The following is a 288,358-nucleotide window of genomic DNA, read 5'->3' as shown; positions in this document are numbered from 1 at the left end:
TACATAGTAATATTTGTAATCAGTCCAATGGGTTTTGAATAATGTAAAACAATCAGAATACTTTTCCACCTGTATTCCAAAAAACGGATGCAGTCGTAGAAATGAATCATCAAAACATTGTCAATACAAATGAAATGAATTATGCTTATTCAGTATTTGTGTATTAGCTATTAAACTAAACCATTGGTACCTTTATGTGCCGAGCTCATCAATCAGCTGATGTGCACTGCAGTGAATGCAGATTAAACTAAATCCAAGTAAGAGTAAACAGAAAAGCGAAACTCAAATGAAACCAGTCCCACGTTGTTTCTGCAGCATTAGCTAGCTCACTGAGAGGGAAACTTTCCTCTAAGCGCTGCCTCACATAAGCTCTCTCTCCCCAATGTTTCATGTATGGCTCAACTACTAACTGCCCAACGGAGGCAAAAATGCCAAAAAGATAAATAAATAGAAAGAAGCTTGTGTGCTGAAGCTGTCCTGTGGTTTAATTTGCCAGTCCTGTGACTACAGAGAGCTGTCACCAGGGTACATGGCAGTTAACTGAAGATGAGAGGCTCTTTCCCTGCTGCTGTGGATCTAACATGAGTGGGTTTGTGTGACTTCTTGCAGAAAGGAAAAAGGACTGGCTCTCTCCTTCCTGTGCTGACACAGATCACAGCGTCTCTGCATGCCAGAATCCCAGGACTGATGATGAGCGTGTGTGTGTGTGTGTGTGTGTGTGTGTGTGTGTGTGTGTGTGTGTGTGTGTGTGTGTGTGTGTGTGTGTGTGTGTGTGTGTGTGTGTGTGTGTGTGTGTGTGTGTGTGTGTGTGTGTGTGTGTGTGTCTATGTGCTTACTTAATTATTAATGTTTGTGTGCAGTGTTTGATATGTAAATGCAATGCTAAAGCACCATACCAATCAGCCCTCAACCACCTGGAGGAGGGGGTGGAGATTATCCCTGAGTCATGTCATCTCAGCATGGAGCCTGTCAGTTGTGTCAGTCGAGCTCTGACGCAAAACCTCAGATTCATGTTGAGGAACTTGACGGCATCCATCCAGCTTTCTTCCTCTCTTTTTTTTCTACAGCTGAGGATTCCGTTTCCTGTGAAAATCCTGGTCTCCCTGACAACGGCTACCAGATCCTGTCCAAGAGGCTCTACCTGCCCGGCGAGTCGCTCACCTTTGTCTGTTACCAAGGTTACGAGCTCATTGGAGAAGTTGCAATTAAATGCATCCTGGGAAACCCGTCCTTCTGGAGCGGCCCACTTCCTCTCTGCAGGGGTGAGACTTCTGCAGAATTTGGTGGATCTTTTTTTCAGTGTTTGTGGCATGACAAGCTCCCTTGTTTGCAGATGTATGCACGTACCCAGGGGTTTTTGGTGCACTTTGTTTGTTGATACAGATTGATCATGCTCCTGTTCATGCCACTGACAGTTCGCTAAACTCCTTTCCTTAACAACGACTATCAAATCTTAGATCAGCATTCAAAGAGGTCAGAGAATGGTGTCCTTTTTTTCCCTTTCCAAGACCAAAGACACAAGAGCAGATGACATGTGTAAGAGCTGAATCAAACAGTGTTTGAATCAGCATATGGAGCATTTACTTAAAAGACATACATGCATTTAAAATGTTACTAAGTAAAAGTACATAAGTATTGGTAAACTTTACTTATAGTATCAAAAGTAATGCAGGACAACATCTCCTGTGAGTGTATCTCTGTTCATGGCTGTAGCTACCACTGAGCTTACATTTAAAAACACATGAAGGACATTTTATTGGCTGATTCCACTAGTTACTTTTTTATAAACACAAATAGTAATTGAGCTCTTAGGTAAACAGATAACACAGCAATACAAATGTATAACAGTAATTCAAACTTGGACTCATGACTCAGTTTATTTCTAATTTCTAATTACATTTCAGTATTGGTTTGGCCATATTACAAATCCTGCCAGATACACAACTGTCATTTTCTTTTAGAACTGAGCTGAATATGTAAAAGTTGTTTAAAGTAACTAAGTAACTTGAGTGAGTCTTATTAATTGATCTGCAAATTATTTTCTTTATTCATATTTGAGCAGTTTACCCAAGTACTGTACATAAGCACAAGTATAAGGTCATCTAAAGGTACTCTACTTGGTCATTTTTTGAATATTGTGAAATATTTTACCCCTACGCCACAATAATTATATTCAAATTAAGATATTATCAAACAAAATATATAGAGAGTTGATCAAATTTGAAATATATAAATACAATGTTGCTTTGTTTTATGTTAAACTACTCAACAGTGTTTGCAGGTAGAGCTGAGACAATAAGTCCATTGGTTAATTAATAGGTCAACTGACATAAAATCATTTGGCAATTAATTTGGCAATTTGAGAGGATATGCAGCCCTTCCTTTTTAGTTTGTTTAATTATTGGGATGTGTTTTCAATCATTTTAAGGTTTGGATAATAGGTTGGAAAGAACCGGCATTGTGAGGCCCCGGGTAATTCTGTTTTCTGGATTTTTCAAACCAAGCAATCTATCAATTAATCAAGAAAATAATTAGGAATTTCATGATTATATAATTTGAAACGGATTCCTCATCCCTGAAAGATAAACAGATTTTGTTAGCTCCAGAAGGAGGTCATGATATTATTTTGGATTATTCTACAGCATTAAATACAATTACTACAGTATTAATGCTAAAAATACTTTTTTAAAGTACTGTACTTTGACTTGTCATTAAGTCGTTTACAATGTAGTATCAGTACTTTTACTAAAGATGATATGTACCAAGTGAGATAGAGTATGTGTGACGGCAGAAAGCCTGAGAGGCGGAACAGTGTGATCGGTGAGGATTTTAGCGAACAGTGAATTCAAAGCAGCCTTGTTACAAAACTGCACACTGCACAAGGAAGTATGATGTCAATTTTCATATGCACTGACTGACAGAATGATGTCTTGCAGCCAACCATGACTGCTTTGGCAACCATGCTTTGGAAGGTGAGTCTGGGTGTGTGTGTATTGTTGTGATCTGATACTGTGGGGCTGAAAGGACCACACAGTTTGTTGTGTAGACTCACAAAAAACCCTCAAACAACGCCTCCTCGTCTGCTCTGCCTGCATCAGCAAACATCTGCCTGACAAGTTCATTCCTATTGTCTGTGTTTTTTGTGTGTTTGTCCAACCACCTGTCTATATTCATGCAGTCACCTGTAGAATCAACGTACGTTTGCTGAGCCATCCCTGACCAGACTTTTAGAGCTTTATTTGTTCTCTTGCTTTTAATTAAACTTGTTTCTTTGTGTTGTGTATCAGTTGCAGAGGCGACCGCAGGCTCCACTCTGGATGGAGGGAACATTGCACTGGCCGTCTTCATCCTGGTCCTTCTGTTGTCTGTGCTGCTGGGAGGAGCCTACATCTATGTCACACGGTATGATCTCAGAGCGCTTAACTTTAAGAAGTAGTTTGGCATTTGGGAAATAACACAACTTGCTGGCTTATTCACGTAAGACTGATACAGCGTTCATATTAGCAGGTCGGGCCAACTTACAGCACAGAGACTGGTAGGGCTGAAACTGGTCATTGGAAATTGCTAATTGGTCTATTAGCTTGTCTTTAAAACCTTCCACCACACTGCTCGTACACTGCCCCCTACTGTTCATTTTCATATTGCAGTTAGCATATATGGAGTTAATTTGTTGGACATGCACCAACAACGCTCCAGACAGACACAGGATACGTGAGGCAGCTATCTTGATGATTTTATTTATTTTATACACTCTCCCTCATTCTGTCCAACAGGTGCAGGTATCACTCCAACCTAAGGCTGCCTCTTATCTACCCGCACCCTTACCGACAGATCACTGTAGAGACAGAATTTGACAACCCGCTCTATGAGACAGGAGGGGTGAGTGTCCCGTACATTTAACAACTCATTGTCCGTATACTCCAGATACTCACACTGTCAATTCTGCCTCTGTCTTGTCCATCTTCTTTTTCATTCTTAGCAGGACACTCGTGAATATGAAGTGTCGATATGAGAAGCCTCACAAAAGACATTTCTGACCCAAGACCGACCGCCTCGTCCTAACTCCTCATCCTCTCCTCCCTCCTTCTCCGCCCAGGAGGAGGCGATGTAAATACAAATAGATGATGTCCAGCCCCTTCTGCCATGAGATGCAGTGATCGATCCTGCTCTCTCCTCCTTTGACACAATGGTTTCTGACGACATGGTGGGTTATAGGAGGGGAAACGTGAAGCGGGAGAGGAGATAGACGGGTTATTGACAAACCCTTGTGCATCAGTGTTTCAGGGAGATTATGGCAGATGTAGGATGGAGAGAAAAGACCTAAAGAAAATCAAAGAACATCGAACATGGTGAGGAAAAGGGTGATGATGTTTGTGAGATGGGACAGAAAAGGAGTTAAGGAGGGGAGAAGGGGAAGGATTCTGGGACAGGACACTGTGTGAGGAATGTGGACTGAAGGGATTTAAGCCCTTTTTAGTATTTTTGTCAAACATTTCTCACTTGTAAGCAATTTAGAGAAAGAATCCTGGAATATGTGTCAGACATGAAGAGTTAAAGTTTCTAATCCTTAAGACTTTCATGAAATCCGACCCCATTATTATTGAGGTTTTAATCAAAAGGTAGTGAAGGTTTTAGCTACATTTTATCGACAAAAAAGGATGTTAATGCGTGATTCCATACCCTCAACATCGCTGTTTTCTGTTCACTACTGCAGCTGAGCTGCTAATGTAGGGAACATTTCCTATTGCTTCACATTACAAACAGTCAATGGGCCAAACACAGGGTGAATTTTATTGTGAAGCAGTCACAGGAGATGCATGGTGTGGGACTGTGATCGTTCAACCAATTTTCAATATTTTTGGCTGGATTGCTACAGCGAGGGTCAATGTCTGTGACCGCCTGGTCAATCTTAGGGATTGTCAACTTTAAGTGTCTTGGGGATAAATCGACAGGAAGAATGGATGAGATGGACTTTATTTTTATTTTTTTACAACCACACAGGTGTCACTTTTTCTTACCACAAAATGACAATAACAGGGAAGAAGTAATGGTGAGTGGCTGCCTTGTGTCCCTCCTAATCAGTCCAACACAGGACGTCTGTCTCCTGTCCCAGAACTCCCTCCTGCCTGCAGTCACCTTCAAGGCTTTTTACTCCAGCCGCTCCACTTCTGACTTTAGCTGTAGTAAATTGGTATTTAAATCTATGACTTCAGGGGCCAGTGCAGTACTGTTGTCTTATTTCTCTCAGATGTAGTTAGATTGATGACCTCAGGACTGAACCGGCTGATGACTAAAAAGGAAAATTCAAAAAACAAAACATGCATTGTTGCAGATGAGGAGGTTGCCATGTGAATAGCGTAGCTGTAGTCAACTGACCGACCTTTGAGTGCAAGCTCAATCAACCCACCAGATGATGTATTTATTTTGATGTACTGTATATGTGATGTTTTATGCAGATTGATAAATGTACATTTTCATTATGAGAAGACAAATGTCAACATTTTCCCTAAATAAATGGTAAAACTTGAATAAAAAGTACAAAACATTCTTTGTAAATACTGAGGCCTTCAGATGAATTATTTTGCATCTTGTTTTTATTTCAGGGAACAAATTTGAAACCAAAATGTGACTGACAAACTCCTTTCTTTAAAATCTGTGTACTTTTCAAAGCTCTTTGCTCAGTCTATGCAGAACGTGTCTTTCATCTTAACGCATCTTTCTGTCTGTCTGTGTGTCTGTCTGTTTGTCTGTGGAACATATATCTTGAGAACCGTTCAACATTCGGGCTTCACTCTTGGCAAGTGTATTGTAAATTGCCAGAGAAAGTGCAGTCTTGATTTTGGTGTGATTTGACACGCAATATGTTCATATTAATAAAAATTGAACAAACAGGCGAAGCAGGGCTCTGTAGCAGTCAGTGGGGGCGGGGCAGTAAGCCTTCAGTCTGGGTCTCCTTTTATGTCTTGAGCTAAACTACAGCAGTGGTTGACGATTGGGTCAAACCTCTGATTAAGTCGCTGCCAGATCATTTTGGATAATTTGAATTTTTTTAATTCACCACATCAGATTGAGACACAGACACACAGCAAAGTTGATTAGCAATTGGTCTTCAAAGTAAAAGCACAATGATCGTTTGATTGCTGAAATGCTTTTATTCAAAGTTAATTCTGAAGATTATGTTGATTGCTTAACCGACCTCTGAAATAGCCGACATGCAGTGTATGAAAAAATAACATTAGTTAAGTCAATCATTCAAACTTGTATATAAGCCACACACATGAAAGTAAAGTAAATTCAGTTAAATGTTTTGACAAACTTTGACTTTAAAATCTTCATTGAAGATAAACCTGGTAGGATGAACACAAAGTTTTCTAACTTCACTCTGTGTAGGACTCACTAATGACAAGGAATAATTCTGATGTAGCTCTGGAGCATTAACACAGGCCAAGCAATTTCAGGCGAGCCATTCTAAACAGGAAGGTTCAGAATGGACACTGCAGTAGACATTAAAATTAATGTTAATGATTTGGGTTAAAAATCCTCAAATGTGGATGTACAGTCTTGCAGATTATATTTATTTTTTATTTAAACATTAAGATGGATTATAATCATATTAGTGATTTTTGCATTTAGGTAAATCTAGAAACATAGTAAATGTATATTCAAATCCAACTAACCCTAATCCTAAACTATGTGAGGTTCTGGTGAAATTGACACAAATAAGACAACCTGTCAAATTCTAGTCACTGAGTCATGTATTTAGTCCAAACACCTCTTTAGGTTCAGGTGAGGTCCACTTAGTGGGAACCAGTGGCTGATTATGCATGAAGCCTTTAGTGATTTATGTTTGTGATGAAGCTCTGTGTCCTCTGAGAGCATTTAGTCAAGCACTTTTTACTGTTTGTTAATGATCTGGAGCATACGGGTGTTTAATGGGCCACTTCAGGTGATTTGGAGGAAGACGGTAAACCTATTGTAAAGGCAATTTTCTATCAATTTAAATGGAGTTTGTTAAACCACAATAAGCCTCTGATCATTCATAAACTGTAAAGTAATAACATATTGTACAAAAATACAATTTGTTAAATTTGGCATAGAAACACAGGGAAAGACAGTAACATCTGATCTGAGCATGATTGGCATATGAAGCTTGGCTGTCAAATGTGTTGTAGCAAGGAGCATGACATGTTTTTACTATATGATCCACTTTACAACAAATCATGGATGCCCTTCATCCCTTTTATCTTTCATCACATACATTCAGACCTAAATTAAAATATGTGAGCAATTTGTTTTTGCACATGTAGCAACAGCCTTCCGTTGACAAATATATACTTTTCAAATTTATCTGCACATAAACTTAAAAAAAGCTGATTTATCTAGCCAACCTAATTTTAGCAGGTGAGTCATTTTAGAGATTGAGAAAAGCTGAGAGCTGTCAGCTCATGAAGTGGATCCTTGATGTTCTCAGTATAGAATTTTAAATAGAATTTTAGGTAATTTGTCATGTAAAGTAAATTTACACCCCTGCAGTTGAGTGCGATGGAAGGAAGCCTGAGTGATATCTGAGGAAAGGCCATGACAGAAGTCTAGATGAGATGGATGACCCTGTGTAAATCACCGAAAGATTTAAGATCATTAAAGATTAACTTGATTTAAGGAACTGGACTAAATTACTTTACTTTGGCAGAATTAAATAAAACGATTTAAACCAAAGATCCAAACATAGCTATATATTTAACAATGTGTCAGCAAAAATTTTAAAACTACAGATAATTTGCAGATATGGAGCTAAAACCTCTGAGCTGGGATATGTAGTCCTTCAAGGAATATAAAGGAACTACACTCATACATTAACCATACAACACTGGGCACCATTTTATTGTGACTAAAGTAGATTTTACCTGGTGCTTCTAGTCACCTGCACTTTTAAAGACACAGAAGGACACTGGATATACTTTTCAGAAAGAATTAATTGGGTGTGACAACTTCATTTATCTATCTATCTATCTATATATCTATCTATCTATCTATCTATCTATCTATCTATCTATCTATCTATCTATCTATCTATCTATCTATCTATCTGTCTGTCTGTCTGTCTGTCTGTCTGTCTGTCTGTCTGTCTGTCTATCTAAAGATTTTTAGAGAAAACACAATTCCACCATCACCAACATGGAAAGATGTCTATCTACTTTAATGTCATTGAAGGAGCTCATTACTTTTACCACAGCACAAAGCTCTGTTTCCATTCAGTTGAGAAGCAACTTTTCTGGACCGAGTGCTCTTGTCTTCCTTGATGAGTGGGAGGCAAATCTTGCCCCGCAGCATTTCTCTACCTTCAAACCACTTTAATGTCCTAATGATTCCTTCTGTTGCCATCGTGAATGCTAATAAGAAGATAATGCTTCCTGCCATGATAGCAATTTCCAGAGGCTTTCCTGCTGCTGTTAATTCAACTGGTGAGAAGCTTTTAACCAGATGTTTGATGCTATTAGGCGCACTGAGGAAACCGAGCGCTACCCACACAACTTTAATGAGCCGAAGGCATTCACAGAGCCAGAAATACATTACATTTATGTCTCCATTCAGGGAATTTAGCTGCTGCTATTATCCAAAGAAACTCTAATGAGTGCTGCAACACAAGGAGATTGTTAACATTATGGACAGCTAACAGCATGGGTCAGACCCACAGAAATGAGCAAAAGATCTGCCAAAGGTATTTATTTCTAATGGACTAATGCAGGCAAACTAATAATACTACAAACACGTTTTACGTTCTTGACTGCAAGCTCCACTGCTGTAATGTAATCAAAATATTGAGTCAGCAGGCTGGCTGACAGCAATATACAGATGTAAAATGATTAATTTATTTATTGATTATTCAAAGTCTTACTTTACAGCTTTACATCAATTTCATTAATGTATCAGTGCATTTACATTGTGAGGAAATTAGTGTATTGTTATTTTACGCTGTATCATACTGTTAAAATGGTCCAACCTAATTAAATGAATAAACAAATGAATCAAATGCAAAGAGAAAATAGATTCAATGTTTACTGCACCTTTTAAATATGCTGGCATATTCCAGATATTTTGAATCAGATGGCCCATGAGTATACATTCAATAAAAACCTGTGACCTTATGCAATCATAGTTGAAATCCAACTCTTTCTATGGGTAGGTCACAGTTTCATGTGAAAACAGTGCATTCATGTATGTGTGATGTTTGAATAAAGCTAATGGAGATTAGGCTGTAATATAGTAAGTTAGGTATGAGAACAAGTTAAAGTACAGTGTATTGTATGCCACAGATGTACAGTCTCCACAACAGGCATTATCAGACAGGTGCGAGACTGAACTGCGATGTGACGCACACACACACACACACTAACCAACTTCAAGATTAAAACCAGCCAGTAACGGCTACTAAAAGTCACTATGTGAAGGCCACACATTCTCCCACATATTCAGCCCACACTGCCCCTGCCCCCACCCCTGTCTAACATACTGCATTTGTTTAGAGTTCAGTTTCATTGCCATCTTCACAGACACACACACATTAATTCTTTCTGTTAAGGTACAAACATGGTGCGCGTAAAATCGATCCTTTTCGGGGCTATAGTGTCTAATTATATTATTAAAATCCTAACACTGTCAAAGGAGGGGCGAACCTGGGAGCGGCTCCTCATCATTCGCGGATTCCAGTGCCAATAGGCTGGGGACCACGCCTGCGCACCAGCAAGGGATAGCCAAGGTCTAAACCACGGTGACGCCCCCTCATTATAAATATTGCACCCGCCGTCCGTTCGGCGCGACTCTAGACTACCCCGTGCTATTAGACGGCCGGGGCTGTGCGTTGAGTGCCCATAGCTATGTTATAGCTTTTCATTGCTTCTAAATAAATACTTGTTGAACCAAACCGAGACCGGCTCTTCTCATACCTCGGGACAAAAGAACACGACATTAGCCACAGTGTTTATCGCAGTTTAGCTCGTGATTACCCCATCAGAGATTCAAACCTAAGCAGAGAAACTCAGTCGGTACATAAACGCCGCTGTAAACGACAAACGCCGACTTCATGCTAACATCCGTTGATATTAACATCAGTTTGCTAGCATTAGCTGGTTAGCTTAAACAGCCGTTTGGGCAGCAGGCCATCAACAATGGGAAGCGTCTGGTTAATGTCGCAGAAGAACTGAACACAATTACTCTGTTAGGTTAATGCTGCTTTGTTTGATACTTGAGCTTTTTTCATTTTACACATTGACGTTACAATGTGTAACTGTTAGCTTAGCAACATAGACGATGACTACATGTTTATCTTGTCTGTGTGAGATGAGGCATTGTTTCATAATCTCTTAAAACAGATTTAACTTTAAGAAAAGCAGATGGATATAAATAAATTAAAAATTGGCTCTATTCTAAAGTGACACATGCCTTGAAAGCTGATGAAGGTTTATGACTAATTTTAACTGTGGCTCAATCCCTTATCTAAATAAACTTTAATGACGACTCCTAACCCTTTTAAAAATTCCTTCCACAGTGTCAAGATCTTTGTGAAGACCCTGACTGGTAAGACCATCACTTTGGAGGTCGAGCCAAGTGATACTATTGAGAATGTCAAAGCTAAGATCCAGGATAAGGAAGGCATCCCTCCTGACCAGCAGAGGCTGATCTTTGCCGGTAAGCAGCTGGAAGATGGCCGCACCCTGTCAGATTATAACATCCAGAAAGAGTCCACCCTCCATCTGGTCCTGCGGCTGAGAGGAGGTATGCAGATCTTTGTGAAGACCCTCACAGGCAAGACAATCACCCTGGAGGCTGTCCCAATACCTGTTGACAAGATTTTTCAGACCCTCACTTCAAACGGAGGGGTAACCAGAATGCCTTGCGAATCACCGGCAAGCTGGGATAGAGCCCCAAAAATGTAGTATTTTCCCCATTAATAAGGATTTAAAAATTACGATAATGATTGTAATATCTTACTTTAATATCATTTCAATGTATTATGGTAACACGCAACAGCAGGATTTCCATGCATGCGCCTCTTTCAAGGTAAAAACCAGAACATTTCAGGTCTCAGATCAACATACTGGTTACCCATTAGTGAACTCTTGCCAAACACTGGAGCACTTTAAATTTCAAACATGCATCCAATTTTATCATTTTGTACCAAACTCATAACTGTTACTGCAAACTATTAAGGACCAATCCCATTTCACCCCTTTGCCCTACCTCTAACCCCACCCCTTGTTTTCGAGGGTTATCTTGCCCCTTGAAACAGAGTCACAAGTAGTGGTAGAAAACTTCCCCTACGAATTGCGACAGCCCTTCAAGAAGCCGTTACATTATCAGTAGTCGTCGCGAAAACACAACACGTCATCAGTAGCCGATCGTTACTAATATAAGGCTTCACAATGTCACCTGCTCGGCTTGTTTTTTTTTAGCCGATAACGTTACCTCAGTTATTGTTTTAAAACAAGTGCTGAAACAAATGTTTAATTTGTTTGTTAGAGTTTATTGTAAAGTGTCAAATACAGAAGATTCCCATCAATCTCTACAAACCTGAGGGGAGCGTTTACGATGTCTTGTTCGATCAGAAGTCTAATGCTGAGAGATATTACTCTATTAAAATGACAAATCTTAAAAAATTAGATGTTGGACCCTGGTACTGCTGGTATATCAAAATTAAAAAGTTTAATTCCTCATCATATATTTGCAGCTCTAGTTATTACTGAATTTAGTTTGCCTCTTGTCTTGAGTATCACACATCTTTCACATAAAGAACCTTTCTTGTATTTTAATAATGGTATTTAGCCACCAGGTGTCACCAGATACTAACAAATCCCTAAAATTGCAACATGATATGTTGAGATGTTTCATGTGTTACTGCAACAGTGCAGCATGGTGTTTGTTTTATAATGGTCCTGGAAGATGTATATTCATATCAATTTGTCACGTAAATGTAGTAGCAATACACTAACAGCCCGGCATTCAAAAGTATCAAGAAAACACTACTCATGCAGACTGGCTGCAGTGAATTTTATTTGATCAGATCTGTTCTCTAGAGGATGCGTCAATTACAGTATAGTACAGCAAGCCATTATGGTTTGTTTTATTTGAAAATCTTAATTTGAAAAGTAACGGTAGCTGTTATTTAAAAAAATTGCAATAGCTTAATGAAATCTAGTGGCGCAGAAGTATAAAGTGGCATAAAACGGAAATACTCAAGGGCAGTACTTGAGTTAAATTACTTTGCATTGCTGACTTGTACTGTAATTATTAAGCTGTATTGCAACCACTGCAATATTTATCACAGTTTCAAAGCACTCCATTTAAAATCCATAATAGTCCTGCATCAGCAAAATGAACTACAGGGTTCAAAATAAAAGTAAAAAGTGTCCTTCGACTGTAGTTTAGATTATAACAGATGCATCAATGCTTCAGCAGCATTTTACTGTTGTAGCTGCTTTCAATTACTTTCTATTCATTTATGTTTTAGTCCTACTGACCCCTTTGTATAGATGTAAAATTGTATTTTATGAGCTTTCAGATAAAATGTTGATTTTAAAACAATAATTTGAAAAGTATTGATTTAATTGTAAAACAAATATGTAACATGTACATTATTTATCGTCTGAAATGTGGTTGAATAGTACCAAAATGTAAAGTACAAGTAGAAACTGCACTCAAGTACAGTACTTAAATGAATGTTCTTTGTTGCCTTTGACCACTGGCATTTGAAATATCATGCTCTGTTTTAGACTGAGACAGTGAATGACAATAGTTAAAATTATCGACCAGCTACAGCAATAAAATGCAGCTCACATGTAAATGCATCCGCAATAAACAGTCATTACTAATGACACAAACGATTAATCACTTCTTAAAGTTGTTCCAGATTAATTATGGATTTACAGATTAATTTATTAATAACTTCGGTTCTAAATGTTGTGAATTGCAAGTAAATTTAAACTACAGCAATCAACATTCAACATAAGTAATGAATCCTGATGAATCTATACAAATATAAAAATTACAAAATAACACCATAACTAACAGAATAAAATCTAAATCAAAAATACACCTATAGGTTTTCATAAAAACATAAGGTTTCTTTCCTTGCTCCCACACTGCTGATGAACCTTGTTCATCTTCAGACAAAACAAATCAACAAAAACAGTTTTTAAATGCAGTTTTATTACATGTTCAGGGCGTAACATCCATAATGCACATAAACCAACATCTCTACCATTATTAGAATTCTCAAGAAAAAAAGAGAAAAAAAAGGACAAAAAAGACAAGTAATGTTCAGCAATTCTGAACATAGTCTCAGAACGGGTTCATGTATTTATTCGTCACTCATTTTGGTTGTTTCTTTCTATTCGTGTCACTACAGGAAACTGGTTTCTGAAGAGCTAAGATAGTTTTAGGTTGGGGAGCTGTAAAATACGCTGGCATCACATCTGATAAAAATCTATTTATGAAGTTGGAAAGAGCAGTCCAGCATCTAAAACCCTGAATTCAGTCAGATACACGGAGAGTATGCAACACTTTGCACCTTCCTGCTGTGTGTGTGTGTGTGTGTATTTTTGTGTAGGTTGTGTTTACAGAATGGTCTCAGCACAGGAGTCACCAAAGTGAGCATGCAGGTGTCTGTCAAAGACTCTGTGTGTTTTAGGTGGTGGTGGGTCCACAGCTGGGTAACTTTGTTCGGAGTAGAGGCTGGACTCTGAGTCGCTGTCCGACTCCACCTGGATGGTGACCTGGGGCACAGGCTGGTGGGGCACAGGCTGGTGGAGCACAGGCTGGTGGAGCACAGGCTGGTGGAGCACAGGCTTCTGGGGCGGCGGGTGTGACACGGCGTCTCCAAAGACGAGGCCCGTCTGGGAGTGTACAGGTGAGGGGGGACAGGAGATCTTCAGGTGCAGGGTGATGCTGAGGAACAGTGGTGGGAACCGGCCATGTTACACCTCTATTCACTATCACACACACACACACACACACACTCACACACACCTGACTGAAGCTTACACAGTCCTAATCATAAGTCCTGCAATTAATCCTCCATCATATATTTACATATATATATATATATACAAATCTAGAGGTGCCATCTAAGTACAATTACTCAAGTGCTAGTTTACTTGTACTTCAATGAGGTATTTGTGCCTTATGCAATTTGATTCCTTTACTGTAGCTATTATATTTCAGAGGGTTGTGCTGCAGATGAATTTTGTTCTGATAAACTGGGAGTGTTTCTGTTACAATGTCCAACCCCTGAGTACTGTAAGTGGTGGATGGGTTAATTCAATAGACACAAAATTTGACAATTGATTAATCCTCTTAGTTATTGTTCAAAGAATCATGACAAATGTTCAAAGGTTCAAGCTTCTCTTCTTTTACTTGTTTCACATCAGAGTAGATTGAATATTGTTTTATAGAGCAACAATTTATCAGGAAAATCACTTGCAGATAAATGAATGAAATATTTTCTATTTGCAGTCCTAGTGATCATATATCTCAAATCTATTTTAGGTTTATATTTTCAAAGCTCCTGCACATCCATACTCCTATACATACAGGTGTTTAGACCTGTGTGGATCACATCTCCCTCATGTTTACGTTGCTCATTGGATTTTCATTTTATCTTTTGATTTTATTTGTCAAATAAAAGACAAAATATTTCCCTCTAAAATTTGGTGAGATAAAAATATTCAGCTGCAAAACACAGACATACGTACAATACAGATACCTAAATATTGTATTCCAGTACAGTATGGGGCTAACAGTAGTTTATTTCTTTCCACGGATGTAAATTAAATTAAATAAAAGCACAATAACAGTTCCCTATGTATTGTAGATCTGTTGCATTAGGCTGCTTTCCTTTGAGCTGGTGTGCCTAATAAACTGACAACTGATTGTAGTGAGCACATACACACATACACAGTGGGAGTCCTGAAGCTTTCATAAAGCTTTCGTGTTGAATATCTCCTAGACTGGAAGAATAGTGTTAAAGCATATAAGAAGGCCCTCCACAAAGCAAGAGCTGCCTACTACTCAAAACTAATAGAAGAAAATAAAAACAACCCCAGGTTTCTCTTCAGCTCTGTAGCCAGGCTGACAGAGAGTCACACCTCCACCGAACCCAGTATTCCTTGATCCCTACATAGCAATATCTTTATGAACTTCTTTAATGATAAAATTCTAACTATTAGAAATCAAATCAACCATCTCCTGCCCTCAATTGGCACTAATACCCTGCCAAGAACAGAAATCTCAGAAATGGCTGAGAATCTTATCAATTATTTAGACAGCTTCTCTCTGATCACCCTTGATCAGCTGACCAAAATAATCTCATGTTCTAAACCAACAACTTGTATCTTAGATCCCATTCCTACAAAATTACTTAAAGAAATTCTGCCCCTAATTAATAGTACATTACTAAACACAATCAATCTGTCATTATCATCAGGATATGTACCACAGTCTTTTAAAATAGCTGTAATCAAACCCCTCCTCAAAAAACCCACCCTAGACCCGGAGGTTTTAGCCAACTACAGACCGATATCCAACCTCCCCTTCCTGTCTAAAATCCTTGAAAAAGTTATAGCCAATCAGCTGTGCGAGTTTCTCCAGGAAAGTAATATATATGAAGACTTTCAGTCTGGGTTTAGAGCCAATCACAGCACAGAGACAGCCGTGGCAAAAGTCACTAATGACCTTCTAATAGCTTCAGATCAGGGATTTGTGTCTGTCCTCGTTCTGTTAGATCTTAGTGCAGCATTCGACACAATTGACCATCACATTTTATTACAGAGACTAGAACAATTAGCATTAAAGGAACCGCCCTAAACTGGTTTAAATCATATTTTTCAGATCGATTCCAATTCGTGCAAATTAATGATGTGTCATCTGTGCGCACCAAAGTTAACCACGGTGTTCCACAGGGCTCTGTGCTCGGCCCAATTTTATTCTCATTATATATGCTTCCACTAGGAAACATTATCAGGACACACTCGGTAAATTTCCACTGCTATGTGGATGACACCCAGTTATACTTGTCAATAAAACCTGAACAGTGTAATCAATTAACTAAACTCCAAGCATGTCTCAAGGACATAAAAACCTGGATGACCCACAATTTTCTCTTATTAAACTCAGATAAAACAGAGGTTCTAATACTTGGCCCTAAACACCTTAGAGATACATTATCTAATGATATAGCTGCGCTAGACGACATTGCCCTTGCTTCCAATGAAACAGTCAGGAACTTGGGAGTGATCTTCGATCCTGATTTGTCCTTTAATTCACACTTAAAACAAATTTAAATTTCTAGGGCCGCCTTTTTCCACTTGTGTAATATCTCAAAAATCAGACATGTCCTTTCTCAAAAAGATGCAGAAAAACTAGTCCACGCCTTTGTTACATCCAGACTTGATTATTGTAATTCCTTATTATCAGGCTCCAGCAGTAAGTCGTTAAAGACTCTGCAGCTTGTCCAAAATGCTGCAGCACGAGTCCTGACAAGAACCAAGAAAAGAGACCACATTTCTCCAGTATTAGCTTCGCTACACTGGCTTCCGGTTAAATCTAGAATAGAATTTAAAATTCTCCTCCTCACCTTCAAGGCCCTGGAAATGTAAAATGCAACGTGATGCCGGAGAGCCCTCTGACTGAATCAATGTGCCTTTTCACACTGCATGAAATAAGGTACGCTATATATAGAAAAGAAACAGGAGCCAATTTAAAAAAGGGAAATTGGTATTTTCAAAAGAAACAACCAGAATCCTGTCATGGTGAAAACCCTTGTACACACTCATTGATATAAAGGGGGTGGACATCATATTCGAAACATCTCCCAGCGTTGCAACAATGCATTTCATCAGCAGCACTGACTATATCCTCCAAAATGCTCGAGTAAACAGCTTCAACAGAAACTCAACATTGGAATCATCTTGAAGTAGGATTTGTTACAGCACTGTTGAATTGGACCTAATAACCTGGCAACTGGGATGGACAGATTTTTTTCACCCAAGAAATGTGGTTAAGACGATTCATCTACCATCACTATCATGAAGAATGTGCACAGCATCCTGCTGTTGTGTCAGTTTTAACACCTCTCTAACTTGGAAATGATAACTCATTCTAACCTCTCACAATATTATTTATAGAAATAGTACAGATAATGACACAGCTATTCAAGCCTGAAATCTGAATTGAAAAGAAATGAAATCTTAATACACTGTTAACATCAGTGGCAGGTCACAGTGACCATCCAGATAAAAATGCAAATGCGATTGAGCCAATTTGAATACAATAATCAATGTAGATATGCCAGGATCTACAATGATTCAGATACATGAACAGCAGGGGACTACTAGAGATGAAATGATAGACCTTTAGCAGAGGTTTTCAAACTGCGAGGCGTCCCTCCCCAGGGGGCGTAGATTTACAGAGGTGAGGCAGAAACTGGGTGCAGGTAAAGGGGATGGACACACTTAATGTAATGTGCTGAACACTGTAAGCTAACAGAGGCACTAAGGTACTTTACAACCCTTGTACCTGTCTGAAGTGATGTGTGTCCAAAGTGTTTCTTTTTCCTTACAGTCATAACGCAGTTGCACACATGTTTTTAGATTCACTATGCATTACACAGTTTGGTGATATTATGTCTGATGCTAATTAAAAATAAATGATCATAAATCTGATTCGGATTCAGAGGAAAAAGAAGCTCCTTATAGCTGCAGAACAGGATCCAGTGATTATTGTTAGAACATCCATGGGTAACTGGATTTAATAATATCTAATTTGGCATAATTTAAATGGTGGCAGTTGTAAAAGTTTTAACTTAAAGCTTAACTTTAAACGAATTTTCACTGCATATATTCTCACACTGTATATATTCAGTTTACACTCTATTTATTATCCATTTAGATTTGTCATATTCTTTACATTTCCTTACATGTATAGGTATTGCATGTTTATTACTTGTACTGTCTTCTTTGCTGCTCTAAAATGGCAAATTTCCCCATTGTGGGATAAATATAGGATGATCTTATCTTATCATTGTTAACATTTTACCTCCTGTAGACAAAGATGGGTGGGGAGGGTCTTGGTTTTGTCTAAGGGGGACCCTGCAGTGTTGTGCTTTGAAAACCTCTGACCACCAGTATGTACAACTTACTCAATATTCAGGACAGTGTCAAGTTCTCATGCACGTCACTGTACATGGTACTGTCTATGCATGTGCATTGTTTCTACTGCACATGCTCCCAATGTCAAAAACAATGTACGCAACCAAAATAGTCTATGTTTAAAAATAAAATGTCTAAAATAGTCATCCAACATACACATAAATCGAAGAGATGCAACAGCTGACAAGTGAACAGAAAGTGTTGTTTCTATGTTGTAACTACAGTGTGTGTGTTTGGCTGCCTGGAGTTGACAGGGCTGTGGTCCCAGCCAGTGTTTGTTGAGTCAGGTGTGTGAAACAGATCACTGTAGGGCACGTGCAGTTTCAGCACACAGTACCTGTGGTCTAGTTCATTTTGATTGTATGTGACTGTCGAGTAAGGGTTCTCCTCCTGTAAGGAAACACACACAAACACACACACACACACACACACACAGACAAGAACACATAGAGAACAAGTGCACAAAACAAGCATTCACATACATGTACAGTTCAACACATACAAACACATACACAGAGATAATCAAGATGAACAAAACCATTAGAAAAGAGATTCACATGAATTGTCAAAGAAACAAGTGTCTTTTTTTTTTTTTACAGTGGCTACGTTTGCAGACACATCAAAAATTAGATTGTTTGTAATTTAAGGAATAATCAGAGGAACTCAAATCAGAGCCATGTCAACACTACACTGACTCAAAAATGATTTTACATTAACGGCTGCAACCAGCAACTATCCCCCTCGAAGAACAGTCTTCTCTTTTCTAACTGACCTCCCCCCTTGAAATGTTTGCACCCGCATGAGCTTGGTGATTGATAATCTTTCTGTGTGATACTGGAAGTTTTCCTTCATATAACAAACCATTTCTGTTGCTCCATCATGAGTAGATACACACTGGTGCATTATGGATTATCATAGCTCCCTGTGATGTTATCTCAAGTACATTTGATTGAAGTATTGCATTACCAGATATTTCACCCACAGTCACTAGCAACAGCAAAAGCCCCACTAGACAGGACACAACAAAGTGGAGGAGAGGGGTCGGTGTACTCACAATCAGTTGTCTGGTTTTGGGTTGGGTTGGGGGTTAACATGGGTGGGGTCTGGCTCTGTGTGTAGCTCTATGGGCTCCATGGGAATCTTCACTGGAGGGGGAACAGAGCTGTTGGGCTGAGTGACAGAGAGAGGAAGTCGGCATGCAGGACAAACTGGGCTCTTAAAGGAAAAGGACAGATGAATTCTATATTTTTGCCATATAAAAATAAAAAATATGATATTCCTTTGTGTGATAGAGCCTCACCAATGTCCAAAAACTATCAAAGTTTTAGTGTGTATGATTCGGGAGGATCCTGTAAGATGGATGAGGCCAAAGTGTCTTGACCACTTCCTGGTGGCTGGCTGCACTATAGATCATAAATTCCCCCTCAGTCAAAATACACTCCTTTTTTTTTTAACTTAAGATCATTCTTACCACACTGACTTATGTACAGTAAGTTCTAGTAAGTTTGTTTTTAATTAGATATTCTGTAAAAAACGGTTCTGATTGACAGTTGAGACTGAGTTGCGATTGGCTGAGCTTGTGTATCAGCGAGACCTTAGAGAGCTATACTGCTCAGTCTGGCTTCAAATGATGTCGCCGGTGCAAAATAGGGATACGCTGTCCATCTTAATTTTGAGTCTTTGTTGTAATAAAATATTAAACTGATGTTTTCATTAGTGTAAAATTACCTGAAACTAAGTCATTGTGTTTTCATTACCTTGGAATGAGCCCTTTAATATCTACAATATCAGCGGGTCCTCTTCCACACCATCTATTTATTTCCTATTTATTTAATCAGTGCATTTTTTTCTTACAAATATTACATTTACAAAACTAACAGCAAACTGTTTTGACAACAAAAATCTATAAGGCAGCAGGAAGCCAGAGAGTCTAAAATCTAGGGCGACATTGACGCTGTGAGTCACCATCCAGTTTTATTAATATGACCTCAGAGGATAAACTACAATGCAAGCAGTTATGATGCAGAAGAATACTCAAGTAGAGTATTCTGGCAATTTTCATCCTTAGACATAAAATGTACTCACACTTTCCTCATACATTTTACTCAGACTACATTTGTATCTAATTTAATAAATATTAACCATATTAAACTAACTATTATTTACTCAACATATGTTTAAGTCAAATTTACATAATAGTTTATCTAGACTACTTTTCAGCACGATTCTACTATGGATTTGTTGCATTTTTAACATAGACTACTTTTTGTAAAAGTCTTTATATGAGACTTCTACAAAACATGAACTAACAGATGTTTTTAAAGAATAGCATCGACCCCCAAACTTATTAACATCCGCTCTGCTGACCATATATGTTTCTATTAATCCTTTTCTGTATTTACGCTTAATTCAATTCACAATAACCCCTCTAGTGTCTCACTCACTCCCTGTGATGTCATCAAGCCCCTTGAGCCAAATGTTTCAGGAAGATTCATTTCATCTCTGATGTAACCAAGCCTCAACACATTGTTAGTGTTCTACTTTTCATGCTTTTTATTCGACTGTAACAAAAATATAGAACAGCACCAGCCTTGTCTTTTAATCTAAAACATCAGAGGACATCAGCACTGTCCTCACACAAAACAACCAGGACATGAAGGGACACAAAGGTGCTAAGAGTGTGAAGTCTAAAGTGTAGAAACACAGAGGGATAGGCAGATCAGTAATAAAAGGAAGGTAGACAGACAAAAAGGTTGTAGTAAGTGTTGTACAGTGCCTTTTCAGCAACACTGTGGGACAGAGAGGAGAAACGTACAGTATTAGTCGGAGAAAAAAAAAAATCAGGAAAGATACAAGAGATGGAGTGACACACATTTAAATACACAGTAAATACCAAGAAAACAGACCCGCACTCGCCAGCTCAGGAGATTACAGTAGCTGAATATTTGGCAGGCAGACACCACATCTGTTTGTGTGTGTGTCGTGTTTGATTCCATGTTTGACAACATTTCCCTCACCTCCTCGTCGCTCTCTGGCTCTGCCACCTTCTTCTCTTTCTTATTCTTCTTCTCATCCTCCTTCTTCTTCTTGTCCTTGTCTGGCAGGATGTCGTCCAGCCAGGCCAAGTCGTGCTGCGAGAACATCAGATCCAGCAGCTTCCGTACAACCATCAGACCCAGAATCTAGAAACGGTGGAAAAAGGGAAAACACTCCATCAGTTTCCTCTCTTCAATCTAGTCACTCTCTTTCCTGGAAACGTCTTGTGATGATAAAATGACCTTAAGTCTCTTCTTAAAACATCAAACTAAAGCATTTCTTGATTTGACCTGAGTTGTTTGTTATTTAAATTATTTAATTTGTTCTGTTCATTTTATTATTATTTTTTTTAAATTTGTAATCATGTTTTGAAAAGTGCTTTATGACTAAGGTTTGTTATTATCATCAACCACAGTCTATAATTAAAGATGGACAACATGACAGCCCACCTTCTACAATAACATGTTTTCATAACATTTCAACTTCAGCACACTATGACAACTCTATATTTGAGTTACACACTGACCATCACTGGGAAGATGATGGCCAGGAACGTGGACTTGAGGGTCCAGAGGACAGCCAGACAGATAATCTGGACCAGGGTGAAAAGATGGACGCGTCTCAGAGGGACGTGACGCAGGAAGGAGAAGTCTGGCTGGTGTTTGGCCGGCATGAGATACAGCTTGATACGCTCCCAGAACTGAAACAGACAGATACAGAACATGCTCTCATGCACTCACAGGTTTATAACTGCAGGGATTAGTCAGAATGTTCATTTGTTAGTGAATTAATGATCAACTATTTCAATAATCAGTTTATCATTCATTTGCTTTTAATTGCTTTTAGTTTCTCCAGCAGATTGATAGAGAACGTTTTTCTTATTTGCAGTATTGTTGTGTATTAGAGTAAAATGGTACATGGGTCATGTATGTGATAATGTTCAGTCTACCTGGATACCACTCAGGGAGGCAACTCCCATGTAGAGGAACACTCCATACAGGACTGGCATGGGGATGTACTGAATTAAAGCAGAAAAACACATTGTTAAAATATGTGTGAAATGAGACAAACAGATTTTGGGGAAAAAAGCAACATCATGAGTTTCATGTGCGAACTGACCTGGAGGACTGGAGCGAGGAAGATGGAGAGTCCGGTCATTACAAACACCAGGATGCCTGTCAACCTCTGCTCCCTAGAAATAAAGCAACACAGTTTTTTTTGTGTAACACTCAATATGAAAGATTCACACATGCATTTACAGTTTTAACTCAAGCTCCGCTGACTAACTTTACTTACTAACTTAGAAAGAAGTGGACGCCATTAAATGTGACACCAGTGTCAGAATCGTCCTACCTGACTCCCAGGAACTGTGGCTGCTCTCCGGGGGCGCTCGACTCGCTCTCCATCTTCAGAGAGTCGATGTGGGCGATGGAGATGACTGTAGCTGCTACGTACCAGGGCAGACCCATGAAGGAGCACACAGCCATCAGTACACCCACCCAGAACAGGTCCAAGTGGTAGCCACAACCTTTCTGCAGTCGGACACAAGAACAGGAAGTGAAAAATCATTCAGATCAAGCCATGAGTGTAGGGCTGGATGATTTCAGGAAAAAAAAAGATTTTTCTTTTATTTCTTTTATTTTTCTGACGAACATAGCTATTTAAATAGTAATTCTTTTTTTATGCAATGAACTTCTAGGGCACTCAAAGTATTAAGGATCCCCTCTACCCCCCTCGACCCCCTCAAACTCTGCTTTAAAGGTTAATTATCTTGTTTAAAATATTGTTATTTTGTTGATGGGCTCTGTTACACACAAAATATCTATTGCATTTTTGTCCATCCTGGTTTTTTGGTAGTTTTTTCTCATCATAGTCGATGGTTAAGGATAGAGCAACTCCCACGTTCAATAGATTGTTAAACCCTGAGGCATGATTTGTAAAAACGGGCTACGTAAATAAAATGTGATTGATTGATTGAATAATTATTAATGTCTGTTCTATTATTTTCCTCCAGAATATACATACATGTGCTTTATTTGTAAACATATACAGTGTAACTGCTGGACACACGATGTCTCCTACGTATCTGCAAGGTTCACGCTCTAGGAAAATAGCCTCAGCCAAATTCAGGTACAATTATAACACTGACAAGAGACGTTACATGTACTGATAACTGCTAGTTGCCTAGTTAATAATGACAAACTGCTATTAATCTACATCTGATGTGTTGATATATAGCCTAAGACAACACCTAGCAGTGGTCCTGATCTACAGATTGCCTTAAAGGTTTGACTCAGATTCTTAAAAGATGTTCTCAGTCTGTCACTTCCATTCAACAGCTACAGAGCTAACTGTTTGCAGCTGACTGAAAAGGACCTGAGGGGATCGCCTACATCCTTTAAATGCAAATAGACACTGTTGGAAAAAGACCACTCTTTATTTGAGTGTATGTTTTAAAACAGATTTTAAAGTATTTCTACTTTAATCACAGATTCTCTAATGTTTAATCTTCCTTCATCCACTGGTATTTTAGTCACCAAAAACCCCACCAGAAAGAACATTGACACCTTTAAATCTAAACGTAAAAACATATCTCTTAAAAAGAAAAAACCTTCCTCTAACACTTAATTACATACATAATACCATGTGGTAGCTTCACATGATGTTCTACATGTTGTCCTTGAATGTATTTATATCTCTTCAAATGTCTTTGGGTGATCTCTCAAACGGCTGTCTCTCTCTGGAACACTAAACACTACTTGCTTTTCAATTATCTTGTGCTGCATGGAAAGGTGCTACACAGATAAAGTTTATAATTAGTAGTATTCTAAATTGCACAAAGGGGTCTTCCTTCTTTAACCAAACCATCTTCGACCAAAATGTGCAGACAGGAGTTGAAAGGGAGCCCAAGATCCCAGCAACACCCTGGATTTCTTTGTTTTATGTTTCACAACATCGCTGAATAATCAACGTTAACTTACATTAACTTTGACTTGCTGCAGTAAAGCTTATTAAGACACAATTACGCAAGTAAGTAAGCATCATTTTTTGGCAATGACACATCAGGTCTGGATTGTTGAGTTTAAAGAAGATACAAGAGGCGAAAGTTTCCTTTCCCTTGATCGCATGCAGACCTTCAGTTTGTTTTCCTTGCGGTTTACGATGACGGCGCTAATCTGTTGGTCCATGAAGATGAGGATGGTGACAAGTAGGGCGGGAACGAAGCTGGCCACATACCACCACCAGGGGTTCTTTCCAAACGGCATCACCAACCAGCCACGCTCAGGACGTGTCGGCTGCACGATAAAGAAAATGTTTTATATAATTTAACTTTAGATGAAAAAAAATCTAATTGCAATTATATTAGTTATTAATCTAAAATATACTAACATGCAATGGTGGAGGAAGTATTCAGATCATTTACTTAAAATACCAATTTAGCTATGTAAAATTACTGCACTGCATGTACAAGTCATTCAGAATTCCACTTCAGTAGAAAGGACAAAGGTCTTATCAATAAAATATAGTTTAAGTATCAAAGGTAAAAGTAATTCATTCTGCAGTTAATGCCTCCTGACTGACTCTTTGTCACATCATTAATCCTGAGTTATTAATGTGTCAGCAGCATTTTACTGTTGTAGCTGCTCCAGATGGAGCTGCTTAATCGACTTTATATACAGTTTAGACCTGTGGTTTCCAACCTGGAGTCTGGCCCCTCCAAAGGGTCCCAGTATAAATCTGAGGGGTCCTCAGATGATTGATGGGAGAGCGAAAAAAAACGTCTCCTTAAAATGTAAATGTTATTTTGATTATTCTTTGTTGTTTTCATGCTTTTTGTGAAATGTTGGATAACTCCTCATGTTTGGGTCTTGCCAAGTTGTAGACATCTGAAGCATGAAACTCTTATTTTGGAAAAGGTAAAACATATTGGAAACCACTGGTTTGATGAAAACTATTTTCTGAATTCATTATGTTTCTTCAATTCAAAATCTTACTCTGAAACCTTACCACTAACTGTTTTCATCAGTAAAATGTAATGAAGTCAAAAATACATTATTGAAGTCAAAAGTAGCAGAAAATACAAATACTCATTAAAGTTGTACCTTTACTTTACTTTTTACTTTCCATAACTGCTAACATGCACACAAAAGAAAACAGCTACACAAAAGCAATATGACAAATACATATTTCTGCACATAATTAGGTGAGAAATCAAATACCTTGAACTCAGTTGGAACGATTAGTTTGGGAGTGTCTAACCCCATCAACATGTCCAGACCCACAAAGGACATGATTGACATGAAGATGGCAAAATCACTGATTAACTTCCTCAGCTACACAGACACACAGACACACACACCAAGACAAAGAAAATGGACGAACAAATATGTGTAGAATGACAGTGAGGTGGGACAACACATGGAAAGTGTGTGTACATGGGGGAAATGAAGACAAGAGAGAAGAGAAGACAAATTCTGTAAATGAATCATCACAGTGATAAATCCACATAAAAACAAATGAACTATGTTAAATGTACAAAAACCACATCCCTGAGGAAAGAAATGCATCCGAGTGGTGAGATAGAAAAGATGGCAAAGGGGAAAGAGGTATTTAGGGAAGAGCCGACCTTGATGTCAGTGGGCACGTGCAGCTTGGGGGTGTCCAGCTCCAGCAGGCTGTCCAACCCACAGAAGACCAGGATAGAAAGGATGATGGCAAAGTCACTGATCAGGGTACGGAGCTGGAGCACATTCAGGAGGGGCAGAGGAGGGAGAGAGCATGGGAGAGGATACTCTAGTACAGCTATGGAGGTTTCAAAGGTCACCAGGTGGAATGAAGGGATGACAGCTCCTAATATTTCATGAACATTCTCAGAAGCTTTAAGGAATAATGTTGGTAGTTTTCTCTATTTTTCCTGCTGTGACCAAAGCCCATGTTAAGACCAAACCAACAATGTGTGAGTCCCTAGCTCAACACTTTCTGGCTTGCTCTTGCCTTGTGAATGGGTGAATGGCACTTTACTGTAAACTTGTACTTTGAGTGGTCCTCAAGACTAGGAAAGCCCAAATATTTGAAGTGTAACTAGAAGAGTAAACAACATACCTGATGTGTTCTTAGATAACAGCTGTTAAACATTTGGGAGTGTAGAGTTGGTTTGGTCTCTTGTGACGAAGTCAATAAAGAATATCACCATTTTCATGCTTTGATAAATATCCCCCCCAAATACAAGAATCCATGCTTCACATGCAGATTAACTTCAAAGGAGGGGAGAGCCTCTAACAGCAGGAAGCCTTCGAACATGTTCTGCCTAAAACTGTGAAGTGCGAGGCTGTCTCACCTTTGTCGGGAAGTAGCGGCTGAACTTGAACTTCTTAAGAGAAACGGTCATGGAATAGGTTCCGAAGAAGAGGATGAAGGACATGAGGGCCAGGTCAGGAACATACTTACAGGAGTTCCCCACCAGAGTGCCGCCATACTTGGCGCACTCTTTCTTACTCAGCTGACTCCAGTCCTGGCCAGTCAAGTTAAACTACAGAGAAAAGACAAGACAAGGGAGGTGGAGGAGGAGGAGAGGCAGGGTGGGATGGGGAGTTGAAGACATGGTGAGGGGAGGGTGGAGGAGGAGAGAAGAGGCAGACACAAGAGAGACAAAAGAGCAGCGATAACAGAAGAAGATAAAATACAGAGCAGAAGAAGTGAGAGCCACGAGGCTCTATAACAAAGACTGAAAAATAAAAAGGACCATTTGTATCAAGCATTTCATATATTCAATCTGAGGATAACACTCATGAATCATGAAGCTCCTTCACTGACACTGTCCGAGGACGAGAGAGTGCAACATCATAAAGGCGACAAATAGGTGCCTAACAGTGGCCCTGTGATCACAGTGAATCACAGTCATGTGGTCACAGGTCAAAGCTTTGTACGCAGCTATAGCCAACCTGATCCAACATTTGTTATCACAGCAGCACCATTTTTCATATGTAATAGGGTTTATGCATAGGGGTTGTTAACTTAGGTAAAATGTTAAAAGCTTATGCATAAACTATGATGCGAAAAATGAATGACCTGATCATGGTTTCTGATTTTTTGTGCTAATTTTACTCATCACAACACAAATCACAATCTGCCTCATAGGTCTCAAGTGCAATGTGTAATTGAAAGGTTTCATAACAAGACATTTATTTTTCTAATGTTGCCCAGTCTTGGGACACTTTAACATGTCTCAGATATTGTAGCCTATCAATAATCCATAAAACACTATAAGACCATAATTTAAATAAATAAAAATGTTTGCAATGATCGTTTCTCTCCTATCCTACATAAGGTTGCTAACAGGTTCTTTAGCTCATTTTACTAAACTGGTCTTTCTGTTACATTAAGAATTTAAAATTCTCCTCCATCAAGCTCCTCTCCTATGGAATCATCTCCCCCTTTCAGTTCAGGAGGCAGACACCATCTGTACATTTAAGAGTAGGCTTAAAACCTTCATTTTTGACAAAGCTTATAGTTAGAGCCGGTCCAGGCTTGTCTTAGACCTGCTCTTAGTTATGCTGCTATAGGTCTAGTCCTTATGTTTTATCGTTTGCAGATCCAGGATCACTGCGTGGCCACATTGTGAATCATGATAGTGGATCGCGAATCAGAGATTGTGATGGCGGATTGTGATCGTGTTGGCAACTGATCATGGACTGTGATTACAACAAGACTGCTTGGCATACAATATGCCTACTCACATATTCTACCATTGCTGACAATCACTCCTCAATTCATTTGTCATTGCTGCTCCCTTCATCTCTATCAGACATTTTCTTATGTATAAATACTTTAAACATTGACACACTTTCCCATTATGTTACAAACTGTTTCCTCTAATCAATGTTGTAAATACTGTTTTATTTATGATGTTCTCCTTTACATGTGGCATCTATTGCACTTCGGTCCGTCCTGGGAGAGGGATCCTCACATGTGGCTCTCTCTGAGGTTTGTGAATATGGGCTATACAAATAAATTTCATTGGTTGATTGATTGATTCAATATCAGCAGAGAGTAGTTATTTACCAAATTAGAAAGCTGATAAATGCCTTTTAATCATAGGAAACAAAAATAGGACCAAATGCTTCTTCGTTACTGAGAGTGTCGGGCCGGTCAGGAGCGATTTCCTCTCCTGAGATGCTTTATAAGTATGGGCCACATTTCGATGGGTCAAATTTGAGCTGCTTGGTGACAACATTTATTCAACAAATCATTTTCATCTCGACATACAGCTCCCAGAGACGAATAGGAAAGATTCTTCAATGTTGTTAAAGTTAACATGACTTACCAGCAGAGTCATGTTATCATCTCCGAGTGGAGCTGAAACATTTAATCCCAGCACATATGCTTGAAAAAAAGAAGAAAAAACGAATGAATCATGAGCAAGATGATGGGTAAAACTTTCCTTTTCGGTAATACTGGTCATGGTGTTTTTTACATTCTGAATATCAGACTACAGTGATATATCCCAGCCCCATCACTACTTTTCTCAGCATGCACAGTAGCAGGGTCGACACATGCACACTCACTTTTTCAGGCAGCATCCCAAAGTGAGGCAAGAGACACAAAAGACAAGACCCGCAAATCATCACAGAGTAGGGACCGCACATTTGTTTCAAATCTATTTCCATGATGAATCATTATGTGGACATGCCAACCTAATGTTTCCCTGTCAATATCTCACGAGGGTCACATCAATTATGTTGATAAATTAACAAATGTTGTAGCTCTCAATATTATGATTATTATTGTTATATTGAATATCTAACTTTGCACAAAGGAAGCAGAGTGAAACAGCTGCCCTTGGCTCTGTGCCAAAAACAGTCATAAACAAACCTACCAACACCTCTTAGGCCAATTCCATATGACGTATTTTGTTTGTTTGGTCTGTCCAGTAACAAAAATGTGACACCAACTATTTGTGACCTAAGTTGTACCAGTAGATGATGTAGTTATTTCCTGATGAACAACAGTCTATCTGTCTGGTAAATACTCTTATTGTTTCCTAAGAAATAGTATGGATGTATATAGAAACACAACTTCCCATAAATCCACATACTTTGTGGACAGATTAAACAGACAACATAAAAATCCTTCATCGGAGAGCATTTAGGTGTTTGTACATGTATGTTTTTAACCTCGGGACAGAGCTTGGCCAGTTGTCTCTACTCCATCCTGATTCCAATCTTTCAAAACACACACCAAACTGTTATTCATCTTCTCAGATCAAACATCCCAAATACTGAGAGGTTGAACTATTCCCTGAAGTGAACAAGACAACATTTGTTATCGCTTAATATTTTACTGGTGAAATCACTCATTCAGGCAGCCTTTTGGCCATTGTGAACATTTTAGGTGAGGAAGCTCACTAAAACGATATTGTTGAATATAAATCACATTCAGAAAACAAAAGAAAACAAAAAGCAGTTTGCGGACTCACCCTGGTCTGGAGCGATGCATTCACATTTGTAGGCTGTTACATAGTCCGGCTTGAAGCCACGGTTTATTGGATAATACTTGAAGGCTCCTACCTGTGGAAAAGAAAGGTTTGTGTTTTTAACCTTACTTAATGTAAAAATGGATTTTGATTGTTGTGCTGTGCATGTGTCCCTCCTGTGTGTTGCAGTTGTGACAGTATGTTGGTCCACGTTACCCACCATCTTCTTAATGGCATCAGAGATGAATATGAAGGAGATGAGGCTGGAGAAACCCTCCTCTGTGAAGCGGGTCATGTACTTGATGATGTAGCTGGCGTCTGAGATGACCAGCAAAAAACACTGCAGACACGAGTGAAGGCCGATCCAGAGACGCAACTCCATGTAGTCTATACCGTTATTCCTGCAAAGTGTGACATGTTAAAGAGATATCCTTTCTCAATGTATTTGTATTCATCTGTTCACGTTATGTGTGCATCTTACTTGCTGAATTCATAAAGCAGCTTTTCAAAGATGAGAATGGGTCCTGTCGAACTGAGGATGATAAGAGGTTGTCCACCAAACACACAAAAGACAGTTCCAGCCAGAGCAGTGCCAAGGAAACTCTCCATCACACCCTGAGAGAAAGAGAGGCGACAGGCAGAGAGTTCACCTGTCAGATAAATGTAAGACGTAACACGGGCTGGAGGATTTCAGAGTTACGTTGGAGTGTTTAAGTCATGCTTGCAACACTCAACCGAAATTCAATTCAGTCTTTGTGAATTCAAATTTTTGGTCAAATTGCCATAACGTCTCTGCAAATGTGGGTTCTTTTTCATTTTAAGATGAATTATATTTTAGAGAAAGCCTGTGAAATCCTGGATGGACTGGATTATGAGAACCTGGTAATTGTCTGTAGCCTCCCCCAGCAGGCCTCCAAAGGTGATGGCATTTGTGATGCAGCCAAGGTATATGAAGAGCACAGCAGAGATGGACTGAATATGGAAGCCATCATAGATATCACTGCAAAACCATGGGATCTTCCTTTTAATGTCCAGCCACAATCCACCGCAAAACCTATCAAAAACAAGGTGGAGGGTGTAGTTAAGAACCTGGACATGACTAGATCTAATGACATGCCACATGAAATAGTCATCTTCAGTCCTTTCACACCTCCCAGTGAATTTCAGTTCCTCTCCGAGCTCATGCGGAGCAGGAATCTCTTCATCTTCTCCTCCAGCTGCTCCACCTGCTGAGCCGTTCACCTGACCCAGCTCGTTCAGGTTCAGCACTGACTTCCTGGGATAAGAGAATTGAGAGAAATGTTTTATACTCAACCCAACCACTTATTGATTATAAAAGGCCATTTTTTCCATCCAGCTTCAGACCAAAGCACAGAGACTATGCTGATTAAGGTGTTTAATTACATTAGCCCGAAAACTGCTACAGGTTGATCAATGGTTCTGGTTCTGCCTAACCTGTGATATTATCTATTATTATATGAACTATTAAATGCTTTCTCAGCAAGTTGGGAAAATGTGTTGTATTATTTGGTAAAGTTATTCTGTTGATTAAAAGTATGTGGTGGAACCATTATTGGGACTCTATTATTCAACCTGTACATGTTGTAGATCAAGTAAAACATGACAATAATTAATGTTATTTAACTAAGTTTATCTTATCAAATGACTATAGCCTCACTATCAATGTAATTATGACAAGACAGAAATAACTGGGTTAGACAACAAAAAAGAACTGACTCCTTTTTATTTGCTCAGCTTGGCTCCAAAACTATAGAGAACAAAATAACTTTAAATAAAACAAAGAGGCTGGAGCAGCCTGGAGACACGTGAACATGTGTTTAGTAAATGTACGTGCCTCATTTCAGCCGATGGAACCTTCTTGGGAGGTTCAATGCGAATTTTTGGGTCCCATTCCCCTGGAGGGAGGACAATCACCTCATCCAGAAACTCATCAACACCTGCAATAAGGTCATCACGGTCCCTTGCTTTGTAGGCAACATCACTGAACAGCTGGTATGAAATAAAGAAATAAACTCAAAGTAATATATTTGAAATTGTGCATCTTGGACAGCATCTATTGGCGCTTTTCTAGTCCCAATCACCACTGACAGCACTTTTGATTCAATCACATTCACCAATTCACACACATATTAATACAGTGCTTCGATATCTATAGAGCTTGTTGGCCAATCATTCATCCAATTTGCGCAAACAGGAGACAGCACAGCTATCATATTTGGTGCCTTGGCCAAGGCGGACTGGAAGAGCCGGGGATCAAACCCCTGACCTTCCTCTCTACCTCCAGAGCCACAACTACTGAGTGTGTCTGACAGGGTGTGTTGGTCACTTACGTCGTCCACCATGAGTGTAGCAATAGCTCTGCCAATCTCATTATAGGATTTGGCTTTGCCGTGAGGACCCAGCAAGATGAAGAGAAACCTGTCAAAACATAAGGGTAAAAGACTAATTACACACACACACACATACACACACTCACTATCACACTATTTGCACATCTTTCCTAGTTAGGACATTCATTAGCATAATGCTTTCCCCAGCCCCTTACCCAAACCTTAACCATCAAAACTAAATGCCTAACCCTAACCCTGTGCTGCGTTATAGATTTTCTTATTGCGGGACATGTAGATCCTACCAATAGGAAATTGTGAGCAGGTTGGGGTTTCTGATACCCCACCTTCCACTACCTTCTGTCAAATTACTCCAATTACCTCAAATAACCCATTCAGCGGCATATCTTCATAGGCCATAATATAACCATATATAACAACGACATAGTCTTAACCCTAAAGCAGCCCATTTAAAATGGGCCAGAAACGGTAGGTCGTAGGTTTTAGGCTCAAAATGTTCCTCACAAAGATCTTTGTAAAAGTACACGCACACTTTTTGAGAGTGTATCTCCCTGTCTTGAGAGACAAGACAAGACATTAAAGACACCCACCTGGTGGGCACAGGGACCTCAGTGAGGCCTCCTAGTGTTGTGGCTTGAGCCAAACGAACAAAGGAGACAAAGGGCTTGTCCAAAAAATCCACCTCGCCAATCAGGACGTTGGATGCCTCGGCATCGCGTGGAATCTTCTTCATGAACTTGTTTTTCAGCTGGAGGAACAAACGAAAAAAAGGCAGCAGGAGAAGTTGAAATCACACATTGAGGGACGGTGCACTGCTGACATTTCCTAGCTGCCTGCATTATGTGTTCCAAGATCAGGTATTTGATCTGGTTTTAGTTAAGTGTCAGTGGTGACATCAAATGGTTGGATAGTTACGATAGTTATACATTTTTTGAGAGAAAATGAAAACTACAACAAAGCAATAGAACCACAGCTGGATTCTTGCTCCTCTTATAATTTCTATAATTGTTCTTTTAGTCATCTGTTATTGCTTCCTCACTAACTTATAGCAGGAACGAATTGCAACATTGTTTGTCTCAACATTCATGGTCCCCAGAGAATGTAGCCAACTGACATTTCCTCTAGGGTTTGATGATGGAAATGTGGGATAAATGTTTATGTTCCCATCAGGACGAACTGTAATAGCTTTGGTGAAGGAAAATAAAATCTAAAAAATTAGATTTAATTGAAAGTTAAAAACAGGCTAAATCGATTTTAATGAAAGTTAACTTAAAGACCTTTATTCCTACATCAATTACAAGTTAAAATAAAATTTTGTATTCACTTCACAATGAATATAAAGAATCTAAAACACATTTTTTATCCTAAAGCATCACAGAGCTGCTGTTGTGGCCATGGCACAGATTCTTCAGTCTTGTTTTCCACAAATGAATTGCATACAGTATTTAAAAAATCACACAACAATCCTACGGCCAGCCCGCCCCCTTCCTCTCCTAACCAAGGAAGCACGTGGCAGTGGAGTGGTGGGTGCTTAAACGAAAATCTCTTGATAATCTGTGTTTAATGCTCCTTTCAGAGTCAACTCACCGACTGTTCCTCTTTCACTCTCTAACTTCTTGGTCCTAACTATAAACAAACATTTCAGTGCCACAAACAGTACAACCAGCTCATTTAACAACAATCCACCCACTCACTGTAGCTGCCGTCTGCAGCTGGGAGTTTACTCTCAGAGTTGCACACCCCTTTAATAGCATGATATGATGTGATGTACCTCACTGTAGTGTGGTAGTAGTGTAGTCTGGTCATATTGGTCAGAACAAGGAAGCCAGCTTTAGACTCATGAGTTCATTTCTTACTCGCTTTAAAGTTCTTTTCATGATATTTATCCAAATAAAGCACACACACACACACACACACACACACACACACACACACACACACACACACACACACACACACACACACACACACACACACACACACACACACACACACACACAAATTACTACTGCTGGATAACAATGGATACAGTGATACAGAACCTAGAGTTATTGCATACTTTGGCACAAATCAAAAGGAAAAGCTAATGGCTGACGCAGAGATTATATTCACCACTGCTCTTTTGTTCAGAGAAACAGAAGCCCAAACACAAACATACAATAATGAGTACAAACACGCACACAGGGAGAATATAATTGAACAAATTACCACCTCAGATGCCTGAGTGTGAGGATTAGAGGGATTAAATAGTCCTCTGTATACCTCCTCATGAAATAAGACTCAATTCATCAAAAAACACACAAGCAGCATGCAACAAAACACACACACACTCTCACACACACACACACAGAAATTGTGGATTTCACTATATGCCATCCGTGTGCAAAACTGACACAATCCATTGCTAATCTCCCACAGGCAACAGGAGATTAGCTGCTTACAAATCAATAATGAGTGCAGTGACTGCATATATGTCCAGGCTAAAGTGAATGTGTAGGATATACAGATAAAGGGGCACTCCATTAGTGTTACACATTAAGTTACGTGTTTAGTTTACTCATTATTCAATAATTCTTATTTTTCAGCCTAGGGAAAAAATCTAATCTGTTACACACTGCAAAAGTGAAATTTGACACCACAAACGAGTGTTCAATAATGAGATTCCACTAGGTTTCATTATGGGAAATGCAGGACCAAGTATTTTGGAGCTTGACCTAAACTGAGGGCCAGAAGTGCTGCTTTGATTTTGAAATTTCTTCATGATGAAATGCAACAGTAAATCACAGCTGCACCGGCTTAATTGTGTTGAATTTATTTCAAATGTTGGCACTGAAGTGTTAATCAGGGTTTACAAATGTCAAACACTAGGTCTTTCCAGGTCCATTCCCTGAAATTCAAAGACCCAGGATTTAAATGAATCATTGCTACAACACCAGAATATTTCTAATGAGATCTAGCAGGTTGTACAGAAAAACAGAGACAAAATAGAACATTAGAAACATCAAATTTTCATGACTGAATAAGCAACAAAGTTCAAATTTGGTATTAGTCTCGAGTTTTTGTGATTTGGGGACCAGTTGAGAACACAAAATATACAAATCACAACATATAGGCAACTTGGACATTTTGATAACTACTTGGATGAATCTAGGTCCTCTCTTTTATCTCTGTTTTTGGTCTCAACACCTCCTCAGGGAAATATATGGCTCTTTAGCTCTGTGTGATGTTTGCTGCTGAGCTGGAGGGGACAGTGAAATAGAATCCATAAATGTTGAGTTGGAACTCATTATAAAGCTCAGTAGAGCTGCTTACCCTCACCCTTTTCACATTGTAAAATATTGCTGAATCCTGATTGATGGACAAAGTATAAGCCGAGGTCCATCTTCTTCAAAATGGTGAAAAAAGAACATACATATACACACAATGCACAAATACTAAAAGATAATGTAAAAATATCCAGAACTGTTAGAGGACCACATCACTGAAATGAAAAGTGGACTTAAACAGTTTTCATGGATTTTAAAGGGCAGTTCACAACTCTCTGGCTGCATAACACGCTGTAAAGGGAGCTGGGGAAATATTCAGATCAGGTCTATTTCAGGATCTAGGTGTGGAGATCATTGATAGGGCCCATTGTATTTTGAAGGAGGAAGTTGTGAGAGTTTCTACTAGAAAAAGGACTACATTTCCCATGAACCCAACAGGGTTTTTTGCCCAGTGGCTTCAGCTCCATCAGTTTAACACACTGTACATAGTAAAAGGAACCTTTTAGGAATGCTTTTAGGGAGAAACCCAATGAAAAACCAAACCAACAATCAATGTGTCTGACTAATATGAGCTATGTGTGTATGCAAATCCAGATATATGTGATTCCTCTGGGCCATAAAGCTCCACTGTTATCCAAAAGCTGTTAAAAACACATGACATGAAATGGTTGAATGTAACATTTACCTGGTCTGTGCTCGGTGTGTCTGAAATGTCGTTCATGCTTCGGCTCTGGGCAGGATCTGTAAATGAAGCACGCATTTATATTTGATACTAAAACACACAACACATCATAGAAAGGATGAGGGGATATAAGGGAATATTTGGTCAGTAACTATTCAGAAATATGTTTAAAAAATAAATCACATTTACAGGTTATAAATTCAACATAGCGGCCAGTGTCCCCAGAGTGTTCCACCACCTTCCCATGTTGAATTGTTTCAGTGGTGGATTATATTTTAATGAGCCATTTGCCCCCTTTCCTCCTCAAAGCAGATTTGGGAACAAATAAAATTGAACAGAGAGAAAGAGAGAACAAGAACATACTGCAGAGCCCAGAAAATCCTCTCATAATCCCCTTCATCCAGACAGATTCACAAAAGAAACCATCAAAGGATCACACAATAGGACCAAATTCTCTTAAGTAAACACACAATTAATACAGTATGTCCAGCACATTGTGTTCATGGTGAGTATAAACACACAAAGCCATCTCAAGTGTTGAAATCATGCAGTAGCTGGGAGCTGCCAGGGACCAGTGTGGGTTAGAAAGTAAGAGTCATGAGGTGTGTGTCAGTGGGTGACTAAAAGTAAAAAGTAAAGTACAGGAAGAACAACTATTGAAAGGAATGTGCCATAATAAGTAAATGTCCTGTCCTCAAATTTCTCTGTTAAGTTGCCCTGTGGTGTTTATTGTAAACAAACTGGTGTTTACATTAACGATTTCTCATCAAAACACAATGTATGTGCTGTGAGTGCATTTCTTTCTTTATAAATACAAAGCCGTCTTTTCAGCCTTTGCTAATGCAGATATGAAAACATTTATTTTACAAAATAAACAATGGAGAATACATGTGCATTTATGTTTACATTTTACATTTATTTTCTGAATTCAAGTACTTAATATTTGGTTTTATTTGTGTTTCCTTTTAATTTCTAGTTTTTTTATAATTAAGTTCATGGTGACACTGTAAAATATCACTCCTTCATTATATTTCTTTGACTTACGGGATTGATAACGAACTCTTATGAGTCATTGTCATATATCTTTTATACCTACATATCAGCCAATATATTGGTATTAGTAATTTCTTTCTCTTTTATAACGTTGTAAAGTTATAAAGTAACAGTAATTTTTCTTTAAAAAAACACATGTGCAAGTACCTGACATGATGCATGCATGTGTGCATGTTTGTGTGGTGTGTGTTTTGACTCACGCAGGCGGCCAAGGCTGCTTGACTGCCGAGAACGTAGGTCTTCTGTGGAGCGGTGGTTCCCAGAGACTGAAATATTGCTACGACTCAGATTAACCTGAGGACTACGGCCTGACAGAGCAGCAGCAGCAGCAGCAGCAGCAGCAGCAGCAGCAGAGGATGTGAAACGATGACCACAGCAGGTGTGATTTTTACAAGGAAAAGGTGAAATAGATAGAGGTCAACATGGCAGAAAATCAAGGAAGCGTTAGGATGTAGTTATAGTTCGAAAGTTTTGATTGGTAGTAGAGAAAGTGTACAAACAGAACACGCGCATACAGAAACACACAGTGGTGTAATGAAATCGCCTCTGGTGCAGTAGTGTCCTGGAAGCCTTTTTTTCCTAGGACAGTGAAAGCATCACCCTCTGACTCTGATTGGTTAGCACTTGTTGCTGGTTGTTGGTTGGGTTTGCTGGTTTAGGTATGAGGAGTGGTGATTGGTTAGTTAGAAGCCAATCATAGGCAGGGTAGGATCATGTCTATGTTTGTTTTCCTGGGAACAAATCTGCCCATTATGTAAAATGCAGTAGATTTATGTACATAGTAATATTTGTGATATTTTCAAACTGTAATATTTATACATTATTATTTGGAAACTGCCCCATGAGAAATAATGTAAATTGTATCATGGTGGCACACTCTGGCCTACACTGTCTGTTGCAGATCAATTGATTACAAAAGAAACCACTGGCCCACAAACTAGTTCACTCAACATGCATCATCGTGTGGTTGAGTCCCCCCGAAGTCTGCATTAGAAATTATTATTGGATGCAATAAATATGCATGAGTAATCTTACATCTCACTGTTTATAACACACATTTTATCTCTTGCGGGATAGGTTGCTTAAAAAATTTAAATTAAGAGTATACCACTACACCACTGCACACACACACACACACACACACACACACACACACACACACACACACACACACACACACACACACACACACACACACACACACACACACACACACACACACACACACACACACTTACTCGAAGAAGTGTTGGAGGACTTCCCTATGTCTGCCAGAGAGCGGTGCATTGGTTTCTTGGTCTGGTGACGGTGTTTCCTCAGCAACACAAAACTGATCTTCTCCTTCAGATCAGGAAGGATGAGACCGTCGGCGATTTGTCGATCCACGATCTCATCTGGAGAGAATCAAAGTTTAAGGCACGGCTGAATTTGCATGAACAACATCTGTGATTTCATATGATTTAAACCTTTCCCTACAAATCTAGTATTGTTATTTTCTTGGAATCCCCTCGTAAATTCAACAATATTCTGAAAATGGCTGAAGTCTTGACACTTCTGGATGTGCTGCTATTGAACACTCAGTTGCAGTTGCATTAATCAATCAATTAACTGAAAGAAAATGAAGTTGAACATACACCAGTGTGATAAGAACTTCCTAAAAATGGGTACATTTATTTGACATGTACTTAGATTTTTTTGTTTGGCCCATGTCCCATTTACTTAAATGGAGGAGATGGGGTTTATGACCTGTACATAAGCTAGCCCCCAGGGGGACATTAACATATTTTGGCTATACTTTTGGGGAGCTGTCGTTCATCCTTACACTGGTTAAGCCAATGTTGCTCTGAGTCTGAGTCTGCTAGATATGTCAATATGTAGCTGTTTGCAAACACAATCACGGAGTCAACTTTACATGTGAGGTGGCAATATTACAATGCTCTTATATGTTGAGTGTCTGATATGGAACTTGGATCTCTCAAATGTAAAAGGCTCCTTAAATGCAACACCAAGGTGTTTCTTACTGCACCTGCAAGACCAAATGACTTAAGCTGCTTTCAGACATGTACTGAACTCTGGAGATTCTCCTGAGTTTCTCCATAGGTGTTTCTGCATGTGTGAATGCAAATGTCCTAGTGAGAGCAACCAGAATGTCTGCGGACATTCTCCACCTGGTCCCCCAGTATAAAGTTCGCAGAAACTATGAAGGAGCCGATGTGAGAAACATCAGGAGAACCTCCGCAGGATTCAAAGCAACATGTGACACGAAAAAAAAAAGAAAACAAATATCTCGTGAAGAAAAAGGGAAGCAATTCACTTAGAAGACACAGACAAAGATGTCAAGAGAGTTTGTGGTGATAAGAGCCGATGTCGATGCGCTTGTTACTGTTGTGAACGTATCTGAGCAGAGAATCTCCTGCTGCGATGTACATGTTTGAAAGGAAACCTCTGGAGAAGGTGTGGACCCGATTCTTCAGAGTTTCTCGGAAGGTCATGTCTGAAAACAGCTTTTATGTGTTTACCTTGTGCATTAGCATTTCAAGTTTCTGTTGTATGAAAGACAGGAGTGCAGTCTCAAATTTCACTGACATGCTCTGGATAAGGGTGAGCCGTGTAGTTCTTTACTACAGGTACAGAACCACCAGGGGAGAAAGGCTGTGGGACTCACCCACTATCTGTGGCAGAGAGTAGCCTTCCAGGTCGAGCAGAATGCTTCCTGTCTGCAGACAGGTCCTGAGCTCAAACAGGCTGTGGAGGGTCAGTGTGGAGACATGAGGCTTGCTCCATCTTTCTCCTCCCTCCTCCACCTTCTCCTCAAACTTCACCCACCTACACAGGGGGAGAAAAAGGGGGTTTGGCCTCAGAATTCAATAGCTGCAGGGGGTTATTTGGCTGTTTTGAGAGGGACAGAGTGATTGATTTGTCCAGGTCCAGGAGTGCCAGCCAGCGGGATGCTGCTTTGCAATTTAAACTGTGGATTCAATCATGTGTAATGGTATAGTCCAGTAATGCAGAGTCCACAATATCTCACATGTAACCCTCAACCCCTAAATCCCATCAAAAGTGTTCCCAAATCCTTAACTAATGAAAGCTCTGACACTCAGGCTGCATGTTTGTGTGTGTGTCCTTGTACCTTGCAGACTCTTTCCACTCTAATTCCCCCCCCTCGTGCTGTAGTGTGTCCATCTCAGTGAATATGGTGGGTGTTGGGGTGTTGTCATCTTCGCCCAGTATGTGGCGCAGCCGCTCCGCTGCAGGGGACACTGAAGAATAAAGGCCACACGAGAGACAGGGTCAGTTTCAGATTTCTATTAAATATAAATTTGCAGGTCACAAGCCACAAGCAACAGATATAACTCATATTTACACATGCAAAGATAAACGCTACAACAAGTAAGCTACTGTGGGAGTCTGAAATCGTAGTGATAGTGATCCAACTATTGGGTGGATTCTCCTGTATTCCTATGTATTTTTTTAATACGCCCATAATTTTTTATTTGATACCATTGTTTTGATCAAATACTTGCAAAATGAATGAATTTCTCTCAGCCCGTGTTTATTGCTAGTTAGCAAATGCCATCATGTCAACATCTGAAGGGGAAGAATTTTCTTTTTGTCCATTTATAAATATATTATATAAACTGAAGCATACATTATATTTATGCAAGATCAATATACTTCAAGTTGCACTCAATTTTGAACCCATTTAAACTATGCCTATTATACTTTGTGTTAAAAGCTGCTCCTAATGAGAAGCTTAAGTATTTTTACTGCATATTCCTTCAGTATTTCTGGTTGATTTACAGAAAACAGTAGTGTACTTAAAATATACTTTTAGTATCTTGTTGTACCTATGTAGATTACTAGAGGATTATTTGATGTACTAAAAGTAAGTGCACCATGTTTTTGGTCTATTCTATAGTACATTAAAATTACAACTCTGAAGGTTCTACAATTCTGATATTGTACTTCTTTGTATTTACTCCTGGTTCAATTTTCCAGAACAAAAAGTGCACATACACCTACACAAAGTAGTAAATATGGAAATTAATCAACATATCACTTTTTATGATAACAATTAAATACAAATAGTAATATATTTGCTTTACAATTACAGGTCTTACCAAAGTAACAAATACCTAAAACGTCCACTTAAGTGGCTGTAAAAATCATTTATAGAATAAAGGCTGCAGATAATGTTTATCTGCATTAATTCTTTTTCACAGCTACCATTTAATTAGAAGTAAGATTCATCAATATGTATGTTGGGTTTTGTGGAATAAACACTGCTGCTACAAGTAGACTTTAGGTTTTTATTCTTATTCTTATCAGTTTGGGATGTTGCCTTTATTGCACAGTGGGGACAACAACAAACTCTAGAGAGCAAGGTCGTCACATGTGACAATGGTCCCAGGACATGACCAATTTCACAGAATGGACCTTTGACCAACAAGACAGCCAGAAAATAGTTAACAATCCCCATTTACCCTTTTTTAATGAGGATCAAAGTCAGCTCCTCTAATTACTATCTGAAAGAGATGTGTAATCTATCAGCTGGCACCTTTTCTAAATTTACTCTGAACTGATCAATCTACATTAACGTCTGAGCCTGGAGGCGCTGTGCAATTACATCCCAATGCTGTGTGTGTGTGTGTGTGTGTGTGTGTGTGTGTGTGTGTGTGTGTGTGTGTGTGTGTGTGTGTGTGTGTGTGTGTGTGTGTGTGTGTGTGTGTGTCTCACAGATCTCCCAGTTTTCCTGTTGCACAGTTTCTTCCCCCAAAAGCTTAAAAAAGTCAATAACACACAACCTCATAGATCTGAATGGGTCCAGCTTTACCTACAATTGTCTGAAGCCTCATGTGAAAGTGCACGTTCACAATCTCAATCGATACTTCCACTTGGAGGGGACAATTATGTAATCCATGGCTACCACAGCACAGTGCATGATTATAACACAATAGAATGTTCCACAATGAGACCAATCAGTTGCTGTTTTCATTACTTTGTCCGCTCTGCCAGACTAGGAGGTCTGCTGTTCCCTCTTTGATCTCTGACCAATGTAATCCCACAGAGGCAGATCATTCTCTGTTGTGTTTGCTGTGTTTTAGATCAGTTGTGGATCATTGGATAAAACACAAATGCACAATTCCCTTTAGTACTTTAACTTCTTGTAGGCAGCACTCTTTTCGTACAAAGAGAGGATCTGAAGGACAAATGCAGGCACCCAACTGCATTCAGCACACTTCAGCTTATTTAGTTTTTTTGGTCTGACACCTCTACTCATCCCCATGTCATCCCCATCTCAAGAAGCAGCAGGCAGGCGTGGAATATAAAGGTTCTGTTACATCCACTGTACCTTGTTGGCCCAGCACCAGATGGCGTCCACACACACACACACACACACACACACACACACACACACACACACACACACACACACACACACACACACACACACACACACACACACACACACACACACACACGCACACACACACAAATAGTGAAGACATGTTTTCCAGCAATGTCACTTCAGCCATTCCCCTTGGGAAGAAAACTCATCAGAAGAATGACTAGGAGCATATGGGGAGGTAAACATGAGGAGTTGTTCTTGCTTGATTTTTTTTTTTTCAGCCCAGTGTTCTGTATTAGTAACTATGGGCATGTTGTGATCTGGTCAGAGAAATGCTATTTAATACAGTTGTGAATAGTTCTACTATAGTTTAACTGCAGAGGGAGAAAACACCGGTGACACAGCTTAGTGACTGAGACCGTGCTCGTGGCCGTTCAGATAACAGTGTGAAGGTTTATCAGGCTTGACGAGCAGCGCTTATGTGCTCAGTTTAACGAGCGTTTAGTTTCAGTGTGGGACTTGATGATAGACTTGTGACTCTTGGTGGAAATTATTTCATGCTGTAACTCCTGTGATGAATTATTCACATATTTAAAAATGATCACAGGTGTGTAGAGTCCCTGCACATGGCTGATAAATAACACACAAACACCGTGAAGGAGGAAAACCAGAACCAATTTACCATATGCAAGGCGTGCTAAATGAAGTAGTGAAATACTGTGGAAATACCTTGAATGTCCATTGAAACCATTTAATGACTCAGATTTACAAAGAACCATCAGATCCAAATCAAACCCAAGGGGAGGAGGCTTTTGGAATAAAGTTACCATCCAATTCTTTCCAAAAAATAATTCATATGCAAGGCCCTTACCACGCAAATGAACGACTTCCAAAGCCTCATTAATAGACAAATGTACGTTTAGGTGACACGCAAACATTTCATGGAAGTGGTGAATTAAGTTTTTGCACATGCAGAAACATGGCGTCATGCACAATTCTAATCGTTTCTCTTCTGATACACATTCTGGATATCTGTGGTGGCCCCCAGCTCTAATACAGACTGACAATCTCTTTTTCTCAGGCGTTTTCCCTCCTCAATTCCTCCTTCATGTCATCTTTACCTATTTGAGAGCCTGGCAGGGTCCAGCAGGAGGCCATGAGGGAGGGGAAAGAGGCCCCGGGTTCCTGCATGCTCACTGGATCCACTGACACGCACAGTTGCTGAAGAGGGGTCCTCAGTTTCGCTTTGGTCAAGAAGAAAAGACGTCTGGGTTTCTGAGGGTTCTTAGCTCACCACTGCTGGCTCTCCACCATGAGTGGCACACTTTCACTCCTACTCGCATACGTCCTTTCCACTTCTTCCTGTGCTCTGCTGCGTTTACAGGTATTTTTCCACAGCCAGTTCTGTTGTTCCAGTCATATGATTTGGTGTGTGGTGGGTCTATGTGAAACCTGCGCCATTCAATCAGTCGGTCTCCTCTAAGCTGTGGCAGAAATCCGCCGAAATCTCCAAAGCAGCAAAGAGCTAGAGGCTTTAAGAGGGTTGACACACACCACGGGGCCCTTGAGCACTCTCCTCCCAGAGGTCCATGCACAAACACTCAAGCACACACACTCAAACTCAAACATGCATGAGAACAGCGAGGACTTCCTCGCCCACAGAACTTCTATTGCTCAGAAGACCCAGGTAGTCCAGTGCCTCTAACCGTCACCTCAGGCCTTATGTTTGTGGCACACATTTGGGACGAATCCTTTCTGGAGCAGGCAAAAAAATGAAGCATACCAAAGGAAAAACACTCACAGTCCCCCCAAATAACATGCACATACACACACACATGCACACACAGCTTGGAGTTCCTCAGCTCTAATCAGCTTACAGGCTTCAGACTTCATGGCTCCTTGCTGCAAAAATATTCATCACATACGTACATACAAGCACCCGCAGCTGCAACCTCATCACACACACTTAGTGCAGGCAGACCTCTGCTTTGTGTGCGCAACAGCATACATCCAACCTGGTCATATGCCTCTCACTAATGTGTGTGTGTGTGTGTGTGTGTGTGTGTGTGTGTGTGTGTGTGTGTGTGTGTGTGTGTGTGTGTGTGTGTGTGTGTGTGTGTGTGTGTGTGTCTGTGTGTGTGTAAAAGCACCAAGTAAAGTTCTGTGTGTTTAATATTTTTAAGGTCTCTTCAAAAAATTGAAGAGAAGAGATACCTTCACATTGACAAATAAAGTGATTTAAGGGAAGCATAATACTATGCTTCCCTTCCCAAGGAAGACTCTTGGCTCTTCTGTACATTGTATGTTTCATCCGTAATATTATATTTTCTACTTGTTTTAAGTTTGTATGTTTGTTCTCTTTTTTAAGCTTGTATGCCCCTTGTATATGATAATTTTCTTTACATAATATTAGAGTAGCTAAGCCCTAATGGGTAACTTTAGAAAAGTAATAGAGACAATGGGATCATGGGACACACGTCCCGTACAGACTCAGTTTACCTAACCTGTGAGGTTGGTGTGCCCATGACGATCCACACTCCCCTCCTCATCGTCATAGTGCTCCTCTCTGTCGTGGTGATAGCTTCGGTGCGAGTGGTCACGATGCGTGTGGTGATCGTAGTGCTCGTGTCGTGCGCTATGTTCGGCATCACTGGCATGGGAGTGGTGTCGGCGCCTTTTCCGCCTGTGGGAGACTGGGACACCAATGTACTCCGGCTGGGCCTCTGTGAGAGAGAACATGTGAGAGAAAGGATACAAAACACTGACTGCTTGTGGAGTGATGTGAAAGTCCTCGGCAATAAACAAGTGTTACAGCAGTGTATGTGCCCACGCACACACTCACATGCACAAGTCTGCAAATATATTGTGTTATCACAAATATCAACGGTGGCAACAGTGTTTTTTCTTATTTTAGTCTGTAATGGATGTCACGAATTTATCATGTTTTAAAGCAACATTATAGAACTGTATTACTTTAAGACAAAGCTTCAAAATCCTTCTGATGGTGACCCTGACTTGGAGAAGAAAGTATGGTGCCTCAATTGGGTTTGAGTGGGTACGATCTCCCTGGAGTGAGTCTTCAACTTCTAGTAAGAAGAAATTAGCTCTGTACTCTGAGTTAGATTTCACGGCAGAAGTTTTCAGATGCTTTTGGTTCATCAGCATAATTTAATACTGACATGAGGCCAATAGGTGTTCTTTTCTGTACATGACCTGAACAACCCATGAGCTTCAAGTGGTGCGCTGCTTCCATTTCCTGAATAATTATCAGACTAACAGAAAAATGTATGTGCCAGCATGCTGCAATAACCACTTGTCATCAGCTTCAAATATATGCCTTTGTGTGTATTCGATGAAATGATCAGGAACTGTTGGCAAACACATTTGCCAGGGTCAATTCAGGTTATCTGGGAATCTTTTGCAATTTTTGACACATTAGATCAACATATTATACCTTTTTGTAATCCTTAAGATGTTTTTCAACCACACCAGAAGAGAGAATGGATATATCATACTCAGAGGAGACACGACACAGCTATTAGTGTTCTTTATGCCCAAAAAATGTATTCTGCCTGAATTTGAGTTACAGCTAATCACATGTTACAAACTAATTGCCATGTATTTAACTTTCTTTGAGGTGATCCAGGGCTGTGCCCACTTTACTCAGCTGATAATCCTGCATTTCTTCCAGGGTTACTGTTGTCTCACCATCATCGTCGTCATGGTGTCGATGACCTCTGCTCCTTCCCCTCTGCCAGTCATGATGATCCATCCTGAAACAGATTAGAAACAAGGAGGAAGAGGTTTACTGAGGAAATATAGAAGCTTGAGGAAAGAAAGAGAGGCGGTCGTTATCAATGAATTTTTATTTGTATAGCTCATATTCACAAATCACAGTTTGTTTAAAAGGGCTTAACAGGTGCGACATCCTCTGCCCTTAACCCTAAAAAAAGAACCCTATTAAAGATTCAGTGTGTAGAATTCAGTGACATCTAGTGGTGAAGTTGCATGTTGCAGCTTAATACCCCTTTCCTCACCCTCCCCTTCCAAACCCTTCAGTTCTCATAAAAACTCAAAAGGTGTTTAGTTTGTCCAGTCTGGGCTACTGTAAAAAACATGGCGGCCTCCATAGAGAGGACCCATTCCCGATGTAAATATAAAGTATTTAAATATATATATATAACATCACTAGGATTAATTTATATTCAATATCTGCCAATAGATCCCGTCCACCTGAATCTTACACACTTAACCTTTAACAGGGCAAAATAAAGATAAAAACCCCAGATAGAGCCACCTGTGAGGGATCCCTCACATCCGCCAGCAGCAGAACACATCAACAAAATAAAAATATTTACAACGTTTAATATTATCAACATTATCCCTGCCCTCTCTTTGATTCTCCATCAGCAATTACCAAATATACACCCCACTTTCATGTACAGTTGAAGTGTACAATATCATGTATCAGGGAATCCTCCTCACATTGCTGTACCACATGGGCTGCCAGCCCACATGGCAACACACATGCCACTGCAACATTCACAGATCGAAGGATGACAAGAGGAAAACTCAATCGAAAACCCCAGCAGCCCCTCAGGTCCCGGCTGGAGCTCAACACATGGAAACTAAAGCAAACGGTGATACATTTCCACCAAAATTGGCCAACAACAGCACAACAATAACGGAAAAACTTTACCTTAGCTACATCTAAACATTTGAGGCTGTGAAACTCCAGCTACATCTGTGGGATGTCTGAATATGTGTGTTGTCTAAAAAGATGATATATAAAATCATACCACAGATGAAGCTGGAGTTTTACAACGTCGATTGAGGCAAGAGGCCATTTTTACAGGATGATGAGATAGACATGATTAACATTAATATGAACAAGTCTGGGATTGCCAAGTTGTGTTCATCCTCACACTACAACTCCTCTAATAAGGAAACATTTATGAAGTATCAACCAATGGTTAATAAATCATTAATTTATAAGAAACCTTAATGGATTACCCACAATTCTCTCCAAATAGAAGTTGAAAAGATTGTTCTTCAATCGTATTCTTAATTCCAAGTTTTTTCAACTTTAAATGTTGAGTTATTAATTATAGACTATTTAAAAAATCTAATTGTAATTTATTTGCACACAGTTGCTGTAGCTAAGTGTTAGTTCATCAAATGAAGATTGAAAAGAAACAGGATTTTTGCCGACATCCCATCAGGCACCAACTGTCTAGAGGCTTAGAGGAAACATACAGCCCATGAATGACATGCTGCCATCATGTTTCCTCTGATAGTAATGTGTATTCTGTTAATCATGATAAAGATTGCATCCCTACAAAGTAGCTGGGAGCAATGTCACACACTGTTGTTGTACAGTGTTCACGCTGGGACAGACTCTCTGCTCCTGGAGGGACAGACAAAGCAACTAAAGAGTGACTTATCAAACTGACTAACATAGAAGCAAACCTTGGTGTACTACACTTGTTGTTAACAGAGCTGAATTCCTTGAATTCCTTATTGAACCTGTTAACCCTTTAGTGAACTTAAATGCTGGTTTAACATTTTCACAACTCATGAGATGAGTTTGGATCTGTCGAGTTTAATTTAGTCAAGGCACACATCTTAAGGCAGCAGGCTTACGTTGGACCAGCTTGCAAGGTTTTCCAGTTAGTTGCCTTTAAAAGACCAACACTGTTAGAATGTGATATCCTCATTGTTATAAGACTGAGTTGAGCACAATAGAAATCTCTTCATCAGGGAGGGGATGTGAATGAATGATGTGAGCAATCTAAGGTCATCAATATGATTTCAGTTTACAGCCACCAAAAAGAAAAGACTAGAATTACCACACTGTGGTTTTATGCCTCCGCCAACAACATGTCTTTTTTTCTCAGATTCACATAAGGTCTCTGTGACCTTTGACCTTTGACCACTGAAACTCATCTTTGAGTCCAGGTGATATCTGATCAAAAGTTGAAGAAATTCCCTCAAGTCGGTGTTGAAATATCACATTCAAAGGGTCAAAAACATGTCACCGTGGCCTTGACCTTTGACCAACAAAATTTAATCAGTTATTCAGTGAGTGTGTTCCAAATTTGAAAGAATTCTCTTGAGATGTTCCTGAGATATTCACTTATTTATTCACAAGGCAAAACATGTATTTGAAAAGTCACAGTGACCTTTGACCTTTGATCACCAAATTCTAATCAGGTCATCCATGAGTCCAAATGAATTGTACCAGAAGTAATACAATTCTCTAGCACTCCTGAAAAAATCCCATTCACAGGAACATGAGGTTACTGTGACCTTAAACGTCGACCACCAAAATATAATCAATTCATCTTTGAGTTCAAGTGAATGTTTGTACCAATTTTGAAGACATGAATTCCTTCAAGGTGTTACAGATATCATGTTAACAAGAACAGGCCGGACAGACGGACGTACTGACGGATGGACGGACAACCTGAAAACATCATGCCTCCGGCCACTGGGTGTTGCCAGCACGGAACACCCACACAGTCACACACTCACACACACGCTCACACACACACACTCACACAGCAATCTACATATTTTTTCTATCCAGACATGTACTTGTTAGCGTTACACATACATTTGTCCATGAATTGATCACTAAGTTTCCTATGCACTGATGACATAGAGGTTTGTCTTTCTAAAGCCGATTTGGGGGAGTTTTCTAGGCTGATCAATAGATGTCATTTCTGATTGCTTACTAGTTCCTGAAGCCTGATCACTGACTGTGAAGGACAGTCACATGAGTCCAGTCATGCACACACACACACACACACACACACACACACACACACACACACACACACACACACACACACACACACACACACACACACACGCACAAACATGAATGCATACTTGTGCATGTACACACGCACATTGTGCTGAAGTTAACTCTAAAAGGTTGTAGCTTGGCATCATACTTCAGACACAGACAGTCAGGGCACCTCCTCTTCTTGACACACAGCTACACTCAGGTGTGTGTTAACTAACTTCAACAAGGGTGCATTGAAAATACATCCTTTTCTGAGGCTGAGCCCAACCATGAATCTAAAGGGCCAAGCACCAGAAACTCACCAACAAATCACCGAGTGAGGGAAACGAGCAATGGATCTTAGTGTAGCACAACACTTACAAACAACATGAGACAACATCCGAACTGTCTAAATTCTTTCATTGTTAATGACGACCACCTCAAATGGTCAAATCGCAACATGCAACTGGAGCTATAGACAGTTTTCTTGTCCAAATTAAACAAATTTTAATAAATGTTAGAATCATGATATTTAATACAATTAAAATCTTTTAAATAACGTATTTTTGACGGTATTGAAACATTTACAGCCAAATCTCTAAATTACATCAAAATGAACAGTTATCCCTTTTCACCAGCCATTGATACTGGCATTGGATCTATTTCATCTGTGATCAGTATCAAAATCGCAAATAATCTAAATCAGATTTTCTCTCTAAATCGAGTCAGAATGACATTGTGACAAAAAATGTAAATGTCTTACCTTGTGTGACAGATGAAGCTAACAGAACCAAAATTAAGAAGTTAACGGAGGGTTAATTATATTAAATGATAAAAATGAATAGAATAACACAGCTTTCAATATGGTTATGTATATAATCTGTAGAGCAAAATTCTGCAGCAAACTGTTCTCAATGACTGCATGGACGATCTGAGTATTGAGTATTAGATGCTACAGCTGTATGTGTGTGTGTGAGTGTGTGAGAGAGAGAGAGAGAGAGAGAGAGAGAGAGAGAGAGAGAGAGAGAGAGAGAGGGAGAGAGAGAGAGAGAGAGTTAGTGTTTGTGTGTGTGTGTGTGTGTGTGAGAGAGAGATACAGAGATAGATAGTGTTTGTGTGTGTGTGTGTGTGTGTGTGTGTGTGTGTGTGTGTGTGTGTGTGTGTGTAGTAACAGTATGTCCCCATCTTCCTCAGTTTTCTATTTAAGATAATCATTGAGGCTGACAAGCGTTTCTCCAAGTACTGTATGTATGTACAGTTTTTAGGTACTGGTGCTGCACTTGTGTATTTCTATTTTAAGTTACATTATAGTACACACTTACTCCACATTTCAGCTGGAAATAATTCACTTTACACTCCACTGTATTTATTTTATGGGTTTAATTGTAAGCTACAGCGGATGTTTAAAATGTTTTGGCTGCAACCAATGAGAATTGTAATAATTTAATCAATTAAATGAATTAATCTGACTTTCGAATGTTGTTAGCTTTGTTTTGGTACTTCTTATTTCACCATACAAATTTAAACATTGAGATAATGAATTGCGTTATTAATGTGTCTGATGAATGAAATAACTTATTTTTAGAATTTTTTAATTTTTTAATTTAAAATTATCAGCACACTGGTGAATGTAGTGAAAGAACATGTCACCAAGTTTAATAGAGTCACTCACAGAGATGTTTTATCTTGAGACTAAAGAGGAATAAGTTATATCATGCTTGAGATACATACATCCTGTGAGTAGGAGACATTCAGTGTTGATTTGGGTCTTTCATGAGATCAGATAACAATTAACAAACCATGGAATACATCCCTTAAAATCTAGAAGATGATTAACGCATGTTGTACTAACCACATGGAGGCAAAGGGAGGCTGTGCTATAAAATGAGCAAACGCCCAGTTATGGTATCTGACTCTTTCAGCAGCATGTGTCACCACTAGATGGCTCTCACAACTAGTTTCCTTTCCCAGCTGAGAACATGCTGATGATTACTGGTGGTGGCTTGCAGTATAGTGAGTAATCCTCTTAACTTCCGAGACAGCATAATACATTTGATCCATGAATCTGTATTAGTAATATATGTGGAGGCAATCCAAGAATCTAAAGACTGGGGCACCTTGGAAAATGTAGCAGGAACTACTTAGCAGGGACTGAGAAGACTGAGACATAACCAAAATGGCACCAAAATATAGGCAAACAGTTTCCAAATTATCTGCAATATGCAAAGTCTTCTAATGGGCGTGAGACATTAGAAGAGATTAGCTAATTTATAGTGAATGTGCAAAGGCTCTGTATTGCATGCTGGATTGGAAGGGGGCCCACAGAGACTGCTTGTGTATAGGGCCCAAACTTGTGTGCTACGCCCCTCTGTTTGGTCAATTACTACTGCTTGATGAAAACAAATGACTTTTGACTTTTATAAAAGGAGGCAGAGCAAGTAAAGACCTTCTACTGGACTCACCACCACTCCTTCACAAACAGCTGTTCACCTGTTTATTCAAAGTTCTGTGAAACTCAACTGAACTCAGTCTGCAAAACCCCGAACTGGAGAATCAGCTGGCGTTGCATTGTCATGAGTGCACTGTTGTTATGATCAACAGCATCACTTATGTTGATTAGACCCAGCCACTGCTGCTGCAGAGTGCTGATTGCCTGTTTATTCAAAGTTGTTTAATAGTGAGTGTATCACATGTCATAATCCCATGCAGGGTAGAAACAGTTACCTGGTTACCTGGGTAGAAACAGTTACCTGGGTAGAAGCTATTACCTGGTAGAAACAGTTACCTGGTTACATGGGTAGAAACAGTTACCTGGGTAGAAGCTATTACCTGGTAGAAGCAGTTACCTGGTAGAAACAGTTTCCTCGACAGAAACTGTTACCTGGGTAGAAATAGTAACCTGGTAGAAACTATTACCTGGTAGAAACAGTAACCTGGTAGAAACTTTTATCTGGTAAAAACAGTAACCTGGTAGAAACTATTACCTGGTAGAAACTATTACCTGGTAGAAGCAGTTACCTGGTAGAAACTATTACCTGGTAGAAACAGTTACCTGGTAGAAACTATTACCTGGTAGAAGCAATTACCTGGTATAAACTATTACCTGGTAAAAACAGTTACCTGATAGAAGCAGTTACCTGGTAGAAACTTGTATTTGGTAGAAACAGTTACCTGGTAGAAACTATTAACTGGTAGAAACTGTTACCTGGTAGAAACTGTTACCTGGTAGAAGCAGTTACCTGGTAGAAACAGTAACCTGGTAGAAACTTTTATCTGGTAGAAACTGTTACCTGGTAGAAACTGTTACCTGGTAGAAGCAGTTACCTGGTAGAAACTATTAACTGGTAGAAACTGTTACCTGGTAGAAACTGTTACCTGGGAGAAACTGTTACCTGGGTAGAAACTGTTACCTGGGTAGAAACTGTTACCTGGGTAGAAACTGTTACGTGGTAGAAACTGTTACCTGGTAGAAGCAGTTACCTGGTAAAAGCTATTACCTGGTAGAAACTGTTGCCTGGTAGAAACTGTTACCTGGTAGAAACTGTTACCTGGTAGAAACTATTAACTGGTAGAAACTGTTACCTGGTAGAAACTGTTACCTGGGTAGAAACTGTTACCTGGGTAGAAACTGTTACCGGGTAGAAACTGTTACCTGGTAGAAGCAGTTACCTGGTAAAACTATTACCTGGTAGAAACTGTTACCTGGTAGAAACTGTTACCTGGTAGAAACTGTTACCTGGTAGAAGCAGTTACCTGGTAGAAACTGTTACCTGGTAGAAACAGTTACCTGGTAGAAACTGTTACCTGGTAGAAACTGTTACCTGGTAGAAACTGTTACCTGGTAGAAACTGTTACCTGGTAGAAACAGTTACCTGGGTAGAAACTGTTACCTGGGTAGAAACAGTAACCTGGTAGAAACTTTTATCTGGTAGAAACAGTAACCTGGTAGAAACTTTTATCTGGTATAAATAGTTACCTGGTAGAAACTTTATCTGGTAAAAGCAGTTACCTGGTAGAAACTATTAACTGGTAGAAACTATTAACTGGTAGAAACTGTTACCTGGTAGAAACTGTTACCTGGGTAGAAACTGTTACCTGGGTAGAAACTGTTACCTGGGTAGAAACTGTTACGTGGTAGAAACTGTTACCTGGTAGAAGCAGTTACCTGGTAAAAGCTATTACCTGGTAGAAACTGTTGCCTGGTAGAAACTGTTACCTGGTAGAAACTGTTACCTGGTAGAAGCAGTTACCTGGTAGAAACTATTAACTGGTAGAAACTGTTACCTGGTAGAAACTGTTACCTGGTAGAAACTGTTACCTGGTAGAAACTGTTACCTGGTAGAAACTGTTACCTGGTAGAAACTGTTACCTGGTAGAAACTGTTACCTGGTAGAAGCAGTTACCTGGTAAAAACTATTACCTGGTAGAAACTGTTACCTGGTAGAAACTGTTACCTGGTAGAAGCAGTTACCTGGTAGAAACTATTACCTGGTAGAAACTGTTATCTGGTAGAAACTGTTACCTGGTAGAAGCAGTTACCTGGTAGAAACTGTTACCTGGTAGAAACTGTTACCTAGTAGAAACTGTTACCTGGTAGAAACAGTTACCTGGTAGAAACTGTTACCTGGGTAGAAACAGTAACCTAGTAGAAACTTGTATCTGGTATAAACAGTAACCTGGTAGAAACTTTATTTGGTAGAAACAGTTACCTGGAAGAAACTGTTACCTGGTAGAAGCAGTTACCTGGTCGAAACTATTAACTGGTAGAAACTGTTACCTGGTAGAAACTGTTACCTGGTAGAAGCAGTTACCTGGTAGAAACTGTTACCTGGTAGAAACTATTAACTGGTAGAAACTGTTACCTGGTAGAAACAGTTACCTGGTAGAAACAGTTACCTGGTAGAAACAGTAACCTGGTAGAACCTTTTATCTGGTAGAAACAGTAACCTGGTAGAAACTTTTATCTGGTAGAAACAGTTACCTGGTAGAAACTATTACCTGGTAGAAACAGTTACCTGGTAGAAACAGTTACCTGGTAGAAACTGTTACCTGGTAGAAACAGTCACCTGGGTAGAAACTGTTACCTGGGTAGAAACTGTTACGTGGTAGAAACTGTTACCTGGTAGAAGCAGTTACCTGGTAAAAACTATTACCTGGTAGAAACTGTTACCTGGTAGAAACTGTTGCCTGGTAGAAACTGTTACCTGGTAGAAACTGTTACCTGGTAGAAGCATTTACCTGGTAGAAACAGTTACCTGGTAGAAACTGTTACCTGGTAGAAACTGTTACCTGGTAGAAGATGTTACCTGGTAGAAACTGTTACCTGGTAGAAGCAGTTACCTGGTAGAAACTGTTACCTGGTAGAAACAGTTACCTGGTAGAAACTGTTACCTGGTAGAAACTATTAACTGGTAGAAACTGTTACCTGGTAGAAACTGTTACCTGGTAGAAACAGTTACCTGGTAGAAACTGTTACCTGGTAGAAACTGTTACCTGGTAGAAGCAGTTACCTGGTAAAAGCTATTACCTGGTAGAAACTGTTGCCTGGTAGAAACTGTTACCTGGTAGAAACTGTTACCTGGTAGAAGCAGTTACCTGGTAGAAACTATTAACTGGTAGAAACTGTTACCTGGTAGAAACTGTTACCTGGTAGAAACTGTTACCTGGTAGAAACTGTTACCTGGTAGAAACTGTTACCTGGTAGAAACTGTTACCTGGTAGAAACTGTTACCTGGTAGAAGCAGTTACCTGGTAAAAACTATTACCTGGTAGAAACTGTTACCTGGTAGAAACTGTTACCTGGTAGAAGCAGTTACCTGGTAGAAACTATTAACTGGTAGAAACTGTTATCTGGTAGAAACTGTTACCTGGTAGAAGCAGTTACCTGGTAGAAACTGTTACCTGGTAGAAACTGTTACCTAGTAGAAACTGTTACCTGGTAGAAACAGTTACCTGGTAGAAACTGTTACCTGGGTAGAAACAGTAACCTAGTAGAAACTTTTATCTGGTATAAACAGTAACCTGGTAGAAACTTTTATTTGGTAGAAACAGTTACCTGGTAGAAACTGTTACCTGGTAGAAGCAGTTACCTGGTAGAAACTATTAACTGGTAGAAACTGTTACCTGGTAGAAACTGTTACCTGGTAGAAGCAGTTACCTGGTAGAAACTGTTACCTGGTAGAAACTATTACCTGGTAGAAACTGTTACCTGGTAGAAACTGTTACCTGGTAGAAACAGTTACCTGGTAGAAACAGTAACCTGGTAGAAACTTTTATCTGGTAGAAACAGTAACCTGGTAGAAACTTTTATCTGGTAGAAACAGTTACCTGGTAGAAACAGTTACCTGGTAGAAACTGTTACCTGGTAGAAACAGTCACCTGGGTAGAAACTGTTACCTGGTAGAAACTGTTAGGTGGTAGAAACTGTTACCTGGTAGAAGCAGTTACCTGGTAGAAACTGTTGCCTGGTAGAAACTGTTACCTGGTAGAAACTGTTACCTGGTAGAAGCATTTACCTGGTAGAAACAGTTACCTGGTAGAAACTGTTACCTGGTAGAAACTGTTACCTGGTAGAAGCAGTTACCTGGTAGAAATTATTAACTGGTAGAAAATGTTACCTGGTAGAAACTGTTACCTGGTAGAAGCAGTTACCTGGTAGAAACTGTTACCTGGTAGAAACTATTACCTGGTAGAAACTGTTACCTGGTAGAAACTGTTACCTGGTAGAAACTGTTACCTGGTAGAAACTATTACCTGGTAGAAACTGTTACCTGGTAGAAACTGTTACCTGGTAGAAACTATTAACTGGTAGAAACTGTTACCTGGTAGAAACTGTTAACTGGTAGAAACTATTAACTGGTAGAAACTGTTACCTGGTAGAAACTGTTACCTGGTAGAAGCAGTTACCTGGTAGAAACTGTTACCTGGTAGAAACAGTTACCTGGTAGAAACTGTTACCTGGTAGAAACAGTCACCTGGGTAGAAACTGTTACCTGGGTAGAAACTGTTACGTGGTAGAAACTATTACGTGGTAGAAACAGTTACCTGGTAGAAACAGTTACCTGGTAGAAACTGTTACCTGGTAGAAACAGTTACCTGGGTAGAAACTGTTACCTGGGTAGAAACTGTTACGTGGTAGAAACTGTTACCTGGTAGAAGCAGTTACCTGGTAAAAACTATTACCTGGTAGAAACTGTTACCTGGTAGAAACTGTTACCTGGTAGAAGCAGTTACCTGGTAGAAACTATTAACTGGTAGAAACTGTTACCTGGTAGAAACTGTTACCTGGTAGAAGCAGTTACTTGGTAGAAACTGTTACCTGGTAGAAACTGTGACCTGGTAGAAACTCTTACCTGGTAGAAACAGTTACCTGGGTTGAAACTGTTACCTGGGTAGAAACAGTAACCTAGTAGAAACTTTTATCTGGTATAAACAGTAACCTGGTAGAAACTTTTATTTGGTAGAAACAGTTACCTGGTAGAAACTATTAACTGGTAGAAACTGTTACCTGGTAGAAACTGTTACCTGGTAGAAGCAGTTACCTGGTAGAAACTATTAACTGGTAGAAACTGTTACCTGGTAGAAACTGTTACCTGGTAGAAGCAGTTACCTGGTAGAAAATGTTACCTGGTAGAGGCAGTTACCTGGTAGAAACTGTTACCTGGTAGAAACAGTTACCTGGGTAGAAACTGTTACCTGGGTAGAAACAGTAACCTAGTAGAAACTTTTATCTGGTATAAACAGTAACCTGGTAGAAACTTTTATTTGGTAGAAACAGTTACCTGGTAGAAACTATTAACTGGTAGAAACTGTTACCTGGTAGAAACTGTTACCTGGTAGAAGCAGTTACCTGGTAGAAACTATGAACTGGTAGAAACTGTTACCTGGTAGAAACTGTTACCTGGTAGAAGCAGTTACCTGGTAGAAAATGTTACCTGGTAGAGGCAGTTACCTGGTAGAAACTGTTACCTGGTAGAAACAGTTACCTGGGTAGAAACTGTTACCTGGGTAGAAACTGTTACGTGGTAGAAACTTGTATCTGGTATAAACAGTAACCTGGTAGAAACTGTTACCTGGGTAGAAACTGTTACGTGGTAGAAACTATTACCTGGTAGAAACAGTTAACTGGTAGAAACAGTTACCTGGTAGAAACTGTTACCTGGTAGAAACAGTCACCTGGGTAGAAACTGTTACCTGGGTAGAAACTGTTACGTGGTAGAAACTGTTACTTGGTAGAAGCAGTTACCTGGTAAAAGCTATTACCTGTTAGAAACTGTTGCCAGGTAGAAACTGTTACCTGGTAGAAACTGTTACCTGGTAGAAGCAGTTACCTGGTAGAAACTATTAACTGGTAGAAACTGTTACCTGGTAGAAACTGTTACCTGGGTAGAAACTGTTACCTGGTAGAAACTGTTACCTGGTAGAAACTGTTACCTGGTAGAAACAGTTACCTGGTAGAAACTGTTACCTGGTAGAAACAGTCACCTGGGAGAAACTGTTACCTGGTAGAAACTGTTACGGGAGAAACTTGGTAGAAGCAGTTACCTGGTAAAGCTATTACCTGGTAGAAACTGTTGCCTGGTAGAAACTGTTACCTGGTAGAAACTGTTACCTGGTAGAAACTGTTACCTGGTAGAAGCAGTTACCTGGTAAAAACTATTACCTGGTAGAAACTGTTACCTGGTAGAAACTGTTACCTGGTAGAAGCAGTTACCTGGTAGAAACTATTAACTGGTAGAAACTGTTACCTGGTAGAAACTGTTACCTGGTAGAAGCAGTTACCTGGTAGAAACTGTTACCTGGTAGAAACAGTTACCTGGGCAGAAACTGTTACCTGGGTAGAAACAGTAACCTGGTAGAAACAGTTACCTGGTAGAAACTGTTACCTGGGTAGAAACTGTTACGTGGTAGAAACTGTTACTTGGTAGAAGCAGTTACCTGGTAAAAGCTATTACCTGTTAGAAACTGTTGCCAGGTAGAAACTGTTACCTGGTAGAAACTGTTACCTGGTAGAAGCAGTTACCTGGTAGAAACTATTAACTGGTAGAAACTGTTACCTGGTAGAAACTGTTACCTGGGTAGAAACTGTTACCTGGGTAGAAACTGTTACCTGGTAGAAACTGTTACCTGGTAGAAACAGTTACCTGGTAGAAACTGTTACCTGGTAGAAACAGTCACCTGGGTAGAAACTGTTACCTGGGTAGAAACTGTTACGTGGTAGAAACTGTTACCTGGTAGAAGCAGTTACCTGGTAAAAACTATTACCTGGTAGAAACTGTTACCTGGTAGAAACTGTTACCTGGTAGAAGCAGTTACCTGGTAGAAACTATTAACTGGTAGAAACTGTTACCTGGTAGAAACTGTTACCTGGTAGAAGCAGTTACCTGGTAAAAACTATTACCTGGTAGAAACTGTTACCTGGTAGAAACTGTTACCTGGTAGAAGCAGTTACCTGGTAGAAACTATTAACTGGTAGAAACTGTTACCTGGTAGAAACTGTTACCTGGTAGAAGCAGTTACCTGGTAGAAACTGTTACCTGGTAGAAACTATTAACTGGTAGAAACTGTTACCTGGTAGAAACTATTAACTGGTAGAAACTGTTACCTGGTAGAAACTGTTACCTGGTAGAAGCAGTTACCTGGTAGAAACTGTTACCTGGTAGAAACAGTTACCTGGGCAGAAACTGTTACCTGGGTAGAAACAGTAACCTGGTAGAAACAGTTACCTGGTAGAAACTGTTACCTGGTAGAAACAGTCACCTGGGTAGAAACTGTTACCTGGGTAGAAACTGTTACGTGGTAGAAACTATTACCTGGTAGAAACAGTTACCTGGTAGAAACAGTTACCTGGTAGAAACTGTTACCTGGTAGAAACAGTTACCTGGGTAGAAACTGTTACCTGGTAGAAACTGTTACCTGGTAGAAGCAGTTACCTGGTAAAAACTATTACCTGGTAGAAACTGTTACCTGGTAGAAGCAGTTACCTGGTAAAAACTATTACCTGGTAGAAACTGTTACCTGGTAGAAACTGTTACCTGGTAGAAGCAGTTACCTAGTAGAAACTTTTATCTGGTAGAAACAGTAACCTGGTAGAAACTATTACCTGGGTAGAAACAGTAACCTGGTAGAAACGTTTATCTGGTAGAAACAGTAACCTGGTAGAAACTATTACCTGGGTAGAAACAGTAACCTGGTAGAAACTTTTATCTGGTAGAAACAGTAACCTGGTAGAAACTATTACCTGGGTAGAAACAGTAACCTGGTAGAAACTTTTATCTGGTAGAAACAGTAACCTGGTAGAAACTATTACCTGGTAGAAACAGTTACCTGGTAGAAACAGTTACCTGGTTGAAACTGTTACCTGGGTAGAAACTGTTACCTGGGTAGAAACTGTTACGTGGTAGAAACTGTTACCTGGTAGAAACTGTTACCTGGGTAGAAACAGTAACCTGGTAGAAACTTTTATCTGGTAGAAACAGTAACCTGGTAGAAACTATTACCTGGTAGAAACAGTTACCTGGTAGAAACAGTTACCTGGTAGAAACTGCTACCTCGGTAGAAACTGTTACCTGGGTAGAAACTGTTACGTGGTAGAAACTGTTACCTGGTAGAAACAGTTACGTGGGTGAAACCGTACCTGGGTAGAAACTGTTACGTGGTAGAAACTGTTACCTGGTAGAAACTGTTACCTGGTAGAAACAGTTTTAAACTCAGCTAGGCATGTTTCTGTTGACTCACACAGGATCAAGACAGTGGACACAAACTCGCTTCCAGTCATGAAAACATGTCCTGGATAACCTTTACCGAACTATTTTTGTTTTCTCGTAAATTTTTCCTCTGCTGCATGCTAATATGTCCTGCATGTATGTGGCGCCCTCCTTTGTACACTTTTAAAATTGCAGCAGGAGCCTTGTCATTTAACAGTGTATCTGCTAACTTAAGAGTTAAAGAGGCCTGTATACAGAGCTGTGAGATGTAGACTATTCAAATCTTGTTTTATTATGTACAACTTAAAATACCATGGTCTAAAAATACTCCAATACAGCTTAAAGTCCCTTCAAAAAGATACCCTGATTTTCAAGATCTTTTTGATGCCATAATACCAACAATTATTTATTAATCACATATATTTATACATTTATTTTTGTCAGAAGCCCTTGGCTATTTAGCAACTGTATAATTCTTGGTAAACTACTTAATCATTAAATGTGACCTGGATAGTGAAAATTATGACAATTATGTATATCCTGTGGCTATCAGCAATAATAAATTATGATATGAAATAACAATGGTCTGAGATGGAAACAAATCAAGTAAATTGTGAACAAACATCAGCTCTGATTGGCTACACAGTCACTTTACTCCCCACACAGGCTGCTATCGCTTCTTAAGGCAGATTTATGCTCCGTCGTCGCTCCATTCGTACCCTTGACTTTCTATATTAATGCATACGTCACTATGCAAAATCCATCTGGATGGATTTTAATGTTTTCTTTTTTTTCTTTTTTTTCAGAAGCTCCAGGCCAGCTGTTATGTGCCTTTTACTGAGGAGTGGCTTCCGTCTGGCCACTCTACAATACAGGCTGATTGGTGGAGTGCTGCAGAGATGGTTGTCCTTCTGGAAGGTTCTCCTCTCTTCACAGTGCAACGCTGGAGCTCTGTCAGAGTGACCATCGGGTTCTTGGTCACCTCCCTGACTAAGGCCCTTCTCCCCCGATCGCTCAGTTTGGCCGAGCGGCCAGCTCTAGGAAGAGTCCTGGTGGTTCCAAACTTCTTCCATTTACGGATGATAGAGGCCACTGTGCTCATTGGGACCTTCAATGCTGCAGACATTTTTCTGTACCCTTCCCCAGATCTGTGCCTCGATAAATCCTGTCTCGGAGGTCTACAGACAATTCCTCGGACTTCATGGCTTGGTTTGTGCTCTGACATGCACTGTCAACTGTGGGACCTTATATAGAAAGGTGTGTGCCTTTCCAAATCCTGTCAAATCAACTGAATTGACCACAGGTGGACTCCAATCAAGTTGTAGAAATATCTCAAGGATGATCAGTGGATACAGGGTGCACCTGAGCTCAATTTTGAGTGTCATGGCAAAGACTGTGAATACTTATGTACATGTGGTTTTTTCGTTTTTTATTATTAATAAACTAAAAAACATTTTTCACGTTATCATTATGGGTTGTTGTGTGTAGAGTTTTGAGGAAAAAAATGAATTTAATCCATTTTGGAATAAGGCTGTAACATAACAAAATGTGGAAAAAGTGAAGCGCTGTGAATACTTTCCGGATGCACTGTAGTGCTTTACAGTACAATTTTTTTGTCATTCACCCATACATTCATACAGTGCATCCATGGGCAGCCCTTTTTCTATCAGTGGCCATTCGGGGGTCAGTATCTTGCCCAAGGGCACTTCGGCATGCAGATGGGGAAGTTGGATCGAACCGCCGACCTTCTGGTTGGTTAGGGTCAATGCATCGGAGTGTAAAAATGCCCTATATAACAATATGTCAGTCATAAGAGACAGTTTACTGCAGTATTCTTTTACTTTGTATGTCATTGGAGCTTTTCATAGACTGTATGTGCTTTTACTACAGTCTAGGATCTTGTTATGGAAGTTTCCTGGAAGCTGGCGAAAGGAGAACTCAGGCAGCAGCTGATGTCTTATGCAAAAGATTTTAATGTAGACTTGATGCATCAAGGAGATGAAAGTCCCTAAGTGTAGACACTACAATGTACTGCTGGTTGGCTCTTTATCTATAATGTGAATTTGGGTACTCCTTAGAGAGAAGGGAGTATCTGTGGAATTAGACCGCCACTATTCTCCTGTACAGATATAATATAGACTATACATAATATATAGTGGCATATACAGTAATGTGTGAGGATGGTCAAAAATTCCTCAACAGATCTGAATACTTGCACCACTTTGTGTGTGCTACAAATAATGTTATTGAGTTATTTCTGTATGGACTCTTGCTCCTGGCATGTGAATAATTATCTTCTGTTTAATTTCAGAATTAAACACAGTGTGTATTCAATCATTTTTTATAGATTCATCCATATGTCAAGAAAATGTAATTTCATATTCCCGATTGGCTCCGATTTGCTTCCGTCCAGTGTATCTGTTCATCACCTCAGTGTCTTCTTCACATTTTCATCTCTCTTCAGTTGTCGCTACTTCCCCACTGGTATTCATTTCTGCTGCACTCAATGAATCAAGCTATTTGCATATTGGAGAGATAAGGAGTTAGCCTTTGTTTCGAGAATAATCGAATTAAACCGTGCAATCAGACACACACACACACACACACACACACACACACACACACACACACACACACACACACGCACGCACACACACACACGCACACGCACGCACACACACACACATGCACACCCAAAGAGAGAGTCTTCCATATCTGATGATTTATGTGTTGCTTTGATGGGGACTAATACCTCAGGGCAAAGAAGAATGACTTTACTTGGTTTTCTCCTCTCTCACACATTCTAATGTTCACACGCATATGCACTAGAACACATTATGTTTCTAAAATGATGATTCTATTAAAAAAAATAAGTTTTGGGGACGATTTTTTAATCAAAACTATGGATAATTATTCCAGTCCAATTTTAAAATGTGTGTTCATCATTTTTCTTTTACCACCCGTGAGACATTTCTAAACCAACACACAGTGTAGTAGTTTCATCAATTAATTATTACGTTTTTATTCCTTTGTCTATATTGCAAAAGTAGAAGTATAACAAAGGACTTCTTTGCCATTTTAACCTCACTATTGTTGCAGGGATAGAGGGTGTTTTATCATATGGGATGTAGGGCAGTATAAATCAACATTAATCAAGTCCAACTCTCGCGCTTGGCATTGTCTTCTCCCCTTTAAACTCTTCACTCCCATTTAGGCTGATGTTATTTTTGTTTTCACCCTCACAGCTAAAAATGATAACAATAAAAAAACGAGTGGTGACCTTGGGACTTTGGTTTCAAAGACTGGCTCTTGGCAAAGGGAGTGTAAACTCTCTGACAGCAAAGGAGTCTGCAAGGAGACAGTTTGGACTCACTGCAGCTGAAGATGCCTCTGAGTATGTCATCTGCTGTGAACTCTTTAAACTGTAGAGCACACACACACACACACACACACACACACACACACACACATTTACACACATTCAGTGAACAAAACAAATTACAAAATTGTCCAGGAAGCTTTCATCTGCTGCACTTTTACAGAAAATTAGACAACATGGAGGTCAGTGATCATGACTCACTATTGGCATGTTTACCATTTGTTGCTATCAAACATGGATTTATACACATTTGTGATAAGCCTTGTGTGTTCTTCCAACTAATTTAATCATCTGACATGTTTTTATATTAAGTAATAAGAGGAGCATTGACATAAACAAGAACATTGTCTGTAAAACACAACAAAAGCACATACAAATAATCAATGCATTTTTAAATCAAAGTATTAAAGATGGAAATAAACAGTGACCAGTAGAGACATTTTAAACCATGAGTGCTAAAGACAAAGAAAGGTGACGTCATATAAAAGTTTACAAAAATATGTTTTGATTAAAATTTTACATAATATGCAATTCTGTGATCCTAAAGATTTTCCATAATTTCAGGGCCCTGACTGAAAAGGTCTCCCTTTGTTATTAAGGAATGTACGAAGGCAAATGTAAATATTGCAGACTCTCTGATATGAGGATTTGATGCTTTTCTTAGTCACAAATGACAGCAAATGAATATCGTTGGATTTGGACGGTTGGTCACCTCTAGTAATTCTCCTCCGACCTAGATTTCCACTGCCTCAACATGTTCCTGTTTACCAAATTTTCACCTTTTAATTTGACTTTTTTATGAATCCAGGTGTTCCATGCTGATGAACAGATAAATGGAGAAAGCTCCCTGCCACCCTCGGGTGAATTCTGCCTCTCTCCATGTTCATGTCACATCCTTTTCCTCTTCACTTGTTCAGGCGTGAGATTTCACTACCTGCGCCGTGGCGTAGGAAGCAGCAGCTGTGAGGGGAGCAGGTGACAAATGAGATTGAATTGCTGTCTTCCCTGCAGTGGAGTTTAATAGCTCCGATGTGATGCAGCAGACAGACACACAGTTGTGGAGATGCTGAGAGACAAACGCACTCCATCTGTTTCTCCATTCCCTTGGTGAGCTGACATGCAATCTGACCATGGCTGGCCACAAACTACGGACTATATGACCTGAACTCATCGAGCCCTTAATGCACAGCAAGACAAACAGGGCTGCAATAAACTGTTCAGCTTGAGATTCATGTTGCCTATTTTAGAATGAACATAATTTAGCTGGAGTGGATACAGTATTGAAGCATGAAATCAATATGGCAATTACCAAACTGGCAGGTCCTGACAAAGTGACTGTGGGAGGAAATTTGTGTCACTCTAATGTTACCTTCTGTAGATTTACCTTATCCCACTGTTGGCATTTATTCACCACATTAGACTGTTTGATAAATAACGCACATATTTATCATACTTACAAACTTTTTCAATACAAACAGAGAAGTTCATGACTAGACACACTGCTGAACATAAGTTTTGTAATATAAAGCTCTTTATTTAAGGAATCTTATGTGGAGTGTGGTGTCTTTTCTTCCTTTTTACACTGTTTAAAAAAAAAAAAGGAACAACACATGAGCAACAGGTAAAACATGAAATCCAGGGTTTTTATCTGCTCTAACACAAAATACTAGTGTTAGCATGTCCAGAAAACAAGTTTACTATCTGCAAACCAAATGCCACTTTGGCATTGTGATTGATACTAGGGGTGATCGATTAGTTCATGGCATAAGGTGGAGGGCCATTTTGACACAGGCGTTACTAAACACATTAATAAGGGTTCTGATGGTGTAAATGACGCTGTTTCCAGTGGAATTTGAATGTCGGGGCTTACGGACACTTGGGTGACACCACAGGAGCAGTATGGAGGCATTTAATGTTGTTTTTGTTACGTTTGAAGAATTGATCCCCAGTCACATTAATTGTATTGGATTTGCCTGCAAATGATCCCCGAAACTCCAAAAGCGTTTTGGGGACTCAAAGACTTCACCCAACTTTCCATTGGCACAGTGGTGAGTATAGATATTGAGTGAAATGTCCTTTTTGGCTGAACTATCCCTTTAACCCTTGACAAGAGTTAGGGAAATCTACCCCCAAATTTTTTTTAACAGGGACAAAAATCGTAGAAACCTCAGAGAGAGACAGAATTGCAATAGATGATCAACAAAATGACAACACTTACAACATAAATGAGAAAAGACACTTAAATAAATGAAGAGGTGTATTAAAGTTTAAAGTATTTTACAAAAGAAAAGGTCTGACAGAGATGGAGGGAGCAGTAATGACCAATGTAATTATAGAGGTATATAGAGTTAAACATGGTAGTATATGTGAGTAGGCATATTATCTAAACAATCTAGTTATACTGTAGTTATCTCTAACAGCAACATTATCTGTATCTGGTGTATAAACTGTTAATGAATGACTCACAGTATATATACCAATTTGATTATATGTACAAATCATACAAAGGCCGAAAACTCAGACATCAACTCAAGGTCCACTTACTGGATTTCTTACAGAGCTTTCAGTCTAGCTCCAGTATTATGGACACTGAAGAAGCCATTACCAGGATAATACATGATAATAATAGAAACATATTGAATTCATATGAGCTAATAGGCTAAATGTTATCAGAGGATTGCTTTGCAACATTATCTCTGCTTGCAATAACATTATGGTGTGTTACAAGCCATATATTAATTACTCAGACAGTTACCTGTTTTGGACATTTTGACTCATCGCATTATATAAGCCAATATCATCAGGGCGACTGAGGGCTAATCCTGCTGAGATCGTATTAGAGGGTCCGGATAAATTGTGGTGCACATCAGGGTCATACGAAGTGATTTCAACCTCAGCCAGATCAGACCGAGATGGATCATTTGGTGTTATAGGCTTGTGTGTGCGTGTGTGTGTGTGTGTGTGTGTGTGTGTGTGTGTGTGTGTGTGTGTGTGTGTGTGTGTGTGTGTGTGTGTGTGTGTGTGTGTGTGTGTGTGTGTGCGTGTGCGTGTGCGTGTGTGTGTATGAGGGGGGAGGGCAAACAGCCTTAAGAGCGTCGATGTTCTTCACGAGCTGCGTCGTGCGTATTGGTCCGGTGAAGTCCTCCGGAGCGCAGCGCGCTCTCCTCACGGTGCGTAAAGAGAGCTGTGCCACACAATGCGCCGAGAGCACTTTTTCACATGTTCACCAGCGAGGCTTCTATTGTTCCTCGTAGAAAGGAATCAGCTCAGGTGACTGGATATGATCTATTTTTAACATCCAACTCACCAAACAGTCAGACAGATGCCCGGAAGATGGACCCGCTGTACAACGCCACCGATTGTAACGGGACGACCGTCTCCGTTAACTGCAGCGACGGCTTCAACCAGTTCGTCCAGCCGGTGTGGCAGATCACGCTGTGGGCTGTCGCTTATTGCAGCATGGTCGCGGTGTCTGTGGTCGGTAACATGGTGGTTATCTGGATTATTCTGGCGCACAAATGCATGAGGACCGTCACCAATTACTTTCTGGTAAGTAACTGCCGTATGTTTACTCTGTGTTATTATTCAGGCGTACTTTAAATGTAAAGTATTGTTTGATAGGATACAACTTAAAAATATATATATTTTTAGCAATTGAATGATGATATGTAATGTTTGTCCCCTCCATCATGGATTGTTATAAATCAAAAGCTGCATTTCTTTTTCATATTTTTGTTAAATGAATTGTTGCAGGCTATATATTGCATAAACTATCGATTATAAAGGCACTGAAGTAAATGAATGCAAGAAATAAAACTTATTTCAGAGATTAACCAATTAACTAATTAATCAACTAACTTGAGTCCCCTATAACATTAGAACAGACTACTAGTAGTAGTAAAATAACATACATAATGATAATCAACAGTCCCCTCAACATCTATGAGAACAGGGGAATATTTTTAAATGTCTTCTTTGAAAAGCTTTTTTTCTCACACATTGCAGCTCTACAGTATGGAAACATGAAAACCCTCGTATTCAACACACATTTGCTCTGTAACAACTAATGAGGGATGTAAATTAATGACTATTTTCAGTATTTCAGTAGTTCATGGAACAATACATATTTTTGATTATTGGTTGTATCAAATATTTAAGCTCTGTTTTCAAGTCACAAAACTATGGAGCGTATTACCTCACAGTGAGCCCAAAATACATTTATCAACTAGTAGCTAGTTTTTTGATATGAAATCTTTTTTAAAGAAAACGTGTGATTGCAATGAATACATGCATTTTAGAATGACATTTTACTTACCTTTTTAGTTTGTAACACATTTGCTGGAAAAGTCTGTTGTATATTTGTGTAAAAATGTCCTCCGCCTAATCAATAAATTGTCGCAGCACTAATGTAGTTTCATAAACTGAGAGAGCTCAGTTCTCTTCTTCATAGAACAAGCTCAAAAATAGTGACCGGTGAGCGTACTGTTGCTCATGACAAGACCATTTACCTTCTCTATTCATTCAGCTCAGAGGGAAAAGACAGATTTATGTCCAGAATTTTGTCTCCCAGTTGTTGCAACATGTCATTGGGGGTTTGATTATGTCTTTATGTGGGTATTGTGGCAAGAGTGGTTCAGTAAATTCTGTCGTTCCTCTGCAGGTCAACCTGGCCTTAGCTGAGGCTGCCATGTCTGCGTTCAACACAGTGATCAACTTTGTGTATGCTGTTCACAACGAGTGGTACTTCGGTTTGGTTTACTGCCGCTTCCACAACTTCTTCCCCATTGCAGCCATATTTGCCAGCATTTACTCCATGACGGCCATCGCTCTGGACAGGTGTGTGTGTGTGTGTGTGTGTGTGTGTGTGTGTGTGTGTGTGTGTGTGTGTGTGTGTGTGTGTGTGTGTGTGTGTGTGTGTGTTTGCAGCAGTATCTGTATTACAGAATATATGTCTTTAGATTGACAGGAATACAAGCCATTCTTAACGGCAGCATTGTAAATAAATAAGAATGGAAACTCTGAAAATCTGATTATATTTAGAATTTTTATTACTATTATTTTTTGGATTATTTTTTGAAATATCACAAAATGTTTACCGGTCGAGAAGGAAGAGAAATCATCAAACATAAATGTGACTTAAGTGCAACGGAAAGACAATCAGCAAATATATCATGAAATACAGTAATCCCATAACATAAATGCAGGAAAGAGGAAAAATGGCTGCTGCTTAAACATTGCAATGTGTGGACGATTAAGGAGACTGAACTGGAGTCTAGTGTCCACCATTTTAGATTAGCTTGTACGAATTCAAACATTTGCTAATAAGCGCTGCAACAAACTACAGATGAGGCTGATGGAGCATGTAAAGTTGAAAAAACTTTATACTGTGGAACACAAAGTTGTCCCATTTAATACCAAATACCACATCATAGCATTATTGTGTCAATTCCAACAGGAAATGGATGTTTTTAAGAACAAATATTGTGTAAAATGTGACATCAGATACCGTCTGTGTTGGTTTACATAGATACATGGCTATCATCCACCCCCTGCAGCAGAGGATGTCTTCCACAGAGACCCGTGTGGTGATTGGTGTGATCTGGACCCTGGCTCTGCTTCTAGCCTTCCCTCAGTACTACTACTCATCTACCGCCCTGCTGCCCGGACGCTCAGTCTGCTACATAGACTGGCCTGAGTACTCCACTGTGGACTTCAGGAAGATGTGAGTATAGAACGTGAGGTCTCTTTTCTTATATAAGAAGAGTAGTTTGTGAATAAAGATGGATTACATGACAGCTCCCGAAGTGAAGCCACAACTTCTTATCGCCCCCTGGTGACTGGCTGCATTATAGGTCAGAAAATGGAATATGGACCAAACAAAAAAAACTACTTAAAATCTTAAATACATTTTTTTATGATGGTTTCTTATCACACTTATGTATGTTCAAGTGTCCATGTTTCTGATCATTTTGGCTATGACTTTGGTCGATTGCATGTATCTGTGAGACCTCAATACCAAAGCTCCACTCAGAAATGGCAATGCTCTGCTATTTTGGCTTCATTTTTGTGCAGTGATAGAAAGTTGAGACAACGTCAAGCTGTATTTATTTACAGTTCATATGGTCAACAAAGAGAGCACAACCGTTTTCTATAAGTATCAAACTAATTTTGAGCTTTCTGACAGTAATTGTAATTTCCCTGCCTCTCGTTTTCAAACCTGTTACAAGTATCTGAGGGTTGTTGCTGCCCCTATACCACAGATTGCTACTTTCACATCTCTATTCAATTAAAAGCAATGCATGTCTTGTGAATTTCAGGCCTTGTTGTCTTATTTATTATGGAGGTGAAGTATTAGACTGATTTGTTGACACCCCGAACATCTGCTTGGGCCCCATCAGTATTCAGAATAAGTTTCACACAAAATGATATCCCACTCTTAATAAATGAACTAGGTTCCAATTTAGAGTATTATCTTACTCCCCTTCAGGCTGCTCGGTGTCATGCTTCTCGGGGTGGTTGTTCATTTCAAGCCATATTGAGAGTCCTTATTTCATGTATTTCATGCCAAGAATGTCAGAACTGGTCCATCCCTATGATTAGTATATATCCAACAGCATTATATTGTACAGGTTAATAAGGTTTGATCCCCATAGTCATCCCATAGCAGACAGAAAAACCTTCTGCTCCATGCTGCAGTCTGTCTGAACCAGAGCGGTAATCATTCCCATGCAGGGTTCATGAATATGAAAAATAGACCCTGAAGCTGAAAATGTGTCCATGAGGAAGTATATCTGCAGCTAAAAGAGGAAAAGGGCGTATGTTAAAATTTCTTCCAAAATTAATAAATTAATATTATCCTTGAACACCCTGCTAACACACCTTCTTAAGCCTCTTTCTTAAAACTTTATTTAGTGAGGTTAGGTTCAAGGGGACTTTTCTAGTTGATAAGCAGGTGGAATGTTTGTTTTATTCAGAGACTATCCTCTTTTAAAAAAACATACCCATGGTTCATCTGTGCAGCTGTAAGACCATAGTTATGTTTCATTTTTGGGTGACATGGAGTGGGTGACCTAAAGAGCGAGAAAATCTAGGAGGAGGCTGGTGTAGATTCATGGGTCAACAAATCACATGACTGTTATTTCCCATGTGAAACCAACCATTTATGTGGTTTCTTTTATCCATTAAAAAAGTCAAGTCCATATTATCAATATTGACATGTCTCATTTTTCTGTAGATACTATGTGTGCGTGACACTGCTCATCTACTTCCTGCCCCTGTGCGTTATGGGCTGCGCTTACACAACCGTAGGTGTCACCCTCTGGGCGAGTGAGATTCCCGGAGACTCGTCCGAACACTACAAACAACAGCTCATTGCCAAACGCAAGGTGATGCGGACGCTCACTATAACTACTACTACTGTTTATTTTGTCTTCCCCCTTCAGCCTCCAAACATCCCACTGTCACTACACACTATCATGTAATTTAATGGCTTTTTAATCCCCACACCATAAAAAACTAATAAAATCAACAGATTATTTTAAACCCACCGTGCACCCCCCCGTCTCCACCGTGTTGTCCCCGTGGCAGGTGGTGAAGATGATGATCGTGGTGGTGTGTACGTTCGCTCTCTGCTGGCTGCCCTATCACATCTACTTCTTACTGCACCAGTTCTTCCCTGAGCTGTTCGAGCAGCGCTACATCCAGCAGGTGTACCTGGCCGTCATGTGGCTGGCCATGAGCTCCACCATGTACAACCCGATCATCTACTACTGCCTCAACAGCAGGTTGGTGGTCTAGTCTGCTTTTCACTTTCAAAATGTTGGATTCTTTTAGTTCCTGACTCTCTGTCACTTGTTTAGGTGATCTCCTCATGTGACAGGTAATCTGTATTAGTGTGTGTAATCCTGCCTGTTGTTTAATCCATCCTGTTATGAAATATTTGTCCTCCACTCGGCAGGTTTAGAGCAGGCTTTCAGCAGGCGTTTTGCTGCTGCAACCCCACCATCGTCAAGGACAAGCTAGAGCTCAAGTCACCCCGTTACCTGCAAACACAGGTTTGTTTGTGTGTGCGTGAGAGAGTAAGAGAGAGAGAGAAAGAGAGAGAGAGGGAGAGAGGGTTGTGTTCTTCTGCAGTGGAGAGATGAAGTCCTGATGTTCTATCCCTTCTCACCTCTGTTCGACCAGTTTCAGTCAGTATTATCTCTTCCATCAGGGTGGCAGAAAGAAACTGGTGGTCTTTTCATATTCCACTGCAGCAACTGCTATTGAAAACATTCAACTCAGTGAGCAGAGAAAAAACTAGAATGACACATGAGTGTAAGAACCAACAGTCCCCTTATGAGACCACATTTAAATCCACTTGATTTTGGTCGGATCTGCATTACAGGCTGTGAGATAGCATTTTGTTCACCTCATGCTAAAAGTTTAAAATATGAACGATAACCCAACCAAACAGGGTAATGAAATAATCAATCAATCAAATTTTATTTGTATAGACCATATTCACAAATCACAATTTGTCTCATAGGGCTTTAACAAGGTGTGACATCCTCTGCCCTTAACCCTCAACAAGAGTAAGGAAAAACTACTAAAAAAAACCTTTTAACAGGGTAAAAAGAAGGTAGAAACCTCAGAGAGAGCCACATGTGAGGGATCCCTCTCCCAGGATGGACAGAAGTGCAGTAGATGTCAAGTGTAAAGGAGAACTTCAGAAAGATAAGGGTATTTGCAGCATTGATTAGAATAAACACTTTGTAGCATAACTGAAGGTCAATGAATTGATGGATTATTGTCAGTAATGAATGAGTATCTGAGTAGACATATTGTATATCAAGCAGTCTTGTTGTAATCATAGTCTATGGTCAGCAGCCACCACGATCATGATCCACCATCAAGATCGGATGTCTATAGTCCACAGTCATTGTCCACTGCCGCCATCAGGATCTACGATCAGCTGCCACCTCAATCGTGGTCCACCACCATTATCAGATGCCAACACGATACTGGATCCACCATTACGATCTCTGATACGCGATCCACAGATCATAATCCACGATGTGGCCGCAGCCGGGGCCCTGTATCTGCGGACGATAAGGCAAAGGGACTCCAGGGAAGAAGTCAAGTCACTAACATGTATTGATGAGATATTCATTTCTTTGATGTGATGAGGATGGAGAAGAGGAAGGAGAAGTTGGGAAGAGAAGCTCCGTGTGTCATGTGTCCCCCGACATTTTAGACCTATAGCAGCATAACTAAGAGCAGGTCTAAGACAAGCCTGGACCAGCTCTAACTATAAACTTTATCGTAAAGGAAGGTTTTAAGCCTACTCTTAACCCTTGTGTTGTCCCTGCTTCCCCCGGCTGTTGGCCCCCTCACATAGCCCACCCCATATTAGGACGCACACGTAGGGCAATAGACAAGTGAGCAGCCCTTGCAGATGTATTTGTTACACCCGCGGCACACGGTGTGAGTTTTACAGTCCTTTTTCCTGGGGCATATCTGACACCTCTTCCCCCCCGAGCGGGGCTGCTGCTAGGGCTATGGAGGAGGCCGGATGCTCGGGTCGAGCGTCGTCGTCGTCGTGGTCTCTGTGTGGCGGCGGCGGCGGCTTTTACAGCCTTCATAACCGCGGCGGACGCTTCCGTGCGGGGGATGCGCTCCCTTCGTGCGATGAACGGAGTCACGAGAGCCTTTCCCAGCTGCTCTAGGAACACCCTCCGCTTGTTCCGCTTGCCCGTCATCCAGTCTGGGTTGATCTCTCTCCATATCACGAAGGCGTTGTAGGAAGAAACGTCGAGAATGTTGTGAAAGACGGCCAGGGGCCAGCGCGCGGTCATCCTCCTGCAGCTGTACGTTCCGATCACCTTGTCTAGGTTGTCCACGCCACCTTTGTTGCGGTTGTAGTCTAGTCTGGCTCTTTCGCGTCCTCTTTGGGTTCAGAGGATGGTTGCTGGGAGAATAGCTGTTGGAGAACCTGTTCTCTGGTGAAACGCTCCTGACGTGACATCGTGCCATGGTCCGGGAGGGTGGCACACGAAGAATTGCGCCTAACCCTTCTCTGTGGGTCTAATGTACCCCCCTAGATTACAATTGGAATCAGGTGTGGGTCTAAATGACCCCCCAGGAGAATTTGATAATGACAATCCTTGGGTCACCCTAACCCTAACCCTGACCGGCCAGGGCTTGCGGATGATCACACGCACGTACGCACGCACGCACGCACACACACACACAGACACACACACACACTCTGGGTCAATCCGACCCAGGAACAACACGAGGGTTAAACGTACAGATGGTGTCTGCCTCCCGAACTGAAAGTGGGAGATGAGGGTGGGTTGATATGGTACTATCAGCTCTTTGAGGTATAATGGTGCCAGGTGAGGAGGAGAATTTTAAATTCTATTCTAGATTTAACCGGAAGCCAGTGTAGCCAGGCTAATACAGAAGAAATGTGGTCTCTTTTCTTGGTTCTTGTCAGGACACGTGCTGCAGCATTTTGGACAAGCTGCAGAGTCTTTAACGACTTACTGCTGGAGCCTGATAATAAGGAATTACAATAAAAGAGTCTGATCTTATATTATTACTTCTATATCACTAGGACTAAATGGTTCCACACTGTAATACAAGAACATCAATATTTCTATAATTCCAAGGAAACATCGCATTGTTAAACAAAAAAAAAGTAAATGAGGCTGATGATTGTTTTGTCTCTCTTTTCAGGTGAGCATATACCGAGCCAGCAGGATGGAGACCGTCGTCTCCGCTGCCGACCATCCTGCAGCAGAGGAGCAGAAGAGGGCAGAGCTGCCTTCTGTGCCTCTCACACCCTGCCCCACTTGGGAGTCACAACCAATGGCTCAGGCTCCGAGATGTTGACCGCAAGTCCTCATAGTCCCTCGCAGCAGAGCAGACACCTTGAAGAGTGATGTGCTGCAGTGTGGAAACAAAGTGCTGACATGTGGTTAAAACCTGGCACTGTATAGGACAGTCATGATCAGATGGCAAAGAAATCTGCACTTGATCGGGTCCATTATTGATATTTAGTTCGAGCCATTTTGCCAAGTGCATGAATACCCAGTGGACATCACGAGAGGAGTAGAAACACTGCAGTACACCTCACACTGGTTCTTTTCATCATTCAGCACGAGTGCGGCGTCGACACTTGACCCCCCAGCATTCTCGGGCTGCCTTTGGAGTGAGAACCTCGGCTTCCCTTGGCAATGGCGCCACGTCAACTTCAGTCTGTGGCGACGTGTTGGTGTTGTGTGGAAATAGGGAGGGCGGCTTCAGAGCGTGTGCGTGGAGATCTAGCACCTGTTGGACGGGATTAGCCCCTTGTTTTGACAATGTGTAGAGCGGGGTACAGCCGCAGCAGCTAAATATAGAGGACAGAGCGGCAGAAAGGGAGACACATATGGAAGGATTGATAAAGTGGGGTGAGAGGAAAAGAAAGGATAGGAAAACATGGGGAGCTTCACTGCAGCGAACCATCTGTGTGCTGGGGGAAGTGATTTGTCACTGGTGAGGAAGGAACGATGCTATTTCAGCCTCAGAGACAACAGCTGCACAACGCTGGTCAAAGAATGTCCACGTACAGTTTACTGAACTTTAATGACTCTCTTTCTCATTATGTGAGCGGGGACCAAATATTTTATATCATGTGGTACAAGGACGTCTCGCTATCTATCGGTTCATTTCAATAATCTGCAAATGATCCATGTATTGTATTTGTTGTTAGAGACAATTGGTTTGTATGGGTTTTAAATAGGACTGGAATGACACGTTGATTATGTGGATACATTGATTTGCATGGAGTATATGGAATCCAATCATCGGAAGTGTGGGGATTCTTAAAACACTGAAGGAAGACACTGAAAAAAATGGTGCTCTGTACACTTTTTGAAACTGAAATGTCTGACAGCAGCTCAAGTGCGTTGCTCAATGTAGACTCCTACTGCTGCAAGGGTTCTGGAAATTTTCAGTCCTTGTCCCCCAAAACAGTGCCACAGACTTTTGACTTAAAAAAAATAAAAATAAAAAACCCCTTCATGTATATAGTCTCCTGTGGTGCTGCGTTTGACCTGCTGCATCTGATGCTGTCACCAATCTGCCAAAATCTCCTCAGGGTTCATGTGGGGAAAAAAGACAATCAAAAGGCTATTGCATTATTATTTTCATTTGCAAGGTTTTATTTTAACATGTTTGTTTTGTAGTTTATAACAATTATGGCTAAAATATAATATTTCAATTTTTTTTTAATTTCAGGAAATTTTTGAATATCTCATGACCCCCCAGGGGGTCCCTCCTTTGTTTGGGAGCCACTGCTGTAGTGCGGATCCTCATGGCTCTTGTTGGTAATGCTTTTTTGGGGGGGTACATTTACAAGCTGTAAGTAGTTTGGTTATGTGTATATTTACATATAAAACAAAGTGATGGAGATTTCACAGTGTATGTAACTTTTAGCAGATCAATAATATTAATTGATGTGTATCTCCAATTACAAAGTGAACCATATTGAACACTATCTACAGTGACCACAGACTTGAGTTAACCACATGTTTCTTAGTGAGCCCTCTACTTTAAAATCTTAGCTTTTGAGATGGATAGTATCAAAATAGATTCTAGGGTCAAATATTTCACAGATTTTGTTTTATGTGTCTTTTTATTTCTCAGGGTTAGGGTTATAGGATTTTGTCCAGGATTTTGTCTTGAAACTTCCTGAATCCATCCTCAAAGTATCGCTGCCTAGATATAAAATTGCTGCGACTCTGCTGCCGTGGTGTACATCCTTGTCGAGGATTCACGTAATGAGCATTTGTTATTTACCTCTGAAACCTGACTTGTGTTTAAAGATGCATGCTGATTGAGTTGTCAACACACACTAGTTTATTTACTGATTTGGTGGTTATGAAGATGAAGCCTGTTAATTAAATTCACCTCATAAATCATGACATATTTATCTCTCTTAGATGATGAAGTGAATCAGCTGCTTCTAACTATAAAAAGTGTTGGTACTGATATTGGTGATCCTTGTCGTGGGATCACTTTGCATGGCATCCTTTGAAGTTACATCATTAATAAATCATTATGTATGTTATGTAATATAGTTCATTTGTGTTGAAGAATCAGATTTTAGACTGGCAACTTAATTTAACAAACAAAATGGCGCCGATCATGATAAATAATAATTATAACAATAATGATTAAGTAATAAAGTACCTATCTTACAAGTGCATATCAGAGAGCTGGAAATCTGTTGCCATAGAAACAGCTAATGAAACTCACAGTGCTACCAGAAGTAATCTGATAACTGGTGTCAGGTCACATGACCTCCTCATAACATGGACGTGTTTCTAGCTTTGACGAAAGGTACAGTCGGCTGTTCGACTGTGTTGGTTCTCCTGTGTGTGTGTGGGTTGTGTGGGTTTAGTGTGCTGCCACCACAACACAATCATTCTCATGTCCTCCCAGTTGATATCAGATTAACCAGCTTCCGCTCATAGTCACACTGAGGTGCTAACTAGTTTGCTCTTGAAATTAAATATAAATATGCATTTATGTTTTTCAGAGCTGTGAGCACAGACAGATTTAAACCTGTACATAAAAAAACGTAGCTATGTGCAAGGCTTCCACCCGAGGTTTGTCAGGAATGTTAGTGAACTAAGCCTTCAGCCACATCTGAACATGCTGTATGCTGGAAGATACTTTTTCAGAGAGTGTGTCAGGTGCCTTGCCTGAGTGCAGAGTAGTAGTGTTCCCAGTGTACAGCACGGGCTGATATTTGACTTTTAAATGAACATCTGGTCAAAAAGAGGAATGTGATGGTAACACTGACTGACCGCATGATGCCTGTGGTGCAGAGTGTCACTGACAAAGCTTCAAATCAAACCAGAATGCCACTCAGTAGAGCACATACCTCTGCCAAGGCTCAGCAGTCCCCTTCAATCAAGCTGCACCAAATTTCACACGCTCATGTAAGTCAGCTTTATATGCATTTTCTTTTTTTGATACATGAATTCCTCCCTCTGGTTAAAATCTCAAAAATTCCATTTCCTGTCCTTCCACTGAGTTTTGTGAGAATCTGTTCTGTCGTTTTTGCATAAATCTCCTGACAAACAAACACACACATAAAAAATAAATTGTTGCCGTTAAGGAGTCACCAAAATATTTTTGGGAGACAATTACTATGTAGAACTTCTGCTTTACTTGAATGTTACATCTTATGCTTCTTTATATTTTTTACTCAACTACATATATATGATTTTGACATGTTACTCAATAAAACATTTTAAAGATGAATAAAAACATTCCCAACTTGATGAAATTCTTTCCGCATGTTTCAGATGTCTATGAGCTGTGGTCAGTTCGTTCACTGAGGTGATTTCTTTTCTTAATGTCTGGTTTAATTTCAATAACTCTTCCAGGCCTGATACATCACAAACAAAGGCAATGAACAAAAACTGACTTCAACAGGCTCTGCACCTCAAACCCAGCAAGACAGAAACTAGTCCGTCTGAAATGCACCTGAACTCAAGTAAAGCCTCCATGATGCCACTCACAGTGTGGTCAGTTCATCTCCCCTCAGGAGGCTCCGAACCCTCCAATGACGGTTGTTTACACTTGTCATCAGGTCTTCAAATATCTACAACCAAGTCCAGTTGCTCTTGATCCGAGCGACCTCTCTTTGATAGATCTGGACGACTGAATGTTCACACACGCGCTATAAATTCACTTACAGTATAATCTGAGAACTTCTTCCACCACTGACAGCCTTCAGTTCAGATTTTGATTACAAAAGGTGATACTTGACTGTAATTTTCAATGTTAGTTTGCACAGTATGACTATTACCTGTCATTTAGACCTGCATGAAATTGTGTTTTTGGCCACTTGGGGGCAGCAGTACAAACTTTAAACTCAACACTGTGCTGATTTACACGGAGGCAGATCATGCTCTGTTGGAGCCACTGAGTTCTACTGTGGGATGAAGACAAACTTTCAATTTAGAGGAGAAAGTGCTTGTATGTTTTGTAATCTTGTTTTAACTTGTGTATTCTACACAGAAGAAGGCTTGAAGGATGCTTTCTAAAGACCTTCACACTAACTACCAACCGACTTACTTTATTTGCCTGCAAATATTTTGCAGATAACCGCAGTGACACAAATTTGTAAAAGGTGCAACACATGTTCAATAATCAAGTAATGATGATGTGGTCCTTCTCCTCGGATGGAGGAGGAGTTAAAGGTGAAGATGAAACATTCTCCTCAACATTTTAAGCAAGATTTTTGTATTGCTATTGTTTTGAACTATTTTAGGTTAAAAAAGTAACTTGAAGATATTTTAGCTCTCAAATGGCTTTCACCAAATTCTCTGATCTTGTGAAACTTCCTTGGCTTGTTCACAGTCATTGTTAAGAAAGGCCAAGTGATGGAAACATGATGGAAAACCATGTTTCTTTTTATATTCTGACTTCTCAAACCTCCTCCAAACAATCAGAAGCCATGGGCTTGCCTAAACATCTGCCTGTAGCTCTCTCAAAATGATAAATATAACTAATGCCCATGAAGCAGGAGAAGGCTTTAAGAAGAAAGTATTTCCAGCAGGCCTCACTTTCTAATGTAATTAAGAAATGGCAGTGACCAGGAACAGTGGAGGTCAAACTGAGTTCCTTAAAGTCAAGAAAACTTCAAGAGACTGCGTATGTTTGGTAGAAAAGCAAATCCAACCCCTTGTATGACTGCAAAAGACCTTCACTTAGCAGCAGTGATGGCGGCGCACTGTTCTACTGTGCAGCCACATCTGAACTATTATGACCTTCAACAAGAGTCATTGGAAGAAAACATTTCCTGCGGCCTCACCACAAATTTCAGCAAAGGAACATTGAATCAAGCCTGATGCACTTTGGCTCAACAGTGAGCAAGGATTCTGTTTCATTTAGGTGACGTGTGCAAATTAGATCTGGACGTTTTCACCATGAATCAGAAAGACACTTTTCACTGCTGATTCTGGGTGGATGCTCAAACTGAAAGCAGATTAACCGAACCGTCATCCAGCTGGATTTGTTCTGTTCTGCACTATTTTACGCGTAGCAGTCAATCCTCAGTGTCTCTGCTTCAGCAATAGTGCAGAATGCTGCTGCTCGCATTTTTACCAACACCAAGCATACAGGGTTCATATCTCTCCAACTCTTGGCTTCCTTCATTGATGGCCAAATTAAATTTAGGGTTGATTTCAAGATTATAGTTTTTAAAGCCCAGCACAGTCTGGCCCCCAGTTATATTACAGAGATACTAACATCCTATGTTCCAAGACATCAAGGCCCTGAGACGTGACTGCACTTTACCTGTTTTTAAATCATTGCTTAAAACATATTTTTATAGAAATACTTCTTTATTAAAAGAATCACTATTATTATTAATATTGTCCGATATCAAAAAATATGTTTTGGTCCTGGTAACTGCTGGAACATCAGTTCTGCCACTAGGAGACACCATCACACACAGAAATGATTCGATTTTCAAACAAAGGCACATTTATTACCTGATTTATTTATGATGGAGTCATTCACATCAGTTTCAAGAAGAAACATTCACATCTTTACAGAAGACAGTAGGATACAAAAAGTGCTCTGCTTAACTCACTGATTGTTAGAGTGTGTGATACACACTTGCTGGTCATTAGTTCCCTGGTTGTTACTACAGAACCATTTCTTTAAAATAAAGAGGTCAAATAACAGCCACCACAGTAACTGTCTACTATTGCTCCTGATGAAGTGATGATGATGACATTTTCAGATCAACACTGATGATCATCGGACCCCAAGCAGAGCCTGAGCATGTTCACATCTGTCACATTTCACTGGAAATAAAGAGTTTGTTTGGTTAGTACTTTGTAGAAAAAAGTGTTTTGTTCAGAGACAGAAGTGTCTCAACTCACTCTGCCTGAACAGACGGACAGTCTCAACCCCAACAGCCTCAACACAAATGCATAGAAAAACAGAACAGGGGTCTTTGGCTGAGAGTTTCATCAACTTTACAGTGCAGGAAAAACACGGCACAAGTTCACTTGTGCACGTCTCATTAGAATATACTGAGTAGAGCACCTTGTGGCAGCGTTTCAACTCAACATCTGGAATGATGTTGGCCTTCAGCAAGTCCACAACATCATCTGTGTGTGTTTGTGCGCTTGTTTATGTGTGTGTGTGTGCCTGTATGTCAGTCCATTTCATCTTGTAGTAGAGGGTCTTTCTCTTCGCCTGAAGTGGTTGTTGTTGCATCTGGTGTGGTGCCACCTTCACGTTTATTTCTCTGTGTCAGGGCCAGAAGAAAGAGGATGTTATGATGTGTTCAGGAGACAAAAAAAACCCATCAAGCCAAACTGCACCTGAACACTTGACTTTCAAACTTTGGAAAACAAATCAGAGCAGCTTCATTTCAAATTGGACAAGATGAAACATCCGACATGAGTTTGCAGTTTGCAGCGTGTTCCCTCACAACCACCAATACAGGACAGTATCTATTTTCATGAGACACACAGCACGTTTACACATGGACAGACAGTGTGGTGACAAAGAGAAGCTGCTGTGTTCAAGGAACGTCAGGGAAAGAATGTACAAACTGAATGAGCAACAACAGAATATCCAAACAACTAAATTCATTGAGTTGTCAAGGTTAAATACAAGCATCCAATCTAAGAATTTAAAAAGTAGAAATATCATTATTAAAGAATATTTTCAATAGCCAGCTGTAAAAATAATGTCAGTCAACAATTATACATTTATTAAATTGTTGACTGACATTATTTTAAACAGCAGTGGTGAAGTTCAGTACACTTCTTTTTTGTTCTCTTTGTGTTTAAGACACACAACTTACATACTTGTTTAACTGGTTTCATTATCACTGTGTGGTTGTACCCAAAGTGTATTCAACATTCAGGGCCATGTTGAAGAAAAACATTCCAAGATTTCGAGAATTATTATGATGAGATCAAGGTTAAGTTGTTCTCCTAATATTTTGGGAAAAAGGTCTTAATTTTACAAGAATAAACTTTGGGTTGCATGTCACCTTACAAGGAGAGTACCAGGAGATCTGTTGCCTGTGTATAATGAAGAATGTGAAGTTGTACTGAAATAGATTTCACAAATAATGTTATACTTCATCTTGAATTGAGTTAGAAAAGATTGTACAAGACGGTTTGTATTCTGAAGAAAGGAAAGAAATGACCTCTTATGTGGAGGAGAAAATTTGGTCACATCTGGCTAAAGGAGTTTCATAGTTTCAAGATGAGATTGGTTTTGGATCTAAAGGGAATGAAACTCTGGCAAACGCATGCTTCTCCTTAAAAATGTTTTTGTGTTGTTTCACAATTTTTGTAAAATTATGACTTGATTCCCATAAATCTATGACTTTTTCATGTGATTTCACAACTTTACTCTCAATTGCAACTTTATTCTCGAAATCATGGCCCTAATAAGATGCCCTAAGATGCCAATCAACTGCAGGTACAAGTGTAGTATTAGACGATGAACAAAACTATACAAAAGTTTTACAACCTCAGGCCAAGTGACAAAATGGAAAAAATGCAAAAAATGTAGTTTGATTTAAAGCATACTGCTCGCTTGTATTCTCATTCTAATTTCTGCATATGGAGCTTAACACTATGTGGAGAAGTTCGCATACTCCACAGGTAAATGTTAAAACTGGTTTACGCTGGTATAATTCATAAAGTAATGCCATGAGTTGTAAAGTCATTAACCATTTAAAATAGTATTAAATAAAAATATATGAAGTTTATAAAATCTTAAAAATGAATCACCCACATCTTCATGACAGTTGGGCCAAGACCGAAGTCTTGTCACTGGGAGCCCCTCAACACATGTGCATATCAAATGTATTTATTTCTGTATATTAAGCAAATCTAACTTGCCTTTGGTCGTGTCCAAAGCTTAAGCACAAATGAAAAGAGAAGCAATGAATACATCTGTATGTCTTTGTGTGTTTACCTACCTTAGTTATTTATGTTATATTTCTCCAGTGTTTCATGGCCATGTGAGCCTTTTACTGGCTTTTTGTCGGAGGCCTAAAAAAAAACGATCAAACCTCTTTACACATCAGCCGATCAGAACGATACAAAGATGATCAGCAACTGGTATGATTCAAGGTGCTTGGCAGCATCAGGTTTTGGGATATAAGGATTCATGCAGGGAGTCATTTCCTGTGGTAATCCATTGGACCATGCAGTTAATTATGAGGACGTGCTATTAGTTCATTAGTGGGTCTTGTTCACATGATCATACGCGATTAAAAATAGGAAATATAAGAAAAGCATCAATAATGAATTAAAAAAACATCTTACAGAGAATATGCTTAAAATTAATATTGAAGGATGATGATCAAGAAATCAAGGATTTGACAGTCACACATGCAGCAAGCCTGCCCTCACATGAGATTAAAATGTAACTGCACTTATTGCCTGGTTGATGAAACGATCAATCAATTGATCGTTTAAGCCATAAAAAACAAATCCTGAGCTGACACTTGAATTGTCCAAACATTATATTTAGTTCAATATTGAAATTTGAGATTCTTAAACAATTAAAACTACTTGAACAAATAAATGATCGTTGCCAAGTAATTTTTGGTGAACTCAACAGCATGTTTACCTTCAAACAAAACCCTCATTCGAACTAATAACGGATGCACCATCTTTTTTTTTTTATCATGAACTAAATGAAAACAGGAAATGTGACAAAGTAAAAAATCGCCGTTTTATGTGGCATCTGAATCGCAAGTTAACACCAGTTCCTTCAATGTAGAAGAAGTTAAGTAAATATAGCTGCACCGATAAATCTCAAAAGGAAAAGTTTTTGAATCAGGTCCATTTTGAAAAATCAAGTTGACAACCACAATACGAAATCACACAGATCAGAATTTGGCAAGGTGATTTGGATCTCGTAGATTGGAAGTGTTTGGAAACATTTTACAAACCCCGGGGTTCTCCAAAACTGTGGAGATCATTGTAGCATTTCTATCAGACCTCTGCAAACACACAACATCAAAAACGTTCACACTTTCAGAACTAAACCACGTCACTGAAACCTCTTCACCTGACTGTACTTACTTACTGCTGCTGATATAACAGACCATAAAAACACTGCGTGAACTGAAGGAGATACTTATGTACTCATTAACCTCAACTGGTTGGTTTATGGCATTATTATAAAACATCAAGTGTAATGTACACACACACACACACACACACACACACACACACACACACACACACACACACACACACACACACACACACACACACACACACACACACACACACACACACACACACACACACACACACACACACACACACACACACACACACACACAGGTTTGTTTATGGCATTATTATAAAACATCAAGTGTAATGTGTTTCATAACTGACATGCTGGGAGCTGTTCGCTTTTTTGTCCCTGGCAGAACTTTCGATTGGTTTGAAGGAATTGTTTGACATTTTGGTTCAATTTTTGTTGTGAGGGAGATGAGAAGACTGACGCTGCTCTCACATCTGTTTGCTAAAGCTAGGAAAAGGAGAGACTGTCTGCACACTGAGATTTTCTGTTTTTTATGAGAGTAACAATTCATCCCTGCAAGTCTTTGTCATGCATAAATCAATGTGAGGAAACAAAACAAAAAACTGGCTATACAGTAACTTTGCAGACATATAAAACAACAGCCCTATCAATTTACTTTTTGCAGAAAAAACACACATTGTAGTTTATGAAGGACATAGACTACATATTTTCAAATGTAATATGTAATATATTGTGCATATATTCGGCTTAAAACAAAAACATATATATTTAAGGGATTGGCTCGTGTGGGAGACACACACACGCACATATATATATATTATATAATATAAAATATATAACATAAATCAATTGACATTTTGTAATTCCTGCTCGTATTAAAATGTTTTTATAAAAAAAATTCCTCTTTACACATTAAACTCAATTGCAAGAGTTTTAAATATATTACAACTCAGACAATCTGAGTTCCTGTGTACACAGCTGCGTACAGAGGAGTAGATGTTTTGACAGCTTAATGTATACGTGAGAGTTCAGAGGCTCAGCTCTGATTGAGATCAGACTTTTACGGGACTCACTTACAACAACCTGACCCCAGACCAGCCTCACCCTGACGCCATGTGTTTGACCTGATAAGGAGGCCCGCAGTGACTCTGCATTAACTGATGATACAGCTTTTCTATTAATATTGCAATTATTCTGATCTGGTTAGTTTGTTGCAAAAAACTCATTTAAACCCACAAGTCGCAGTTTCAGTCTATTCTTATGTCACTTGTCAGGGACACGACACTCATCAGTCAAATTCCACTATAACTGAAAATCTTTTTGTACTTGAATTTCTAATTTGTTTCCTTTATTTAACAGTCAAACAAAGGTCCCCTGGCCAGGGATATGTGGTTTGAGAAGCAGGAGCACTACCAATAGCTGAGATTAAAAAAATAACCGTGTGTGCATCTTTATGAAGCTGACCAGCAGCACATATTTCTGTCTTTGTGTGGACATGGCTAAATAGATGATACTCAGCTGTCCGGGTCCTGAAAACCAGATGAAACAGCTCAGTTACCTCCTCTGCATTACTGCCTTGCTGCGGTTAAAAGGTTTGGATGGCAGCCATTTTTGTTCAGCTTAAAAAAGGTCCAGTGTGTAAGCTTTAGGTGAAAGGGATCTATTGATAGAAATTGAATATAAAATAATCCTAGTGATGTTTTCACTAGTGTGTTTCATCTGAATTGTACGGATTGTTTTTTTCTTTACCCTAGAATGGGGTAAAGAAACGATTATTTTAAATCATAGCGTCACTTGTCCACCTAAGAAAAATATCTAGAATTAGATCTTCTATTTCTTTTGATTACCTCCAAAGGGTGACTCATGCTTTTATTACCTCTGGTCTAGATGATTGTAATGTAGTGTTCACTGGCCTTAACCAAAACATATTTACTCTGCTTTACGCTGATCAAAATGCAGCCACCAGACTTTTAATCAAAGTATGATCATATCTCTTTCCATCACCGGCTGCCGGTGTGTTGTAAAATTCAAGGCCCTGCATGGTTTGGCTTCGAGCTGCCCTGAGCTTGTTAGGTTGAGGCTGAAGACAAAGGGTGACGGAAAATATTACCTGCGAAAATAACACTACATTTGAAGCATCGTTTTTAAATAATCTCTCAGAACTCACTGTTATTAAACGGCTTTTACCGTTTTCTGTGCCATCTTTTTAAAAAGGATGTTGGTGTTTTTAATCTGCCTTTCTTTGAGAAGCACTTTTGAAATGTTTACGACAACTTTGCAGCACAGCACAGTTTTTGGGATTGTATGCCGTCACATTTGATCATCACATTTCATTTTGCCAAAGAGACCCTTAATGTATAAAGTGTCAATCTTTTTCAACTATTTTCAGTCAGTATCAGTGCATCTTCAGTTCCATTGGTTTGTGGGGAAACATGCACAACTGTGCAACATGCTGCATGCAGTTAAAAACATGTCAGTACATGCTGAGTGGCAGCTTTACCCGCTTCTTATGATGCACCAGAGCGGCGATTATTATCGTTGCCAGGCCGAGCGCTATGAAGCCGTACTGCATGTACTCCATCACAGCAGGAAGAATGACCAGGTTTGTGTGGAACGTGTTGAGGATAGGCCCGTCTATATATCCACTCTGAGGGGGAAAGGGCAAAAATAAAGGAAGGAGGGATTGTTTCAGTATTTCAGTTTCCAGAGCAGAGAATCATTGAGCCTTGACAATGCAATGAGACAAACTGACTTTAACTTTTTCTTCAATATCAAATGTTCAGTTCTTAGAATGTAAAAGCCTAATATAAACACAATTTCAATGTTAATGACAAGCATTGGAGACACAGTGTATTTACCCAATCAGTCAGTGCTAACTTTTTTATATTGTAATGATGCCATTTCATCATGACGTCATTATGTTGCCACTGATGCCTGGTGACAAATGATTGGTTAAACTAAATAATCATATCTCCAATCTTATTGGTTGAGTAAGTAAATTCATAACTACACTTCATGACATCATTTGCTGACTTAATAGTGATGTCTTTATGATGTCACTTATTGTATGACATCATATGATGGGGAAAAAATTATTACCAATATAAGCTTTAGATATTGTATTTTGATGCTATTAATAGAGTAATGAAGTATTTCCACACTGCAGTATTACTGCTTTTATCTAAATAGTTCTGAAATAACTGTCTAATAGTGATTATTTCAATGATTTCACAAGTTAATACTATTCACCTCAGCAATCATGAACATATCTAAGGTGTCTTTATGCTTAATAGAGATCTTGTATTGTATGAGTGTTTGATTTACACTGCTCAACAAGTCTCTGGATTCACTCTTCCTTATTTACGGTAATACAGCAAAAATATATTTTTTAATAACATAACACATGCACATTTTCCTCTTGTTGTTGGTTATATAAGCCTTAAGGAAATGACCACTGAGTGATTTAATAACAAATATCTACTGTTTGTAAGCATTATTTGATAATGGCCATTTTATTTGACTATGTAACAGAGGTGAAAGATCAATATTGTCATGTTCTAAATAAAAGTCTTAATAACGTTTCTTTAGATTATTGTGTTAAGTGTCTAGTATCCCGGAACTCTTTAAAATGGAATCAAAGCAAAGGAGACGGACACTAAGATCTCACATAACAGAGACAATGATGAGGATAACAATGACATCAGGGAAGCAGGAACACTTTCCTGCGTATAATAAAGACATGTAACAACTCACCTCCTCAAACCAGATCATGGGCATCACCACCTCAGAAATCTTGCCAGTTTCTCTACAAGGACAAGAACACCAGACTTCAAACGCCAAGGTTACACAGCGAGTGGTAAGAAAAGCAGGAAATATACCAAGAGCCCTTTATATTGAAGGATGAAAAGATCCCAACACAATACATGACAAATGATAATGGTGTGACAATAGTTTAGGGAATAGGTTCCTTACGTAATTCCTGACACTTTCTTCATGTAGAGGTTGAGCTGCAGGCGGATGGACACATTGAGAGGGACACCGGTTTGCTGGGAAGAAAAAAAAAACAAAGACAAAATCTCATATAGGGAATACAAATTCTTCAGTGTGAACTTCTTTAATTAGTGAAAATATCAGCTCCACTAGAGAATTGGGATGATTAAATCTCTGGGCCAGTCTAAAAAGAATGTTCCCATGTAACCACACAGAGTAAACAAAAGCAGGAAATCTTCATGTACGAGCAATTCTTCTCAAGGCCTTCTTTTGATGGAAGGGACAGGAAGGAATCCAGCCGGCTGTAATTGGGGTGCCAAGCTGCATCAAAAGGCTTTTTACGCACAACCTACCCATAACAACTTCCTCCTATGCACAAGCAAGGTCGATCCTGACGTCTTTTTCATTTGAGATGAATAATGCGTCTGGCTAACAGTGTGGTGCAGGTGCATTGCTATGAAAAGTTTGTCCTCTGTTGTAAATGTCAGGGTTTAGGAACTATGGTAGTGTCAAAATATGTTTTTAATATTCCTGATCAGTTGTTCATTCGCCTGGGCCAGGACCACAACTCGTGGATATGATTGGCAGGCGATAGTGTGCGAGCATCACTCATTTCAGGGAAAATCTAGCATTTCTGTAATGAGCTTTGTGGAGGATCTTGTGCATCGTGCAGTGACTCGCACAAGTAGAGGAATGAATGAGGGTTTCTATTCATCATCAGACAATCAGACAATCCCATACCAAAGTCATCCTCCTATGTTCTTTTCAGATTGACATCAGGATTTAGAGAGCATATTCAAATCATAGATTGCAGCAGAGAGGTGTTCAGACCTGGTATTTAGATTCGTCCTGAGTGATCCGGTCACAGGTGCTCTGCTCTAAGTTCAGGTCCCGAACTCACCCAAATGCGTCCTGATCGTGCCCTGAGATCCGACCACTACAAAATGCATCCTGCTCCACATGTGAAGGACTACCTACCCATCTGCTGTCCTCTGACCTGCTACAGTTTCACAATTAACCAAATGTAATTTCCGATTCTCACATTGACAGCCTGACAAACATTCCGTGAAATCGGACACATCTGTAAACTCAGACTGCGTAAAAACAACATATTTGGTCTTTGCGGATACAAATGGGGAATGTGACTATTTCCTATAGAGAAAGTAAGATTTCACCCTGCTGAACTCTGCACCACGGTGATCCCCCCCCCACACACACCTCCTCCAGTGACTGTACTTCCTTTTACTTCTTTTTACTACTGTATTATCCCACCTATTGTATATTCATATTTATATCTACTTATATACTTCTTCCTCATAGTGTATTCATCGTAATTATATTATACCATACCTTTTAACTTACTCTGTATACAATATTACTACTACCTCATTCACTTAATTTCTCATTTTTATCTCACTTACTACCACCACTTATACTTACACCTGCACTTTATATACACTTATCATATCTACACTACCTACCTCTATTGCGGCTAGTCTTGTATCTATACTGTTCATATTCCATATCTATTTCTTACTGTAATATCTTATTTATTTACATATTCCACTTTTCATATGCACATACTCTGCACTTTTTCTGCTTTTTTTTGCACTTCTGGTTAGATGCTAAACTGCATTTCGTTGTTTAAGTATTTGTACTCTGTGCAATGACAATAAAGTTGAATGTGAATCTGAATCTATCTACAGTTTCACAATTAACCAAATGTAATTTCCGATTCTCACATTGACAGCCTGACAAACATTCCGTGAAATCGGACACATCTGTAAACTCAGACTGCGTAAAAACAACATACAGTGCCTTGCATAAGTATTCACCCCCCTTGGACTTTTCTACATTTTGTCATGGTATAACCACAGATTCAAATTTATTTCATTGGGATTTTATGTAATTGACCAACACAAAATAGTCCATCATTTGGAAGTGGGGGGAAATATTACATGGATTTCAAAATGATTTACAAATAAAACTCTGAAAAGTGTTGAGTGCATATGTATTCACCCCCTTTATTGTGAAACCCCTAACAAAGATCTGGTGCGATCAATTGCCTTCACAAGTCACATTTGCAAGTCACATAATTAGTAAATAGGGTCCACCTTTCTGCAATTTAATCCCAGGTATAAATACATCTGTTCTGTGAAGGCCTCAGAGTTTGTTAGAGATCATTACTGAACAAACAGCATCATGAAGACCAAGGAGCTCACCAAACAGGTCAGGAATAAAGTTGTGGAGAAGTATGAAGCAGGGTTAGGTTATAAAGAAATATCCCAAGCTTTGAACATCTCACGGAGCACCATAAAATCCATCATCAGAAAATGGAAAGAATATGGCACAACCGCAAACCTACCAAGACAAGGCCGTCCACCCAAACTGACAAGCCGGACAAGGAGAAAATTAATCAGAGAAGCAACCAAGAGGCCCATGGTTACTCTGGAGGAGCTGCAAAGATCCACAGCTGAGGAGGGAGAATCTGTCCACAGGACAACTATTAGTCGTGTACTTCACAAATCTGGCCTTTATGGAAGAGTGGCAAAAAGAAAGCCGTTGTTGAAAGTGAACCATAAGAAATCCCGTTTGAGTTGCCACAAGCCATGTGGTAGACACAGCATGTGGAAGAAGGTGCTCTGGTCAGATGAGACCAAAATTTAACTTTTTGGCCTCAATGCAAAACGCTATGTGTGGCGGAAACCCAACACTGCCCATCACCCTGAGCACACCATCCCAACAGTGAAACATGGTGGTGTAGCATCATGCTGTGGGGATGCTTCTCTTCAACAGGTACAGGGAAACTGGTCAGAATTGAGGGAAAGATGGATGGAGCCAAATACAGGGCAATCCTTGAAGAGAATCTGATGCAGTCTGCAAAAGACTTGAGACTGGGGCGGAGGTTCATCTTCCACCAGGACAATGACCCTAAACATGCAGCCAGAGCTACAATGGAATGGTTTAGATCAAAGCATGTTAATGTCTTAAAATGGCCCAGTCAAAGCCCAGACCTAAATCCAATTGAGAATCTATGGCAAGACTTGAAAATTGCTGTTCACAGACGGTCTCCATCCAATCTGACTGAGCTTCAGCTTTTTGCCAAGAAGAATAGACAAACATTTCCATCTCTAGATGTGCAAAGCTGGTAGAGACATACCCCAAAAGACTTGCAGCTGTAATTGCAGCGAAGTTGGGTTCTACCAAGTATTGACTCAGGGGGGGTGAATACTTGTGCATCCAACAGATGTCAACTTTTTTATTGTCATTATTGTTTGTGTTACAATAAAAGGTATTTTGCACCTTCAAAGTACTATGCATGTTGCGTTGATCAAATGGGAAAAAGTCTATTTAAGTCTATTTGAATTCCAGTTTGTAACAGTACAAAATGGGAAAAAGTCCAAGGGGGTGAATACTTATGCAAGGCACTGTATTTGGTCTTTGCGGATACAAATGGGGAATGTGACTATTTCCTATAGAGAAAGTAAGATCTGATCACAAGTGGTCACAGGAGAAACATTCTGGACACATTTAATGCCGGGTGTTAACAGGTGAACCTTTGGTCAGATCTCTCAGGATGGATGTTAATACCAGGTCTGAACAGGGACTTTGATCAAGAATCATGGGAATTTGAGTTTAGAGTCGAGAGTGACTGGAGAAGTGCGGGATATTGATTCTGCAAAAAGTGATTTGATCGGGAAAAAAAATGGTACCAAATCGATGGCCTATAGAGATGGGCCACATTTGTGATAGTTCAGCAAAGGAGAAGAAAACCTTGTTATTGTCAAAGAATGTTTCTCTCTTTAGGTATATCTATATGTAGTTTATATTTAAGAGTAAGTGATGATGAATGTGAGATGAGTCCAGGCTGTGCCTGTGTGTGCGGTCGTTCAGGCATCGTCATGCAGTTCATTCATACTTGTACATAGTCAGAGCATCCTGAGGTCCAGGGATCGACTCCTGTGTCAGAGGCCTGTCCATACCTGGTTCTAGGCTTCATTATTTTTTTAATTGCCGTTTTTTAATTGCCGATATACTATCCCATCTATATCTGGGCGGCTGTGGCTGAGGGGTAGAGCGGTCGTCCTCCAACCTGAAGGTCGGCAGTTCGATCCCCAGTCTTCCCCATCTGCATGCCGAAGTGTCCTTGGGCAAGATGCTGAACCCTGAATTGCCCCTCATAGAACAACAAAGTGCTGCTAATAGATGCACTGTATGAATGTGTGTGTGAATGGGTGAATGTAAAACTGTACTGTAAAGCGCTTTGAGTGGTCATCAAGACTAGAAAAGCGCTATATAAATACAAAACCATTTACCATTTATATAAAGTATTAGGTCATGCTTCTGTACACACATGCTTCTGTACACCCTCTTATGTAATTCACCATAAACAATGAAATCTTTTTGTATAGCGCCAAATCACAACATTCATCATCTCAAGGCACTTAATATAGTCAGGCTGAGACCTTACAAAATTCTACAGAAACCCACCAGTTCCCACAATGAGCAAACACTCTGCAAATGTGACGAGAGAAAAAAAAACTCCCTTTAACAGGAAGAAACCTACAACGACAGGTTGGGGTTCAGCGGAGAAGAGGGACAGAAGGGAGAGAAGAGAGAGAGACAGCTGTCCTCTCTTACTGGGACAGGGGCCATTAGGTTCTAAGATGTCAACCTTTGCCATGCCAGGTTGAAATAAATAAATAAGCCCAGTGAAGGACAGTCTTCAGAACTAGTTGGCATTGGGTGTCAACGTGCACATCACTCTTCTCTTTGATGCTTTGACTACTTGGGTTTCAGACATCTGGGTCTCCTGAACATTCTGCAGCTGGAGTAGAAAACCATATGTTGAACCAGTGACATCCGGGTGAGAGAGGGTGCCATCCGGGTCTTTGCTGATGTGAGTGCCAGCAACCGAACACAAAGGGTTACTTGATTAATTAAATTAATTAAATCAAAAGTAAACAGGAGAGAAGTACTACAATAATAATAATCCATACAACTACTATATCAGAACCAATAAATAAAGGGTTAAATGTGGTCTATCGAATAATAGTTCACTCAAATCCAATTCAGTTTGAATGAAACCATGGCTGCAAAAAGATGAATATGCAAGTTAAAATGAAGAGACACCCCCAACCCATATTAATACTCATATTCCTCAAAGCACAGGCAGAGGTGGAGGGGTTGCAGCAATCTTTAAATCTGACTGACCAATCAACCCTCAAGGTTGTTGGAGCTCATTTGAAAATCTCATCCTCAACCTCATACATCCAAGCCTGAAATCACACAAACCTGTCCATCTAGTTATTATACATCGTCCACCTGTCCCCCCTACTCTGAAATTTTATCTGAAGTCTATGAATTTTTCAAGCATTCATCTAGATGTTGCTAATGACATCCTCGGTTCTGCGTTTAATTCACTGATCAATTGGTTTTAGTCAACATGTAACTAACCCCACTCACTGTTTTAATCATTACCTTGAGATAATGTTTTGATTTGGCGCTATACAAGTAAAACTGAATTGAACTGTGTCATTCTACTGATAAAGAGGGGAAACACTTCAAATAGGCAGCTAGGGAACAAATCAATATGAAATTTAAAAATCAGCATTTTAGAGAAACAAATACTGTTTTTCCATCCAAAGGGAGTTTGTGCAAGGACAGGGGAAGTTGCATAATAACATGGCATTCAGGATCTTCTTGTGCTTCTGAGTGGGTTTCTGGCAGAACATATTGTGATGAAGACATCTCCAGAGCTTCAAATCGGAAACTAAAGTCACTGTGCAGGGTGTATTTTCTCTAGCTTGCAGTGTGCTCTCGCAAACCTGGATTCACCCAATATCTCAAACCTTCCCTCTCCAACACTTTATAACTGTTGCCTTGCAGCTCTTTCAAGTCCTAATGTTTCCTCAGCCATTTGGCCCTTTAACTACACATGACATGTTAGAGCCGGAAATTGACCCTTAACAGTTTGAGTCTGCAGGAAATGAAATGTCCCCGAGCACCAGGCGACACTCTCTGCAGTTAGGGTTCCACAAAGAATGATTAAAGAAGAGGCCTGGGACATTTTAACCACTTAAGTACCAAACTTTTACAGGTTGATGAGTTTGTATTCGTGTGTTGATGATAATAATAAGCAGCCACATAACAAAGTCACGTATTAAAATCATGATATGATTATTAATTTGAATTGAAATAAATTGGTTCGATGTGCAAAGCTGTCAGGATTTCCCCCACGAACACACATAATTGAGCTTCTGTGGCCATCCCACCAGGGGCATGCTCATGTTCAGTGTCAAAAGGTCCCTCGGACACGTGGACAGGACGAGGGGATTAACCCGCCAGCCCTGTGATTAGTGGATGACCCGCTCTACCTCCAGAGCCACAGCTGCTCTAAAATACACAAACATATGGAGATGGGTGCACACAGGGGTAGAAAGCACTGAGAACGTGCAGGATCTTGGTAACTCTTGGTTGTTTTTGTAAATTTAAGTGATTTTTGTCCTAGCCCCATATAGAAAAGGTTAGGAGACAGCGAACAAAAACACAAGTGAGTCATGATTCATCTAGATTACAGAGATAACATTAATGTGAGCATGCAGCGGTCGGCATTGTGAACATTAATACATGACACTCCAGAGAGGAGATACAGACACATGACGATACAGACAGCAGATAATCAGACTAATTAAATAAGCATTTAAGAGCAGATGAAGTCTTATACTCTAGACAACAGGAAATTCACACACACACACACACACACACACACACACACACACACACACACACACACACACACACACACACACACACACACACACACACACACACACACACACACACACACACACACACACACACACACACACACACACACACACACACGGAGATTAACATGATGAGCTAATCATAGAAGTAATGCAAGTCATATGCTCAGTATCCCCAATAGGATTGAAGAATTGGCTCTTAAGCATCAAGTGGTCAGGTCAGAGCTCTGGGTTTTAATCAAATGGTGGATGATGAGTGAAAACAAACTACACAAAGATGTTCAGAGTCTCTTCTCCTGATCCACTTTTTGATGCAGTTTGTTATAAGTTCTGCATTAACTTTACATCTGGCATAGAGTGCATCAGTGTTTGTATTTTTTGAACGAGAAAATGGGAGGCAATACTGTTGATCCCAATACCGAAGGTACTGAAAAATATATTTATAATCTTAAATTGTTGATGTGATATAAATGAGATTAAATGGGAGAATTGGACTGAAAAAACTACACAAACAACTTCAATGAAATTTGGTGGAAGGCTCCAGCAAAGGAAGAATCCATTGCATTCTTTTTCTCTTTCTTTAACATGGTGAGATAGGGTGCTTGCCTTGGCGGGGGTATGCACTCTTTGAGCGCCCTTCTAGTGAGCCTACAGAATTTCGTTGGGCATTTATTACCAAAGAGAATTCAGGTAACATGCAACAAACCCGCCTTCTGTCAGGGGAAAGGTCCTCTCAATAAATGTATAAAAAAGAAATAATTCCAAACCCAGAAAAGAGAAACTGTTCCCATTACATGCAGGGAGAGTCTACCAGACACGTTTTCTCTTGGACAACCAAGTTCACAGCTACAGAACATCTCTTTTCCCACCACACCACAACAATCACCAATTCTAGATAAACCTGACCAAAACATCCCAATTCTTAAATATCAGCAAAACTACAGTTAAGTGCTTCCTAACAAAGCTCTAGAGAGAGTCACAATAACTGCATTCACTTTAATGGACCTTTTTAAAGAACCAAACAAAAAGCTAAACAGCAATGACAGATCATGGAGCCTCAGAATAGTTCCCAGAAGTCAGCAACAGATACCAGCGGCACAGTGCAGCAAAATGTACCGTTTATGATGCATTGTAAAGGATAGGACAGATTGTACATTATCAGCAAATCTGCATCAAATTAACATGTGTATAAAAATCAACAAAAGTAACGCTAGCTATTCTCCTCAAATAGTTCCAAATTGTACTTATTTTACACGTGTCAGTGTGCTATACACACACGTTACACAAGTGATTTCCCTTAATTATTAACTTGATATCAGTCTAGACGTGCTGGATTCACCTGAATACTGTGTTTGGAAACATGTTGTGATCGTTAAATCTGGATTGGAAAAAAAACCGGTGTTATCCAAGCCGATTTTTATTGGAGCCTTACAAACAGCTGTATTTATGGGGATATGGGGATTTCCAATTACCTTATCACACCGCAGGTTACAGTGGTTTACAACAAGATGATTCATGGCTGTCAGTTATCAAACTTATCAGTCCCTAGTGCTTATAGATTATTGAAACACCAATGACATTATCTTAAGTACACTTTTACTGTGTTATTGCATGATAATAAAATCTGTTATCGAGTACATTTTCTAAGCAGGGTGCGACTTTGAAACCAAGGAAATGAACAAGGGTCAAAGCTCCTCCTCTCAGTTTACCTACACTACCAGCAGCAAGCAAGAACCAGCAAACACGGGGAGAGTGATTATCAGTTTGACTTATCGAGGAGTGAAAGATTGCAACAAGATAAAGATAAACTTAACTTGCGCTTGTTGCATGTAAAAATCTGCCAGTAGCAGAGGGACAAAGCAAAGATATCCTTTTAACTGAGGAGACCAATGTTCTTAAACAATGATGAATAAACGATCTACCTGTTTCTCCATCAGTCTGTCTTTGAGTGTGTTGAGTTGGAAAAAACAACAGAGATTTCTAATATAATGAATTATTAGTCACAACTGTCATTTTCTAATCTTTTTAGACTTAAAAAGGCCTATAGGACAATATATTATAGACCTGTATATGCTCAGTTGCCGGTAAATTGTTGGGTACCTCAATTATTATTATTATTATTATTATTATTATTATTATTATTATTATTATTATTATTATTATTATTATTATGTAACTAAAATGAATGCAATATACGACATCAATCCTGTCGTCACGTCATGAAAGTTAGAATTTTCTGTTTTTTGTTGCACGTCTCTAAAACAAAATCAAAGAAAGAAAACTGGACATTAATGTTGAGGAATTTTTGACCATCCTCACACATTACTGTATATGCCACTATATATTATGTATATTACACATCATATCTGTACAGGAGAATAGTGCCTGTCTAAATTCCACAGATTCCACTCCCCTCCCTCTCCCAGCAGTACCCAAGGTCAGGTTATAGATAAAGGGCCAACCAACAGTACATTGTAGTGTCTACGTTGAGGGACTTTCATACATAACTCAGATGCTCCAGACAGAGATTTTAAGATGACAACATGTTTTAATTAGGGTAGGTTTAGGTTAAAGTTCGTGTTAGGCAAGAAGTAACAATCTTTAATCTTTAAGTCTCCAGGAAATCAATATAAGTTGATGCAACGTCCTGTGTACTTACTGGGTGAATGTCGATGAAGAGGCCATGCTCCTCCTCATTGGGATGGAGGCCGTCCACATAGTCCAGGAGCACAGGATCAGCATTAAAGAAGTGAGGATGAGAGATGAAGACCGGAGATTCTGTGGAATGGAGACGAAACAGGACAATTCATAATCTGAACCCCAATGAAAATGAAAAACCTCAGCCATCAGGAGAAAGTTTGCTTGAGCCTCCAAACAGACACTGATGACTGACTCGCATGTTTCTCAAAGGGGGAATTGAAACCACAAGTTGTGTGACTTCACAGTATCTACATAACAGACTTGAGTCAAGATGTGATACTGCAGTGTCCCGACAGACATGAAGATAAAGACTTACTGACAAAAATGTGGACATAAATCAAGTTGTGTATTCGTCCTGAATACTCACTGTGGCGACAGCTGCTGACGTTCAGCAGGCCGGACTGTCTACAGGGGCAGAAACCTTCGTTGGGGGCGTAGTCTGTCCCATTGGCAAACAGGGTCTTGGGTGCAACATACCGATAAAGAGGGATTCCCTTCATCACACCAGGACGCTGGTAAACAAGCTCCATAGACCTGCAAAAACATGGACAACCGTTTTGTACGTTTGCAAAAGGAGCAACGAGAGAAACAGCAGAAACAAGAATCACTTACCTGCAGGCGTCAGGGCTGTAGAATGGCAAAGTGCTTTCTTTTGTCATGAAGGGAGGCCACATCTGCCCAGCTGTTCCATTGATCATGTTAGACTGCGGGGTCTGCCAGTAGTTCAGCTGTTAAAGATAAAATATTGAGCTTCATTAAAATGTCTAAAAACAACTAGACATACATACATACATACATACATACATACATACATACATACATACATACATACATACATACATACATACATACATACATACATACATACATACATACATACATAGTTTTGCCATCTACCCATTCACACACACATTCATACAGTGCATCTATGCGCAGCACTTTTTCTATAATACAAACACTGCTGGCACAGCTGTCAGGGGCAATTTGGGTTTTAGCAACTTTCCCAAGGACACTTCAAATCAGTTGAGATCGAACAGCCGACCTTCTGCCGCAGATATTTTGTTGACATGTGTATTTGCATATCCAAAATATTTCCAACAACATTAAAACCCAGATAAATCCCCAGTTTTATTCAAGGTAATGTGAGGTTTCATTTCGGACGCCTTGTAATTGGATTATATGCACTTTACCCGTGGCTTTGCCTGTCTCTGCTCCGCTATAGAGACAGGCTGCTAGAACTTGTGGTTTACACAAAATACGAGTATGCAACTTTTGGTACTGTTTTGAGAGTTACACACGTTTACAAACAGGACAGTTGGACCTGGATTAAAAATCACAGACAGGAGTGATAAAGGAGTTGACGTCTCACCTCTGTCAGGCCATTCCAGGAATCAACTTTATGAACATTCCTGATGTCGTCCTGTCCGGTGAAGATGGTGAACAGACCAGTGTTGGAGTTGTTGAACTAGAAGAAACATGAACACCACATGCTGACTGAAACAAGTGGAGAATAACAAACATCTGCGAACTGGACTCAGCAGTTAAGGCCTCAAACAACAAACTGCTTATAGCCTCTCTGACCAGATGTACACTGTTGGTGTCAGCCTTCCATTGGTTGTCTACGTCACTCCTCTCCTTTCACTTCCGCCCAACAAAAAACACCTACATGCTGAAAAGGCATCCTCATCTATCTTTTGTGGTATTTTCTCTGTGGAGAATTTGCCATTTTTTAAACGTTCATTTATTAAGACTGTCATTTTAGTGACAACGATCTCCTCCTTAGGTAAAAATCTTTTACCAAACCCCTCCCTCATGGACACTATTTTGCATCCTGACCTTGGGCCGCTCAAGATGATTGTGATTGGTTTAAATACAAACCAGCCAGAGCACATTTTTCCATTAAAGCAGAATGATAAAGGCTGGTCACACTACGCTCCAGCACTGACACAGCTCTACAAGACTACTTGAGGCCTAATTATCACAATAGATAACTAAATTGATTGACTATTGGCTGGTGCAAAGGTGTCTTCATGTCGTCTGCTGAGGCTTGGAGGTGATAAACCTCAACTCCTGTCAGCATAATTTACCAGTTTGAACACTCACTTCGGCAAAAAGGCCAAACTTTCCAGTTGAGGGCAGCATGCCGGGTAGATATTTATTAAGGAAATCGACCAGTCCACTGTCATAGCCCCACATCAGCTCCCCGACGGTCTTGGTCATAAAGGGTCCTTCCTTGAAAGTCTTGAAGGTGGCGCTGATCATTAAACGAACTGCGTACGGTAGATTTTCCATCATCACCGCTGCACCCTGAAAAACACAGACTGGGGGTGAAAAGGCAGACAACTGCAGAGGTTGTGAGTCAGTTTACTGAAAGATGTGTGTGGAACGATGAGAAATCATGTCCTACCAGCACCAACATATTTGGTATCGTTACGATGTCGGACTCGTTCCCTACAGACATGGAAGGCTCGAAGAAGTATGTTCTGTATTCCTTATACGACACTGTGCCATTTGGATGAAATGTGATGTTGTCTTTCTGACAGCGTTTTCTGAAAAAGGAAAGAAAAACATTCATGTATCCACAAGCCTGTTCTCCAGTATTCCAGGCATAGACTTGAGAGCAAAAGCCGTGGTTCAAGGTAAAAGAATCCTATTGTAATACAGTGATGAAGAGGATGATGATAGCTAAGATAGAGAGCAGATAAGAAGGGAGTACTAACCATTTGAGCCTGGTGTGGACCAGGATACAAAAAGAGACCCACAAAATACTTCCATTTACCGATTCACTTTTTCTTAGAGCTGGGGAACTCAAATGATGTCTTAAAAGGAAGACAAGTCTGTTATCGACTGTTGGAGTGACATTGGATCCAAATTTTTAGAGGAGATTATTGATAATTTGTCATGGTTGTGTGAAGACTCATCACCACAAACTCTCTGGACATCTTTGTCTGTGTTTTCTACGTGTTTCCGCTTTTTCACCGGAAGATACTTGTTTTTTTTATTTTTGCATCTGTCACGCGAAAGAATCAAATCAATAAAATCTAGGTTATCACATGCTGCTGCAGACATGCTGAGTATTGCTTAAGAATGGATCTAAAACCACCCCACTTCCCCATGTGGTATAGTTACATAACAATGTTTAGGCTACATCGCCTTTTGCACAAGTGGCTAGAAAAGGGTTCAGTTGCATGTGCTCAGACTAACCTACATACGGGATGCAGGGAACACAGTGTTCCATAGTGAGCCAACCAGACGCAAAGTTACAGCTCTGCTTTACCAAGGCAGGAGCATATAACCAGTCAATGTTTTAATGGATACAATTGAAAGTTAAGACAAATGGTCCAAATTTCTTTTTAGTTAAGTACATAGACTATACATAGAGATGGACAATAATCTCCACTTCCAAGGTCGGGCCAATACAAACACTGGTCCAATCGCGAGACAGTCTCAGTTGTAAATCATGATGTTTCACCCCATTTTTAAAGCATCAAACCAAACTCAATGGAAAAATGAACACATAAATAATTCAGTGTGATAAAAATGACCTAAACTTAAACCATGTTTGACAAAAGTAACTATTTGATGTTGTACTTTGATTTTTTTAGTTTGATCCATGTCCCATCTTCTAGCGTGGAGGAGGACGGTATTATAACTTGTACCGAAACCAGCAGAGAGCTATCAAAATGCTTTGGCTTCACTTTTGGGATGCAGTCATTTCATCCATTTTTATCTACAGTCTGCGTTAAGTATGCAACTCGAATGCACCTTGCAACAGCTCTCAAGGTTGCAGGACAAAGTTTACTGATAGGAAGGTACAATACAGAACAAAAAAGCCATGCACGGGTGATGACACAGGGTGCTGTCACGGAAGACGTTAATCTAATTATGTAATTGTGTACCTGTACACATAAGGTCCTCGCTGCTCCACCATGGGCTTTTCTCCTTTCAGCATCTCCTTGGGGTTGAGGATGTTGAAGAAGTAGACCGACATGAAGAACGGCACAGGGATGTCCTTCCACATGGTGTAGGACAGATCATTCTTTGGGTCGATCACTGTGTTCTGACATGAGAGGGATGAAGAAAAAAGTTAATGAAAAGAATGGACTGTTGCATCCTTTGTGTTTTATCAGTTAATCTACAAAGAATCTGGAAAAGAAAAGCATTGAATCTTCCTGTTTACAAAGCTGGATCAACACATGGCATGTCACAAATGAAATAAACAACTGATAAATAATAATTGACTAATCGTTTCAGCTCTAACATAATTCAGTGTGAATGAACGGACAAACATGAATACATTTTATATTCAGCAAATCGTAATTCCCACTAAAAGACGAGTGTTGGCACCAAAAATGCCATGTGTGTTCTGTAACTAACAGACTAAACGTGACTGGACTGGACATTAGTGCTCTGCAGCTCCCGTGAAAAATGTTTGCTGTAAAAAGGCATTGTATTAAAAAACGCACACACACACCCACATACATAGGGTACCTACACATATGTGCCTATATAAAGACATATACATATACATACATAAATATACATATACCTATATAAAGATATATACATACATACATACATACATACATACATACATACATACATACATATACATATAATGCTTCCCATACGTAAACTTTTTTTAATGCAATAACTCATTCAAAAATATTGTTTAAAAATATTACTTTAAGCTAAATTACATCAAAGTTTAAAAAATATTATTACTTAATTTAATAATCAAATGTATTGGAAAAATCTATATAATATTAATAAATTGAAGTTTTAATGTAGCTGTACTTGAATTATACATGAATGTATATAATCATATACATATCTATATAATGCTCATCATTATCAGTGTTTTTTATGAAGCTGTGTTTTTTCCATGCGTGTCTGTTTGAAGTCGACACTTCAGGTGAAGGTCCACACAAAGCACAGACTAGCCTGAGTCCCAGTCAAACACGTCAGTCTGTTAGCGTCAGTCTCACCTTCACGATCTGGTCGTCGATTACCAGCGGACCCACAAAAGTGAGGACTATCCCAAACACCACGGCCAGGACACCGGCCACCGCGAACCCCACAGCCAGCTGGGACCTATTCAGAGGCATGTCTGCTGCCTGTGCTCAGTGTCTGTGTCCCGGTTTGTTTATGTCCGCAGAGAGGAGCGTCTGAACGGAGCGGACTCACTGCCAGTGACCAGCATCAAACTGTGTTTCTCTAAGTCACAGTCTATTGACCCTGCGGCTCTTTATCCTCTGATCGATCATGTTGACGTGCTGCCGTTGTCCTCCCTATTTATGCAGCTACATTGTCTGCAGACCACGCCCCCCCAGTGCATTCTGGGAATTGTAGTGCCCGCTAATTCTACACACACGCACCGATTCTCTCACAGTGAAAGAATTTTTCAAATTCCTCGCTGAAGAAAAAATACCAAAACAATTGTATGAATGATGCATCACAGGTAAAAGTCCTGCATTCAAAATTATACTCAAGAACAGGTGCAAAATAATATAGCACACTGCTACACATTATTTTTTTCTAAACATGCAAAAGTTGTAGCAGTAATGCAGGATGGTCCCGTACAAAGTGAAGCTTGTTATATTAAAGTATTGGAAATATTTCGTTTTATTTAATCTAATCAACAACAAAAACATAATAGATTAAAATAATAACAATAACTAATATTTTATTAGTGTAAACACTGCAGGGGAGCAGATGAGTCAAGTTCCAGCTCATGTTATCAAAATTATTTTGTAATCGTTTTATTTTTTGAATCTTAAAACATTTATTTGAGTTGTCAAATAACAAAGGTAAAAACAGATACCTCTTTGTTGGAGAGTACAAGTAGCCTACCTCAGAATTGTACTCAAGAAGAATCCTTGAGCAAATGTACTTTATTACTTCCAACAACTGTTAATATATAATAATGATAGGCCTGTCTTTATTTTGAAGTGCTTCAAAAAGAAGGACAACTAAAAATAACTAGGACAGCAGTCAAACTCAAGGGCAACAAAAATAACACAAGATAATTAAAATCATAGACAACAAGTGAAATAGCACAAAAAGGATACAAATCTAAAGTAATGGATGAAAATAATAACGTGAAGGTCATTTGGGCAAAGGGAAGTTTTTAGAGATGATTTTAAAAAACACAGTGACATTTCTGGTCCTAGTTCCCAACCATCTGGAAAAGATAAATATATTCCAGAGTGCCAGGATCCTTGCCTAATCAGAAACGCTCAGGCTATTGGTTGGTGAGGACTGATCTAGAAGCTCAGCCAAACTCTCAGCCAAACTATGCAGAGCCTTAAAATGGCAGAGAGTGACGGGAAGCCAAAATAGGGGAGAGATGATCATTCTTTCCCAATTTAGTTAAGCGCTTGGTCGCTGCATTTGGAACAACTGGAAGCTTCGCAATAGGTTTTGGTTAACGGCCCGTTAACTCTGCATTACAAGTTCCTATAGTGAAAGGAAATAAAAACAGGATCGTAATCTGGATTGGTTTGTCTTTTTAATATGTGACATGGTGATTGATACTCGAGCTGATTTTAACCAGAGTTCCGGCCCTGCCAAAGGGTCACCACACCAATTTAAGGGGTCAACGCATGATGATGAAAGAGGATGAGAGAAAGAACCAAGTGCAGACTATTCATGCTGAAGTGAAAACAGGTCATAGACATCAATAGAGCACCAACTCAATATTCTTGTGCAGACTCACAGGCCAAATGGTTGTATTTTATAAATGTATCCATTTTTTATGCAAAATCTGAAGAGTGAAAGCTATGCGTGTACTGATTAAAAAACGGATATATATTTAACTCTGAAAAATGCAAATAGGGCAGACTCGGGTTCAAATCAAGCTCTCCAACATTTTATTTAAATTTGACTTCCAACACCTGACACTGGACACGGAACAGCCGGTGAATGGTGCACATTTCCAAGACTGGAACCTTTTTGAAAAGCAATAAGTCGTCTCATCAACAGGTGTGGTTTAAAACTTTACATGTACTTCACTGTTTGACACCAAAGCCTAATTCATTTTTTTTTTTGTTAGATTTTCTTCAATGGCAACGTTAGTATAGAATAGCTTAGAATTTATATAAACAAGTAAAGTGGAAAAGTTAAGCTGTCATTATAGCATCATTAGAACTCAGGATTCTATCATGGCAGGTAATGGGTCTAAATTAAAACTACACGTGCCAAGTCACCCCCACACTCACTCTTACACACTTTCACACTTTCACACACACCCTTGGGCACATCCGCCCGCAGGAGTGCGAAAACATTAAGTCGAACCGCACCCCTCGACTGATCTTTAGCATATTAAAGTCCCCTTTATACAATTAAGGACCAATACATACTAATATATCCGCAACAGGCCGAAAATACAGGCCTTATACATGATGCAGTCAGAGATTAGAAAGTCACTTGCTGCAGCAAGTGACTTTCCCCCCCTCCCCCATTAAACCCAAACATCCCCACACCTTTACAGCTCAGACCCCAATCTCCTCTTTCCAGGGTTAGCACCTTAATCACTGGTTGGTTGTCTTAGCTATTTGTTGTGTATATGGCCCTATCGGGGACACAGCTATATAAACACACTGAACTGCAGTGAATGGCATTTGAGTGGGACGTGTGTCGCATGCCCTGTGATGGAAATGTGTAAAACCTCATAATAATAACGGAAAGATTGCTTAAGTAATAAAGAAATATTCCTCAAACAATGTGGAATAATTGGCTCATAAAAAAAGAATTTGAACCCATAAACTCTAGACCTCATATTCACGACTCTAACGTATTGAAGTGATGGAGTGACTTACTTTAATTATTTGGTCCTTCATCACCCCGGGTCCCACGAACAGAAGAACGGCTCCAGAAAGCACCGTCAGAACCCCGGCCACTATAAATCCAATGGCTACTTTGGATTTATTTATGCGCATGGTTGCGAGTAATGATCGACGTCGCCCGAGAAGAGAAGAAAGTGGAGTTCCCAGTTGCCCCCGAGTCTGCACAGTCACCGGGCCGGAATATGAGCTGCAGTATCTTAAAGTCCGAGCATGGACGGTGCAGGGTGGGTCGAGAGGAGGCTGTGGTCCAGCGTGCTGGCTCTATTTACACGGTGCAGACCCCGCCTCTGCACGCACTGACGGGGGCGTGGGTTCATCCTGTCAAGCGTCCAACCCCAAATCCGTGAAAATCCATGTGGAGTCACATTGAAATCAGATGACAGCTTCATATGTTACTTCGTGTTCTAATTTCATCTATTTTAAACAACCATGTCTGGCAACACAGATCACTTTGACATCTCCCCTGGGGACTGACCGTACATGTGACGTACATGTGTTTGTCAGCTGCACACAAGATGTTCTGGTGTGACACAGCTGCCACCATGGCTACATTGTTTTAATGTATTTCATTAATTACCATATTGAAATGTACCTTGGCCAAAGTGGGCTGTCGTACACTATTCTATCATTTCTTATTATTTTAGTCATCACCAGATCATATTTAGAGCAGATCATGTGGTGCTGTCACAGTATTTCCCTCAGTGATAAAGAGCAGCCATTTGTACTTTCTAAAACACACACAGATCAGAAGGGTATACATATCAAACGTATACAATATTACCTCATATCAAGGCATGCTAAACATGTTGATATTTAGTGTGCAGGAATCCTCTAATTCAGTGCCAGTGGGTCCCTTCATATCCATATCCTGCTGTGTGACAAATTTCTGTTGCTTCAGTAAGATACTCTGTTGATAAAGCCTACTATATGGTCAAACTTGGTCCAAGGAAAATGCAAAAACTCATTATATAACATTATTCTACTAAGTTACATTCAACCGCTGACACAAACATTCAATTAATCAATCAATCAAATTTTATTTGTAGAGCCCATATTCACAAATCACAATTTGTCTCATTGGGCTTTAACAAGGTGTGACATCCTCTGTTCTTAACCCTCAACAAGAGGAAGGAAAAACTACTAAAAATACTTATATAACAAGCACCCACACACAATTCCATATGGTTTAGGGTTAACCCTAAACCCTAACCCCCCCGCAGCACAGCAGTCAGGAGCGGTTTGGGGAACAGAGTCTTGACCATAAATATTTGAAGATGCAGAGAGGAGAAGCAGGAAAGGAACCACCAACCTTTCGATTAGTGGGCAACCCACTACCTCCTGAGTCATGGCCCAGTATGTAAGGGGGATAAACATTCACTGTCCAATACCTGTTTATCAGCAAATAACTGAAAGCTAAAGAGACAGACAGATGTACCCTCAGAAGGTAGTGGAGACCTTTCACAGAGATTAATGTGGTGATAGCTTGTTTCCTGGAGGAGAGAGGGATGTGGTGATATCTCTATCTTTCAGTTTTGTTTGACCTTTTCATCAAACAAGCCTTCAAAGAATGAGCTTTCCCAGAATTGATGTCCTTAATTCCAAATTTCCTAAAATAAATGGTTGGTAGTGGTTGGTCTTCAACATGTAACAACTTCAGCTCTTGAGCTCCCAGTGGTACAACTACAATCCCAGACCTCAGCAGTTAGAGGGTTAATTGCCCAAATTGTATTCAAACAAGTAATATGAAGATTTAATTTATTCACATGATGAGGAGAAATAGGAAGAAATAATTGCGGCCATGTTCCTGTGAATGTGGATGTTGGTTGAATGTTCCCCCAGGTTGAGACCTTACAACATTAAAGAGAGACAAAATAGTTCTCACAAAGAGCAATCACTTGGTGACAGTGGAGAGTCGTTTATTCATCTATATATTGTCATTTTTGTGTTTTATAATTTAAATATGTTCAAGGAAAATGCTGCTATTCCCAGAAGCGTCATGTTTCCCCTCTGTCATTAGGCCTTTGTATTTGCGAAAGTCCATGTCGGCAGCTGTGCTTTCACAACTTAACCACTTGATCAACAAGCGTATCATGTACACGCCTTTTCCAACATGGGAAACAAAAGCTCACAAGTTCCATTAGAAAGTATCAACAGTTTATTGTCCTTGTAGGGTTACTACAAGGCAAGAGGCCTGTGGTGAAAGTGTTTTGCACAGTTGTGACACAACGTCTACTGATTTATATTTGTGTTTAGCCATTAAAAATAATTGAATAATAATTGTATTTGTGTTGATTCTTTCATACAGAGATATATCCTATAGTACTAAAGAAAGAAACTAACTTAACTCTTTGCTTACAATAACTCTTTAACTACTTTATCGACCGAAACTTTCAGAAATTAGGGAACCAGAAGAATTAACCTCGAGGACTAATCTAGGAACTAGATTTCATTCCTGTTTTTATCTGGGGAATCGTGTCGATTTGGCAAATTAGACCCCAGATGGATTAAAAAAACACTCAGTCATCCCATTTTGCACCATAACCAGGATTGTTACGTTCAGATAAGAGGAAGAGGATCAGGGAGACACTGAGACAGTATTCAAGTTAAGAGGAGTTTTTCAAGGATAAACAATGTTACATTTTTTGTGTTTGTCATTAAATGAGGACAGTTTGTATTATTTCATAATATTTTATTATATTTATCTTTATTTATTTTTCTTTTAGTTTTTTTTCTACCTTTGTTCATAAAGGATTTGATCAGAGCAATCTTTCACATGGGTTGCCTGTGACCAATGCGAAAATAAAACAAAATGTAAAGATCAAACATTTGGTCAATAAAAACTACAAAAGTGCAAATAAAAGACATTGATAAATTGGTGAAATGATCAAAAGGTATAAAACCAGTACTAAATAATGATTGTGGTAATAATCCTTAGATCGATACACGTGTGAGCTGAGATGCTGCTCTGACAGTTTGCACTACCTCTTCATCCTGAGCCGATGAGCTGGATGAGTTACCTGGAGCTCATCCTGTCAGACTAGTCTGATGAATGAAGCCTCTCACTCGCAATGACCCACCCGCGCAAAACTTATTGTTTAGGAGATATTTAGCATGTGTGAGAAGCACACACACAACCAATGGTTAAAAGTAGAGCAGCTCATTCAGGATACTTTGTGAAGAAATGTTGGACTTTTTGAAATTCTAATGGTTTGAACTTGTAGATTAGTATTGTTTGGATTTGATATGTTTCTTTCTTTGTTGTTGTTTTTCGGGTTGGTTTTCTAATTTCCCATTGTTTAGTTTTTTCTTTCACCACAGAGTTACCTACCTTGTGTCGCTTACTCCATTTACTTCCTGTCGGCCTGTTTTCCCACTTTGTGTGATTCACCCAAATCATCCCTGCCTCCTTGTTGATTTAGTCTCTGTGCTCCCCAATCTTCTTTGTCAGTTCATTTATGCAGTTTAGCTCTGTTCACTCTAGCTTGGCTCAGTCCAGTCCTGCTTGTTTCCTGCTTGTTTCCTGCTTGTTTCCTGCTTGTTTCCTGCTTGTTTCCTGAATTGTGTCTGTGTTGCTGCTGAGTTGGAAGTTTAGTTTTCTTCTTGTCTACCAACCTGTCAGACACCGTAAGCCTGTTCTTGCTAAATATTCTTGTTGCCCACACCTGCAATTTGGGTCCATTGAGGATACAAATTAAAATCTGTATTCAATGAATTTAAATGTGCTTTCATAAGTGGACTGTTGGGCCTTGGCCGAGGTACTGTATGTCCTCTGTAAATTTGCAAATTGTAATTGCAGATGAATAATATTTATGTCAAGCACTATGTAATCTTGAATTTGAGAGGTGCTTTACAAATAAATTATTACTATCTAATAGATAAATTCAAATATTCAACTCTTATGTTGGCCCCAGAGGAAAAGTCAGGGGATCGTCACAGTTATAACAAAGCATGAACTGGACACCATGAATGTGTTTATATCATTTCATGGCAATCCATCCAGTACTTGTTGAGACGTTTCAGTTTGGACTGATGTAGCGATGGCTCTTCATGTTATCATGGTTAGTGGTGGTGGATCGTGATTTATTGCACTCATGTCCCCTGTTTATCAGGAGTTAGTTTTTCCTTACTCTTGTTGAGGGTTAAGGGCAGAGGATGTTAAACCTTAAGCCCTATTAGACAAATTGTGGTTTGTGAATATGGGCTATTTAAATAGAATTTAGTTGATTTATTGAATTTTAAGTCTGTCTATGTATATGTGTTTGATTTTTCCTTTAGGTGGTATCACATTGAACTGCACGCTGTTATGTAATTATACAGTCTCAAAGTCATCCATAGTCATGCAAATGTTTTCCTGCGCGTTATAAAGATGTCTCTGTAAGATTAGAAACTGGGGAACATTCCCATCAAATGAGGCTCACAAACGCAGCTAGACCTTGCTCCAGGACATATCATTTAAGGCCCCTAACCACTAATGATGTTTAATACCTCACGCATCTTTATTCATGGATTTGGTGAATTTGGGTGATGAAGAGGTCCCCTCTTACTCAGTTTGCACATGATCACTTCATACAAATTACAGAGCTATGAGGCCACGACAGCAGTCGACCACAGCCCCTCATCTGACTGCGCTGTGAAATCTCTCTTTCCTCAGATCGTCTTAGGCTTTTAAAGCAAGACTTGTACTCCTGCCTTACCACAGACTGAAGTGACATTTTCCTCACATGTTTTCCTTCCTAGATGCTGATGTTGGCATTAATAAAGCGGAAGTATAAACCATGCAGGCCTTAAGCTTCTTTGAGCTTCCCCCTCATTGTCATGTGTTTTCAATGTGATTTATATGTGTCATTGTTTTAAAAAAAAATGATGCTCATCCTCAACACTTTGTTGTCAGTCAGGAACACTACCACCAGATTTTGAGCGGCACTTTACAAACTTACCCATGGATTTCAATACAAATGGATTTCTTCTTAGGATACATACTCATCATGACACATACAGTATGTTTTATAGTCACAATGCTTTTGACTTGCAAACATTTAATCTATTTTTTACATTTAAAATGTACATTCCAAAAAAAGCAAAGATGAGAGAGACTCAATGAATCTGGATTTGTGCAGCAGGACATTAGTTTTCCTCTTGTCACTCAGGTTTGTCTGTGGACCCATTACAGTGACTATATTCTTGGTGTTGTTTAAAAGAAAAAGAAATGTAGCTGTCGTCACTGCTTCAGAGGCGAAGCAGTTTCAGGGACAGACACAAACTACTCTCCGATTATTGAGGTTGGACATTGTTGTTAAAATAGTCTGAATAGTGTAATACCACTGGTATGTCAATAATCAGGAGGGGTGATGAATACCCTGCTGTTTAAATATTCACCTTTCATATTGTTATAATGTCATTACATAATAGCCTCATCATGACATTGATAAAATATAAGCTGTATATCAAGTCTTTAATGCTGCTTGTTGTAAAATAAATGCATTACTATGATTTTCACTGTGACATATTCATTTCTACCATATGATCACACATTATTTTTTTCATCTACATAAGCTTTACCTTGTGTCTTTAGTCCTAAAATATATAGATATACAGTCTATGGTAGAGATACCTAAAAAAATACATTTTTGAACTATAATTACTTTATTATGACATCACTAAATGCACGCACACGCACACGCACACGCACACGCACACGCACACGCACGCACACACACACACAGGGCCCAGGGTACCATCACTACTTCACTTAAATGGTCATTTTGAGTTCATGATCATATCTATAAATTATAATGAAGCATTTAGGTTTGGGTTTAAATATATTAAATTTGCGTCATTCCTGTTTAAATAGTCACAGAGTTATTGAGCAAAGTGAAATATAATCAGACAGTTCCCACCCTGCAAATCTTTTGTAAACATAGACACAACACAGTCTTGAAATTGTCATGCAGATTTATGCTACAGGTTTACAGCAGTTGATTCACAACAACAGAGTTTTTAGAATAGTTGTGAACATTACTGTTCAGGCTCAAAATCGTATTGATTCTAATGTGAGCCCATATACAGACACAACTACTCTTTTAAAGTGAGGAAACGATTGGCCTTAACATGGCTTGTTATCAGTTTGACACAGCTTCCAAATCTGGCTGAGATCTCCCATTTACACAAGAAACAGAAAACCAGAGTTTTGTATCTGGCATTTGTTAAAGGCAAGATCAAACAGCTTATCTGTGATTGGTAATCTGCTGGCATTTCAATTCTCCCACATGACAGGAACAGTAGTGACGCGCGTCACCAACACTTTCCACCTTCCTGATGCTTCCTGAACACTGTTTAAATGTTTTCTTAGTAACCCTAGTTTTAGAAGTTTTCATCATCCACTATCAACGTCACTGGAACTGTAGAAGTGTGAAAAAGAATAACGTTCACATTGAGAAGCATGGATGGAAAACTGAACCAGCAAAAGATTGTGTATATAATTAATGGTTCAGTGTGTAATATTTAGGTGAAAGGATCTATTGGCAGAAATTAAATATATAATAATCCTAGTGATGTTTTCACCAGTGTGTTTCATCTAAATTGTATGAAGTGTTCTTTTCTTTAGCCTATAACGGGCCCTTTATATTTAAATACTTTATCTTTACATTGGGAGCAGGTCCTCTCTACGAAGGCTGCCATGTTTTTTACAGTAGCCCAGACTGGTCAAACTAAATACCTTTTGAGTTTTTATGACAACTGAAGGCTACCACAGGTTCTCTTTCATGTGAGATTCAGATGCAACATGCAACTTCACCACTATATGTCTCTAAATTCTACACACTGAACCTTTAAATTCTTCTTCGAACCCAGGCAATTCTTCTTCGGATCCAGGCGTCCATAACTGGGTTCTCAATACTGAAGTTAATTGTCTACACCAGAGGTCTTCAACAGGGGGTCCGCGGAGGTACTGCAGGGGGGTCGCAAAGTTTTTGGTTGATTAGACAATTTTTTATATTTTATATTTAAAAAAATATTTTCCCACAAATTTAAATGTCTTTAAAAACACATTAACATGCATCCAACATATTGTGAGGCTGATATGACCCTCTGCCTGACAACCTCCATCCGTCCAAGGTTAGATAAGTTGTGTGCTACTCATCAGGGTCAGACATCTCACTAATGCTGGAGTATGTGTGCCATCCACAGATTCACTGTCCCTTCTACATGTATGTTTAAAATAAAAACATGAATCTGTGAATTATTTTAATAGCTCAGTGTTGTATGCAAGATGTATGTTTATAAATGGCAGTGGCACGGCCACCCTGTACCTTGCACATGTTTAAATCAAAAACATGAATATATGAACCTGTGTAATATTTGAATAGCTTAGTATTGAATGCACAATAACAGGGTAGCTATGTTTATACATGGCACTAGGCCCAGTTTAATATAAAACACAATTGTATACAATATATATAGTAGGGGGTCCCTGCTCCATCGCTCCACCAGTTTGGGGGTCCTTGGCCTGAAAAACATTGAAGACCCCTGGTCTACACCACTGGTTCCCAACCTGGGATACATGACCACCACCAATGGTCTTTTCTGAAATGTGAACTGACATCTCTCCTGCAGGTGCTGCAGTGCTCGTTCCAGAGAATAATGGTACACATGGGAATAAAGGGAAACATTCACATTCAACAACTATTTTAAAGAACATTTTTAGTTATACATTATGTGTTATATTCTACTTAACTCTGGAAAGTCTTTTATCAGTGGTTCAACCCATGTACTTGGCCATGGTTTAGATCAGTTGGGTTTAGTTCTCAGCCTCCACACCTTGCTCCAGACTATTTCAACCACACATGGTCCAGTCAACTCACCTTTGCTCTCTTAGAGTTAATGTGTGTTTCAAACCGCTATCAGCCTTGCCATTAGATTTACAATAGATAAGCGTCATATAATAGGCTATACAAGAATTCTTGAGATATCATGTTCACAGGAATTGGACGGACAGATGGGCAGACAACCCAAAAACATAATGCCTCCAGCCACTGGCTGTCGCTGGCGTGCAGGCATAATAAAAAAATTTAAACTAGAGACAAGCACACGTAAAGCAGATGACAAACTGCAATGGTGTTATGGTTCCACTAGGTGGCAGAATCTACCTATTCTTTTAGGGGGGTGGGGGTTTGTAACTGTTTAAGCTATTGAAACGTGCAAAGTAAAATCCGGTAAAATCCCATAATGATAATCTGACACATAGGTAGACAACAGTAATATACGAATGAATGATTGTGAATGAGTGTATTTTTATGTGAGGGTCATGGAACAATAATGGAAACAATTTGACCTACAATGTTAAAAATATTAGTAGAATGTATGTTTAACAACAAAAGACCATAAAATGTAAAATAGAATAATACTGTAATAGATACATTAAATTCTGCTAAACCAAGAAAAAATACACCACTTTGAAATTTACAGTTACAATATGTAGAAAACACATATTTTTAGTGGGAAAACTCCCATTTTTGTTAAATTAATGGGAAAATACGTCTCAGTAATCATCTGTTTCAAATGAATCAGATGACTTTTGCCCTCAAGCATATGAGGCAGGTGCAGACATAGGCACAGATGAATGTGATATGGATAGGTCCGAAATGTTCAGTGATCTTTTCTGTTTATTCTACTTGAAATTGCAGGTTTCTATTACCTGCTTCGACCATAGAGAACATAGTTGAGGAGATGCAAAACATCCATGAGTTGGGTCAGGGATATACTTTGAGAAAACTTACTTCACTGTTAAAAAAAAAAGACACATCGTTGTCAAATGAAGACATCACCAAAGTTTCTGAGTCTGTCAGGGGATCTGATAGGTCATACAAAGCCAATGAGGACGGCATACTGACGTGACCAGTCTTTCAAAAAACATTATGTGGAGCCTCAGAAAATGTTTTCGGAAGAGATGAGAACAGAAGTTTTTTATAAAGAAAGAGGCATGGTTCGCTTACTCCACTCTCAATCGGCGCACTAAACAGTTCAAATACTTCGCCTCTGATGCTTTGATAAAGCCAAGTGAGGTCAGCCCTCATTATAGGTGACAGAGTGAGAGATACACGAGATGATGTGCGACAAAGATATTGTGCACATGATTAGTGCTCAAAAAATCTTAGTGTCTCAAGTTGCAAATCTTGATGTTCTTATTCAAGAATAACCAGAAAAGCTCTATTCCCAGAAATTAACCTGAAACCAGAGCTACTTGCACCATTACCCAACACTGACTCTGAAATGCGGCCCCTTGATCAGACTGTGAACAATGCGCTTTGAAAGAAAGCACAGTTATTTCAAGAGATGTGCAAGGAATTTGAAGAATTTCAAGAACCTCTGCTTTACTCTCTGTGAAAGGCACCAAATGGCTTATCTAACAGCAGGATCATTGGGTCACTGTCTTGCAAGTTAAAAGGTGGTTCCCCATTGTACCCAGTGCTGTACATTCAAGCCATTCAAGATGCAGTCACACCATTTAGCTCCACTGAGACCAGCACAAAGGTCACAGCAGAAATGCTGTACATGGGGACATCATACAATAAAAAGTACAATTCCTTGTCACAGGGAACATAGACTCTGTAGAGTTTGGTGAACTACTGCTTACTTTGATAAAAAATGACACTGTTCATTTTCTGGTCTCAAAGCACGTAGCAGAATTCCTTCCCCAGTACCATCTTTACACAGTTCGAAAAGACAATGAAAAGATGCAGTGTCTGAACATCCATGACTTGATTGATTTCTATCCATTGAAGGATGGATACCAAATGGTTTTAGCATGAATCAGAAGTGGATGATGCGGAGCAAAACATCCTCAGCAGTGCCATTGCTAAGGTTTTGCCAGACCTCCCAGGCTGGAGTCTAAATATTTTGGAGGAGACACTGCTATCGTTCAAGGTGGAGACCACTGAGTATTCTCCCTTCATCCAAGAAGCTGATCTGCTTTCAGTGCTGAGGCCAGTTCAAGCAAGAAAATTGGTGGCTGCCTGGAAACAAACAAGTAAGTACATTTAGATAAATAAATTTGAGTGTCACCAAGGACAAAAGATCATTCAATATGTTAATGTAATTATTTTAGTTTTACAGCACAGAGCACTGAATTCTACAAGGGGTCAGTGTTGACCTCTCCAGCTTCCTCATCACGCTCCTCACTCTCTCCTTCCCCCTCACCCAGTCACTCAACTACAGCTGCTGATTGGGTGGACAGCTTCCAAATTGCGTGGGAGAAGTTTCCTGAAGCTTTGATGCAATGTTTGAGGCCAAGCCCACGATTACGGAGAGAAAGTATCCGTATTGTTGTCTGAGATGATGAAGGCCTGTGGTTTTTCAAAGTAAACAAGCTTCAACAGAAGTTGCCAAGAAAATGGTTGCCAAATATTCACGATCACTGCAACATGTAATCGAAGGTGATGACGTTGGAGCAGGTTATCACTCACTAGTCAAGCAGTTCCATGCCCGAATTGAAAATGTGAAGCGTTTCTCACCACAAAGGATTATAATTAAATCCAAGCTGAACAAAAGGCAGCTACTCAGGACACATATGGCTGCATGAACTGGGACGTGAAATTCATGCCAGTGAGTGAGACACCAAAGAGCCTACAGGAGAAGAGAGACAAAATGAAGGTGCTCAGTAAACGGACAAACCTCAGCCCAGAGGAGGTAGAAACTCTTATGAAGTGCACCTACTACTCCCAACGTAAAGATGTAAACAGGGGAAAAGATCTGCATTCTCTTTTGGAGGAATGGTCATTTTTGTTCCAAGACATTGGTATGACAGTCCAATTTGAAGAGCTCACTGGAGTATCATTGAGAGAGATTTTCATCGGCAGTGTAGAAAAGAAGGGAAAACAGCTTCTGGACTTCATGAGAACCATTTGTGCTGACAAGTGCAAACGGGTTTTGCAGGCTGTCACAAAGCTGAAAATACTGAGAGGACAGTTAGAAGGATGCTCAGAAGATGTGAAGGATATGGTGCTCCTCCTTCTTGCCTATATTGGGGGAAAAAAGGAGAACCTCTTCCAGTACGTAGAAGAAAGGCAAGGGATGTACAAGTAGAAAGCTCGCCTGTGACACCATGCATCATTGTATGTGGTAAGTAGATATTCACTTTTTTTCTTTATAAATTCTCAAAGAAAAGTAATCGTTAGTTGCAGCACTGTAAAAAATAAACATGTATACATACATATATATATGTATGTATATATATATATATGTATATATATAAACACAGTAATGTGTAAGGTCAATGGACTTCAATTCAGTGCCATTCTTGTGTTGAAGTTTCAGCTCTGTCAATAAAAAACGGAAAAATTATTTCATCTGTTTTCACAAAGTGTTCATGTATAGTCTAACCCTTCCAACCAATACTAATAACCATATGGCACCTAGGTTCAGTATTCTAAGGAGCACGAGATTAAAAGAGCCATCACGCCATTCACACGTAGGAAGGGGGGAGGAATGATCCAGGGCTGAGGCTTACCAGTGGAGAGGCAGGCTAGTAAAGGAGGAGTGGTATCCCAAGGAGAGTCACCCCGATCACACATGCACTCACGTCCTCACACGGACACACACACACACACACACATTCAAGAGTGGAAAACCAGATGTGTATGGCACAGGAAACAGGACGGAGGCACTGCCACTAAAGATACCAGCCCCAACCACATTAGGCTCTCTGCTCCTGTAAAAAATATATAAGAAACACACACACATCAAAAGGGCTCCACACAGTTCAATCAAAGAAACAATATAAATTTATACCAGTAAAATAAACCAAATAACTTAATCTACACAATTATTCAAAAGCCAAATAAAGTCTAAATAATCAAGTCATAACGGGGCTAAAACCTAAAACCTAACACCTAATTTGTCACATCCGCTCTGACTCCATCAACCAATAAGGTTGTTGTGTGTTACCGTCCTTCTTTACCCCTAGTTCCACCCAGGGGACGTAACAAAGGGGAACAGGAAATAATAAAAACCCACAAATTAAGCAGACACGTATAATCCAAACCAAAACAAAAAGGCGACAAACCCCACTCACATGCACACTGTTAAAAGGCTCGCACTTAACCCGGTAAAGGACTCTGACATGATGCTTTAACGAGCCAAGGCAAAACAAACAAAGTAACTCAACATAATAGCAGAACGGAATGTAAAGTACAACAAAGTAAGACAACACGTCCAGGCAAAGCAACCAAGGCAAAGCAGCAGCGTGATGAGGAACCAACGCAGCTTTCCAGCTGTACCGTCACTGAAAAACGCCTTGAGGATCACTTCTGGTGAGGGGGGATCCACCTTAAACACCTGCATCAATGCCGGAAGTCGAACGGACCGGGTATGGGGTGCGACGTCAACAACCAAGGTTGGAGGCATCATGTTTCTGTCCATCTGTGTGACTGCCAGACTTTTCATGAACGTGATATCACAGTAGTGCGTCAAAGGAATTTCTTCAAATTTAACCAGGTCACAAGCTTACAGGAATGTACTGTGTGTCAGTAGACCATGCCAAAGGGGATCTCCCACACACACCCAGAGACAAGGGTGTTGCTTTTCAGCATACTTTATTAAATGAAAACATAAATTCAAAAGTCAAACATAAAGTTCCTGCGCTTTGCAGCTCAGTTTCTCTGTCTCTGAGTCTGTCCGAGTGTTCTCCAGTCTGCGAGTGTTCTCCCTTAGGCAGCTCAGTCACTGCCTTTTAAACGTGAGGATCACTCAGCTAACAGCCTTCCCCTGTGCTGATTGATCCTCTGCTCTCCCAGCCCCCTCACCTCCACATACTGATTCGATTTTGGTGGTCAAAGCTCACTATGTAGCTTACTCACATGTGCACAAATGTACCATCATTTTTTGGGCCATGACTCAAGAAAGAAAGAATTATTATGCTAATTATAACACAACATACCATATTACCATATTTTGCAGACCTGTATGACTGCAAGGTTTGTGTGTGTCTGTGTGTCGTCAATAAAAGGTCACTGACACAGCAGGTACTGAAAAACCGAGCTAGCTCCCACGTGTTGTGACAGCAGAGTGACTGTGATCTTACAACCACTGAAATCTACTCAGTTCATCTTTGTGTCAAACTGAACATTTACGCCAAAGCTAACAAACCTAACCCAAACTTCCCCGACTTCTTCACAAAGCCAAAAGCATGTTCTGTGAGGCCACGCTGAACTTAACCTTTGACCAAAAGGTTTGTGCCAAATTTAAAGAAATTCCCTCAAGAACATATTGCATTCACCTGAAAGGCACAGTCCACCTGACGACATAATGCTGACACCAATGAAATGGTCTCTAATTATATCGCTCTTCCTAGTATTGTGACTCTTTACAGTAGAATAGAGACATTAACTCATTCACACACACATTCATACAGTGCATCTGCTGTATGTGCAGCACTTTCTCTGTCATTCATCACTCACATGCTGCTGGAACAGCCACCAGGGACAATCCGTATCTTGCCCAAGGACACTTTGGCACACGTAAAGGCACAGACTGAGATTGAACTGCCAACTCTCTGCTCAGTGGACCATGAGGGAGTTTTTTTTTCTCTCCACAGTCGCCAAACTGTTTGCTCTTGTGGGAGCTGTAGAGTTTCTCTATAACTTTGCAAGATCCCAACCTTACTATGTAAGATAATGTATGTTATGATTCAGGGCTATACAAATAAAATTGACTTGAAATGGACAACCGCAAACATTTTTGATCAAATAAGCGAATGGCAAGAAATGCTCACACATTTTCCTAAATCATGATCAGGACAAATCGACCAAAGTATCTCCCCTTCTCAGTATCATATAAACCTTTTCATTAATTATTTTCTTTCTGCTTGTTTAATATAAATTCAAGTTAATGTCATTTTGCCCTCAGGAGGTTCTGTAATATATCCCCACACTCCTGGGAACCTTTAGAAACACCGAAGACAAGCGTTCTGCAGTGTTTGTCCCGCCTCCATGACGTGGGAGCGTCCTGTCCTTCTTTCACTGTTGAGCAAAAACAGTGCAGACACCTGCTTCTCCATTCGTTAGTGAGTCACAGGGACTGCAGGTAGCAGCTAAATGACACACCTCATCACTCCAACTCAACCACAGGACTGCTGCTATTTACTGCGACTGGATTGTGCTGCTGTCTTGGGACAAATAGACGAGGACAACTTAACTCAAAACAGACACACACTCCTCCATGGAGATTGAAAGCATGGTGGCAAACAGTGCTCTTATTAAAGCCCGGGAAGGTAAGAGTTCATTTAAGAAAACTTTAAAAACCTTAATAATTTATCAGAAACGATTCGAAAGTTCAGTTTCTCAGCTCAGACGTCATGTGATGAGAATGTTAAAGGATGACAACTGCTCAGTGTCATCACATAATCTTTGTCAGGAGCCCAGAGGTCAATGCTGCCTTTGCAGTTGTGTTTTGGTAGGATGATTTGAGGACAGTGAGCCAACAAGGTGCTGAATGATGAGGGATGATGAAACTGATCACAACTGCTGACTTCTAGGTCTCTGTTATGAATCCATGCAAATGTTGGTGTCATTTTTTTCCACAGCATTTAGTTTTTTTTTTACATTTGTAGTTTCTGTCCCTGTTTATCTTCTGTGAACACTGCACGTCCTGTGGGGTCTTCTGAACAAAAGCCAAGTCGAAAGCAGCACAGTCAAACCCTGTAGGAGAAAAAATCTCAGTCCTCATTTAAAGTGAAATGTTAAAATGTGCCGATACCTTTGACTTGACGTAGATGTAATCTTCCGGTGGTATCTTTGTGGCCATCTAAAGATGAAAGTTGCAGAGTAATGCGGTCCCACAGGCTTTGCTTACCTGTTCCCAGAGCTATTATTAGCTCATTCACTGTCGTTGAACCTGCTATTGTTTGAAACCTGAAGGGCCGGGCACACGCATGTACGTGTGCATGTTTATGAAACATTGCAGATGTGTGTCTGAGTTATTCTTCATTACTTAGGTCATGTATTTTTTTTTTTACAATATCACAACATATTTTCATATCCGCTGTCTGTCTGCCTGTGTGTGTCTGTCTGTGTGTATCTGTCTGTCTGTGTGTTTGTCTGTCTGTGTGTATCTGTCTGTGTGTATCTGTGTGTCTGTGTGTTTGTCTGTCTGTGTGTATCTGTCTGTCTGTGTGTTTGTCTGTCTGTGTGTATCTGTCTGTCTGTGTGTGTGTCTGTCTGCGTGTGTTTGTGTATATCTGTGTGTCTGTCTGTCTGTCTGTCTGTGTGTGTGTGTGTCTGTCTGTGTGTATCTGTGTGTCTGTGTGTGTCTGTGTGTGTCTGTGTGTATCTGTGTGTGTGTGTGTGTGTCTGTCTGTGTGTCTGCTTGCAGGTGGAAGGAGTAAAGGCAGAAGCTGGAAATGGAGAGACATGCTTCGCTTTCCTCACATCAGTCAGTGTGTGGACCTGGCCATGAACATTGGTATGTGCACCAATGCACTTCTGTTTGTTTTGTACTTCTGTTATCATCACATGATTAGTTTTATTGCATGATTATTTTTATCCTACAGAACGAGACTATCACAGTCTATGTGTGAAGCAGCCTATTGGCAAGAAACTTTTCCAGCTCTTCTGTCGGAGTCGTCCTGATGTGCAGAACTACATGTCCCTCCTGGATGCTCTGGTACATTTTCAACTACGGAGACTTTCGTGGCAAATAGCATTTATAGGATTTGTACTATAGGAAATACAGAGAAACATAGAGATATGATATGAGAACATTTCAGAACACAATTACTTACAATTACAAAAAGCCAAAATACACCAAACCAAAAAATCGACACTTTATCCTTTTCACCAGAAATGGTGACAAGGCTGTGAAACAAATGTAAGGCAACAGAAAGCCTTTTAATTGAAAGTGTGCCCAGTGTAATAGAATATGCGCAGGGATTCATTTGTTTCTAGCGTGGCCACGCACCAGTACACTTCATTACTGGATTACTGAGCGGGGAGGAAGTAGTATAAGGAAACATTTGATCAAATAATTTGCAGCCAGCATAAAGGAGGTTGTCACATAAGGCTTAAACTGGACTTTCCTGGAGAGACTGGTTCACAAGACAAAAAGAGTAACAATTTACTATGTGACTAACAAAAGTTTTAATTTGATACTGCATTGGAAAATTCTGTTCTAAATTAAATTCAAAAGAGAACATGGGTCTGAGACTTGCATTCATCTGTGAATTTCAGAATCTGTATTAAAATAAACATCTACAAAAAGAAGTGGCCAACATTTGGATGAAGCATCAAAATGATAATATTCTGCAGGAAAAAGTTACATAAAGGACGTGTTTTGTTGCGATAAGCTCCATGAAAAGATATGTTGAGTTCTGAAGTCGTTACATTTGAAGCAGAGTGTCTGATGTTAGTCAAGTGTGTGATGTGATAAGTGCAAACGTTTGTGCTGTGTATTCAGACTCTGTTTCCATAAATGTTTATCTTTTTCTTCTTTGTCACTTTTTAGGACATTTTTGACACAAAGTCGGACAATGAGAGAAGAGAGTTTGGCATCAGCATCATTCAGAGATTCCTCACGAGTCAGGTGTGACAACGGCATGATGTCACATGTCTTTACTAGATATTTATGTTTATGAACATGGTTTATCTCCACAATAACTTACCAAAGTATCAATTAGCTGGATATTAACGTAACAAAGTATCATTAAAAATTGGCATTCAGCTTCCAGAGTATCAATACTATTAACTTGGTCTTCCTTGTGCTTTCAGTCGAATCAGTGTGTACCCACAGTGCTGAGCCATGAACAGAGAAGCATCCAGAGACTGGAGCTGGATCCCTGTCAGGACGTCTTCCATGACTGCAGGGAGTGAGTCCACACACACTCCCTGTGCTGTTGTGTACACGTGCCTGTGATTTTTAGGGTATAATGACTTAACTCTCTATTTCATGGATCAGAGACCTACACAAATACCTGAGTGGAGAGGCCTTCACACAATACCAGGAGAGCATGTTCTTTGACCGTTTTCTGCAGTGGAAGATGTTGGAGAGGTCAGTGTGTGTGTGTGTGTGTGTGTGTGTGTGTGTGTGTGTGTGTGTGTGTGTGTGTGTGTGTGTGTGTGTGTGTGTTCACCCACCAGAGGAAGCATGACACAGAACACACTGTGTGTGGTTGTGCATGTGGCTGGTTCATCCGCTTGCACTTGATGAACTCCACTGTAATTACTGTTGATTCTGTGCCGCATTTAGCTCACAGATCTTCTTCAGATTTTGTGTGAATGAAAACAAACTGTCCTTTTTCTTTAAGGGAGCCCATCAGCAAGCACAAATTCAGACAGTACAGACTTCTGGGGAAAGGCGGGTTTGGAGAGGTAAGTCACAGTCACATCACTTTAACTACAACATCACTCTCTGTTATGGATTTCAGGGTCTGTTCACCCCAATCAAAAAACATGCTCTCATTTAAATCTGGTGGCATCTACAAATTAAGAGAGCGTATGCTTCATCTGTCCCTAATTTGAAATGTCTGCTTTTGAAAAAAAAAATATGAGAAAAATGATCAACTTTACTTCTACTTTATGTTAATCAGAAGGCCACAATCAAACAGTCATGGAATCCTCAGGTTTAACAGACTACAGTTATAAACGGTTCAGAAAGACAGCTCACGGAAAATATAAATTGAGGTAAAATCAAGAAAGGCTCTGAGATCAAAGGTTGTCTTAAGAAGGAACTGAGAAGTTACAGAGTCAGCTGACCTGATAGCCCGCCTTCAAACACACCAACCCTTCACCCTGTACCAGAACCCCTGTTAATCTACACAGTGACTGTCCATGGAGTCCAAGAAAACTGTTTTTTTTATTAGGGGATGTCATTTTCATTACAGTTCACAGACCTGTGCAGCAGCACTGTCTGCTCTCTATGTGAGAAAATCAATAAACTCCCACATTACTTTCTGAGTCCGTGCACTTGGTGACTCTGGAGGAACTCTGTCAAGTCTGAGAAAATCTTTTAATTTCCCCCAAACTTTCAACAAGGAGCCTGCGCTACAAGCTGGGCAGGATTTGTTGTTTCTCTATTGCATCATGGAGAATGAAGGACCCAGTGTTTGTGAAGCTTTAGCATCGAGAACAAGAGGATAAAACAATCGACAGCTTGAAGATTAACCTACTTCTCATCATTATGTTTTTTTTTAAGTTAAATAGATTTTCTCAAATAAGTACAAATCCAGCAGTAAACTATTCTATAGCTCTTATTTACAATACTATGTGAGGACAGTTCCTTGCCGCTACAGTATCTAACCTCAGGAAGCTGCCATTTTTCTTTTCCAACATCATTTTCTCAGCAGATTTGACTCTGCCAACGGTCCCCAAGACAAATTTGCCACAATGTTAGTGCCTCTGTTTCCTCTCCAGGTGTGGGCTTGTCAGGTGCGAGCCACAGGAATGATGTACGCCTGCAAAAAGCTGGAGAAGACCCATGTGAAGAAGCGGCGAGGGGAGGCCATGGCTCTCAATGAGAAACAGATACTGCAAGGATTGGTCAGTCGATTTGTGGTGAGATTACAACACTTGTGTTCTGGCTGTTGGACCCTTTACCCTTTTGCCTGCTTGCTTTTTATATGATGTTCACTAAGCTTTCAAAACCACATTTGGAAGGATGAGTCTGATTCTAAAGTACTGGAAGGTCAAGGCCAATTTCTTTGTTTCTGTAGTAAATTTAAGAGATTTGTGTTTACATTACATTTCATTTAGCCGACGCTTTTATCCAAAGCGACTTACAATAAGTGCATTCAACCATGAGGGTACAAACCCAGAACAACAAGAATCAAGAAAGTACAATTTGCTTCAAGAAAGCCAAACTACAGAGTGCTATAAGTAAGTGCCATTTAAGTGCTACTAAATTGTTAGTTTAAACTTTTAGTCAAGGTATAGTTGGAAGAGATGTGTTTTTAGTTTGCGGCGGAAGATGTGTAGACTTTCTGCTGTCCTGATGTCATTGGGGAGCTCATTCCACCATTTAGGAGCCAGGACAGCAAACAGTCGTGATTTTGTTGAGTGTTTAGCTCGTAGTGAGGGAGCAACAAGCCGATTGGCTGATGCAGAGCGGAGTGAACGGGCTGGGGTGTAACGTTTGACCATGTCCCGGATGTAGACTGGACCCGATCCATTCGCAGCACGGTACGCAAGTACTAATGTTTTGAAACGGAGGCGGGCAGCCACTGGTAACCAGTGAAGGGAGCGGAGGAGCGGAGTAGTGTGAGTGAATTTAGGTTAAAAACCAGTCGAGCTGCTGCATTCTGGATGAGCTGCAGAGGTCAGATGGCACTAGCAGGTAGACCTGCCAGGAGGGAGTTACAATAGTCTAGGTGTGAGATAACCAGAGCCTGGACTAGAACCTGCGCCGCCTTCTGATTGAGGAGGGGACGTATTCTCCTGATGTTGTGCAGCATGAATCTACAGGAACGGGTTGTTGCAGTAATGTTGGCAGTAAGGGAGAGTTGACTGTCGAGTGTCACACCCAGGTTCCTAGCAGTCTGGGTGGGGGCTAACACGGAGTTTAAGAAGTGATGAATACAAGATAATACTACAGACTTTAATTCCTGGTATTTACATGTGGAACAAACGTGGACCCTCCATTTTTACCTAGGAGCCATGGGGGTGCTGTTTTCGCCCCTGTCCGTTGGCTTGTTTGTTTGTCAGCAGTATAACACAAAAACTACAGATAAACAGATTTCAACAAAACTTGGTGGAAAGATGGGACAAGGGATACAGAAATAACCTAAATGTTGGTGCGGATGGAGACAAAGGGGTGGATCCAGGACTTAGTTATTCTTTCACTTTTCTTTGACTGACATTTTTCGGTCACAGTATGTACTCTACTGTGTGTGTCACTCTAGAAAAAGTAAGGGATCAGGTAAAGATAATCTTTAAATAACATAAAATAAAATATAAACATTAAATATTTGGTTGCTTTCAAGACCTGCATCAAGCCTGCGTCCTACTGACATCACCAAAGTGCTGCATGCTTCATTAGTGATGCTTTATCTGCAGCCCCTTCAGTTCCTGTTTGTTTGGCGGGCGTTCTCCCATCAGTCTCCTCTTCAGGAAGTGACCTGCTGCTCTGATTGGTTAAATGTCTGGGATTCTTTATCCACACTCCCATCACTTTGGTAAAGCTTCATGTAGGTCTCAAGAGGAGCTTCACAGGTGAATCTCAAGAGTAAAACTAAGAGTCGACGCTCACAGGTGAATCTAAAGGTTAAAACTAAGAGTCGACGCTCACAGGTGAATCTAAAGGTTAAAACTAAGAGTCGACGCTCAGAGCTAATTGATGTTGGAACATTCAATCTAAAAGACAACGCCTTGGCAACAAGTTTGACCTGTCAGTCATGTGTACCGATGTTTTCGCCTATTAAAAAATGGGTGGGTTCAAACAACAAAAGCTATTGCAATACCAGAGAATATAATCTATTGCCTTTGTCTCCTCACCCCTGGACTTATATACATGCACCAGTCGATCCTCAGCTTCTTGACATTTTAACTGTTGCAGAACGCTGCTGCTTGCATTTTAACCAAAACCAAGCATAGGGCTCATAGCTCTCCAATTCTTAACTTGACTGCAAGTTAAATTAATGATTGATTTTGAGGTTTATTTAATAACTTTTAAAGGTCACAACAGTCTGGCCCCCAGTAATATTACAGGGCTGCTATTAGTATGCTTGAAATGCCACGGAATGAACTGTTTTTGCTAACAACGGCGAGCTGGCTAACGTAAACATTGTTCCTGTGCAACTGGAATGCTATCCGCTCGGGTTGTTCAGGTGTGATGTCATTCCGAGGGCCAAGCTCTGAGCTGTGATGGAACACAAAGTAATCTACTCTTGCTAGTAGTTCCAGTGAGCAGGCTTCTGCCTCGAGGACATCGACTCTCTAGAATTCCTTGTTGACTTGCCAGCACTTTACCTGTTTTTAAATCATTGCATTTATCATATTTTTATAGGAAAGCCTTTTAATACCAGATTTTCACACGTTTTTTAAAATATATTGTAGACATGTAGATAACATCTATTTATAACAAAAAAATTGTGTTTTTAATAATGCATTTTGTAAAGAGCATTGTGCTGTAGAAATAAAGTTTATAAAATAATGTTCTTTAATTCATATTATTATTTAAATATATTATTTATATTTTACTGTGACCCTTATCAAGCCTAATTGTACTTGTCCATGCACTTTCTCTCGGCCTCTGTTAAGGTGAACCTGGCTTATGCTTATGAGACCAAGCACGCCCTCTGTATGGTTCTGACCATGATGAGCGGTGGGGACTTGAAGTATCACATTTATAACATCGGAGTTCCCGGCCTGGAGAGAGACAGAGTATGTTTCTACGCTGCAGAAGTCTGCTGTGGTTTGATGCACCTTCATCAGAAGTCAATATTATACAGGTCAGTGTATTTCCACATTGGCACTGCTTAATGCCACATGTTGTGTTCAGACGGTGACTGAGTCATAATGTGTTTTCATCCGGTGTTACAGAGATCTGAAACCAGAAAACATTCTGCTGGATGACAACGGTAAGTACAGCCACAGTAAACACCCTTTGTTTGTTCTGGAGTGTAACTCAATGACTAATGCTCAATAATAACCTTGCAACAGATCACATTCCAAGCTGTGCAGGTGGAACATGATGACATGTTTCAGAGCACCTTCTCATGGGGCTATTTTTAACTATAATCCGACTCAATTACGAGATTGACAATAGTTCAAGTTTGGCCAGAAAATCACTCGGCCAATCAGATTCCGGATGCATCTACCAAGGAGGAAGCAGTTGATGGTATTTTGACAGGAGTACAAACCGAAGAAGGTTGGGGAAGTGAAAGCCAGAGGGAATCAGGTGTGGTGTCTATTTTAAGAACCTCAGCAACTGTGGAAACCACCTTTCTATGAGATGCCTTAGTGTTTACACATTCTCAAAAGTCAGAGCCCTGAACACACAGGTTGTATTCGTGCTAAGAACCAGCACACACCCCCGCCTCACACCACAGTGTAGCTGGAGGGGAGGGATGCAGCAATTGACAGGGTGAAAAGGGAAAGTGCGTCACAACAGCAGGAATCTCAATCACGAAACCAGCTCAGTGGATTCTTTTGTACTTGTTCCATGAAGGACACATCCGCATCTCTGACCTGGGCCTGGCTGTGAGGCTCTCCGAGGGGAGTCTGGTGCGAGGAAGGGTGGGCACGCTGGGCTACATGGGTACGTATAAGAAACTCACATTGTTGAAGTCCACCCTAAGTCCCATGAGGACCCTGAGTCTGGAGGTTTCCATCTGAGTAAAAGAGCTCAGAGGCTGATTTCACTGAACAAGAGCCAGGATAGAAGCTGTGTTAGACTGCCATGTTTTTACTGTGTACAAAAAAACCAAACTCTTCCAGAGATAAAAGCCAAGCTCCAGAATTTATTTTTCATCTCCAGCAATCACAGTGAAATGTTTGTAATAATTGAGCAGTCAGTCTAAAGCATTCAGGAAACCTACTGTGTATCAGTTGATAAACGATGAATGATCAATTAAATGGGTGGAAATTGGACATGTTCAAAAAAATTCATAAAAAAGCTGATTAGACTAATGAAACTAGAAAGAAATCAAACAGAATTGTCACATTTCCATCTTCTTTTCCACCGTTGGTTTTGACTGGCGTTCTTTTAACCACCTCATCTCGTTGTGTCCTCTTCTACTGCATTTGGTTTAATGGCACCGTCTGCGTCTTATCTTCAACTCCTAACGTTCACAAAAGAGCAATGTGGGATAGAGACACAAATCTTGCGGGCGGCGGGTTGTCCTCTAACTAGAAGGTCGACGGTTTAATCCCAATCTTCTCTTTTCCCCATGCTGAAGTGTCCTTGGGCAAGATGCTGAACCCTAAATTGACCCTGACGACTGTGCTGTTCTCATTGCTGCCCTAGATGCAATGTATAACTAAGGGTTAGGGTTAGGGTTGCAGTGTAAAGCCCTTTGAGTGGAACTAGAAAAGCTCTACATAATAAATGCACATCATTTACCCAATTAATGAGCATTTTCTTTTTACAATTAAAAAAAAAAAATGTCTGTAGAATTATTTGTATTACATTAATATACATTTGGAGGGAAACCACCTGGTTGTGATGTATTCATTTCCTCTGACCTTGCTAAAACCAAATATCTATAAAACTATTTAACGATTACTGTAACTGTTGCACATAGGATGAAGGTGACAAAACATAGTAATGACCCTAAAACATTGTCATTACACCTGATGATGAAATATTTTATCTTCAAGGTTTTCTGCACTCTTCATGAACAAATATGCAATGACTGTGTATGCTGCAAAACAATTAACAGATAATGAAATGCATGTTATCCACATGATGTTTTAACTCCCTAGTAAACCTCTCTGGAACAGTCTCCTGCAAAACTATAGGTTTTGGGCAGATTTGGGTAGAGCTGCGAGAAAAGGAATGACTAGATAAATAGAGCTTCCATCTTATTTAACCTTGTTTTACTGCTGGTTATTTTCTGAAAGGTTTTACAGTATCAAAATGAAGAAGGACGTGCAGCTCGTGTTGTGCGTTCAGAGCAGCAGTTTGACTCAGTTTGAGGGCGGTGCAAACAGAAAGCTGAACAGTTTGAATCACAGTCTGTTTCTTCTGAAGACTTAGTTTTCTTTGGAATTAAGTTGTCTTTTCTTTCCAGTTTCAACTTTAGCATTCAAATCCTTTTTCCTGCAGTTGTAGCAGTAACATATTAACAAATAACAAATAACAGTCCGGACTAAAGCTAAACTAAATATGAACAGATTTAGTGACTGAGACTTATTTTGAAGGTCTAATGGTGAACAAGGCCCGGTGATGGAAACCTGCAGACTATATAGACTGAAAATACACCTCCTGCAAGTACAAGTGTGCAACTGCCACGCTGGCTGCAGCAGAGCAGACAGTTTATTAATCTGAATAACGATTTCAGCTCCCGAGGTGATCGGCCACGATCATTATGGGATGAGTGCAGACTGGTGGGGCCTCGGCTGTCTGATTTACGAAATGACCTCAGGGCAGCCGCCGTTCAAATCCCGAGGAGAGAATCCAGGTACCTCAGAGATGGAGCGACGCATTCAGACGCAGCAGGAGGAATATAGTGTCAAGTTCGGCAGGGAGGCGAAAGAATTCTGCTCCTTGGTGGGTGCTCAGAAATCATCAGAGCTGCTCAACTGACAGCTTTCACAGCTCAAAACTCAATCAAGTGCAAATACAACTTTCTTTAAGCTATAAAACTAACCAGGTATCCTTCCCTCTTGTGCTGTAGCTGCTGACCAAGGACCCAAGGCAGAGGTTGGGCTGCCAGGGGTCAAAGGGGAGAGCAGTCCAGTCACATCCTTTCTTCCAAAAAATCAACTTCAGGATGCTGGAGGCGGGACTCGTCGAGCCTCCGTTTAAACCTGATGTAAGTACCCCAACCCTGATTGGTTTAGACACAAGTCATATTCACATGGGCAGTGACAGGAGAAGCATTCAGATACATTATGCAACAATAACACAACAACACAGTGCAAATTATAAGTAGTATTTCTATTCAAATGCACTTTTTATTGTGATAAAACACAATTGGATTTGGTACAACTTTCTAACAAGCCACTCTTTTAGGGGAATGAATAACATTTTGTCTTACTGGTTCATCATTGTCTAATAATTGCCTCAGAAGTTTCTTAAATTGTGATGCTTAGTAATAGTAATAATAATTATAATAATAACACAGAAACTATAGACAGGGTTTTGGAATTTCCATAGGAATTCCATCTAAACCCTGAATCTTATTTAATTGTGAGTTAATACCTAATTAAGTAATTATTATAAATTCCTAGTCCCTCATAAAGACATAAATACTTTTGCTGGTTTAGATCCACCAACATAATTCACTTTGTCTTACTAGTTCTCTAATTCTGGCATCAAAGACCAGAATAAATGTATGAACTGTAGTTTAAATCACAAAATATATGGGGCGACGTAATAGCTGAATGATGAGGGTGCACACCCCTTGAGGAGGAGGAGGACCCCAGTTCGACTTCCTGTCAGTCGGACCATATACAATGTGTGTCTCCCCTACTCTGTTCCTAACCTTTTCACCGCTCAAAAAAGGCTTAAAGAACAAAAAAACCTATGTATATATTTTTCTTGTACAGTGGTGTCCACTGTATCTTTTAACTGTTTGAGGTGGTCCTAACTCAAAATGTATATTGGGCATTTTGATCCATAATAATCGTAGTCGAAGTTCAACATGGATTAAAATCTATGCAAAACAACCAGTGATTATGGCTCTGAATTTGTAGAGTAGGTTTAGATGAGCTTGAATAAATGTGGGTGTAGGTTGCAGTGAATAAAAGGTTTATATAACAGTGATTGTTTTTCACTCCTCCAGCCCAGACAGGTGTACTGCAGTGATGTGCAGGACATTGAAGAGTTTTCTACAGTGAAGGGAGTCTCTCTGGACCGAACGGACGATGACTTCTACGCCAAGTTCAACACAGGCAGCAGTCCTATAACCTGGCAAAATGAGGTGTGTTCATTTCCCACACACATCATATTATCAATCTTTTTTTTTTTTTTTTAAAGCAGAGTTAAGATGTATCTGTTGTCCCTGTAGATAATGGAGACAGGATGTTTTAAGGAGCTGAATGTTTTCGGCGCAGTTGGAACCCGAAGCCTAGACCTGGACTGGTCCCAGGCCCCTGATAGCCCCAAACGCAGCCTGCTGAAGCGAATCTTCCGCAGACACGTAAGAAGTCAGCTCACTGCTTATCCAACTGTGTGTATACAGCTGTTTGTGAAAGTGGAACATTTCTCTCCCTCTCTCCTCCAACAGCCTGCTTCGGACTCGTCGGACGAAAGCAAACAGAGCTTGGTGCCCGAGGAAACCTACATGAAGTCCGGACTTCTCAGCACCGCCCTCTGAGGACTGTCACAGCAGAAACTACTGGAAAAGACATTGACAACAACCAGCATCCATCACTGTAGCAGCCAAGGACCATGGGAGTAGTCCTCTTCTTCCCTTTAAATCCAAGCATAACATCGCCTCTCCCCCCCACCCACCCCTTTTTTAGAGCTACATTAGCTCTTGTTTTTAGCTGCACACACTTGCCCCCACACTCATTTCCGTCCATTTGAAAAACATCGTCCATCAATACCTTTTTGTTGAGTACTTGAATTTTGACACAAATGGAATATGAAGCTATGTCATAACATTGTATCCAGTTTTTTTCCCAGCCACATGAGCCATAAAAGATCTTTATTGTGGTCACTTCCCTGCCAGGGTTTCATCCAAGTATAATGGATAAAAAATTAAAAAATATTCAACCAACAAGAGATTTTTTCTCTGGGTCAAAAGTAAAAAAATCTTTTAAAGAGTGACAAATGTACTGGTTCCATATTCCCTTCTGGTTCCACATGTAAATATTTACAAATGTTCTTTGTCTTGTAAGATAGTAAACTTAATACCTTTTAGTTTTGGTTTGTTGGAAGGACAACGCAAGACATTCAGAGATGCTATCTTGGACTTGTGATGGGCATTTTAAAAATTTGTGATATTTTAGAGAACAATTAATCAACAAATTGAGAAAATACTTGTTCATTTGAAAGGTGCACAAGACATTTGACATAAACTCCCATATTTAGCATTTATAAGCAGCAAAATAACTCTTAATAAATGAGCATCAACAAGACTATAATGTAGTTGAGTAGCGATGGGTTTAACGACAAATTGAAATTAAGACTTGAGGGAGGAACCAGTGTCTACACTGTGATACTGGTTTGTCGAGTGTGGCTAACTAACGTTGGCTGGCTAGCTCCAGCAGCTTTCTTTCCTTCCTTGTAGGTCCACATACCTGAGCTTAATGTGGTAACACATCACTTTAGTCGAGCAGTTATATGCCAGTTTATCCTGTTTTGATATAGAAACTGAAAATAATTATGTATGTAGACGGTTATTTCCCATTTATCCTGGCATATAACCGTCTACATTCAAAATTATTCCCAGTTTCTATATCAAAACACTGTTAACCCATGCTGGTTTTACCACAGGTCATCTGTCCCACTTTCCACCTTGGCGGTTTACAATGGTGCATTAGTTGGGCTGATGCCCATCAGAGCTGCAGCCCCACCTAGTGACAGGCTGCAGCATCTTATATTCAACAGTTAACCAGCAATGTACAAGAATCAAATATTAACCATCAGGTTAAATAACTATTATTTTCCATTGTCAACTGGTTGGGGGAGAAATGTTCTAAAATCATTTCGCTGATAGTTCCCACACATCTCTTGCTGTAAGAGAGTAAGTGTTTATTTACATATTTGTAAAGAACTTAAACTCCCCATACACACACCTGTCATCAGATGCTGGTATATGAACAGATGAGAAATGATAATATAGAAAAATATAATTATATGAATTAAGTCTTCATAGAAACTGTTGTCAAGTACTGTACATTAATTGATGCACTACATATGAATTATTATGGGTTTCGATGTAAATGTCAGGAAGAACTTCTTTAATGTCAAATGCATCTTTGTTTGAAATTTCAGATCTCATGAGTTCAACTGTGTCCTTGTAATATTTTTTTTTATTTAACTCAGAGTATAAAACAGTAAATAACTGACATACATTGCAATACAAATAAAATTAGCAAAAAGACAGACCATACTAAAGACTGCAGAATCAACTCTTGTCTAGTGAATGACTGTGGGAAATGTTGAAGTGGGTCTATTGGGCCGCAGCTATACGCAGAACATCAGAGGTGGAACATGATACTCAACATGTGTGTTGTAACTGGGCCCCAGTTCGGTCTCTAACAAGAACTTCAAAATGTACATATATTTCTAAGCAGAGCTTCAAAGATAATCCCATTTTGTTGTTGTTGGCTGATGGCACGCTCGATGACATATAGAAGTCCATCAAAAGCTGCGAGGAATCACTTTAAGACAAATTCATACATTTTTTACTTTATGGACCAACAGCTCGCGGCATTGTGTGGCGCTTTTATTTTACGGCCTGAAGGAGGAGCAATGTTTTGATTCATGAGGAGGGTGTGTACTGAATTCAAGCAGGATTCATCCTTCCCACGGAGGACTGCGTCGGCCGTCCACATCGGTCTCCACGTGGTACAGCATGTCAGCCAGTGTGTGCTCGATCACAGCTCCCCAGCCCATGTCACTCATCTGAGAGGAGGACAACAACTTCAGCTCAGTAGTGTAACTTCGAATGCAAAGTGATGCTAACACTGTCAAGCTGCTTTCAGACATGCACTGAACTCTGCCGACTTTCTCCGCCTCGGCCCCTAATATAAAGTGTGTAGAAAGTCAGGAGAATCCGATATGAGAACACTGTATAATATTTGCAGAGAACCTCCGGCTGTGTTGCGCGTGTGTGAAAAGCGAAGTCCGGGTAAAGTCCAGACCCAATTCCCCAGACTTTACCCGCAGGTTATGTCTGAAAACAGCTTCAGTAACACTTCCACCTTAACAGTGGTCCAAACATAGCAATCCCTGCTGCTATTACTTTTCACCATTGCTTTTTCTTGTTTGTAATATTTTCTACAACAAAGCAACCAACTAAAGAGACAATATTCTGGTTTACATGAACACACGACATATTCAAATGAAAAGATATTAGAGCGGACATAGCCTGAGGTTTGTAAAGTCATCCACACAGAGGAAGTGATGGTCTCACCGGCTGATACTTGATGTCCTTTGGCGGATATTTGAAATGTGGCCCAAAATTGACTGAAACCTGAAAAGAGACAGAGGTGAACTTTAACTGGCTAGAAAATTAAGAGGGCATAGATTTCATGAGCACGCCCCGTGTACCGACCGTGCAGCTTTTGTAGAGCGAGATGGCAGGGAAGTAGATGCCTTCAAACAGGTTTTCAAAGGCGACACCTTGACTCACTCCATTTTTAAAGAATACCATCTGAAAAACAGGATCCACAAGTTAACAGAGGCCAATACTGCCAGCTTTTCTGACCTCATTTTATTTTGGAGGAGTTTTCTGACCCTGCTGGGAGTCGTTGACTTGAGACTTTTCTCTGCTTTGTCCACATAGTCCTTCTCCTCAAAGTACAGGTAGCTCTTGAACTTGATTAGCGCCTGTAATCAGAACGGAGCAAGAAAAGGTGTCAGACTAACAACCTGTAAACTGTTATTAGCTCTCATTATTTCTCAGTTGTTACCTTGTCCTTGTATGTATCTGGCAGAGCCTTAGCTGTCTCTGTGCCATCGGGCAGCTCTATGAAGAAGCCCAGCGTGTCTCCTTGACCATATCCTGAGGAATAATGCTTTCCAATGGACTGATGAAACCGCGTACCCTTCTTACTGCGCCACGAGTAGCTGAACTTGTCATAACCCAGAGGGGCCTGCAGGTTACCTGTAAAATACAATCAAATAATTCACTATACTATTTCGAACAACACAACAAGCTTACGTTGACTTCAGCCATTTGTATCATTTAGAACAAATAAAATACGTTTCAAAGTCAGGTACCATCCATGTTTGGCTGTGGATTTTGTTCCCCATCACTTACACTGAAGGTTCATCAGATCTTCTAATAACCAGTATGAACATGAATTATTACAGCTGGTATATTCTGTTTCAGTTTTCATATGGTCAGGTCCCCTGACTATTATTTTAGGAAGAATGTAAAGAAACAGAAACTTACTCTTTTAGGGTTCGCATTGGAGACGCTCTATGTGCTGAAGTTGTTTCAACACAGTGTCAAGTCAAACCTCGATATATTTTGTGCATCGACCAAAGTGTCTCTTATGCTGTGTCTCACTTTGTGTAATTACACATTCACACTTGCTGCAGTTTAGAGTGCGTACACACTGAGCAGTACATCAACACGCAGTATTAGGAGTTCACTTGTCTGACCGGACATCTTTTATTTTTTTTTTTAAACCAGCATTTCAAATAATTACATTACTATGGTCAGTTTAAATGCAGTAGAGATACACTGTGGTATAATCAGCTGAGAAATTAAGACTTTAAATGACTTGTTAAAAAATTAGAACTTGAATGTTGGGATTTCAACTCTGTCTGTCACAACCAGAGCGCAAAAGGCAAAGAGGTCAAAGAGGTCTGTGAGAGGACGGAGCAGATACTGACCGAGCGGTTGAGACCAGCCAAGCCTAGCCGCCGTCTCTGGAGGCATGTCATCAACAGAAACCTCAAAGAACCAGGAGCCTTTCCGTATACCGTGCGACGCTCGCACCATGGAGTAGCCCTTCTCTCCAGTCACTGTCAGACGGTCATCAGAGATCTTCAACTGAGGCGCTGCAACATGAACATGAGGAGTTTCGTACACATCAAATAAAAATGGATTCTGCAGAACAGCTTGATCACAAAAGAGTTAGCCTTTTGATTCACTGACATAAAATCTAAATCTGTACACTTTCTGAAATTTGACAAATAGCACAATTCATAAATTTCTGTTGTTTAGTGGGAACTGCACAGCGATACAATGACTTTGGAAGTCGTGGAATGTGAACTTGGCTTCACATAAATAATGTTGCTGGCTTTTAATGACATGTTGTTAATGAAATGTGTAACATGATAAAGCAATGGGCCTAAACAACTTGTTGGGTAAGATATCATCTCAAAATTTTGTGTTTGACTTCTAAGTACCTCTGTCATGTAAGGCCAGCAGCACCCTCTCATAGAGACAGGCTCTGTACAGATCACCAGGTATGGGTTTGCCAGCCCAGCAGTCCAGCTCGAGCTTCTCTGGGTCGGGAGCATGAGGGTCGGGTTCTGCCAGGATGTAACGGTATCCGTCTTTATTGAAGGGGTGCTCCAGTGGGTAACCATGAGGCGGCAGGCGCTGGGCCGAGAACAGAGGATCACTGTGATGAGGGAAGAAGAGAAATACAAGTTTATTTGAACTCTTCATTCATTTGGAAAACATTGTCTCCCTTGTGGAACAGTCTTGTGTTTTGTCTTTTGCTGGACTAATACTACATTGTTTGAAAGTCTCCTGACTCGATCTGCACACACAGTATCTTAGGACCCTCATATCACTGCAGCAGATATTTTTCATTGTGTAGCAGGTCAGCACACAAAAACAAACCACTTTCAGCCAAGATTCCAGTTAAGAAAATGCATCAGGCTTGTGCAAAAATATGAGGGTTTGTGGTAACAGGTTACAGGATGACTGGCAAAACTGAGTACTTTTATTTATTTATTTTTTCTTTTATTATGTACTGTTTTTGTTCTTATATATATATATATATATATATATCTCATCCCTCTGTGAAGGCTTGCAACTCTAAAGCTGCTTTTCATAGTGAGCATGTGGGGGCGTGTTGATGACATTCACAACATGTGATGGATGCAAAACTGAAAGAATACAAATATCTCAGGATAAAAAAAAAGAGAAGCCACACATGAAAAATATGTCAACTTGGAAAAACAACAAGATTCAAGAGCTTTTGGTAGCGAGCCAAAGAAGAGGTTTGCTTCACAAACAAATGGAGTTCATGCATTCAAAGATCCTGGACAAGCACAACAGATCATTTGTGGATATCCCCAACGTGCGTGTGTGTGTGTTCGTGTCAGTGTTGACGGACAGATCTCATTACCTGCGGGTTCTCTTGGTTGCCCCGGCAGCTGTGCCCTCCTGTTGCTGCTGCTGTTTACGTTTAGCTCCTCTTCCTTTTCCTGGACCAGGGGCCAAAGCACCTTCAAAAACAAACCACAGATTACACTGCTGAACAGAAAGAGCTGGACCAACACAAACACACAAACTTACACAGTGAAAGCAGGTTATTAGGCGTTTGGTATACACGGGGAAATAGCAGGCACGAAAGGCAGGAATTAGTTTGCATGGCGTCTTCCAAACACTATCAGCCTCGTATGATCCCTCTTCAATTCAAACCTGCTAGACTGTTATGTCGGTGAGTAAAACCAGAGCCAAGTGCTGGGGTTTACTTCATCTTGCTTCCATGAATTACACTTGTTATATGGAAAAATAAATATAGTGTAGAAGAAGAGTCTAAAACTATTTCAGTGTTCCCTCTTACAAATGATCATCTACCCAGTACCAAAGACATCAAGACAAAGCACAGGCTAGTTCAGATACTACACACGTTAAAATATTTCACAAAATACTGTATCCATGTGGAAAACATCCACCAAGAAAAGTCTTTGGTAATAACTTACTCAATGGCCATTTGTCTGCATTTGGGTCAGTGCATTAACGTCACATGAAGTGATTGTATCATTCTTACCACCTACAAACATCTTAACATTGAAGTGTCAGGAGTAATTTTAGTTTAAAACATGTATTTAGGGTCTAAAACCTTATTTTGGATCTTACATGTAATGAAGTCCGATTACCTTTTAGTAGAATTATGTACATTTGAAACAAAAACCCACAGGAGAAGGAAGAGGATGAGGCTAATCAGCATTGGATGAAAGCCAACGGCACAAATAACAAAATGGCACTCTGCCCTCACGTGTGTCGTGGTGTGGAGGGCAGAGTGTCAATTCAGTGAGGAGTGGTCTTTTAGGGATTTCAGGGCTCATTAACAGCAAGCCGGAAGAGACGAGAAAGGTATGTTCACCGATCCAAGGGGGGGGGGGGGGGGGGGGGCAAAGCTTTTGGGAGGGAGCAGACAGGGAGGTTACAACTGAACATGGATGAAGTTGCCCACAAGATGCTTGTTGAGGATCAGTTTAGGTCGAGTTTGGTTTGAATTGAGGGGAAAGAGCAAACTCAAGTCTGATTGGAACCTCAGGGCCAACTTCTATCCGGAGGGTTACAAGACAAAAAACACACTGATCGGTTCCAGATGCCAAAGTACCACATAGTCACCTGAGAAAGCAGATCCACCTGGAACACAACACACAGAGTCACCATGGTCATCACATGTAACACTCTCTTGGGCTACATCCACACTAATACCTTTTAGCTTTAAAACTGCATTTTAAAACACTCACTCCATCCATATTAAAACGTGTGAAAAGGCAGCACATGTCCATTCACAAACACTGGTCATGTGCGTGCCGGTGTGAATAGGAAGCAGATTGTGTACTCTGAAGTTGGTTGCTTAGTTACAGAAAATACTACGAAAAAGAACAATGGTGAAAAGTAAGAGCGGGTTTTTCGTTTATTGAACCAACAATGAGGTGGAAATGTAAGTGACAGGAAGTGTGGCACTTCCAAACATCTAAATTTCTGCCCGTTCAGAGTAAAATGCAGACCTTGAGTTTTCACTCTAAGACAGAGCCAGCAGTATTTCTGAAGTTCTCCCTTTTAGGTGCTCGAACCTTCCGGAGTAGTGTGGATGACAGGCGTAAAAATAGCAACAGTGATGCATTTTAAGTCTGAAACATAGTAGTGTGGATGCAGACTTACTCTCATTTTGGGGGATTTATACTGGCTATTGTATTATATTGTGAGGGTGCTTCCACACCTAACTTGTTTGGTTTATTTCTAACAAAGTTTGCAGTCTTTGTATATTTAGGGCAGCTTTTTGGTCTGTGGTGAAGACAAAACCAGACATGAGACGTCCTGAAAAGACCGATTTTGGTCAGCTTCCAAGTAGACCTTAACAGAGAGCAGGTGCTTTGTCCAGGTCCCTCAAAATATGAAAAGGAGTCATATTACAGAAAAAAAACCCTCTTTTTGGTTCTGTTTGTCATGATATATGATATATGATGATGTCCACTTACAGTCTTAGCCTGTGTGATCTTGACCGGACGCAAAAAGCAACACAGAATAACCTTTGGTCAACACCTAATGAAGGTACAGGTGTGGAAGCACCTTTAGATGTTATTGTGTCACATTCTTACCATTGAGTCCACCAGCTGTAGGAGCAGCAGTGGCCTGTTTCTGTGTGTCATATGAGGGTCCAATGGTTCCCAGGTCCTATAGAAGATTAACAGAGGCTAAAGTTATACATTAGATTTGGATACAAAATCCTTTGGTTTCTACAGCCCACTTCCCAACATAGTGCATTATACAGTATAAAGCAGCTGAGTGGTAAATACCTGGTCCAACAAGCCAAATTTTGGGTACTCCTCCTCTGGGTCTTTACTGCCGGGGTCAGGGTGTTCCTTCACTAGAAAGACATCTCGCTCTTTGCTCTAGAAAATAAACAAAAGTACCAATACTGAACTATAACAGTATTCATGCCATGTTGTTTTTAGTCCTTGTGGGAATGTCCTCTAACACTTAGAGGACATCACATAAATGACTCAAAAGTTGGATACTGCTAAACCACTAAAGCAAGGCCACATGCAAGAAAGAGTGAGACCACAACAGTTCTCCTAACTGGCTCCTCTACCATTGACTGATTTTTACATGAAGGTTTAGAAGCAGCATCTCTAAATTCTCTGTGTGCTGGATTGTGTTTCCCAGACTATACACCACAACATTACCATTGTTTTCACTATGTTGTTGGGCCAGGTGAGCTTCCCTGGTCTCTGACGGGTTGTCATGCACTCCCAGTACTTGTCAATGAATGGTATGATATCCTGCAACAGAGAATTACAAGAAACACAGACAAATAGTTCCACGAATGAAAAGTATTCACGGAGTAAATGACAAGTGTCCAACACACTAATATCAACACAATTCTACAATTCCAATTCTTTCTCTCGATGAACATAAAGTGAGGGGCAGCAATCAGTGGGTGAGTTCAACCTCAGTAACTGTGCAGATCTTTGTATTTCATGAAACAGCACCATATATTGTGTATGGTGTGGCTGTGTATACATACATAAATAATTAACTTAATTTATTACAAGGAAATAAATCAATAATATAATTTTATAGAAACAGAACTACCTGAATTTTGCCCTTTATGGTGAATTAATCTTTGTTTTTACACACATACAACACTTCAAGCCTTTATGTACAGATCTGGCCTCAGTTTGTGGCATAATCTGAAAATTACAATAATGAATGATGATTATTTTTTATAACCAATTAATCTGCTACTATTTTTATTTATTTATTATTTAACCTATGGAGGCAGCGCGGTGGTTAGCACAGTTGCCAGTTCATTTAATATCAGTTCAATATCATGTGAATACCCTAATAAATTGTGCTTTAAAGTCAAGTTTATGTAAAAAGCTGTTTATTACATCTTGTCCAACTTGGGCACCACATCTTCACCTGCACATTCGCTGAAAATGTATTACACTCACCTTGTCTTTGGGGAACATGGTCTTTGGGTGCTCGTCTTGTGATCTGGATCTCCATGTGAGGTTTGCCAGGGCTGTGAGACACATCTCTTTCAGGTCTGAACACAAAAAGCAACATCAGCTTATAAGTGATTGAAGACACTAAGGATGGTAACAGTAATTGTAGGTCGTAACACACAAAACACCTACTTGCTTGTTTCCTCAGGAAGTATGTGTTACCACTGTGATGGCACACGTTGCAGTGAAACACATAATTAGTCATAAAGGGAAGACAGGTCCTGTAGAGGAGGAGATGAGCGAATTATTAAAACTGTCAGTGTGAAAGCACAGCTGCTGATGTTTCATTGAGCATTAACTGAATAACAGATTTACTATACATACGCAGTGTCGATGGCAAACGTGTCTGCAGTGAACCACTTCATACACAAGGCACACTGCAGCTCCACCTCCCCCAGCTGCCTCCCACTCTCCTCATCTCCTGATCCAGTCAGAGCATCAGCCGCCTCAGAGCCTTCCCCGGCTGCCTCCTGGGTCAAACACAACAACAGAGTATTTGTATTAAAGACATGAAGTGTACATATACATCAGTTTGCATCACATTTGAGCAGTCAGAAAAAAATCCATGACACTGCCGTGTAACACAAAATACACATTTTAAAAAAGTCATAAAATATGAATATCTTGGGATATTACCATTCCCTCTTTGCCATTTGAAGATTCAGTATCCATGCTGATGGGTAGTTCCCCAAATGCAGCATCCCTGGAAGTCAGCAGAAAGATTACTCACATAACTAGACATGTATCCAGATACCTACAAAAGTTAACTTCATATCAACTAGTTATAAGTTATAAATAAGTCCTGGAAGGTTTTTTGAAAAGTCTAAAAGAATAGAAGTGCAATAGATTCCGTGGCATCATGCTTCCAGTCAGAGAGGACAATGGACATACAATATAAAACTACACTAATTTCAACAGGATTTCAAGTTGGGGTTTTGTATTTGCCCCTTTTAATAACGCGGAAGGTCAAACCTTATTTCGGCACATGTCTAATGTCAACTTGTCTTCCCGTGTTGGTTAAAACTGACATTATTCAAAGGGAATCTCTCCTGAGCGGTTGTATCTTATTATCGGAGATCCGTTATCATCACATCCAAAGACAACCGGCAGACTGTGTAACATTGAAATGTCATATTTTATTATAGAGGTGTTTTCTCTCCATTAAGAGCTAGAGAGATCATCTGTAACATTGCATGGTTCAGCCGTTGAGTCGGTGCTTCGCCGACGTTAGCTAGCTAGCCTGTCTGCTACTAGCAGCTTGCATGGCTAAAAAACGCAACAGCATTTCTGCGGTTTGACGTCTCACAAACAATCGATGTCATGTCCTACTCATCAGTGCCGGTAAAACCCTTGTGCAAGATTCAGACTTACCCTTCTCCACTCTCCGGCTCGGTTGTAGCAGCGTTACCCGCCTCAACCTCAGACGCCATGTTTCAAATCAATGAAAACAAAAAAACATCGCGAGAGACGATTGAGACAAGCACTTCCGGTCGTGGTGCCACGTAACAGCGACACTACAGGTTCAAAGGTGAACTGCACTTAATCATACATACAAGGAATTTGAGTCCGATTTCTTGTGGCTGTTAATGTGCCTACACACAGCACCAGTAATAATGTTCAGCAAGATACACATGGAGAGAAACAACAAAGACCAAGAGGCTATGATAAACAAAACATGGACAGGACTGTAACTGTGTGTGTGTTAATAGAGTTATTCGATTTTTACACAAATCACTGGCCTTCTAATGGAGGGTGCAATTTTACAACATGTTATTTGTCTATGCTCTTGAGAACATTCAGAAGAAAGTTCACTCTTTGCTGAAAAGGGATTTAATGTGTTCTCCTGTGATGTTTTCCTCAGTTTACTCACGTCAAACTGAAGATGAGAGTTGCGCTTGGTAGAGAGAAAACTACAATGTTGATGTGTAAGAGTGGAAGCCAGGGATTTTGCTTGGTGGAAGCTGGGTGTGGAGGATTCATGGGGGAATCCACTCGTACAGCATTTTCCTCACAGAATGATTTAGAGGACATCACATACAAAATTCCATCATCCTTCCTTGTTTTGAATTTATTGTATTCCCTCTATTTTTGTCAAAGTCTTATCTAACTGTATCTGCTTTACTTAATATATTAATATGGATTCAAATTCATTTTAACGTGTAAGTTTGTTTTCACTTTCATCTGCTGAATCTGAGGTTACCACAAGCATGGTTTTAAAATTGTCACAACTAGCTATGAGCCAATGAGAGACCAACATTTGAATAACCACAATATAAAAGTAGCTATTGTTAAATATTTTTTTTCATACAATCATGTCTCAATATTATTCAATTTCATTTTGGATAAATTTGAGTTCCTATCTGGACATTCAACTGCAACATGTGGAAATCTTTTTCATCAGAATGGATTTTTTCAAATTGTTTGACCAACTCCACACTTCTTCACACACTTTGCTTGAATATAACACAGAAATGTTTTTAAAAAAGAGAAAAGGGAGAGATCCAGTGTGTTCATCATTGTCCTGACATTAACATCCACCAGGTTTTTGGATGTCCAAACGTCTCCTTTACTTTTACTGTTTCCATTCACTGATTAGAGTCAAAGGGCAGTGCACTGTAAAAAGCTTTGTGGTGACACGAGACCACCCCACACACTTTCTGAAAGTCAAACGTTATTTAGACATTTGTAGGGGCCATTTCAGAGCATGTAAAGATGAGTTGAGCACAAAGGCAAGTGTGCCAGAGGACATATCACAAAAGAGCTTGGGGAATGCTAAGAACACCCCTGGGTGCTTCAATAAATGCCTTCAAGCCATTGTTAGGGAGATAATAGCTGTGTTTTCTCCTCCCCTTTCCTCTTGCAATGGAAACACATCTGTGATGTTGGGATAGTGTGTGTGACGCACCCTGTGAATTGGTGAAGTAATCAGATCCTTGTTTTTGACTTCTTTTGACTTCATATTTTGTACAAAGAAATAGATTTGATTGTCTTTTTCTTACTTGATATGATTTATATAAAGATATTTCCAGGTCTGATCTAAAACCTGGATTTTTTTTTTTTTTTTATGATCAGGCCGCCATCTTGCCACTATTGTTCATCTCATTCCAAAGATGCTTTTAAATTCTACTGTTAAATGCCTCCTGCATAACTGGCTTTCAGGTGTCCCTCCATTTTTCTCATTTTTCATCAGTGATAGGGCATTTCTACTTCTTCTTTTAATATTTGCACTCCCCACCAGTTCATGCAGAGAGGGTATATTTGTACACACAGCACAAAAAAAACCACTTTTATTTCTAACACTAATCTAACGCTATGTCTTCCCACTCAAAATATGAGGTATGATGACAGGAGGGAGAAAAAGTCATGTTTGAATAAATTACATGAGGTTCCAGATCATGTTCTAACATAATTTCTACCTCACTTATATTCTGTGTCTAACTTCACCCCTCCACTCCACAATGTATCCCTCCTCATCATCACCAAATCATCGCTCCATCAGTCCCCCCCCCCTCCGACTCTATCCATTTCCCCCTGTCCTCTGGAACAAAGCCCAGGGTCAGAGAGGGTCAAGCTTACTGGTGACATCTGCTAATTGTCCTGATGGGCCGCCCTCTCTTGTCCCCTCAATGCCAGTCTCACTGTAGGTGTCTGGAGCTGTGACATACAGGCAGCTGCCACCTTTATGACTTATACCTCCATAAGATCATTTACCCCCGACTCCAACCCCCGCGGATCCCCCTTCACTTTGTGAGGAATGGTGATGGGGTGTATTAGGAAACTATATCTGATAATGTGTGTTTAAAGATGGGACTGTTTAGGGTTAATGAAGCCACTGGAGGCAGATAACCAACAAAGCAGGACCCATGTAAACATTAAACTGTATAACATGATGTGTGATTTACATATTTAAATCACTTCTTAAAACCCATTTTTATGTGATGTTGTGTTTTACTGGCTTATTATTGTTTTCTTTTCACCTTTACATTACTGCTTTTATGTGTTCAAGTTTCCATGTGACATAGCTCTATATTTATTCATTTAATTTGAACACTACCCTGTTTCCGACCTTAACGTGGTTGTCTGGCCTCCATGTCACATCCTGCTGATTTCTCTTATATTTCGTTTTCTTGCTTTGTGCTCAAAGTACTTTGTAAACTCTGTTTCTAAAAAGTGCTGTATAAATGTTTTAAATTTATTTATTATTCATTTATATGCCTGTAAAGCATCCTCTATTGATTGACACTGAAATAGTTAAATTCTGTATTAAACTCAGTCATCCTGGCTGATCCACAGATTCACTCATTCAGCTCACTTAGGTTGGAGAGATGCTCTTATTGTCTGACAGTATTGCACATGCTCTGTATTATGTTGTTGAAGCTCTTTATTGAAGCCCCTTGAGAACTGGAATACTGATTGTACAAACAGGGACTCCACTCATTAGAACTAACCTGAGCCGGACTGATTTTGTGTCTTTGGAAAATTTGCGACCTCCACATAAATTCCAAATACAGCTCTGTGGATATTTATTTTAGAAACTGGGGAATTAGAGCGGAAATAAATCCAATATCGCCTCTTTATTCGTTTCTTTCTCTTCTTAACACATTGAATAAAACCTCTCAGTCTACAGTCACACAGACATGACACACAATTCACTTTCATTCTGATGATTCAGAATAGAAGATTTAGTGTAGCAATATTTCTCAAAATGTAATTATTATAAATAAAAGAAAATTGAGCTTTAAATTGGTTGTTTTGAATCTGGACATATCTAGATTTGAACAATCTTCCATATATTTGAGAAAACACTGCTATATGTTGGAGGTTTTGCTCGATGAATGACTTCAAATCAATTCAAACTGATAGACTAAGTGTTTAAGGACTGTAAAATAATCAGTGGAAAGGTCTTGTGTAAAATCGTCAACAGTAATGGAATTTTTAAATGTGATTTATGTCATTTCTCAGCCAGTGTGAAGTGGCTACAAAGATCAGATGGTCAATAGCGCTCATAAAGTTGTTAGTGGGCTTCTAATTAAACCTACGCGCTTTGTGAGGAGTCCACGGGACAAATGGAAACAGTGGAAACGGGGACACAAGGGGGAGAAGGCGCAAACTTTCCCCTTTGATGAGTCCATCAATTAGCATCACAACCAGCGTTCACGTGTCCTACCAGCGTAAAATCTCACATTCGCAAATAATGACAAGCCAAAGCACAATGAGGAACACGGAGGGGAATAAAGGGGGCACATTTTAACCAGATGCCCGGTAATAAATAACAGGCTCGGTGCCCCCCTCTCTCTCTCCAGCTGAGAGCGGACATTTACATTTTGAAGTGCCGGCACGGGGGTCCACCAGGGGCCGGAGCGTGTCCCGCAGGAATGACAGGGGCCACAATTGTTCGTGCGGGACGCGTTGCTTTATTTTGAATGAAATGTAAATTCGCAAGCGCTCCGGCGGCGTGTGCGCAGACTGGAGCCCATATAAACATCTGGGGGAGCGCATGCACAGCCACACGCGTCCTCGTCGGTCCTCCGCCGAAATGCAGCCAGTTGCAGCCAAACTACCGCTCGTGCACAGAACACCTTTTTCTGTGGAGGATATTTTGGACCCCACGAAATTTACAAGGAAATTATTCAGTTCTGAAGATGCAGCAGCTACAGGTGAGAGTCAAACTCGGTTTTGTGGAGCATGTGTGTGTGGAGATAGCTCACAAACCCTTCTCCTTTTTTAAAAGATATATTTTTTTAAGTACTTTTCATAATGAATGTGTTTTATTTTAGGAGCCTCTACAAAAAGAGATGGACCCAGAGAGAGGCAGCAGCCCCCGGCAGGTGAGAGCTGCAGCCCGGAGGATGGGGCGCTGAGTCCGGGGAAGCTCGACGAGTCCAAGGCAAAAAAGAGCCGACGCATCCGCACCGCGTTCAGCCTGGAGCAGCTGCAGGTCCTGGAGCGCAGCTTCCACCGGTGCCACTACCTGTCGGTGCTGGAGCGACACACCATCGCCTCGGCCCTCCGCCTCTCAGAGACCCAGGTGAAGATCTGGTTTCAGAACAGACGCACCAAGTGGAAGAAGGAGCGTGTGCAGGGCAGCGAGCCGGAGGAGGAGCGCGGCTTCTCGGCGTCCTTCACCTCCCACCCTGCTCTGTGCTCCTGTCCCGGCTGCAGACCGCTGCTCTGCCGCCACCTGCAGCTCCCTGCGCCGCTGCTGCCGCTGCCGCTGCTGCCCCATCACCTCTACTACATGTAGACCTGCACTGAGGGACTGAGCTCCACACAAAGTGGCACTGAGAGCTTACAGTGCACAGGACTGAGATTAATGTCAATACATACAAATGTTTAATATTTTATAATGTAATTATACTATAACTTATTTTGATAAACGCTTTTATATTGATTCATTGGATCCTTGTTTTATTTAAAATGACTTGACTCTGTATTCCCTGAAAGTTTAACACTCACCAGAGAAAATGATAAAAGATCAAATGGACTCTGTTGACTCTTAGATTATGATTTAGCTTTATATAACAATACTGTGGATTTACATGTAGACCTTGTAGCCTTATTCATTCAGCTATGAACAGCAACATGTTCAGATATATTATGATGTAAAACTATGACCAGGTCAATGTTTTGACCTAATAATGGTCGCAGGGACATGTTATGGTTGAAAGGGACAAAAGTTGTGCGGTAAAGTGGTTTCTTCCATCTGATGTTGAGGACCGGGAGAGTGAGGGAGTAGATTTTTAAAAAACTGTAAAGACAACAAAAATACTGTCAAATTGGACAAAAGAACCTCAGTGATAAGTAATAACCTTCAATACAAGGCAATGCATCCTAATGTTACTTTTAAAATATCAGAGAAAAACAATACAAAATTGATTCAATAGAATAAGAGAATTAAAAAGTAATGGGGGGTTAAAAGTTGCATCACCAAAGGTTTATAAGTCATGGACTCATGCCAAACCTGAGAGGGCAGATGTTGGTGCAAGACCACAAAGTGCTTTTAAAACCAAGTAAAATAATTTTAACATCAGTTTTTAAAATGGAGAGGTGGTCAATCAATCCTCTCCTTCTTATCCTGACCAGAACTCAGGCTGCAGACTTCTGGATCGGCTGCAGCTGGTTTATGACATTTTCTGGGTATATACCAGAAAACAGAGCACCACAGTGCAGTTTGTGAGTGTCAGTTAGAGACCAAACGTTCCTCATCCATTCAGACTCAGATATATCTGAGTCTGAATGGAGTGTCGGGTGGAAGGTAGGAACAACAGAGAATGACATGTGGTCATACAAGTCAGTGTAGAGTGCTGTTAAGCAGATGCAGAGAGCAGAAATGTGGTACTAATCTCCATTTTATGACTAAAAGACACAACATCCTGCAGAGGTTTCACACAGCATGTGTCTACGGCCATGCTACAGCACTTAGACAACAAGCTGATTACAAAGTTGATCACCTTCCACATCTCAGCTATGATGCTTTGGTGCAAAAAACAACTTGTTACCACCTGTTTGCAGTCAAAATGACACCTGCAAATAATTGTTTTATCAGGGCTTCTGTGAAGAAATTATGACCATGGATTTATATTTATTGAAAAGAGCTCTTTGCTGCTATTACATCTTCAATCAGATATAACAGGACATGAAAAACAAAACACAGTGCACAGATGTAATTTAATGAGGGGGTGTGAAGGATATTTGAATATTTTCATGGTCATTAAATTGGAGAACCACTGCCATCCATCATTCAAAGTAATATGGCCAAAATCATCAAAACTAACACAAACACTTAGCAGGCAGCTGAATTATCAAAAAAAAACATGCTTTATACAAATACATAAATACAAAACTTTTCTAAAATGTTTCCCCCCGGTTTCTTTGCAACATAGTGGAAATGTTATGATTGACAGAGGTTTTGAAACAAGATAAGGCACCAAAAAAATGTTCTAAAGAAACTCAAAACATTTGAATTAGTCCTTTTCATACATGGTGTCATTTCCTCTTTCCTCGAGTTTAGCCAGAACAGGTCAAACTGTCTCTCAGCCAAAGATGGAGGATATTTAATGTTACTTGCTGCCATCCTGCAGAGGCCTTGAAGGAATTTAACCATATTCATGTATCAGCACTGTCACTTGAGAGTGAGAAGGTTCTGGGTTCAAACCTGCCGGCCAACCAGACCTTGTCTGTGTGGAATTTGTTCTGTCAGGCCACTCTGATTTCCTCCCACTGTCCAAACACATACAGTTTAGGCTGTAAGTTTAGGTTAATTGTTGAATTGCCCATAGGTGTTGATGTGAGCATGAATGGTTGGTCGTCTATATATAACTTTTCAATTTTTCTCTTGTCTCTTTTATAACAGGGTAATCCATTTATGACATCTGTGTTAATTGTTTAAAATGTACATTATTTATATTTGTCATTACAGGCAGAGCCTTCACAAAATGCAGGGCCACCCGAGGTGGGGATTCACTGAGTCATCCAACGTCTTACTTGGAACTGTCGTTCTGATGATGTTTTCCATTTATGAAAAAAGAAAAGTAATCATTTTGTATTGTCTGTATTTGTTCATGATTTTATTCACTTTATTATTGTATCAAATATAGTAAATGATGAAAGTCACAACCAAAATAACTATTCAGGAAGAACTTGTGTTGGTTCAGGACCTGTTCAAAGCACGGCATCTTATAAAAAGATGTGTGTGGCGCTGTTGAGCTGTTCATGGTGTGTGCATGTGTTAGTTTTGTAATATCACACACAGAGGGGACAGCAGAGAAACCTTTATGGAGTCAGGAAAGTGAAAAAGTCAATCAATGTGACCAGGACAGCTCGGGGAGGAAGGAATAGTCCATTTGACAGAGCACTGCAGTCTCTTGTGGCCAAAATGAGTATGACAACAACAAACAAATGATGTGAATTTGCCTCATAAAGTTACTAATTAGCACTGAGGACAAATTATAACTGAGGCAAAGGTGAATCTTGTTAGATTGTTAAGCAAATAAAGTTGTAGTTACAGTTTCAGTGTAAATATCAGTGCAATCCGTCCAATAGTTGTTGACACAAATCACAAATCACAAATGTGAACCTCAGGGTGGCTCTAGAGAAAAGGTCATAGGAACTCTTAAGCCTAAAGGATTTTCTGAGGAAACTGAATCTACCCAGAAGTTGCTGAGATATTTTCAGTCTGAACAAAAGCCATCCTGATGTCCATAAATTAGCATGGCACAGAAACATTCAGTTATTACATAAAAAAACAGAGGTTCATATGTATAGTATCAAATATCTCTTCTGTTGCATGTTCTGCTCTGCCAAATGAAACACACACAGACACACACGCACACACACACACACACACACACGCACGCACGCACACACACACACACACACACACACACACACACACACACACACACACACACACACACACACACACACACACACAAACATGCTCCTGAGCACATCTGTATGCAATTTAGCACATGCTATTATCCTCAGATGTCAGGGGGTTTTAACTCTCAAGACAAATCAATGAAATATTTGGTTTTACAGTTTTTCTCGATTGCTTAAGCACGATTTTGAAAACAGGGCACGGTTTTTCAAAACACTACACACAATTAGCACAACCATACACCCAATTAGCAGAACACCTCAGATCCTTTGCAAAATGAAACACTCTTGTAAAAAGTGATTAGTGATTAGAGTACTGTAAGTACCCAGAGAAAGTGCAGATATACAATAAATTCACCAAACACTACACAAGACCAATGCTGCAGACTGATGAAAATATAATTTATTTCTCTCCATATACCCAAATCAGTCGACATGTCAACATGGAGAATCACAACAAAACATGTCCCAGTTTTCATGCTACTACAGTAGTGTGCATAACACTGTAAGCTCAGCAAATATCAGACAAACAGAAAATTCTGTATCCAGGACAGGTTACAATGACAGTAAAAAAAAAGAACAAAAAAAAAGATCTGAAAGAAACTGAAAATACGTTACAGAAAAAACTAGACATTATCTCTTCGCCTAGCTGGATCTGGCCAGAGAATTTCATCAACATCACAGGCGATAACCTCATTGGCAAGACAACGTCGGAAGAACCGTCTTGAATGTCGAATCCATCCTTGCACAGCTGCGGCGTCGATTTGGTCTCAGGCCTCCTCCATGGCCTGAATGAGGGGTACCTGAGCCTGGGGCCGGAGATCGTAAACCCTCCTACGCAATGCCGAGAAAAACTCTTTGATTGGGTTTAGAAATGGAGAGTATGGTGGAAGGTATAGTACTGTAAACTGTGGATGGTGTTGAAACCAGTTCTGGACCAGAGCAGTGCGGTGGAATGACACATTGTCCCAGATGACAATGTATTGCATCTGGTGCATGTGGTTTACTGCTGTGACGATGTTGTGCAATCAGTCCAAAAATGTGAGAATGTGAGGTGTGTTGTAAAGGCCCATATTGGCATGACGGAGGAGGACCCCATTCTGTGTAATGGCAGCGCAAAGGGTGATGTTACCCCCACGTTGCCCTGGGACATTGATTATAGCCCATTTGACAGTCAGTGCTTTGGAATTGCAAGGAAGTGACACCTTGATATACTTCTGTGTCTAATGTATACAAGTGTGTTTAGTGTTTTGCAAATCACTGTGTGTATTGTTTTGCAAAAAGTGTGAAGCTGACATTTTGCTTATAGTGGTGCAGAGCTGGGCCGATGTTTTGCTTCTTGAGTGTAAGGTTTTGATAATTGTGTAATACTTTTGATTTTAGTGTTTATGCAATCGAAAAAAACTGTAATAAACCATTGAAAAACTGTGATTTAGAAAACAAAGGAGCTTAAAAACCAGGGAAAAATTAACATTGATAACATGAAACGTTGTGTGACTATTGTCTGATGATGAGATTTTCACCTGACAGGCTGGTTAGAGAGAAACTGATCTGAGACCCCCTCCATCGGTGAGGTATTGGAAACAGATGGAGACAAAAAAAAACAACAAAGAAGATGACTGGACAAGATGGAGGACACACACACACACACACACACACACACACACACACACACACACACACACACACACACACACACACACACACACACACACACACACACACACACACACAGTTCTGTAAAAAGCAAAGCCAAAACTGTGAGCGTGAGCAGGGAAATGAGTCATAATCAAATCGAAACAAAGGAAGATTGTTTCCATGGTTCATAATAAAACACTAATCATCTGGCTGATATGAAACATGCAGCTAAGATTTGTCTGCCCTTATCCACGGGAATTAAGACACTAACAAAAATGTTCAATGCTTCCTTTTCTGTAACCTTAAACACACACAGCCAAGCAGATTCATCTCACTCAGTGACACGTTTCAGACCGGACCAGACTGATGAACTGGCCTGACACTGGTATCACTGTGAACAATGACAGTGCTGATGTACAGATCCATTGTAAAATCTGTCCTGATCTCCTCTCTCATTTGATGGTCTGGGAAAAACAATAGATTCGCTCTTAACAATTTATGTTACGCATATTCTTATGGCAGCCAGCTCTTTGGATGTCAATGTTGGTTCTTTTGGTCCGTTAACATCTTAACTATGTCTACATGCATTGGTACAACATTTGCTGCAGACGCTCATTGAAGCGATGAGATTCTCAAAGCACCACTGTACCAAAGTGCAGCCTCACAGAGCAACTAGCATGTCCAGACTCTTTTTCTTTTGTTTTTGACTCACTTTCAATGTTAGTGTTAGATCTTTTATATTTGTGTTATATTTTATTGGCTTTACCAAACTGAAGTGTGCAATTTTTTAAGAAAACTAAATCTGTTGACTTTTACATCATGTTCACTCTGATATGTATATGTATTTAAACCCTCACATCTGCTTTCAGTTTTATGACTGATGTCTGACTGATGTCATGCTGGGTCACACTACAATCAAATTTTTTTATATAAAACACTTTCTTCTACAGTGGGTACGCCTTTTCCTTATTCTATCACCCAGGACCATTCAATCCACATCTTGTTTCCATTAGATTGTTGACATTTCTCATACATGTTTTCATAATTGAATGTCTGTCAAAGTCCAGAACACACAGTGGGAATTAAAGTCTATAGTCATAATCCAGATTTGGCCACGATGCTTGATTTTCACTGTTTGAAATGTTAACAGTCACGACACGTTGCCATATGTGATCATTGATGATGTCTAATGTAAAAAAGGTTTGCAGCTATAGTGACAAACCCAGTAATAATCATCAGTCAAATATGCAGCTCCTCAGATTTTGATTTTCTTTGTTTAGTTTTTTTCTAAACCCTGTTATTATTAACATCTTTTCCAGCAGCAGCAGCTGTTTTTATTGAAAAGCTCTGATAAACCACTGTACACAACCTGCGCAGCACCAAACAACAGATGGACACAGTTAAGCCATTGTGACATATGAACTGTAGAAAATGTCCAGAGAACTAGGTCAGTTAGTTTACCTTCTCACACATTTAGCGCACAACTGCAGATTGTCCTTGTGAGACATGTTCTCACCTACTGGAATTATTCCATTTGGTTTAGCAGAGTGGTGGCGTCAACATGTCCTCTCACTCGCTGTGAGAGACAATGTCCTGCTCTGTTCACACATCAGCTCAATCAGACATTACACAGAGTTTGGACCAGGGCGATGGCAGAAGTTTGAGTAATGTCCAGTCCAGCTGATACATTCACACATACAGCTCCTCTGGATAATGTTTGTAAAGTTAGGTTTGAGACCAGCTGGTGAATATAGTGCAGCACTTAGGAGCTAAACAGCACAATGTTTCCCTCATGAGTTGGTAGAGACCAAAAACTGAGCTTAAAGAAAGTGAAAGTGAGACTTAAATGTGTGACATGGACACAAACACTGCTCCACTTCCTGTGTCAACTGTGTAATTACGCAAATGATTTTATGCTTTCACCAACTCTTATTGTTATTGTTGTTTTTTCAGGGAGTTCTGCTGCCCTCAAGTGGACAAAAATGTATGAATACAGCTTTACAACATCATCAGTGATACCTTAAGGTGCAAAACTTCCATGTATTGAGTTAAGAGCAATAGTGTGTATGTGTGTGTTTTGATTATGAAGTTAGATTTTCTTCTTTCAGGTGTTTCATATTGCAACACCGCTGAATATTTGCACAGCAGGAACAGCAGCACTTGTCTCTTTATTATTGCACATATTGATACCAACCTAATTCTCACTTATTTCCGTTTATATTTTCCATAAAAGTGTAATAGAGACAAGCAGATGTCCTGATGTTTTATGGTGTTCTGAAGAAATGTGGAGGCTGAGCCATATACTTTAAATCGTTTCTCTTTCCAAGTTGTGTCTCATATCCTAACTGAATCCACATGAATTTGAACAGCACTCTCAACTCCTCATGTGAACACCTACAAACCAGAGTAAAAAGTCCTTAAATTTTCTTCTCTTCCTTTCCTCCTTTCCATGTAGGAATGTCCCATGTGGCAGATGCTCCTCCCCTCTGCTCAGAGTTGGGTGAGGGGAAAAGGGGGTGAAGGGCCATGAGGGAGATATGTGACTCAGGAGTGTGTGGGAGAGGAGGAGGGAGCAGGACGAGGCAGGGAGGTGTGTAGCTCTGCTGCTGCTGCTGCTGAAAATCCATTTCCTCTGCTGAAGCACGGCCAGGACGCAACATTTTCGTCCTCTCCCACACTGAACCTCTATCAGACAGGAGGAAGCTCTGCAGACCTCCACAAGCTCATCCTTTTTTTCTCTCCCGTTCATGTGTTGTGAGGCCCAAGGCAGCTGAAGCTCTGCGTCTGCAGGTCAGATGTTGATTATTGTGAGCCCACAGTTATTTTTACAGCTAGTTTGAGATTCAGGGCTCTTCCCGGAGCACGTCTGGTCTGTTTCCTCTTCATTTGTGTTTTATTTGGAGAGATGAGGGCTGAGGTGCTGCTCATCTGGAGCAGTTTGGCCCTGTGCTGCGTCCTGATCTGTGCAGGAGAAGAGGTACAGGAGAGCAAACTCTCCAGAGGCCGGGTTCAGGTGAGAGAAAGTAAAGGACTGGTCAAACACAGGAGACTGGAGGAGGAAGGAGATGTTTTAATGTCAGACGAGCCTGCTGAAGCAATGGAAGCAGAGAAGACAAAGCCAAAGAAGAAGAAAACTCCTGAGGAAATTGAAGCAGGTGAGTAGGAAGCTCTGCAAACCCTCTTACTGCCATGGTAAGATTAACACAGACTCCATGTCACCAAGTCCTCCGATGATGCTGATCAGTCATTGAGTTTAATCATTTATGGGCATGTATGTGCATGATTGTTGTTTTTTACCTTTCCTGGCTTCTCCTCTCTGAGCTTCAGCCTCAGTTTGCAGCCAAAACACAGAGGATACACAGACAGGATAAGTCAGTATTTGGATTGCACTGAAAAATAACCTCCTGTTATCTGGTCCACTGTCTCCAGCTGTCTCCAGCTGTCTCCAGCTGTGCTAGTCCAGAGAATTCTTCCCCTCAGACAATATGTTTACTTCCATATACTCAAATTCTTTTAGTAGCGGTTGAGTGATTCAGAGATGACAGGGCAGAAACTTGAACTGATTCATTCCAACACTTTTTTGGCAGACACTGTTGCTTGCATGACCCGCTCTCTCTGCTGGGAAGTTGTGGACACAACTGTTACAGGTTTAGTAGCCTGGCACAATGATCAGATAGTGAACATTTACCGTCAGAGTGGCGTCTGTGCCTCAATTATGTCTACAACTATGAAAAACACACAGTCTGAGCAACAGCGGAAAAATTTCCACTACTATTTTCCACAAGTGAGCAGACAGGATTTACGGGAGGCCCACTTTGAGTAGTATCGATGCAATGGCCCTGATGTTCTGAATGTTAAATTTCCGCTGCATGAAGCAAAACCACAAGCCATGTAGCCAGAGAGTTTCATGTGTGGCTGATTTTTGTTACAGAAAGGCCATAATTAACAAAACACCAAACATTTTGTAATTCCTGTCAAGCTTTGTTTATCCAGGGAAAACTTTGCTGACTGTGCAGAATCCCTTGCTCCTTGGTCAAGAGAACCCCAGGGGCTGCTGAGAGTGTGGATGTAATTTGCTGTCTTTTTCTGAAGCAGTTTTCAGAGCCTGTCAATAGAATGAATGCTGCTATCTTCTGCTTACTTTGGTATTTTGGTTAAGGCCTTTGATATTGATTTACTGTGTGCATGGCCCGATTAACCTTCTGGGGGCCTAGTGGCAAACGTCTTGGGTTCAGACCCCAAACCCAAACTTACATTAAAGTTCACATACAGTGCAAACACGCAGCTGATTCATAACATGTTCTGAACCCCAAAAATCACAACACGTTCTATTACTTAAACCACGGATCAGACCTTCATCGGCATGGTAACAATCATAAAATCATACTTAAGGTTGTTGTGATGAAAGAAACAACAAGGACTATGACCATAGTAACAACAACGGCGTGACAAGGTAATAGAAAGCTTACATGAGCTGCGATGACCTCGGTTCACGTTCACACGTTTACAACTCTCTCTGACTCTGGTCGGGGTTCGGACAGAAATGTGCGGCCCGAGCCACACACGTGGTGAAAGTCATGTGTTTTGTCTTCACACCTGAATCTTACAATAAATCATGTGAGCACAATACAAACAAACAAACTTGAGGGCTGACTACAAGAGAGGGCCACAATATCACATAATAATGCAGTACGCATCTTAGTTTATTGTGTCACAGTTACCTAACAAATGTCCATGATTTATATGACCATAAATTGAACTTGCTGTGAGCCTGAACAGTTTAGGACATTTGAAGGGGCCAGGCTTCGTCCTGCTATGACTGCAAGTTACCATTACACATCATTTGGCAAGAAAACTATCTGCTGTCAGGGAGATTACAAAGGCAACAGCCCCCCTTCACTCTCCCATGTTGTGTAATGCAAAACTTAAAATCGAAATACCAAGAAATGTTGACTGATACCGACAAAAAGTGTGCGTGCAGTGCACCCTGGGGGAGTAATGGATGGGCTGTGACAGACTGTTGTGTTTACGCACCAGTGGAACATCAGGAAATATGTTCAGCAGAAGAAAACAAGCAGCCCACTGTGTCTGCGTTGGAGTGGTGGTATAATGTGGGACGATCAAAAACACTCTGAACATCTCCTCCATGTCATTTTCTAGGAAGCTCAATGTGAAACCACCTATTTCATACTGTAAAGTTTACAAGTAGTTCCTTGAGAGGGTGTAATGCAACACCTCTGCATCGCTGCATGTCTGGAAACAGTTTACTGCCCCATCCGCCCCCTTTGTTTGTCTGTGACCTTCATATCTTTAAAACTAAAGGCTGGGTTTGAATACCATTGGCTGTTCGTACACTTTGAGTGAACTGAACAAGTATTAATTAGTTCATTCAGTTTGTTGTTCTGTTGTTTAGTTATATTGACCAGAAGTGTTACTTGGACATGCTTTCCAGTTTTGTGATATTGACAGTATATGAATGCCCCTGGTCAATAAGATAATTTACCATTTGCTGATCACTTGCATATGCACATGCATCACTCTGACTGATGAGAGCCCAGCAGATAAACCAACCAGATTGAGATATTACAAATATTAGCTTGCAGATGCTGTAATCATATGTCGATGTATATAACATAGAAAACATTGCAGAAGACAAAGAATATACTTCCAGTGGTTCAGAAAAAGTGTTGTATTGGTCCATGGCAAAGTTCTTCAGTCTGAGTGCTTTCTTGTTTGGTCTCAGACCAACTGGCTGAATTCTCCTTCATGGCCAGGTCCTGCTGACTTTATGTGCAACAGCAGTGTCTGTCCGTCTCAGTTTTAACTGGCATGGTGTTTGTCGTAAATACATCTGTTCTGACTAACAAGATAAACAGGCAATAAAGACAGCCTGCAGAGAAACATTTGGCAATAAAAGATCACATAACCCTATGCAATAAAATGTTGAGAAAAGGTTTTACGTGCTTTACGTGCCATTCTCTTTACATGCATGCATGTACACACACAGCCTACTGGTTCAAATAACTGAACATGTTTTCCTCTTTTAACCCGTCTCTCTGAAGCCAAAGCAAGGAAAGCTGCAGAGAAGGAAGCCAAAGCAAAGAAGCAGAAAGCTCCCAAGCCAACCAAAAAGCCAAAGGCCCCAAAACCCACCAAGAAACCAAAACAACCGAAACCCACAAAGAAGCCAAAGGCGCCCAAACCCACCAAGCCAGCGAAGACAACAACCACAGAGCCGCCAAACCTCAAGCCTCCTTCTATTGAGGAGGAAGAAGAGAAACTGCTGATTGAACTGGGCTGGGACACATGTATGTAAACTTGAGATTCATTGTTCTAGCAAGCAAGAAGGGTTTTTCTTGATACTGATGAAAATGTATGGTACTTACAAAGCTTATTGTTGACAAGAATATTGCTGATGACTTGAGTAAAACGGAGGCGCTCCACTCTGTCACTTTATCCTCACAGTGATTCGACCTGTGACCCCAGAGGGGCCTGGATGGGAAGAGCCTGTTGAGCCAGGCCTGGGTAAGACTTTCATGGGTCACTGAACTGGTTTGTGGGCCTGCTTGTAGTCAAAAAATGCTAGAAAAAAAACTGTCTTAAACCTTGGTAGTTTGAATTAATTTATCAAACAAATTCCTACTTTAGACTAATTTGTATTTCTCAACAGATGTAGGGTTTGAATATTAACAGATTTGTACAAAATGTATGAAAAACATATTTAACAAATTAACTAGACTCAACTAATTCTTGCAGCAAACTTTAGACCAACTCTACATTACGTTTGAAAGAAGATATAACACTGATGCTGAATACTGGGATGCCAGATGTAGGTTTCATCTTCATCTTCTCAGTCACAGCCAAACGTTTTATCAAACCTCTCCTGACGAAGCTTTAGAGGTGCCAGCAGGTTAGAAGGGCTGTGAAAATGGAAGGCTTCATGAAGTGAAGCATATGGAGGCACGATCAAAGCAAAATACTACTGTTCTCCATTAAGTAGATTTATTATTTAAATGTTTTCAACAAGCAGATTGAGACAGATTTACAGATAAGTAAAGAATACAAATGTACTGAAGAATATATTTGAGCTTTTCATGCCTTTTCCTGCAGATAATGACAGTGAATTTCTATGCTGATGTGGAGTATCTTTACTGTTTGATGAGATTTTGCCATAAAACATCGTAATCACTGCAAATTATTACAATCATTACCAATTATTGATTTTAGAATACATACCATGCTTTTTGCAGATCTGGTGCCTGGTAGATACCCTGACAAGAAACTAACCACAAGTACTGAGGTCATCATGTACATACCAGGTACTCCTTGTTGTTCAAAGTTCACTTTGTGACAATGTGTCTATTTTTCACTCTTTTATAGGCAAGTTGGGGATATAACTGTTTGATATACAAAATATATATTATAAAAGGCCTGATAGACTGCATATATAATTTAGCCTACATCAGATTGGTAAAGATTATGAGGGCTATATGCTATTTATGACTCATGCAATGATGATACAAGTGTTCAATACATCTTTTGGGTTTACAGGATCAGGTTTATATTGAGTTTTATTTTTGCTCAGACCTGTATCTTTAAATCAGGTTTGGTTACCATACCAATTTCAATATATGTGGAATGTATGTGATTACATAACTCTTTCTAATGCTTCAATATTTACATCTCAACTGCTGTGGTATTATTTTTTATTTATCATGAAAACTCATTGTACATTAATCCAGGTTCTGTGACATAATAAAGATGATTAAACTCTTAAAATATTACATATATTTTCAGATTAGAGGGAATCAATTGTCTACTCACTTTTCTCTGTTTCTTTCAATGTGTAACTGTTTATATATCACCTGGAGGAGTCATTGTGGAGAAAAGACAAGTTGAACCGTAATTATCTGTTTGCTTCTGTTTCAGAGGAGACCACCACTGTTCCATTTGTCGGCCCCTGGTATGAAGAATATGATTATGCTGACTGTACGTGTAGCCCGGGGATTCCTTTTTTCCAAATTAGATTTATATATTGCATATGCATACTGCAGGTCTCCATTATTGACAGGAGTGGTATTCTGTGTCTGGTTCTCCCTCCACAGTGGCCGCCAAGAAACAAGAAGAAGAAGAGGAGAGAGCTCGAAAGGAAAAGGCAGAAAAAGGTTTATTTATTTATTTATTTATTTGAAATACCAGAGCCATGAGCTCCACTGGTTTATCTCAATCCCTGAGACACCGTCCCACTGCCAAACGTACACACCAGAGAACCAAATCTGTATACATCTGCCAGCGAAAATAGAAATAAAGTCCTGTTTGCGTATCACGTGTTAAAGTGACCAGATGCTTTAGGAAACGTCTGAGCCTTTTATTGCGTTCCATTGTCGGAGCTGTCATTTGAGTACATCAGGTCGACACTTTCATTTATTACACAGGGTGGGGGAAGTAGTTCGTGGTAGTAGAATACTAGTTGTTAACAATGTATTACACTAGAAACACCATTAAAACCTGTGCACAAATAATAGTTGGACAATAAGTAAACAGTGCAGCTTTCCACCACTGTTGATGCTCTGTTCTGGGGGAAAAACATGTCAATCAAGCTAATGTGTTGTGTTAAGAAAACATTAGATCACAATGTTATTCATTCCATATATAGAAGATACACAGTTCAGTCCGAGATCAATCTCATCGGCTTCCAGCAAAACTACCAATTTTTTTCGGGGCCTAAATCTCACCAAAGAATCAGTGACAAGTGATTGCTCCATTCGTACCATGTGATCTGGATTCTCAGTATCATGCTCTCACTAACAGAGTTGGTTGGGTTCTTCTTATTCAATCTGGCCTCACGGGACATTCAAGTTAAAACGTCCGGCCGGGGAACTTGGTAATTCCAACTTCCCAGTTCACAAGGAACGTACCGTTTTTAGCGATGCTTGCCTAATGGCTCAGTGAGTGACATTGGTCCAGAGTGAAATGTCACAGCAATTATTTATTGGATTGACATGAATCATCAACTCCAAAGGATGTATTTCTCTGGTGATTTTCAGCTAGGGGCAGGGGCAGGTCAGAATTTTAAATTGAGACCAACTGGAGCTGAAAGCCACAGACAGGGAAAGTACGAGAGATGGATTGCCACATTGTAAGTTTTGGTCTTTTTGTGGGATTTGTTTACAGTAAGAAAAATGCAGAATAACACCAGACCTTTTGTCATTATTCCTAATTCTTCAGTGGTTTGTCATAGAGGCTGAAGGAGGAAGAAAGGATTTCTAACAGCTGCTCTGCTCAGTGTGTTGATGTGGGTTGTTATATAAAGCTCTGTTAACAGCTGGTTCATCATATGAGGAAGCAGGGAGGGAACTTACAGACGGGATCTATTTGATAACGGAGTCTGTGAGTCTTATGCAACGTTCTGGTCTCCCTATATTCAGGTAATATCAAATGCAACAACTGTTTTCTGTAGGACTGACCTTGAAACTATGAACTCAGACAGATTGCACTGACCCATATATTGTAGACAGGAAACGCTTGAGGAATGCATGAGTGCAAAAGAAGGTGCACTGTACGAGCACATATGGAAATATTTTGTGTGGTGCTGGTGAGTGGCTGGAGAGCGAGGTCCATTTGAAAACACATATTGACACATATTGTTTTTCCACTACACGCTGAAAGCTGAGCGACTGAGGAAGAAGTGGGAGGAGGAGGAAGAGGAGAGGCTGAAGCAGATTTCAGTGCCCACTGAACCAAAGAGTAAGATAAGATAATTGTTTGCTTGTCTCTGACTTTTTAAACCCTAACATTAAATACAGAAGACGTGAACAGATTGACAGGGATTGCATTAGTGTCAGGTTGGGTACATTTATGACCTCCCTGTCAAAAACACAAGCGTCTTCATCTGTTAATCATTATTAAGACTACTTTGTCTTTTAGGACATGTTTTACAGCATCTAAAGAAAGTTGGCGAGAGAGTGTTTTAAAATAAAGTCCTTCTTGATCATTTGTCCAACAGATCCTTTTAATGGTTGTCTGTGTGTTTTCCTTGTCCTCTCAGAGTGTCCCCCTCTGGGTGTGGAGTCTCACCGGGTGGAAGACGACCAGCTGCTGGCTTCCTCTCAGTCTCACCATGGCTTCACGGCTCAGAGGGGACGACTCAACATGCAGGTATTCTGTACATTACAGCTCGTGATGATCCAACACTGTGCTGAGTTTGGCTTGAAGCTTAGGCCTGTGGTCACCTGCAGGGCTCCGATAATGAGGACGATCTATACGGCGGTGCATGGTGCGCAGAGCCAGAGGAGCGCAACCATTGGTTGGAGGTCGATGCCCGCCGAGAGGTGGAGTTCACTGGGGTCATCACTCAGGGAAGAAACTCAGAGCAACAGTGAGTCCTTCTGTAACTCCATCTCCACATCATCTGAGTTTTTAGTCATGGCAAAATCTTTTGGGCTAATGACCAAAAACCTGCAAAAGTAATCAGTATCTTCTCTCCTCTGACAACTCATTAAAGTAACTCTAATGCGACATGAAGGCAGCATTAGAACAGCCTCAATGAGGTTGTATCTAGCGAAGTGTGGATATCCATGCTGTCAAAGAAATAATATGTGGAATATTGAACATTTTAATCATACGATACTATAAAATATTTTGACTGAGTTGAGACAAAGGTTTTTTTTAGCCACTTCTGTAAATATGAAAGTTCATGTGGTTCATTTATTAACAAACAGCATTTACATTACAATGCATTTACAGTGGTGAACATTCACCCTGTCATAGAACTTATGGTCTCCACCACCTCCTGGGGGAAGTGTCAGGCTCTTTTGCTGCTCCAAACTGTTTTTGATCCAATGTTGATTAGTGCAGCTTTGAAAATATTCACATGGGTATTTTTACATGTTTGTCACTGTGACATTATAATCCATTTTTAAATGTTCCTGGTAGAAAGAGTCTCCATAGAGGTCAATAAAACAATTTTGATTCATCTAATTTACTTCCTAGAGAGGATTTCGTGTCCTCCTACTTTGTGGCCTTCAGTAACGACAGTCGTGACTGGACTGTACTTCATGATGGCTATGCTGAATGGGTGAGTGGAAAATAAACAACACATACAGTAGCCCCTGTTTGAATGATTGCAGCTACACACTGTCTCCCCTCTGTGATCCTCTCCCGCAGCTGTTCTATGGAAATGTGGACAAGGACACACCGGTGATGAGCCAGTTTAATACACCCGTGGTGGCACGTTACATCCGCATCCTGCCTCAGAGCTGGAACGGCAGCCTGTGTCTCAGAGCTGAGGTCCTGGCCTGTCAATTCTCCAGTCAGTATCACACAGAACAGCATCACAGCACACCTGAGCAAATCTCTTCCTGGGGGAAAATCACAATGTTAAGATTCTCAGTAACAAAGAAGATTTATTTTCTTCCCTTAAAGGGCGAGTTCGCCCAAAAATTGTAATTCAATCATTATCTACTCACCACTATGCCAATGGAGGGGTGTGTGAAGTGTTTGAGTCCACAAAACACTTTTAGAGTTTTAGGCATAAACAGCGTTGCAGCCAAATCCAATACAATTGAAGTAACTGGCGACCACTTCTTCAGACGTAAAAAAAACTACAGGAAAAAACAGAACTTGCCTCCATACTGCTCCTGTGGTGTCATCCAAGTGTCCGTAAGCCCGTCATTCATGTTCAACTCGAAATGGCGTCATTAACACCATGTTTTTAGCCTAAATGTCCTCTGTGATCCACGCACGAACCTGGCTCCGGATGTTTTGTGGGGTCAAACACTTCACCCACCCCTCCATCGGCATAGTGGTGTGTAGATAATGAGAGAATTTTCATATTTGGGCGAACTATCCCTTTAATGACTGTATAGCTCTGGTGTTCTGTCAGCACTAATGACTACATGAGTCAGAGCTTTTTTTCTTTTTCATTCCTTTGAAGAATATTTCACCCACAATACTGTCGCCAAACTTAGAGCTGATTTTGCCCAAGACCGGTAATAAAGTCTGTTTCACAACCGGAACCTCATAACCATAAAACTGTATTACATAACTGCATCATGGTATAACTACTTAGTGTTTTTATCGTCTCCCATAACTAGTAACTTTACAGCAAAAATATTTTGCAGCTAACAGTGTCTCAGCAATGGGAAGTGAAGTCCGCTCTCAGCGTGTTGTTTCTTTCAGGCAGTTATCTCAGTGAGAATGAAGTGAACACATCAGACGACCTGGACTTCAGACACCACAACTACAAGGACATGAGACAGGTCTGTTGGTTTCAGTCTGATAAATAAGAACAGCTGAATACAACACTGATCATTCTTCAAACAGCAGGGTTACAGATGTGGTTTCTCCCCCTGTCTCTCTCCTCCAGATGATGAAGGTGATAAACGAAGAGTGTCCCAACATCACCAGGATTTATAACATCGGTAAAAGCTCTCAGGGCCTGAAGATGTACGCCATGGAGATATCTGACAACCCAGGGGAGCACGAGACAGGTACGAGGCAGGCAGCTACTGCTGTGATGCCACTGCTACTCACCCAGGTCAATCTTTCCCAATCAGATACAAAACAAGAGAAAATGACAAGATAAACACAAACACATTGTTGTATTTAGGAGTAAAATAGGAGTATTAAGTGGAATATAACCGAATTACTTGTGTGTGCAAACATTTCTCCATATTGATGCATGATTAAAACAAACTAATTGTGCTGCAGAGCTTTGAAGTCATAGCTGCATAGTTTGCACAAACCAGATTTACTCCACCTCCTATTTTGATCTATGGAGAACAAACACATTCACACCTCACTTGAAGTATCAAGTTGGACGTCCATATTTCATCTGCTGCAGCTCAGTAGAAACTAATATTAAAATGAGTGGTCAAAATTGAAGCAGTTAGTCATTAATTAAGCTCCAAAAACTCCAATCTCAAAGTGTTGCTGTTTTGTTTTATTTTAGGCTATAAATTAATTTTCATAATATTGTATTGTTATTATTATTTTTTATATCAACTTCATATTATATATTTGAACAACATATAGGTAGATGCTTCACTGGGTTTCTTCCTCCCCCTTCAATGTATTGTTATTATTCATCATTTTTCTGTGTATTTTTTTAATCTGTGCTAAGTAACTCTTAACTATTGTACATTTTCCACTGTCGACTCAATGGTCTTTCCCTCAAACCTTATATCTGATACACTTCATTCAAACTCAAAACCTTTCTGTTGAATTGTTAAAATGTAGGCAGAGCTGACATGATCCTCACAAACAAGTCACAGGAAACATTAAAAAAAAAGTCTTGTTATGAGTCAATAGAATTTTACATAAATTGGTGGAGTGGCCCTTTAATTTGTCAAAAAGATAGATTTTTATCAAATAAAGTCATCCATCTTGGTGCTGACTTTTGTTCTGTTGTATTTTCGCCAGGTGAACCGGAGTTTCGGTACACAGCTGGTATCCATGGTAACGAGGCGCTGGGCCGAGAGCTCCTGCTCCTGCTGATGCAGTTTCTGTGCAAAGAGTACAATGATGAAAACCCCAGAGTGCGTCGCCTAGTGGACGGAGTTAGAATACACCTGGTGCCCTCTCTCAACCCTGATGCATACGAGTTGGCCTACGAGATGGTACGATGAGCCTGGTGATAGTAGCCATTATAAAACACAGGCATTTGACAGGTGTGGCCGTTTGGCAGACAGAGAATGGCAGATGAAAACACTTAGAAACTAATTTGCATGAGACGCAGGAGATTCATTCATGTTTGTAGCTTCACCATTTTTAATATCTCTCTTTCAAGTTGTCCATTATAACACCAAACCACTGGCATTGTCCTGTAATGTTAAATTTAAGATATTTTCCAGCACTTGTAGAAGGAATGTTGACCTCTCTTTACATCCAATTAGTTTTGTCTTTGTTTTCATAATCCACACGTTTGCCTTAAAACAATCTATCACATTTCTTATCTGCCCCAGTGTCTCACAATACAGTACAATACAGCGGAGGTCCAGTTAGTTTCTGAGAGGGCAATTTTTGATTTATTCATCTCAAATATTTAGTGACTGATGCTAAAGTGCAACATGTCAAATGTTCTCAGAGACCTAACCCTGTTTCTGTCCAATCAGGGCTCAGAGATGGGGAACTGGGCACTGGGCCACTGGACTGAAGAAGGTTACGACATTTTCCAGAACTTCCCGGACCTCAACAGCATCTTGTGGAGTGCTGAGGACAGAGGCTGGGTCCCGCGTATAGTGCCCAATCATCACATTCCCCTCATGGAGAACTTCCTCAATGGCTCTGTGAGTTTTTTTCATGTCACCAAGAGCCGACTTATTACATTTTAATTCTGAAGAGCATATTAACATTCAAACATTTCTCTATTTCTTGCTTTCACAGCTTGCTGTCGAGACAAAAGCCATCATCACCTGGATGGAGCGTAACCCATTTGTGCTGGGAGCTAATTTGCAAGGAGGAGAAAAGCTGGTCGCGTACCCTTTTGACATGCAGCGCCCCCCAGCTTCTGTAAGGCTATCAGACTGTTAGAACAATTATCTTTAAATCTAAAAGTTACGACACTGCCTATGAAAAAGTGCACCCATATAAATAATCCTATATTCCCCCGGTTTCATTAAGTCGACCGACAGCAGACGTTGGAGGACTAATGGTGAAATGAATGAAGAGACGTGGGCACGTATTCAGCGGCAGAACGAGGGAGCTCTGAGAGAGACGCCGGACGACGCCATGTTCCGATGGTTGGCCATGTCGTACGCCCACAGCCATCTGACCATGACCGAGACCTACCGAGGCTCCTGTCATGGTGATGATGTCACCGGGGGACAGGGCATCACCAACAGAGCCAACTGGAAGCCGGTGGTGGGCAGTAAGTGTTGACATAACGGGCATCAGAGGAAAACGGTAAACGCGTATGAAAAGACAACCGGCTTTCCCTTGGTATCCATGGCCCAACTGACCTGTTAGGTTGCCCCAGGACAATAAGTTGCTTTTGGACACAACACTGTGGATGGCAACTTTATCATAATTTGCACAAAGACCAACCAACTGATACTCCTATACTGCAAGTGGTGGATAAAGTCCTAAATGCATGTAGCTCTGTTTACACTACTGTACATTTGGCGTCTGTGTACATGGACATGTTCACATGTTTGACATCACATACAGACAGGATCAACATGGACATGGACAGACGATGCAATTCTTGTCATGCCCACCCTGAAGGTGGTATGAATGTGACCAAACTAAACTAGAATAATTCCTAGGTTTGGGGAAAACCTTTGACAAGACAATGTCATTATTCAGGACATGGGCACAATTATTGTAGGTCTTTTGGAACCACTGGAAGTGTGAAGTCTCAGGGTAGTTGCACCATTTTGCACCATTAGGAATCCAATCTCTGTGGGGTCCAAGTGTTAACCATGCAGACTGTCTTTTGATTCATTGTCCAACTTCATTTCCAACACCTCTGTAGCCAGTCCAATCCAGTGGAAGTGAATGGGATTAGTTTATTGGTACGCCAATAACTGAACTCAACACTATGCAGAAAATAGTGTCACACAGTTTTAGTGTTTTCTTCCCTTTTTGTACCCAGAACAAAACTGTATTGTTTTTTGTTAAGAAATATTGCTGTTGAGGTTTTTGAATGTTTTGACCCATTTCATTAGGGTGTTGGCAGAAGTCTCATTCATGAATATGGTAAATGGTCTGTATTAATTGAGCATTTTCTAGTCTAATCTTTAGTGTATCTATGTGCAGCTTTCGCAATCATTCACACACTGTCGACACAGCTGTCAGGGGCAATCTGGGGTTCAGTGTCTTTCCCGAGGACCAGGAGCCGGGGCTCGAACCTCTGACTTTCTGTTTAGTGGACCACCCGCTCTTAACTGTAAGCCACAGCAACCCACTACCAGGAAAAACAAGAAAGATCTACCTAGTTAGGCACTTCTTCAGTGTAAGTAGGGTGTCCCTTAATTCATTGACAAACCCTGCTTGAAGCTCTGTTCCCCTCTCCCACAGGTATGAATGACTTCAGCTACCTGCACACCAACTGCTTCGAGCTCTCCATCTTCTTGGGCTGTGACAAGTTTCCCCATGAAAGTGAACTTCCTCTCGAGTGGGAGAACAACCGCGAGGCTCTGTTGTCATTCATGGAACAAGTAAGACTGGGCCAGAGTATGATATGACCTTGAGACACTTGGAAGTTTTCATCTCAAAGCTGCCGTGGTCAGATTGGATTCAATGTTGGTCATAGGGGGATACCTGAGAGCAGGTGTCCACTGTGCTCTGTGAAAAATGAAACTAAAAGTTGTTCGCATCAACAACCTTTCTGTGATCACTCCAAGGCTCTGTTCAGACAGACAAGAGCAGTGCATGAAGATACGCGGCCTCTCATTCATTTCATTGACACGACAGATGATAACAGTGGTGATGCCCCTGGCACAAAAGTTGAATCTGGCTCAACTCGCTCCACAATGTAATGTTACGTTTTGCAGTCTTCCTTGGGACTTGAGGTGCAATGTACTGTTTTCTTGTGCAGGTAAATCGAGGAATAAAGGGTATCGTGAGAGATGTGGAAGGAAATCTAGTGTCTAACGCCACCATAACTGTGGAGGGAATACGGCATGATGTCAGAACTGGTATGTTGGCCACAAGAGAAAGATATTTTTCTTACTATGCATGATTCAGTTTTTGCATTTTAAAGGAAATCAGAACCTAACAAGAGACCTTCCCAACATTTCATTTCAGCTGTCGGTGGAGATTACTGGCGACTCTTGAATCCCGGAGAGTACAAGGTAACCGCCAAAGCCGACGGCTACACCCCTCAGACCAGACTCTGCATGGTCGGCTACGACTCTGGGGCCACTCCGTGCAGCTTCACCATGGCAAGATCCAACTGGGACCGAATCAAACAGATCATGGCGCTGAACGGCAAGAGGCCCATACGACTGGTCACCAAAGCAAACGTGGTGAAAACAACCCCGGCCAGCACGGTGGGAGTCAGCAGCACCATCGCAGAGACAGACGAGCACGCCATCGCCCAGAAAGCAGAGCGATTGAGGCGGCTGCGCATCATGCGTCTACGCAGGCTGCGTCTGCAGAGATTAAGAGCCAGTCAGAGTACCACTCCTACTACTACTACCACCACGACGACGACGACGACAACCACCACCACCCCCACCACCACCACCACTCCACCACCTGAAACTGAGAGAACAACCTCCTGGTACGACTCGTGGTTTCCTGTGGACAGCTGGTCGACTGAGAACCCGTTCGACAGCATCGTATTTGATTCAGGGCCCACACAGGACTACCCCTTTGAATACACTATTGATTGATCACTGCACTGTATGAACACCTTAATAACCACTTTATGATGCTGCAACATCACAGCTTAAAACATACACATCACACAGGTTGTTTATTATCTAGTCATCAGAAACATTTCACCTCTTGGGTTTACATTTGAGTGGAGAGGAACCAGATTTTAAGTCCAGAAGATTTTTGTTTTTTGTAAAGATTTATAGAGAATTGATCTGGAAGAGCACGTCTCTGCTGAGCAGAGACTACAGGGCTCAAGTTTATATGGGTGTCTTTTCAGTAAAACTTAATACAGTATGTTACAATACAAATCTTTGTATTACACAGGTCTATGTACAATTTAACTTTCTGTATCTTTAGGATGCGATTGCTGGCCTCAGTTAAACTGATTTATTGTACTGCTGAATGCATTTAAATAAAACGAAGATATTTTCTAAAATGTTGTGGTTCATCTTTTGTGGTTCAATGGAGTCATTTATAATCACCTGAAAGACTGGAGGTAATGACTGACAGTCAATTTGTTTATAAAGTCCAGAAAATTGCCGTGTTGAATACGGAATGTAACTGTGACAACCAAAAAAAACATTAAGAAAAATGGTTCTGAAAGAAAGACCGGATGTAGTAAAATGAGAACATTTCCACTTGCCTCTGAAAATCCCTTATTCTCCTATAACTTCATGTTGATGTGTTGAGAAATATGATGAAACCATATGCAGCAACAGACTTGTATAAAGGGTGGCTGACATGAGTCCTCAAACAGGGACTTTATGAGGTGTAAAAAAATTCCCTGGTCCCTCAAAAGGCTGCTGGGAAATCTTGCTGCAGTAGGTCTCCACCACCCACTGAGGGATATAAGTGCCTCTTTAACTGCTAAATGTTCAACTATGTTCACAAGCTGTTCTCTGACAGTGAGTCGAGTGTTGATTGATTCTCAACTGTTCTAACCTGCATGAGACCTGCTATAGAAATAAACTTTGATTGACTGATCAATTCAGAGATCAGTGATCCAGAAGAACATTGATACAAATACTCAGTTTGTGGGGAGCACGCTTTATTTTAATAAACATTTTATAAATGAGATCATACGGATACTTTATCCCTCAGACTGCATTCAGTACATCATGTTTGGATTTGACAAATATCCAGATACAAACTGATTCTTATATTTTCTTCTGTCCACACAGGTCAGCATAAGTCGATTTTGTCCGTGGCCCGTAAAGCTTCTGATTTGACGAACAGTTTATATTTGTCTCAACTGGTCCAACATGGAGACCAAACAATCCTCCTCTTCAATGTCTCTGCACAGTTTTAACATCCACGACTGACACACGTTCATGTGTACTGCAGCTGCAGCTACGACTGGCCCGCTTTGCCTTTCCGGCCTCTCCCTCCACTGTATTTGAAACTCCTCAGTGGGTTTGTCCGCTTGATGTTGTTCTACAAAAAGAAAATACATTATTATATCAAAAATCGTATGTGTCGTTTCATCTATACCTATGTGTTTTAATACACGTAACACAAAAAAAAAAGAAAAAAAAAAAAGACTAAAAAATACATTTATGGACACAAAACACCAACGAGATTAGTTTGACAGATAATATTTAGATGAAGACAGACCTTGGTTACGCAGCTGTTCCTGGTCGCTCTCTCGACCTCCCCCCTCTCTCTCTCATCTCCCCTATTTTCCACCCCATTTTGTCCCAGTTCTGCTCGTCTTTCTGTGAGTTTGCATGTTCTCCCAATGTCTGCGTGGATTTTCTCTGAGTACCCCAGCTTCCTCCCACAGTTCAAAGAAATGCAGATTGAGGTTAAGTTTATAAATTGACCGTGGGTGTGAGATCCCATTCAGACCTGGTATTAACATGTGGACCCCCAGATTTAGAGGGGGTCCGGAAGCATTTGAATGTGTCCTGGACCTCCTAACTCAGCCGATGTCCTCTGACCTGCTTCATTTTCACAATGGATCAAATGTATTTTTCTGCTTCTGAGTGACCATATGTTGAGTTGTTTGTGGTCGCCGCCACAATATCAGCACTGTTCACCAAAAAATGATTGATACTTTTCTAAAATAATTAGAAAAATTATTGGTAAAATCTTTCTTCATAGCGAGCTGCACATTCATTAAGTCCCTCCTGACTCATCTTGCCGTCTTTCTCTCCCACGCTCACAGACAAGAATTGTCATCGGACACAACTATTAACTCTGCCTGGGTTAAAAGAACATTATGATTAACTGATAATCAAAGTATACTCTAAATAATTAGATATTAATGTTAAATGGCATCACCAAGTTTAAAAAGATACAGACTTCAAGACAAAAGACTCTACTAATGGAAAATATCAGCTATTCTCGTAGCAGGGCAAGACATTTTCATTAGTTTCAAGGTGCTACAATTGTAACTGTACAGTTGAATTTTTATGTCTCATGTCTACAAGATTCCAATGTTCACTATAAGCTTATTATGGTGTTCAGGGGTCTCACCTTGAAACTGGTCTTGACGAGTCCTTCAGGTTTTGATTTTTCCCTCTTCTTCCTCCTCCTCTTGCTGGACAGCGGATTCATCACACCCCTCAGTGTCTCAGGAACTGAAGGAAAGTGGTGAAATTGATCAAATTATGAATAAGTGTGTGCCGTGTGTGTGTGCCGTGTGTGTGCATGTCTTACTGAGGTACTCAGGGATGTTCTTCAGGTGCGGTTTGACGACAGCAGGATGGAGGTCTTTGTCGTGTCTGAGCAGCTGCAGATCTCTGGGGTTGTCCTCGAAATATGTCTGAGCAAGTGTAGAACCAGCCAATCATTTACACACAAGTACATATATATATATAAACATACAGTATATATATATATCTTCAGATTAGTGACTTTCACTCACCTTGAGTTTTTCTGAATTGAGAAGCTCCTGTTTGATCTCTTTCAGCCTGGCCTCCTTCACCGCCTGTTTGGTCACTGAGCGCATGGCATCCTGCACACAAACAAGAGTCATCATCCTGAACGTAAAAGCATCCAAACGGCTAAAACTCTGTGTGTTCACTCTAAACGTTTTGCCACCTTTAAGAAAATTAGAACAACAGTGTTTGAACCTTTTCAGCGCAAACCAGTCCAAACAGTTGCCCATGTGTGATGATGATGATGATGATGATAACAATAATAATAAAAATAATACTAATAATGTGTTCTTGACTTTAATAAGGTGGTGACTTACCCTGCACCTGTACCTGAAGCCTTCGATCTCATCCATCTTAAATTCGTATGGTTTCAGAACAGAATCAGGATTATCTAAAAAGAAAATGTTAACACATTAATAATCGCAGTATTATTTCCTATCAAATGGGCTTGCTGTTTAGTCTTGGTTCTAGTCGATATGCTAAGCTGAGCTAACAAGGTGCTGGAAACATGAGTGAAACGTGAAAATCTCATGGTATAAGTCCTTGTTACCTCCCGTCAGAGCCTCCTCCACGTCAGACAGCAAAGCGAGCTCAGTGTTAGAGATGAACGACAGAGCAGTGCCTGGGTTGTCTGCTCTCGCCGTTCTACAACATCAAACAAAGTGAACGTTACTGTGGGTTATTTACACAATCAGTGAAGTGCGACTGAACTGAACCACACTGCTTACCTTCCAACTCGATGGATGTAGGACTCTACAGTCGTTGGGAAATCAAAGTTGATGACATTGGCAACATTTTGGAAATCCACACCTCTGGAGACTCCATACTCCTTGTCCTTGCCCCTTTAAACACATCAATACAAAAATTATGTTTTTATTCTCTACCACCTGATGGTGTTTGCTGCTGAGCAGGTAGTGGACAGAGGCTTTTTGAATCAGTCTCTCTGAAAACCGCTGAAAATGACTCTGGCCAGATTTGGTATTAACATCCGTCATGAGATACGATCACAAGTGGACAGCGCTGAGATCATCTGTTTACATTTGGTATTAAAATGCATCCTGAATGTGTCTCAAGCTGTCACTGCCCCGCTCAACAGGAAATAATCACTTATGTCATTTATGTCCAGTAAGACCAAGTTATGTTGTTTTTACCCAGTCCGACTTTAGAGATCGTGTGTGTGTGTGTGTGTGTGTGTGTGTGTGTGTGTGTGTGTGTGTGTGTGTGTGTGTGACAGACGTAGAGAGAGGGGTATCAGGAGGGGCCAAATGAATCTCATGAATCTCTGCTGTGAAGATTTTACCAGTCTAAGAATGGTATCAGTCATTTTGTGTTGGTCAGAGTTGATATTGAGGTGGTGTTGGAACAAATACATGTTTGAACACCATGAGGTATAAAAATATGTTTGAGTCATTGTAAAACTGTAGCGGGTCAGAGATGAGATTATATGTGGCCCTGGAATCATTCAAGTTCACAATGTGAAAAAACGTGGTCACATGCGTCCACCTCCAAATGTGGTCTGAGCGATTGGATCTCAGGACGCATTTCAGTTCTTTCAGACCTGAACTTAGCGCTGACCACATCTGATCTGATCACTCAGGACAGATGCTCATACCAGGTTTTATATAGTAATATATAATACAGGCTCGCTGAGAGCAGTGAGCGAGAAGCAGATGGACAATGAGCTGAAACTATAAAGCTCCATGAGGCTGAGGGGAGCATCAGACTCAGCTGACAGTGCTCTGACTGTTCTTCAATACCAGTAATGATTATAACCACTTCGAGGCATAGTTTAATAAATTAACAAATCAAAGGCGACACTCCTTGAGAAATCAAACTTGTATGACTCACTTTCCTCCTTTCTCTGCGGCCTTTTTCTTTTTCCCTTTGCCCGCACTCGTCTGTGGAGCTGCAGAGGGATCGGCCAAACTCTCTTCATCTGTGGCAATGATGTAGTCGTAAAATCCCTGGTTAAACTGGGTGATGATGTGACTCCTGTACAAGAGAGGTGGGAAACATGAGCATGAAGAAGAGCAACTGATGTGTTGCAGTGAAAATTATACAGGACAAGAAAATTCTCAAATATCCTTTGATCTTGAATCGTAATAATCTATTGCTTACATATTGAAACAAAATGATAAATCTTCATCTGAGTCTGTGGAGGATGTTTAAAAAGGTTGTCTTCAAGAAACATAAACAAGTCCAGTTGCCTACGTACACAAACTTCTGAACAAACCATGACCTGGATGACTGAGAATCTTCACACGTTTGCCGAGGCTGCCTCCATTTTTGTTGTTTCGCAAAGTGTTTAGTTAGATTATAAAAGGAGGAAAGTTTTCTGCTGCTTCAGTTGGAATATTAGTTAAACAGGGAAAACTTTTAGAACTGCGCCCATCCTGCGACAGGAAGGCTGTATGTGAGGAGATACTAGTTACACAGCCTTGTGCCATTGGCCCAACTAAAAAACTGAATCGTTGTTGGGGTATTTTATAAAAATCAATGTGAGCGATTTTTGTGGAAAGAAATTTTACACCTCATTTTCCTTTCATACTATATTTCATGATAAAATTATTTATATATCATTTCTATTTAATAGCGTGAGAAACAAACATCTAATGTGAGACAAACTACTTTTAATAAATGTGAAAAACAACAATGTTCCCCTATAAAACAAATTACATTTGTCAAATATTAAATCATAGAAATATTTGTCAGCTGTCCTCTCTCTCACCTGGACTGGACGGGCAGCTCAGAGTTGAGCACACAGGCAGGAATACTGAACTGTTCCAGGAACAGCTTCAGTCTGTAGCATCTGTCCACTGCTCCCACAAACACCAGCGTCTTTCCCTGAACCAGTCGCAGCTTCAGGAGCGTGTAGATGAGCAGGAACTTCTCCTCCTCCTCACATTTGATGCTGTACTGCTGCAGCTGGCTGCTGTCCGGGAGCTGAGAGCCCTGAAGCTTCAGGATCACCTGAGAGAGAGCCAACGTCAGACAAAAATCAAGCAAAATCTGTGCAGCTGTAGCACGTGTTCCTGCCAGTTTCCACTGTGTCCAGCTGAAACACGGACACTTGTGTGGCGATGAGACCTTAAATGTGAAAGTGACATTACAGGGTTGTGTAGCAGCAGCTCCTTCAAGGCCTGAACGTCCTCTGTGAGAGTAGCAGACATCAGGAACGACTGGTAGATCTTCGGCAAATGACTGTGACACAACAAACAGAAGTGGTTGATTAAAGATTATACAGAGAAGATGCTGAGCAGTAACATTTTGATATTACCTCATCAGGTGGAAACAAAAAAAACATTGTTCTGTGACTGATTGACGTTATATAATATATGATGAGGTTTTTATTCAGTCAGACATACGTGTAATGTTTATTTCTTTTGCCTAAAGTTTCAACTACAACTTCAAAGATAAATTATTTTCTTGTACTTTCGTGCAAAGAACAAAAACACTCTAATCTGATCAAATAAACCCATATTATCTAAACTGACATCCAAAACTCTGAGTCGTGTCCATATCCACCCTGGGGTCATGAGGAGACTCACCACAACAGGTTCTTCAGGTCTGCCTCGAACCCAAAAGAGAAGAGTAAGTCGGCCTCGTCCACCACCAGCATCTCAAGCGATGAATGCAGGACCAGGTTCTGGGCGTTGAGGTGGGCCAGCACGCGGGACGGCGTCCCCACGATCACATCGGGCTTCTCCATTAAGATAGGTCTGTCCCGAGAGTAGCAAAATGCTAAATTCCATTAACCATAATTACAGAAAAAGCACAAATCCAAAAAACTAAGCAGGTGACTGAGTAAATTTAAGTTCCACCCTAAATATGTTTGACATTCAGTGTTTCACTGTCAAACCAAATCTTGTGTATTTCAATCATCAATCTATATGATTTTCTCAAAAACTTAATCTCTGTCACAAAAGCTTCTACATATAATTTTGTTTGGATGTCACTTCTCTCTACATCTCCTTTCCAGAAATATGTTCACTTTTGTGTCTATAAGAAGTTTTTATTTACCAGCTGTTGCAATCCAACTGTAGTGATGTGACACCTTAATGTATTTAAATATAAAAAAATGCACAGAAGAACTGCAGTGAAGTGAGTGAGCAGACCGACCTCTGCGAGGACAGATCAGCCTTCCCGGAGATGTCCGCCACCCGCACGTCCCTCGAGCAGAACGCCGTCAACTGTCTCATCATGGTCTGAACCTGCCGACCCAGCTCTTTGGTTGGAACCAGGACCAGAGCCCTCACGTCCTGCTCACGAACACTCTGAACACAACACCGAACACAAACGTTAGAACAGGGCCGGCACACGGCAGCTCTGTGACGTGGACTGCACGTCACGAAGAGAGAACATTTGGATTCATGTCCTGAGGAACAATCTGGCACCATGTGTGAAACAAAAACTTGCTTGCCATTATGTCACTCATCAGTATGTACAGTCTAAGGTTTAAAAATAAATTGGTCCAGAAGAGGAAAAGTTGGTTCCCAGCTGGAACCAAAAAACATCAAGTTTACAAGCGTTATCCTGGATATAGTCATTGGGCGTGTTCGTCAAATTCTATGGAAGGTGCTCCATTGTGCCGAGTGTAGCACCGGTCACTGATGACCCAGTTACAAAAGTAGAAGCAATGTGGGCTGGTTTGCTGGATGGTGCCAAGGTTCCAAGAACCCTGAGCAGAAGTGACTCAAGAACCAGAGCTGAACCACTGTGCTGCTCTGACAACAAGAAAATCTTCAGTCCTAGACAGTTCATGTGTTGGTTGGAGCACAAACTGAACCACTTCAACTGTAGTCAAAGGACTGGACTCGGCAAGAGTAAATCCTCTCCTGAAGAAACCCACCCTCGACCCGTCTGAAGTAAATAACTACAGACCTGTCTCTCTTCTTCCCTTTCTTTCCAAAACTCTCGAGCGCGCTATCTTTAATCAACTCTCCTCCTATCTTCACCATAATAACCTTCTTGAGCCTCACCAGTCTGGTTTCAAGGCAGGCCACTCAACTGAGACTGCCCTCCTTGCTGTCTCTGAGCAACTTCACACTGCTAGAGCAGCCTCTCTCTCCTCTGTCCTTATCCTTCTAGACCTCTCTGCTGCATTTGACACAGTGAACCACCAGATCCTTATTTCCTCCCTTCAGGACCTGGGTGTCTCCGGCTCTGCTCTCTCCCTGCTCTCATCCTACCTCAATGACCGCACTTACCGGGTAACTTGGAGAGGATCTGTGTCTGAACCTTGTCCTCTCACTACTGGGGTCCCTCAAGGTTCCGTCCTGGGTCCCCTCCTGTTCTCTCTGTACACCAACTCTCTCGGCTGTCATTCACTCACATGGCTTTTCCTACCATAGCTATGCTGATGACACCCAACTAATCCTCTCTTTTCCCCAATCTGAAACACAGGTAGCAGCACGAATCTCTGCCTGTCTGACTGTCATCTCTCAGTGGATGTCTGCACACCACCTGAAAATTAACCTTGACAAGACTGAACTACTTTTCCTTCTGCTATAAGTAAGTGTCATTTAAGTGCTACTAAATTGTTAGTTTAAACGTTTATTCAAGGTATAGTCGGAAGAGGTGTGTTTTTAGTTTGCGGCGGAGGATGTATAGACTTTCTGCTGTCCTGATGTCATTGGGGAGCCGTTCCACCATTTAGGAGCCAGGACAGCAAACAGTCGGGATTTTGTTGAGTGTTTAGCTCGCAGTGAGGGAGCAACAAGCCGATGTTGGGGTAGAGTGTAACGTTTGACCATGTCCTGGATGTAGACTGGACCCGATCCGTTCGCAGCACGATACGCAAGTACTAATGTTTTGAAACGGATGCGGGCAGCCACTGGTAACCAGTGAAAATGCTGCTACATCATTTTGTGCAAAAAAAGGATTTATCCTCGAAAAATAGTTCCTGCATTAACCCTAGAGGCCAGTGTATGTGTCAGCCCAGAACAGGGATCCACGATGAGAAATGGCCATTACTGGTTTCACGCTCACCTGTTTGGAGGCCAGGATGCGTTGTATGACAGGCATGGCGTACGCAGCCGTCTTTCCAGATCCTGTCCGGGCTCGAGCCAGAAGGTCTTTCCCCTCCAGAGCCAAAGGGATGGCCTTCTCTTGGATCAGGGTCGGCTGGGACCAACCTAGATCTGCAACCGCCTGGATCATGACAACAACAGGGAGTGACTTCACAGACAACAAAAACAATGACTAGTTTGTGTTGTTTAACAGTTTGTGTTGTCAAAGGCTCTTCTAACCATCTGCTTCACATGACAAAATGAGGATCTGTTCAAGTTTTTCTCCAAACAAACAAAGATGGTTCGCTCAGTCTGAAAACTTTAAAACATAGTACATTTATTATTAATTATTCATGTTTATATCTAGTATCGTCTTTATCTTTGCCTTGTTCTCATTCCCACACAGACTCACAGCACACTCTCTCTCTCATACAGACACATACAGAACGTGTGTGTGGTAGTTAGCCAAACACCGGCCTGCTGAGAAGTTACTGCAATTTCATCATCGAGTTTCCGGTTGTAACGCCATGTTGCTCCTGTGGATCATTAAAGGTTCAAAGATGATGTCGGACGGTTTTTTACCTTCAGCAGTCGATCGTCTAAACCCATCTCATGGAACAGTAGTCTGTCAGCAGCCATCGCTTCTCTTCGCCACTCTCACATGTGCGTCGCAGGGTTTCTACGTCACGTTGCCTTCAAGTCCCACTCTCGGACTCCGTCTTTTAACTAATCACCAAATTTTATTTGTTTCTTTTCTTTTCTTTACCTTTATCAATTCATAAACTAACATAGAACATGGCCACACAATAAGATATAATATAGCTGCATTTTTTTTAAGCACCTAAAATTCAATCCGATTTTATTTTGTCTTAGTATAATAATTCATTGATGTATTTGTCCATCTTGTTTCCCGTATAGTTTAAAACTTCAATTGTAAGGGAATTGAAATTTAGTTTGAAGTCTTCTGGACAAAACACAAAGAGATTATAAAATATAATCCATCATCTATACTGATGTTGGTCAAATTTGTTTGTCATTTATTATACACAAATATTTAACTCAATTTGGAGATTTCTGCAAGAAAAGTTTTTATCATTGTTATTATTATTGTAGTTGTATTTTTTTAATAATTTTTTTTAATCTGAAGACCAAAATATTAATTGTATAGCCAAAGAAAGAAGAAGACGTTTTTATTCACATAAAACCTAAATTATGAGCACATTTAAATATTGTAGCTATATTTCATAAACTTTTTATATTCATTTTATATCCTCTTGTGGTATTTATTGACTAACTGTGGAACTTGGAATAAGGACATAGATTTTGATTTATGAAGGCTTTTCATAATTTTTTTAAATAATTTCCAGTCTGGAACATGGTGGAGGCAACTAACGGGAATCATGAGGAACCCAGTACTTATTTTAATCAATGCAAGACAGACTACATGCCACATTGGTGGTTTCAGGCTTTATTAGGACACACACCATATCCTCTGCATAGCAAAGGAAATCAACTGTATGTCCTTCGCATGTATGATGAATAAAAGGAGACCGAGAACAGACCCCTGTGGGCCCCCATAGAGGAGAGTAGCACATAACAAGAGGCACATACAAGTCCAAGCATGATAGAGAAGGGCCTAGATGGACTAAAATCCTGAGGGACATGACAGATGCCAAACAAAAAATGTCAGATAGTGTGTCAGAGTCTAAGCTGTGGTCTGCATCAGCAACAGGCAAAACGGAAGTAGTGTAAATGCTTCAGAGCCTGAAATGGTTCACAATATGGTATGTTGAATAAAGGGCACAACAGATCATACACACGGACAGACGTGCAATGGATGTTGCGTGTAACAGAGAAAATAAACAAAATAACAATATTTACAACATTCATGAGAAAAGACTCTAACACAAATGTAGAGGTGTATCACTGTTTAATGCATTATGAAAAAGATGATGTCTGACAGAGATGAAGGGAGAGGAAGAGGGATCGACGTGCAACGACTTTACATCGAAGGCACACACACTGACGAAAGCACTAAAACTTTTCATTTGGAGTTTGAAGCAATGCATCCAAAGACATGTTTCCACGATGGACCTTGGAGACAAAGAGTTGAAGAATGAACTTTGAACGCATCACTTGTTGGCGCTCACATCGACGTTTGACCGACAGATGGCGACAAACCCTCGCAGTTACTGACTCACCGACGTCACATACGCGTTCATTAATAACCAAATAAAAAATAAGCGCCATCGTCTCAGCGGAACCTGCGAAGCTGTCGGTGCTGCACAAAGAAACAGGGAGAACACGTGGAACACGGGAGCGACGCTTCCACACCGATGCGCCCTCCCGCGGAGACTTGTTGAGAGGATGGAGGAGCTGCGGGTGGAGGGGGATCAGTGAGGTGGATGCTCAGCAGCGGACCCACCATCACATCCATCCTCCCACAGCAGATAAGTGAGTCAACATGGCCGCGGAGCAGCTCCATCTGTAGAGGCGCTCTGAGACACGGAACACAACAACACGCAGGTAAATAAACACGTGGAGGGAGACACTGTGGGTTTTATCTCCCGTGAGCGTAGCCGCGCTCACACGAGACGCGTCCAACTGTATCCACCAAACATTAAGAAGCCACAGGTAAATGCTTGTTACATAACGCAACGCTCAAATGCAGTTGTTCCCACAAATTTCTGTTTTTATTATCATCTATAGCCGTACGTAGTATTACTATTGTTATTATTATTGTTATTGTTATTATCATTGTTGTTATTATTATTATCATCACCAATGGCTTTAATTGTCTATTCAATGCGGGATCAATACAGTAAAGTATCTATCTATGATGAACTGGTGGTTTTTTTCCTCTCCTATTAGATGGCGTTCATGTCCCGGTTCTCTCGGTCCCGGAGCAGCTCCAGGTCTCCGAGCCGAAGAGACCCGGAGCGCGTCCCCCCGAACCTGAGCGTGTCTGAGCTGGAGCGGCTGCTGTACACGGGCAAGACGGCCTGTAACCACGCTGACGAAGTGTGGCCACGACTCTACATCGGAGACCAGTGAGTTTACATAACCCTCCCGCCATTTATAATAACGCTCTGTGTTACAATATTAATGGTTTATTGAAACCTAAAGGTATAGTTCCCCCCAAAATAAAAATTCTCTCATTGTCTACTCACCACTGTGCCGATGGAGGGGTGGGTGAGGTGTTTGAGTCCACAAGACACTTTGGGAGTTTCAGGTGTAAACTGTGTTGCAGCCGAATAAAAACAATAGGAAAAAAAACATCTGTTATGTGTGTAAGTGTTTGTAAGCCTGACATTCTAAGCCTAACTGTCCTCTGTGATCCACGTGGTGTTTCAGGCTAGAAACATGGTGTAAATGACGTTGTTTCGAGTAGAATTGGAATTGAATGTTGGCGCTTACAGACACTTGGATGACACCACTGGAGCAGTATGGAAGCATTTTCTGTTTGTTTTTTTCGCATTTGAAGGATTGGTCACCATTAACTTCAATTGTATTGGATTTGGCTGCAATGCTGTTTACCCATGAGACTCACACACTTCACCCACCCCTCCATCGGCATAGTGGGGTGTAGATGATGAGTGCATTTTCATTTTTGGGTGAACTATCCCTTTAATGGTAATCAGCAGCAGGGTTTTTGCCATCTTTATGTTATCCTAAAAGATGGTAACAACAGAGTTTTTTAATGTGTAGAGGCTTCTTCGTGTGAGTGGAGGTTTCTTGTGAATCATATTGTGAGCCCTGAGCCAGTGGAAGGTAAAGTGGGACACTTCACCTCTCTGATCATGTTGAATGCAGCATTTCTGTAACAGCACACATTTTAAATCAATAAGGGACAAGGCTGGTGAAGTGGACTCAGGATGTTAAAGCTGCTGTAAGGATGTTAGAATACAATTTTAAATCTTTTATTTTTTAGAATCGGTCTGTGTGATGTGTAGTCTAAATTGAACCCTGTATGTACATGTATTTACCAGTTTACACATTGTCTATGCTCTATGTCCATGTTACTAAACTGCATAAAGGGTCTGAGCACTTTCACCAGTCATACTTTTATTTTTTATTTTTTTATTTAACTGGCATTCGCACGCAAAAATGTGCATGGGTGTCACCATATAGTTCTGATAGTTCGGAAAATTGATACCATGCTTATAACTCACATATTAATAGCATGCCAACAATGGAGTGCCTCTAAAAGAATTAGAATAATTTCATTATTTTTTCTGCTGTATCATTCACACTCAACATATTAGGTTTTAGTGTTTTGTCCCTTTTTCAGTATAATTCATTTGCCAAAACAGACAAAACACAAGTCATAGCATTATTTATTTTTAAATGTCTGTAGATATCACAATGATATTGTTACATATTGTGACAGCTTACTACCTTCAACATGACCCCATTAAAGAGAAGTGAAAATCCCCTTGACTGGCTGATGAGCTGTGAAAAAAACAACTCCTTGTCTGCAGAGATATCGCATCAGATCGGCGTGAGCTGGCCAAACTCGGCATCACACACATCCTCAACTGTGCACAGAGTAAGTGGCGTGGCGGAGCCGAGTATTACGCCGGGATGAACATCACTTATCACGGCATCGAGGCCCACGACTCCCCCACCTTCGACATGAGCGTCAACTTCTATCCTGCGGCAGAGTTCATCCACAAAGCCCTGACAAGTGGAGGTGAGTTTGTGAATGTGGACAGAGTTTAACACTTGGAGTGTGCATCCTTTAAAATCTTCAAACAGCGTGGAATTATGTGGATGGCTGTGGCCAAATTTGTAGAATTACTTAATTTACATATTTATTTTATTTTTTTCAAAACTTTTTACAATAGCTTCGGATCAGTATGTAAAACTCATTATACTTTGCATACATCTGCCTCAAAATCTCTCATGCCACACAAAGCAAAAACATAATGCATTAAGTTAATCAGAGAATAACAATATTGTTTATGTTTACCAATAACCTTTAACTATGGTTGCATTTTAGAATTTTAAAATAATATTAGAGAATAATACAATAATACAATACAATATAAGAAAGTAATAGTACATTTTTCCTCAGAACTTAAAATGATGAAGAGTAAAAAGGTCTTTTGAAAACATTATAGTACGTATATATGACATGCCTACTAAGACTGTTGATAATGAAGTCTAGAGTCTGACTTTACACTGCAGTCAATCACCCATCACAAAGTTTGGTAGTATTCAAGAAACCAAACCCCAGATAATACATAACTTTTATTTGTAATAATCGAAAACACAGTTGGCTACAGTGAAAATGTGATATTCATTTCTGTGCAAAATAACTTTTGTGGGTTTTTAAAGTGAAAAGAAATAAATACAACCTCCAAAGCAACATTAAAATTCTTCATACATAAATACCCTGTTAACTAAAAAAATACCCAAAAATCGAACAATAACTGTAGTATGTGGACATATTGCGATAAGAAGTTGTTAAGAATGTTTTCACCTATACCGTCTCTCACCTGGGAAAGATGCCATCAAGAGAACTAATTGCAAGCACATGTTGCATTGATACAATGATCTGTACTCTCAGTAAGTAGCATTCAAAGTGATGGTAATGAGGTGACTGCACTCAGACGATTGATCATGTGATTTAGTGTTTAAAGGGGACAAAGCATGCCCATTTTACCACAAGTTGATATGGTTCCTTGGGGTCTTAATGAAATGTCTGTAACATACTTTGGTCAAAATACCACAAGGATCATTTCAAACAGCACCCTTTTTACCCTGTATAAAACAGCCCTCCACAGAGTGACCTGTTTTGAGTGCCTGTTCCTTTAAATGCTAATGAGCCAGCTCCCCCCTCCCCCCATGATTTTAAACGATATAAATTACATATTTTATATGATATAAATTATCAAATATGCATCCCATACTTTGTATTCCCCTTCTGTTGTCCTGGAGTTTTAATTTTCCCAATCACATAATTAAATGTCCCCTCTGCCCATCCACTACAAGCACACAAGCAGACAGACAGAGAGAAAAGAGAGGGGTGGGGGGGCTATGAAGACCATCATTTACCCCGAACCCCGACATTCAACGCAGCTGGCAGTGTGGAAGACCGCTGCGAGGCAGCGCAGCGCCGTTCTCAGCGCGCAGCCGCCTGGCTGTTCACACGGGACGAGCATTTCTCCGCGCTGGTCAGCCCCATAGACTGTATATATAAGGTCAGCCCGCGATTCTGCTTTCTCCGCTTGTTGTTGTACCCGTTGAATGTCGGGGTTCGGGGTTACAGTAGTGCTGAACACTGCGGAAGTCTCCACACTGCTGGCTGTGTGGCGCTGACACAAATTCCAGCTCACGCACGGGAGAGCGGTCGCTCCCGAGCAGCTGCTGCAGCCTCCCAGTCCCAACGATCCAGACAAATGCCACATGTGAGTGAATCGCTCGGCTGACCAGCGGAGAAATGCTCGTCCCGGTGAACAGCCCGGCTGCGTGCTTGGGAACGGCGCCGCGCTGCCTGGCAGCCTCGCTGCCTCCGGTGTGTAAACCCGGCGTAGCGAGTGTGGGGGACGGGGGTGGGCCAAGACCATGTAGGAGACTTCCAGTTCCTTGTTACGACACAAAACCCAGGAAGCGCAATCGAGTCACTCAAGCATGACGTTTCTGACTTAGAGGAACTATAACAAAACGCGCGAGTGTTTTTTCCCCAGAGTTTTTGGGTTGGTAGACATGCCAGATACCCACATTAACCTGTAGAAGCACTAACAAAGTGGAATTTGCATGCTATGTCCCCTTTAACACTTTGTTAGTTCAGCATTTTGTGAGAATTTTGAGAAACTCATTGCATTAAGAGTTTTTTTTAACATTGAATCTGTTGTGAAAACGGAGCCAAAGCCGTTGAACAGTAGTGCGAGTGCTGAGGTACATTTTATCTTCCTACAGGTTTCAAAGCCGCCTTTCCACTACCAGGAGAAACGTTCGCCAGGGGGAGCCACTCCTGTTATTTTATTTCACACTGTCAGTTTGGCTGATTTTGTGCTGAGGCCTGTTGAGGCTACAGTGAATAGGCCTATAGTGATAATGGCCAGTTGTTTTGTCTGTTATCACCTGTTGTCCCCCCATCTGCATTATTAAGAGAATGGAGGAAAACCATTTAAATGAACTTAACTTAAAAGTTACTTTACTGAGTAACTAATAACTTTTTGTGCAGCAAAAGAAGTAACTCGTCACTGTGATTTATCACTAAATTTTAGTAACTTGCCGTACACCAAAGAACCCATGCAAAATACATCAGCTACAGTGCTAAGTGCTTAGATGTATTTTAATATGTAATGAAAAGACATTTAAAGTAGAGAGGGGCATGAAAAATGTCATAACAGAAATACATGTTCCTATTGTTCCTATCGTTTTCTGTGTGTAGGTAAGGTGCTGGTCCACTGCACTGTGGGAGTGAGCCGCTCAGCCACTCTGGTGCTGGCCTACCTGATGATCAGACAAAACCTGACCCTGGTGGAGGCCATCAAAACAGTGAAAGACCACCGGGGCGTCATCCCCAACCGAGGCTTCCTGCGCCAGCTCAACGGCCTCGACGGCATCCTGAGAGACAGCCGCAAGACGTCGCCGCAGAGCTGAAAACCCCTTGAGAAAAGGTGTGATCTGAGGTCGCAGCGCGCCTGGTTACACTGAGGGAGATAATGGGACCAAGTCAGGAGCAACCTGTGGGTTCCTGACACCGTGGCTCTGGGAGGCAGCAGGTGATCTGAGAATTTGTCTGACATGAGTAGCGTCAGACTCATTCATTATTATTACTGTTAGAATCAAACAACACGAGCACTGGATAGTAAGTGTCGAGTGAAGTCCATGTTCTGTATGATATGGAGGGTGACCACACACATTTAAATGCCAAACAGCACCCTTACCCCAATGAAGAATTTATTAAAATCAAGTCTAGTCAGTGTTATTGATCAGAAATCCTTACAACACATGACAAAGCAGCCCTGGCCTCAATGCATGGTCACACCAGTGTGTTTTGTCCACAAGAAAGCCGTTTTTGCGGAGCTGTTGGTGGAACGCAGAACCGGAGAGTCCAAAATGGAGGAAGCTATTGCAGCTTATAAGCGGCGTGTTGCCATCCAGTTTTATTTAACCTGCTCTGTAAAGCTGTTTTTTTTAGACGTGCTCAATGCAGTGGGAGGTTTTCGGCACAGACTCATTCACAACAACAACAAATCCTCCACATTATTCAGGCGAGAGGTGGAGCAGCAGGCAGAGGCAGGAAGTGACGTATTAACTCCGCTGCAGAGATCACGTGATTTTCTTGACGAACACACAGACGTCAGCTCTTATCACCACAAACTCTCTTGATGTCTTCGTCAGTGTCTCTATGTGTGCGTCACCACCTTTGGTCTGGAGATGTTTGTTTTCTTTTTGTATGTTTTTTCATTTTTGGGTCAGTCGAGTGTCCTAATGTTAGCCGTTATTAACTTCAAGCTCCACAAATAGTCACTACACAATCAAGCCTCTAGAACTACACATTCTCATGAATTCAGCTGTAATGCGTTCTGCTGTGACCATGCCGAGACTCCAGAGCTGCATAAGGAAAACTACATTTGTTTTTTAGGGGAAAAAATCTCAGAAGAGCAACAGGGAAGGACTCATTCTTCCAGGACAGATATATGAAATCATACAAAGAGGACAGGAACTCTCACAAGATAAATCTGAACGGTCACATGATCTTTTATAAACTGATTTAAAAACTTCAGAATCTCTAAAACCTGAAAGCCTCTAAAAGCTATTAAAAAATGACCTGGGCATTACAGGGGTGTAACACACAAACCAATGTGAATCCAGCCAGGCACATTCGTCTCATGTCCTCCCTTTCTGTGCACTTTCAAAGTAAGAGATGCTCCAAAATGATCAAAAAATGAAATAATAATAGACCACCGATACTCTCTAAAGAGTGTGTGCTTACAGCTCAAAGACACATCAAACCTGTGATGAGCAGCCCCAGTCAAGTTGGCTAGAATTTGTACATGAGAAAAAAGGTTTGAAAACCATGTACGAATGTACAGTCCACTCCCTCTACTTTGTAATCAAACTTCAGACCATTCCACTGAAACTTATTAAGACATGAAGCCTGATTGTATTGTGCCACTGTAACATTCTGCAGGAAAACTTCCTGCATTTCTTTCTTGATAAATAACTTTCAAATAGTCAACAATACATTTTCTATTAATAAACAAATCAATCAATCAAATAATTATTTCAGAATGTTTTTATCAGCCAGTCTGGATCTTCTGTATAGTACTTTGAGGACTGAGGTGGCTCAGGGTTGGGATTCGGGGGGCCCCCTGCTTGTTTTTATGTGGGGCCCTAAAATAACCACACCTGGCCCTGGCCAAGCATGGGCTCCACTGTCTTTTATAATCAATGCGGAGGTAAAACCTGTGATATCAGCAGTCAGAAAGTAGATTCTTGCTCAGTGATGAAAGTTTCTTCTTTCTGCTTCCTTCTTTACATTCAGCAAGTGTCATTAAGTAGCCCTGAACAACTCACTCTCTAGTTGTAGCCCAAGTCGGAAACCAGCACTGTTATGTAGCCTATTGATTATAGTATTACAGTGTTGTCACTATCTGTACACACTTCTGTGGTGAGTTTGAGCATAGCAACATACAATATAATATGTTGTTGGTTTTCAATTGGGTGTTTAATAAGTTCTGTTAATTGTTTCAATCCAGTCTTTTTTTATTGGATATCTTGTGTGAGAGGATCTGAAATTCCACCAGTAGACTACAGACTTACACCCATTTGGACAGGATTACCAATAAAGGGGAGATGACGAATGAAATATTCACTGTGCAGACTTTCACTCCCTGAGGCTATCATCATGTCTGTTCTGAGGAAAAGCCCATAAATCAGCTTGGAAGACAGAAAAAGACACTTCTGAATTTGCCCAAGCATTATAACTTTTCTTTATGCAAATAACTCAGTGATAGTTGTCTATACATCTATAGATACATTACAAACAGAAATTGCGAAGAGCTAATAATGATCTCTGAGTGGGGGTGAAAAATGTCCCACATGCACACCAAATGGGTTTATAACCACCACAGCTCCCCTAAAATGAATCCAGTCCAAATGGGGCTTTAGACCCAATATCACATTCTTGTATCACTTCAACTTTACAGTGAGTGTCAGCTGCCCAGAGTCGTACTGTAAGTGTTTTTAATATGCCAGCATCTGAAGTATTTAGAATAGACAGTGGCACTGTGCAGTGGGAGACAATACCACAAATGTGCCATTGTAAAAGCTACCAACTGCCTGGATAACAGGAGAGTGCACAGTGCTCAGTGCTGAATTACAAAGTCGGCCTTTACGTCTTGGTGGTAATTGAGGGTAATTGTGTTCTCATGCTAGTGAAAAACAATAGAGGAACCAATGCTGAAATTTAAACCAGCTTTTCAAATATTCTTGTGCGTGTTATTAATGATTACCTCAAGTGTCATGTTTGAAACATATTGTTGTGACTTGTGGTCTTTGTCCATGCTGTTTCAACATCACCATCTGGGAGAAGGGGTGAACGACTTCGCTCAAATGCATCAATTATAATGTGGATTTATACAGACTGTACAAATGGAGATTTAAAGGTATACTTTGAATTCGCGTTGGATAATTGTGTGATTTGCTGCAGAGTTAGCGACACCACTCTTAAGTCTGTGTTACAAAAAGAAGAAGAGAGGGAATTAGCCTCGCTTAGCATAAAGACTGGAAGCATGGGTAAATGGTCTGGCTCTGTCCAAACTTCTGAAATCCAGTCCTTCTCAAATAAGCCCATGCTGAAGTAATAATTAAAAGAATGGGTTCTTGAGTTTACCCACCAAAACTAAAGCAGCTGTAATTATTCAGTATTGTTGGCTGAAATTACTATTTAACAAGCTAATTAATTCTAACTTGGTGAGTTGGTGGAAAACTGTCTCCACTGGACTTTTTGATGTGTCTAAATGACTTGTTTTTAAGAAAAAAAAAATATATGGTTCAGTGGGTAGAACTTAGTGACATCTAGTGGTGAAGCTGCATGTTGCAGCTGAAAACCCCTCACCTAAGCCTAGCAGATTAGTTGCTATTTATTTTACTGTGCTATGACTGCACAATCACTGTTCATAGCGAGGCTAGATCATTGTCCCTGCTTCCAGGTCTATATGCTAAGGTATGTTAAGCTAATTGATCCTGGTTGTGATTTATATTCAACCTTTAAACATTGATCGCATCAGCTCAATCTCGGCAAGAAGGCAAATTTCCCATTTGTTTTGCATTATGTCCTTGGAAAGCAAAGCAGAGCAGCAAACAATCCAGACATGGATAGTGTTAGCATTGTGTGTTAAATGCATACCAATCTGCATTATAGCTGGCTACTTGGGGACCAAGTTGACCCAAAGGATCAGATCCCGACACCTCAGATGTTAGATCACAGGTATTTTCATGAGATCCTTGATATTTCCAATTGGCACATGTTTTAACTGTTACAACACAGAGGAATCCCTTTTTTGGACGGGGCCTCTTTAACCATCACCATCTTTACCTTTGCTGTATTAGATCTGTGTGTTTTGTATTTGTGGTTTTACTGTGCTGTGATTGGTTGTTCGTTAGTCTCAATTCCTGTTTATAGTAATATCTTTTTTTCTTACAGCGACCTTTCTATAGGCAATCTTGAATTCTTATGAATTTATTTATTATCATTCTCTTTGAAGGAGAAAGTGGCAAAGGAGATGTTGATGCCTTAACGTGTGTACTTCACGTGTGTTTTTTAGACCTGTGTTTCTATGTTTTTACTGTGAAGAACACTGAGCATTGATACTTTGTTTTGATAAATTCAGTACTAAGTCAAAAATTAAAGAAAAACCTTCTCACTGATTTATTGTACTTAATTTTGTGTGAACTATATTGTGTATCAATCATATAGTAATTTCTCTGGAGCACATCTCTTGGAAATTGCCAGTTGTTGAATATTTTTGTTTTTACCTCATTTCCTGTATCTCTAGGCTGTAAATGTTTCATTTACCTTTATTTTAATATTTGTTTTTACAAAAACATACCTTACACAGATATAAACATAAATACATAACTGGATTTCACTTACAAATGCTTAGAAACCAAATAAGGACTCACACGTAGTCAGGCTGCGATGTTGCTTTATTTACATCATCAACATCCTGAATTCAAGTCAGATTTTGTTAATAAATGTGGCCCTTCAAGGACAAAATGGAAGGTATGACAGATGACAGAGTGAATATTGGACTATTATTTTTAGAGTTTTTTTCTTCTATTGATATTGTAGATATGCACCATCTCAAAGACTAATTGGAATGTGGATGATATGGATACATCTGACAGGAGAGCAGACTGACATGAAGGAATTGAGTGAGTTAGACTATAGTTGGCCAGAGTCAGCGATGACAACCTTGACTTTAGGAGTACCCTTGCCTGACCCCTGCTTGTCCATTGCCTTTACAACATCAATTCCCTCCACGACGTTGCCAAACACCACATGCTTCCCGTCCAGCCTGAGGATGAGCAGAGAAGATGAATATATGAGAAAAAGAAATCTGAAAACCAGCCAAAAATGCTTGTTTTCACCTAAATGCAGGCATTCTAATGTCCCAGTGGAGCTCACCATTCAGTTTTAGCTGTGCAGAGGAAGAACTGGGACCCGTTGGTGTTGGGCCCAGCGTTAGCCATCGACAGTGTCCCTATGCCTGTGTGTTTCAACTTGAAGTTCTCATCAGCAAACTTCTCTCCGTAGATGGATTTGCCTCCAGTTCCATTGTGCTTGGTAAAGTCTCCACCCTGTAAAACAAAGTTGAGTCAGCACATGTGGCAACAACCGTCATGATTAAGGTTCCACTTGAGCTTAAGCCTAAACTGTACCTGGCACATGAAATCAGGGATGATGCGGTGAAACGAAGATCCCTTGTAGCCAAAACCTTTCTCTCCAGTGCACAAAGCACGGAAATTTTCTGTAAGTAAAGACAGTGTCAATCCTCAAGTAAACTTATACCAACTAAAACAGGCACAAAATAAAAACATTGTAAACATTGTTTTCCTATTTCCTTGTTCTCTTTATAGGACATTTGGGAAACAAGAAGCAGACACATTTTGTTGTCAGATACAATGCAGTAAATCTGAGTTTTGTTATGTCTTTGCAAAAGTTTTAGTATCAATGTTAATGATCTTTAAAACAAAAAAAGGCCCTGGAAAGACATACACGCTGTTCGAGAAGGTTTACAGGCCTTTCAACACTTGTTCAGCTCCTAAAAGCAGAAAACACAAACTACTATGTTTTTAAAGTCATAACAACATCAAAACCTGTAAGTAAAATCTAAAAGGGAATGTGACTGACGACCTCATTTCCATGGAGGCAAACTTCTTTTTTTTCACCCACTGAGAATAAATGAGGCCATGTGACTAACATTGGACTCAGTAAAGTATTGTGCAGGTTTGAACCACTTGCCAGCAGCTGTCTCTTCCTTATTGCTGTTATTATCACTCACAGCAGTGGTAGCACTCAGTTGCACATCTGCTTGTGTCAATGTTTTACCCTCACATTTGACTCTGGGACCAGATATTCCGGTTTTTTAAATCGACGCGTCAGCCACAGGCTCAACCCATACAAAGAATGAAAGCTCAGCATTGTTTAAATCAGCCAAACACAAGTATTTGGGTGTGGACAACAAGCCTGAGCCTGATGCTGTGTGCAGTAACTCTGAAGGTTTTTCTCTGTCTCACCCACCTGCCGTCTTTGGGACCACATCAGCCCGCAGCTGCAAGACACAGGGATTTTTTACATGAGTGAACAGTTTGACACATAATACACACAGTCAAGGAGGAACGGTGAGATACTCTGAAAACTAAAGCTTTGTAAAGGACAGACCCAGAATACCTGAAGCAACAACATGGGCCAAGAGACATTTTTAATCACAGCTGACAACACTAAGCACAGCGTCAGACGTGAATAACACAAATCAGCTGCCTCAACTATGTTATACTGGTGCTTTGGCTTTTATTTATATTTCAGTTTTTCATTGTGTATGATTCTAACTACTTGTTTATGATTTTCCCTTCTGTGAATAAGTATCTCAACTTATTTTCAATAAAACATTAGGCACATCATCAAGGTCTTCGGACTATTCTAACCAGATTTGGTCTGGAGAATCCGTTAAGGGAAAATAAGTCAAAGTAAGACATTAAAATTTCCTGTATTTTCCAGTAGGTGGGGCTATGACTGAGACTGACATTTGGCCAGTCGATGTGGAAATTTCAGAAATATCTGATGATGTGGGGCTGAGTCGCAACAGGTTTTTTTGTCTTCAGAGAGGGACTCTCACTCATAGCTTAAGGCTTTTCTGAATGTGATCAACCGGCTAGGAAAACGATGTCAAAGTGTAACAGCCGCCATTTCACGTAGCCACTAGGTGGTGCCGTGACTGAGTCTTAATATTGTCATGTAGCTGTCTTATGAGACATGTGTAGTTTGGCGCAGACTTAACAAAGCACACGCTAGTTATAGGCTACTTCCTGTCTCATCAACAATTCCATGCCATGGACCTGCCCTTGAAGGAAAACTGAAAACTTGCCTTGTCTTTAAAACTGTCAGGGTAATCAAACCATTACGGCCCGCCCATGCATGAGACCTAGATGTTTAAAAAAATGTCACAAGACCGGACGTGTCTGATAAGTTTTGGGACTTTTCAAGCCTGTTCGGGCCTCAAAATGCGTAGAAAGACAAAATGCATTGAGGGACCAATTGGGTCCTCGCACCATTCTTTCCACAGGCCTCAATAAAAAGGAAACTGTGGCAATCGACCTTGCCACGGGGCTCTCCCACACACAGCCAGAGACACACGGGTTGCTTTTAAGCATCTTTTATTAAAGCACCAAACATAAACTGAAATCAAACATAAGCTCAGTCCGGGCGTCTCTCCAGTGTCTCAGTCTCCTCGAGTCTCTGAGTTCCGCGTTCCTCCCCGTGAGGCAGCGCAGACGCTGCCTTTTAAGCACGAGGACCAATCAGCTAACAGCTCTCACCTGCGCTGATTGACCCTCTATGAGCAGGTGAGGGTCCTCTCCCAGCCCCCTCACCTCCACAGAAACATTTGCCAGTATCTGTCTATAAACCTGTTTTTAACATTAAAGCTTCACCTGAGAACAGTCACACCTACAGCCTGTTTATAAACCCAACTTTAAAAGTTAAATTATGTATAGTCAAAATTAAATATATATAGTCAGTGATTGATTTATCTTACCTCCATTACAATCCTGCGAGCAGCAGCGCCATCAATAGTGATGTCAAAGAAAACTCTGGGAAGTGCCATTTTCACAAACCTGCCCCTGTGTTGGTTACAATGTACAAGTTGAACTTGAAGTGAATCCTGTCAACTTGTCAGACTCACTGGCTCTCAGGGCAAGCTGAAGTAAGAGCTGACAACAGCCAATCACAGCCCCCGTCCTCCTCAATGGCGCAATATTGGACCAATAGGAATGAACATGTGCGATGAGGTGTGGGTTGCTCTGTAGAACCGGTTTCAGGACAGCCTGCAAGGGCGGAGCTACGGCAAGAGAGAAAAGGCTGTGGTGGAAAAGTAAAAAAAAAAAAAATCTACTGTCCTCAACACTATTCCTTAAACTCGAAGGAAAGGTCATGAGGTCAAAGAGGATGAAGCCTAAAGGAGATCACAGTCCAGCTGCACTCACAGTATGCTTTTTAAAACAACTTTAACCAGAGGTGGAAAAAGTATACACATTCTTTACTCAAGTAGAAGTACAGACACTACTGTTAAAATCAACTTCAGTAAAATTGTAAGTACTGATTCAACCTCTTTACTCAAGTAAAATTATAACAATACAGGCTCTGAGTATAAAAGTAAAAGATAAGATATTCATAAGACAGTGAGAATATTTTTGCTCTGCTTCATTATCAGTGATGTTGGCTGATTCTTCTCTTTCCTCCATGTGGATATTCCTCGTCACGGACATATAAGAATATGAACATATGAGAATATGAACATATGAGAATACCTGAAGCCTCAAATGTGACAATAGCAGCAACAGCATGTGCCAGTAGATTTCATTAGGCCTGGGCCGATGGTGTGGGGCTGAGTTACAACACTTTTTTGTCCAAGAAAACTTCACAATATTCCGTCATTCAGGTCTTGACCGTTATCTGGCTAAATTTGAGCAAGATCTGAATAGAGGTAAGAGGTAAAAATACACAGCGTATAACTTCCTGTTGCAGTCCTACAGGGATCAAACATGTACAATTTGGTCTGCTTACAATATTTTAAATATTCATGACGAATAACCACAATTTACCACGCTAACATATTAATAACATTTCGTGAAAACTCACATTGTGGATATGATCAACCTGTGAGGAAGAGGTGTCTGTCCTTTCCCTTGCCACCAGGTGGCATTGTGACTGAATATTTTAACACCACACAAGTAGTTTAAGGTATGTTGTGTTTTTAATGTTGTTTTATCAGGTCTGAAGTGTAGGTCACCATTGACTTCAATTGTATTGGATTCTGCTGCAACAAAGTTTACCCCTGAGACTCCAGTAGTGTTTTGTGGACTCAAACACTTCACCCACCCCTCCATCGGCATAGTGGTGAGTAGATGATAAGTGAATTTTCATTTTTTGGTGAACTATCCCTTTAAGACATGAAGCCTGATTGTATTGTGCCACTGTAACGTCTACAAGGGAAAAAACACTCTGAACAACATTTAACATAATCAGTTAGTTGCTAATGCACTCTAAAAACATCTCTGGTGCATTTGTTCTTGTATCAAGAAATTTCTACAATTCTTCTGTCCAAATGTCTCAGTATCACTGCTCCAGTATCAAGAGGGTGACTGCAGGGTTGACATGATCAGATCCTTTAGAAACATATTCAATTATCTCAGTGGCAAATCATTTCCACTTGTTTTGATAAAATGAAATTTAAGGACAGTACTGCCTCCTGGTGCCACCAGTAAAATCTAGTTAATGTTATTTAAGGCTGTAACTATTGATGACTTTGTCTATCAATCAATCTGCTGACTATTTCTATGATTAATTGATTAATTGCTTCATGGATTTTTTTTTTTAAGTGAATAAAATGCAAAATAACAACATGCCAGAGCCTAAACTACAACAATTTAGATCTGGATCTTCCATCCATGAGTATCCTTTGAGGGTCGCAGGGCTGGAACCAATCCCCGCTGACATTGGGCGAGACACAGGGTTCACCCTATCACACCAATTGATAATGTTGCTCCAGAATTGGATCTTGTTTGATACATTTAAATTAGTTTTTATCTCCATCTAATTGTCCAAATACATTAATGAACAACATTATAAAATAGAGAAAAGCAGGAAAACTTCTTGCAGAATGTTTGGCTTTTCTTTCTTGATAAATAACTTTCAAATAGTCAATGATCAACAATACATTTTCTATTAATTAACAAATCAATCAATCAAATAATGATTTCAAAGTGTTTTCATCAGCCAGTCTGGATCTTCTGTATAGTACTTTGAGGACTGAAGTGGCTCAGGGTTGGGATTCGGGGGGCCCCCTGCTTGTTTATATGTGGGGCCCTAAAATAACCACACCTGGCCCTGGCCAAGCATGGGCTCCACTGTCTTTTATAATCAATGCGGAGGTAAAACCTGTGATATCAGCAGTCAGAAAGTAGATTCTTGCTCGTGATGATAGTTTCTTCCTTCGACTTCCTTCTTTACATTCAGCAAGTGTCATTAAGTAGCCCTGAACAACTCACTCTCTAGTTGTAGCCCAAGTCGGAAACCAGCACTGTTATGTAGCCTATTGATTATAGTATTACAGTGTTGTCACTATCTGTACACACTTCTGTGGTGAGTTTGAGCATAGCAACATACAATATATTGTTGTTGGTTTTCAATTGGGTGTTTAATAATGTGGCATAATACTGCTTTGAGCTATTGATCACTCAGCTTAATCAGCCAATCACGAGTGCAGGGACACTATATATAGTTGTAGCTGCCCTCTGAGCTCTGCCCTGACGGCACACCCTTTTCTGGTTTGATCGACTTCCGGCATGAAGCAGGTGTTCAAGTTGGATCCCCCCTCGCCAGAAGTGATCCTCAAGGAGCGATTGGGCGGCGGAAGATGTGTAGACTTTCTGCTGTCCTGATGTCATTGGGGAGCTCGTTCCACCATTTAGGAGCCAGGACAGCAAACAGTCGTGATTTAGTTGAGTGGTTAGCTCGCAGTGAGGGAGCAACAAGCCGATTGGCTGATGCAGAGCGGAGTGGACGGGCAAAAATTGCCCCCAGTCCAAATTGGAATTTAGCCCCAAAATCACATTCTTGTATCACTTCAACTTTACAGTGAGTGTTAGCAGCCCAGAGTCGTACTCTAAGTGATAGTTTAATATGCCAGCACCTGAAGTACTTAGAATAGACCGTGGGACTGTGCAGTGGGAGACAATACCACAAATGTGCCGTTGTAACTCAGTTAACTGGATTTCTCTTACAAATGCTAAAATTAGGACTCACATGACGTCAGGCTGCGATGTTGCTTTATTTCCATCATCAACATCCTGAATTCAAGTCAGATTTTGTGAATAAATGTGGCCCTTCAAGGACAAACTGGACGGTATGACAGATGACACAGTGAATATTGGACAATTCTTTTTAGAGTTTTTTCTTGTATTGATACTGTAGATATGCACCATATCAAAGACTAACTTGAATGTGGATGATAAGGATACATCTGACAGGAGAGCAGACTGACATGAAGGAATTGAATGAGTTAGACTATAGTTGGCCACAGTCAGCGATGACAACCTTGGCTTTAGGAGTACCGCTCTTTGTGCCGTGCTTCTCCATTGCCTTGACAGCATCCATTCCCTCCACGACGTTGCCAAACACCACATGCTTCCCATCCAGCCTGAGGATGAGCAGAGAAGATGAATATATGAGACCAACAAACTGCTTGTTTTCACCTAAATGCAGGCGTTCTAATGTCACAGTGGAGCTCACCATTGAGTTTTAGCTGTGCAGAGGAAGAACTGGGACCCGTTGGTGTTGGGCCCAGCGTTAGCCATCGACAGTGTCCCTATGCCTGTGTGTTTCAACTTGAAGTTCTCATCAGCAAACTTCTCTCCGTAGATGGATTTGCCTCCAGTTCCATTGTGCTTGGTAAAGTCTCCACCCTGTAAAACAAAGTTGAGTCAGCACATGTGCAACAACCGTCATGATTAAGGTTCCACTTGAGCTTAAGCCTAAACTGTACCTGGCACATGAAATCAGGGATGATGCGGTGAAACGAAGATCCCTTGTAGCCAAAACCTTTCTCTCCAGTGCACAAAGCACGGAAATTTTCTGCAAGTAAAGACAGTGTCAATCCTCAAGTAAATTTATACCAACTAAAACAAGCACAAAATATTGTAAACATTGTTTTCCTATGTCCTTGTTCTCTTTATAGGACATTTGGGAAACAATAAGCAGACACATTTTGTTGTCAGATACAATGCAGTAAATCTGAGTTTTGTTATGTCTTTGCAAAAGTTTTAGTACCAATGTTAATGATCTTTAAAACAAAAAAAGGCCCTGGAAAGACATACACGCTGTTCAAGAAGGTTTACAGGCCTTTTAACACTTGTTCAGCTCCTAAAAGCAGAAAACACAAACTACTATGTCTTTAAAGTCATAATAACATCAAAGGGACTCAGTTGCATGTCTGCTTGTGTTAATGTTTTACACTGGGACCGGATATTCGGGTTTTTTTAATCCATGCGTCAGCCAAACAGCCAAACACAATTATCTGAGTGTACAAACAAGCCTGAGCCTGATGCTGTGTGCAGTAACTCTGAAGGTTTTTCTCTGTCTCACCCACCTGCCGTCTTTGGGACCACATCAGCCCGCAGCTGCAAGACACAGGGATTTTTTACATGAGTGAACAGTTTGACACATAATACACAGTCAAGGAGGAACGGTGAGATACTCTGAAAACTAAAGCTTTGTAAAGGACAAGCCCAGAATACCTAAAGCAACAACATGGGCCAAGAGGCATTTTTATCACAGCTGACAACACTAAGCACAGCGTCAGACGTGAATAACACAAATCAGCTGCCTCAACTATATTATATTGGTATTAAAACCAATGCTTATAATACCATGCACCTATAGTATTATATATGTATTTTACTTTTATATGTCATATACTTAGCTGGTACTTTTTTCAGTTTCTCATTGTGTATGATTATAACTACTTGTTTATGATTTTCACCTTTGTGAATAAGTATCTCATATATCCTATTTTAAATAAAACATCAGGCACATCATTAAGGTCTACAAACTCAGTAGTTTCATTCTATGGCATCTACCACTCCTTTTGACTCTCGTGTCAAAATTTACAATGAATTGGGCAGTGGCGGAGCTGGGGGGTGGCCGAAGGTGGCTGCCACTGCACGCTGAATCTTGGCCACCCTATTGGCCGCCCCAGGAAACACGTCACAGCCATCAGTGGTTTCCCCCGTTCGGAACCTTCCTGCACTGGCACAGGCACACTCCCGGAAACTTAAGCTGGGTGCACATCCTGTGAGTGATCACCATATTCTAAAGTCATCACTATGAGCAGTTGATTATATAAAAGAATTGTGAAGCTTATTTATGATCCCAGAACCTGAGGGAAAAGTAACAGCGCGCACACACACACACACACACACTGACTGCTGCTGCTCTCTCTCTCTCTCTCTCTCTCTCTCTCTCTCAGCTGACGTCTCTGACTCACTACAGTTTGAAAGTTGATTTGTTTGTCGCCACAATGTCAACACTGATCATCACATAATGATCGATTCTTTTATTAATGAGTTAAATCTTTCTTCAGAGCAGCGCATTCATCAGCCGTCCCGCTTGCTCTTTTCCTCTCTCTCTCTCTCGCTCTTCCTCTCTCTCCCACACACACACACTCACAAACAGTGTGATCGGACATATGTGTAAACTCAGTCCGAGTAAAAACAACAGACTTTATAAACTGAGTAAATGTATGTAGAGCTGCAGGAGATGGCGGCGCGCTTGGTTTGGCTCGACACGGTTGGCACAGAACCGAACAGAATGAGCGAGGAGCGAGAAATTACTGACAGAGTCGCTAAAAACTGTAAACTGTGCATGGCTCCCTGGTGTCTGCCCCGACTTCTCCCGGATGTGTAGCCTTCCGTGACCTCTGCGTCCTTAGCCAGGGACTGTTTATGTTTATTTATCACAAGTCATATCGTCACTGCAATGTTCAACAACATTATCTTATATCGCATGTTTTCCTAATATCGTGCAGCCCTAATAGTCAGTAGTTTGGGACACTTGTATCATAGAATAGAACAGAATGCTTTTATTATCATCACATAGCTGAAATTTTGTGCAACTCCTCAGTGGCAGGTCCTACATACAATATAAATAAAACAATCAATCAACGCAATTCTACACACAAAGTTTAAAAACAAGTATATATATATATACAGTATATATATACGAAAAAGAAGACACTTGTGAACATGTGTAGGGGGCTCTATTGACTAGTTTTTAGACGCATTTTCCTGGCCACATCAAAACATGTAAATTTACACCTGACCTGACGCGTTTGTGAAATTTGGTGAGTCTTCGATTATGTTTAGTACCCCGCAAAAGGCAATTCATTTATAAGAAGAAGAAGAAGAAGAATCACAGCAAAAACAATAGGGCCCTTGTCATTTGCCAGTATCTGTCTATAAACCTGTTTTTAACATTAAAGCTTCACCTGAGAACAGTCACACCTACAGCCTGTTTATAAATCCAACTTTAAAAGTTAAATTATGCATAGTCAATATTAAATATATATAGTCAGTGATTGATTTATCTTACCTCCATTACAATCCTGCGAGCAGCAGCGCCATCAATAGTGATGTCAAAGAAAACTCTGGGAAGTGCCATTTTCACAAACCTGCCCCTGTGTTGGTTACAATGTACAAGTTGAACTTGAAGTGAATCCTGTCAACTTGTCAGACTCACTGGCTCTCAGGGCAAGCTGAAGTAAGAGCTGACAACAGCCAATCACAGCCCCCGTCCTCCTCAAAGGCTCAATATTGGACCAATAGGAATGAACATGTGCGATGACGTGTGGGTTGATTGGTCGAACCGGTTTCAGGACAGCCTGCAAGGGCGGAGCTACGGCAAGAGAGAAAAGGCTGCGGTAGAAATCTCCTGTCCTCAACACTATTCCCTAACCTATTCTTGACCTTCTATGTAAAGTGCCTTGAAATAATGTACATTATGATTCGGCGCTATACAAATAAAATTGAATTGAAAGGAATTACCCTCGAAGGAAAGGTCATGAGGTCAAAGAGGATGAAGCCTAAAGGAGATCACAGTCCAGCTGCACTCACAGTATGCTTTTTAAAACAACTTTAACCAGAGGAGGAAAAAGCACACATATTCTTTACTCAAGTAGAAGTACAGACACTACTGTTAAAATCAACTTTAGTAAAAGTTTTAGTAGTCATTAAACCTGTGATGTTTTAAAGTATAAAAGTATGAGGTCATTTCTACTGGCTGTATCTGTGAGGAGCAAACTGTCACATTAATATCAGATTATCATAAGACAGTGAGAATATTTTTGCTCTGCTTCATTATCAGTGATGTTGGCTGATTAGCCAACATCACTGATAATGAAGCAGACTTCTCCATTCCTTCCTCCATGTGGATATTCCTCGTCACGGACATATGAGAATATGAACATATGAGAATATGAACATATGAGAATATGAACATATGAGAATACCTGAAGCCTCAAATGTGACAATAGCAGCAACAGCATGTGCCAGTAGATTTCATTAGGCCTGGGCCGATGGTGTGGGGCTGAGTTACAACACTTTTTTGTCCAAGAAAACTTCACAATATTCCGTCATTCAGGTCTTGACCGTTATCTGGCTAAATTTGAGCAAGATCTGAATAGAGGTAAGAGGTAAAAATACACAGCGTATAATTTCCTGTTGCCGGTCCTACCTGTAAAATTTGGTCTACTTACAATACTTTAAATATTCATGACGAATAACCACAATTTACCACGCTATCATATTAACAACATTTTGTGAAAACTCACATTAAAGCACCACTAAGGTCTTAAGGCTTTTCTGACCAAACTTTAAGTGGATACGATCAATCTGTTAGAAAGAAGACGTCTGTCCTTTCCCTAGCCACCAGGTGGCACTGTGACTAAATATTTGAATGTAGATGTGTTCAGGTCGAGACTCTTAATTAGTGATATGAAGTTGTGTTTCATTTGGCCATTCACAGTCCAGTTATGAAGTATATCCTGTTTCATCCAATATTCCAGACCACGCCAAGGCTCTTCCACAACAAAAACTAAAGACCATCACAATTTAACATAAATTTGCTGTGTGTACTTTACATCAGCGGTCTTCAACCTTTTTTGCGCCACGGACCGGTTGGATGTCAGACAATATTTTCACGGACCAGCCTTTAAGGTGTGGCTACGGAGCCTCACTTTGCCTTTTCCCCATCGCAAAAAAACTTCCCAGAGGCGTTTGTTTTTTGCTCATTTTTGCTACCGTGTGGGTTTGTGTTTAGCGAAAAAGTCACGTGACCGAGACAAGCGTCTTGACATGCGTAAAGCATGAGTCATAATGGAGAGGATCCGGTCATTTTTCAAAATAAAACACCGTTCAGAATCAGATAATAAATAAAACAGAAATAATGTAAGTTGTTTATTCTTTCTGTGCGGCCCGGTACCAAATGACCCCTGCTTTACATGCTTTGTGAGTCTTTATTTGTTTGTATGTTCATGTTTCTTTAAATAAAGGGAAAAATATACAGCAAAGAAACAAATCCTAGAAAGATATCAAAGCCGACTTTAAACCTCAAATTGTGCATTGTCCAAGTTAAAAGACAATATTATGTGATTTATTTGACCTCCATCACAATCCTGCCAGCAGAAGCGCCACCAACAGTGATGTAAAAACAACAACTCTGGGGTTTATTTACAAACACGCCTCTGTGATGGTAAAAGCCAAACTTGAGTGATTCCTGACAACTCGTGAGAGGCACTGGGTCTGTTCAGATCAGTTCATACGGCTCAGAGCACACGCTGGCATAAGAATAAATCACCACAGCGAACACTCACACACTCCTACCTGATAAGTTCAAGCCTATACTCACCTCTAGTGTTAAAATATATAACTACAACAATAAAAAAGTATCACCATGTCATTACAACACTTAAATAAATATTCTTAGGCTTTAATCCAATTCTCTTGTTGTGGCGAAAACGTCCCTTACGGCTATATACATACATACAGGAGAAAATACACAAATACACAGCTGGAGTTTTCCAACAAACGCTTAAAAACCGAATGAGAGGACACACACAAAGTCAGACGTGAAATTGCTTTATTTACACCATCATCATCATCTTCATCATCCATCATCATCATCATCATCAATCTAAGTTAGATCTTGTTAACAAATGTGGTGCTGACAGACAAACTGGAAGGTACAAAATATGATACAGTGAATATTGGACAAACATTTTTAGTGTTTTTTCTACTCATACTGCAGATATAGACCATCTCAAAGACTAACTGGGATGTGGATGATAAGGATACGTCTGACAGGAGAGCAGACTGACACAAAGGAACTGAGTGAGATGGACTAATTTAGTTGGCCACAGTCGGCAATAACAACCTTGGCTTTAGGAGTACCGCTCTTTGTGCCGTGCTTGTCCATTGCCTTGACAACATCCATTCCCTCCACGACGTTGCCAAACACCACATGCTTCCCGTTCAGCCTGAGGACGAGAGGAGACGATTAGTATTCATGACCAGCAAAACGGCTTGTTTTCACCTAAATGCAGGAGTGCACGTGTCCCAGTGGAGCTCACCAGTCAGTTGACGCTGTGCAGATGAAAAACTGGGACCCGTTGGTGTTGGGCCCAGCGTTAGCCATCGACAGTGTCCCTATGCCTGTGTGTTTCAACTGGAAGTTCTCATCAGCAAACTTCTCTCCGTAGATGGATTTGCCTCCAGTTCCATTGTGGTTGGTAAAGTCTCCACCCTGTAAAACAAAGTTGACAACAGCCGTCATAACTCTGCTAAGATTCGATCTGAACTTGAAAAAAACTGCAATAATCTCATAACTGTACCTGGCACATGAATTTAGGGATGACACGGTGAAACGAGGAGCCCTTGTAGCCAAAACCTTTCTCTCCAGTGCACAACGCACGGAAGTTTTCTGTAGAAAAAGACACTGTCAATCCTCTAGTAAACATATATATACACAAAATGAATACATTACAGCCTCATACTGGTTGCCTCATATTTTCTTTTCTCCTTGCGGCTGACACAGGAAGCAGACACATTTCATTGTCAGATACAATACATCTGTGTTTTGTCAAATTAAGGATCTTTAAAACAAAAATAAATTGTGGGAAAAAACTGAAAATGATCTCAGGGGCCTGGAAGGTCCTGTGAACTTGGATTGATATTGTATTAAAAATGTCAACATAAAATCAAATATTCACGATTGAATAAGCAACAATTAATGTTGAAGTTGCTTGAGTGTTATTGTGAGTGATAGCATAACAAAACTGCACACAAATAAGAGTTAGAAGAGCACATACAAAAAGACAAATACACAAATGTGAAAGAGCCAAAACTGTTCTAAAAGCTGGGTAATGACGCAGCTTATTGAGAATGTTTACCAGACTTTTAACACTTGTACAGCTCTAAAAAGCAGAACCAACACACTACTGTGTGCATAGAGTTACATCAAAACCTGAAACGCTCCACACAAGGGACACAGGTCAAGTTAAAATCACTCATGATAAAACTGTTAAGAGTGAATTACAGAAATCTAAGATAAACTAAATAAAGAATAAAGACCCTAACCTCATTTCCATGGAGGCAAAGTTCTTTTTTTGGCACCCACTGAGAATAAATGAGGCCATGTGACTAACATTGGCCTTTGTGGGGCAGAATCACAGGGACTCAGTAAAGCATTGTGCAGGTTTTCTTGCTGTTTAACCACTTGCAGACATCTTTCTCTTCTTTTTTAGTGTTATTATCACTCCTAGCAGTGGTAGCACTCAGTTGCACATCTGCTTCGGTCACTGTTTTACCCTCACATTTGACTATATTCAGATTATTTCGATCCGTGCATGAGCCGGCGTTAGCCTCAGATCCCAAATGAAGGATAAATGCTCAGCTAAATGGGGAGGCCTTGTTTTTTCAGCCATATACAGATGTGTGTTGGATGTGGACAACAAGCCTGAGCCTGATGCTGTGTGCAGTAACTCTGAAGGCTTTTCTCTGTCTCACCCACCTGCCGTCTTTGGGACCACATCAGCCCGGAGCTGCAAGACACAGGGATTTTTTACATGAGTGAAACATGCCACAGTTTGGCACATAAAACACACAGACAAGGAGGAACAGTGAGAAACTCATATCTACTATGATGAAAACTGAATCTTTGTAAAGGAAAGGCAGAGAATACCTGAAGCCTCAAATGTGACAACTGCAACAACAACATGGGCCAAGAGGCTTTTTTTATCTGAGCGGACATCACTAAGAACAGCTTTATACGTGAAGCAGAAAAATCAGCTGCCTTAACTACATTACATTTCTATTACATACAAATGCGTCGTTATTTTATACACCAATCTGTAAGTATTCTGTTACAGCATATTACTTTTATAAGTAATATATTTATCTAACTTTCCTTCAACTGGTTGTATAGATGCTGTTTGTTTATTGCTTATCGTGTAGTGTAAGTGCTCTATCATAGTTTCTATTTTTATTTCTATACTTATTTTCATTTTATAGACTTCATTATTGTTCCATATATATATATATATATATATATATATGCCGCAGGATATCATCACATTGTAAATAACTGATAACAGATCATTTGGTATTTTTACTTAATATATGTTCTTAAAATGATCATAATAGTAATCAATGGAATAGTTTCTATCCATTGATTAATTGATGAAACTACTAATTATTTAATTTCTAACTGTGCTCATATAGAAGACAAGCTGCATCGCTCCATTGAGTCACAGCCTGACCTAAACAAATGCCATGATGATGATGAGGATGATGAGGATGCTGATGGTGGTGAAGATGATGATGATGGTGATGATGATGATGATGATGATGATGATGATGATGATGTATGCTGATGATGCTGATGCAGATGATGAAGATGATGATGGGCGTTCCCGTTGGAGCAGGACAATTTTCTTGGATGTGTGCATGATTTACTTCTGATGATCTTGTCTGTATTTATTGACATATTATAACCTGAGAAAACAAAGATTGAGGCCTATTCAAATCCATGACCACATCTGCCCAGGTCTAAAGGCTGCAGCTGAGAACATGTCTCTCTCAGCTTCAGCCCAAATCCAACAAAGATGCCAAAGCCGAATTTAAACCCTAAATTGCGCACAGTCGAGATCGACTATCAATAGTTAATGTGGGATTTCTCTTACCTCCATTTTGATCCTGCCGATGTTAGCGCCATCCACAGCGATGTCAAAGAAAACTCTGGGGTTTCCCATATTTACAAACGCGCCTCTGTGCTGGTTTTAGTGTAGAAGCCGCAGGTGAATGAATCAAGCCGTCAGACGCACTGGATCTGTTTATGTGGCTCTGACAACACGCTGATGCCAACGCTGCCGACAGCCAATCACAGCCCCCGCACTGCTCAACGGCGCCGAAGTGGACCAATAGGAATGAACACGGACTGAGGTGTGCGATGATTGGTCGGACAGGGAGATGGGTTTCTATTTGCGAACGCAGCAAAGTGACACTTTGGTGGGGGTATTTATTTGATGTGGAAGTATCTGTCTAAATGCACCACAGTGATTAGAGATATGCTCACAACTACACATGAATGCATCATTAATGATACACTGATAATATATTATTGACAGAACACAGTTTTCTGCAGAATCTGATACTTACAGTACATTTAATATATTATTGCCCTTTTTCTTTTTTTGTACTTTTTCCCCCAGATAAAATTCATACATGCAAATTATCTGGCCCCAGAATTAGAATTCATAACATAGAAAAATGTTTAATTGAGAGAAATAATAATATTAATGAGAATAAATAAATAATAATAATAACAATATTTATAATATTACAAAAATAACATTAATCATCGCAATAGAATGTTGAAAAGAAAAGAAAAGAGAGTATCTCAAGCATAATTTTTAATTCATCATTTATCACTTAGGTGCTACTTTAGTGAAAGATCTGAATACTTCTTCCACCCCTGCCTTTTTGTGTTCTTTAAAACCGCCACATGTTCCATTTTAATAGACTGAATCCATCGTGTGAGTTACAGGGGAGATCCCTGAAAAGGACATCAGCTCCCCTCAAAGCCTATTTTTAGATGTTCAGGGGGAGCTCTGACACGCTCTGGTCATCCACGCATGCCCCAAATCACATTATTTTTCCCATTACGTCACCTCTTGACCTTCTCTTCACATATTTGGTGGGGCCATGGTATTTTTAATACAAACAAACAAATACAAATGACGACAACACTGCACCGTGTCAGGAACAAGGGAAGTGAACAGTGTGTTTTGGGATATTGTTGAGTATTCAGGAGGCATGGCTGCTGAATGGACGTACAGAAGTTTGAGGAAAAGACATGCAGGACTCATTTTTGCAAAAACTGGCAGAGTCTACCGACTTGTTACTAAAGGCAAGCAAGATTCCCCCAAAGTTCAGTCTATGCACTGTCTCGTTGACATGAATTCACTCTCAATAAATCCCATAAGCAGGTGTAACCACTTGGGGTTTTTTATCTCAAAACTGTATACCCTCTATAAACAGTCATCAAGAAACGCCTGTTGGTTCCAGGAAGTGGCTGCAAGTTTAAACATGCACACCTTGAAAATAGGCCCATTCACTACTATCTGTTGTGTGGCTAGTAGTTTCAATCCGCTGAAATCAGTATGGAAAGACTACCCTGCATCTGCACACCAGTTCTGAACAGCAATACACACCCTTCACTTAAAGACAAGTGCTTGTATAACCTATTCAACCCACTCGGTTGTGTGGCTCCTACGGGAATGGAGATTCACTGCAAGATCTGGCGATCAGTCCGAAACCCCTAAATAATACACCACAGCCTCCCTCTCTACACTGTATATACCGGTTTAATCACATTTATATTTTTTCTATATATTGTTGTATATTTCTATTTCTTTATATCCCTTCACCCAACTACTGCGTGCTACTTGTGTGATGTCTTCTGCTGCTGTAACATTGCAAATTTCCCCATTGCGGGATTAATAAAGGACTTCTTATCTTATCTTATCTTATCACATAAAAGCCATTGCAGCTGTGGCCTATCTGAAGGGGATAGATGTTCAAGGAAGTAGCCAGGTTGATTTCATCATGGAAAAGCTAAGTTAGCCCCCATGTTGGTTCATGCTGTTCCCAGGCTTGAGGTAGGTGCTGCTGTCCTGCCAGTTTTTATGTGTACTTCAGAAAAAAGGTGGAAAAGATAAGGACACCCACACGTCCTGAGCAGTGGCCTTATGTCCACACTGTTCAGGACCCTGCTGGTGCCACCAGCTGTACCTCGATGCTCAGACACCAACTGGCTGACCAATCCAGAGTCTGATATAGAGGTTTGATGCCCCAAACTCCCACAGAGGCACTGGTACACATTGCTTTGGAGCGTTTTCCACGTGGCAACCACCGTTTTAGAGCCTCCCTTGTCCCGTCCTTTAATTCTAAGGGGAATAACATAATTGGCATCACTGTTCAAAGCCTTACAGCTGATACACTGTCACAAGTAAGGTGTATATTGTCATATTTTTAGAAAGGGAAGGTGAGGAGTCTTTGTTTGGAGAAAGGGGAAGTCATCAAGTGGATCCTGATCGTGGTGGCTGCTGATCGTGGACTATGATTACAAAAAGACTGCTTGATCCCTCACATGTGGCTCTCTCCGAGGTTTCTACGTTCTTTTTACCCTGTTAAAAGGGTTTTTTTTTGTCGTTTTTCCTTACTCTTGTTGAGGGTTAAGGGCAGAGGATGTCCCACCTTGTTAAAGCCCTATGAGACAAATTGTGATTTGTGAATATGGGCTATACAAATAAAATTGTATTTGATTCCCAAAAACAGTCCCCTGAGGAAGCTCAGCTCTGTCCTTGATGACAGAGGACTCCTGAGTGTAGGTGGTCAGCTGCAGCATCTTGAGGTTGAGGAGAAACACCCTCTCATCATTCTTGGCTCCAGTCATGTTTCTACGTTGCTGCTAAGCCACTGTCATGAGAGAGTTAGCCATGTCACAAATCTATGCAGCCCCAGTCAACCCCCATTTTTTAATAATAAATATGTAAATAATAAAGACTAGTACTTAAATATAAATAACCTTATAGCAGCTCGCTCCCGATCCCAGGCTGTGTTCTCATGCAGCGATTGTACCGTATCTGCTTGCGGCCGCACTGTGGATATTTTTTATGTATCTGAGGCTGTGATCGACATTTATTCTGTAACATTGTAGACAAGGCATCACAGTGTGCCTGTATAAAATCAGCGGTGAATGTTATATATCCAATTTTAAGCGGGTGCGCACAGTTGTCATTGTGGCTGTACTTTGGATATTCTTAAATGTAATTTCTGATTTTGGGAGGGCCTTTTTCAAATGAAACATTATCAGAATTGCACAGTTGTCTTGTTATGCATATGGCACGAATGCACTTCTTTTTATTCTGCTTTTGGATGTGTTGTGTTGTGTGATGAATTGTGGCTGCATGGGCGCTGTCCGGTGCGGAAAGATGCTTTTGTCGTTTCCTTGTGGTTTGGTGAATATTCAATTAAAAACGATATCTATATAAAACTGTGAGACATATGTGCTTTTATAGGGAAAATGAGAAATTCCTTTAAAAGTAACTCCATGTCTTGGTCCAGCTCCCCTATAACGCAGGTAGAGAATGCTATTGGCACAGATGGTACTTGGATTGCGGCGGCAAAGAAAGAAATCTCCAACAATCTGTACCAAATGTCAAGGAAGGGCAGTGGAACAGAGGCGGACCGATCTTCTGTCTGATCGCCTCAGCACCTAACCCCCTTCACGAACTCAGAACTTGATGCGTTTGGCCCACACAAATTTACACTTGTCGGACCTGAGAGTAAGAGGTTGGCAAGTCTCTGCACATGCCCAAATGTACATGCTTGAGCTCATAGAGTCAGTGGACACTTTCTCAATGCTTTTTTCGCTGCATGGTGCTGTGAAAGTGATCTGTGACATACATTTTAAAAGGAGCCTACAAAGATCTGCAGATCCTTAAGGATGCACGTGGCTGTTTGTTCCATCCCACTCCTTCCGAATGATTGGGGTTTCAAGAAAACTCCTCGACTCTATGCTTTCTTAAATCAGTCCCTCACATCTCACTCATGAAGAGCTTCCAACCCTGCTGGCCGAGATTAGCGTAGGATTAAATGTGAAATTGCTCACACCCATCTCAACTCATGCAGACTCCCCTTTTCTTGTAGCTCCAGCGATGATCCTGACACAAAGTCTGCACCCCTCTTCCTCCTCCAGGGAGCTTTGAGTTGACAGATCTAGATCACCTGCAATGGAAACACGTCCAACATTTGGCAAATGTCTTCTGTGACAGCTGAGACTGTGACTGCGTTTATCAGCGGGACCCCGGCTCCGCTCCATAATCAACCAGGATATTTTGGCCTCATTTTTGGACAAGGAAGTGGACATGTGTGGTCCACCTTTATTTAGAATCTATGGTTAACACTCCAAATAAAGACATAGCTTCCAAACAAATTCTTGTCAAATAAAGTGATTTTAATTGTGATTCTGACTGTCAGGGAAGGGAAAACGTAACTGTAGGTACGATGATTAAAATATAAATAGAAAATAATGTCAATTACAGTGAATTACAAAATATGTGTAATAGTTTACAAATAAAAAAAAAACAACTTTTCCCTATAAATTTGCAGTTAAATAGTCCATTTCCAAATAACATTATTGTGTTGCTCAAGTTAGCAAGTCACATTATTTGCTGTTGCCTTGTCGAGGCAGTGTTGAATTCATAGGAAAAAAATTGTCAGCTTCAAAAAGTGGCATTGAGAACAATTTCAAACTTTACATCTTGAACTGCATTACTCCGTGTCAGCCGACTTCTGTCATACATGCATCATGCGTGTATGTATGACCACTTGTTTTTTTTTACAATTGGTTTAGCAATTTCTAACACACAGCATGTGTACAGTGCCCACAATGATCCATTCTCCAACTAATAACATTTAAACTTACTATGATTAACAATTAATTTGATACACACACGTTCTCTAATGAAAACAGCTGATTATACAGTACACAAACCCGCGTCGTGATGGGTTATACAGGTGAGACGATTTATAAACATACAAATAGCTTCCAAATGGCAGAAAAGGCCATGACACACAGCATTTACAGTATGAAACAGCTTGAAACAGCCACACTCAGACACACCATCCCCAAAAGAGGGTGAATTCAACAGAGTGAGAGGTGGGAGTCTTTATATAGTTCACAGTGCTGAAGGATGTCAGAGATACAATGAACCTCAGTGGTGTCCCAACATAAAAATGTCAATTATTTGTCTGGGCCTTTGTAGGCTGGGCTTTATTCACTATTATTGTTTTCACCCATGTCTGTTTCTTCTTTTTTTGTTTGTAGAGAACTGATTTGCACCAAACCTGATGGAGGGATGGTGTATGGGCTGGGAAGGAACTCATTCAAGTTTGGTTGGAGATCTGGTTTAAGGGCTGGATTTTCTTTTATGACTTTTTGTAACTTTTTGTCAATTTCTCCAGGAGATAATGTAGCCAAGTAAAAATCTGACTTTTTTTATGGTGTTGAGACATGGATTTTAAACAATGTGGTGCAGATTACCAGACTATCATTTCCCAGACCAGATTTCCTTTGGCGGAGGTGTGCTCTCTGCCATTCTAGTTTTATCTTTGTTTACCATGTGAGGAGATCAACCTTGGATCCAATTTTTACTGTCGTTGGTCTAGACAAAACAAAAACGTGACGTTATCCTTCATCATTATGATGTAAGAAAGAACAGGTCTTGTGATATTCAACATTAGTTTGGATCCGGCTCCTTGTGAGAACTGGTACACTTTAAAAAAAAGGTTTGAGACGTCAGTCTGCACTCCAGTCCACTTGGGAGCAGTTATGCATAAATGCTTTAGCTAACCGTCAATAGACCTCAAAAGAATTAGGTTACAAATCACAGCAGACACATAGCAACTGCTTTCCTTGCTTTTCTATATAAATACACAAATTTGCTTTTTAGAGTCCCCACATTTTGTATTTTAAGATTTCAGAAAGCATCGGACTGCTGCTGCAGCTCATGTTACCTCAAAATGGTGCAGCAGCTTCTCCCATAGCCACTGACCTCAGTGGTCCCAACGTTTGGAGCAGCAGGTTTGTGGGGTCAGACTTGTTTGAGTGGAAATGTGTGGATTAGACACAGGCACCATGTTGCTGTCACTCCTCATTAACACTTGCCGTGTTCCACTATCCTCCACATCAACTATAATTATCTATACATAAAGATCCCTCAGCCTGTGAGTTGTGCTTTAGTTTAAAATGCTGGTCTGCACAGTCAGAACCCACTGTACTCTTGTATTCTCCATACTTATTGTGGACAGTGTTCAGGTGTGGAGAGTGTTCCTTGCCATTCCCTCTACAGAGTACTGAACGGACTTCAAAGAAGCGCAGGACACTTCAAAATGACACACGAATGTACACACGCACACACACATGCACACAGAGTGATGGGTGCCATCAGAGATGGTGCAGTGTTCATCCTGGGCTACAGCAAACAGAGAAGCGGAGGCTGGACTTGCAGGTGACCGGTGTGAGAATCTGAAGGTCATCAGTTGTTCTCGAACAGAGAGAGGAGGTCATCGCTGCTGTTGTTGGGGAGGTCGGGGGGGCCCAGATAGGACAGCAGCTCGTCCGGATTGGTCAGCTCAGGAAGAAGCTTCATAACAAAAAAAATTGTGATTAATTGAATTAAATACTTTAGATGCAAATTTCAGGATTTTGTTTTTTTATGCTTTAATCTAGTCATACTCAAATTGAGATACTGAAGGTCAGGACGCATATTTATCTTAAACCTTAACTTAAAATGACCCCTCACAGGGACACAACTACAACCCTTTTCATAAAAAAAATGAGAGGACATATTAAAATCTGTACATTTACCCTCACTGGCACTATACTTTTAGCCTATATAAACAACTTAAATAAAATAAAAAGATTTTTAAGCTTATTGCTCGTAGTAACTTTATGTGCATTGGCTTGCGCCTTTGACTTTTTAATCAAATAACCAGGCCTAAACAGTTTCTCATCTCTTGTACTGATGATTTTCAATCGACTGAATATATACTGAACATAGAAACCAGTAGAGGTTTGAAGAGCTCCTTCCACCTCATAGCTTAATTGTTTATTCTTACATTCTACTCAGTGGTATGTTATTGTGGTAAAGCATTTCTACTACACTTACAAAGAGGGAAATCAAGTAATATTCACATCCTGCAGTCTAAAAATGGTTTGTTCTCACGTAAAACTAAACACATGATCAACAGCTTTTCACTCACATCTAGTGCATGATCGGCTCCCTCTCCTCCAGGTGCTCCTGGGCCTCCCAGACCAAAGGAGCCTTCGCTCTGCATCCGGGGGTTCTGGGTATTGGGGTTCCGCTGCGGCAGCGGGCTGCCGGTGTCACAGAGACCCTGGTTACCATGAACACTGGAGCTGTGCTGCTGCAGGATGTGCTGGGAGTGTTCCATTCGTCCAGGATGAGGGACCTGGCAGTGATGAGCAGGACGAGACACAGAGGAAGAGAGACACAGACACAAAAATAAATCTTTATTTTGGCACTCTGCTACAAGACTTCTCTTATTTGACTGTGTTGTCACCACAAACTGCACTTTGTATGGATCCCTGTGGGCCTTTCGTAATAGAGGCTGAACACCAGAAGTGTGTGACAGTGGAGGAGGATGGACTCACACCCTCAGCAGACAGCCCTCAGCTGTGTGCAACAGGTGGTATGTGCTTAGTGGCTCAGTACTTTGTGTGAGTGAGAGAATCTCCGCTCAGTCAGTGCTGTCTACTTGTCTACTTCAGGTTCAGTTAAAGGCTCTTAACTGAACTCACAAAACCAGAAGGAAAAGACAGTCAGTGTCGCTCCACAGCAGCACATCATGGAAGCTTTTCTACCAAATCATTACAGGTAGACATCCGCCTCATTTACAGGTTTGCTGCTGGGGCTGTGTTTACTTCTTATGACTTCAAACATCGAATTCATTCTATCTGTGATTTGCACAGGGATGCCCATATATTTATTATATGCCCAGTCCAGAGTTATGGGTACATTTCAAGTATAGAAACAAAACAAAAAGTAGTAAGGATTTTTACAATTAAACTTTTTTTATTCTCATAGAACCATCTTAGCCAAGTTTTATGTTTTCAGTATTCCCTTACCCTATACCTGTAAGATTAAAAATATTCATTGTGAAAAACAATTAGTACAAACAGTACTTAAAGACAAATCTGTCAACTCTGTTAGAGCATTTTGGGTTAAATATATAGTAAAAGAATACAATACAATTTAAAAAAATGTGTCTCCCCTAAGAGAACTTTTGTCTCTACATCCATTAAGTCAATTTTAAGGCTAATAAGATGGAGACTTTTGGTTTTGAAGTAAAAATATAAACATGTTGTGCAATAGTATGTATTTCCTCTAAAAAAATAGCTTTAAGAATTAATGGAATGCTTTGAAATTTAATAAAGCACTTGTGACACAGCCTCTGTTTTAAATTCTTAACAATACTACATATCTAAAGCTCATTTCAAAAACAAAATCTTAAACAGAGTTGACACTGACAGTAACAGAGTTGATATGAATAACAGAGTAGACCCCCCATTGTTAAAAGATAAAACATTTCCTGCCCGACATAGAAACTTTTAGAACAAATTTTAAAACGTGAAAATGATTTAATCCTCACAAATACATCAGAATTACAGATCATTCATGAACTTGAATAATAACTGCACGTGCCTCATGATTTACTGATCTGGAAAATCAAATTGGAAACACTATGTTCTAATGAGCATCATCTTATAGCAAATTCAGGGGCAGCCAGGGATATATCCCAGCTTTCCCAGACATAGGCAAGCACATTAACCATGTCCTGGTTATTGGTCATGGACTAGAGAGCATACACATCCAGAATCGGTCACTGGCAAATTCTGCCCATATTTCTTTGTTTATTTCTACATGACTTCCTGTCACTGAGGTTGGTTGTGGAATGATTCTTTTGATCTTTCCTGACACATTTAATATCATCTGACTCACTCACTCATTCTTCTTTGGTGTCTTGGTACTTTTGTCTGATATCTTTTATCAGCACGTTGTGAAAAAAAAGAGTTCTTTGAAGCTCTGGAGAGACTTTGTTTTCCTATCGGTTTCCGCATTTTTGATTGAGGGGAGTCAGACACGTGTCAGTCTCTGGAGGTGTTTATGGTATTTTCGGATGGCGGTTGTTTTCTTTTTCAGCAACATCTTAAATTTTTTAATTTCCCTGCATAATTTGGAATTCTCCCATATTATTTTTCTTCATCCTGACCTCCTTTGTCTGAAAAAATAAAAACAAATTTAAATTCAGATATAATTTAAGTAGCATATTTCTTACTTAGAACAAGGGGCATTTGCACTCATCTAACCATGCATTCTAACACTGCTAAATAAATTGCATTTATACAATTTCACTGTACGAATGTGTCGTATTTCCTGACTTGTATCCTTGTACTTGTATGACTGTGTTTGCTCATTGTGGCAACTGTTGGATTTCTTATTTAACCCAATTTAAAAAAACTAAAAACAAATGTGTAGTTACATTTTCAAAACACATTCCCTGCTCCCTTGAGTTTGACTCCAACAAGGGAATGATGCATTTGTTTGGGGACTATTTTCAGTGGCAGATCAATCCACAAACAATGCTGTAAGTCAGTATTTGTGGCAGCAGGACAGGGGTGTATGTGTGTGTGTGTGTGTGTGTGTGTGTGTGTGTGTGTGTGTGTGTGTGTGTGTGTGTGTGTGTGTGTGTGTGTGTGTGTGTGTGTGTGTGTGTGTGTGTGTGTGTGTGCGCGCGTGTGAACGGTGATGAAGGAACAGATCATGGATGTGTTGTAGTAGTTTCTTGAAACAATGGAGAAATCTAATATATCAGACAGATGATACCCGTTAGTAGAATCAGTGTATTGATAGTTATGATCGTTTTCTTAAGATTTGATGACAATGAGAAAAAAAACTTTGTTATTAACTTGCCTTTCCATCTCTTTCAGGAGATACAGTATGTGCCTCAGTTGGAGTTACATAATAGTCATTTGTATCACTGGGTTTGTGAAGCAAGCTCATAGTACAGCGCCTTCTGGCAGGGGTGTATTCATGTAGTCTACTCAACCATTAGGGAAAATGTCCTGAGTGAAATGAGTAGAAGACACTGAGCATGATCCACTTCACTGTGGCCAGAGGCCATGTCAAGAAAAGAAGAGGAATACGTTTCTGTGCGTTCCCTACAACATGCATTATGCAATAAAAGGGTGATGGCAGGAGGTATTATTTTAAATGTATCTAACCTGGTCAGACTGATAGGGGAGTAGAGGTGGTGGCCCAGAGGCAGAAGCATACTCTCCCAGTGTCGGGGTGCCAGGAGTGTTGGGGAAGTCTGTAAACCCTGTTTGGCTGGAGAATCCCTGGCTCCCTGCAGAAACAAGAATGAACAAATGTTACCTCTGTGAAGAAAACTAAACAGGTCAGTGCACACTTTTATTTTGTCTTGCATAATAGTGGCCGGTGCAGCCTGAAAGAGAAAGGGGGAGGGCACTTCTTTGCATGTTGCTTGACATATTTGTCTGGGTCATCTCCCATCTACGAGCCCAATGATCTGACAGAGCGACTGTGTACAATATGGGCATACATAGATTACAGATATTATGCACAGCACAAGTCAAAAGGACACATGCTTTATATACATTAAAGCCTCTGGGTATATGGTTTTAAATCTTTTCCTCTCCAACAGTGAATATCTATAACATAATAAAAAATCCCCACAATATAAAAATTAACAAATATATTGTTGTGAGTATTAAGTTATAAATGTCTTTATTGTACAGTATTTATCAACAGTTACAACTTCTTCTAAAAATACATATTTTATTATTACAGGTGTATTTTACTATATCACCATTCATTATCTGTTTATACAGCAGCATCCACAAGTAGGTGTAAACCATGGTGTCAACAAGAGGAGTAATGACTTTTGACAAAGACACAAGTGTATCTCTTTACAACTACATTATAGTCTGTTATGAACCATTTATTAAATATTTATAGACTGCCTAGAATTTCTAAATTGGGGGAGATTCAATTTCATAGGTCAAAAACTGTGAGTGTCTCATCTCATTTGAAGCAGCCAGGAAACAGAAAACAAAAAACAGCCCTCATTACAAGAAGCTGAAATACTCGTATGTTTTTGTCTGTCTCCACATCATTTAAGAATTATAATGCTTCAATAATACTTTTTTTTTTAAAAAGCACACTTAGTCATCCCTGACCACCTCCTATTCATGCCATGGAGCTTTCTGCTTCAGCTGATCATATTTCAGGCATCCACCTTCACACCAAACCATTCCCTCTTTCCTTAGGTCACAGTAAAGCTGTGGAAAGTCCCGCTGTACGCTCACAGCTGCAGTGATATAAGATCACTTCGGGTCCCCTAAGGCGACACTGCTGAACCTGTTCTGTGTTTGTCTGTTCATGTCTGACAACAGGACTTAAATCCCTGTCATTTCTAAATCCCTCAAATATCTTCAGGAAAACCCTTAAATCCCTGAAAGAATATGACCTTTTTCACTCTTCCGTAACATCTTAATGAATACAACTTGCCAAAAAATGGTAGCCTGTTATTGTTAAATATGAAATATTATAAGATAATAGCACACACATGATCATATAATAACTACAATTCCTCATGGATGTTGTTTGATGATACTTAATTATTACTTTTGATGATTTTACCTTTTAAATTTGGAAAATTAAACAAAACTATACGTGAACAAATGTTAGAATAAAACAAGATATTTAAAATAGGAATATGATCATGTGTTATTTATAATTTCTGAATTTAGGACAAACAGGCTGTAACTTATGCAAAAAATACAGTTTTCAACATTAGGTATTAGGATTGTGTGAAGATTAAAATGTGTTACAAAGACTTAAGCCTGAAGTGTCCATACTTGAAATAATATTTTCAGCGACGGTGTGCAGACTTTTTCTTGTGTTTCCATTTGGAAGTTCTAGCACCTGTACATTTAATAGAACAGTTGAGTCTGCCTCTTCATATTCAATTTCTAAACCTAAAAATAGGTGAATTCCTTTAATCAGGTTCTTATTTGTGCATCAAACTAACTCATAAATATACCCTGAATATATTTTTAACTGAAGCTGATAAGCTGATGTCCTAAATCAGAAGGATTCATAGTTTATAAGACTGTATTCATTAAAAATAAAGACACCACCACTAACTCATTGACCCCTTTGACTTCCCTCCTCAAATAGAACCTAACCTGGCCTGTTGTAGTCGGGGGTGTTCCTGCCTCCTGCTGTCAGACTCTGGTATGGAGAGGACGCAGGGCCCAGAGCTGCGATCATTTCCATGACGTTGGGCAACACCATGTGGCTCGGGCTGACTGTGCGGCAGCGCTTCAGCACTGGACCGTCAGGCTCCTCCTTTATGTGCAGGTCTGGTTTGATGGGCACTGGTCTCCAACCACACACTGGGTCTATGGTGATCTCCTCATAGTCAGAGCTGGAGACAGAAGAGACAAACGGGTTTTCTAAGTATATTAAAATGCCACTGGACATCAAATATCCAAAAGATAAAAAACACAAACACTTATGAATTTCACACATAAGCTCTTACTTCTGGATATAGACAAGAATACCAAGCATGTACTGGTCGACCTCCAGCCCCTCAAGCAAAGCGGTTTTACTGCAGACGAGAAGAACAAAGTGTTATCTAAAGTTTTCACTGAGAGGAGTGGATCAGAGTGTAGAAAGGCCAATAAATCCATGTTAAATACATACTTGCACACAGGACATCTCCAGGTCCCTCTTTCACAATTAAGTTGCAAATAGGACTCCAGGTCAAAACACTATGAAAGAGAGATGTCCACATTAGACAACTGATATGAAAGATTAGGTGTGTGTGTGTGAGTGAGTGAGTGAGTGAGTGACCTAACCTGTATGTGTCTGCAGTCATGACCTCTGGCTGGCAGCTGGATTCGTCTGAACGTGATCGGGCATTTGAGAGAGACTTTAATTGCCGTCTGCTCCACACCGTCCTCACCGTTCAGACCCGGGGTCCCGGGGATAGTGCCACTGCTGAAATTTCTCTTGACTGAAACAAAAAGAAGGGAACACAGTCACATCCCTGATCTACAACACGGCTGGGCGTTGTGGCAAGGCGTTTTATCTTCATCTTGGTCAATGTTGAAATTATATTTATCAGATTTCTGTTTAATTTAGATTTTTTTTCATTTATTCTTTTCATTTTTAAAGGTCTCAACCTTACTGTGTAAAGTACCTTGAGATAATGCATATTATGATTTGGTTATATACGATTCTATTCTATTTACTGTGGAAAAAGGTCGACTGTGGTTATGAGTATGTGTGTGTGTCAGAGAGAGGGACGTGGTTATTGGAAGGTAAATTGTATAGTGGTTGGTGGGGGGAAAAAAGTGCCATTTAAATGCAGCAATTTACCAAACATATATTCTCTGAGTTCCTGACTAATTGCATCATGGGATGTGTCTAATTGCTGGTCTGATTGTAAGGTGACAGACCTAGTGTACTGTGCAAGAATACATCACTGGTCTGTTTAATGTCAGACTCTAAGTACTGTAGCCCCCAGCTGTGACAGTGACCGAGGTGATGGGTAAAGGGAGCACACAGTCGTCGGTTGCTGAAACTGGCAGGTTAGCGGAGCTGTAGTTTAGATTCTGTGATTTTGTGAATCTGTTGCTCAGATCCGTACTTCAGAGGAACTGCAAGCTCTTGGCAAAGATCTTTTCAATATCACATCAGTGGTGTAAATTAAGAAATGGTGGCTACTGTTGGATTTGGACTCACTCTTTGTGATGCAGTGCTCAGCCGGCAGCAGTCTCTTTTTCATCAAACCCTGCAGGACAGACCTGACAGACGGCCGGTGGACCAGCTGTAACACAAACAGGTGGGACTGGGGGGAGATGGCGGGGGGTTGAAATGGCTATTGCTCAGTTTAAAGTGAGACATACAATCAACAGGTTGCATTGTGACACTGCGTTCATTTCAGAGCTACTTACACAACAGCATGCGGTTACTGTGATCTGTACTGTGTTACGTCCTGGCTGACACACTTGCTTTAGGTACAGAGGCTTGTGGGAGGTTTTGTTGTCCCCTCTCTCAATGGACAAAGGGGTTGCATTGACACTAACCTGATCGAGAGGAACAAAATGACAGAATTAGAGTAAAGGTTCATCTAGAAACCCCTAAAGAGACTCAAATAACAGTGAACACCCTTTAAAAAATGGTGTTCTGACAAACACACACACAGTACCAACCAAAGAAAAAGTGAGGATGCTCACTTGCACAGAGGCAGGCCAGTTAGTGTTCATTTGTCTGTCCTCGTGGTGGTAGCACTTAAACTGCAGCTCCAGGTCAGGTCTGCAGGGGGAGACATAACACAATTAATCAGGGAGAGAATGGGTGGGGTTATCAGACATTCCTCATCTGCTTTTCCTCATGTGGTATTTTAAATGACTCAGGAGGAGAAACGAGAGAGATGCACTGCTCTGAATACACACTGTGTTACAGAGGGTCACAGCTAAAGTCTGGCCTGTGCTTTGAGGCTGCTCATCTTCACTACACAGCAGCTCACTCTACCCTTTGTAATAACAAAATTAAAACACTAGTTTCAATATAAAACATTTAAAAAAAAAGAAATTATATCCTCCCGTTACTCAAATTTTAACTTTTAAAACCAGGATCTTTATCAGTTTCAAAATCCATGTACGTCACATATACTCAACCAAAACATTCTAGACCTGTGCTTTAAATGTAACATGTAATCTCTGATTGTATGCAATTTACAGTATGAGAAGAAAGAAAAATTGGACACCAAATACACACAAAAATCGGCCCAAATCATCTGTTGGTGTTAAAAAAACCCTAAAATCTGCAAAAAGAAAAAGAAAAGATGATTTCTAAACACATGATCAAAAGTCCAATTTCTCACCTCAACATGAGTGTTTTGTAGACGGAGTCTCTGAGCTGGAAGGCGTGGTTACTGACGGCCAGGTTGTGCTCCAGTCTGAACGGCTCTAACACGACACCGTCTCGTACCGGGAAAGTCAGCCGCAGGTCATCACTGGGGTTACCTTGAATGGGACAGAGCCGTGTTAAATAACCTTTTAGATTAGAATTTGCTTATTACAATGGATGGGTCTGTAATGGAAAATTATACCATTATACCACACTACGTATTATCTCTGCTTATGGATACTATTTCATCACAGGTCTCACCTGTAGAGGGCTGCAGGGTGCTGATGTTGGGTTTGGTGTCTGGTGGAAGGTACGGTGGTTTTGTGTCCTGGCCTGGGGATAGGTAGGGGGGTATGGTAGTGCCAGGTGTCATTGGGGGGGTGGGGTTCCCTCCCATCGGTGAGAGGGGATACCCGGGCATCACTCCACCCCGACCTGGCTGAGATACGAGGATGAGGAAGCGTGTTTAGAACGTCAGATCCTCAGCAGTGTATTTCTGTGTGGTCTTAACTGGACTCAGTCTTTAGTAAAAGGGACTGTGGTGTGTGCATAAATGTCTTACCCCGTTCACTGCGGCCTGTGTGAAGGCATTGTATCCCCCTGCTCCTCCTGTTGGCAGGCTGCCCTGACCATTGAACGGCTCCGACTAGTGAACACAAGACAGGAAACAAGACACTCAGCTAATGATCTGTTTATCTGGACCTGGAATAGTTCACAGTGGTGCAGAAATTAGTGTGGCCTTAATTCTTCAAAAACTTTCAGCAGAAACTTTTGAAGATTCCATTTTCCCCCCTTGTTTTGATCAAACCTCATCAAATCAAAAAGTGAAAAGGCTGCAGTCTAATTATTAATGATAAACATGCCTATTAGTTGGTCAATAAAAATTCAGCAAATATAAAAGAATTTCACAATAAAAATGTCATAAAGCCTGAGACATGACAACTTAAAATCTCCTGTTTTGTCCAACGTATAGTCTGAGACCAAAGATATTATATAATAAATTTAAGTAAATAATCACAAACCAGCATCAGGAACTAGAGAATTTTAAACAACTATTTAGCGATTGAAACAATTATCAGAATAGTTAGTCAAATAATCTCTCATCTGACTTATCATTTCAGGTCTAAGAAGGAAAACAAGGTAAGAATAGTTGTAGGAAAGGACATACAATCAAATAACAGTTTATTTAAACACACTAAATTAATACACAAGAATATAATTTAAAATGTGACTATTTCCTATAAAGTTGCATGTGATAAATAAGAGAAGTCTCATCTCAGGTGTTTCAAAGTTATTATTAAAGTGTTTTTATGACTGTGGGGTCAAAGGTATAATAGAGATAAATGTCTGTACAGAATTTAATGCCAAACATGATTGAAGTTATTTCGAAAGAGAGGAGTCCCACAGTACAAACTGTAGCTTGGTCACAATCATACATTTCTGCATTCAAGCCAACCGGAGTCAGTGACACGTTCCCAGCTCTTTGAGAGTCATTCTGTGTCACCTATATATTTTTTGCTTTTGTCAACTTACCCTATATCTGGATTTTTGTTTGCAATACAAATTCTATTTTTTTGCTCCTTGTGACATTTGTTTTTGTCCTACCCTTTAAAAGCATTAAGAGATCCTCAGAAAAAAGGCTTGCTTATGTTATTATGTGCTTATGTTGACAAGAATATTGGAACTTATCTCTGGAATGATCAAAAGTTCAGATATCAATATGGTATCAGCATTGGATGTGTATTATTGGTTGGAAGTGATTACCTTATAATACTGTGGAGGATTGGGCTGAACTGCTCCAGGAGGGAACTGTGCTGGGTTGTGTGGTCCAGAAGGGTACTGTCCCATTAAAGGCATCCGGCTGGAGGGGTAAGAGGGTGAGGGGGCACATCTCTGCTGTGGGCCGGGGGGGTACTGCAGAGGCTGGTTGGGGTATCCCGACATCCCACCAGAGCCGTACTGCTGTGCTGGATAACCCTGAAAAAATAAATAGAGAATGGAGGAGTTACTGAACTGTTGTTATTTTTAAAGTTAATTGAGAAGCAAACACAAGAGTGAGTGACTGACATTTTCTTTCTCTATAACACTATTTGTGAAGGTAATGCCACATCATCCTACTATTCAACCAGTCAAGCCCACATTCAACCACGAAGTGGAAACTAATTGTATATATTTAATTTCATAAACATAACCAGTGGTTTTGCTGTTGGCTAAAGGAATCCAGGACACATGCAGACAGAATAACCAGTCATCAACTCGTAAAACTGAATTTCGAAAGAGTGAGCAAACATCCATGGGTAAACATTCCTCACTAACCTCTGAATGGTAAGGCCGTTTGAGCCCCTGCTGTCCACCGGGATAGCCCACATGCTGGGCCATCTTCTGTGCCTGTGCAGCGTGAGAGGCATATAAGCCCCCAGCGGAGGGTGGAAGTCCGGGCCTGGAATTGACCATCCCACCAGGGTTCATCACTGGAGGGCCACGGGGGCCCGAATGGGACAGGAACTGGGTGCTGTAGGTTGATGCTCCACCCATCTGGGAGGGAAAAGGAAAGCAAGAGACCAGATGAGGGATGGAAGGGTAAAAACAAAGCTCTCTTAGTAAAAAAAGTAAAATCGCTGTAAGTGACTGTAAGAACAGGTGTTTACATCTACTTTAGAATTGGTTTATGCCAAGGAGGAGGCTGCAGAGTGAAAACATTTGCATAATTAACTGCAAAAAAACCAAACATGCATGTTGAGAGGGATGGTGCTGTACATTCCTGCATCTACTTTTCATTTGAGCTCTTTAATAAGAATCAACAGAGATAATGACTGTTTGCTAAGCTTCTACAGTGACTCTCATTATGTAAATAAGAAGTCTGTAGAGTAAATAGTCTGGCATGGGAGAGCAGTGTCAAATTATGTGATGTCTCTGCTGTTAATAAGAAACATGTGTCGTGAGTGTGTGTTAGCAGCAGAGGAGCAGCTTCTGCTTTGCAGCCGTCGGGACCAAACATCACAACTCTAAACCAGGCACGGTGTCAAAGATGTAGTTTTTCCTGAAGTCAGTCAAACGTTAATGTGTGACTTCCAGTGATTCCTCTGTCATTAATGAAAGACCGCATCTCATATAAGAGCGAGACTATAATTGATTTCAGTGTAGTGAGGCATGCATGAGGAGCAGCTCAGACATTTCTCCTTTCAGTTACTGCCACAATAACGTAATACAGTGATACTCTACAGAGGATCTATAAAATGTCTGTGTATGAAAATCATTGGCGCTTACAAATAACAGTAGAAAAGTAGCAATTACATCAGAACCATCTGATGAAATGAATACAATATTAATTTTAAACTGACCAGAGGTCTCAACCCTCACCCAAGCTAAATTTATTTTTATGTAAACATTAGGAGAGAGAACCACACTAACATGTAAACATGTGATTCACACTGATTCTATCATGTCATAAACTCACTCATGTTGGGTGTATGTGTTGGGACAGGCTGTGTATATTTTCAATAACTCATCAGATCCCATTTATTCTTTGGAATTTGGCACATTCAAGGGTAAAAGTTTACTGAAACACAACCCTGGGAAATACACTGAAGACATCTTTCACTGCAGCACTGGCCTCATGATGTTAAACTAACTAATTAAAATGAAATATGTAATCAACTTAATCTGCTGGAAAACTGACAGGGACAGGCTGCATCTGCATTGGATCCATTTAAGAAAAACAAATGAATTGGGTCTGGACTGGCTGAGCAACATCACTGCATTCTGCAGACCCCAGGCTTTGGTACAGACCTAGACATTTAACAGGGAAACCTGCACATTCAAAACAAATAATTAACTTCAACTCCTGTATTTCAGTGGTTCAAAAATGCCTTCTGCAGAATATGAGGATGTGACATCATATTTAGTCTGCTTCCAATCAGGCAAGAAATCAGACAGAAATAGGGTTCATTCTTATTGTGGGTAGGGGTATAACCATTAGATTTGTGATGTGTAATTGTATAATTGTATTGATTACCCAAATAACACCAATAAAAAACTGTTAAACATAGAAATAGGGTTCATTCATTTCTAGAGAACAACAAACACAAACTAGAAAAATGACATCCATGAAATACAAATCTTATCAAATCTTATTAATATTTAGGGTCAAATTGATAAAGAGCAAAAAATTATTCTTTGCTTTTATTTAGGTGTGTGCAGCTTTCCCAGTTTCTCCCTTACTTCCTTAACTCACTAAAAAAAAGTGTGAGTCTTCCCTCCCTTCCCTGTTTTTATTCTTTTCAGGCATGTTTACCTGTCCATAGCTCAGCTCCTGGTGCTGTTTTTCCTGTATTGCTGAAACAGTTGCTGTGGCAGTGGCAGTTGCTGTGGCGGCGGCGGCAGCAACAGCGGCGGCAGCAGCCTGAGTGAAGTCTGAGGGAGGACGCGCGCCCAGACCGGCACCTCCACTGTTACCAGAGTAACTGCAGGGTAGAGGGGAAGACGGGGGAGATGAGTGGGCAGTGAGCTCAGAGTACTGATCGTACGAGCGTGAGAGGTGTCGTCACGAACATGAGTCAGAGCAGTGGGTGAAGAGCGGCCACGTTGACATATGTTAATGCAAAAACCCCAAAGCATGACAACAGCACGTAACAAACAGCACAGTCCTGAATAAAAATATATACAAATTCAATTATCATAGTCAATTGGTCCTTTTAATATGTCTGTGGCATGATCAGTTTTGAAAGTAAAGGAACCTTTAACCAGACACACTGAGTTTCTTGGGTTTGTGGTCTTTTTATTTTTTTAAATTTTTTTTCTTTATTCCTGAGTTCAGTGTCTGTGATCATCGTGAAAGTGAAAGTGAAAAGTTAGCTTGACCTTTTAAGAAAGGCACAATTACGAGAAATACACCAGGTTGTGTATTTGGTTTGGTTGTCAATATGCTGGAATTTCCCAACAGGGTTAACTGTTGCAGGAGCTTGTTATGAACCTTTGAGTTGACTTGATGCGTGTGAAGCATAGATGTACTGATCCTCCATCAATGTTTAGGATAAACATATTTTCTATTTCTTTTCTTGAAGAGTAGAACTTTGTGAAGCTGTGGTATTTTCAGTTGTGGTTATTGGGGGCTCATCCATGTGCCATGTTTGTGTGTGTTAACATAGTGACCTTCACCTTAAATTTACTTCTAATCACAACACCCATACTGTCCTGACATCTGGACATCCATAAGAAAAGTTTGAATACAATTATTGCTGGTTTGCTAAGGACACATATCTGAATGAGGTTTCCTCTACATTAAAAAAATATAAGCAATTTAATTTACAGTTCTATTTTAAGGATAATCCCTTGTTGAATTTCTTCTCCGTTAAGCTGACATTAAGCGAACAGAAAATCATTGAGCATACCTTCCACCATAGGCCGAGGGTTGGTTGTAAGCGGCGTTGGGGCGTCCGTACATCAGTGGGTGACCGTAGCCTTTAGATACAGCGTCTCCATAAGACTGTTGTCCCATAAACTGGGAGGCCATGCCAGGGCCCATACCAGGGCTCATACCAGGACTGCCACCAGGCATCATGTGACTGCCAGAACTTTCACCTGGACCCATGGGTGCACAGAACACCTACATACATAGGAAAGGGGGAGAGGAGGGGGTTAGGGGTGGTTATCACGGTCATAAGAACCATAAAGCGCTGAATGTGTTACATTAAATCAGTTACAGAAAGCAAGTGAAAACACAGAAAGACACACTTAACAGTCACATTCACCTGAAAGAGAAACTACAGCTAAATGTTCTGGAAGTTCTTTAATTAATACATTTAATGAAACTCAGAGCCAAGTATTGAAGTGAATGATGGCATCCTGACCTGTATATTATTATCAAGTACTATAAAATGTAAATTGGTTCCATAATAAGTTAGGTGCTGTAAGTCTTCTACCATGGCCAAGAACCATGGTAGAGCAACAGTTACTTTTACTGAAATTAGAAAGGAGGAGAAGAACATTGGTGGAGATGATGTGTAAGACCATTGAACTGATTCGGGCATGAGGAGGGCGAGTTTTTAGTGCATGTATGACCACTGACAGATATGGACCAGACATGATAACACACAGACCAATCACAGTTATTTGGGTCTGTGTTGTCATGATGTGCAGTTACATTTCAAGAGAGTTGCGTGTCAGTGGACAGTACAGTAGCTACAGGCTCGATTCTGCAAAGTACATATTGGCCTTAACAGACAGACGGCAATCAGACTATGTGACTACCAGCTCAAAATAGGAACAATAACAACAAAATTATGAAACTATCAATCATAGTCAAAAGAAATATGATAAAAAGAGCCACAGCTGTACTTTCAGATTTCAAGTTCCAAATGACAGGCCTTAATTCCCTGCTCTGAGATAAACAGAAGCGTTTTATCAGCTTCTGTTGTTTCTGGTTTTGTGTAGTTACAGCTCACGAAACAAAATGTCCCAGAGTCATGTGTTACCTGACTGTGTGTGGGATTGGTCACGCCCCACACTGTGGTTACTACAGAGAGAGATCCTGGGTGCTGATTGGTGCCTGGTTGCCAGGAGACTGGGTCATTTAGGAAGGGGCCGTCACTGCTGCAGAAGGATACAAAGCTGAGTTGGTGGGGATTGTTGAGGAGAGAGCGTTCATTCACATATCAGATATAACAGTTCAATATCAGAGTATCACAACATTTTATTATTATCCATTTCTGTTTCACACCTTTGGGCTCAGCTGTGGAGCAGAGACAGTGCACCTAGGTGGTCAAATCATCATTTACTGCTGAGTTAAAGATTAACCTGAGGGTGGTTTCTTCATCTGACAGTTGAGGTTACAAACCATTTCCTCAACAGGAAACAACCACATTAGCAGTACTGTCATACCACATTATTTGCAGGGTGCCTTTGGCTGAAATATTTTCTACCACCACTGTCCTTTTAATATTTAAAAAAATTATTTCACAAAAATTTGCATTTTTTAGTAAAAGAATCACAGGCTTAGGTTGACATTAATCCAAATATACATCAGCCTAACTCCTGGTTTGTTTGTTTTTCTTCCTCTCTTCTTTCTTCACTTCTTTTCAGCCGCTGCTCGTCATGTCAGTGAGTTAGAGACACATTTCTTGCTTTCATAGCTTTCCAGAGAGCGACAGAGTGGTCAACAGTCTTTGTGGCTGCGCTCAATTAAAGGCTGTTCTGGCTCGATAAAAGCTCAAAATCAAGATGCTTCCAAAATGTCTGAACAAGAAACACTCGACAGCTGCTTTGTCTTAACAGTGTGTAAGAAAGGATCAGACTGGTTGGTCCAGTTTTTAGGGAATTTTTTCATCTTTGCTCTTCTAATTATTCATAGATCAGTCTGAGGGCAGTGATGCCTGCACTATCAAATGAAAAAACAAGCAAAAAATAAGTATTACATGTTTTGCTTAAATCATTGTGCAAACAGATGTGTGTTATTTCAAAGGCTTAATGGATTAATGAATGTAAAAGGATATAATGTAAAATCCAATATTCAAGTAGAGCAGAAAGCCAAAAACACCAACTAATAGTGACTATCAGAGCGCACTACTATAGTATAACAATATAGGAGAAGTTAATCGTTAACTTTGCAGAAACACAAGTATCGATAAACTGTTAATCCCATCTCTCTAAAGGCTATAATTATATAAAATAAATGACCAGTGTATAAGAGGCTCTGTGTGAAACTGAAAGTGAAAAATAGTCGATATGCGCATGATGTGCACTATGCCAGTCATTGATTATCTATCTGAACACACACTGCTGTCATTTACCTGTATCTTATGTTGACTTTGTCACAATAATAAAATCAGGAATTTATCAGAACCTCATGGATGGCTGTTGGTTAGCACAGTGTTTATGAGACATAATAAAATCACTTTTTCATTCTCTGGTCAGACAACAGAAACAAGAAACGGTATAGAAGAGGCCACAGAGAGCAGTAGACTGAAGGGCAGACTAAAGCTGTTCTCAGATATGACCTGCGGAGGACCTGCAGACAGTTTGGTCCAGACTTTCACCAGAGGTTTCCTTTAACATATGAACAACCCAGCAGGAGATTCTTAGCTCAGAGGCATTCACAACAGCAACAAATGATCCACTGTGTTCAGGTGAGAAGTGGTGCAGCAGACAGATGCATGTAATGTATTAATTCTGCTGCGGAAATCACGTGATTTTGTTTACACCACATCGACCCTGTTCGCCAAAACCGTTCTTGTCTGCTTCGTGTATGGCTCTGCTTTTTCATCAAGAGATATTTGTTTTTGCATTTATACGTCTGTCGTGTGTTAGAAACAGACAGCAGAGGTGGCTGTCCCTTTGGTCATGTGTCTTTGCCGCAAAAGGATAACTTCTCATGCCGTTTTAATTTTGATGATTGAGACTGGAAGTACCAGTGGCACAGAATTTCCTCAACTTTTCTTTAGTACGTGATAAGAAGTTGACAGGACTCTCTGAACATGGAATTTCACAATCCTAAAAGCACTCACTTCACTGGGAGGAAATACCGCAGCATGCAGCAAGTTGCTGCCAGCAACATTTAACATTTACAGAGGAAGAGATTTATCCACTTTTACAGTTGTTCGGGCATTTCACTGTATAAAGAGGTTGCTATGGAGACAACCTGAAAACACAGGTGAAGACGTTTATCTCACGTTTGTGTGCAAATAACTTGATAAGACAACTCAAAGTGAACTGACCAGTTGATGACCAGCTTCATGACAAGTGATCCAGATAAACCACATTCAGTAGCTGTAGACAGCTCAGCTTCTGCAATGCAATGTGACTACATCTGTCATCTGCTGTCTCATGCAAGCCCACATTCCTGGCAAATTACTTCGAGACGCAAACACTGGAATTCTACTGTTAAACTTGCAATCATCGCAAAAAAAAAAGGTAAAAAGGTTGCCACCTTCTTGAGTTTAAAATTCCATTGTGCATTCTTTTGGCCTCTCATAGGCCTCTAAACACAATCTGTCACCTGAACTGGATTCCTGGATCCTATTTCATGTCTCACCAATACCTTCAGCTACAAGTGACACACCAACGCAACCACCGGCATCGGTCTGAATTCTTGCTTAGGTTCAGTGACACAAAGACAGAGCTGGAATAAGTTAAACTTGTTTCCACCGCACACGCCCCTGGGCCCAACAACAAAACCATAACAAATACAGCACTGGGCAAGGCAGGTGAGGTGTCACATGGTTCACCTGAGGACACCGAGTTTAATGTCACCACTGTGTGTTTGTGTGTGTACCTTTGTGGATTGGGAGGCAGGGAGGGTTTCATGGAGTTGAGGGGGTTCATCGGATGAACGGGGGGATCATCAGAGAGCCCCCACTGTCCTCAAGTAGCAGCTCCTGAGAGAGAGAGAGGAGGAAGACACACACATAAAAAGACAGTTACTCAAAGCTCATTTGCTGCACAGCAACAATTTATCATCACTGCAGCCCACACTGTGTGCACTAAGACATAGTGCCCTCCCACTCATAGCCACTCACTTTAATCTCTGTGTGTCTGGATGTGTCTCTCTCTCTGTGTGTGTGTGTGTGTGTGTGTGTGTGTGTGTGTGTGTGTGTGTGTGTGTGTGTGTGTGTGTGTGTGTGTGTACATCAAAATGTTAGCCTATCACTGACTGCTGTAGCTCTGATACCTCTCAAAAGGAGGGGGAGGGGTGCTGGGAGCTAAATTTAGCATGCTGATTTCAAAAGGAATTTAAGAGAACGGAGATGTGAGGAGGCAGACGCTCCGCCCGGGCACGCCGACGTACAATCAGTCGCTCGCCAACACCCGCTTGTTCTTCTTGTTCCTCGATTTGGTTCATTTAATAACAGCCCTTCGTGTTTATCCGCCACCTTCCCTTCTTCAATACGTGATCTTTTCTCTATTTCCTACACAATCCTCATTTCCACTCTGCTGCTGCCAACTGCTGCTCTCCTCCTACCTCCCACTAATGATTTTCTTTATCTGACGGTTACCAACTGACATGCTAATTTTCCAACATCAGAGCCTTGCCTCAACATCCCCTCCCCCTTGGTTCTTCTCTCTGGTTTCCCTATTGCACTTTGCAGATTTGGGTCAGACACCCCACATCTTGTACAGCAGGAGGGGAGGAGAGGGCTCCTCAGATCACATGACTGAAATACCTGTATTCCCTCCGATCAAAAGACATTGTCAGCCTCCAAACAGCACCTTGCAACTTCCATCACAGCTGAGCAGCTAAACCACACAATGCAAGAGGTCTGTCTTCATCAGATGCTGCAGCACAGTCTGTACCTGCAGAGGAAGGATTGAGACACACTGTTCCCTCTGTTGACCTCAGCTTTCAGACTGTTTTTCACCCACGGCTCTTTGTGCTGCCTGTTCTTTTCTTGTCCTCTGCCTCTTCCTGTGCCATCAAACTGACAGCCAAAACACTGCGGGCGCTCAATCAACCCTCAACTGACCCAGTGCTCCCACAGCCACTGTGTTGTTTGGTTAGCACTGATTTCAGCTTTCATGAGCAAAAGGAGATGAAACAGAAAACATGACATGAACCTGTTCAAGGCAGTTTAGATGGTGTGGTGTTTTAAACCCCCAAAAATGTTATCTGCAAATCATATTCTCACAGTTTGTTATAACTGTTACAATCATAAACAGGTATTTGTTGGTGAAACTTTGCATATTGCATGTACTGTTACAATATGAAAAGGCTAAAGGTGTGTACTTTTAGTACGGCTGAGACAATGTTTTCATTTCTTTCATTTCATTTTTTTCAATTTAATCAAAAGTTAAACAAATATGATTTCCAAGAGTCTAAGGTGACATCTTCAAATGTCACTCCAAAGTGAATGCATTCACAAAGAAATGCAGCTAAATGTCATTTCAGAACCTGGAGCATTTGGTATTTTTGCTTTTTCCATCTAATCAATTTATTCACTTATCACTTTGGCCTTAAATTACACAGTGAGACAATTGTTTATATTTCATATAGCAACTGTTTTACACTCAGAGGAGGATGTGGTATATGGTGGCAGCATCAACCTGCTCATCATTACTTTACCTGGACTGCTCTGATATGATTATGTAAAACAGCCTTAAGGCCTTTGAGAAGTTACGTTTCATAATCAAAACCAAATTACTAACATTAATCCAAACATACTGTAATCTCTATACATTCAATTTCGGCAGCTAATCACATCTTGAGCCAAAAGGCCACAATCATATTCAGTTAAAGTGATCATCAGTTTGATTTAAGTCACAGCTATTAGTGATCCAGTGTGCATCAACTGCTTGAGGGGAGGAGAGAATGGCAGCTAGTCAGCAAACATGATTAAACACTTCCTCTGCTTCTTAGTCAAATACAAAGCAAAGAGCCCTTTACATAATTTATTAACTGCCACTCATTGTTTTCTGAGTCGAGCCGTCCCACAACCGATCAAGGTTCTTACTTAAGTGCCTCTTTTATTTTGACAGTCACTTATCAATACTGACGATCTCATGACCCAATCATTCATGGCACAATTTATATTGGGAATAAAATGAAATAATCTGACAGAGAATTAATCAGCAAAGATTTGATGAATCCTTTAGGTCTTTCCTCAAGGAAAATACCTGTCACCCCTCTCTACCTGCAGTTGGAGGGAGAGGATTTTCTCTGGTTTATACCACTGTCATTTGGGTTTTTGGCTGTTGATTGAGTGAACTAAAGAAGAAATCTAAGAATGTCTTTCAGGCTTAATTTTTCCGATGCCATTTTTCCCCACCCAATACATATTGCCAAATTGGCATTTTAGCTAGGTGTGGCGAACACTACACTACTGAAAATAAGTTATTCTTCGCTGCTCTAAAAACAGCTCGACAGTGGCAGTGCAGTGCAGTGCAGCTGTTGTTTTGAGACGGCAAAGAAGAAGTGATTTTAAGGAAAATAAATTTGCAGTCTTATCTGGATGAAACGAATATACTATAAAAAAAAAAAGACGTGAATATAATAGACGTGGTATTGGATCGGTACATAGATTTGCTTACTCGCCTTTGACCTGCATTTCGGCAGTATCTGAGGTATCTCTGATGCTTTATAGGAACATCTCTAGTTTGAACCCAAACTATTTTTTTTCCCAGAAACCTAAATAAATAGCTGCTCTTAAACTTAATCAAACTGCCACTGAAAACTGGATGAATTAAAAAGTGACGATAGTAAGTCAACTAAGTCTAAAAATGTGTCAATATCATCTTCTGATCTCACACAAGACCCGAACCTCAGTCTCATGTGTGAAAGTCCTGAGCTCAACTCATTTATCACCTCAACCTCTGCACGACATGGACTTGGTCGCTCTTTGTGAGACCTCTCCTGACTTCCCAAAGCCTTCGTAAAAAGTGGTGTTTAATAAGCATCTGACAGCAGCAGATGTTTAGAATGTGACAAGGCTCCATATTAACAGTGCACTTTCACAATTTCCGTTGTCCTGTACACATTTTTTTTAACAAAAACATTCCTGGTGAAGACGAAACAGGTCAGGAGAGTATTCTCAACAAATATAACCTCTACACAGGTAGAATTAATGGCAACCATGGATCTGAGCCTTCAGCTGCTAATGTATTGTGTCACATTACTTAATTAATATTTCATATATGGTGCTTCTCATCTCAGCTTCAGGTCGTAGGTATAGACTGAGCATCCCCCCCATTTCTCTCCTCTCCCTAAACTGTCAAGGCAGATCGCCGCCTACACTGATGTCTGGTTCTACCAGAGGTTGAGGGAACTATTGGGTTTCTCCAGAATATTGTAGGGTCTAGACCTTACTCTATAAAGTGTCTTGAGATAATGTGTGTTGTGATTTGGCACTACACAAATACAATTTTATTCAACTGAAATGAATTTCTGTCCTTTCAGCCAACACAATCAATTAAAAATGTGCATTGTATTCTAGCCTTAGTTAGTAGATAGGATGGATCCAATACTGGGTCTGAATTCAATAAGATCCTTTAGGCCTGCTCTGTACGAACAAGGCTAAGAGCCATTGACAGGCTGTAATACAAGTCATGACAGTGTGTATATTATCAGATACACCTGGAGGACACTGACTGAACCTTTAAAGAAATAAACCTGGCAATGCACTCAAGTTAACACTCATGGCTAATGTGCCATTAAGATGCAACTAATGAACATTTTCATTTGTAAATATCCGTCTTTAAGTTAAATAGTCACTTTATCCGAAATTACTTACAAAGAGGTACCTTCTTCAAAATACCACGTTTGTACAGCTCAAAATCGAATTAGGAAATATTATTTTTACAATGAAATAAAACAGAGAAAAGCAGGAAATGCCTGAAATTACCAGCCTGGAACAAGAGAATATTTCACATATCATCACATGATAAATGATTTAAACAATGAATTCACAGTCAGTAAGATGCGTTTCAGTTCTGGCACTGATATTTAGTATAACAAATATTTTTATTCTCAATTGATGTACCTATTATTTTCACAATTAATTGATTGCATCTATAAAATGTCAGCAAATAGAAAATAATTATCACAAAGCTGAACAACAAGGCCTGAGATGCAGGCCTGTAAATAAATGCATTACTTAGAATTCAATGAGCAACTATTTTGTTAATCTATTAATTCACTTTTACATAAAAACTTTAGTCTGTTGCTTTTCTTTGTCTAATGTGGTTTTAAGATGTAAGGTACATTTTTGGTTCACCAAAAAAAATCTATTGATCAACAACTGGAAGACTAACATACATAACTGTTGGTGGCAGAACCCAATGTTTACAGTGGAGATTAAATGATCAGCCAATTATTCGATTAGTTGAATTTATGAGGAAAAATTTAACAAAATGCACTGATTCCAGCTCAAATGTAAATGTTAGCTGCTTTTCTAAATCTTCTATGATATCAACTTGGAGGTCTAGTTGGACAGACAATAAAGACATAATCGATGAATTGATTAATAGAGAATATAAGAGTTAATTGATAAAGATGATAATCATTAGTTACTGCCTTCATATATACTTTTAAATATGGCAGCCCACACAATAGTGAAAAGAGCTTGGTCTACACAAAGGGAACTGAGGATAACAGAAAGAGTACAACTCTGGACATCCACGACTAATAGAAGTGATTAGTGAGGTGCTTGTCTGCCAACATCTCTTCATGGCAATGTGTGAAAATCTGAATAAGGAAACCGCAGATGAAGGCCAAAGGCTCACAATTTACAACACGCCCACTTAACTGGTGACCTGCACTGCTCCTCTTTAATAAAGCACTAATTGAGAGTCTCAATGGGATCTGAGAGATTAACCAATTAATAGGCTCTTAAACACCATCATGAAAAGGCAAGCGACAGATCACCACAATGAAGGGCAACATAGAAATACTCTCACACACCGACAAGAGACCTGTAGAAACTGTGGTTAATTCAGGTTAGAAGTCCAAAACAAAGAATATGTGCCATGCACAGTATGTTGCGTACTACAGTCGCCTGGAATAAGAATTTCAAATTTCAATTAATAACCTCATTTTGTACCATAAAAGGATCAAATATAGTGTCCGAAAACTTTATTAAGTTACTCTACTGACAATCCTCATTTACATCATTTAATTGTGTGTATATATCTACAGTAGAGACGCAATTATTTGTCGATTGACCCAAAATATATTTTCTAAATTAATACATTTCAGACATTTTTCCAAAAATGTCCAAAGTTTATGGGGTATTTAAGTTTATTCTATAGCCTGATAGTAAATCTGTCATTTCAGTGGTTTTGGTGTTTGGTTGGATAAAACAAGCCACCAGATCACATTAACTTTTGCAGTTTTTCAAGCAAAAATGCCAAATAATCTCTGGTTTCACCTGCTCAAATGTGGGGGTTGGTTTCTTCTCTTTGTCATGTGTGACAGCATGTTAACATCACAGTGGGCTCTAATACACTGTCACAGAACAGTAGGAAACTTTTCTATATCTACATGAAATCATTGGGGGGAAATAAAGCAGCAGACTAACTGAGCTGCAGCGAACATGAGTAAGATCATACAGCCAAAAACTATTAAAAAAAACCCTGAGAACATGTGGAGGCTTCCAACAGCAGCAGCCTCAACACAAGCCCCTCACTTCACCCTGCAGTTGTCTAAGCACCTTCATTATCCAACACTTCTTCTTCATCTCATGTAAACACTGACCCAAAGTGACTGAGCCCGGCTTCCAGCCAAGACAACATGTTATTGTACCCATGGTACATTCAGGAAGTCATGGCCCAGAGGGACAAACAGGCAACCTCACCTCAGACCCACTGCAACACCACAACACATGCATGATATAAAAACAACAACAACAGTTGTGAGGCATGTAGCCTGTGGGGGGGGGGGGTTCGTCTCCCTTACACAACCTCTCCCATGATGTGATTATCGATCTGTGAAGATATGACAGTCGGATCAATGAAGACGATCGCACGAGCACACTCACGTCTACCTGCAGCTCCTCCTGCAACACAGCAAACCAAACGTGCTGCTCACATTCGCAGCAGATCGGAACAAAGCATTTGAGCGGTGTGGGGTCCAGCCTGTCTCCCTCTCCCAGTCTCTGTCTGTGGGTTATGAATGTGTGTCAAAATGCGAATCGCGGGTGCGTTTTGTTGCACCTACCTGCCTCAGCTGCTTTAGAAACGCAGATAACGTCCACAGCCCCGGGTTAAAAAGCGACAATAAACGAGGGGGGAGAGCGTGAAAAGGCGTCCGGTTGAGGGGAGAGTCCGGTGTCGTAGCCTGGCGGTGTTAAGTTAGTGTGATGTGTCGCTGGAAACGGAGCAGGAGCGAGTGGAGGCGCTTTAACACGCTGCTGCTGCTGTTAGCCACGCAGTGCTAACTAGCTCCCCGGCGGTCCGTGGCACGTTAGCCGGTCGTTACATTACCGGTTCGCGCGGAGGGTGAGAGCAGCTATAGCCCCCCAAAAAAGCTGGGCCCCCGTGGCTGGGAGAAAGTGAAAGCTGTTCGGCCCGGTAGCTTACCTTTTTCCCGCAGGAGCCGCTTGGTCGCCAGGCAGCGTTGCGTTAGCCGGGCGACATTAGCCTGCTAGTGTCGCAGTCGGGCTAGCGGGGAGAAGAGAGGCAGCCCGATGAGCGGAGCTGTCGTTAATATGACCTGTTAGCTTGTTGTTTCCACACCCCGGGCGTATAATAAGTAAGTACGCTATTCATCACTTAGCACCTAATGGCTCATGTGTTGCGAACTTGACACATTAAACTACACAAACTAACTAAGTACACGCGGGTTAATAGTTGCGGTGTGCGCTCGGGCCCATAACCTGGCACCTCGGCTCGGCTTCACCTCCCTCATTGCACAATGACCCGCTATAATATATTCATGTGATCACAGGGATATAATGTCTCCCACCGAGGAAGACCCCTCCTCCTGTGAGTCAGGCGGCTGAATGACTAACCACAGAGAAAGTGTGTATGTGTGTGTGTGTGTGTGTATGAGTGGGGGGTGGGGGGGGGATATTGAAATGACATCACCTATAAATGATCACGTGGGTGTGTGATCCATGCATGATCAAATCATCCACCTGCACAATGAGCTTTTCTTCAAATGATCTTCCACTGCTACTTTCTCATTTCATCAGCTCCTCCAAAGGACATTTTCAAGCAACTGTGGCATGCGCACAGATTTGGAGTCGTGCAGTCCAATTTTTCTCTGCAGAGGCCACAGCTTGCAGGCCTTTTTAAAAATGATTTTTGACTGGTAGGATGTTCAGCCTCTCCTGCTGCGGATCACCTGACACATGGCGTCACCATCATGAATGAACTACTTCATGCACAGTCCCCCGACTTGAACATCGCTGAGAATCGAGCGGGACGGAACAGTGTCGTAGCACAATAAGATTAAGATGCTGTGCGTGTCATCCTGAAAGATGAGGTGAGAGGTTGCACTACCTTTCTACATCAGGGGTCTACAAAGAGTTTTTTTTTTTTTTTTCAATGAAGATGCAGTATGATTTGGATTGTCAATGATTTTTACAGATTTCCACACGATCGACATTATTAACTAAGGGAAATCATTTTTGGTAATATTATGCTCAACATCTTACCTGCAGCATTGAGGTTATGTTTTCATCACTGTCATAAGTTTATATTCCTCAGCAGGATTGCACAAAAAACACTAAACCGATAAGCACCGAATTTGGTGGAGGGATGAGGCGTGGGCCAGGGAAGAACTTATACAACTTTGAGGCAGATCCAGATCCTTTATTATGAATTAGAATCTTTGTCTATAAGGTCTGGTGTGTGCGGGTCTCTGCTCTCCGAGGGCCCTAGATGAGGAGAGAGTTTTGCTGTACAATCTTCCTCGGGTTCTTCATTTCTCCTGTTCAAGACTTATAAGAAAAAGTTAAGCTTTCCGTATTGAGCCCATTCTTGCTGCAAGTTCATAAAGTTTAATTAGAAGTTTTTCAGGTTGACATTCCATTGCGGAACCCCACCTTCTGAAAAATGTTGCCTCTATAAGGTCAGCTATCTGATCCAGATTTTCAGCGCTGCTGGAAGACAAGCTGTTGACTAAAACCAGAAAAACCTACAAGTGATGACTAGATTGACATCAATGTTATATATTTCAAATAGAAGCAATTACTTTTTCTATCAGACTTAGAAGTTATTCAGTTGGATGGTCTTTTTGTAAATTTTTGAATATCTAAAATTAAGTTCCTGCCGAATATTTTGGCTCTGATTACGAAACGTATTAAACATGGATATTTTTTATTTAGTCACATTTATTAATTAGATCTTTTTTTTTTCTTTTTATATTATACCATAGCGAGATGCACAAACAGTCTTGGCTTCTATGAGCCTTAATACAAGGATCACAAGTACATTTGCATTCAGCAATGAACAGAGAATAAGAACTCTGTGGGTAGGTAGACGTTAAATGTGCTGCCGTGCAAGGAAACCTAAAAATATCTCTGCTCTGCAGGAAGAGTGGGTGAAAAATCATCGAGAGAAAAGACTGTTACAAAAAGTGTTGCAAGCTGTGATGTCTGTCAAAGGGGGGGAGGAGTTACTGGGTAATGTTAAAACTACTATTAATAATAACAGTAATAGTAAGATTTCTTTTTACAGCACCAGCAGCTCAGTGCTGTACACAGAAATCAATCCCACTGAATAATAGTTCAAATAAAGTCAAGTATTAAAATAACATAAATACATTTAACAAACAAGTATGCATTACCTTTGAGTAAAATACATCAACAAAGTGCAGCAGTGAAGTGAAAGCCAACTCAAAGCCCAAACTAACCTACACCCCACACTTACTGTTTAATTTGTGGTAAGTTCATGATATACAGTTAATTCAAATCTTAAGAAATGTAATTTCTGCCCAAACTTGAGCATTCCACTGTGTGCATTACACATACTGTGTGTGTGTGTGTGTGTGTGTGTGTGTGTGTGTGTGTGTGTGTGTGTGTGTGTGTGTGTGTGTGTGTGTGTGTGTGTGTGTGTGTGTGTGTGTGTGTGTGTGTGTGTGTGTGTGTGTGTGTGTTCACTTGAAGCCAGGCAGTGCTTCAGCAGCAGGGCCACTGAGTGTTTTGGAGTCATTAGAGGTGTCTGCAGTATCTTGCCAGAGGGCAGTGCACCGTGGAAAATAAAAAGTCCAACCAGCTCTGTGTTTTGCAGACCTCTGTTGCCCTGGAAACAGGTGCTGAGATTTCCCATTTCTTCATTTTTCTCTGCACTATCCATATCAGCCCCCCCCCACACACACACACCACCACCTCTACACTCCACTCGCTGCCGCTGCCGCTGCCTTTGCTGCTTCCTCCCCCACGACCTGCCGCATAGTACAATCACACATACACACACTCACAGTTCCAATCCACTGCAGTCATTTCACAATGTCACAGGACGTAGTAACCGACTCCTCTGCTACAGAACTGCACACAGGACATCGGGGTCGCAAACGCACACACACCTAAAGTGTGTTGACCCTGCACTCAGTGCTGCAACTATCTGACCTCCAGGAGAAAGAGATGAAAACAGAGTGGAGATGGGGAGGGTTGAGGAGACAAAGAGGGAACAACTGGGAGTGAAAGCAAAGCCGACTGCACTCTCAGACTGAAGAATGTGCTGCAACTCACTGCTGTTCTCGATGGAGGCAAGGTTAAAGAAGAGGACGGGAAAAAGCCATCTTGCTTTGCCTTCTCTAAAAATGTTCTTCTAGGCGAATTAATTGTGCCCATGGGGATGTTATGTAGAGTTCAGGCAGATGGTCCACCATATTGCACACACCTATGTCATAACTGTAGCTGTTATTATGGAATATTCATCTCTACAAGTGCTGAAGTGAGAAGGGGGGGGGATAGCGTAGAATGCGTAGAATGCGTCATGTACGTGAGGCCCAGTTACAAACAGGAGAGACACGTTTACATCGGGCCCTGTCTCCTCACTTTCTGGCCTTTTTAAGTCATCCTTTTGTTTCTGCAGTGTTGTGTGTGCATTCCTTTGTCGTGACTTCTCTTTGGCAAGAGGCAGAACATTCCAGGGAAATGGCTGACCCACAATAACACACACATACACACACACACACACACACACAGAAAAAGGCACAGGGATGACTGAGGTAGTGAGCTCCTCCGCCCGCTTGTCGCCGGGGCGTACTCGAATCCCTGTTTCCTGACCGACACATGACAGATCATGTGGGCAAACACAGCCACACATACAGTATGGCTGTGGAGCATTACCAGCTGAAATAGCAGCACACATGACCATCATCACTACAACACATGACAGCACTCGCCCTCCAGCTACTCCACAACACCACTGTCACATCCTCAAACCGTACACAATCCGAATTTTCACCCTGCTGTTATCAGTGACCTCCCCCCTGCCTCAGTAAGCACATTTATTCAAGACAAGGGCAGCCAATATAGATTATTTTCATTTTCTCCATGAACTGATGGTTTGCTATATTAGGAAATAAAGAAAGGCGCTCCCCTAATAGAGAAAGAACATCCCTAAGCCCAAACTTAGTTTGCTATCAAGCCAGAAATGATTGTAATAGTAAATTCCTATTAATTTTCTGTCAATCGTCTCATTTCTCTAGATGAACTCAAATTAGATTTTTTTTAAATGATTTTATACTTCTGCTTCACTAGTAATACGACACTCCTGGATATTTGTTTATCGCTTGTATTCACTTCATACATCATTATTTTATTTACATACAAAATTTAGGATAAACTTAAAAAAGTGTAATGTACCGGGGGAGATAAGTTATTTCATTAGCTCCACCTTAACCAGCTATGTCATTAAACAACTGCTGACATCAGTGATAATAATCAAACAATATATCAGTGCTATAATATAAGGATACAGCACAGGCAGGAGCCTTTTTCTGCATACTGAGAACTGCATACTGACAGTACTCATGTACTTTTGCTTAATTAACATTTTGAAAGCATGCTTTTCATTTGTAGGCTAATGCATTACAATGCAGTACTACTGTGTAGTGAATAATAACCATCATCATCATGCAACTTTTAATCTCACCGTACCGATTCTGAATATTTAAAATGTGTGGGGGGTCACTGGGATCAGTGTAAAGTGCAGTAAATAAACAAATATGTATTGTGGAACAGCTAAATCTGCGCAGCACCCAAACTACTCTAAGATCAGATCCGCAGCAGGGGACTGGGTTCAAGTTTTAATAACATACAAATTCAAGACAGAACACAAAGGCTGGAAATGAGACAAGGAATGAAAATCCCTCTGACAACTTGAAACAATAAAAGTCTCTGCAGTCTGACCTTGTACAGGTGATCACTGCAGCAGGTGTGGAGACTAAACAGGGCAGAGGTGGAAGAAAATACTTCAAGATACCCACACAACAGTGTAAAAATACTCCGTTACAAGTAAAGCTCCTGCATTCAAAATCTTAAAAAAAGTACAGGACTATTATTACTACCATCATTACCTTTTGACTCTACTACAGATTCAAATTGACATGCAGAATTAGAATGAAGTATAAAGTTCAGCCGCACCATCAAAATACCACCTATAGACATTAGTGCAGTTATAATAAATATCAAACATTCACAGGGTTTTTTTCTGCACCATGACTACTTTCACTTTTTGCAATAAGTGAACATTAGTATCTGCATTTAGTTGAATAAGGTTTTGAATGCAGGGCTTTGTCGTTGCTATTTTTATTTAAGTAAAAGATGTGAATGGCTCCTCTGTCATTGTTCTGGTGGATGATTCCTTTTCCATAAAACTGATTTCGACCATCTGTGTGACCCAACATTTAGGGTGATGTGATGTTATTTTTACTCCTGTTTCACTGGCTGACAGCAGTTTGTTGCAATTAGCATCAGCTCCAATCATCTGTCTGTCCCGCGACCCCTGATTCTCATCCTTTTGCATCCTAACTCCCACGACCATCTGGTGCCACAGGCTCAGCTTTCACTTCTGCTCTGATCTCGGGCAGAATCTACACATCGCTGAAATGAAGTGTTCAAGGCTCCTCTGCTGAAGCATCTGGAACAGCTGGACCAGAAGCTGTGCTCCTCTGCTGTTACTGTAAATCCTTAACATGCAGAGGTGGACAGTAACTAGATGCTTTTACTATAATTCTTACAGTACTTGAGTACTGATTATTGATAGTAGAAGTATATTATTATTATTACTTTTAATACTGTAGGCATATTTAAACAATACTGTGGAAGTGTTATGTTATTCTGTGAGCAATGCATTTTCAAATAATTATGGGGTTTTAATGCATTAATCATTTTTTTGTGTATTTTGTTGCTGATGCTTTTTGTGATGAAATATTTGTATCTGTAAGCACATGTTATTTTATTTTATTATAACTATTACAGTTATTATTAATCATCATTATCATCATAATTATAAGTGAAATAAAAAAACACAAACTATTTATTGGTGGTGATTTGTGAGGAAACCTGGAGGATTTAACCACAGCTGGCTCACTGCTGCCACCTTGTGTTACAAAGAAGTGTGCTGGGACTATAAATAATATATAACAATAAGATAACTAACTAACGAAGGATAATAAAAAACCTTGATTATCCGACTATAATTTCTTCTATTTACTTCCACTATAAAGACTTTTTTCTTTTTTCGGCAGCAGGTGAAAATATATGTGTCAGGATCATAAACTATATTGATATAAATGTATTCAATATAAAGCTATTTGATTTTCATTTTATTTATTTACTGATATTACATAGATAGATAGATAGATAGATTGATTGATTGATTCATGGATTGATTGATCTGGAGGGAAATTTAATTTGTAGAAGATAATCATTTAATTTGTTATAATTTCTCCTACAATCTTTACAACACGATGGTCTGCGTTAATGTAGCCAGTGAAGACACAGTTAATGAAGCTGAGTGTATGAATAAAGTATGAAAACGATTCTAAACTATATGATGATAAATGGTGCAAAGCTTGATTATTGTGATGAAGCCATGAAGCAGACAGTGGTGGCACCGCGCTCTGCAGCTCTGTAATAATGAAAGTGAAAATCAAAGTGTTGCTCTTGACTCCACTTTCGTTTTTTCTGTCAAAGTGAAAGTAAACTTAGTTCCGTGAGCTACTAGTCTGTGCGTGTTTATCTGCGCCCAACTGCGTGTTTGACCCAAGAAACCCTTCAACTGGCAGTAGTCCCGTTACATTTAAACCCGAGGAAATGTGAGTGTTTCTGTTTTTAAATGAACTCCATGACTTATAACAGAAGTTTTACTAGTAGCGAATGTTTGGGCCAAAGCTCAGAGTTTGATGTGGGGAGTTGAAGTGGTGGTTCACACTTCAGCTGCTTTACAGACGAACAACAACTATCTGTCTATTTCTGGTGTTATGGTGCAGATGCTTAGAGCCGGAAACAAGGCGACAAAATGAATTACTATGGACGTTTGATAAAATAATTAAAACCATTTGCTTTCGTCACAAGAATTTAACAAGTGTAGTGAAATGCAATATGGAATAATATATGAATTTTAAGGAAATTACAGGTACAATTGTGGCATTCATAACCTGCTCATATTATTATTTATTTATTTTAATCCTTGAGAGGTGACAAAGAATTGTCACATCACTCTTGTTCATGGTGACTCCCACTGTCTGTGTGTCAAGTTGCATAAGATTTTACTGTAGATGTTTTGAGAAACTTTAAAGGGAAAGTCACCTTAACCCTCCTTTTATCCTCAAATTTACTAACATCGTTTGTCTTTGGGGTCATTTTGACCCCAGCAATTTAAACGTTCAGAAAAGTATTATAATCACAATGCTTATATATATATATATATATATATATATATATATATATATATATATATATATATATGTATATATATTATATATTATATATATATATAACTTGCTCTTATCAAATATATATAAATATATATATATATATATATATATATATATATATTTGATAAGAGCAAGTTATGAGTGCCTGATCCAACCCTAACTATAGGCTTTATCAAAAAGGAATGTTTTAAGCCTTTTCCAGCACTCAATATCTGGTTTTCTAGAGTGTCTGTTATCACTTGTTTATCCTGCTCTTTTTGTTCTATGTTTCCCTTTCACCCACCATCATGTCTTGTCTCCAGTACGCCACCCCCACCACACACACCCACACACACACCCCACACCCCACAGACATGGCTGAATGGCATGGAGACTGCTCTCGAGGGTCCAACAGGGAGGGACACCAACATTACAGTGATGACAAAAGCTTAGTCAGATCAAGGCAGGCCACCTCCTCCTCCTCCTCCTGCACTGGGGATGGAAGAAGTTCACCGGGAGGTGAAGGCAAGTGGAGGGATGTTGACACTGCGTCATGTTGCCTGCTGGACGACCTGAAGAAGTGCCACAAGAAGCTGGGTCGACTGAACTTCAGCAGCACGCACACCGTCCTCGTCGATGTAAGAATATATCCTTTTCTCCTTCTCTGCGACTCTGAAACTTTAGCTTTATATGAATCATTATCTGTTTTTTTTCAAATTTTCTACTCCACACTTAGTAATTAGTTAAACTATTCGCGTAATGTTAGTGGAAAAAGAATGCTGAAAAACGAACCAGCGTACAAGGGCGTAAACATGACCTCCTTGGTGAAGGTAATAACAGGACGGCAATGATCCCTGAGGTAAATTAAAATTAGAGCCCATTCTGCTAACTACCTCCCTAGAAATGTATTATTCTCAACCCTATTCTTTATACAGTTTTTTTTCCTGTGCACTGAAAAACCACCAGAGTGAAGAATGAAACTACTGTTCCCTCTAGACAACTCCCCTAATTGTTTCCACTGCAGCACCACCAGGACTTTACAAATGTATCCCAAAGGAGGAACGTATCGTGCTCCTCTGTGTCTAAGATGTGCAGCCTAAACCCATCAGCACTGTCTCCATGGCCCTAAAGTCCCACAACTGTCTCCAGAACTGAACAGAACAAAGTAATAAAGTTTGCAGGAACCTCGAAAAAATAAACAAACCACATCCAACGTCCAAAACCTTCCCGAACTAGTGCTTAGTAAGTTCAACTCATGTCATCATACACCACTCAACCTGATCCTCGTTCAGTCTTTGACCTCTGCTAAAGCCAGGCCCCAAAACCTTTAACAGTGCATATTAGTGCAGAACAGTGCTGACACAATTTGTACTATTTCCAACCTAAAAGCAGAATACAAACAAGGTTCTGTGTCCTGACTCTGCACTTTGGAGTGAAAAACTGTTTGGATTTAGTTGGACACCTTTTGATTATGGACATTTTCCTTGTGTTTGGATTTGGTTTGTGTTTGTTTCCTGTTTTCTTTTTGAAATTCCGCTCCTTGCGTTTCCTGCCTTTGTCCTATTTTCCTATTTATGTCTGTGTCCGAAATCACTCACTAATCACTTTATAGTGAGTTCGCCATTTTCTAGGGGTGTCCGAATGTTTAGTGAAGTTTTTATAACCTATATAGTGCACCCATTTTTTCCCATAATGCATCGTGAAAAATATAGTACAACAGATGGTCACTAACCGAGCAATTGTATTTTTCAGCCTTTTCCTGTTCCCTAGTGTTTCTTTGCATGTTGAGTTTATGGATTTTATTTTTTGCTTTGCTTCTGCACTTGTTTTCCCATTTATTGGAATTGGCCTGCATCAAAGGACACTTGTTTTTTCACCTGAACCTGTGGCCCCTGCATGTGGGTCCTCCAGCTTTCCAGAGAAGGTCGAAGACAGATGAGCACATTTTGACACGACCTGTCTCAAATAGTATGTGACAAAAGAGAAAGACCACTCAGATTCTGTGAATATTGACAAATGCTTTAATAGTTACATTTCATAAATATGATAATGTCTGTCACTAGGTCAGAATGTAGAATGTCTGTGTGAGTGAGTGAGTGTTATGCAGTGAGGAATGTGAACACAAAAAGGGCAAATGACAATATAAGTCAGCAGGACAGGGGAGGAGAGTGAGGGGATCTTGCAGGTCTGATTCATAGCCTCCTGAGCCAAGTCTGACAAGGCCTCAGCAACATCCCCATCCCAACATGCCTGGGGCCGCTGTCGTGCACATCACATACGGTCGATTCCTTGTGGTTGTTGTTGAACATGACCGTATGTTTTTTCTCACAGGTGTCCATTTTCAACGCTTCAGAACAACTTCAGCCCCAAGATGGGAGAGACATGTGGCACAAAGGCTTTGTGAAGATGCCCTTTTCGCCATTAAGTGTCGTAACCACCAAGACTGGATTGAGGAAGGTGTGTTTGAGGCAACACAATGTTTGTTGATCTGCAGTAGATCTGGGTTGTTTTCTCAACTGATGCAGAAAAATGTACTCATGTTAGAAAATGTAAATGTATTTAAATAGCACTTTTGTAGTCTTAGCGACCACTCAGCTTTGATGTATAGTTTTGCCATTCACACACACATTCATACTGAGCATCTAAGGGCAGCACTTTTCTTACGAGAACGGCACAACCATCAGGGGCAATTTGGGGTTCTGTAATTTGCTCAAGGACACCTTGGTACGCAAAATGTGGAAGAGTGGGATCGAACCGCCAAACATCTGGTTAGAGGGCAACCTGCTCTCCCCTGAGCCACAGCCGCCCCAAAATTTGTATTTTCTGTTTGTTGTAACTCTTAGTTAGTTTAGTTAGTTTAGTTGGTTCAGTATATTCCAGTCCTTGAAATATTTTTTGAACAAAGCATTTGTGAAAAAAAAAAGCAAAAAGTTTACAAAACAACAAAAATATATTAATACATAAATAAATGAAGGAGAAAAGTAAATTTATGGACTGAAAATGTGTAGGCGGAAGCGTTAGCTTATCGTGCCTACCCTCCATACCCAGAAGAAGGAAACTGGCAACCCTACTAGGACCTAAAATGAATTAAATCAAACAGAAATAAACAAAATTTCCATTTGTTAAACATAATTATGATACAACTCTTTTATGTTTTTGTTAGTCATCTTGTTTTTCAACATTTTTTAACATTAAAAGTGAGCTACACGTTTTTATTTATCATCGCAATAATTCCTTATATTTACAAACACATGTTTTTTATATCTGTCCTTACCGTTATTTTCTTAGACTTGCCTGTTCCCCACAGTTGATTTTTGCTCTCAATTTCAATTATCTTTGAATCTATTAAGTAACTGGACTTGCATGAGGTTCTTGAAGATGTTTCACCTCATATCTCAAAATACTTTATATAGCACTTATATTCACCATGACCTGGATCAGTAACAAACTCAAAAAAACGGATGATGTCCAAGTGTGTCATTTTAGCAAGCTGCACCCTATTAAGTGCAGATTGATACATCTTTGCATTATTGCCACCAAGATGCCCTTGAGCAAGGCTGTTACACCAGCAAACATGAGATGAGATTGTGGTTGCACTGTACAGCATCTGTCCTGGAAAAGGCAGTTTACCATTAACGGTGATCTTCACCTTCACCTAAAGTTTAAAGTTTTATTTCACTTAATTTTAAAACTAAAGTTTTCAAATTTTTAAATCAATATTTTATTGATTATTTCCAAAACCCTGAGTGGCCCCAAGCCATCCATCAGATAAAGTAAAGAAACAGACCAGAAACTGTAAGACACTCAACCTCAGCATAGAAACTCTACCGCTACTAGCGTTTTGACGTCTTTTCAGTAATTAGGCCATGGCAAGTAAAGACTTGCTGCAGGACGTGAAGCTGCACCACCACTGCTGCACAAAGAGCTGGTCACCCGTTAATTGAAAGTTCAGTGAGGCCCAACTCAGTACACAGGACCACCGCACTGGAGAATCAGTTGTTATTGCTCATTGTCATTGTTGTCATCAATGTTGTTCCTAGCCGTTGCTGCTAGTGATCACCTGTTTATTTATAAAGTAAATTAATATTAAATGTATTGTGTCCAAAGCACTCCCTTGAGCCCTTAGATGGACGGTTCTCGAGATATGCAAGCCACAGACAGACAGAGGACTTGTCTTTCATGATTCCTTTTTATTGTTCTTAGTTTGTTTTAGATGATGACATACAATACATTAATGACATGCAGCATAGTTTATATACGTTTATGTTGAGTTGATCTTCTCTGTCCACAGCAGCCCACCCAGGTGCCTAGGTGGGAAATTATCTCCAAGAAACTGGACGGTCTGGCCAGTAAGAAGAAAAGGGGAGTTGATGATGTGGTGGTACGTTAGCAGCCTTCACACTTTTCCCTTTACGTACATGCATGCATACATACATACATTTATATTTGTGTCATACCAATGCATTTTGCCCATCCTTTTCTGGGATTCCAACAATTTACCAAACATACATCTTCTTTCTTACAGATACAGAACTTGTGAAAAAAAGTAAAGGCACACCCACAAAAAGAAAGAAAAAACTCAAGAAATCGCAGAATTATATAACGTCTATAAATTAACTCTATAAAGAGCTTTTTTTACTCTTATATCAGGCTTTCTCCAGATAACTGGTTAATTTGTTTAATGTGTAAATAGCCCACTCAGTCTTTATTTACATAGATATTTACTTTTTATTTATAATCTTACAAAACTTAATATCATGCAGGTCAAGTAGCAGTAGAAAACAGAGCTTAATTTGGACAGCACATTGGACAGATCCGCTTTTCTTCTAAAATAATGCATTGTCCAGTTTCCACATTCAAAGGTAAAATACCTAATCACAGGTCCCACAGAGATCTTTGCTTTTTAGACATTTCATACAATTTATTCTCTGGACCCTGTTAAGATTTCATCATCATAGAAGTATACAGGTTTAGTCCATATACAGTATCATCCAGTCATCCTTCCTTTTGTACTGGTCAGGGTTATATTATATTACATATTCTCTATACAAACAAATACCATTTTTTTTCATTATCAAGAGCCTAAATTACAGAAAAATACAGATAAATATTTTTTTTATAAGTGTTGATGACATTTCTAACACGTTACAGACGCAAATACAAACAAAACAACAAAAAGAATACAAATATGAAGAATAATAATATCAAAAAGCGGTCACACGCATGGAAGACATCGAGAAAGAAGACAAAAAGAAACCTCTGGAGAAAGTCCAGACCTAATTCTCTGGAGTTCCCCCATAGGTCATGTCTGAAAACGTGACATCAAATGTTCCACCTTTCATATTCAAACTCTGTCTGTCTTTAGGAAGTTATCATCAAATGCAACCCACAATATACAGATGAGTGGACGTTTGATGCCCTCTTCTCCTTAGTCAAGGTCAGTGTCCATTAGTTTACTTCAGATCAGCTTTGTGATTGGATGCCTAAACCCTCTAATGATCAGGAGTGGATCATATTGACTTTCTAGTGTATCCCGAAAGAAGAAAACTACTTCGACACACTGTTTCCAAAGATCGCGGCGTTGGCTCTGAGCCTCCCCCAGCATGTGAAGAAGGTAATGTAACTTCCGGGATCAGCTGACTCTGCGTTTAACTCATGATGATAATGAAAATGATGGGGGTGTGTCCGTGTTTTCAGGCCATCCCGCTGCTTCAGACGGGGCAGTGCACCGCCATCACTCTGTCACAAGTCCAGATATCCTGCCTGCTGGCTAACGCGTTTTTCTGCACCTTCCCACATCGCAACACGACCAGACCCAACGCAGAGTACCACAACTACCCCCCCATTAACTTCAACAGGCAAAACAGATGCACAGTCTCACATTTCTGAACACAACTCCTGTACACTCTCTCCGCTGTGTGAACTGTGTGTGAGATAATTGTTCATTCTCATTCTGGATGCAGTCTGTTTGGAAACTGGTCAGATCGGAAGAAAGAGAAGCTGAGGGCCATCATGCATTATTTCAATATGGTTACAGATGAGAGTAAGTTGCTGCTAAACCCCCTTTTCTGCTTCCTGTCCATGAGACGTCTCAGTAAAAACCCTGCTATTCACATCTTTGCAGACACTAAACCAAAAGGACTGGTGACGTTTGAGAGGCGTGGCTTGAGAGACTCAGAGTTGCCGAGCTGGAGAAGGTAATAACGTATTGTCATGTATTTTATAGAGCATTTCAAAACCCAGAATTACAAAGTTCTTCGTATTATAAGACGGATAATTGAAGTCAACAAATAAGCAAATGGGTAAGATCAGAGGTTTACATAATGTTCACAAAGCTGGATGGGAAAGGGGGTTAGGGTTATGGTGGTTGTGGTGAATTACACACAGATCATGAAGTCTTTGTGTGTGTGTGTGTTTCTGTTTGTTTGACTGTGGGATGATGGATGATTAGATTGTATAATAACATTTTTATAAATTACTTTTATAGGTAAAATGATAAACAATAATCATATACTATAAGAATATTGTCTCCTCAAACTCAGACTCCTGACTGCAAACACACAAAGTGATTAATTACGCATGTATAATGTCATATTATATAGTAATGAAATAACCTCTACAAAAACATATTTTAGAAACACAAGTAATATGATGTAACTGTCAGTACAATAAAAACAAAGACCTACGTGTCTTCATTCACATGTGTAGAAAATATAAATGAAAAGGCCGTGCCGTATTTATAGCAGTAGGGATATAAGGATATCACAGGACCAGGGAGGCCTGGTAGCAGAGTTCTGTTCAGTCAGTAATCGATCAGCAGAGTTTCTTTTGTTCGGATCATAGACTGTATTTAATGATGGATGGATAACATGATCCAGGCGCTGGTCATCTCACGCCTAGACTATTGTAACTCCCTCCTGGCAGGTCTACCTGTTAGTGCCATCTGACCTCTGCAGCTCATCCAGAATGCAGCAGCTCGACTGGTCTTTTCCCTAAATTCACTCACTACTCCGCTCCTCCGCTCCCTTCACTGGTTACCGGTGGCTGCCCGCATCCGTTTCAAAACATTAGTACTTGCGTACCGTGCTGCGAACAGATCAGGTCCAGTCTACATCCAGGACATGGTCAAACGTTACACCCCAGCCCGTTCACTCCGCTCTGCTTCGGCCAATCGGCTTGTTGCTCCCTCACTGCGAGCTAAACACTCATCAAAATCACGACTGTTTGCTGAAAGTTTACACATCTTCCTGAGCAAACTAAAAACACACCTCTTCCGACTATACCTTGAATAAAATTTTTAAACTAACAATTTAGTAGCACTTAAATGACACTTACTGGTAGCACTTTGTAGTTTTGCTTTTTGAAATGTTTTCTTCTGTATTAACCACCACATTAGAAACACAAAATAAGCACGTGAAATAACATAAGAGAAACAAACAGATATGTATATATATATTAATATATAGCTTTTAACACCTTACATTTATGGATATGCGGAGCAGAAAACACATCTGAATTCTTACAATAAAAACACAAGACACTTCATGCGTGTCACTGAAGCCTTCAGCCAATCAGAGCAGAGTTGTGATGTCACACAGGCGGCCCCAAGGTGCTGCAGCTGGAGGAGAGCAACTGCACCGTCTGACTGCAGCCGACTTGCTCGATGTTTTAGGTCACTTGTCGTGGTGACATTATGCAGGGCTGGATGCAGTTGGACAAAAGTTCTTACCAGCATGCATTGTGTTAAAGGTTCAATGAGTAAGATTTAGGTGAAAGGGATCTTTTGGCATGAATTGAATATAAAATATTCCTAGTAATGTTTTCACTTGTGTGTTTCATCTAAATTTTGCAAATGGTTGTTTTCTTTACCCCAGAATGAGCCCTTTATATTTAAATACTTTATATCTACATCAGGAGCGGATCCTCTCTACGGAGGCCACCATGTTTTTCACAGTAGCCCAGACTGGACAAACTAAACACCTTTTGAGTTTTTATGACAACTGAAGGCTGCCACAGGTTCTCTTTCATGTTTGGAAGGGGAGGGTGAGGTGAGGGGAATTCCGCTGCAACATGCAACTTCACCACTAGATGTCACTAAATTCTACACACAGAACATTTAATTCAGCGCTGCACAGCACTGCATCAAGTCGAACGCACCAAGTCTATTGATCCAAGTGCGCAAAATGTCAGTGTTCATATCAGTGATCTTCTGGCTTCTTTTCTGGATATTAGCAGCTGGACAAAGTGGAGATGCATCACCCATCTTTAAATACAGTCTATGCTCAGACAAGTAAAGAGGCTGTTGCAATAATCAAGGCCAGAGAAGTTATAACATGATAAATTAATTTTAAAGGATTAAATAGAGAGCATTTATAGAATGATGTTAACATCAGAGAGGGACAACTTTGGGTCATCGGCATGACAGTAAAAACTCACAATCCACTGGGATTCATCGTCTGGGGACCATGAATGAATATTTAATGCTAATCCATCCATAAATATATGATATTACACTGAACAAGTTCAAACTTTGGGGAGCTGGTTGCACTAGAGGAAAAATAAGGGCATCACTCAAGTCTGTAGGACGTATCCTCTGAGGACAATGAAAGCTGGTAAAACATTTAATGGCACTCTTTTTTGGTGGGTTATAGCTGTGATGAGAAGCTGTCCAGGCTGCATGTGACATCAAAAGGCAACATCGAGGCCAACAGTGCAGGGATGTTACAGGTAAGAAGCAACACAAAGCAGCAACAGTCACAGCTGTTTCAGAATGAACTATATATACAGTATGTGTGTGTGTGTGCGCGTGTGTGTGTCTATGTGTACAGGTGGATTTTGCGTCCCGTTGGATTGGCGGAGGTGTGCTGGGCAACGGACTGGTGCAGGAAGAGATCTTGTTCCTAATGAATCCAGAGCTGATAGTTTCCCGCCTCTTCACTGAGCGACTGGCGGACAACGAGTGTCTGATTGTTACAGGTAGTAATGAAATTATGAGTTAATGGACGAGTCAGATGACAGAACAATCTCAGTTGTGATGCAGTAATTGATCAAAATTAAGTGATATCGAGCAAAACATTTCAAATGCCTTTTTCTGTGTAAACTGAAATTCTTTGGGTTTCCGACAGTTTTTTATGGATTCCGTATTTATTAGTTATTTTCACAAGGAAGCGGAAGCACCATATCACTTACAGCAATGTCAAAAGGCAGGAAAAGTAGTGTGTCCCCCACCGACCCCCCCAAAAAAGAGAAAAAGAGAAAGGAATTATAAGGAAGCAAGAGACAGAAAACAATAAAGATAAATGAGAAGCAAGAAAGGAACAACAACAGCAAAGCAGAAAAACTAAACAACATAAATAAATATAGCACCCATCCCCTTATCCCACCCCCTACCCCCACCACCTTGGAGTCCCATAACCTCTGAAAACATACGCCAACCATATTCATACATCAAATCTTAGCTGAAAATGCTAATTCCCTCCATCATTCACAATATCCACAGAAATAGCCAAAGGTATACATAAGGAATATATACAGTAGGTATGAAGTAACCCAAAAACAAACATTTAAAAAAATATATATATATAAGTATTCTTAATACTTGACATAACACTAGAAACATTCCTCCAGAATCTGGAGGAATCATCCCTCCACTAAATGTGGAGGAAATCAGTTAAGTAGTTTTTGAGTAATCCTGCTGACAAATAAACAAATAAACCAACAGAACTGGTAAGAGAAAAATCTAAAGAAATCCCAAAGTTAACCTGCATACAGACTTGAGCTCGATTAAGAGCTTTTTTTCTTTTCTTCCAGGCTTTCTCCAGAAATCTGGCTACTTAATATGTTAAACAGGCAACTCAATCTATGTCATTTAGACTGAACATTGGACTGATCCACTTTTCTTCTTTTAAATTTGATGAATGGTCCAGCAAGCACCAAATCGGCCGCAGAAAATAATCCCCACCATTTCCTCCTGTTTGTTGGAATAGGAAATAGTGTGTAGCTCTTTTAGGAAATTACTGAGCCATTTATAAAATTTAACCAAAATTTTTCTGAGGGGTTTTCAGTTTTTTATTTATTTTTAAGGTTTACATGTTCAGGAGGAGCAGGGATTCCCAGACATAGTGTGAGGTGTTAGAAAGATGGAGTAACAGATGTCGATTTTGGTCTTTTTATGTTAACGACAATAAAGAATATACGATGTGACACCAGCCTCACAGTTTGCATCAACGTCTCTGTCTCAGGCTCTCAGCAGTTCAGCCAATACTCTGGTTTTGGAGACAACTTTGAGTGGGCGGGGCCTCATAACGACAAACTGAAACGGTATGAGCAGGCACTTTATGTATTTTACATCTGAAAGTATTTGTTTGTTTGTTTTTCTGAAATGTGATATCATCTTTGCAGGGATGAGTGGGTGCGGCTGCAGAGGCAGATCTTAGCCATTGACGCTCTGCACTTCAAATACCCAAGGGACCAGTACAATATGATCAAGGTCACACGAGAACTGAACAAGGTCGGGTTTGTCTTCACGTGTTTTGTTAATTTTAGGGGGAAGTGGGACATGATGCTGCTTTTGTTGGAATTTGTATATGCTTCCACTACTATTCTTACATGGTATTATTGTGTCCTTGAAGGCATACTGTGGATTTAAAGGACATGGGGATGGTGAGCCGGACATCGCCACGGGCAAGTGGGGCTGTGGAGTCTTCAACGGAGACCCTCAACTCAAAGGTTCTTGAGCGTTATGTGACCCCATCAGTTTATCAACAATTAATATATAAATAAACATGAAACATTTGTCATGAGGCTTTTACTTATCTTTATTGTCAGCTGTGATCCAGCTGATGGCTGCAGCAAAGGCCAAGAAAGGACTGGCCTTCTTCACCTTTGGCGATGAAGAACTGGCAAACGGCCTGAAGCAGATCTATCACCTGCTGGTCACAGAAAAAATGACAGTTGGTGAGAGTCTCCCCGTGATATTTTCAAATGTTGTTTCTCGTTTATTGGCTGGTGAATTATTTTCCAAATTGCTTCATCACAGAGAAACTGTACGGACTTCTGGAGGACTACTGTGCTGTTCAGCAGGCCGACTCCCATGTGGATCTGTTCAAGTTCATCAGAGACAACATCAGGTGTTCCAGAAGTCAGCTGTGAAGTCAGATTCATGTCCACGTCTGCATCTGATTTGCACGAAACTATAGCGGGAATGTTTTTGTTGCAGAAACAAGGAGGCTTCTAAAGCATGTCTTATGTTATACAGTAGTTACGATTATTTCACATAGAGAAAGAGAAGTTCACCAAAAGTACAAATCCAAGTGATCGCCACAGGACGCAAATGTTTTATTCAAGTCCTCGCTGGCAGATTGGAAGTGAACAGTTGTTGAATGTTCGCCACTCAATGTGTGAAAATAAGTGGTCGAGGGGCCACTTCAATTTTTTGATTTTGTTTTGAATTCTTAAAATTGAGAAGGCAATAGCAATAGAGTGTAAACTAATGAATTATTATTAATGTACTAAACTTATTCAAATTAACAATGTGTTCACTGACGGAGGCTGAGAGCCGTATTCACTAAACATGTTAAAGGGATAGTTCACCGAACAGATTTAAATGCACTCGTCTACTCACCACTATGCCGATGGAGGGGTGGGTGAAGTGTTTGAGTCCACAAAACACTTTGGGAGTTTCAGGGGTAAACAGTGTTGCAGCCAAATCCAATACAATTGAAGTAAATAGTGACAGAGACCAGACGTAATAAAACAAGTTTAGAGTCAGTCCAGAGAACTAATGATTTACAATGTGTCTACTCCAGCAGGTAATTCACCTTCTCAGCCTGTTGGTGTTTCGAGAAAATGCATAAAGAACTAACTTTTAAAGTCATATTCTAACAACAGTGAGTTGATTGATGAGAAGATTTCACCAGAAATGCTTTGTCAGGTTTTGTCTGTAACTGCCCAGACCAGAGCCCCCAAGTTTCAAGTTTCAAGTTTCAAGTTTATTTGTGATTCCAGCCATACCTGTACAACATACAGTGGATTCAAACAGTTTAAAGACAATGCAAAAAAGCAGCAGTTTTTGAAAGACAAGTGCAATGAAGTGCCTGAGTTAAAATGATTTAAAATAAAAAAACTGTTTATTAAGTGCACAATAATCACTGTTTAAATATGTATAGTAAAAGGTGATTTCATGGCAAATGTTGAATTATCCAGTAGAATCACTTTGAATTAACCACATTAATGTCTATGGATTTGTTCACCGGAAAAATATCTTGTTATATAATTTGTTGCTTGATACAATATATACATTGTCATATACACGGATAAACTACCCATGTGACAAATCAGTGAAAAGGAGACCAGCGGCCGTATGCACAGGACATCTTCCCTTACCAGTGCCCCTGAACGCAACCAAAAATCAGGACGAGTTGCAGAAGGATAATTTTTTTAAAATTATGACTAATATATGGTATTTCTAATTATTCCTAAATTGTATTAGATTTCTGCGACTATTATCTTGCGACCTCCTGGGGGGTTGTGACCCCTAGTTTAGGAATCACTGGTCTGGATTGTTGTGATAGAACAATAACATTATTCTGCTCGAAGTAAAACTGAAACCAAAAGTCTGTTTTGTTGCAAGTGGATGTTGTGGTTGTAAGTTACACTGCAGTGCTGATTTACACTGACTGAACCCTGCTCTGCTGCATTCATAATAAGTCTTGTTCATGCAAGCACATAAAAAAATCTTTATTTGTTGAAAACAATAAAACGTACACTTTATGAAAATAAATACATCCTTCAATTCTGAGGAGCTGAGGATTCGCGTGTCTTTACATATGTCACGATTATTTTTATTATCAAAAGTTAAATTTAATTTCAAGTATTCTGTTACATTTGGCACAGACAGGTGTTTACATTTATGTGGAGGGACGGTCAGGAAATAGGAAATGGGAAGAATTCAAGTATAAAATAAAAAGTGGGAAAAGAGGTGAATTAATGAGAAGTGCCTCCTCCCTGAGAACACACAGGAGACACTGCTCAAGGATTAATATGCAGCCACAGGTTCCCTACAAATGGCTCCCGATTTCAGTTCAATATTCAGCCGTCTCGGCTCATCATCATCTATATTTAGTTTTCTTTGTTCACCAGAGAGCAGGGTTGCGTGGCAGTCGTCATCACACTGTTAAAAGCAGTCTTTAGCATAACCATGAAAATCCAGTTAGATTTTGGGGGAAATGCAGCACACTTTAGATCGATGTTTAATACCTATAATACTGTACACTGTCATTTTTAAACTTGAACAGATTAAACACATGAGGTATAACTTGTTAGTGAGCTTTTCTGATTTTGTTGCCTTTGGACTTCCTGTCCCGCCCCGTTTCCAGTCTCTGTGCTAAGCTAAACAGCTGATATAAAAACACAAGCTTATTTCTCTGTTCCTTTCAAAAAATCTTGATTTCATGAGCATTTCCCCTGACAGTCCCAACGCAATTATTTTTAAATTAATAAAATCTTAAAAAAATCAAACACGTAAGCTAAATCTCTTTGTCTTGAAAATTCATTTTGTATAAAGTTATACATTCAATGCAGGTTCTCGCATAGTTTCTTCCTAGTAGTGTCCATCACTGTGAACATGAGGTCGTCATAGTAACAGTGTTTGAAGTCAGCAAGTCATTGAGGGTTGGGTTTAAGGATTAGACCTGTTACCAGGTCTGATATGTGAAGAGTGAGGAAAAAAAACACATCAATGCAAAGGAGGGAGAATGCAGTCTGTGTGGGGGGGGGGGTCACACAGTCTGATGTGTGTTGTGGGTGAGTGCAGGGAGGACTGGACCAGTCACTACACTTTTCCTGCGAATGCCTCCAGATTGAACGCTGTGTCCAGTAAACGCTGCAGCTCCATGAGGTGAGTTTGTTTGTTCCCCGTAGCTGGAGCTGCTGCGGGATCACGTCCAGCATACCTGCAACACACACACACACACACACACACACACACACACACACACACACACACGCGTGCTGTTAGCAATAATACATTCACAGAGTGGTCTGAAATCCTACTTGCTTTGCTGTTTACTATGTAAGAAAATCAAATAAGAGCTGACCAGACGGGACGGGTGTGGTTGATGGTGGTACTGATGCGAGGATTGACGTAGTAATAGTAACCCTGGTTCTTGTGCTCTTCCTGACACCAAACTAGATCAGCCTTTGCGTAGCGGTCAGTCTCTGCTTTCACCAGATCGAAGGGGAACGGTGAGAGCTGTAAAGAGAAAAAAGTATTAAGATTTCAAACAAGTTAGTTGCAAAAGCGCTTTTCTAGTCCTGATGACCATTCACCCATTCACACATACATTCATGCAGTGCATCTATTGGCAGCACTTATTTCTATTTCTATCTATTTACTCTTTCAGGGGCAATTGGGGTACACTATTTTGATCAAGAATGCGGAATGGGAAAGACAGGGATCAAACCGCAGACTCTCTGATTATAGGAAGACCCGCTCTACCCCCTGAACCGCAGCCGCCCAGCCATTTGTAGCCTTTTTGTGTTTAAAATGTATTTATTTTATTTTTGGGGTAAACAGAAGCAGAATATCACTTCACTTTATTTGTTTATTCCCGCAGTGAAGGGACTTTTCAGGCAGCCGTCTTTCCTCAGAACTGGCTACAGGGTTACAACCAAGCTCAGGGGAGCTGTATAACATAACCATAGTGCAGCAATCGACCGACAGGAGGACTCCCAGGCAACACTCAGTACCAAGATGGAGCGCACAATAAAAAATAAACCTTACTAAACAAAGATCATATCACAATAATTATATTGCAAAGAAAATCCACACATGAAAGCAAATAAACAACTAGTTGTGTTACATGTGATTCTGCCTTGAACAAAAATTGCATAAGTTGATCAGGGATATGTTTTATAAAAAGTTCATATTAAAACACGTCTGTTTTTAGTAGATGCAACCACTTCTACTACTGTTGGGTCATGGGAAGACAGAACAGTGGCTGTAAAAGACTTTGAGAGACACATTTACTTTTGTCCTTTTTTGTCCTCTTTTCCCACAGTTTTGTTACTTTGAAGCTTTTAGCTGTAGACTGGTTTCTTTAAAACAGACTCGTCTGTCAGTCAGTTTGATTCCTCTGTGCCTAATGACTGTTAGGGCTCAAAATGTACTTTTTCTGAAACTAATTAGGTTAAATAAAACATTTAAAAGGCAGGAGTGACCACATATGTTTTGGACGTGAGTGCAGAGAGAGTAACAGCCATGTTCATCTTCAGGTACCATGATTATTTGTGTTTTGTGTGAAATAACTATTTTCTGAAAGTGTTGATTGTTGATTGAATGAAAATAGATCCTTGGCCCTGGCAGGAAGGTCAGACCGTCACCAAAGTCTTTACCCTCCTGCATCATTGCTTATCTATGAAAGATAATTGGCCTGTACCTTGAAATATATTGCTCTGGAACAAAATGCCTGCCAGACAACATTACCATCCTCAAGAGAAAAGGCAATGGACACATTTCCTCTCTGAGATTTTAGTTCATGTCACATGATTTCCATTCCAGCAAGCCTATGGGTTAAAGTTTCAATGAAAGATGGCGGCTGTGAGGTGTTGTTGTCATTGAGTTTGAGTGAATAAGCCAATGTATTTTAATTAATATGTACAGTTTAGTATTCCCCACAGCATCACTGCAGACTTGAGGCTGAGTTTGCAGAGACTCTGACGTTACCTGTTCGATGCGGACAACAACTACAGCATCGTCCATGCCTCTGTTCTTGCGTTCCCGGGTCAGCTCGTAGTAAATCTTTCCGCTGCAGAAGATTACTCTCTTCACCTTCTCTGGGCTGGCAGCTGCAGGCCCGACATCTGGGATTATACGCTTGAAGTGGGTGCCTGCAGGATGGGAAACATACGCTCAAACTCACAATAACACATAGAGAAATGGTAGTTTTTCATTTTTTTTTCTTTAATTGCTAGCTCTTTTTTAAATGTCAGCACTCACCCGGCAGCATGTCATCAAAGCTGGACCTGGCCTCGGGGTGGCGCAGCAACGACTTGGGTGTGAACACAATCAGCTAGAGTTAAAGAGATAAAAAAGAGGGCACAGAGAATGATCAGTGACTTAAACTACATTATCTCGTGTTCGGAATCCCAGTGTATTGACTGCGTCACTTACAGGTTTCCTGAAGGGCAGCAGGATCTGTCTGCGGAGAACATGGAAGAGGTTTGCAGGAGTGGAGCAGTTGACAATGATCCAGTTACAGTCGTAGAGCTGACGCACCGAAAAGTCCTCTGACAGTTTCTGACAAAGAGTCAAAATTCAGAAGTAAGTCAAACATTGACTTTTCTGTCAGTTTACTTCTACTTGAGGTTTAATCCTGTTGTATGTTTTAAAACTGAGAATGTGAGGAGGGAGTATGACGTTGTTATAGATTCAACAGTATCAGTGGGCTACGTCTTCTTCATTCTCGGCCCCTTTCAAAGTTTGTTGAGTAATCTGTTTGCAGTTCCTGCTTACAGTGTAGAAGTACAGAAAATAATCATTGGATTCATTTGATATGGAACAAAACTTGCAAATGTGATTTTTATCAGGCAAGATTTATTTGGCTGGATTTATGTGGCCACTCCTTATCCTACAACTTCCAAAGATCTACTCCTCATTGCTTTTAGCATATAACCAACAAGAATTACCGCCCTGTTGTTTTATGCCTCCACCAGCCATTGCAGTTTCAGTCTACATAAAAAAAATGTCCAGACTCATGAGGTCATTGTTACCTTTGACCTTTGACCCCTGACATCTCAACAGTTCATCTTTGAGTCAATTAGTGACAACAGGTCAACATTTTAAGACATTCCATAAAGGCAGAGTTGAGATATCATTTTCAAGCAGCACAAAATGTTTTATGAGGCCACAGAAGACCTTGACCTTTGACCTCCAAATTCTAAGGTCATCCTTGAGTCCAAGTGAATGTTTGTGCCAGATGTAATGAAATGCTCTATGAGAGTTTCTGATATTTCATGTTGAACAGGAGGTCATAATAAATTTGAACCTTTGATCTTTCGACCACCAAAATCAAACTATTTCATCTTTGAGTCCAAGTGAAAAAATGTTTACCAAATTCAAAGACATTCCCTCAGGGTGTTCCTGAGATGTTGCATTCACAAGATCAAAAACTGGATTCGTAAGGTCACAGCGACTGTGACCTTTAACCATAAACATTTGATCAATTCATCCTCTAATCAAATGTAACATTTGGACCAAATTAGAAGACATTTCCCATGGTGTTCTTGAGATAATGTGTTCACAACAATGTGACAGACAACCCAAAAAATAACGCCTCCGGGGACAAGGGGAAAAAACTGGATCTGATCTGAGTGTGAACCAAATAAAGGTTATATTAAGTGGTGTAGTAAACTGTGTCAACATTGTGTCCTGCAGACTCACAGGGAAAACATCAGGGTCATCGTTGCACATCTGCAGAAACCTTTCAGGACGGGCAGACGAGTGCTCTGGGCCCTAAGAGTAGGTTGGAGAAACAGAAACCCAAATGACAATTGTCACATTTTTGCAAAAATGAAACTGAGATAATTCAGACTGAGAGAGAGAGAGAGAAACGAAGAATGTGACCGATCAAGTTTTCACAGTTCCTACCATTCCCTCCATGCCGTGAGGTAGCAGCATCACAATGCCGTTGTGTCTGACCCACTTGGCCTGACCTGAGCTGATAAACTGGTCGATGATGCACTGAGCTGTGTTGTTAAAATCTCCAAACTGGGCCTCCCACAGGACCAGGGCGTTGGGACTGGCCATGGCAAAGCCCAATTCAAAACCTGCACGCAGAGGAGAACAAAGCAGGTGCAAAACAGGACAGGTTCAGAACATTTTGTAGAAACACATACTTTTATCTGGTCAAACATATACATTCAAATAACACTGGATAATGTAATGAAGGCTTCAAGCCGAAAGACATCAACAGGTTGTGGTTTTTTGGGGCAGAGCCCTCATTTGAACTTCAGTGCAGGAGAAGTACACCTGTTTCCCCTCAAAGGATTGTGTTTCTGTAAACTTCAGTAGCCAGGCTGGAGTCTGCTTTCTCCAGTAAATTTATTCCATACTGTAATTGGGGTAGAGGATTACAGAAACTGGATTTCCTCAGTTAGAATTTTCCTGGAGAACTACAATTTTCAATATATCTGTGTGTGTGTGTGTGTGTGTGTGTGTGTGTGTGTGTGTGTGTGTGTGTGTGTGTGTGTGTGTGTGTGTGTGTGTGTGTGTGTAGGCATGTGCATAACCAGGTTTTAAATATGCACAATAAAACACTGCAGACAGAGCGAGAGACTGAAAGAAGTAGAAGTCTGAATAATTAGTTTTGAACTGCTGAACACTTAAGTATTTTATTTATTTCAGGCACTTTGCGCTGTGGCTTCATACAAGGAAGTCAGGAAATGTGTCATGAGTCAGCTATGCGGTTACTGATCTGAGGATATATAGTAACTGGTTTCCTGCTGTACATGTTCCTGTTGTACACATTGCCCAATTTAATGCTTTTACCGGATTTCTCTGAGTAAACTAATTACCAAATATCAAGCTCATGGTGGTGCCAAAGGGAAAATAAACAGCATGGTCATTTTCCCCCAGGGACCATGAATGTGTGAAGTAAATTTAATGGGAATCCTTAAAATAAATATTGAAATATTCCAGTCTGGACCAAGACCATACCTTGAGCCATGGCACCAGTGAGAACGTAAACATCATTGACTTGATGTCTGTTGCCAACCTTTAAACTCTTTGTTGCCGTGCTGCCAGCCCTGAGGACTTCCCTAATGGATGGTTCAACTATAATCCAGCGACTGAGCAATCGATGAGAGTTTGTGCATGCATACTACTCACCCAGTACTCCATATTCAGATAGAGAACTGTTGCAGACAGTGTAAGGAGCTTGATCAGGGGAGATGTAGTTCATGGGGATGCAGATCTTCTTGTCAACGTTCTGGTCGTGAAGAACATGGTGTCGATGGCTGTGAAGCAAATCAGAGAACATCTTGTACAATCATCAATCATACTATGTAGTAGCCTTGATTACATTTGGTATAAGTGAATTAGACGTTTGCATCGGTTGTACCTGAATGTGCCCCTCTCCACATCCTGCCCACTGAGACGTACATGGATCCCGTCTTTGAGCAGGGAGCCGAAGGCCATATACTCGCCCAGAGCCCAGTCACACACTCGCTGACTCACCATGTTTGCACGGCCCTTTAGGATACGACTCAGACCTAAAACATGAGCACAAAGACAGAAAGAGATATTACAGAGCTTGTTCAGGGAGAATTCATTAAAAAAGGAAAAGAGAGCAGGACGTACCTCCATGTATGGTGAAATCTTCCATTGGGACAGAGGCAGCGATGTTTCCGATGTGGCCGAGTTCCTCTTCACTGATGCCAGTCGAAAGGCAGCTCATACTCTTTGGTTGGCCCTCCGGTGTGAAAAAACCTTAACATACATGACACAGTTCAGCACAAACGAGACATGTCCTGTGTGATGAATATAAGGTCTGCACCAAAGAAATTATTATTTTTTACAACCAGTCCTTGATTAATCATTTGGTTGGTGAATAAAATCTGAAGACTATGACAATGTATACAATTTGCCACATCAGTTTAATATCATTAATAAACAATAATAATGAAAAGAAATTGATTTACACATAATTATAATCCAATCAACAACTATAGCCAACAATTGTTTTAGTCATATTTGAAGAAAATTATTAAAATGCTAAAATGTCCACACAGAGCGACTCATACCAGGCCACGGTGAGTCCAGCCAGTGTTTGATGTGAAGGATCTTTTCATCTTTGGAGCGAGCGTAAGCCTCCTCACAGATTTTGTCGTACCTCGCCACTTCCTCCTGAAAAAGACGGATGTGAGTTGAGGGTTTGAATATGAGCAACAGCTTCCAACCATGCTACCAGTTCTGTGTCACTGTATCTCTGCCACAAAATCCATTCAATATTCCTTTTTGTCAATTTCAATTCCTACTGTGCAGTACAATGAAAACACATGCAACCGACCATAAAGACTAAATAGAATATACTTTTTTTTTTTACTAAAACAATAGTCAGGTGCTAGTATGAACACTGACACTGTTTTTAATTGCTGCAGCAAATACACATAAGTGTTAAGTCAAAGTTTATCTAAACTTACAGGACACATATTAGACTCATATCCAGGTTCACAATTTGAACTTGTGTTATAGCTTGAAAAAGTTCAGGTGCTCTGATGTTCAGAAAACACATCACTCTCCAAATACTGTCCATTGCTGCAATGTCTTTTTTCAGCCTCTGTCTGAAACGCTTGGTTTTAGCACCTGTCTCTTTAAAATCCTCCTCCCTTAAAGCCAATACTGCTCTTATTGGCCAGCCGGCACCCTCTCTTGTGATTGGTCAACCGCTTCCAATGCGTGTAGGAAATGTCGGCCACCTGAATAAAAAATAGCAACTACGTTCATTCCACAAGAGTGTTATCTATGGACTGAAAACTGAGCAACTTCTAAGCTTTTTTGTTTGCACAGTTTTCTTTTGTATTTTACACCCTCCTGTTTCTCTTCTTGTGTTGTCTTAATTTGCTTTTACAATTTGTCAATTTGTCATGATGCCCTTTTTGTTTTGTGTAAAGCACTTTGAATTGCCTCGTTGATTAAATGTGCTGTACAGATACACTTGTCTTGCCTTCTTGCAGCTGCACATCGTTCTGGTTGCTGAGATGCCAGAGCCGTCAGTCAGTGACAGATTTCTACTCGCTGACTATGAAACCTGTGTTTGCTCTCACGAGAGGCTTTTGTCAGTCTCATTATGAATCTCATTATGAATTAAACCATTTTAAACTGTAACACTTTCTCTGACTGTGACAGCCTCATTCATATGTACAGAAGGTGAAGGGATTTGATAATGAATCCAAACTAAGGGACAGGAATTTCACAAATGGTCGTTTCATATTTTAGTTATAACTTGCATGCTTGCTGTGTGGATGACCTCACCTCGTACTCCTGTGTCGTGACGACTCCATCGGTGAGGAGTTTTTCAGCAAACTTCTGCAGGACCCCTTTCTGCTTCTTGATCAGCTTGTACGTCAGCGGCTGAGTGAACATGGGCTCATCCATCTCATTATGGCCGTTACGTCTGTAACACACCTAAGGGTGAAGACAACTGTTCAGGCAAGCTTTTCGAATGACATACGCTGTAAACACATGACAGCATTCGCACCTCAAATTTTCTGACCAAACCGTTTGATCTAAAGAATATTGGATACTATAAAACAGAGTGCTGGTCATATATACATCAAGTGGACACAAACACAAGTCTGTCTGATTGTGAGTGTTCTGTGTCTGTTTGGTATGTAAGTAGACAACTGTTTGCTTTACATATTCACTATATCAATTACAGTATTAAGAATATGATAAATTAATGTTTTGTTTGTTTGTGTGTCATTAGTTGAAAAGTCTTCAAAAACGTCCCCCCAAAAAGATCCACCTTTAAAGCACCCTGTGAGTACCCTGAGATTTCATGGAAAAACTATGGCAACGTGCAAAATAAAATTTGCATAAGTCATTAAAAACTTTAATGTAGTATAAAGGGGACAAAATGTTAGATAAAACATGAAAAACTGAGTGTGTTTGTTCATCACTCACCAGGTCTACAACAACATCTTTGTGGAAGGTGTTCCTCCACTCAGCTGCTACATTGCACACGTACATCACAGCCTCCGGATCATCTGCATTGACGTGGAAAATGGGAGCGTTTACGACCCGCGCTACATCTGTGGGGTAAGGAGATGAACGTGCCATCCTGGGGTCTGTAGTGAAGCCAATCTGTGGGGACCAGAGGAGAATGGGAAGGGAATGACATGAAGTGTTGTAACATTTCAGTTCCCTGAATTAGAAACTGCATTGTTACTTGGAGTTACTGCTTGCTTCTAATAAAAACTATTTTATTTCATTGTCATTTCAGGCTGTGCATTCAATAAAATCCCAAATAACTAGGTAAAGGTAAGGTGTAGGTAAACTCTTTGGACTCAAAACATTTAAAATGTGTACAAATTACAGAAAAATTAATTGGTCCAAGAGTTGAATTAATGAAAGTTTTAGCTAAGGTTGGTCACTTGATCACTTGATCAATGGTTGTCACAATAGCAGGGCCTAAGTCTCTATTTGTGCAGATTCCTTACATGTTTCATATGTTTTTCTGCCTGGAGTTTCTGAGATCTACATGAACTGAAAGTGAAATTAAACAGCATGACTAAATGGTTTGGTATACATCAACAAACAAAAATGACATGAGTGCATAAGATATACTGCTCGGCCCTTTATGACAAAGCACTAGTCTGCAGAAACTGGTATAAACTTTGGGACCAAGCAGCAATGTTAAATCCTCTCCTCTCCAAAGCTGCCTGCCTGCTCACTAACAGTCGCTCAGAGCCTGAGTGCATACCTGATTGTTAACCACCACGTGGATGGTGCCGTGGGTGGTGTAGGAGGGCAGGTCAGACAGGTGGAACGTCTCGTACACGATACCCTGGCCTGAAAATGCAGCATCGCCGTGAAGCAGGATTGACATGACCTGCAAAATTGATAATCGGGTTAAAAACATGTTTGGAAAACAACCCCATGTGCAATCATGTATGATGTGTATTCAGATTACCCTCTTGCCCTCAGTGTCCCCGCAGTAGAACTGTTCAGCTTTGGTCTTCCCCTGCACCACAGGGTCCACTGCTTCCAGGTGGGACGGGTTAGCCATGAGTGACATAGAGATGTTCCGGTCGCTGACCCGGTTCTTCTGTTTGTGATACATCCCTAGATGATATTTCACATCACCAGATCCCTAAGAGCCGAAAAGAAAGAAAGATGTGATGAAGCCAGGCAAAGCCACACATACAACTGAATGATGAGTTGGTGCATACATGATGAACTCCAGAATTTGGTCTGGACTTTCTCTCGATGTTTCCTTTCACACATGAAACAACCCAGCAGGAGATTCTCTGATTGGACGCATCCACAACAACACAGAAATCTCCGAAGTGTTCAGGTGAGGGGTGGTGCGGCAGGCAGAGGCAGGATGTGATGTAATCAACTCTGCCGCGGAGATCCTGCGTTTTTCTTTACAGCACATCAACACCGGCGTCGGCCCTTATAGCCAAAAAATCTTTTGATATCTTCGTTGCCATCTTCTACATGTAAGACACCGCATTTTCATCCTGGGATGTTTGTATTCTTTGTTTTATTCATTTTTGTGTCTGTCGCATTTTAGAAACATCTTCAACAAACCCACTTGCTTGCGGTGAATCTCTTGCTGTGTTCTCACATGGACTTTTTGGGACATTCAGCCCCTCCGGAGAAAGTCCAGGGTTTATCCGGACTTCAGTACATGTCTGAAAGCTGCTTAAACAACTATAATACCCTCTTTCTTGGGCGGCCAAAAAAGATGACAGGTAGTTCAGCTAGTTCCAAACTCTGGTGCCTTAGATTTCTTATCAACCATAATCAGCCCTGAGATCCTCTGGTGCTGGTAGTTTAATTGTTTCTATCACGGCCCACACAAACCTTTTTACAATCTTTACTATTTTATTTCCTTTTCGATTTTTGCATATTTTAAATGGTATTTGATTTTAATTTAATATTGAAAAGAGCTTGGAGTTTCCTTATATGTATGAAAAAGCTATATTGAAAAAACATGTTATTCTTATTCTTATAAATGTTTCTTCACTCATTTTCAAACCTCATCTGCAGCCTCTAGTTTGGAGTCAAATTGGCAGAAGATTTGATCCAGCTCTTTCCGGATGACATTAGCGAGCACATTCAGCCGACCTCTGAGGAGACACACGTGCATCGCGAATTAACATTCAGGTTTTTCTTCGTTTTACGGTATCAAACATGATGTATGAGCTCTGTGTTTACCTGTGGGACATCCCCATGATCACACTCTCCACTCCGCTCTGACTGGACCAGTCTATGATGGTCTTGAGGGCAGGGATGAGTGATTCGCAGCCTTCCAGACCGAACCGCTTCTCCGATGACCACTTCCTCTGGAGAAACTCCTCGAATCTGTGAACAGGTGGTGGTGCTGCTGCTTCACACTGTGGTCTCAGAACATGTATCCCCCCCCCCAACCCCCCAGAAAAAAAACACCTTTGCCCTCGGGCTGCTCCGCATGCTTTTCCAGGTAATTACTGAGGAGAGTTGAGGAATGTAAAGGAGCAGAAGACAGACCTGGTGGATCGGATCATTCTGGACAACAGAGTCCTCTTCTCCTCCAGACCAAACTGCATGATTCCTGGTGTCTCAAACTTCTGTCGGATCCACTTGCATTGCTCCACGTCATTAATGAACATAAACTCTACTCCGATGTGCTGACAGTAGGCCGTCTAGAAGAGAGAGGCAGGTCAGTGTGTGTGGAGGTTTGAGTGACTCAACAGAAAGTAACTGAAATAATGAGTCTAATCTTACATCCTGATATATGGTATTGACATCAAACATTGTTACTGTTAACTTTATGTTTTGTTTCCTGCAACAGTATTTTTGTGGGCTGCAGTACTGCCTAACTGGTGCTACACATTTCAGAACACAAGTATTTTTAGGTATGTGGATTGTTTTTCACCTCAAGGCGGCGTATAATCTCTCTGAGTGGCAGACTGGTCTCGTTGCCGCCGACGAAGGTGGTGGTGGGAAGGCGGAACACCTTGTCCAGGTCGGACTCTGCCAGCCCGTATAAACCTGTTGTGAACAAGTGGGGGAAAGGCCCGCCAAACGAGCACAGGCATTCAAACCAGGCCAATGTGGCGGTGGGGAGCGGGGGGGGGGAGAGAGAGAGAGAGCAGAAAAAGATGAGACCTTGAGACAGACATGTAACCACTGCTAAGAAAGAGAAAGGATAAAGAGAGGTTTAAGACACACCACTGAATTCAAGATTTCCTATAAAATGTGTGATCCCTGCTTTTTCTCTTCACTGTTCCCTCACTTCACTTCACTCCCTATGCAGCTCATCTCATCCGGCAGGCAACTGGCCACAAAATGCAAGAACAGAAAAGTTTTGATTCGGATATTTTGAACTACTGACTGTTTTAGTGTGACTAGTGCCCATTCTAGATATGTCTGTTTGGACTGGGATGTTTGCTTGGCCTGTGGTAATTTTGGTTGCAGCCCCCTTTCTGAAAATGTAAAAGTGACCTATGATCAACGGGATTCTTTGCACCAATTTTACAGTCAATGTTTTTCATTAAATGAGTGTTTTTAAAATCTTTGGCTCTGTAAAGCACCTTGTGACTCTTTTCACAAAAGTTCAATACAAATACAGGGGGGACTGGATCCAGGAATTTGGTTTAATGTCTATAATGTTAAATGTTAAATGTCTTTAACATTGTGATTATGGATTATTCAACATTTTCATTGATTTCCCAGGGAATAATCATAGACTGTATATAGGGAATAATTCATGAATCTTGATGACAAAAATCAGGCTTAGAGGACGGATATCTATGAGTGTGATACATTAGATGCAGCTTGATTGATTGTGTGGAGAGTGTTGGGCCTTGGCGGGGATTTGTGCTTGACTTAGAGCCATTGTAGTTTCTTATGAGACCAAAGCTCTTTTGTGGTCACTGCAGAGTAAAAACTGATTTCATTCTCAAAATGGCAGAGTGCTCTATATCACCTGGCTGACCTGCAAAACGAGATCAATGCACGTCCTCTCTTAAAGCCACCCTCAGCTGTTTTATAGTAGTATTTGGTATTTGGCACTTGCTTTTTGTCCTTATTATATCATAACTGTATATCAATACACATTATTATCATTACAGCATTACAATGTTTAGGAGCACTTTATTCCAATACTTATATTTAACACTGGTAACAATTATTGAGAAAGTATAAACAAAGTTCTAGCAGTAATGAAACTAGAAGTTATTTTTGTTTTTAATTAGTAACAAATTACATTTTCCTTTCAAAGCAACTTCTGACTGGAAACTAAGAGGCAATTATAAAGAAATTGTAAACCTTTAAAACAAGTGTTTTATTGCTTTGATTTCTTTCTTCCTGATAACATTTGTGAACTTAAGCCGAACGTTTACCAACTTCAAAATCGGAGGACGTTGTGTGAGGTTTGGGCTGCAACCTACAATATATAGAATATACATCATTGTCTAAAATTGCTTTTTATTTTGATTATTTTCTTTCAGATTCTCTAAATGAAACTCCCTCAGTTGAGAAGCTGGGGCCAATGAATGTTTGAAAGTTTAAAAACATTTTTACTTAAATGATTGATTGATTATCCAAACAGTGAATTATACATTTTTAATCCATTGTTTTATCTTTAAATAGGTAAATAATACATTTATACTTTTTTTTTTTTTTAACTTACACAAGAATAAAAGCTCAGAACATGTCATGCAACCAAATCAAATCAAAGTGTGTGTTGTAGTTTCTTCCTGGAACATTTGTGACTGGACTCTGTTGCCACTAGCAATCGGTAAATGTGGAAGATTTCTATTCATAATGAAGCAGACAGTGTATTAAAGAAGACAGAGAGGCAGCCGAGGTGTTTCTGGCTGAAAGCAAACATCACAGGACTGATGGGTTGGGTTAACTGGTCAAATTGTACGTCTCTATTCTGAGGAGGCCAGTCTGACACAGTACAGGGTGGCTCCTTCTGATTCACAGAATGTGATGTCCTGGTTGAACCAAACAGAGATAAGACAATATGAGAAAACAGAGGAGGGGGGGGGGGAGCATGGTGGTATCTATGTCTGTGTTTGCACACCTCTGTCAGCACATTAGTGCACAGTGCTGTTACAAGAGGGATCTTTAGACTTTCCTCCCCCCTCTGGGAACCGCCCTACACATAAAAACACGGAACTTGTGTTCCATGAGGTTTCAAAGAGAAGAGGCTGCACGATCCAAAGCTGTAATCAAGCAGTGTCTGTCTGCAATCTAATCACAGAAACATTTTGATGAAGCAGGCACAGATAAGCCTGCGTAAGTCCTGTTTGACCCTATCAGCTGCTGAGCAAAGGTTAACAGGGGCCAGCACACACACACACACACACACACACACACACACACACACACACACACACACACACACACACACAAAAGCATTACCACACCCATGAAATTCAAAGTCACTTACACACACACATACACACCATTTATAACGGTTTTTGAAGCTGTAATTAACGCCTTTATTAATGGTTAATAACAAATTTATATAGAATTTCAGTAATAAGCCATTAATAGAACAACACACGTTCATTGTCTATTTAGCTTTAACCTTTTAAACCTCTACCATGGACTGTTTATTCACTCTTGTGGCAAAGCATGCTGCACATGTGGACCCAAATTAAGTTATATTTATAAACTGCTTGTTTAAGTTCACACATATTATGATACAGTCATTATTATAGTGTTTGACTTGCTGATGATCTGCATGTGATTTTTAAATAATACAAATGTAGAGAGGACAATGCAGTATGTGTGACATGTGGACATAAAGAGCTGTTTTGTAATGCTTTTTAAAGACGTTTCCAATCTGCTGTTTGGAATAAAGACTCTTGTGCATCATGGTGCCCTGTTTTGATATTCAAACCCACTCAACAAGTTATCAGGCTTCCAGTTATAAATGTTAGCACGACATTAATAAAGGCTTTTGACTTTCTCAATAGAACGTACTCAGCCACTTAAATGAATGCATGCAATAAATGCAAATACACCAGTGCATGAAGTCTGCAGTGTTAAATGTTTAGCAGCAGTTTGCAAATGGATTTTAGAGCAGTTGCAGAACTTTTTTCAGAAGATATGTGGTCAAAAAGTCCATGTGATGAAAGATTTTCCAACCCAAATTATGTTTTAATAAATGATGTACACCTGGTCTATAAAGCATTGTTGAATAAAAAGGTGTGTTATCAGTAAGTGAAACTGAAATGGAATATACTGTGTTAGCCCTGATGTTTTCACTGAGAACAAACCAGAACCAACCAACACGGAGGACTCTATATGAGAAATCACCGGAAATTGGTTTTGAATGGAATATCAGCAGGAACACCACAAACTGAAAGCAGCTTCTTACATTAAAGCTTTTAACGTTAATGCGCAGAGTGCTGCCGGATGTGGGCCAAGGGTCTACATCCAAGATCCCACTCAAAGAGCATAACACTCGGATTGGGGTTTGAGGGACTTGTCCTACATTCAGCCATCAGATTACAGAGCCGTTCTTTATATTGAGAGAACTCTGGATGCATGAAGAGATACAAACACACATACTGGAGGTTAAGTATCACACAAAGCTTCTCATATTGTCTTTTAGTCTGATCTCTGTGAACCTCAGCACCACCAGAACCTGTTGAAACAGAACAATACCTCTATTAACTGTGGAAACATCCTATTACAACTCATAACAATCGCCTGTTTTTGAACTCAGAGGCCCAGCCTTTTCATTCGGCACAATGATAGCATGCTGCAGGCGTGCATCACACAACAGCCAACTCCCACGCTTTCCAAATGGTTTCAACTCTTTGAGCTATTGTAATAAAGCTGACAAGTCTTTGTTTAGTTAACAAGGTGATGGAAGTGAGAAAACAAACAAGACAGCTGAGCACCCAGTGAATCTAAAGTAAGTCAATTAAGAAGAGCATAATAATCATCTTTATTTCAAAAACAAGAATTACCTGATTATTTCCAAATTCTTCAAATTGTTAGCTATAAAAAATTGGTGTTGTAGCATAGAGCATGTTGTCTTATCTCTTCAGAGACCATAACTTGTTCTACAAGACAGTATGTGCTGATAGGAACCAGGCTGCACATGTGCAGGATCAATCTTGACTTAAAATGATTATTAAATAATAAACTGGTACAATTAATGATAACATACTGGACTAGGTTGAGCAAAATGCTAACATCTGCATGCTAACATGCTCACAGTCCCTACACCTTTATACGACCATAACAGCTCTGAAACTAACAACCACGAAGAACCGCACGTTGTCTTATCTGGTCTCCTCAGACCAAAACCTACTGTGCTGAGAGTGTGCTGATAAGGACAACCGGATACACATGAGTTACACCTAACAGGACGCATCAGGGCACAACTCTGACAGTGACATCATGAACTGGTCAACAATACAAAAATAAAAGACTTAACATAAAATAACAAAGGCATAGATAAATTGCATCTGTTTGTAATACGGAATATGTTACAAAAACGTTGTATTTCTTGCACTCAACAGCTTTTTAGTGGGTGATAAATTGCTGACTACAAATAAAGTAAACTAAAAACAACTTCTCGTATTGAGGTTGCCAGGTTGTAAAAAAATAAAGACCTTTAGCTGCTGTAAATCCTCCCAGCTCCTTGATTCATTGGCCTTTTATTACTGACTTGAAATGGTCAAAGCCATTAAGGTTAGTAAACCATTAATAAACAACTCTTAAATTACACTAATCCATATAGTCTATAATATTTACAATAGCAGGCCCAGAACTGAAAACAATTGTGTCTACCGAAGGTCAAACTGCTCCGTTTTACATGGAAAAAACACTTTACTGGGAAAGTTAGAAGGCTTTAAATAAGGATTACTTTCATGAATGATTAATCTACCTATTTTCTTTTTAATTGTTTAGTCCATAAAGTGTCAGAGGGCAGTGACATGTCTTTCCACAGTACAGGTTTATGTCTTCAAATAGCTTTTATTGGGATGCAGCTGTACAAAAGAAAGCAACAAATCCTCCCATTTCAGAAGCTGGGACCAAAGAAAGATTGACACATTCACTTAAAATTACCTGAATATATATTTATGTCACTGTTTCAGCTCTACGTTGGCAGTGAGGTTCTGTTGCCACAACAGATCCTTACTAACACTCTTCTCAACAGATATAGTGTAACATCTAAATACTTTACAGCTTACTAAGAACATGCAGGAATGTATCAAATGGCACCTGCAGAGTGGGTTATATTCTATTTCAGCATTCTGATGTCAGATCTTTTTATCAAAGGTTTAGTATAGCCTCACTGTGAATTAAAAAACTTGAAAAATCTAATCAGAATAAATATTAGACTAGGGTTAGTGATACTCAATGTTAAAAGCATAAGGACCTAGCACTTTACAACAAGAACTATTGCATAACACAGAAGCTCCAGTTTTGGGCCCCTCTGGACTCCTTGGGCCCCTGGGCCGGTGCCTTAGGGGCCAATCTGAAAATCCATCCATGACATTCAATTTTACACACAGAGAATAAACACATTCCTAAACCAACTATACCAATTGTTTACAATCAGGCAACCAAACATGTTGTTTTGAGGGCTACTTATTTAACAAAAATGTTACTCCAGTAAATGTTCCAAAAAAGTATATATTTACAAATACAAAATCAATCATAAATATTTTTTTCAGATATATTTGTTCTGATTAGGTTGAAAGCTTTTAGGCAGTTGATGAACAGTGGCTCTCTTCTATGTAGCCCCTCTGACCAGGGGTGTCAGCTGCACTGTTAAACATTTTGTCCGTAGTTGCTTGTTATTGTATTAATAAACACAGTGATCAAATAAATAACCATATTTTGTTCCCTAGTTAAGAGAAAAACATCAAATTCATCCAGGCACGCATATGATATAGGATTACTCCACTTCTGCAGGCTGGACAATTTACACTACACAATGTCACAAATTCTGTCTCAAATTTTTCTTTTTAATTCACAATATTATAATTTAATATATATAAGTATTTGTACTTATTTCCACTTTATATTCCACAAGCTATTATTCGAGCAATCTCAGAAAATTCTGCGACTAACAACCAAATGCTTCCTGTGTATACCACTCGTGCATGCCTTCCTGTTTACACTGGCACGCACATATCCCAGTGCACGCAAGCTGTCGCGTGATATATGCGTTTTCAAGTTTGTTGGAATGGACAGTGATTTAAACTGAAATGGATCCAAAACGCTCATGTGGACAGAGATAGAAAATGCTGTTTTCAAACAAATACATAGAAATGTCGATGTAGCCTAAGAACTGGAGAGAACTAGTAAATATGGCAAAGGGGGATTCGAAAACAGCGAATCACAGCGAAGGAAATGATGGGAGCAGAGGGAAAAACATTTGTGAACATTTACACAGGTTTAGATTTCTCACCAACGTTCTGGAAACCAACGGCACACGGGGCATCGTCAAAGTCTACACAGCCGATGTTCAGGGGGTCCAGCTTCGCTATGTGATGCCCTCGTACCTGAGCAAACACAAGACCACATAGCTCATTGCATGTTCACATGTTTAAATGGTCAGGCTTTGTCAACCAATTCCAGCTTGATTGTGCTCATTTGACTTTGTCTAAACTGCCGACCACTTCCTGTAAGGTTTCCTAACGGAAGTAGACACAGATGTAAGCATAACTGTAGACACAGATGTGGGGCAAAGGTAGCAAACAAAGGCAGAAGCACTGCTGGACAGATATATGGTCTCCTGCCTGAGTCCAAGGTCCATTTAACAGGTCATCAGTTCATTCAACAAACTGATGAAAGCATTACTTGGACATTTACTAGAGTACAATTTTAAGCTATTAGTACTTTTTTAGAAATATACACTACAATTATACTCAACTTCAATTCATAGGCAATTACTATAGAAACTACACCACATTTAAAATACAGTTATAGCTGCTGTACTCCTAGAACTATAATCTGCTCCATCCTGGCCATCTGCAATATTAAAATTTTAATACATCAGGAATAATAATAAAAATACTATAGTATTCGTAATAACACTGCAATATGATTGTGAACAATCATAATGAGGACTTTACATTTATAAATTGTTCTGCTTCGTTGACATTTGCTTTAATTCCAGATGATAATATCTGCCACAGGTCGCAATGCTGTAGTATGAGATCTTCTATTGTGACGTTATTTACACTCAGAAGGTTACTTGGACCCTAGTGGCTTTAATTATGAGAAACATGCTGTAAAACTCCATCCAGAGAGTGCAGCATAAAAAGTCTGGTCAACACTCCAAACAGACACATCATAGTGAGAATCTGTTATATTTAATCCAGGTTCAAAGCTAAGTTTCTAGAATCTACCATCAGTGAAGGTTATAGACCCTGTTTAGACCCGGGTGATCCGATACAAATTGGCCAGCTTGAAGTTCAGATGTGATGCACCTCATGGACGTTGAGGACACATTTAAGATCTGATCACACAGACCACGTTAGAAGGTGGTCTGAGTCAAATGTGGCTGTGTAAACGCATATGGGTCCGGAGCCGCTTTGTTCAGACCTGTTATTGAGGTCTAAAAACACCCAAGCGCCTACTCAATGCGTCCTGAGATCAGATCTGCACTTTCATACGTGGAATTGTTTGCGGCCACAATATCTATACTAACCAAATCTTACAGCACATCAAAAATATCGGGAGACTCTCACTCTGACAAATGCATTCTCAAATACAGCCCCTCCAGAGAATGTCAGATTATTAGATTATCCAGAGTTTAGTGCAGGTCTGAAAGCAGCTATAAATAGCATGTGTAGTTTACCTGGTATGCTCGTATGAGTGATTGTACTGCTAGATGATCCTTCACCAGCTTCTCCACATTGGGCTGGGCTCCCACCAGTGCCTGGACACTGGCCAGTCCCTGAGAAGTCCCACTGATGGGAGGAGGGCTCTGGTAGGCCGCACCAGGCGGAGCCCCCGCATTAACGTTGCGAAAAAATATATCCCAGGACTCCAGGGAGAAAGAGAAAGAGAAGAAGAAAGTATTCATATTTTATATATAGTACGATGCATCACTTCTTCAGGACGAGCAAAGTAATCCCACATCAAGCCATGTCACATGTGGATTCATTTAAATGTGCACACCAGGACTATACAAACACATTTGGTAAACAAAGTAGAGCCACAGTAGCAGCTTTGTGAAGCTCTCTGAGGTAATACCATTACCATTAGGGCTCCAAATTAATCAGCTACTTATTTTTCTCAATAAAATGTTTTGTCTATAAAATAGATTAATAACTATTATTATAATATCCCATAGTTCAAGATGGCATCTTCAAATGTTTTGTTTTGTCAAGCCAACAATCAAAAAAGTTTGCAATGCCATAAAACACAGAAAAGCAGTAAATCCTCGGATCATTTTCACAAACAAAGCAGTTGTAGTCTGCAAATTGATCAATGATCAAAATAATTATCAGTTGCAGACTTTAATCTTAACAAATTTACAATTGAAAGATGACAATTTTAGGGGCCAAAGTTAAGGTAGATTGCACTGATGTAAACTTAGTGGCACTAAAGTAAAAGTCATAGCCTAAGTCATTTGGATTCATCCCCTGGGGACCATAAATATGTCTGGATGGGAGGAGAGGCAGACATTGCCACAGTTAGAGCCAAGCAGCTTGCGTGGTTAAAAACACATCGATGCATATGTGTTTGACTTTGTATCCAAGTGTCAAGTCAGCGAAGAGAGTGATTGGCTTATTACTGTGTCAGAGTATATTCACGCGGTGCTTTGCATTGACCATTTATGGTTGAATGTGGGCGTGTAGGGGGCGGACTTAGAGGCAGATTCAGGTACGCATGTTTCCAGGTGGACTGTGATTTATAAAGGGAACATTGGCCAACCAAGATAAAAGCTTGATGTTCTAGATAAGCTTGGCAACCTGGCTTTTACTCAGCCTCTCTAGCAATTTGACAGATTTGTTTGCATATGATCGTCTTAATGAGGTCGAATTCAAAAGAGCTATTCAGAGTTATTTCGAGGGTCTTAAGTAATTAGGTCATTTGTGAATTGAACAAAGTTATTGCTGCAGTCAAAAATTCAAGACATCTTCAGTCTGTGCTTGACTATGAGAGCAACACCTGATGTGTTCCATTAACAACACGTAGAGTAGAGACTGTGCTATGAAGTTAAACATTCATAACACTAATATTGCTGGTTATACTGCTACTCCTAATGACAACAAAACTCATTTTCACAGGATGAAAAGGATCTCATTCCTGTTTGAATCCTAAAATGACTTTAACAAACAGTTTGGCACTAATTTGTGGTATTTTAAATGTATTCTTTTTCATCTGGCACTACAACAGAAAAATCACCTTTTCTCTGTGCAGTTTGGTTCACTATATATTTACATTTGAAATAACTAGTGCATCCTTATTTTTGAGAAGATTCACAGTGTGAGTCATTCTTGCTGTACTTGCTCCTTGTGAAACATGTATGTGCAAACACGCGTGTATGTAATGTCAATACGTGTAACCTTTACCCTACTAAATTTTGGGACAGGTATCTATTAGGACTGATAACAAATTTGTATCTTTTCAGACCCCTCGGGAAGAAAGTCAGAAGAGGGGCTAAAGGGTAAAAAGAGTAAAGAGTGAAAGGAAACACATTCGGTGCAGCGGCTTTGGGACTGGACATCAGTGGGACAGCACTGGACCTGTTTTTCATATGCCCATAAATGCAAAGTCAAGATTAAAAGCATAAATAATGCAAATACGCCGATACACAATGACATACCTTGTGCACATTTCTGGGATTCTCCAGCCACGCATAGTACATCTCCTCCACATAGTTAGAGCTAGTGCCATTAAGAAAGGGCTCAGCCGTCAGAGATGTGTTCAAACACCTTGCAAGCTGAAACGTCCTTAAACTCCTTCCAACCACCAACAGTCTGGGCTGTGATAGGCTCTGTGCTGTCTGAGCAGCCGTTAAAGGCCGAAGCCTTGCAACTGTAGTCCTTAAGCGGTGCATGGCTGCTGTTCAGCCACAGCTCCTCTCCCCCACCACTTCTCAAAGGAAGAATGCAGCAGCACGGTCCCAGAGAAAGTCCCCCCCAGGCTCCTCAGCAGCTGCCACTCTTGCTCCTTCTGAACCGGTGAGGCGGGTTTCTTCACAGATCCTGATCCCTCTCTCCTGTTGACTGACGTGTAAAAATTGTCCATCAGAAACATTCTACTTCATCAATGCATCTTAAGAGCAAAACTCTAAGGTTCAACTATTTCTTATTCGTATAAAACCGAATCACAAAGTAGATTATCTCAAGGCTATATCCTTGTTATTGTAACAAGGATTAGACTGAAGCCAATGTATCTGTGTCTTAATACATTCTGATTCCCTCATACCTCACCAGTAATCCCAAAGGCCAGATAGTTTCAAAACAGGTCGTAAACAGGTTGACAACCCTGCCACATCCTAAAACAGCAGGACACTGTGATTTTTTACCAAAAGATTAAACTCAAAGACAGAAATAGTGCATTTTTGGGGACTATTTTTGGCAGCGCATTAGTCCCCATTCGGTGTTCTGCTGAGTATTTGGGTTAGCAGGGCAGTATATGTGGAATTGCAACACTTATCCTCTAATGATGATAAATGACACAAACACCCTCAGACCTCATGTTTCTCAAATGAAATGAACTCATTCATCCTCCATTTGAAAAAGACTTGTCCTGTTGCAAATGCGGTTCGATCCCCGTTGGGGACGGCTGTGCTGGCAGTGTGTGAGTGATGTATGATAGAGAGTGCTGCACTGTATGAATGGGTATGTGAATGGTTGAATTGCAAAACTGTAATGGAAAGAGCTTTGAGTTGTCATCAAGTATTTTTATAAAACAAAAATAAAATGCTAAATAAATACATATTGTTACTTTAATTCATACTGTGGATGTTTCCTGTAAATTACTTTGTCAAACTGCTTCTATTATTTTGCCTGTATGTCAAGTGACACATATCATGAATAGATCTGACAATAACTTCCTTTAATAAATTATTGATTGCTAAGTGTATAAAATGTGAAAAAAATATTTAAATATAGGGTTATAGGGAAAAATGCCCATCACAACTATTCGTGAAAACCATAAAAATGACATATTTTCACATCTGATGTTTTTGCTAATATTTGCCTCAAAGCTGCAGTTGGGAGGTTTTTCAGCAGGCACAACTTTTATGCCCCCCTCTCAGCTGAGCTCTAAAACTGTCTACAAAGCCCCTCGCTAAACCAGAGGCCAGGCTGCGATGCATGTGATGCAGTAACCACAGCAACAGAAAAGGCCAGCAAAAATACATGCCTGCGGTATTTCGCAACCTTTTCAGCAACTATGGAAATGTAATAACAGGAGGGACGCTTCCCACCTGTAACAGTTCAATTCAAAAACAAGCTAACCGTAGCCCGACTGCAACATCACTGTAACATGAGATCTGCTGCTACAAATATCAGAACAAACATCAAACTGCCAACACTGCTCCCTGAGTACTTCACAACTTTAAAAAATATATATGCTAACCAATAGCCTCATCATCAGAGACAGCTAAGTAACTGTAACGTACAATAAAATGTTAAATGAATCAACTTACTATTGAAACAGTACAATACTCATCGGTTTCTAGGTGTGCGGAGAAGTACTCACACTGCTATGTATGGTGGGGGTCACTGGGGGCTGAACAATAGGCTTTTGCCCCATGGGCCTGAAAAAGGTTGAATATGGCCATGAAACACACACCTCCTGTTTACAATCCTGACTGCTCCCCTCAGCCTCTGGCTCTGCGAATGAGTGAAAAACTCGACAGCACTGTCCTGTCTGTCCTGTCCGGAGCATGAGCAGGATGTGGTGTCCACACAGGGGCTGTGCTTAGTCAAATACTCCAGAGAACACATTGTAATGCTGTTTTAAGCTGAGTTTTGAATTATGTATTTGCGGACAGCTTTTGTAACCCCTCCTATAAAGTATCTAAAAGCCTAAATATGCCTAACTACAAAAATGGTAAAAAAAAAGTTCTTTTTAAATAAGAACCAAGTTTATGCTGAATCTATCTAACTATCTTTGTGAGGACCAGTTTGAGTCTTCAACCTATGGAGTGAGGACATTTGGGGAAAGTTAGGACATTTTGGCCGGCCCTCACTTTAATGGAATGCTTGTGGGTTAAGACTTGGTTTTAGGGTTAGGGTTAGAATTAGGTTAGGTTAAGGGTTAGGGTTAGGGTTAGGGTTAGGCATTTAGTTTGGATGGTTAGGGTTAGGGTAAGGGGCTAGGGAATGCATTATGCCAATGAGTGTCCTCACTAAGACAGCTGTACAAACATGTGTGTGTGTGTGTCTAAATGGTAAATGGTCTGTATCTATATAGCACTTTTCTAGGTGCAGTTCCCACGCCATATAGACCTATAGGCAGGTTTTGAGGACTGTGTGAGGCAGTGCTGAGGTGGTGATGACGGGGATTTAGGAGTGACTTTGTCCACACATCAGCCAGGTGACAGTGTTCTCCTGCAGCCGGTGGAGACGCCTCAACACAGACCAACGAGCAGACAAAGACACTCTTAATGCCCCGCACAGACCATCAGATCTACCATGACTGTAGCTGGGACATTATCTTGCCATGATAAATAAACTCAAATCCACTTAAATCTTGTGGTTCCATTTAAAGAGGCATGCACCTCTATAGAATCACACAACAGAGCCTTTTGCCTGCTTACCTCACTATGACATAGTCCTACAGGTCTTTACAAATCATACATGCTTGTGATATTTTGACCGTCCTGTATTGGTAGCCACCCCAGAGACCAAAACCCCATTCAAAAGCACTGAAAACTTGCATTCTCATAAGAAGTCTTCATGAACAACATATACTAATGACATCTTTTCTTAAAGACACAGAGACATAACTTGCACTTCAGGATTCACCCACTCACTCATAGTCATCGATACTTAAGCCGCTTTCAGACCTCTGGGTAAAATCCAGAGAATAGTTTGCCTTTCACACATGCACAGCTGCAGGAGTTTCTCTGCACAGACGGGTTCACAACAGCAACAAATCCTCTGTGTTATTCAGGTGAGAGGTGTAGCAAGACGGGTGCAGCAGAAAGAGACAAGAGAGGACATATTAACGCTACAGCACCCTGACACTGTCCTCAGATCTTAACACTGCAAACTCTCTTGATATCTTCGTCTGTGTCTTTTACGTGTGTGTCACCACTTTTTCACTGCAGATATTTCTTTTCTTTTCTTTTTTAAAAATTTATTCTAAGAGGCCAGGCAGATAAAGTCCGTAGAAACTGCGGAGTGTCTAACTCAGACATTTACATTCACACATGCACCTCCTCCGGAGAAAGAGCGGAGGATCCTCGGAGTCCAGAGCATGTCTGAAAGCAGCTTTACAGTTTTGTTACTTGGTTCCTTTTCTTGAAAAAAAATTATAATATCACACTGTCAAAATACACTTACAAGTAGACATCTTGCATACTATGAACAAAATGTACTTTAAAGTGTCCTGTATAGTTTTCTTGTAAACAAACTAGAGCTATATTTTACAACTATGCTTCAGTCATTGTTGCTATTGAATGCTTTAACAATTTCATTGTTACCAATACATTTTCAGTAAACCAACTGGTAAACTAAACAAATAATTATTGTAACCATAGAATACAGCTGCCTTTTGAAATAGTGACATGTCTGCTGTGGGTCAGCAGGGGCCCCAACAACAAATTTGAACCCAGGGCCCCAAAAGAGTTGCTTCCAGCCATGGTCATAACCATAATATCTACAACTCAGCCCCCAGTCCAAGCCTTGTGACGCACACACACACACACACACACACACACACACACACAAACTCCAAGCTTTAAGAACAACCACTATTTGTAAATATAGCGCCAGGAAAGAAACTAGTTGAGTTAGAAGTCAAATGTTGCTCCGCTTCAGTTTCAGGTGTAAGTGAGAGAAGTTTGAGTGACTCCGTTACCTTCACCACAGGCGCGTCCTCCCTGCCTCCTCTGTCTCTGTGAATGAGAAGCAAACTCAGCAGCACCGTCCCGTCCGGGGCGCGCGAGCAGGATGCGATGCGCGCACGGGGGGGGCTGAGTTGGGTCGCGCGCTCGCCGGGCACTGTCTACTCACGCTGGTGCTGATCTGACGTCACCACGGCGGTGACGTAGACACGAGAGCGGTCCGGTTGCATCAGAAAACAAAGAAAGTGAGAACAATAAAAGTCAGTCTAATATACAAGTATCGTGTATTTAAGTGGCACGTTCCACACACAAGAAACACATGGAAGTGCTTTTCAAAACAGCTGAGTTGAATGCTACGTTGTAGCACTAACGGGCCCGAGCACAGGCATTTTGAAGCCTGTTGCGGTTAGTGGAGAGAGCGATCAGTGACCAAGCGCACGTCTCCGCTGCAAGCGTTTTGCGCACTGCGGCAAGGATAAACGCTTCGCTTCCTGCGTCCGTCACGCGATGTCGATCCTTGCCTGCTAATTGCTCATTAGGGTCCACGCTATCAATTGCACATCACACTGTGAAAATTTTATGTAAATCGAATGATAGTTGTAAAACAAAGCTTACTTCCTGTTGCCTACAGACTAATAGATCTGTTCAAGTAGGGGCTCTGATGTAGCGTGAGCAGTTTTGTGTCAATTGGACAATGTTACAACAACTTAATTATCACACTGATCAGTAGGTGGCGCTATGACCCTGAACTAATATTAATATATGGAGCTGTTCAGGTCAGGATTGTGATCATAGGTCAGTAGTTCGGAGCCGGTTGGATAGTGCAGAGTAGATTTACAAAGTACTTCCTGTTTCATGGCGAATCAGTAGGTGGCGCTATGACACTGAGGAAATATTGACACATAGAGCTGTTCAGGCTTGGTCTCTGATCATGAGACAGAAGTTTGGCGGTGATAGGACAATGCACACTGGAGTTATGAAACATCGTCTCCTTTGGCGAAGGATGAACCTTCGCCGCACCTCAATGTTTACACGGTTTGAGGAAATGTCACAATTCTGACCATGATCCAATGACTTGACTGAGCTCTTTTGAGCTGTATATTGTAAAGCAGCCAGGAGCAGTTCATCAAAGTATAAAACATGTCACTTCCTGTAGCCATCAGGTGGCGCTGTGATTTTAACTCATGATTTCTGTGTAGATGTCATCAGGCCAGGACTCTTGTCTTACATGTCTAGTTTGGACTCGATTGGACCATGTATGTCCGAGATACAGAACCTCGTGTTTTGATGGCGTGTAATCAAAATTTGATGCCACGCTACGGTCACACCGTGTGACAAAAACACGAAACTCAAGGTAGTTTATATCTCCATCTTGTTGAGATGACATTCATCTCAATATGAAGTTGATCTGATGAAAGCCCTGGGACAAGTTCGTCAAAGTAAAAATGTGGAAAATGTGGAAAATGGCCACTAAATCCAAAGGGCTTCCTGTTTTGTTTTTCACAATGCACCTCCGGACTTTTTTGTGCGTCTGGTCATGATACACAGGTATCCCGATTTTTGTGAAGATCGGTGAAAGCGAACTGAGGGGCTTTTCCTTAGATGGCGCTGTTGAGCCATTTTGCCACGCCCATTTCAAATTACTCCAGAATTCAAATACTTTTTAGGGTTTTGAATTTCCTGCAAACTTTGGTATGAATTTGAGCATGTCTAAGCCCTGAAAAAGCCCCAAAAGGGAAATAAAAATCCTTCAAAATACAATAGGGCCTCCCACCATCGGTGCTCGGGCCCTAATGAGCCTGCCTGCACTGTGCTTTTCATTTCATTCAACTAAAAGAACAGAAAGAGATTCAACTCGAAGTGTCACACATGTGTCCCACAACGTAAGGAGGGGTTCATGTGTTGTGTATTTGTCAAATATGATTTATTTTTAAGTTTGGCTGGTTCAAGTGAAGAAATCATAAGAAATGTAGCAATGTCAGTAAAAAGTTAAGTCAAACGTGTAAAATCTACAGGAGTTATTGAGTTAAAAATACAGAACCTTTAAATTGTCCCTATGCAAACACCTCTCATTGGCTGCTTTCACATTTCTCACTCAAAGAGGCCAGTGAATCTCCATATCCTGCTGGAGGTCATTTTTATGTTAATGCATGTTAATGTTATTTGTGTTTTAACAACATACATCTACTGGTGATGCTAATGAATTCTTTTCTTACAGGCAGAGAGACATTTACATACACGTCAGGACTCACCCATTTTAGCTTCACTCACCGTAGTTGACCTCTGGAGCCTGTCAGTTTGGATCTCTGAGCAGTTGTGTCGATTCCTTCGTTTAAACAAAAGTAGAAAAAAATCAGGGTGTAAAAATACATTCACAAGTAGACGTCTCCCATTTAAAATAAAGCAAAATGACAAAGCACAACAGTATTAGTAAAATGTATTTGTGCCCTGTGGAGTTTTCTCGTTAGCAAACCAAAGTGTTACTTACCAAACTCACTGAGTTTGAGGTGGAAGAACATGCTGAATGCACTTCCTCATAAAATGAAACAAATGCATTTAGATTTTAACGCTTAAGTCCGTGTTTAATAGCCATCTGTTTCTCTTGTGGATTGTGTCGGCACATTGCTCCCAAATCAGTGAAACTGTGTAAAACTATAATGGCAGCAATGTGCATCATAGTGCACACATATAATAAAAACAAAACAAGGGACCCATAAATAATGGTCTATACTGTCAAAAATGTCACATTTTACCTTTGAATATCTTGTTTTATTATTTGACAATTACAAGCAACTTATACACACATAAAAAGCATTTTGATCTTGTGGCTGGTGCAGAAGGACCCAGTTATCTGCTTTATAAACTGCTCCACAGTGGTACAGTGCACATTTAAGTAAAAGTCATAATGCATTTTAAAAGCTTACATACCTGACAGTACAAAATATTAGTATTACAGATGCATCAATTTGTAAACAGCATATCACCATTGCAGTGGCCCAAAGTGGAGCTTGTTTTAATTACGTTATTTACTGTTAGGTATAGCAAGTCATTATATTTAGATAATTTAGTTTTTTTTGTTGTTTTAACCATATAATTCTAATCAGAAATAATAACCAAGAACTGCAAATGTCAAGTAAATGTAGTGAAGAAGAACAACCTCAAAATGCTCTGTTGGGGTGCAGTAAGTATTAAGAACTACAGAATATTAAGGAAAGGCTTACAAGTACCATAACACAAATACCTCAGAATTATAATGTGTCCACTGCTTCTAAACAGAGACACTGAAATGGTTCTTCACAGTGATATAAATACCATTTTATGACAGTATTTTACAAGCAACAGGCTCAAAATACCCTTTAACTGTCAAGGCCATGATCTGGTCTCCTGGGGTCTTTTTAGGTAAAGATGATTTGCAAACTATGTACTTTTACAGCAGTTACATTTATATAGGCTCCTCTTTGTTAAGTGGACTTTAAGCATGGTAATAAATGTCAACCTTTGTCTTGATACTGTTTATGTAAAGGTCAATTGAAAAACTTTCTTGCCCAGAGGAAGTTGAGGAAGTATACAGATCCTTTACTCAAGCAAAAGTAACAATAAAACAATGTAAACACATGTTCTTTTACAAGTAAAAGTCCTTTATTCAAAATCCTTTATGAGTAAATATGAATAGGTCATCGATTCCTCAGGTGTGTTTTAAACTGTAGCTGCCTTAGGTGAAGTTGCTTTTATTTACTTTACATAAAACAAACTAGTTAAGTGCAGTGTGGTTCCAAGCCAGGGGTCGCAGCCCTCCACAGGGAGAAAATATTAAGCTTTGACACAAAAATTACAATCTCAAAACAAATGTTTCTGTAAACCTGGCTATTCGATAAAAAATATATTGGATGAATGTTATCAAAGTTAGGGACTTTTATTTGGTCAGAATGAAGATGTTGGGGTTATTTTAAGTGAAAAGGAAATTAAAAGGTTTAACTCCATGAACTCCTGACAATAGTCCGCAAAAGTGAAAGTGATTCATCATGGTTAGCATTGATTCCATTACTTAGAAAAGAAAAAGTTTAACTAATGTTCAAGACACATTTGTCTGCTTCATTCCAGACAAATAAAAAAATGTGTTGATTGTAACTTTCAATTGTCTTGGAAAAAAATTAATGAGAAAAGTTTAGTTTATTCTGTGAATGTAGTTTATAACATTTTAACAGTACAAAGAATTGTATTTTAAAAGCGTATCATGTTTTTTAACCATGAAACCTTAATCTGTAAAGTAACTACTCTCAGATAAATGTATTGTGGAACATGGTGGAGTGGAAAGAGAAAATAAAGTATAAGTACCTCAATACTTTACTTACCCTACTTGAGTAAATAGACTCTATGTCTTTGCACCATTGTTTCCGTCTACTCTGTGTTTTTATTGAATCAGTGTCTTTGCTCAGCTCTGTGATCAACACCCAATGATTCTCTGTATTGATCCCCAATACCTGAGCTGTTTCTGCTCACTTGGGTTAAGATGGAGGCCACACTGTAACAAATGTCTATAGTTTTTAAAGCATTATTACTGTATAATCAGGAAATGCCTGTAAAACCTGTGTACAGCCTGTTGCTGTAGAACGGCAAAGCATCATGAGGAAAAAATCATCTGCAGGTGAATTCTACAGAAAATACATATAACAATACACATCTGCTCCAGGAGAGGAACACTGGAGCACATCCTGAGCAGCTGCCCGAAGGCCGTGGGAGACGGTCGCTACCGCTGGCGACATGACCATAATAAACAATTTATCATTGTGGCTGTGAGTGGAGATAAGAAGAGAGTGAGGTGCTCTTTGTATTGTCATTTTATTTGGTTCACACGCTGATCACATTTTAATATTTATCAGACTTGGAATGTACCATTGTACATCATCATCAGTATAATGAATAAATACAAAAAACTCAAGCTACAGAAGCTACCCTGATCACTCACTTGAGCTGAAGCTCTTTGGAAGCAATTAATGTGGAGGTTACTGATACTGTGAAGCTACATCCTAATTAACTGGACATGGATTATTTGCCAAAGGGGACAATGACTCTAAGTGACTTGTAATCTTAGTAAAGCACTGATACTATTAGCTTTTAGACTGTTGGCTTTGGCTTCATGTCCTTTGTGAGAGTTTCAATGATACAAATGCTAAAAAAAAAGGAAAACACAGCCTGCAGAGTGTCTGAAGGATAATAATCCAATCCCTGTGGTGGATCGTAATGATGGATACGATATATACAGTATATCTATACATATATAGATATAGATATGCCTACTCCCATTTATACAACCATTATTTGATATACTGCTATCATTACAATCGTCATTACTGCTCCCTTCATCTCTGTAAGACATTTTCACGAGTCTAAATACTTTAAACACTAATACACCTCTCCATTTATCTTAAACGTCGTCTTTTCTCATGTTGGAAATATTGTTATTTTGTTGATGTGCTCTGTTACACGCAGCAGCTATTACCCATCTGTCCGTCCTGGGAGAGGGATTCCTCACTTGTCGCTCTCTCTGAGGTTTCTTTCCCTGTTAAAAGTGTTTTTAAGTTTTTCCTCACTCTTTGTGAGGGTCAAGGGAAATATGATGTTGCCCCTTGCCATATGAGACAAATTTTGTATTTTTGAATATGGACTTTACAAATAGAATTTGGTTGACTGATTAATTATTTATTGTTGTCATTTGACTTTATTGTACGACTGTTTTGGCTCAATTTAATTGTGCAAAACACCACAAAGCACCTGTAAGGACTTGTAATGTAACCCTGAACATGCTGGTAGGTGTTGAAAAAGGATGCACTTCCATCCTTGGATGTTATTTAGCCCTTGTTCCTGTAGTTTGAATGTTCTCACTGTGAGTCACTTTGTGAAAAAAAAAAAAAAAAAGATTAAGAAAAAAACTAAAAAAGTTTTTAGAAAAATGTCACAATATGTTGAAGTGTTGAATCATCACATCAGTTCATATTAGCTCAAATGTCATTGTTTTACTTGTTGGTCTGACTGTTTTACCGTTTTATTTATGTTTTCACTTCTGTAAACTTATATATATATATAGTTTTATATATTAGTACCTTAGTACCTTATCAAGTGTTTTGGCCTTGTAATGAATGATACAGGCCGAACTTGAGGGTACGCTGAGGCTAAAGGTAAATCTGACTGTCTACTGGCTTGTATGGCAGCACTATGAAAGCCATGTGGCCCACTCAGTAGATCAGACATCATTACCTCTATGCCTTTTTAAACTAAACACTTTCCCATTTTAAAGCATAGGACAAGATGGAGAATATCCCTTGTATGTTCTACCGCACTAATTAATGCCTACTGCCAGTTGATGTTATCGGATGTATCGATGTCGATGTTAGGGACATGTCTTCAGTTGTGTACCTTAGCGTCATCAGGTGTTTCAGCCTTTTAATCACAAGACACCCTCTTCTAAGGCAGACCAACCACAGGTTGATCAGACCTGGGTGCATGTCCCTAGCATCTTGGGGCCCAGTTGGGATCTTTCCTTCTGATCCAGAGCCATTGGCTGCAGTGTGTGATGTTTATTTTATGGTCTGGCGCAGGGCTTATCCGTGGATCCCCAGATCTCTGAGCAACCTGATGGTGGATGTTGCAATGAAACCCCTGCAGCCAACCTCCACAGGGCAAACTAT

The 288,358-nt window shown here is 40.3% G+C and overlaps 16 protein-coding genes across 43 annotated transcripts in view; 7 read left to right on the top strand and 9 right to left on the bottom strand.

Annotated features, from left to right (window-relative positions):
* The window catches only part of LOC118098144 (seizure 6-like protein), a 65,098-nt gene extending 59,519 nt beyond the window's left edge, over positions 1-5,579 (top strand). Inside the window, exons 13-17 of one of the 4 annotated variants that reach the window (XM_035141642.2) lie at positions 1,068-1,262; positions 2,937-2,972; positions 3,288-3,402; positions 3,774-3,879; positions 3,983-5,579. In XM_035141642.2, the coding sequence (XP_034997533.1) occupies positions 1,068-1,262; positions 2,937-2,972; positions 3,288-3,402; positions 3,774-3,879; positions 3,983-4,012 (482 nt within the window). In that variant the 3' untranslated portion in view covers positions 4,013-5,579. Of the gene's footprint in view, positions 1-1,067; positions 1,263-2,936; positions 2,973-3,287; positions 3,403-3,773; positions 3,880-3,979 lie in introns of all 4 variants that reach the window. The other 3 variants (XM_035141641.2, XM_035141644.2, XM_035141643.2) reach the window with 3 other exon arrangements.
* A 3,099-nt stretch (positions 5,580-8,678) lies between these two features.
* LOC118126059 (ubiquitin) lies at positions 8,679-13,417 on the top strand. Its single transcript, XM_035185217.1, has 3 exons — positions 8,679-8,719; positions 10,547-10,838; positions 13,403-13,417. The coding sequence occupies exons 1-3, from the start codon at positions 8,679-8,681 to the stop codon at positions 13,415-13,417; spliced, it is 348 nt and encodes a 115-aa protein (XP_035041108.1).
* Positions 13,186-50,149, bottom strand: slc4a5b (solute carrier family 4 member 5b). Of its 9 annotated transcripts, none has more exons than XM_047344562.1 (28): positions 49,983-50,149; positions 46,138-46,202; positions 44,934-45,152; positions 40,210-40,339; positions 39,745-39,905; positions 38,318-38,473; positions 37,280-37,387; positions 36,030-36,085; positions 32,669-32,826; positions 32,061-32,148; positions 31,565-31,719; positions 30,860-30,985; positions 30,589-30,763; positions 30,191-30,324; positions 29,930-30,110; positions 29,713-29,803; positions 28,561-28,619; positions 26,575-26,766; positions 25,457-25,570; positions 24,371-24,532; positions 22,590-22,768; positions 22,356-22,428; positions 22,186-22,254; positions 21,763-21,936; positions 21,218-21,382; positions 18,538-18,590; positions 13,844-13,941; positions 13,186-13,813 (listed from the first exon to the last, which is right to left on the bottom strand). In XM_047344562.1, exons 2-28 carry the CDS (start codon positions 46,199-46,201, stop codon positions 13,611-13,613), a joined length of 3,543 nt encoding a protein of 1,180 aa, XP_047200518.1. In that variant the 5' UTR covers position 46,202; positions 49,983-50,149; the 3' UTR covers positions 13,186-13,610. The 9 variants fall into 9 exon arrangements, 6 of the variants coding, with proteins under 6 accessions (XP_047200518.1, XP_034997506.2, XP_034997505.2 ...); XR_007034995.1 differs by lacking the exons at positions 13,186-13,813; positions 25,457-25,570 and adding exons at positions 19,255-19,370; positions 25,864-25,977 and having other exon boundaries at positions 13,852-13,941; XR_004694124.2 differs by lacking the exon at positions 13,186-13,813 and adding an exon at positions 19,255-19,370 and having other exon boundaries at positions 13,852-13,941.
* A 16,293-nt stretch (positions 50,150-66,442) lies between these two features.
* On the top strand, positions 66,443-74,232 carry tacr1b (tachykinin receptor 1b). The gene is given in 8 exon segments (XM_035183850.2): positions 66,443-66,853; positions 67,965-68,140; positions 68,832-69,026; positions 70,539-70,689; positions 70,892-71,088; positions 71,262-71,358; positions 74,027-74,114; positions 74,117-74,232. Coding segments are annotated over 8 exon segments (1,350 nt in total). The 5' UTR covers positions 66,443-66,523.
* A 5,601-nt stretch (positions 74,233-79,833) lies between these two features.
* scarb1 (scavenger receptor class B, member 1) lies at positions 79,834-104,932 on the bottom strand. 4 transcript variants are annotated; one of them, XM_035141321.2, is made up of 14 exons: positions 104,676-104,932; positions 100,755-100,915; positions 99,263-99,404; positions 98,959-99,162; positions 98,225-98,320; positions 97,468-97,583; positions 97,223-97,389; positions 96,815-96,933; positions 87,368-87,441; positions 87,149-87,200; positions 85,896-86,042; positions 83,292-83,342; positions 82,311-82,383; positions 79,834-80,612 (listed from the first exon to the last, which is right to left on the bottom strand). In XM_035141321.2, the coding sequence occupies exons 1-13, from the start codon at positions 104,793-104,795 to the stop codon at positions 82,312-82,314; spliced, it is 1,521 nt and encodes a 506-aa protein (XP_034997212.1). In that variant the 5' UTR covers positions 104,796-104,932; the 3' UTR covers positions 79,834-80,612; position 82,311. The 4 variants fall into 4 exon arrangements, with proteins under 4 accessions (XP_034997212.1, XP_034997211.1, XP_034997215.1 ...); XM_035141320.2 differs by lacking the exon at positions 104,676-104,932 and adding an exon at positions 101,844-102,201; XM_035141324.1 differs by lacking the exons at positions 83,292-83,342; positions 104,676-104,932 and adding an exon at positions 101,844-102,200.
* A 13,799-nt stretch (positions 104,933-118,731) lies between these two features.
* Positions 118,732-132,405, top strand: grk5 (G protein-coupled receptor kinase 5). The gene is made up of 16 exons (XM_035184993.2): positions 118,732-118,965; positions 120,066-120,155; positions 120,244-120,356; positions 121,194-121,271; positions 121,457-121,554; positions 121,644-121,736; positions 121,993-122,056; positions 123,098-123,238; positions 125,939-126,129; positions 126,221-126,258; positions 126,849-126,938; positions 128,683-128,891; positions 129,019-129,156; positions 130,129-130,266; positions 130,354-130,485; positions 130,573-132,405. Exons 1-16 carry the CDS (start codon positions 118,914-118,916, stop codon positions 130,660-130,662), a joined length of 1,755 nt encoding a protein of 584 aa, XP_035040884.2. The 5' UTR covers positions 118,732-118,913; the 3' UTR covers positions 130,663-132,405.
* On the bottom strand, positions 132,308-141,436 carry ash2l (ash2 like, histone lysine methyltransferase complex subunit). 2 transcript variants are annotated; one of them, XM_035184991.1, is made up of 17 exons: positions 141,333-141,436; positions 140,598-140,664; positions 140,286-140,431; positions 140,094-140,182; positions 139,908-140,002; positions 139,137-139,232; positions 138,747-138,842; positions 138,549-138,624; positions 137,569-137,586; positions 136,334-136,433; positions 135,381-135,598; positions 134,862-135,029; positions 133,931-134,124; positions 133,755-133,847; positions 133,573-133,671; positions 133,432-133,491; positions 132,308-132,920 (listed from the first exon to the last, which is right to left on the bottom strand). In XM_035184991.1, the coding sequence occupies exons 1-17, from the start codon at positions 141,389-141,391 to the stop codon at positions 132,813-132,815; spliced, it is 1,782 nt and encodes a 593-aa protein (XP_035040882.1). In that variant the 5' UTR covers positions 141,392-141,436; the 3' UTR covers positions 132,308-132,812. The 2 variants fall into 2 exon arrangements, with proteins under 2 accessions (XP_035040882.1, XP_035040883.1); XM_035184992.1 differs by lacking the exon at positions 137,569-137,586.
* A 12,094-nt stretch (positions 141,437-153,530) lies between these two features.
* On the top strand, positions 153,531-168,738 carry aebp1a (AE binding protein 1a). The gene is made up of 20 exons (XM_035184889.2): positions 153,531-154,132; positions 157,040-157,285; positions 157,443-157,502; positions 158,228-158,296; positions 158,907-158,966; positions 159,083-159,142; positions 160,647-160,724; positions 161,026-161,135; positions 161,216-161,355; positions 161,970-162,054; positions 162,144-162,288; positions 163,158-163,237; positions 163,345-163,468; positions 164,400-164,596; positions 165,092-165,265; positions 165,363-165,488; positions 165,600-165,846; positions 166,998-167,137; positions 167,518-167,617; positions 167,727-168,738. The coding sequence occupies exons 1-20, from the start codon at positions 153,883-153,885 to the stop codon at positions 168,314-168,316; spliced, it is 3,081 nt and encodes a 1,026-aa protein (XP_035040780.2). The 5' UTR covers positions 153,531-153,882; the 3' UTR covers positions 168,317-168,738.
* Positions 168,739-169,333: 595 nt separating this feature from the next.
* On the bottom strand, positions 169,334-177,874 carry ddx56 (DEAD (Asp-Glu-Ala-Asp) box helicase 56). Its single transcript, XM_035141606.2, has 14 exons — positions 177,775-177,874; positions 177,173-177,334; positions 175,304-175,458; positions 174,733-174,903; positions 174,295-174,385; positions 173,913-174,154; positions 173,033-173,176; positions 171,913-172,026; positions 171,735-171,829; positions 171,502-171,575; positions 171,172-171,261; positions 170,964-171,069; positions 170,781-170,884; positions 169,334-169,736 (listed from the first exon to the last, which is right to left on the bottom strand). Exons 1-14 carry the CDS (start codon positions 177,829-177,831, stop codon positions 169,653-169,655), a joined length of 1,689 nt encoding a protein of 562 aa, XP_034997497.1. The 5' UTR covers positions 177,832-177,874; the 3' UTR covers positions 169,334-169,652.
* Positions 177,875-179,407: 1,533 nt separating this feature from the next.
* Positions 179,408-189,084, top strand: LOC118125717 (dual specificity protein phosphatase 26). 2 transcript variants are annotated; one of them, XM_035184620.2, is made up of 4 exons: positions 179,408-179,718; positions 180,064-180,242; positions 181,674-181,885; positions 184,595-189,084. In XM_035184620.2, the coding sequence occupies exons 2-4, from the start codon at positions 180,064-180,066 to the stop codon at positions 184,804-184,806; spliced, it is 603 nt and encodes a 200-aa protein (XP_035040511.1). In that variant the 5' UTR covers positions 179,408-179,718; the 3' UTR covers positions 184,807-189,084. The 2 variants fall into 2 exon arrangements, with proteins under 2 accessions (XP_035040511.1, XP_035040512.1); XM_035184621.2 differs by having other exon boundaries at positions 179,408-179,826.
* Positions 189,085-189,345: 261 nt separating this feature from the next.
* On the bottom strand, positions 189,346-192,633 carry LOC118125714 (peptidyl-prolyl cis-trans isomerase). Its single transcript, XM_035184618.2, has 5 exons — positions 192,474-192,633; positions 190,961-190,991; positions 190,099-190,187; positions 189,845-190,017; positions 189,346-189,734 (listed from the first exon to the last, which is right to left on the bottom strand). The coding sequence occupies exons 1-5, from the start codon at positions 192,540-192,542 to the stop codon at positions 189,602-189,604; spliced, it is 495 nt and encodes a 164-aa protein (XP_035040509.1). The 5' UTR covers positions 192,543-192,633; the 3' UTR covers positions 189,346-189,601.
* A 3,115-nt stretch (positions 192,634-195,748) lies between these two features.
* LOC118098141 (peptidyl-prolyl cis-trans isomerase) lies at positions 195,749-199,244 on the bottom strand. The gene is made up of 5 exons (XM_035141638.2): positions 199,085-199,244; positions 197,085-197,115; positions 196,482-196,570; positions 196,229-196,401; positions 195,749-196,136 (listed from the first exon to the last, which is right to left on the bottom strand). Exons 1-5 carry the CDS (start codon positions 199,151-199,153, stop codon positions 196,004-196,006), a joined length of 495 nt encoding a protein of 164 aa, XP_034997529.2. The 5' UTR covers positions 199,154-199,244; the 3' UTR covers positions 195,749-196,003.
* Positions 199,245-201,614: 2,370 nt separating this feature from the next.
* LOC118098162 (peptidyl-prolyl cis-trans isomerase) lies at positions 201,615-204,904 on the bottom strand. The gene is made up of 5 exons (XM_035141706.2): positions 204,729-204,904; positions 203,558-203,588; positions 202,380-202,468; positions 202,119-202,291; positions 201,615-202,025 (listed from the first exon to the last, which is right to left on the bottom strand). The coding sequence occupies exons 1-5, from the start codon at positions 204,795-204,797 to the stop codon at positions 201,890-201,892; spliced, it is 498 nt and encodes a 165-aa protein (XP_034997597.1). The 5' UTR covers positions 204,798-204,904; the 3' UTR covers positions 201,615-201,889.
* Positions 204,905-209,044: 4,140 nt separating this feature from the next.
* On the bottom strand, positions 209,045-235,780 carry zmiz2 (zinc finger, MIZ-type containing 2). Of its 8 annotated transcripts, none has more exons than XM_035141756.2 (20): positions 235,644-235,780; positions 228,910-229,012; positions 226,115-226,232; positions 225,032-225,246; positions 223,936-224,104; positions 221,958-222,176; positions 221,406-221,618; positions 220,204-220,287; positions 219,903-220,080; positions 219,616-219,757; positions 218,942-219,044; positions 218,684-218,815; positions 218,472-218,577; positions 217,583-217,740; positions 217,428-217,495; positions 217,264-217,332; positions 216,908-217,149; positions 214,919-215,043; positions 211,876-212,085; positions 209,045-211,256 (listed from the first exon to the last, which is right to left on the bottom strand). In XM_035141756.2, the coding sequence occupies exons 2-20, from the start codon at positions 228,957-228,959 to the stop codon at positions 211,149-211,151; spliced, it is 2,709 nt and encodes a 902-aa protein (XP_034997647.1). In that variant the 5' UTR covers positions 228,960-229,012; positions 235,644-235,780; the 3' UTR covers positions 209,045-211,148. The 8 variants fall into 8 exon arrangements, with proteins under 8 accessions (XP_034997647.1, XP_034997654.1, XP_034997651.1 ...); XM_035141763.2 differs by having other exon boundaries at positions 218,966-219,044; XM_035141760.2 differs by having other exon boundaries at positions 226,115-226,229.
* pargl (poly (ADP-ribose) glycohydrolase, like) lies at positions 235,682-255,077 on the top strand. Of its 5 annotated transcripts, none has more exons than XM_035141768.2 (16): positions 235,682-235,815; positions 243,261-243,575; positions 245,269-245,394; positions 247,229-247,318; positions 248,303-248,374; positions 248,465-248,551; positions 248,635-248,795; positions 248,901-248,980; positions 249,062-249,134; positions 251,589-251,664; positions 251,766-251,913; positions 253,179-253,257; positions 253,339-253,447; positions 253,569-253,665; positions 253,765-253,893; positions 253,976-255,077. In XM_035141768.2, exons 2-16 carry the CDS (start codon positions 243,312-243,314, stop codon positions 254,086-254,088), a joined length of 1,704 nt encoding a protein of 567 aa, XP_034997659.1. In that variant the 5' UTR covers positions 235,682-235,815; positions 243,261-243,311; the 3' UTR covers positions 254,089-255,077. The 5 variants fall into 5 exon arrangements, with proteins under 5 accessions (XP_034997659.1, XP_034997658.1, XP_034997660.1 ...); XM_035141767.2 differs by lacking the exon at positions 235,682-235,815 and adding an exon at positions 236,224-236,550; XM_035141769.2 differs by lacking the exon at positions 235,682-235,815 and adding an exon at positions 242,187-242,337 and having other exon boundaries at positions 247,232-247,318.
* A 577-nt stretch (positions 255,078-255,654) lies between these two features.
* Positions 255,655-282,130, bottom strand: ogdhb (oxoglutarate dehydrogenase b). The gene is made up of 23 exons (XM_035141753.2): positions 281,687-282,130; positions 277,473-277,875; positions 275,496-275,684; positions 274,101-274,194; positions 267,582-267,697; positions 267,194-267,348; positions 266,882-267,028; positions 266,703-266,793; positions 265,629-265,808; positions 265,419-265,547; positions 264,620-264,799; positions 263,969-264,121; positions 262,738-262,840; positions 262,295-262,423; positions 262,056-262,206; positions 261,824-261,951; positions 260,585-260,763; positions 260,378-260,449; positions 259,109-259,234; positions 258,935-259,007; positions 258,662-258,825; positions 257,034-257,188; positions 255,655-256,889 (listed from the first exon to the last, which is right to left on the bottom strand). The coding sequence occupies exons 2-23, from the start codon at positions 277,704-277,706 to the stop codon at positions 256,769-256,771; spliced, it is 3,069 nt and encodes a 1,022-aa protein (XP_034997644.1). The 5' UTR covers positions 277,707-277,875; positions 281,687-282,130; the 3' UTR covers positions 255,655-256,768.
* Positions 282,131-288,358: the final 6,228 nt, after the last annotated feature.

Source organism: Hippoglossus stenolepis, chromosome 18 (assembly GCF_022539355.2).
Source record: "Hippoglossus stenolepis isolate QCI-W04-F060 chromosome 18, HSTE1.2, whole genome shotgun sequence".
NCBI classification, from domain to species: Eukaryota; Metazoa; Chordata; class Actinopteri; order Pleuronectiformes; family Pleuronectidae; genus Hippoglossus; species Hippoglossus stenolepis.
Note: the sequence above shows the minus strand (reverse complement) of the source record. Positions and strands in the feature narration are given on the sequence as shown.

What these genes read in the sequence shown, in the direction of transcription:
- LOC118126059 (XM_035185217.1), top strand. Translation starts at nt 8,679, where the DNA reads ATGGGTCAGACCCACAGAAATGAGCAAAAGATCTGCCAAAG. An exon ending in GAGCAAAAGATCTGCCAAAG is followed by an intron (nt 8,720 to 10,546) that starts GTATTTATTTCT and finishes TTCCTTCCACAG; the next exon opens with TGTCAAGATCTTTGTGAAGA.
- slc4a5b (XM_035141615.2), bottom strand. Translation starts at nt 46,201, where the DNA reads ATGGATCATCATGACTGGCAGAGGGGAAGGAGCAGAGGTCATCGACAC. An exon ending in CTCTCTGCCACAGATAGTGG is followed by an intron (nt 38,474 to 39,744) that starts GTGAGTCCCACA and finishes GATTCTCTCCAG; the next exon opens with ATGAGATCGTGGATCGACAA. An exon ending in GAGGTCCCTGTGCCCACCAG is followed by an intron (nt 32,149 to 32,668) that starts GTGGGTGTCTTT and finishes ATGTTTTGACAG; the next exon opens with GTTTCTCTTCATCTTGCTGG.
- scarb1 (XM_035141321.2), bottom strand. Translation starts at nt 104,795, where the DNA reads ATGCGCATAAATAAATCCAAAGTAGCCATTGGATTTATAGTGGCCGGG. An exon ending in TACCAAATATGTTGGTGCTG is followed by an intron (nt 99,163 to 99,262) that starts GTAGGACATGAT and finishes TGTGTTTTTCAG; the next exon opens with GGTGCAGCGGTGATGATGGA. An exon ending in TACAGCCCTGACGCCTGCAG is followed by an intron (nt 97,390 to 97,467) that starts GTAAGTGATTCT and finishes ATGTTTTTGCAG; the next exon opens with GTCTATGGAGCTTGTTTACC.
- grk5 (XM_035184993.2), top strand. Translation starts at nt 118,914, where the DNA reads ATGGAGATTGAAAGCATGGTGGCAAACAGTGCTCTTATTAAAGCCCGG. An exon ending in AGAGATTCCTCACGAGTCAG is followed by an intron (nt 121,272 to 121,456) that starts GTGTGACAACGG and finishes TTGTGCTTTCAG; the next exon opens with TCGAATCAGTGTGTACCCAC. An exon ending in GGGCACGCTGGGCTACATGG is followed by an intron (nt 126,939 to 128,682) that starts GTACGTATAAGA and finishes TAACGATTTCAG; the next exon opens with CTCCCGAGGTGATCGGCCAC.
- ash2l (XM_035184991.1), bottom strand. Translation starts at nt 141,391, where the DNA reads ATGGCGTCTGAGGTTGAGGCGGGTAACGCTGCTACAACCGAGCCGGAG. An exon ending in GCAACCAAGAGAACCCGCAG is followed by an intron (nt 135,599 to 136,333) that starts GTAATGAGATCT and finishes CCCTCATCACAG; the next exon opens with TGATCCTCTGTTCTCGGCCC. An exon ending in TGGCTGGTCTCAACCGCTCG is followed by an intron (nt 134,125 to 134,861) that starts GTCAGTATCTGC and finishes TGTATTTTACAG; the next exon opens with GTAACCTGCAGGCCCCTCTG.
- aebp1a (XM_035184889.2), top strand. Translation starts at nt 153,883, where the DNA reads ATGAGGGCTGAGGTGCTGCTCATCTGGAGCAGTTTGGCCCTGTGCTGC. An exon ending in GGGGACGACTCAACATGCAG is followed by an intron (nt 161,136 to 161,215) that starts GTATTCTGTACA and finishes GGTCACCTGCAG; the next exon opens with GGCTCCGATAATGAGGACGA. An exon ending in AGAACTTCCTCAATGGCTCT is followed by an intron (nt 165,266 to 165,362) that starts GTGAGTTTTTTT and finishes TTGCTTTCACAG; the next exon opens with CTTGCTGTCGAGACAAAAGC.
- ddx56 (XM_035141606.2), bottom strand. Translation starts at nt 177,831, where the DNA reads ATGGCTGCTGACAGACTACTGTTCCATGAGATGGGTTTAGACGATCGA. An exon ending in GAGCTGCCCGTCCAGTCCAG is followed by an intron (nt 173,177 to 173,912) that starts GTGAGAGAGAGG and finishes TCTCTTGTACAG; the next exon opens with GAGTCACATCATCACCCAGT. An exon ending in GCCGCAGAGAAAGGAGGAAA is followed by an intron (nt 172,027 to 173,032) that starts GTGAGTCATACA and finishes ATGTGTTTAAAG; the next exon opens with GGGCAAGGACAAGGAGTATG.
- LOC118125717 (XM_035184620.2), top strand. Translation starts at nt 180,064, where the DNA reads ATGGCGTTCATGTCCCGGTTCTCTCGGTCCCGGAGCAGCTCCAGGTCT. An exon ending in CGACTCTACATCGGAGACCA is followed by an intron (nt 180,243 to 181,673) that starts GTGAGTTTACAT and finishes CCTTGTCTGCAG; the next exon opens with AGATATCGCATCAGATCGGC. An exon ending in CAAAGCCCTGACAAGTGGAG is followed by an intron (nt 181,886 to 184,594) that starts GTGAGTTTGTGA and finishes TTCTGTGTGTAG; the next exon opens with GTAAGGTGCTGGTCCACTGC.
- LOC118125714 (XM_035184618.2), bottom strand. Translation starts at nt 192,542, where the DNA reads ATGGCACTTCCCAGAGTTTTCTTTGACATCACTATTGATGGCGCTGCT. An exon ending in TGTGGTCCCAAAGACGGCAG is followed by an intron (nt 190,188 to 190,960) that starts GTGGGTGAGACA and finishes CTTTACTTACAG; the next exon opens with AAAATTTCCGTGCTTTGTGC. An exon ending in TGCACAGCTAAAACTGAATG is followed by an intron (nt 189,735 to 189,844) that starts GTGAGCTCCACT and finishes GCTCATCCTCAG; the next exon opens with GCTGGACGGGAAGCATGTGG.
- LOC118098141 (XM_035141638.2), bottom strand. Translation starts at nt 199,153, where the DNA reads ATGGCACTTCCCAGAGTTTTCTTTGACATCACTATTGATGGCGCTGCT. An exon ending in CTCGCAGGATTGTAATGGAG is followed by an intron (nt 197,116 to 199,084) that starts GTAAGATAAATC and finishes TGTGTCTTGCAG; the next exon opens with CTGCGGGCTGATGTGGTCCC. An exon ending in TGCACAGCTAAAACTCAATG is followed by an intron (nt 196,137 to 196,228) that starts GTGAGCTCCACT and finishes GCTCATCCTCAG; the next exon opens with GCTGGATGGGAAGCATGTGG.
- LOC118098162 (XM_035141706.2), bottom strand. Translation starts at nt 204,797, where the DNA reads ATGGGAAACCCCAGAGTTTTCTTTGACATCGCTGTGGATGGCGCTAAC. An exon ending in TCGGCAGGATCAAAATGGAG is followed by an intron (nt 203,589 to 204,728) that starts GTAAGAGAAATC and finishes TGTGTCTTGCAG; the next exon opens with CTCCGGGCTGATGTGGTCCC. An exon ending in TGTGGTCCCAAAGACGGCAG is followed by an intron (nt 202,469 to 203,557) that starts GTGGGTGAGACA and finishes CTTTTTCTACAG; the next exon opens with AAAACTTCCGTGCGTTGTGC.
- zmiz2 (XM_035141756.2), bottom strand. Translation starts at nt 228,959, where the DNA reads ATGAACCCCCTCAACTCCATGAAACCCTCCCTGCCTCCCAATCCACAA. An exon ending in ATCCTCCACAGTATTATAAG is followed by an intron (nt 220,288 to 221,405) that starts GTAATCACTTCC and finishes TGTGTTCACTAG; the next exon opens with TCGGAGCCGTTCAATGGTCA. An exon ending in TCCCCTATCAGTCTGACCAG is followed by an intron (nt 212,086 to 214,918) that starts GTTAGATACATT and finishes CATCACTGCCAG; the next exon opens with GTCCCTCATCCTGGACGAAT.
- pargl (XM_035141768.2), top strand. Translation starts at nt 243,312, where the DNA reads ATGGCTGAATGGCATGGAGACTGCTCTCGAGGGTCCAACAGGGAGGGA. An exon ending in GGGGAGTTGATGATGTGGTG is followed by an intron (nt 247,319 to 248,302) that starts GTACGTTAGCAG and finishes GTCTGTCTTTAG; the next exon opens with GAAGTTATCATCAAATGCAA. An exon ending in CGGAGACCCTCAACTCAAAG is followed by an intron (nt 253,666 to 253,764) that starts GTTCTTGAGCGT and finishes CTTTATTGTCAG; the next exon opens with CTGTGATCCAGCTGATGGCT.
- ogdhb (XM_035141753.2), bottom strand. Translation starts at nt 277,706, where the DNA reads ATGCACCGCTTAAGGACTACAGTTGCAAGGCTTCGGCCTTTAACGGCT. An exon ending in GTGGAGAGGGGCACATTCAG is followed by an intron (nt 261,952 to 262,055) that starts GTACAACCGATG and finishes TTTGCTTCACAG; the next exon opens with CCATCGACACCATGTTCTTC. An exon ending in CTTTGATGACATGCTGCCGG is followed by an intron (nt 258,826 to 258,934) that starts GTGAGTGCTGAC and finishes CCCATCCTGCAG; the next exon opens with GCACCCACTTCAAGCGTATA.